Source organism: Marmota flaviventris, chromosome 17 (assembly GCF_047511675.1).
Source record: "Marmota flaviventris isolate mMarFla1 chromosome 17, mMarFla1.hap1, whole genome shotgun sequence".
Lineage (NCBI taxonomy): Eukaryota > Metazoa > Chordata > Mammalia > Rodentia > Sciuridae > Marmota > Marmota flaviventris.
This window is the reverse complement of record NC_092514.1, coordinates 64,148,999-64,401,928: the sequence shown is the minus strand read 5'-3', so window position 1 is coordinate 64,401,928 and position 252,930 is coordinate 64,148,999. Positions and strand designations below refer to the sequence as shown.

General features: G+C 43.1%; 2 protein-coding genes, 5 long non-coding RNA genes and 2 other non-coding genes across 12 annotated transcripts; 4 read left to right on the top strand and 5 right to left on the bottom strand.

The window, feature by feature from the left end:
* Positions 1–11,469: 11,469 nt before the first annotated feature.
* LOC139702315 (uncharacterized) lies at positions 11,470–13,507 on the top strand. Its single transcript, XR_011704910.1, has 2 exons — positions 11,470–11,608; positions 12,179–13,507. It is a non-coding gene; the product is annotated as an uncharacterized lncRNA (long non-coding RNA).
* A 14,332-nt stretch (positions 13,508–27,839) lies between these two features.
* On the bottom strand, positions 27,840–31,949 carry LOC139702295 (uncharacterized). Its single transcript, XR_011704883.1, has 3 exons — positions 31,869–31,949; positions 31,350–31,394; positions 27,840–29,621 (listed from the first exon to the last, which is right to left on the bottom strand). It is a non-coding gene; the product is annotated as an uncharacterized lncRNA (long non-coding RNA).
* Positions 31,950–38,507: 6,558 nt separating this feature from the next.
* On the top strand, positions 38,508–145,175 carry Tex2 (testis expressed 2). 2 transcript variants are annotated; one of them, XM_027946228.3, is made up of 12 exons: positions 38,508–38,640; positions 82,061–83,729; positions 101,103–101,303; positions 102,466–102,811; positions 106,879–107,126; positions 117,080–117,226; positions 122,624–122,723; positions 130,776–130,908; positions 136,984–137,109; positions 138,941–139,150; positions 141,156–141,276; positions 143,722–145,175. In XM_027946228.3, exons 2-12 carry the CDS (start codon positions 82,086–82,088, stop codon positions 143,842–143,844), a joined length of 3,399 nt encoding a protein of 1,132 aa, XP_027802029.1. In that variant the 5' UTR covers positions 38,508–38,640; positions 82,061–82,085; the 3' UTR covers positions 143,845–145,175. The 2 variants fall into 2 exon arrangements, with proteins under 2 accessions (XP_027802029.1, XP_071459656.1); XM_071603555.1 differs by lacking the exon at positions 38,508–38,640 and adding an exon at positions 39,738–39,921.
* LOC139702470 (uncharacterized) lies at positions 49,501–53,973 on the top strand. Its single transcript, XR_011705109.1, has 4 exons — positions 49,501–49,617; positions 50,174–50,247; positions 51,682–51,743; positions 53,805–53,973. It is a non-coding gene; the product is annotated as an uncharacterized lncRNA (long non-coding RNA).
* On the bottom strand, positions 139,391–146,454 carry LOC114101277 (uncharacterized). Its single transcript, XR_003584263.2, has 2 exons — positions 146,265–146,454; positions 139,391–139,698 (listed from the first exon to the last, which is right to left on the bottom strand). It is a non-coding gene; the product is annotated as an uncharacterized lncRNA (long non-coding RNA).
* On the bottom strand, positions 146,379–146,510 carry LOC114101364 (small nucleolar RNA SNORA76). Its single transcript, XR_003584283.1, has one exon. It is a non-coding gene; the product is annotated as a small nucleolar RNA SNORA76 (small nucleolar RNA).
* A 30-nt stretch (positions 146,511–146,540) lies between these two features.
* LOC139702437 (uncharacterized) lies at positions 146,541–146,847 on the bottom strand. The gene is made up of 2 exons (XR_011705049.1): positions 146,733–146,847; positions 146,541–146,636 (listed from the first exon to the last, which is right to left on the bottom strand). It is a non-coding gene; the product is annotated as an uncharacterized lncRNA (long non-coding RNA).
* Positions 146,710–146,779, bottom strand: LOC114101362 (small nucleolar RNA SNORD104). Its single transcript, XR_003584281.1, has one exon. It is a non-coding gene; the product is annotated as a small nucleolar RNA SNORD104 (small nucleolar RNA).
* An 18,305-nt stretch (positions 146,848–165,152) lies between the features above and the next one.
* Positions 165,153–251,359, top strand: Ern1 (endoplasmic reticulum to nucleus signaling 1). 3 transcript variants are annotated; one of them, XM_027946281.2, is made up of 22 exons: positions 165,153–165,357; positions 196,513–196,633; positions 212,453–212,486; positions 213,647–213,719; positions 217,474–217,546; positions 219,637–219,759; positions 223,264–223,365; positions 224,423–224,684; positions 226,116–226,194; positions 227,183–227,348; positions 230,559–230,677; positions 233,394–233,582; positions 235,143–235,410; positions 235,751–235,841; positions 236,147–236,336; positions 237,966–238,065; positions 238,324–238,523; positions 242,045–242,192; positions 243,108–243,235; positions 245,424–245,547; positions 245,910–245,977; positions 246,856–251,359. In XM_027946281.2, the coding sequence occupies exons 1-22, from the start codon at positions 165,298–165,300 to the stop codon at positions 247,066–247,068; spliced, it is 2,931 nt and encodes a 976-aa protein (XP_027802082.2). In that variant the 5' UTR covers positions 165,153–165,297; the 3' UTR covers positions 247,069–251,359. The 3 variants fall into 3 exon arrangements, with proteins under 3 accessions (XP_027802082.2, XP_071460152.1, XP_071460153.1); XM_071604051.1 differs by lacking the exon at positions 223,264–223,365; XM_071604052.1 differs by lacking the exons at positions 165,153–165,357; positions 212,453–212,486; positions 213,647–213,719 and having other exon boundaries at positions 196,608–196,633.
* Positions 251,360–252,930: the final 1,571 nt, after the last annotated feature.

The following is a 252,930-nucleotide window of genomic DNA, read 5'->3' as shown; positions in this document are numbered from 1 at the left end:
AGGGTTGTCAGATTCAGCACACAAAAAAATTTAAATGAATAAATAGATCTAAGGTATCCAGTTCAAAGTGAATTTCATATAAGCAACAAATAAGATTTTTGGTGTAAGTCTATTCCATGTAACATTTGGGATATACTTATATCCCCCAAATAATTCATTTATCTAAATTTCAAATGTAGTACATCATCATGTATTTTATTTGGCCACCCTCTTAGCAAGGCACACTCCTCCCTAGCTCCCCAGTCCTCAGGACCCATCCTCTCTAGTGATCTCATGCCTCACACCTTGCCAGGTCCAGTCCTCCATCAGAGAATCACCCCACTGGGCAGAGAGGTAGAGGGAGATCTGTGTGTGCATCTGGGCTCTACCAGATTCCAACTACTGAAACTTGAAAGAGCCTCTTAAACTCTGAGCTTCCATTTCCTCTACTCTCAAATGAAGAGATTAGACTAATGACTATTTATAGTTGAAGGTTTTTGTTAGAGGGGGGCGGAGTGCCAGGGATTGAATCTAGGAGAGTTTAACCACTAAGCCACATTCCAGTCCTTTTTATGTTTTATTTTGAGACAGGGTCTCTCTAAATTACTGAGGCTGGCTTTGAACTAGTGATCCTCCTGCCTTAGCCTCCCAAGCCGCTGGGGATTATAGGCGTGGGCCACCACACCCAGCCACATTTGAGGGTTTGAAATGCCTTTGAAAATATGATGAGGGCTGGGACTGTAACTGAGTGGCAGAGCGCTTACCTAGCATGTGTGAGGCACTGGGTTCAATCCTCAGCACCACATAAAAATAAATAAAATAAAGGCATTCTGTCCATCTACAACTACAAAATTTTTTAAAAAATACAGAGATAAAAAAAAGAAAGAAAGAAAATATGGTGAAAGCTAGAGATTCCTATTCTCAGCACATGCACAAACCATCACAAAAACATACATTCTCGAGGTTTGGGGGCATGGACTTGGTTGAAACCAAAGTATGAGATGATGATTGCATGACCTTGAATGACCTCCAAATCTGATGTGTCCATGACTTGGTGAGAGCCAAGAGTCACTGTATCTACTTTTCAGTCCCTTGTTGCCACCAGAGAAAGGTCACGGGTGGGGATGGCGGATACCCTGTTGATGGAGCATTTGGCCGAGTGCAGTGGCTCACACCTGTAATCCTAGTGGCTTGGGAGTCGGAGGCAGGAGGACCGCAAGTTCAAGGCCACCCTCAGCAATTTATTGAGGCGCTAAGCAACTCAGTGAGACCCTGTCTCTAATAAAATAGAAAATAGGGCTAGAGATGTCAGTGGTCGAATGCCCTGAGTTCAATCCCTGGTACCCCCCCCCCCAAAAAAAAAACATGCATGAGTTTAAATTATTTCCCTCCTCTACCTACTTCTGAGGACAGAACCACAGCAGCAGGGATCTTCCTGAGTTGATTTAATGGCTAAAAAAATTGATCTCACTCCAGGACCCTGACTTCAGCCTCCCTAACCAGCTGACAGAACCAAGCAGCCAAGTCTGAGCAGGGGTGCCAGGAGCCTCATTAGTTACAGCTCTGTGTAGTACAATTTTTCCCTCTTCTGAGGACCTACAAGAAGTCCTTCACCCATTTCCCCTATCATTTACTGGTTGCCCTGTCAACGTTCATCAATGGACTAACTGAACTCACACCCTGATCTAGACTCCAGATGGGCAGTGTGACCCTCAAGGTCAATGGTCATTCATTAGAGCAAAAGTTCTTAACCACGATGGTTTTATTCCCATTGGTCATCACTGAACAGTGTCCAGGGACATGTTTGGTTGTCATGACTGGGTGAATGTGCTACTGGCGCATGGTGGGTGGAAACCACGGATGGAGGCTACTGACATCCACCATGGGAGGACAGCCACCATAACAACCCGTCACCAAGTCCAAGATACCAATGGCGGCAAGGTTGGGCAACCCTGAACAGGGGCTTCCCATTATTCATCTGTGTGCCCGACGAATTTGTACCTGTCACACTCTGTGCTCTGCACACCAAGCTGAGTGTTGAGTAGGAGGATCGCAAGAATCATGTGGCCCCCGTCCTCCTGGAACATGCCGTCCAGAGACACAGATGAGCAGAGCCTGTGACAACACAATGTGACAAGCACAAATGGGGCCACCTGGAAGAGCAGAGGGCAGTCAGGAAAAGTTCAAGAGGAAGTTGGGTCCAATGAAAGACCTGAACAGAGGTAGAGGGCACCAGGTGGGAAAGGTAGGGTGAGGAGCACAGCAGACAAGGGAGAAGGTTCTAGAAGGACCAGAGGCAAGCGAGAACGTGGTGCTTTCGAGGAATAGCAGGAAAAACCGTCAGTCCCCGGGTCTTCTAGCTATGATTCAATGAGTCCTCTTCAGGCTACCAAAGTCCCCTGGGAATTTCTGCCTGCCTCCATCTCAGAGGACAGAAGGGAAAAGGGCCTGAAAATGCTCAGCAAGAGCTTGGCTCCCCATCCCCAGCGCAGTTGTTTCTAGACTCTCCCCCCTCGGTCATTAGCAGGTAGGAAAGAAAACCCCAGCTGCAGAGGCCAGAATCAGCCATGTTCACAGATGAAAGGGGAACTGGAGGGACATGTCTCAGGCCCCAGTGGGCTGCGTGAGGACAGTCTCCAAGCTGAGAGCCTCAACCTGGGGTCCAGTGGGTGGAGGACAAAGTGGGGCCTGGTCCCTGGAAATGCCCTGAGAGTAGGGTCAAAGAGTGGCGAGGGTGTGTGGTTTTCTGGAAGAAAATCCATGGCTTTTATCCGTTTCTCAGAGGGAGACATGATCCAAAAAAGGGTTAAGAACTTCTGAATAATTAAAACCTCATGTAGACACCGTGTGATCTGATGTCAGCTAAAAACTCCAAAATAATGGTTCACACATTTCCTATCAAAGGGTCTTCTTTGGGGCTTGGGGTGTCAGTTACTGGTAAAGGGCTTGCCTAGCGTGCGTTAGGCCCTGGGTTCCACCCCCAACACTGAAAAAAAAAAAAAAAAAAGGGTGGCAGATCTACTTCAAAGACAGTCTTTCATCCAATGACCCCAGCAGCACTTGGCTTGCCTTTACAAAGTTGCTCTGAGGAGGTGGGTGTGGTGGTGCACACCTTGTAATCCCAGTGAATCGGGAGGCTGAGGCAGGAGGATTGTAAATTCAAAGCCAGCCTCAGCAACTTGGCAAGACCCTGTCTCAGAATAAAAACAGTAAGAAGATCTGGGGATGTGGCTCAGTGGTAGAGAACCCCTGGGTTCGATCTCCAGTACCAAAACAAAACAACAACAACAAAAAAAAAAAACCTAAGGTGCTCAGCGTAGGAAAACAAGTGGTGACCTCAATGTCCTTCAAAGAGGCAGCCCTCCCCTCTCAAAGGTAATAAGCTCTTAGCCTGATCCAAAATACCAAAGGAACAGGCAGTAGATTTATTGAAAAGCTTCCTAGTCTAAAGGATTTCTAAAGCCTGAATTGTCCCTTCATATGGATTTCAAAACTCAGTTTTCAAAATAAACTCGGACAATAGAAGAGAAATATTATTGCCTTGTTTAGATAAGATGAAAGATGCTGCACGGCAAATAAAATTCTTGACGAAAACGGTAAGTTGGATCAGGAGGTTGGCCACCTGTCCACTTGGCGACCTTGGACACCTCAGGTATCCTAGATTCCTCTCCCACCAAAGGAGGTGTGTTTTCCCCCAAGGGCTGCCAGGACAAATTCCCTCAAGTTAGGTGGCGTAAAACAGCAGAACTCTACTGTCCCATTTTTCTGGACATTGGAAGTCTAAATCGAGGTGTGGTGATCTATGCGCCCCACATGGGCTCTTGGCCTCTCTTCTAATCCCCGCTCTGTCATCAAGAGACCTCCTCCCCTGTCTCCGGGTGTCTGTTTTCACATGGCCTTCTTACAAGAACACAGGTCGTGGAACCGAGGGCCACCCCAAGTATGACCCCATGGTAATAACTACATTCCAAAGACCCTATTTCCAAAGGAGCTCTCATCCCCAGCCGCCATGTAGACATGAATTTGCAGGGAGAGGCTCCATCCAACCCAGCCCAGGGAGGAGGAGTGGCCGGGACCAGCCCACATCCTGCAGCTCTGACTTTCTGTTTCTAAGGGGCTCATGTGAGCGGGAAAGTGTGAAGACAGTAGTTGACCCTCAGACAATAATCTCAGCTTCGTCTCCGGAGCCTTCCCCATCTGCTGTTCCCCAGTGCGCTTTGGTGTCGTGTGGCTTTGTCTCTGAAATATTATGGTGTTTCTTCCTTTCTCTCATCTTCTTCAAAGTCCTTCTCACTTTCAGCTCTTATTCTCTCTCTGCTCTCTCCTTTTCCTTCCACTCTCTCCTCCATTTCATCATTTCCCTTTTTCTCCTGCCGTGAACTGGCCGGAACAGAACTGAAGGTTAAGCATTGCTAATGTTTAATGATGAGTCTGATGTTCCTAGTTATTTCTTTGGTTTGTTCCTAGTTTACCCCAATGAATGCCATATTTTGGATTCTTCTCCCCTCTCTTTAGGAAAGGAATAAACAAAAACCCTCCCAAGGCCCTGCCACTTGTTTTCTACATAGAGTTGACCCTTGGTGGATCATTTTTCCGAGGACTCATTGGATTCATTAGGAAAAAGTCCCCAGTTGCTGCCTTACTTCCTTCTGATCTGGGATGTGCTAGTTTTCCTGGAACCTCTTGGCACGGGAGGATCTGGTTTAGTGCCAAAAACTGTTCCATTAGTTCCTGGTACATCAACCCTCCCTCCTCAGGGCTTGAGTTGTTGGGGCCAGAATTTGCAGAAAGTGTAGGGACTTCAGAATCAGGGGCTGGGTCCTGGGAAAAGGGGAAAGAGTGGATTTCAGTGTCTTCCAAAGTGAGCACAGACCCTAAGGCAGGACATTGATTAAAAATGTGTGTCCCTGCATTGAGACAAGTTCAGTTTGCAGGTGGCTTACAGAAGAATAAATTGGTGCTGGGTGCCATGGCACACACCCATAATCCCAGCTATTCAGAAGGCAGGAGTATCGAAAGTTCAAGGCTAGCCTTAGCAATGTACCAAGACCCTGTATCAAAATTAAAAAAAAAAATGAAAAGGGTTTAAGGTTTAGCCCAGTGGTAAAGCACCCCTGGGTTCAATCGTCAGTATCATAAAATAATAAACAAAAATTTTTAAAAAACACTGAGCCATATACACAGCCCTTTAATTTTTTTTATTTTGAGACAAGGCCTTGCCAAGTTGCTAAGGCTGACTTTGAACTTGTGATCCTCCTGTCTCAGCCTCCCAAGTTGCTGGGATTATAGGTATGCGCCACCTCTCCTGGGTGAGAATTTCAGATTCTTTTGCAATCCTGGAGAGGAAGGCATTTTCCAATGGAGGCCAAAGTCAATTTTCCCAATGTCCTGGAAGGATGAAGGCTCAGAGACAGATTATATTTCCTTTATGACAGTGAAATCACGTGATGTCTGTTGCACATTTGAGGTAGGTAGGGCATGGCTTCTAATTCAAACTTTGAATCGTGCTCTCGAGGGCTGGTAGGTATCAGTGGGCAGCGGAGCTGGTAAGCAAGTCTAACCAACACTCAGAGGCCTCATCTTATGGAATATTTTTGCAAGAAATTCTTCTTAAAGAGTTTATAGTCTCCATGAAAGCCCGGATCCTGTACTAGGTGTAGAGGATGCAGCAGAACACCTGGAATATATGGTCTCTGGAACTGACAATGCTTTGGTCAAAGAAGTCACATTTTGCAGTCACATTTGTCCAGGGGAAAGTTGCTAGAATGTCAAATGTTTATAGGGTCAACTCCAACCAGTGTTAAAGGTCTACTCACAAAGTGGATCCCCAGATCCAAGGGACTTTGTACTCATTGCCAAAAGTCCTGAAATGCACGAGAATGCATTCTTATCAACCTACAAGTGCTAAGTGGCCAATTAAGCTCCTGTGAGGGTCTTTGCAAAATCTTTATGTTAGAGTCCTCACACTTGAACAGGATGGGGTCCATAGTCAGGAGAGTAGAAAAGAACATCTGTAGTGGAAGCTCCATAAATATTTGTGGAATGAATGAAAACTCTGTTCATGAACTGCTGTGACTCCACGTCTCTCAAAGATTTGAGAATTCAGATATTTGTAAAAGATACTCCTAGACATGCTGTAAATATGTGGAAACTATCTTCTAGATTCTCTAGTTCTCAATTTTATGTTTCGATTTGATCATCACAATATAATTCACCTGAACTACAAAGCAAATATAAATTAACATTATACTTTTTTTTTTTTTACAGTATAGGGATTGAACCCAGAGGAACCCTACCACTGAACTACATCCCCAGTCTTTTTTTAATTTTAAGACAGGTGTCACTAAGTTTCTGAGGCTGGCCTCAAACTTTCCATCCTTCTGCCTCAGCCTCCTGAATCGCTGGAATTATACATGTGCACCACCATACCTGGTTCTCCTCTTAGTTTTTGCAGATAAAAGGATTATAGTCTTAAATCATGACTTTGGGTTCTTTTGGAAATTCTCATACAATCTGGGACCCAATAGATATTTACACAGGGTCCAATAGATATTTACACAGAAAATAGATTTTCTACCACCAAATTCCTCCAGTACATGGGTCCTTGCTGAGACCTCAGGTTTTCTTAGGTCAGACAACAAACACTATGTAGTCCCACGTGCTTCCTGTTTGACTTCAGCTGCCAGAGAATGCAGAGCCAAGTTCTACAGCCCATTAGCGTAATTAACAACTGCCAAGGGCCTGTTACATCAACTCCCTCTTCCTTAAGATAACATCGCTTCCATCCAGATTCCCCACTACTCCATCCCTATGCCAATCTTCTCTTGTCAGCACTTCCAATGCTTTGGGGGAAAGGCCTGACATCAATTGTAAAAATTAAAACTAGAGCTTAGAAATTCACTAGTAGGAAAAAGTCCAACTTTTCAGTTATATTCATTGGGATGACTAGGGATGATATCACTAGGGTCTGTGAGACCTTGGGCGAGTCTTCTTCTAATCCAAAGACCTGAAGCTCATTTCTTCATCCATGAAGTGAGGGGATTTGCTCCCTCATCTTGAAGGTCCTTTGAAGTTTCATTGATTCGGCAAATGTTTCCTGTACACCTACTACGCGCCAGCCACGTCTCTGGGTGCTTGGGATAGAGCAGGGAAGAAAACAAAGGCCCCTCCCCTGGGGGAACTTGGATTCCTGCAGGGGGAGACAGGAATACCCCATGTGAGAAGGTGGTGAGCGCAACAAGGCAAAGAACCAGCAGGCTGGGGGAGGACAGCAGGCAGGGTTAGGGACACGTGGCAGTGCTCCACAGGGCAGCCTGGGAACGCATCCTCAAGAAGGTGGCATCTAAGCAGACTGCGGGGAGCTGAGGGGTTTAGCCAAGCCACAGGATATCTGAGGGAAGACCTTTCAACAGCTAAAGGGCCCCGTGGAGCAGAAGCAAGGAGCCGAAGGGCAGAAAGGAGGGTAAGAACAATAGATGAGACCAGCTTTGTTACTGACTGTGACATAAAAATAAAAGCTGCCTAATTGTAAATCGATAGATTTCTTCAAATGCAATCATTTGGCAGGGTTAGAAATGCAGAAATTCGGGACCCACAACACAGCTACCAAAGCAGAATCTTGATGAACAAGATCCACAGGGGATTGTCATGAGAAGCCCTGCCGGAAAGGACACCACGTGGCTTTAGGAACACGTGGGCACTTCCAAGGTCATATGCTTCACCATCAGTCTCAAATTGCCCTTTCTCAAGGGCTTTTCAGGACCACGGCCTGCTGGGAGCGCCACCTGGTGGCGGCATAGATACACTTTTTATTTTCGGGACAAAGGTCTCACGTTGAATTTGAGTGTTGTGTTTAATTATACTTTTGCCACAATTGACTTGGACTTTTCAAAGATTTCCACGTTAGAAAATAACAAAATTGGCTGAGGAATTGCTCTGTGTTAAAAGAGACCCAAGAACTTAGACACAAATGCAACACACGATCCTGGATTGGATCCCAGATCTGAAGAGAGGGGGGGAAAAAGCTATTATAGGACATTATTGGTCCAAACGGAAAAAATGAATATGGAATGCATATTAGATCACACATAGTATTCATGTTAAATTTATCCGATGTGATAATATACTGTGGGTATGCAGAATATCCTTATTTTTTAAGCAATACATGAAGTATTAGAAATTCTGCATTGGCCGGGCACATTGGCGCTCGCCTGTAATCCCAGTGGCTAGGGAGGCTGAGGCAGGAGGATCATGAGTTCAAAGCCAGCCTCAGCAAGGGCAAGGTGCTAAGCAACTCAGTGAGACCCTGTTTCTAAATAAAATACAAAATAGAGCTGGGGATGTGACTCAGTGGTCAAGTGCCCCTGAGTTCAGTCCCTGGTACCAAAAACAAAACAAAAAAATTAAATTACTTTTTAAAAATACACTATATATACACAGAGAGAGAGAGAGAGAGAGAAAGCAAATGGGTAAATGTTAACAACTAATGTATCTAGATAAAAGTATATAAGTGGTCTTGTGCTATTTCTCAAAACTTTTTTAAAAGCTTGAAATTTCTCAACATAAAAAAAGGAAGAGGGTTAGTTGTGGCTCAGTGGCAGAGGGCTCGCCTAACATGTGTGAGGCACGGGGTTCAATTCTTAGCAGCACATAAAAATAAATAAAATGAAGGTCCATTGACAACTAAAAAATATTTTTTAAAAATGAAGAACTGCCATCTTTGGATATACTTTAAGTCACAAAGAATTGCTTCAGAAAGAGACTGGGGTTCTGTGAGTCAGGCTGTACAGCTCTGTTGACCTTGAACTCCCCCTCAATGGTTCTCTTGTTTCTCTGGCTTATTTCTTTGAGAGACTGAAGGTCAAGCCCATGGAGAGATAGAAAGTGAAGAGATGATGGTGTCCTTCCTCTCTGGGGTGCAAAGGAGTGGAGGTAGGAAACTGGACCCCTATTTTTTAAAGGAATAATTGTCATTATCAAGATTTAATATCTATAAGGGAATGAAGCGCATTGCAGTTACATTTCTTTTTTCTTTCAGTACTGGAGATTGGTCCCAGGAGTGTCTACCACTGAGCTACATCTCTACCCCTTATTTTGAGACAGGGCCTTGCTAAGTTGCTGAGGCTAGCCTCAAACTTGGGATCCTTTTGCCTCAGCCTCCTGTGTTGCTGGGATTACAGGTGTGAGCCACCATGCCTGGCTCTCTTTTTCTTATCTTCTTAGTAAGAACAGGTAGATCTGGGGGCTGGGCAGGGCGATGCTGGGTTCACGGGCATTACTGAGCACACTGCGGAAGGAGGGGCAGCTGGTAGGCCAAAGGGGAAGATTTGGGTAGAAGAGCGAAGGCTGCTCCGTTAGAGGTCAGTGCATCAGGCAGAATTGCCGCTGTACAATTGTGGATTGTCCTCCTCGCTCTGGGGGTCAGGGCAGCAGTGGGGATGGTCCTTGCGGGCTTGGGACCCTATGTGCTGGCAACTCCCAGAAGAGTCCCTCAGCACCTTCCCACCTTGTTGGCACCTCCAGCTCCTCGTGCTGGCCACGCCCAGAATGAGAAAATAAGGAGCTTCAGGAACAAGATGAAGATACACACTCAGCCCTGTTGTCACCTGGATTCCCCAGGGCTGGGCCCTGCCCTAGTCCATTCGGTTTAGGAGGCCCCTTTACTTTCTCTCTGTGCTTCTGATGCCAACCAATCCGTTTCCTCTCTTTTCTCCCTGTTAACCCAGCATTGCCCTGCCCAGCCTCCGACTCCACCTATCTCTGCTGAGCTAATAACCAAATCAGAAAATGACAACAACTTATGTGGGTATCCTGCTTATCTGGTGCCACTGCCCACCCCAGAGTAAGGAAGGACCCTTATTTATTTAACCAGTTGCCCATTAATAGACGTTTTTAAACATTGCAAACAGGGGAAGTCCTCGCACCTGGTTTCATGCGCAGGGGTGGGTCTTCTCCAGGACAGAGCTCTAGACTGGGAACTGCGGGCCAGAGGAGGGTCACACTGGACTGAATATTGTCCTCCTTTGGACTTGATCATGGCACCGCTCCCTCCTTCTGGAAACTTCTTGGCTCCTGGAGACCCTCCTCTCTGGGAGGACAGGGAAGAGAGGACAGCCTTTGCCATTCTGAGCAGGAATGAGCTGGCGGGAGGGGGCTCCTCCCTCTGGGGAAGGTGGGTCCCAGTGCAGGGCTGGGGATGGAACCCATGTGCCACCTACCACCTACCTACATCCCCAGCCCGTGGGGGTCCAAATGGAGAAGTTCTGCACATTTGCTCACCACCATGGGATGGAGGAGGACAGCTAAGGACATTCTGGGTGGGGGCAGCCAGCCCCTGCCCACACCTGGATGTTGTCCCTGGTGAGATGTCCTTGGCTGAGGGGAGCTACCCCTGAGCGTAGCATTTGGGAGGCAGAGAGCAGCCCAGCCCAAGCCTGGGAAGCGGTGCCGTGCCGGATGCTCCCGGCGTTGGCACGATCCCAGTCCCGCGTCCCAGTCCTCAGTCTCTGCGAAAAGAAAATAATGAGCCTGTGTGTTCCTCGGATTGATTAAACAGTAATCACGCATCAAAAGCTCGCTAAATGCCTCTCTTGAAAAACCACCCAGCTAGGCAATTTTCCTCTCACAGTTAATAGCCACTATTCTTGTTTTCTTTTTTTGTCCAAAGTGGCCATAATTGTGGGGGGCTGAGGAGACAGGCACCCTCTGGAGCTGCTGGCGGAGAGGGAGGCAGCACCACCCTTCTGAAGAGCAGCTGGCAACCTGTCCCAGGAGCCTCAGAAACCCTCCTGCCCTGGGGACTCCGGCCCTAGGACTCTACCCCGAGGCCACAAAGAGACAGATTCACGTACAGAGGTGCTACAGCCACGTTGTGCATGGTGCAAAAATATTAGAAATCACCTAAGCAGTGACCCTTAACGAGGGGTGGGTTTTAGAATCAACTGGCAGTTTGTGAAAGACAGGTGTGTCCCTGTGTACACACACACACACACACACTCTCACACACTCACACACTCACACACTTGGGCAGTGGCTGGGTGGTCCAGCTGCAGTTTGAGCATCTCTACTTTCAACCAGCTCATTCGGGTAATTTTTGTTTTCTTTCTTTCTTCTTTGGTACCAGGGATTGAACCCAGGGCCACTTAACCACTGAGCCACATCCTCAGCCCTATTTTGTATTTTATTTTGAGACAGGGTCTTGCTGAGTTGCTTAGCACCTCGCTTTTGCTGAGGCTGGCTTTGAACTCTAGATCCTCCTGCCTCAGCCTCCCAAGCCGACAGGATCACAGGCATGCACCACTGCGCCCGGCGTCAATTCTTATGTTATCCTCCAACGGAAAATCGTTTACCTGATCCCTCTAGGGTAATGGGTATTTCTTCTTACACACACACACACACACACACACACACACACACATATATATATATATATATATATATATATATATATATATATATATATTCTCATCTCAGAAAAATACACCAAGAAAACCGACAAGAAGACAAGAGAAAGTTCAGGGGTGAGGACGCCTGACACTGAAGATTCCAAAACAGAGCCTGCGCAGTCTGCCCTTCCAGGAGGAGCGTGCAAACAAATATCCCTCACACCAGCAAGGCAGTGTTCCAAAAGGCAAGTGCTGGGTGTGGAGTGGGTGCCTCCGAGGGAGCAGTGAGCTCTGGCTGGGAGGTTTGCTTCCTAGAGGTGCAGAGGGCCGAGGGAGGGAGCCCGCCAGGCAGAGGAAACAGCTCGTGGAGGTTTGAACGTGCTTTGGTGTCCCAGGAAACGGGAGCGTGAGGTGTGGCTGGAGCAGGAGGGGCACCAGAGGAGGTGAATCTGGAGTGGCAGGCAGGGCCTCCCATACCCACTGGGCTGAGGACCTGCACGCCAGGCCCATGGTTCCCAGACTGTGTGCCAAGGAACAACAGTGCTCAGTGCACAGAGGTTCCGTGGGGGGGGTGGGGGGAGGGGGGATACCTTTGGAAAACTCTGGGTGGAAGTTTTTTGTTTTGTTTTTTTAAATAGCAGGACATCCATACTGAGATGCCAGAGGTTCTCTGAGAGGGAGGAGCACAAGGAGCATGTCCCAAACTTATTTGCCCACAGACCATCCCCCAACACAAACACATTTTTGTGTAGTTTTAAAGAAAACATATTGGTTTCTTTTCGCTCTCACATTATATTTTTATTTGTTCTTTTTAGTTAAACATGACAGTGGAAAGTAATTTGACATATCGTCCACACGTGGAGTATAACTTCCTGCTCTTGTGGTTGTACAGGATGCGGAACCCCGTGCAGTCACATATGAACACAGGAAAGTTACACCCAATTCATTCTACTGTCTTTCCTGCTCCCATCCTGTCTCCCTTCCCTGTCTCCCCCTTGTCCAATCTGGTGAACCTCCACCCCTGCACCCCTCCTGCCCCCACCTATTGTGAGTCAGCATCTGCATATCAGAGAGAACATTAGCCTTTTGTTTTTGGAATTGGCTTATTTCACTTAGCACCATAGTCTCCAATTCCATCCATCTACCAGCAAAAATCATAAAGCCATTCTTCTTTGTGGCTGAAAAATAGTCCAGTGTGTGTGTGTGTGTGTGTGTGTGTGTGTCACATTTTCTTTATCTATACATCTGTTGAAGGGCACCTAAGTTGGTTCCATAGCTTAGCTATTGTGAATGGAGCTGCCATGAACATTGATGTGGCCATGTCACTGTAGTGTGCTGATTTCTAGTCCTCTGTGTATATGTCAAGGAGTGGGATACCTGGATCAAATAGTGGTTCTATCCAAGTTAAGAAAACTTATTGTTGGGCTGGGTTTGATCCTCAGCACCACATAAAAATAAATAAAGGTATTGTGTCCAAATACAACTAAAAAATAAATATTAAAAAAAAAAAGAAAACTTATTGTTAATGTCTTATCCTGTGATGTCTCAGGGCAGGGTTTGAGAAACTCAACTCTTGGGCCGTGGGGAGCCCGTGGAGGAGACCTACAAAAAGAGAAGAAGAACACAATCTTACAAGTCCCACAGCCCTGGGTTCAAATCCGTCCTGCGGTTTACTAGCTTGGTGACCTTGACCAACATTAAGCAAGTTGTTTCACCAGTAAAGTGGGACTAGTGAAAGTTGCCTGGTAGGCTTTTGGAGCCTCCATGGAAGAAGAGAAGCAATCCTGTGGCTACCCAGTAGTTTCCGAGTGATTGGCAGTCACCACTAGGATCTTCTCATCACCATGATCAGAAAACTCTCTTGGCAGCTGCCTTGAGGGTGCTCAGCCAAGGTCAGTGGGAGAAGCCGTTCTCGCACGTGATTCAGCTACCTCCCTGACTGGGTGTGAGGCGCTCAGACCAGCTGTGTCAGAGCTTTTCCCCACCCTTTCCAGGTGCGAGGGCTTGTCCGTGTGGGGGTGTGACTGACCATTGACCTGGAAACCAATCACTGACCCTGACCTTGGAATGCTGTCCCCCTCGACCTTCATTGGATGGAATTTTCCCCTGAATTTTTTGTTCCCCAATAAAAGCCCACTCTCTGGTGTGCTTCTCTCTGTCTCGCTGGTCTCTTGTGTAAACCTCACTACCACCAGGTGGCTAGAGGCAGGAGCCGGGAGAAGCCGTCTCTTAGCTGGGCAAGAAAAAAGGTAAATTGAGTTTTATGTGTCTTTAATTTGATCTCTAACTTCTATGTTTGGAACCTCTAGTATGAAGCTAGCGTGCTGGTCATGGGGCAGAGGTCAGCCCTGCAGGCAGGGAGACTGATGATCATGCCCTGGGAGGCTGAGGCCAAGTGCACCGGTACTGGGGGGAGGTGTCATGAGTCCAAGGGGAACATTCACAGCAGGAGAAGAGTGAAATCTGTGGTTCTGGGTGAGAGGCACCCATGGGCGGGGGGCAGTGGGCTGGGGCTGGGGTGTTGTTAACCAGGGTAGAAGGTACAGGCAGAGCAGTGTCTCAGGGAGCAAAATCAATCGATTGTTGGATAGAATCCCCATTTTTAACCCAGATCCTCTGGTATGACTTAAGACCGACTGTAACAGCAACCCCTTGATTTGTTTATTTTTTTAGGATTGTAGACACAATGATTACTTCCAGCTTCAAATAGCATTTCATGTTGTTTTTTGTCGTCAGACTCGGAGGGTTTTTATTATGTCTTTTCTCCAGCCTGTAATAACAACAGAAAGAAGGATAAATTTTAGGGGAGAAAATTAGTCACTCGGCTCTTGCCTGAACATTTCTGTGCATGCATGAGTCAAGTGCTGTCACAGAAGAAATATTCTGTAGCTGCACAGCCGTGAGGCGGGGCTGGGCCTGACAGTGTTGCCTTTTGAATGGATGCTGCTGGTATTTAGATGTTTTCCAACTGAAGGACATCGGCTCATCCCCTTAGCAAACATGTTCTCCAGGAAGAATCCTCCACTTGTTACAAAGAACAAACGGTAACAGAACTGTGCCAAGCATTTTGTTGAAGGTAAACCTGATCCTCATAACATCTGAGGGAAAATAGGTAAAGGCATCACCATTTTGTAGATGGGGATACTGATGCTCAGAGAGCTTAAGTCACTTGCCTGAGGTCATACAGCTAAGTGTGGCAAATCTGAGATGCCAGGTCAAGTCTTTCTGGTCCCACAGTACAAATCCCATTATTCTATATCCACCATCTCTGGAGAAGGAAGTATGTAAAATGCTTAGCACGGTGCCTGGCACACAGTAGGCAATGTGATCGAATTTGGCAGCTCCTACTATGATTCCTAATCCTGGCCAGTGGTAGAATCTGAGAGCTACTGTAAGGTCCCTCAACCACAAAGCTAATAATAGGACATTTTTCTGTCAACTGTTCTTATGGGCATTTCTTTTAAACTTAATTGAACTTAGAACAGGAAGGAAAACCTCCTTGTTACCCCAGTTCAGGAGATTTCCAGGTAAGGGAGCGAAGGCTGGCCTCCACCTGGAAGCACCCAGTGAGAAAGACAAAAGGGGACTCAGCCTCCATCCACTGAGTCCCAATCAAGGCCCCAACAGCCTCCCTGGCTGGGCTGCCCTCCCACTCCCACAGAGCCTGCCATGGGCTAAGGTGGAGGCTGGAAAACCTCCTTTATCCAAATCTACCCTTCATTGCCTGCCCTGGGATAATGGAGCTGGACCTTGTAAGCATTTCTTCTTTGCAGCCGGCACAAGGCTAAACTTTGCTGGTAGAGGGCGATGGAGGAACGCTGTCGGCAAAGTGGGCTTCTCTTCCTTGTAGTGGTGTGCTCTGTTGGTTTCTGGCTCTTACTGCATGGCTGCCAGAGGACTGTGGGAGACATCAGTGGTCCTCCTTATCCCCATTCGATCTTAACAGTATCCCCACTGACGTTCCCACGAGGTTTCAGCAGCTTCCTCCATGGGCAGTAGATCTCGAAGGCCCAGTGGGGGTTGTTTTTCTAACTTCAACTAGTCTGCACCCTGGTGGGGGATTCTTGCTTGCTAATCCTAACCACCAGCCTGTAAACTCTCCATGCAATTAGCTGGGGCAATTGTAGGGTTTGCATCTATTATTTCTACCTTCTCAAGGATCACTGTCCTGATGTCCAGTATCTTAAAAATAATTGTTTCCCATATTTTGCCCAATTTTTTCCCCATCGTTTCTGGCTAGATCCTGTTATTCTATCTTGGTTGGACATGGAAGTCAAATCTAATTTTTAAATATTTATTTATTCATCCAGGCGCAGTGGCACACGTCTGTAACCCTAGCTGTTCTGGAGGCTGAGGCAGAAAGATTGCAAGCGCAAGGCAAACCTGGGCGACTTCGCAAGACTGTCTGAAAATAAAAATAAAACAATCCCCAGTAATAAATATATAACTTGTGCCACAGGATGCAGCAATGAACAAAACAAAGACCTCTGCCCTCCCAGAGTTCCCATTCTTATGGTAACTGATTAAAAAAATTGCTAATGGTGCGTGAGTCCCCAATGCGGGTCCTGGTGGCTGTAGGTGGCCAGGCTGAGAAGCCACACTAGCCTATCCTGGCCCTAGTTGCTACTGATCTGTCTTCTTGCCTTCCTTCCTTTCACACCCACCACAATTCTTGAGGTGCCTCCTATTTCCCACCCACCCCACCAAGATAATTCACAGGATTCTTCAAACTGCCTTGTCTGTACAACGCCTGTGGAAAACTCTCCAATGGTCTCCAAAGCCTGTGAAGTGTAATTTATGTTTTTAATTATATGCTTCTGCCATTGCAGGAGGAGTTTTCTTCCTTCCCTTCTCCATAGCATCACACGGGGCTCTTTAGTAAATGGACTGAGATCCAACCTTGCTCCTTGCAAGGTCACAGATAAGCAACCCTAACCAGCACCTTGCATCCATCAGCTAAAAGCCAAGGTCTTATTTATAGGCCTGTGGTGTGTTGCCCAGCTCATCTCTTATTTCTCTGTTTTAAGTTGAGAAGACAGCCAGTCTCACATCTGTTTCCTTGCTCAGTGGCACAGACAAGGAAATGACCTTAAATATATATGTATGAATTTCTATGTATAAATAGCTTGATTAAGGCCAGAGTTGTGGCCCAGTAGTAGAGCGCTTGCCCAGTACGAGTGAGGCACTGAGTTTGATCCCCAGCACCACATAAAATAAATAAATAAATAAACAAACAAACAAATAAAATAAAGGTATTGTGTTCATCTACAATTAAGAAAAAAATTTTTAAAAAAAGATGTAACTCTCCCTTTTAAAGTGACAATTTAGAAGTTTTTATGAAATATTCGAGGGTCTTGCAATCACCACCAAAATCAATTTGGGAACATTCTCATCACCCCCAAGAGAAATCCCAGACCCAGTAACAGGCACCTCTCCACCTTTCACCTTTCCTAGCCCTAGGAAATGACTAATGGACCGTGGGCCTGAATAGATCTGCCTCTTCTGGACTGGTCATGAAGCTGCAGTCAGATGTGTGGTCCTTTGTGACTGACTTCTTTCATTTACGATCACAGTTTTGAGGTTCACCCTTTTGTTGCCAAACAATATTCCACTGGACTGACAAGTCACATTGTATTTATCCATTTGTCACCGAAGGAACATTGGGATTATTCTCTACTAAAAAAACCACTCATGTACATATTTTCATATAATAGACCTAAATATTTAGCCCCCAATTCTACCAGCTGGGAGACCCAACCCATTTCTGGGAGATTAAGAAAGGCTTTCCAATGGGGGTGAGCTTTGCTCTTGCCAAACAGATTCCTAAACATACAGATCAGGGCTTATGGTTAACATCTCGCCTGCTGTTTTTTCTAAGTTTTTTTCTGAAGGACTTTAAGCTTCAGACATGGGGTGGTACACCCCAAAAACACTTGAGTGTACATTTTAAAAGCAAGGATACTTCCCTAGAGGTGATACTACTGTCACACCTGATGTAAGTTATTATATGTCTTTAATGTCCTTCAGTTTACATTCAAATTTCCCCAGTGGTTTCAAAGATGTTATTTACAGTTGCTTTGTTTTAAAGAGGACCTAATTAGGGTAGGGGTGACTTTTAGCTTTCAACAAGAAGGGAGAGTGGGGAGGTTTTATGTGCCCAGAGGGATGTCTGAAGGGTGACAGTTAGGCCCTGTGGAAAATCCAGGAGCTCAGAGTTTGAGGATGTGAAAGCCCCGTGGGGTCAAAGAGACCCTGTGGTCTCTCTCGGTTCCTGGGTGCAGAGCTGACCTGCCCAGAGAACACAGCTCTGAGGAAATAGCCTATTGGGTCTTGCTGCGATCCCCAGAAGCTAACTGGACAGGAAGGCCTTAGAACCTTCTCCCCACCAAGGAGTGGTCAGTCCATCCATCTTCTGCTCCAGAAATTTCTCCCTTATGATTGATTCTGTCTTGCTCACCTTGAACTCACTATGGGGATGGGCTATGTCTTGGACTCTAAGGACACTACTCTTTCTACTACCTCTCAGGATGAGGATGGTGTCCTTCCTCAAGACTGCTAGGATGCAGAGTGGAACCTGACAGGGTAACAGCTGTGGACAGAGCTCTCACTTCCCCAGAGCCCCGGAGCTCAGCCCTCTCGGCTCCAAGATGGGCTGAATGCTGCACGTCTGTCTGCTCCAGGTGCTGGGTAGAACACCAGAGAAGGAAACAGCTGAGGTGTTCTTTCTGACTCCTGTCCTTTGAGAACACCTGGTGATCTGATGTGGGCTACAGATGACCTTTTCAAAGTCAAATCCTGCTTCCCAGTAAGTGGCCTTTCATCTGTGTTTCTGAGATTTTACTCTTCTCTCTTTGATGAAGCTTCAAACAGAAGCCACTCCTCCACCTGACCTTGACCTGACCTTGAGTCCACTTAACAAAGTAGGAACTTACTTGGATGTGCCAGAGGATTATATAAAATGAGAGAGCAGAGATGGAGTAGTTGGACCCAGGGAGCAGCGGGGCCTCTATGCTCTGACTCTCAGCAAATACTGGGAAGCCCAGGTGTCTTTGTCCCCCACAAGGCTCAGTGCTCCTTGATGCAGGGTGCAGGGTGAGGAGAGGGCTTCCATATAAACTTCTGTATTAGTCAGCTTTTCATTGCTATAACCAAAATACCCAATAAGAACAACTTATAAGAAGAAAGGTTGATTTTTGACTCATGGTTTCAGAAGTTTGAGTCCCTGGTCAGCCTATTCCATTTCTCTGGACCTGTGGTCAGGCAGAACATCATGGCAGAAGGTAGTGGTAGAAAAAAATCTGCTCAATTCGTGGCAGCAAGAAAGCCAAGAGAGAGAGAAGTTGAGAGAAGATGAACCCTTCTAGGGTGCACCCTCAGTGACCTATTTCCTCCAAGTATGTCCCAGTAGTTCATTCAAACACCAATGGATTGATCCACTGATGAGACTGAAGCTCTCACAATCAATCCCTTCCCCAAAGCCCCACCTGCGAACATGTGAGACTTCATTCCATATCCAACCACAACTTCTTTATCAGATTACTTCATTCCTCAAGACTTCAAGAGTTGGAAGAATAACCCAAGAGACTAGTTTTAGTCATTCATTCATTTACTTGTTTAATCATTCAATTCACATTTAGGAGCACATAACTGCGAGGTGTAATTCTTGGGGCTGAGGGTTCAGTAGTGAAAAAGACAAAGTTCCCACCCTCATAGAGCTGCAGTCTAATGAATTCATTTGCACTTAATTGGTTTCAACCAAAAAAACAAAATATTCAGACGATGATTTGTATCAACAGACCCATCATGGATAGAGCCGGCAATGCTAGGGCCAGTGACCAATTTGGTACCTGGGCCACCAGAATCATTTGAGTATCACAGCAGCCCTCACTGCAGGAACCCCCCTCTATGTCATCACATATGGGTCCCAAAGCCTTCAGACCTTGTCACTACCATTGGCCTTGCCTGTTCCTGAATCTCCCTTGAGTATTTGCTACTCATTCTTTCCCAGAGACTATCATTTCTGAATATGGTACAGCTTAGCCATGACATTGGTATTCCTCCTGGATTCACTCTGGAGGGACACTAGGGGGAAGGTTTGAACCATATTTTGTTGTTGTTGTTTGTTTGCTTTGGTACTGGGGAGTGAATCCAGGGGCGCTTAACCACTGAACCACATACCCAGCCCTTTTTTGTATTTTTTCTTTAAAGACAGGGTCTCACTGAGTTGCTTAGCACTTTTGCTGGAGCTGGCTTTGAACTTATGATCCTCCTGCCTCAGCCTCCAGAGCCACTGGAATTACAGGCATTTGCCACCAGGCCCAGCTAAAACCATGTATTTTAATTGTAACCCATAAGTTGTTTTTTAAGATTTAAGGGTTGTCTTAGTCTCTTCCTGCTGTTATAACAATATAACTTAGATTGGATGGGTTATAAATAGTTGAAATTTATTTCTGGGAAGTCTAGGAAGTCCAAAATCAAGATGCTAGCTGACTTGATGTCTGATGAGGGCTCATCCTCTGGAGAGGAAAAATGCTATGCCCTCACATGACTCAGCAGTAAAAGAGACACACGAGTTCCCTCAATCCCTTTTTATTATTATTATTATTAGTTTTATTCTCTTTTGTTATGTATGACAGCAGAATGCATTACAATTCATATTATGCACATAGAGAACAATTTTTCATGTCTCTGGTTGTACACAAAATAGAATCACACCATTAGTGTCTTCATACATGTACTTAGGGTAATGATGTCCATTCATTCCACCATCTTTCCTACCCCCGTGCCTCCTCCCTTCCCCTCCTTCCCCTTTGCTCTATCTAGAGTTCATCTAATCCTCCCGTGCTCCCTACCCCCAACCCCATTAAGAATCAGCATCCTTTTATCAGAGAAAACATTCAGTATTTGGTTTTTTGGGATTGGCTAACTTCACTTAGCATTATATTTTCCAACTCCATCTGTTCACCTGCAAATGCCATAATTTTATTCTCTTTTAATACTTAATAATATTCCGTTGTGTATATATACCACATTCTCTTTATCCATTCATCAACGGAAGGGCATCTAGGTTAGCTCCACAGTTTAGCTATTGTGAATTGTGCTGCTATGAACATTGATATGGCATGTCCCTGTAGTACGCTCTTTTTAAATCCAAGGAGTATAGACCAAGGAGTGGGATACTTGGGTCACATGCTGGTTCCATTCCCAGTTTTCCAAGGAATCTCCATGCTGCTTTCCATATTGGCTGCACCAATTTGCAGTACCACCAGCAATGTGTGAGTGTGCCTTTTCTCCCACATCCTCCCCAACACTTATTGTTGTTTGTATTCTTAATAGCTGCCATTCTGACTGGAGTGAGATGAAATCTTAGAGTAGTTTTGATTTGCATTTCTTTATGCTAGAGATGTTGAGCATTTTTTCATATATTTGTTGGTTGATTGTATATCATCTTCTGAGAAGTGTCTCTTTAGTTCCTTGGCCCATTTATTGATTGTGCTATTTGTTTTTGTTTTGTTTTGTTTTTTTGGTGTTGAGAGTTTTGAGTTCTTTATATATCCTAGAGATTAGTGCTCTATCTGATGTGTGTGTGGTAAAAATCAAGCACCTAGGAATTAAACCAGAGACACTGCACCTATTAGAAGAAAAAGTGGGCCCAAATCTCCATCATGTTGGATTAGGCCCCAACTTCCTTAATAAGACACTTATAGCACAAGAATAAAATCAAGAATAAATGGGATGAATTCAAACTAAAAAGCTTCTCAGCAAAAGAAACAATCATTGAAGTGAATAGAGAGCCTACATCTTGGGAACAAATTTTTACCTCAATCCCTTTTATAAGGACACACTTCCTACTTATGAGGTGGAGCCTCCTAAAGGTCGACCTCTTTATACTTCTGCATTGAGGATTAAGTTTCAAGATGAATTTTGGAGGGGCACAAACATCTCAAATCATAACCTGGTTGTACCCTTTAAAAATTATTTACCATGTCACTCGTGGTAGAGTGCTTGCTAGCGTACCCAAAGTCCTGGGTTCTATCCACACCCCCAGAAAAAAATAAAAAACAAAAAATAAATTATTTAAAGGCACCTATATGAATTTAATAATAGTTAAAATAATTGCTACGAATCATAGTCCCTCTACGTTGGACACAGCTTTAAGGGCTTTGAGTTTCACAAATATTAAATAATTATGATTAAATGTAATTATAAATGTAAATTGATAATTATACCAAATAGTCCTCACAGTAACCCTGTGAGGTCGATACTAATATTATCTTCATTCTACAGAGGAAGAAAGTGAGGCTTCTCGGGGTCAAGGGGCAGGGCCAGGAGGAAATCCACTGGCTGCCTCCAGAGCCCTGCTTCGATGACACATATGTCACTCTTAAATGTATTTGAAACAATGCCACACTCAGGAGGAAGTTTTCCAGACTCATCAGGAAGGGGACAGAGACTGGCAATTCTGGAAAGGATGTCACCTAGGGACTCCCAGGCCCCCAAATCCAGCAGGCTTTTGTCATTCTCAGATTCCTTGGTCAGGCCCGTGCCACCTGCGGCAGAATTTCTGGGTCCAAGCGAGGAAGCTCATCATGTCTGCGGTCCCTAAAGGGTTCTGTGCATGTCACTCAGGCCCAGCCCCTGGTAGCCTCGGGTTACGCCTGCCACTTCCTAGTAGAAGCCTCAGCCTGGCAAAGCTGAGTGACTTTAACAGGACCCTGTTTAGGCTCCTTACAGGACAAGTGTGACTTGGGAAGGATTCCCATGTGGGTGCAGTTACCCAGGGGGACCCAGGTGTGGGCTCCTCTCGGACTCCGCCCTGTCCCAGGTGACTTTCCAGTGGACAGGCATCGGGGTTTCTCTGCACTGGGGGTAAACACTGGAGCAGGTCCTGTCTGAGGGTTGAACGGAACGAGACAAGTTTCCAGAAGGACTCACACCAAAAAGAGAACAGCTCTGAGGAGGGTGGGCTCCAGGCATGGAGAATGTGTCATGGACTAGTCATTCATGTTGATACCAAACCCAGGTCTGGAAGCTCAACCCAGAGAGAAACCAATGGGGGGGAGAGGTGGGAGTCCATGCTCCCACATCAACCTCCCAACTCCAGGAAGTTGAAGGATCACAGATGGAGATAGGAATTACGAAGGAGAGAGACAGGTTAATAAAGGGGAGGAATGTTCACATCTTTTCTGGGAATGGGCAGAGATCTTCCAGGAACTGGGGTGCCACCTCTTTTCCTTCCTCTCATGGTCTGGCGTTTCCAGTCATGGCGGCTGGTAGGTATCTTTAGCCTAGAAGTGGGAGGGGAGAGGCAAGCCTAGGTCAGGTTAACCTGGGATTATAGTTCTATATAATACATTTTCAAACAATCCACATGCCCACACACAGAGCTGAGTAGCATGTGAGTCAAAGGTTAGGGCAGCAAAGGAGACAGACCGTCTGAAGGCAGAGATGTTGAGCTTTTTCCTCTTGTTCCAATCACCCATGGGGCATCTGCTGGCCCAAGTGAAGAGGGAGACTAATGATGTATTGCCCAGCTGTGTGACCTCTGAAATGAGTGATCTTTACATCAACTCAGAGCAAATGAAGCTGGAGAGTGTGTTTAGGCTTTTCCTCAGTATCAATATGACATATTGGAGCCATATTCCTCACCTGACCACAATTACATGAGGCCCTTGGGATACCCGCTGATGCCATAGACTGAGATGGATTTGGGGTTTGAAGCCCCAGGGCTGGTGGCCCTATGTGACATTAATACTACTCGCAGAGTTATTTCATCATCAGTTTAATTCTTCACTGGTTGGTTTGGTTTTGTTTTTGTTCAAGAACAGTTGCTCAGTTTGACCACACGGTAGCGCTAATGGGCTTGGTAGCAAATACCAAGGAGGGCGTGGTCGGCATTCTAGGCTTAAAAAAAGAAAAATCTCAAAATTGCCCCTTTCCTAAATGATCCAACCTCAGATTTTTTTTTTCCCCCCAGATTTTCTGCAATAAGCTCTCACACCTTTTATGATAGCAGAGTGAGGGGAAAGGGAGATGATAGGAAATCACCACTCAATGATAAACATTTTATTTTCTTTACTGGTTGTTGTATGGTATGTATAATTATCATTTGAAAACTTGACATTACAATAATTTTCAGCATTACTATGCATTCTTCATAAACAGGTCTACATTACAATGAGTACAGATTGAGGGCTTACTGGGAACCAGGCAAGCTGGTTGTTGGTTTGTGTATATTTTTCCTTATCCCCAAATGACAGTGCTCCTACCATGAGGTGGATATGATTATTACCACTGTTTCATTGGTCATTACCATGACTTAACTCTCTGACTAGTGTGTCCATTTAATTTGGTGCCAGGTTTCGTTATTATCTACATAGCAAGAGCCCAACAGGCCCAGAGAAAGGCCTTTGCCATTTCCAGGTGGACATCATTCCTTCAACAGTGTTTATTGAGGGCCTGTGATGGCCTGGTCTAGGGGAAGGAGGGAGCCTGGTCCTGCCCTCCAGGAGGCTGTAGTCCAGGGGGAGAGATCAATAGAGCCACCAAGCAGATACACAGTGGGCAAGAGAGGACCAGAGGGACCTAGGAGACTCACAATTTATAAGCCAGGGCCAAAGAAAGTGGTTGCTAGGGTAACGAGCTTGATTTTTGTCTTTGGAGAAAGGAGAACATAAATCCCAGATTCTGGCGGAGGTGAGAGGGTCTAAGAAGCAGGAGGTGGGTAAATGATGAAAAGGTGGGGATTCTGTGTGGCGGGATCTCCAGAAAGGGAGGAAAGGCCGAGGGGCTTCAAGTTGTTCCCTGGGGCCGTCTTTGTCAGCACAGAGATTAACAGAATTATAAGCAGATACATGAATTCTGTAGCCGAGTTCTTGAAATGAGATCCAAACCCAGCTAGGCCTTGGGCGGTCCCGTCCTTCAGGGCAATGGTGAGCAGGTCGTTTCCATGAGTCTCCTCCCTGCTCTTCACCCAAAGGCAAGCTCCCTGCCGGTGAGCACCAAATCCTCTTATCAGGAATCTTATTTCTTTGGCACCTAACTTTTCTCAGTTGCTCAAACACCATTAGAGCAGTAATCGTGGTCACTGAGAGGAGAAAAACACCAGAAATCCTCTAACTCCCTGTTTTCAATTTTTTTTCCTTTTCCATCTCTGTTCCTGTGTACAAGATGAAGAAAACAGGTTCGTGGGCACATTGGTGACTATGGTGGACATCCTATGGCCTGTCCTGCTCATGTTCCCACTCATACTTCCTGGGACCAGAGGATCAGGTTGGATCTGCAGCATATGAAACAGACCACCAGAAATATATGACCTGGGACTCTGTCCACCACCACCTAGAGAGAATCCCAGAGGCCAGGCCAAGATGACGAGGCTTGGATGAGTTGAGACTTGGCCAATAGATGAGTCGAAAGACAAAATTACAGCAAATTTAAAGATTTAACAGGCTTTTACTTGCACTTCATGGATAGATTGAGAGTTGCCTGGGCAATAGCTGAATAGTAGATTTTGTAAGGTGAGAACAAGGAAATAGAACAATGGGGAAAAAAAAAGATTGGTTAACATCAGGTTATTTCAGGTTACTTTTTCTGTAACTTCCTTATTAGGCTGGCTCTGATGGACCAGAATGTCCAGTTTGCAAGAAAAACTGGTCTCTCTTGGCATCTACCAGCTTCCCTAAATTCTCAGTTTCATCATGTGGCATTTAACTGAGTGACTCCATTTTGGTCGGGTCTGGTCTGCTGGGGCCCAGTGCAGGAGCTCAGACCAATACAGTCGCCTTCCACAAGGCTCTTATTGAACAAGTGTTTGTAAAAGGATTGAGAAAGGATCAAGGAAGACAGACTGAGAGGTGTGGCACTGTAGAGAGCACCGTGATCTGACAGAGCATCAGGTTCAGGGTGTTGATGTTGGCTGAAGCCACTTTGGAACAGGTTGGAGAGGACAGGAAGAAGGCTCTTTCGAGCTTTTGCTGTCGAGGACAGTAGAATGGGGCAGCAGGAGGAGGAGGTAATTTCTCAGGGGAAGAGAGTTGAGTATATGTTAATGGGAGTGAGCCAGTGAACAGGAACAAGCTGTGTGTGCAGGATAAAGAGGGCGGTGGCTACAGTAGGTGGCTCTCAGGGAGTCAGAGGGGCCAGGCCTTCCCTAGTATCAAGGACAGAAAAGAGAGAGGTTGTGTCCAGAGGCCACAGGTGTATGGACTTGTGCTGAGGACGTGTGTGCGTGCAAGCACAAGTGTATGTGGGAGGCGGGGGGTTCTGGGCCCCACTTCCAGGAAAAAGGGAGGCAAGAGCATCAGGTGGGAGGGAAGATGCTGGGTTCTGCATAAAGAGCACCCACCATTTTTCTCAGAGAGTGGGGACACGAACTTACTTAGCAAGTATAGGCTTGCTGGGCAGGTGCAGTGTCCATTTAAAGTTTGGAATTATCAATTTAAAGAGGAATCATTGAGTAAACACAGGCCATGTGAGAGATGATGGTGACCATGGAGACAGAAGGAAACAGGTTTGGAGGTGCCCAGTATGGGACTCACTTACCGGTTGGATGTGACCTAGAAGGGGCAACTCACCTTGATGTGAGCAAATGTGTAGAGGTGCCATTGACAAGATGGGGAGGCAGGGGCCGAGCTCTGCTTGAGACATGTTAGCTGGAGGTGACTATTGGCCTTCGAGAGATGAGACCAAGCAGGCCCTTGGATCAGTCTGGGGCATAGGGTGGAGGCTGGGATTTTTCTCCTTTGTTTTATAGTATGAAAACTACACCATGAGCTAGACTGGGGATCTATGACAGTTACCATCATAATTGGCACAAAAGCAGAGGAAGGACTTTGGCATTTCCTGCTAGACTCAAGCTCCTGGTGGCAGAGCCCGGGTTTGCAACCTGCTGTTTCTCCAGCACCTGGCAGGGCTTGTAGGGCCCATCATGTGCTTAATCAGAATTTCCTGCCTGGATTGACGAATGACATCTAGTTCCTCCCAACCTCCAGAAATTGAGTGATTTCTTAAGTCTGGGACAGGTACCTTCATAGCCTAGAGAGGGAGGCTTTACCAATTATAATAATGATGATGGTTTGGGGATGACTTGTAATCAGGAAGGACCAATTGCTCTCAATAATGATTTAAGTGGGTCACACGAGGATTGCTCAGTGTGACTTAGGAGGCAAAATAGGTGTAGGAGGGTGGGGTGAGGGGTTGGAAATAGAAGGGAGGCAATTCCAGTTCCACCAGTAAGCTGGGGTTTGCTTTGTGACCTTAGGCTAGCTACTTGACGTCTCCTTTCCTTTTTATTTATTTCTGTTTTGATGGGAATGATAGAGATCTCCCCTACCTCTAGTGACTAGAGGCCTGCTAATGAAAGTAACTGTGTAGCCTCTGTGGCAAATAAAGGGACCTAATAAACCAGAGGCTGAGCATTCCTTCACAAAGCAGAGACCTCCTCTCTGTGTCAGGAAACAGCCCAGGTCCTGGACTCTGGGAAAGAGGTCAGTCATTTTCCAACCAGTATTCAGCTACAGGATTGGCCAGAGGAAGGCCAAATGGCAAATGTAGCTTGCAATTGATCTGTCCTGGGGACCCAATTTCCTCTAATGAATGGAGCAGGGACCACCTGTAAGGTGGAGGTCCTCTGCTGCTCTCTTCCTGACGAGCTACACAGATCCATGATAGAAATCACCAGGACCGTTTCACGAGGAGGCAGGTGCCTGGGGTATTTGAGCATGGAAGGAAGAACCAGCTGGGGTGGGGGGCAGGGAGGGGTGGACAGAGATGCCACAGACCCTGTAGTCTTCCTGCAAGAATAAAGTGAGAGCCCTGGCAAGCCAGGTGGGCACACACAGCCCAGCAGGGAAAGGGAGACACACAGAACGGAAGGCATGAGTTGGCCCAACCTCTGCACTTTTATAGAAGAGGAAGCTGAGCCCCATCAAGCGCCATTCATTTACTCCCCAGATATTTCTCAAGAGGTAATTACATGCCAGGGGCTCGCCCAATGTTAGGGTTAAAACATTGCTGCATAAAACATCACCCCCAACTCACAGGCTCCACACAACAGCCATTAGAGTATCTCCCGCATTTCTGGATTGAAGGAGTTGGGCTGTGTGTTCCACACCCTGGCATGCTAGCTACCACTGCAAGTGTCTAGGGCATGGCTCAGCTGGGCCTCCACAGTGGCTCGCCCACCCGGGTGGGTATTTGAGCTGTTGGCTGGGAGGCGAGCTGGGGATTCCACCTGGGGTGCCTCGGGTCTTTTCCTTGTGACTTCTCTATGTGGCTTGAGATTTTTTTTTTTCCTGTTCCAGAACTACTTTATTATTTCAGTAACATTCAAAAACCACAAGAGAAAACAAGTTTAAATGAGTAGGGTGAGGATATACAGAATGAAAGTTTTCTTGAAAAGTTTTCATAAAAGAAGTCAGAAGTAGGTATTTAATAATTTTAATAATTTAGAATAATATAAGTGAAAAAGTCCCCAAAGAACACCTTTACTCTAGTTCACTATTCCTTGTTCAATTTAAACCAAAAGAGAAGTGTTAATATAATGTACTTTCCATAGACAAGAAAACATCTTAAATATTTGTTAACTCAATAAAGCTCTGCAATATATTAAGTATGGATTAATATTCATGGTATAATTGTGAATTAAGCCTAGCATTGAAGGAGATTAATTATGCAGAATAGTACATAGTTTTTTGTGGGGGGGTACAGGGGATTGAACTAAGAGGCACTTGGCCACTGAGTCACATCCCCAGCCCTATTTTGTATTATATTCTGAGACGGGGTCTCACTGAGTTACTTAGTGCCTCACAGTTGCTGAGGCTGGCTTCGAACTAGTGATCCTCCTGTCTCAGCCTCCAGAGTCACTAGGATTACAGGTATGTGCTGCCACACTTGGCAGGATGGCTTGAGCTTTTAACAGCATGGTGGCTAAGCTGTAAGAGCCAGGAAGCAAAAGCTTCAGTCCTCTTGAGGCTTGGGCTTGGAAGTCCCAGAATATCATTTCTACTTCATTTTATTGGTCAAAGCCAATCATAGGGTGTATTCATTAAGTATGTTGCATAACAAATAATCCCAAGAGTTAGTGGTTTAAGATGACAATAATCATTTACCTCTCCCATTTCTGTGCATGAGGGAGTACAGAACAGGTTTTCTGACCATTTCTGGTGTGGGGACTCTCAGAAGATGCAGTTAAAATGTCAGCCAGAGCTGCACCCATCTGAAGGCTTGACTTACAGGACCACAGAACCCATTTCCAAGATGGCTCACTCATACAGTTGGCTAATTGGTGCAGGCTATAGGCAGGAGGCCTCAGCTCTTCTGCACATAAACCTCTCCACAGTTTGCTGGAGTGTCTTCACAACATGGCGGCTGCTTTTCCCAGATGGAGTGATGTGAGACAAAGAAGCCTGAATGCCCTGTATGAGCTAGCCTGAAACATCATACACTGTCTCCTCTGCCATTCTCTGTTTGTCACACAAACCAACCTTGGTCCGTGGTGAGAGGAGACTATGAAACAGGGCAGGAATGACCAATAAGTGAGGATCAATGGGAGACCATTTTGGAGACTGGCTATCACACAAGCCCAGTCCAAGATTCCAGAGAATGGAGAAATAGGTTGTACCTGTGGATGGAGAGAATGGCCGTCTCTAATCCACTGAGCCAGACTGTATGGATTTAACAGAGGATCAGTCACGGAGCTTATTGTCTAGAGGACCACAGAGAAAACTAGTGGCCGAGAATGGATGTTTCTCTCCTCTTCGTTACAGGTAAACCTGAGACTCAGGAAAGGTGAGACATACAGCAAGTGGCAGAGATGGAATTAATGATCAGCTCTTCTGACTCCAAGTCAAACCCTTCTTTGCCTCATGCGATATGACTGTTCATATGCTATAATGTTAAGTTTTATAGAGAGAATACAAGATTGTATATGGTTAAAAAAAAACAGTTATGTAAAAGAACAAAGGGAAACATCATGTTTTGATAATTGTTAGAAGGCTGGAAGAAAATGGGTGTTTTCTTCCTTCTGTGTTTCTATATTTTTTATCGTTTAATATTCTAAAATGAGCTTCTATTGCATTCATAACAGAAAAACCCAAACCATTTCCTGCTGTGGTGGATCGCAGAGGCGCAGCAGGAGAGGCGGTTGCTGGGGGGTTGGAGGTGGGGGTGGAGTCCTCCACCTGCCCCCCCCCCCTTCCTCCTCTGCCTTGGCACAATGGGATATTTATGGTGTCTCCAGCGCATGCTTCTTGAGTTCACCTGTGAAAACCAAGCTGCCCTCTCAGGTGAGGTGTTGAGGAAGAGCCTCCTGGGAAGGAGGTGTGGGTCTCTGATCTGCCAGGGGTGAGTTGTTTTCCCAGTGCTGTTTGCCCTCCTTCTCCTCCTCCTCTTTGGACTAGGGATGGAATCCAGGGGTTCTTTACCAAGGAGCCATCTTCAGTCCTTTCTTTATTTTAAAACAGGGTCTCTGCTAAGTTGCTGAGGCTGTCTTTGAACTTGGGATCCTCTTGCCTCAGGCTCCCAAACCACTGGGATTGCAGGCATGCACCACCACACCCCACTCCTTCTTCTTTTTTAAACATAAAAATTATAATTAGTTGTGCATATTAACTGTACCCAATAGTGGGTTTCATTGTGACAATTTCACAGATGCATGTAACAGACTTTGGTTGTGTCCACCCTCCAGATCCGCTCCACCCTGTCCTGTTCCCCTTTCCTAGTAGTCTCCCTTCTGCTTTCACATCATACTTCTTTCTCTTTCTAGATTCTACAGATGAGAGAAAATATGTGATACTTGCCTTTTAAACTTTTGCTTATTTAACTTAACATGACAAACTCCAGGTCTATCCTTTTTCCTCCAAATGACATGACTTTGTTCTTCTTTATGGTTGAATAATACTCCACTGTGTCTATATACTGCACTTGCTTTTTCCTCCACTGTGTCTATATACTGCACTTGCTTTTTCCATTCATCCACTGATGGGCTTTTTGATGGATAGACCTATAATGCTGTTTTCTGGTCCAAGATCAGGGTGACTCTCTCAAATATAAGTTTGTATACCAGAACAATGAGAGAGATTATTTCCAGGGTGAAATCCTGGAAACCCCAAGATCTACAGTCACTGTAAGACAAGAGGCTTTTGGTTGTTTCAAATATTAGAAGTGTTTTTTGGTTTCTTCCATGGGACATCTTTCACTTCTATTTTTTTGAGACTTAAGCACATCACCCCATTGAGTTCTTACATGCATCACATTCTGTGCTTAGTAATTTTCTCTAGAGTAAAAAACAATAGCAACCATTAAATTGGGCACCAATTATGTAAAGATATTGTGTGTTTTACATACATTAAATTTTTTTTTTTTTGGCCATACTGGGGATTGAACTCAGGGTGCTTTACCACTGAGCTACATCCCCAACCATTTATTATTTTTTTTTTATTTTGAGTCACGGTCTTGCTAAATTGCTGAGGCTGGCCTTGAATTTACCATCCTCTTGCCTCAGCCTCCTGAGTCACTGGGATTATAGGAATGTGTCATCACTCCCTGCAAACAATTAATCTTTATAATAATATATAATGTGAACACCTTCAATTTGTAGATGAGGAAGTTGGGGGTCAGGGAGATTAAATAACTTCTCCAAGGTCACATGACTAGAAATGATAGAAGCAGGCCTACAACCCAGGTCAAGATGGGCCCACAGCTACTAGCTTAATGCTTCCTTAAAAAGAATATCATAACCAGACCAGGTGGTATACACCAGTAATACTAGCAATTTGGGAGGCTGAAGCAGGAGGACCACAAGTTTGAGGCCAGCCTCAGCAATTTAACAAGACCCTCGGAAGCTTAATGAGATCCTGTCTCAAAATAAAACATAAAAAAAGAAAAGAGATTATGGCTCAGTGGTAAAGAGCCCCTGTTTGTCTCAATCCCTTTATAGGTAACCCTGGCCAAAACAGACTTAAATATTTTCTGGGCTTAAGCTCTCACCTGAATGATCATCCTTGTCTTCTGAATGGAACAGATGCCGAGTATCTGCGTGGAAATGGCAAAGGTTAATTGAGTCCATCATTTCCATTCACGATTCTGTTTAACAACCTGGTAGGGAGCAAATATTTCCCACTTCTGGCTACTCTATATCATGAGGTATCAATCAACATTTCAAGGTTTAAAACAACCAAACAATGTCCCAGTCTGTGTTTAGGTGTGTGTGTATGTGACTTCAAGTGGCCAATGGAGCCTTCCACCTCTGTAACTTAAGCTGTGATGTGTGCAGATGGGGTTTAGCCACTGCAGGGTGGAAGCCAGTACCTGTGGGTTGTGATGCTGACCCCTCCATCCCTGGAGTTAGAACTGTGCTCCAGGGTGATTCAGGGCAAACTCAAGATCGGATTTCCCATGCTGGAGTAGAGGCAGGAGGATGGTGGTTATGAGCAGAAGGCCTTGTGGTTGGAGGGCAGCAAGGCTAGTGGGTATAAATGGTCAGCTTTCCGTTACTGTAACACATACCTGAGACGAATCAACCTTCAGAGAAAAGGTTCCTTTTGGTTCACCATTTTGGATGATCGACCCTGTTGCTTTGGGCCTGCGGTGAGGAAATACATCTTAGAACACATGGTGGAGCAAACTGCCCACCTGATCATATTGATAGTATGGCATTGAGGTTCCCCAGGGGTTAAAAGGGCCTATTCTTGCCCCACAGCTGCTGGGCTTACCTCTGAGGGAGACTAATGACCTATCAACTTGTCAGCCTTTCTCTGATAGAGGTGGTGTGACAAGTCCACCTGGCCCTGCTACAGATGGCTTCATCTCTATCCCTACTGTTCTCCACAACCACCCCGTACTTCTTGAAAGAGAGAGGGAGAAGGAGGAGCTGGGGTCCCATACACCAAGTGACCAGAAGACCACCCCCCAGGCCCCATCCCTTAAAATTTCTGCCTACACCCACAGCACCAATGTGGGGACTAAGCCTTTGTCACGTGGGCCTCTGGGGGACATTTAAGATCCATATAAGAGCCAGGTGCAATGGCACATGCCTGCCATCTCAGCAACTCAGTCTGAGGTAGGGGGATGGCAAATTTGAGGCCAGCCTGGGCAAACTGGCAAGATCCTCAGCAATTTAGTGAGACCCTATCTCCAAATTAAAACAAACAAACAAACAAACAAAACAAAACAAATAAAAAGGGCTGGGGTGTAGCTCAGTGGTAGAACACCCCTGAGTTCAGTCTTCAGTATAGCAAAAAGATAATAAAGGCAGACCAAAACCACCATGGGGTAGCCATGCTGAGGTGCTAGAGGAAGGGTGGGGCATTGAAGACTGACGGTGGATTCCTTCTCCCTACTGAGCGTTGGGAAGGACCCTGAGAGGCAGGCACACAGTCAGGAGGGAAAGGGAGGACAGGTCAGTTTTTCTCCCTAGAAATTCTACTCTGACCCTGCTCCACATCAGTTAGAAGCCATTGTTCCTCAATGGACCTTGGAACGACAGAACTTTGAGACAGTTATATTTAATAACCATGGATCTCAGGCTGGAACTGTGGCTCAGCAGTAGAGTGCTCGCGTAGCACGGGCGGGACCCGGGTTCGATCCTCAGCACCACATAAAAATAAAGGTATTGTGTTTTGTCCATCTACACCTAAAAAATAAATAAATAAATATTAAAAAAAAACAAACCTCGGATCTCACATGCTAACCAGCAAAGTGAATAATCCATTGCTCATGGCTCCTTTGTGGCAGGAATTACTCACATGAGCATCAATCTGAGGGTATATAAAGCTTCTGAAAACTTTCTTTTTGGGTAACTTTAGAAACTACTTCTGTGGCACACAGGACCTTGTCACCCTCAGAATTATTGCCCTGTGGCCACCTGGTCTTCTCTGAATGAGCACAAAGTCTGGTTTTGCCATCTTCCCTCCTGTCCACCCTCTCCTTGGGCTTCCCACAGCCCTGGTTCTGCCTCAAATGCACCAGCCCTTGGGGCTGCCCGGAATTCTCCCTCTCCATTGGCAGCTCCCTCTTTTATTCCTCTCAGTGGCCTTTCCAGTCCTCACTGCTTCCCACAAAGCTCCCTGGTTATCGCTTCCCCACCCACTCCCAAGAGATGGCTTTCCATCCTACTTATGAGCTAAAACCCAGACGCCACCAGGCAGGAGTTTCCCTCTGCTTCCTGTCTTCCCCCTATGAATGACTGTGCACCCCACCAACCCGGCATCCAGCTTGTCTCCAGGAAGAGAAGACCCTCTTCCTGCTCGGGTAACTCCTACCCCCTGGATGTCTTTCGATCCTGTCCCATTCATTCTTTTCTTTTCTTATTTTTTAAAAATATATTTTTTTAGTTATACATGGACACAATATCTTTATTTTGTTTATTTATTTTTATGTGGTGCTGAGGCTTGAACCCAGGGCCTCGCACGTGCGAGGCAAGCGCTCTACCACTGAGCCACAACCCCAGCCCCTGTCCCATTCATTCTTTGTCCCCCCCTTAGTACTTCTGCTCAGCCTGGCTCTAGAGAGCCTCTGTCTTTCCAGCCCCAACTGCATTGATATTGCCGATGACCCCAAGTAACCTTCTCTGTTGCAGTTTGGTTTTCCTGGCGCTGGGGATCAAACCCAGGGCCTCACCCATGCTCAACTGCACACTTATCCACTGAGCTACACCCCAAGCCCTAACTTTCTGATTTCCAAATCCCAAGAAATTCTAGACTTTTCAGACCCTTTCTGACTTGACACCTCTGAGCCACGTGTTAGTGTTGGCTCTGTCCTCCAATCGCTTCTCCCTTTGCTTTGGTGACAACATTCTTATTTGGGTTTTTATCACTTTTCTGGTTCCTCTTAAAAACTTCCATCTGGCTACCCTAGAAATGGTATTGAGGTTCCCCAGGGGTCATAAGGGCCAATTCTTGCCCCACAGCTCCTGGGCTTACCTCTAAGGGAGATGTAATGATCTACCATCGTGTCAGCCTTTCTCTGATAGAGGTGGTGTGACAAGTCCACCTGGCTCTGCTGCAGATGGCTTCGTCTCCATCCCTACTGTTCTCCACACACCACCCCGTACTTCCTGAGTGCTTGGTGATCACTGATTAATATAGTACAGCCTGTGGCACTGGATTCCTAACCTTTGTTAAATGTATAAGTGGATCGATTATTTTTTTTTATACTTCTTAACTGTTTCTCCCTCCAAAAGTACAATGCAGTGTCAAAAATGGAATTAAAGATTACAGAGTACCTTTTGTTTTGTTTTGAGATTCAGGAAACAATAAGGATTACCTTGAAATGTCATAACTGAAAATAATTCAAGTATGCCAAAACCCACGAAGGTTTAACGGATAGCTGAAGCCTGGATTGAGAGAGTCTGGGGTGAGGCTGGGAGAAGACAGAGTCATAATTTGGGCTTGGATTTCTGTGATTTAAGATCCTAGAGCTGGGGATGTAGCTTAGTGGTAGAGTGCTTGCCTACCATGTACACAGCCCTGAGTTTAATCCCAAGCACCAAAAATAAAAAAGATCCTATTGTAGAAAATATTAGTTCACTTTGTACATGCTATGCATATAGAGCAGCTGTTTGGGGGACAAAGTAAAGATCTTGCTTGATATTTAGCACCCTCACTCCTGACCTTTGTCAGAAGCCACTGCAATGAGTCACAGACACCAAGCCCTAAAATCATTCTTTTCATTTGTGTGTTCAAAGTATCTGCACATATGCTTCTTGACTTATGATGGAGTTATAATAACCCGACCATAAACTGAAAATGTGTAAGTCAAAAATGCACTTAATACACCTAGTCTACTGACCATTGTGGCTTAGCTCTCTACTGGCTCAGCTCTGTACTGTAGAGTATTGGTCAATTCCTGTCAAGGTCATATGGCTCATGGGAGCTGGGCTCACTGCCAATGCCCAGCATCAAGAGAGTATCCTACCACATATTTCTTCCCTAAGAAAAGATAAAAATTCAAAGTGTGGCCTCTACTTAATGTCGATTATGTTCATGCCATCGTAAAGTAAAAAAAAAAAATCATTGGGTGCAATGGCGCATGCCTGTAATCCCAGTGGCTTGGGAGGATGAGGCAGGAGGATTGAAAGTTCAAAGCCAGTCTCAGCAACTTAGAGAGGCCCTAAGCTACTTAGCCAAACCCTGCCTCAGAGAATAAAAAGGGCTAGAGATATGGCTCAGTGTTTAAGTGTCCCTAGGTTCAATCCCTGGAACCATATAAACAAATAAAAATGATACATAAAACCATCATAAGTTGAGGACCATCTGTAGAGTCACACATGTTCTTCATTTAATTTGATTTTCATGCCAGCCTAAGGAGACAGAATTTATCGTTCCCATTTGATAGATAAGCGATCTGAGACTCAACAAGATTTAATTATATAACTTGGTCAAATCAAGGTCAAGCTAATGGTAAGTTAAAAGCAATGGAACTTCAACTCTAAGGCTGTCCTATATTATATTTCCTTTGGATACAGATTAGTGATATTTGCTTCTTTTGCTTTTTGAAGTTATTCATCCTGTTTCTGGCAGCAAGAAGGCATTTTGGCAGGCACTGTTAGGAAGAACCTCGTCCTTAGGGCCATGAATACTGGTTCTTCCTTTAACTGGCCCTGCTATTTGGACATATCACCAATTCTCTGTGAGTTTCAGTTTCTGCATCTATAAAATGAAGAAAATAGCAATCATATCTACCCCATAGGGTTAATGTAAGGTTTCAGTGAATTAATATATATACAGGAATTGGCACAGTATCTAAAGCAGAGTAATCTCTTAATGAATAGGATGTTTTAATATTTTGTTATCATATGTTCATTTATTTTCTTAAAGCACCTGAATTCCTCACTTTTCAAAAGGAAGAGCTCCTTCTTAGTGTTCATGCTGAATATTTCTACCCTTTGTTTGAGGTCATGTTGATGACATGTTGATTAATCTAAAATCTATATAAAGCTGGATATGGGCAAGGGGGGAGGTGGGTACTCTAAGGGGCATACTGCTAGCTTCCAAGGGCCCTTGAAAGAGTGTAGATCTAGGCACCATCTTCTGAGTTGGGGGTTTGGAGATGTGGCCCAAAAGAGTTTCAAGCTGTAGCTCCATAAATAACTGCCATTGGTGCACATTTCTAGGTATCCATGATCAGAGTCCTCTCCTATCATGAAATTCCTTTCTTTTGGGAAGGCCTAGGCATGTAAGTGGTGATCCTAGTGGGTGATGCCTGCAACCTGGAGATTCAATTCTGACAAGGTCAGTCAACCTGATGCACAGGCATCCCTATCACATGCAGAGCAAAAAAGGGTTGTTGTATGGAGGCCACTCCAAGAACTAGTAATCTGTGTGGGAAGGGGTTGACCTCAAGTCCAGGACAGTGATTTCTGGGTACCCAGGTGTCTACTCTGGGACAGGGAAAGGAATGTGGCCTGGTGGGTGGGCAGGGCTTGATGACTTCGCAATGAGGCATTAAAGGGATAGGGCATCCTACCAAGGTTATGACAGGCCTAGAAATGAGAATGAGCAAGGGTGTGTTTGCCTTAACAATATTTACACATTGTCTCAAGAACAAGGCTGACTTCCTTGAGTTCTAGGCCTTGACCTTACCCTTCCCTCTCCCAGGATTTCAAGTTTTCAGCTTTTGCTTCCAGATAGAGTGCTTTTCTAAATTTGGTTCTTGGCAAGACCCATTCAGGGAACGGAACCATTCTGAGTTTCTCAGAAGGTGACCTCTAGCTGTATCAGCAAGTCCCCCCAACCATACTTCTAATTTTGAGGATAAAAAGGAGTTTGGCTTTATTTTGGGCAGTTGAATTTGGATTTCATATATTTTTGAAATATACATGTGAGCGTGGTCTTTGGAGCAACCAGAGACTCTGAGGGGAGGTGTTGAAAAATAAATGCATATTTCCCCCAGGCTGACCAGATACAGTGGATTAAAGACTCTTGGGTGGGACTTAGGGAATCTGCATGTTAAATTCCTCTCAGATGCTGATACTAATGTTTGGGATCTACTGACAATATGATGAAATGTGGATAAGAGAACTCTCCAAATATGTCAATGTGGTGTGCCAGTTCAGCTTGCTACCTCAGGATCACAAATGAGACAGGTAAAATGGGCTGGATCAGCACCCCAAGAAGCCCATTCTTGTTGTTTTTTTTTTTTTTTTTTTTTTTGGTGGGGGTGGGGGGATGTCCTGGGAACCCAAGGAGTGTTTTACCACTGAACTACATCCCCAGTCCTTTTTACTTTCTATTTTGAGACAGGGTTTCAGTAAGGATTTGCTAAATTGCTGAGGCAGATATTAAACTTGCAATCCTCCTGCTTCAGCCTCCCAAATCGCTGAGATTACTGAGTATGTGACATAGGGGAAGCTCATTCCAAGTGAGAATTCACCTCTAGAAGTTACTTTTCCTCTCCTGGCCTCAGACATTGCCTCTCTAAAAATGAATATATTAGATGAGTTCTAAGCTCTTATACCTAGTCACAAGTCATGCATGGTGGTGCACATCAGTAATCCCAGCAACTCTGGAGACGAGGAAGAAGGATCACAAGTTCAAGGCCGGCCTTTTATCTTAGTGAGACCCTGTCTCAAAATTTAAAAAAAAAAAAAAAGATGGGGATGTAGTTCAGTGGTAAAGCGCCCATGGGTTCAATCACAGTTCAAAAACAAACACCAAAGTAACAAAAAACTAACAACAGATTCCGTTTGGAACTGGATGTTGCAGAAGTGTGGGGGAGACTGGTAATTTGTCTTTTAAAGCCAATTTCTGAATTTGGACGGGGACAGATGTGTCTGACGAACTAGACGTCATTGATTCTCGGAGCCTCAGTTTCCCTCTGTCAGGGGCATTTGTTGCTAGGATGCAGGAAGAGGAAATTAAGAAGTGCAAAAAACTAGGGAAAGCGCCAGGAGAGGGAGGCTCACCTGGGATTCTTTCATGTAACATCCCACACCCTGCTGCCTCCAGCCGCCGCCCCTTCCTCCGGTCCACAGGGCAGCGGCCCCTTTAACAGCCCAGACGAATCGCCCGCCTATTTCCACGGCCGTTCCTCGGCGCGCGGTAGGGGTTGGATTGGTCGGGCCTAGAGCGCGGCTTGCTCCGCCCCGCCGCCCTCTGGTTGGCGGCAGTGGCGGCAGACGCGGGGCGGGTCCGCCGGCGGGGCGGGGCGGCCGGTGCCCGGGGGCGGGCGGGCTGCAGGACCGCGGCTGGAGAGCAGGAGCGGGAGCCGGAGCCCGAGCCGCGGTGGCCGCGGAGCACGGGCGCCGGCGCAGTACCATGAGGCAGCCAGCGGATCCGGGGTGAGCGCTCCCGGGCCCGGGTGGGGCGGCGGAGGGAGCGCCTCAGGAGAAGGCCTGGGCTGGGGTCGGCCTGACCCCACAGGTCCGCGGTACCGGCCGGGTCCGGCGGCCGTTGGCGCGGCGGGGCTCAGGGTCTGCGGTCCCGCCCCGCTGTCTTGGCCCGGGTATGGACCAAGACGCCGGCCCACTACGCCCCCCAAGCGAACCTTCCTCCTTCGGGGCCGTGCCAGGCAGTTTGGGCTGGACCCGGGCCGGAGGTGCCGACCGGCGGTCCCCAGGCTGTCGTCCCGGGGCGCGGGCTCGAACCCGGCAGGGAGGCAGCGTCCACACGCGCACTAAAGGAGAAGAGCTTGCACTTTTATGAATGGGGCCCCAGGTTCTTGCCGCCCCCCTCGCCCACGTCACGAAATGCTTAGAAGTCGAGGGGACGCAGTTACTTTTACACGAATCTGTCAGAGGTTGTCTGCGCCTCGTTTGTTTTTCCTCCTACTCCGGGAAAACGCCGGTGGTGGTTGCTGTGGGTGGCCGTGGGGTGGTTTGTTTGCCATAGAAGGGGGCTGCGGCGCGCCAAAACCCCGGGGATCGGAAGGTTAACAAGTGACATTGGGTTGAGGCCTAACGCCAGCTGCCCCGCCAGGAGCGCTGGGTTGACGGTGGCGGCCGTAGCTGCTGGCTGCTAGCTGCTGAGCCCAAAGTCGAAACGCTGGGACCGGGAGCAGAAAGGGAACAGCCCGCTGGATTGCAGCACACGCCGCCCAGGGCGCTCACCCGCGCTGGAGTTGGTGCAAGGGAGTTTTTCCCCCATTGAAAACGGTTTTTGGAAAACTTAGCCTCTCACCGAGTTGATGGTTACTTAACCATAGGTTGTTATGGTTACAGGCCATCAAATATAAGAGCAAAGTCTGTTTCCACGCTCTGTTTCTCCAAAGCTACGGAGTACTTTGTCACTACGTTGCATTGAACGCTGCACAGGGAGGACACACCTTTTTTAAAGTTGAAGGAAAAGCGTGGGCTCCACGAGGGCACCAGTTATATTCTGTTTGCGTTTGGAGTCCCAGCGTATTGACACTGTCAGTGCCCTGCACATGAGTTGGAAGGAATGCGCCCTTTACATGTTTTCGATGATTCTCACCTAAGGATTTAGAGCAGTCATTTTGGGATCCAGTATAAGCTGAAGAGAAACAGCGAATGACTTGTATGGATAACATCAAGGAAAAATGGAGGGGCAACTAATTTGTGAGTTTTGGAACTTGATGACACAAGGAAGCTTATCCCATATTGGTAAGGTGAAACTGCCATTTCATAAGCTCTCACCCAACCCTTGAAACGATTTCACTTCTCTTTCAGATTTTTCCAGAAATTGGTAGTTGGTCTAAATTTATGGAAAACAAGGAAGCCTCTCAAGATGATGAAGCTAGAGTCAGGTTTTTGCTGGTGACTTTTTTTGTTAGTGAGCCCCTCTGGGAGTGACAGTGAAGGCATGGAGAGGGAACCTGGAGGACTCTGGGGACTGCCTTGCTTGCACATTTATCCCCAGGAAAAAGGTGCAGTGCCTGAGAGGAAGGAGATTAACAAACTGATTCAGATCAGAATATGGTAGTGATCAAGTCCACTGACAAGTAATCCATTGACTGGACAGACATGGAGGAAGGAACAGTTGAGGAGCCAGGTGTGGAAGGTTTGAAGAACAAGTAGAATGTCACTGTTTATGTGATTAGCAATATAGCATATGCCAAGCATATTGTTTATTATTAGAGATTACGAGTGCTTCTGGAGAAGAAGCAGGAGAGATTAGTTTTTTAGATAGAATAAATGTGTAGGATGTTTCAGATTTAAAAAAAAGTTGCCTAGAGTTAAGAAAGAAATATCCAACTAATTTTTATTGGGAGTCTGTGGTGTACAAGAAACTGCTAGGCATTATGAATATGAAGGAAGAAAAAATGGGGAAGAGTTTGTTTTTACATGCCATATGATTGGTCTTCTTTCCAAAATCAGAAGCTGTTTTCTGAGGATTTTCTGAAGCCCTTAAGTATAGTAAAGAAGAAATGCACAGAATATTATTTAATGTAAAAACAAAACAAAGTAATGAAGCAATTCTTCTCACTGATTCTTCTTAAAGATTACTCTGGTATCAAACTGAGTCTCCAGAGACCAGTTTTGTGTGTCACATTGGTATAAAACAGTATTCATCCTCATGTCTGTTGACTGATGTTTTAATGGTAAGTGCCTGTTTGTTTTAGTTTTTGTTTTTAATCCCTTTTGCCTGTCATTTCATTTACTCAGAAATTGGAAAGTCCTTTAAAAAAAACACTGGCCCTTTTTTCCAGGTACTTCCAGTTAATTTCTTTGCCTGAATTTCTCTTGGGGTCTTCTGTCTTCTGTCCATCCTTATTATCTCCTGAGTATCCCCCTTGGCAGCTCTTGTGGTTACAGAGAATGTTTTGTCTTTGATTCTGTCCCAAAGCAGAGGTGACTAGCATTAAAAAGAAGGCATTGTTGTTTTAGCTCTGCCAGTTACAATGTCCTGACATTTGTGTGTGTCTTCTCCATCCTGCAGTAGCCTCTTGGGGTGGCCACGTTGGCCTCTCTTTACAGAAGAGGAAACTAAAGCTCAGAGTGATTCAATAACTTGCCAGGGTGACAAGCAGGAACTTCTATCTAGGACTTTCTGATTCTCAAGGTGCTTTTCCATTGACCATGTTTCTTTTCCTGAGAGAGGAATAGAGTTTATGAGGAGTAATCTAGCGTAGAGTCTGCTTGAGTAGACACATGAGAGGTCAGGTTCAGAGACGTTCAGAGAATTGCCAGTTAATGGGTTTCTTTTCTTTTTTTAAGATATGTATATATCACACATGCTAGGCAAGTACTCTACCACTGAGCCACAACCCTAGCCCCAGTTAATAGGTTTCTGTGCTGTGGTGGAGACAAGTTAGCAGCTCTGCCATGTGCAGTTTTGAGTATTACATGCCCTTGGGAAAATAGGGGTTTACTACTGTGAAAAGGTGACTAAACTTCTAGGTTCTGAATCCCAATGGTTCTACTTACCCTTTTGTGACTTTGAGTAAGTTATTTTCTCTGTATCTCAGTTTATTTATCATTAAAGTGGGACAATATTCACATTTTTACAATGATAATACAGTGCAATTTGTACCATTTTAACATTTAAAAAAAAAAAAACAAACCCAAAACATATCATCTGTGGGACCTTAGAGTTGTAATTGGCAGTGTCTTCATTTTTCGGAGCATAAAATAATGGTGTGTCTTACAGTCAGTGGTTTTTAGATTAGATGGAGTAGGTAGTACATTATTTATAGGTAGTTGTGAGGCTTGAATGAGGTCACTCATGTCCTTGGCATACATGATACCCAGTAACAGTTGATGTTGTCAAGATACAGAATGAATGGTTAACTGATAGGTGGATCTTGGATGAAGCTACAGAGAGTCCCATAAGCTTTGCCACTCAGAGCCCAGGCAGTACCCCATGATCTGGGGCTACAGGAACGGTTTCCAATTTGCTTGGAGCTCTGTCCTTTGGCTGACTTGTCCCTGTGAGAAGCATTAACTTCAGAAGCTAACGAGCCATGGACCACAACTCCCTTTGTTCTGCCTATTCATTAAGGTCTTTGTCAACTTTAAATCCCAAGTTAAAAATAAAATAAAAACTGGTATAAAAAGATGGGCAACCTAAGCTAATATGAGTATTCTTATGTGTGAGTTTTAAAGCTGCTCAAGGTTATATACAAGATTCTATGTTGCTCCTTCTCAAACTCCTTTATAGTGCTTAATTACAATGCAGGAAATGTCCATGAGACACTTAATGAGAAGGGTGCTAGGAGGTCTGACAATACAGAAGCCCCTGCCTGGCATGGCTGAGGTAAACAGTGCACTGGATGTGGGGCTGAGAGGCTTGGTGATAGTCTTGGTGACTTCATCTGTTATCCCAGGTTCCTGGCCACATCACTTTACCACTCGGGGCCTTAGAGGAGCTCTCTTCTCAAATGAGGACCCCTTCTTAGTTACCTGCCTCTAACACAATCTCATGGAATATATGAGTGTATGAATTGCAGGCTCTGAGATATGAAATTAATGAAAGGAAATTTAGAATTTTCGAAGTCTCATTTGGATGTGTTGATAGCGCTTTGCAAAGCAGGAAACACCAAGCAGGTAAGAGCAGTGTGTTAGCTGGCATTTAGGGAGAATTACTGTGTGCCCTGTGCTGTTCTTTTAAACTTCACAAAACCCTATAGATACTGTTATGAATTCTAAGATGAGAAACAGATTTAGAGAGGTTAAATAACATGGCTAAGATCACATTCAAGTTCAAGAGCTTATAGCTGGGATTAGAACCCAGGCTTCTATTGCTCCCATTTGACTTCTCTGGTTGCTTCAGGTGGGTCTTGCCTCATTTTGGAGTCCTCTCAAGCCATGTACCCGGGGAGCTTTCCCAGGTTAAAAATAAGATTCTCCTGCTTTGAAATCACAGATTCCTGTTATTATGTACTAACAACTGTTTAAATTCTAAGTTCTCCCTCAGGATTTCTGTGAATTGGGGGGACTTTGTTAAACCTAAAGAATAATTCATGTGGGAGTTGCAGGGGACTTAAGTCCTTGAAAAGAGAGGTTTTTCTTTGTTGAACAAAAGCCATTGCACTGTCACTGTGAGCATAAATGGGACTATTGAGGGAAGAATCTGACCTTTTTGTATGGAAGCTCACACAATGGGAAACCTGGGTGGGCTTTGAAATGGCTAGGTAACCTTTGCCTGTTGGATTTGCCTGGAATATTGGCTCAAGGTTTTCCCCTAAGAAGATTATGGGAACTGAGACATTGAGGACCTCCCCAGCTTATTCTAACAGCTGAGAATGGCACAGGGCAAGAGGCACTGTCTTCAGTCATAGCTTATTTAGGACTTGAGATCAAAACCCACCCTTTGGATTGTACCTGAAAACACCTTTCAGAGTCACAGTTTGCATTTTGTAAGTTTCCTTTCTCTTGTTATTTAAAGCTGACATAAGCTGGCTTGTTCTCGTATCCAATTTTCAGTCCCTTCCTAAACCTAATGCTGTCTTTTAAGCAGTATTCCTAAAGATGGAATTTATCTTTTGGGGCTAAGAGAGAATTTAAAATTTTTTTCTACTGAAAGAACTGACTGAACAATGGTTGTCAGTCACCAAGCATTTGAGTGTCTCCTGGGGCCAAGCACTTGTGCTTGGCTTTGGAAATCTGACAGGCAGCAAAACAGATGTGGCCCCTGACTGCACTTGGCACCTTATCTAGTCTAGACAATAAACAAGTCAACAGAGCCTTATATGCACTGTACATATGATATTGTAGTGAGTGTAAAATCTTCCTCTGAAGAAAAACAACAGGGCACTGAGAAAAGGTAAAGGGAAGGAGCCCACAGCTGGGAATGCTGGGAAGAGTATTGCAAGAGAGGAAGCAATGGGGCTGGGGCTATATGTAACTCAGTGGTAAGTGTTTGCCTAGCATAAAGTGAAGGCATTGTGTCCATATACAATGAGAGAGAGAGAGAGAGAGAGAAAAAACACGAATGAACAACGTGTGAGTGGTGTGACTGCACCAGAGAGGAGAAGATGGGAAAGGGCAGTGCACTGGGGGTCAGGCAGGGGCCCAGGAGCTGGTCACCATTGGAGGGTCCTTGGAAAGTTTCTTAACCTCTTGTGCTTCAATTTGCTACTTCCAAGTGGCTGTGAAAGAACCCTAAGAGCAGTACCTGGTGTGACAGACAGGGCTATGAGTAAGGATTTGCTGACTCTCAGGACTGTGGGGAACTTGACCTAGAATGGGTGGGCTTCTCATCATTCAAAGTTTGGAGTAACCACAGGGCTGAAGGGAGGAGAAGGAGGACTGCCCAATCTCCTGGAAGGCCTCCAGGCAGCCTGGTGTTGGGCTTTCTGCAGTGCACCTGCTCGTGGGAGAACTTGCCCCACCTGTAGGAGCCTCTACAGCGGGTGCAGTGTTCAGTATGGATTTGGGTGGACTGGAAGCCATTGTGCCTCTGCTTCTGCCTATAGTTGTCTGCTTTAGTATTGGGAGGTAGATTTTAGCCTCTTTTTTTTCCCCCCCCTGTTAAGAGGAATCAGAGGCTAATGGCCTTATTACCAGGTCATTAGATGTGACAGCTCTGAGTTGCTGTGTGTGATACCTGCTTGAGCTCCATCTCTGACAAGATTTGATGTGGTATTTTCACATTCAGAGGGACAGCTCCCCTGGGATTTTATAGGGAGATTATAAAGCAGGTCAGAGTCTTTGGTTCTTTGGTCTGGCTTGGATAGTCAGTAGAATAGTATTTAAATTTATAATCATCTTGCAAAGTATTTATTAAGCCTGGTAAAATTTGTATATAGTTACATTAGTTTTAAGACTTCTATTCTAGAAAATAATATACAAAAGTAGAAATAATATAATGGATTCCATGCATCTGTCACTTGGTTTTAATAATTATCAACATTCTCCTAGTACTGAAGACAGCTTCACACTGAAGCATTTTGGTGGATTTTCTGTCACAGTATAAAAGTGTCTTTGGATTGAAAAAATCATATGATAGAAATGATCATGGAGGAAAAAAAAGTCCTGCATCCTGTATAATTATAAGGCTGTGTTAGGTCATTGATATTTAGAATCTGAAATGAGCATTTCTTGGAAGCTTCTTATAGACTTGCTTGTGAAAAGTAGGCATAAAAAATTAAGAGCACTCTCAAGATGATCAGTTGGTGTATTTATTAAACATGGAGTATTAACCATTGTGGACAGTGTATAAGGTACATTTACAAAAATAATTCTGTATCTGTAGTGGCTCATAAAATTATGGCCCCCTTCTTGCCAAAGCGCAGGTTATTTCAAATAGATTTTACACAAAGCTCAAACTATGAAACAGATTGTTTTAGTTATATATATTGAAGCACAATTTATAATGTTCACTTATAAAAGCAAATAAGACACAAGTAAATGTTGAAAGTCTCTATATTTTAAAATTTTGTTTGTTTTCATTTTTTAAAGGGGAAATTCAAACTAAACATGCAAAGAATCCAGTAGCAGTGCTCCTGTGGGTCTTTGCCCGACAGACCTTTCTATGATGTTGATGTTCTAGATTGGTGCTCTCCAACGTGGTAGCCACTTTCCGAGTGTCACTGTTGAACATTTGAAAGATAGCAGTGCCACTAAGAAACCAAACCTTTAATTTTATCTAATTTTAATTTAAATAGCTCCATACTGGCAGTGCAGCCCCAGGGTTTAAAATCACCAGTCTCAATGATAGGATAGAATCCAGCACAAACTAATTTGGACAACAAATGAAAGAGTACAAATCATATGTAGTTCCCAAGCTCAGAACATCTTAGAGAAAAGAAGTTTGATTTTGTGAGAGAAGGAAAAACTGCCTATTAGGGAGCTGCAGGTCTCAGTGATTCAGGTTAAATTTGATGCTGTGGTGTCTTGGGCACAGGATCTCATGAGAAGAGGAGTAAGTCTCTGAGAGTAAGTTCTGTGCTGCTTGTTCATTGCTCAATGTCTTAAGAGGTAGAAAGGAGTGGGTTAAATGGCTCACCTGAAGGTTTCAGGAGGCAGGACAACCGCCAGCCTTGGAAGTTGTGTCCACTGCCACTGTAGGGCAGCACCCAGGGCCTTGGAGGTGACAGCTGCAGAGGGCACAGGCTTTTTGATCACTTATTTATCCCCATTGCATAGTACATGCTTGATAAATGGGTGTTTAGAATGGATGATAGTTATAGTAAGTAAGAAGAAGGGCTTTAGATTTATCTAGAAATTCTGGATAACAGGTGCCACGGGAAGTGTCCTAGTGAGCTGCAAACTTTGCACAGACGTTCTTTCTGCTAGGGGTCATTGACATTTCTCCTCACTGCAGACAGGCACAAGCTAGACTTCCTTCCTGCACCCACCTCGCTCTTACCCATTTCTTTGCCAAATGCTGCAGATCTTGATCTTGTAAACATCTCTGGAATGGTTCTCTTCTCTCCGGCTTCATTGCCGCCACTCTAGTTCAGACAACCATCTTTTTTGTTTGGCAGACTGCAGCAGCCCCTCACTAACCTGCCTACATCTCCTTCTGCTCCTTTGTAATGTACTCCCTGTGTTCAGGCAGAGTGGTCTGTGAAGTATTCCTATCCTCGCTCAAACCCTGTGAAGGCTTCTTGTTGCTCCTGGGAAAGATCCGCATTCTGAACATATTTCTGAACATGTGATCCAGCTCTCCTGCATTTTTTAGCCTGGACTGTCTCTCCCTTGGCTTATTACAGTCCAGGCTCACTGGCCACCTTTGTCCCCATCCCCAGCTGGGAGGGAGCTAGACCTTTCAGGAATTGAACCCTGTGCTTGAAATGGCTCCATCTCCTGACTTCCCTCCTTTTCTCTTCTTGCCATTTGCAGCAAACTGATAAACTGTCTACCTTTGGTAGATCTCTGCTCTTTCCCCTTCCTCCAGGAGGGCTGGCCCGTGTTCATTTTGTTCATCGTTACGTACCTACGACCTAGCAGTGTCTGCCCATTGCCTGTGCTTGCAGAATATTTGTTGCAGAATGAATGTGTGTGTGCAGGTGTGCTAGAAAACAAGGAAAAACTTGAGTATTTTTTTTTAAACTTGGGTTTACTGTAGAAGTTGAGTAATTTTTAGAGTAGAATAACCCAGGAGGGGAAGTGGGAGGTGGGAAGGGTCCACAGAGATCCATTGTAGAGCTATCCAGTGTTTGGGGAGGAAAGTACCTTACAAAAACAGGCCTGAGGAAACATTTTATACACCTTTATCCTAGACTTAGAAGGCATTTGCCTGCCATGGTGAAAGGATGGAATTTGAGGGTGGCCCTCTTACCTCGATGACCTTTCTACACCCAGCCTTAGGAGGCATCTCTCTCAAGCATGGGCTCTAATTTGAGATCTTAAGGTCAAGATCGTAGTCCTCTGTGTACAGCCCATGGTCAGGGTCCAGATGTAGTCACCTTCCTAGCAGTGGATTCTGTACTGCTCATATTTGTACTTCTCTCCTGCCTCTTACCCACCCCCCTTGTTCCTAGCAGCAAACCCGAGTGCTTCACCTGGGGGTGTTTGGCAAGCATTTGATTGTAGTCCCTGGTGTACTAAAATTTATACTAGGTAGACTCTAAAAAGGGGTTCCCCGGGGCTGGAGTTGTGACTCAGTGGTAGAGCACTTGCCTAGCACAGGTGAGGCACTGAGTTCAATCCTCAGCACCATATAAAAATAAATAAAATAAAGGAATTGTGTCCATCTACAACTAAAAAATAAAAGTAAAAGGGGCAGTAGTAGCAGGGAATTCTTGTTGTACCTGGGGGACAAGAGGCCTTCTGCTATTGGGACACATTCCCTGTTGGAGAGAAGGAGCAGCCATGTTTAGCCCTGGCACTACAGCTAGGGAGACTTGCTGTTTTGCTCAAGCCCCACGGCCATGTGGTAGGGAGATAGGAGAAACGATCTTCTCTTGAACTTTGAAGTTATGCATAGGAGATTGAAGGACTGTAGGCAAAGATAGTGGATAAATTTCTCCAACAGCTTTTGTGATTATGACTCTGAAAGAGAAAATTAGGTTGAGATGTCACTACCTGGTTTCCCAAATAGTGTCCTTTTCAAAGGAAGGGACTAGTTGTCGAGACCAGAACCTCTCTGACCATGGTGAGGTGTTTTCTGGGAGTCTTGCAAGTCTGGTTATGAGGACTTCAGGCTGTATATTAAGGAGACAGAAGTGAAAAGTGTACAGGAAAATGGCAGATCCCCAGATAACAAGGAGACATGTGTGACTTAGCAGCTATCTTGGTACCAAAGGGGTGATCAGGAGAGAAATCTCTAGTGGCAACTGGCACTGAAGCCAGTTAAGAACACTCCTGAGTGGGGGGTTCTGGTATCTACGAACTCATGCCTGAGGGTAAGCAGCTCAGTCCACCTTGTGCTGGGGACCCTGCAGGGTAGCCAGGGAAGTATGGTGAGGGTAGGCGATAGTTAGCAGTGCAGGTAGAGCCAAGAATTATGGATACCATGGCCCCAAGAGAAAACCTTCTGAGGAGTCACTCTCCGTACCCTCATCATGGAAACTGATGGAAAACATTGCAGTTATGATGGAAAGGGAGGTAAGGGGATGCCCTTGTAGGACTCAGCCTGACAGACCAAGGCAAGTGTTCTTTTCCATAGATGGATTTTAAACAGGCCCTCTGAGAGGCGAAGTCTCATGCAGATGTTTGTATTTTAGGTGAATTCTGTTACAAGGTGAATTCTATTACAGGTAACCATGTGATGACTTCTAACTCTATGTTGCTGCTAATTTGGCCTCTGAGAGGTAGAGGGTGTGTGTGTGTGTGTGTGTGTGTGTGTGTGTGTGTGTGTGTGTGTGTTTGTGTGTGTTTGTTTGTTTGGGACTTGATGCCAAATAGGGAAAAGCTGTTTGACAAAGTAGCAAGGTTAAAGCCATCCAGAGGGCCAGGGAGTCTGTGACTGTAGCCCAGAAGTAAGCACAAAGGAGCGCCTCACACAGACTGGCTCTGCTACTGAGGACATTGGGCTGAACATTTCCTACCCTGTGCTGTTGTTTCCTTTAATTAAAATGATGGAACTCCTCCTCCTTATCTAAACTGGAACAGGAGCCATCTTGATGTCCTCAGATACTTTTTAGAGATGACCTCTTGAATATTATTAGTTTACAATGACTGTAGATAGTTTTTCTTTGGTGCTGGGCATGGGAAGGGGGGAAAAAGTACATCTTGAGCTTCTGACTAGGTGATAGAGTTGTTGGCAGGGCCTCACACATGCTAACCGTGTGCTCTATCACTGAGCTACACCTGACCCCACTGATGACTAAAGGTTGTGGATCTCCTTGGCTTCCCATCTTCCTCTCGCCCCTACAGATTTCAGAGCAGAAACTCCAGTACTTGCTTTAGGAAGCCTGAAGCGAGCTGTCTTCAGGGAAAGTTGAGCTGCTGTTCTGGCTAAGTTCAGAGGTGAGATTGAAATGGAAAATAAATCAGAGAAGTAGAAACCCCGTGGGAAACAAGTTGCTTTTGTTTTAATTTCCCAGGGCAAGCTAAAGCCTGTGGGGATAGGATGAGTGGTATTCGATCCTGAAGGCTGGGGTTCATAGTAAAGCAGGAACATTAATTTTTTTTTTTTTAAGGCTAAAACTCTGAACAGAAATGACTATTGATCATGCTCTGAGCCAGAGACTAAACTCATTTAGTTGACTTAGCTTTTGTCTAAAGGCTTGACTATGATTGAGAGGCATGTTCACGGTAGGCTTAATAGCCCGAATGCATTTTATTTCAGATCTGATTTGTAGTTCCAAAATCTTAGGGAAGGAGGAAAAAAAGCACATCTTGAGCTTCTGAATTAGGTGATAGAGTTGTTTTGGTAGCAAGCATAAAAGTCCAGGGCCTAGAATGTTCTGGGGTAGGTGGTCAAGAGGCCCTTCTAAAGGGTTGTATGAATTTATAATGCCAGAGTATTAGTCTCAAAAAATAAAATTGAAAACATATTTAATGTGTATTTCTTTGACCACAGTTTTGGAGGAGCCTTCCAGAAACTGCAGCTTTGACTGTTTATAAAGTCTGACTCTGCTGTGGCCTGATAAAAAGGTTAGCTGCCTTGTGGTATCTCTAGAATTGACCCATTAGCTTCAGTTCCCTCTCCCAGGACTCCCATCCTGCTTCTCCTAGGCTCCCTCCCCAGGGCTGCAGTGGGGTGCTCTGCCTTGCACCCCGTATTGCTGAGTGAGCACACAGCTGGCCGCCCTGTTGATGGGTCAATGTTGAGTGAGACGGTGCTTTACAGAAAACCAAGGGAAAAGAGTGTATTTTTTGGCCATGTTTTTCTTTCTTAGGATACCTTTTATACAAATGCTTAAGTTGGTGTTTCAAAATGAGAAGTTTTAGTCTCATCATCTTAAACAATAAGCAGTAAGTCAGGAGCAGGTACTTGAGTTCAACACCTTAGTTTTTCCTCCTGCCTGTCAGTGTAGGGTACAAGTCAGCATCACAGGCATGTGTGACACAAGTGCTGAGGGAGGGAAGGGCCCTGCCAGACAGGTCGGAAGTCCAGAACTGGCTTCAGAGCCCTCATCTAGCCACTGGAGTGGTTTCAAGCCAAATTCTTTGAAGCTTGATAAAGAACTTGTGAGGTAGATTATTTCCTCATAGTTAATATGGGTGGTTATACAGAAATCCCTTGAATTCAGCAGGTGACACTGCTCAGAAGAGTGTCTGTGCTTGGGGACTGTGACTGGGCAAGTTCAGATGCTTGCCACAGGAGTCTGCCTTCTGTGAATCCTTAAAACAAGGTCCTTATACACCTTGCTGTCCTTTTTAGGGAAGGCTTTGAAGAATATTAGAGCAAGTATTTTAATTCCTTGAATAGAATTAAACACAAATTTTAAATTATAAAATGGTTAATTAAATTCTTTTGGGGGGGTACCAGGGATTGAACTCAGGGGCATTCTATTACTGAGCCACATCCCCAGCCCTATTTTGTATTTTTTTAATTTAGAGACAGGATCTTACTGAGTTGCTTAGCACTTTGCTTTTGCTGAGGCTAGCTTTGAACTCGTGATCCTCTGCCTCAGCCTCCTGAACTTCTGGGATTATAGACATGCACCACCACACCTGACAATTAAATTATTTTCTTCCAAATTAATAGTTTATAAATTGGTGTGCCAGTTTTCCCTCCCTCCCTCCCCCGCCTTTTTTTTGGGGGGGGTACTGGGGATTGAACTCAGGGGTACTCGACCACTGAGCCACATCCCCAGCTATATTTTATTTTTTATTTAGAGACGGGGTCTCACTGAGTTACTGAGCACCTCACCATTGCTGAGGCTGGCTTTTAACTCATAATCCTCCTGTCTCAGCTTCCCGAGCCACTGGGATTACAGTCATAAGCCACCACACCCAGTTTTTCCCTCTCTTTTTTAACTTAAGCACCTAAGTATGTTTTGGAATTTTAATTTGTTTTTCAATTTTTTTGGTTCTTTCTTGAATATCTACAGAGTAACCAACTATTTTCCCCCTGTGGTCTAGGTTCCAGGAGTGAAGTTACTGGTGAAGATTTGAGAGGCCCTAGAAGATATCATCTTCTTGGGGTAGAACTTTTGTTCTCCCTGTCTCTTGTCCTTTCCAAACTCCCCAGGACCAGGCACTGGCCATACAGAGGGATGCAATCAAAACACTACCTTACTCTATAAACATCTGGAGTTTTCATACTTGGGGAGGGAGAAAGGAAGTCTGTCTCTTGGAAAATTGAATCATGTGGATATTTTGTGCGCGCACACACACATAAGCATTTGTGTGTAAGTTCTTTGATGTTTGTCAGGTTTTCAAATAGCCCTTAACCAAGATGGGTTAAGGAAGCGCTCTCTTGCACACCTCTTGTTTGAGCAGCTCTGTAACCAGCTTTTGAGAATGGAGGGGTCACTTCCAGGAGGCCATGAATCTGGAGCACAGATAAGGCCAGTGAGCATACTGCACGTTCCTCATGGTGTGGTTTCCCCAGGGCTCTTGAGGCTGTCTTTGCACTCCGAGACTCTCTTCCCTCCCTGCAAGCCTGCTCCCTCTCAAATCCTTAAAACCTCTTTAGAGGGAGCACTGGATGAGCTTGTTCTCCTAGCCAGGCACTCTGGGGCCCAGGATATTTTCTCCCTCCTGGTTTCTTGCCTCTTACTTCTCACAGGGCCCTTCTTCATTTTTGTTGGATTTAATCCTTCTCTCTCTCCTTCCCCCTTCCTTCTTCATTCTAAATGCCTGTGGTTAGCTTTTCTGTTAAGTCTGATAATTCTTGATTATAGCCAGAAAGTTCCCTCCCATAACTACTTAAAGAACTTGGAGGCTGGCCCTGCAACTGGTGGGTAGATCCTGTCCCTTCCTAGAATGCCTTGGGGCCTCAGCTTTCCCCTCCAGCCCCAAGTCCAGCCATTTGCTGTGGCAGCCTATGGCCAGTCTTGAGCACACAGCTGCCATTGCTGGTCACTGACTCCTTCCTTTCCTCATTAACCTGGTGTATGTCCTATGATGAGGAGCTCTGCTCATGAGAGTATGGTTCGAGTTTATGTTCCTTTTTCCAATTTTGCCACAGACAGTAAAGATAGAAGTTGTTGGTTTCAGAAAGACACGCCCTCCCCCCTCCCCCCTGCCCCCTGCAGCTCAATAAATAAGACAAGGCTGGTAGTTAATGGCATTGCAAAACATTTTTTTTTTTTTTTTAATGCCCGGGATCCAACCCAGGGCCTTATGCTTGCTAGGCAAATGCTCTACCACTGAACTGTGCCCCTTGCCACAGAAATTTAAATTATAGTCAAAGGTGTTCACCTTCTGCCTTTGGCCATTTAAGCTTCTTTCCTTCCCTGCCTTCTCCTCCAGGGATCCAGGGAGTCAGGGATCTGGCTTCATAAGGGTTTTGGAGGAGGGGCTCTTTATCTTATTGCTTCTGAGGATTTCCTAGGCTGTTGCCAGCACTAACCTTTACACAAAGGTGGGCATGTGATCCTGGACACTGTGCTGAAGAAACTGGATCTCTTCACTCATGGAGCCATTCCATGAGCTGGTAATGCAAGCTGTTGGTAATCACAGAAAACCTACCGTAAAAATTCATTTAAAATTAATGAAGTGTCAGCACTGTGGACTTTAAATACAGAAGGAGTCAGGGCTTGGCCCTCAATTACTGGAGTGGAGATGATTTCTTTTTTTTTTTTTTGGAGATGATTTCTTGCTGTAGTTTTTAAGCCTTCGGCTGGCCTTCCTTTGCTTCCTATTGTGCCTGTGGCTGCCTTTCCTCTCTTGTCCAGTTGGTTCACATTCCTATGACAGAGACCCATTTTAATAAGCTACCAAAATGTGCAGCATATTACAAAGTCAGATGTTCAGGATTGTCTATTCTGTGAACACAGAAGAGTGAAAGCACCAGTGTTTTTGTGGTACTGAGGATTGAACCTAGGGCACTCTACCAAACTGAGCCAAATCCTAGCTCTTTTTATTTTATTTTGAAATGCGGCCTCACCATGATGCCCAGGTTGTGGTCTCCAATTTACAGTCCTCCTGCCTCAGCCTCCTGAATTGCTGGAGATTACAGTGTGCACCATTGTACCCAGCCAGTGGCTTTTAGTTTGTTTTGTCTTGTTTTATTTATTTATTTTATTTTTTGGAGACAGGTTTTCTCAGGCTGGCTTCAAATACCTGGGCTCCAGCAACCCTCCTGCCTCAGCCTCCAAAGTAGCTGGGACTCCAGATGTGTGCCACAAAATCTGGCTGGTTCAGTGTATTGAAAAGAAAACAATAAAACATGGGGAAAAAAATTGGTAATGAAAACCAACTAGATAATTAATAATATGTCTGCTTTTCTTGATTTTGATTTTTTTAAAAGGGGAATTGTTCAGTACTTCATTTGTATGTATATCTGCATTTGAAGATGTCTAGATCTCTGTTCACATATGCCATTATAAATGGTTGAGGTATTTTGAGGCTAAAATCTTTAGTGCTTTGGTGACATGTACTTTATAGGTGTACCATTCCTTGATTTAATAGGAAGGATCTCTGCTCTGTATGCGCTTTTATGTGACTTGAAAAGGAACTAACTATTCCATTTAGGTAGATTTCAATTAGGATAATGGGTTTGAGACAGCTTACAATGGTACATTTTCTAGACTCTTAAGATAGAATTGTCAAATTATAGCAAGTAGAGTTAGAAATTATTTTGCAATTTTCTCAGCAGATTGTAATTTCTCCTTCTGTACATCTAGTCATTCTGGAAATAATAGTGTAAAGGTACCTTTTTCTAAAACAGTATTTTCCAAATAGAAGGGTACCTTTTGGTTTAGAAGTAATGGAGGAAGAAGATTGTCACCCAGGAGAATAAGCAGAAAGTACTCATTTTTCAGCCTCTCATTTATTGTACTTTGGTCACATTTTTGAAGAGAGGCCCAGAATTTCCACAAGTGTGAAAAAAAAAATTGGTATCTGGGTAGACTTGGAATGAAAGTGAGATTTTCAGAGTAAGCAGGTCACTTTCTTACGTGACTTTTAGAAATGAAGGCGTGGTCATAGCAGGCCAGCAGCCAGGGTTAGTGACAGTGAAGAGTTCCTGTAGTATGTGTATTTCAATTTTCTTTTTTTATTGTTTCATTTTTTAGTACCAGGAATTAAACCTAGAGGTGCTTAACCATTTAGCCACATTGCCAACCCTTTTTTTATTTTTATTTTTTAATTTTGAGACAAGGTTTAACTAAGTTGCTTTGGGTCTTGTTAATTTGCTGAGGCTGGCTTTGAACTTGTGATCTTCTTGCCTCAGCTTCCCAAATCGCCGGTATTATAGGTATTTACCACTGTGCCTGGCTAGATATTTAAATGTTCATGTTTGAAAAATCATGGAGAACAAGGATTTGTTAAAACAAATAAAAAGTAAAAATTTTAAAATGGGAATGTTCATGTATATACTTACAGGATGTTAAATTTTTAAAAAATATCTAGGACCTAATTTGTTAATGTGCCCAGGGAATAGTGACTGAAGGGTTATATTTTATTTTATTTTATTTTTAAAGAGAGAGAGAGAATTTTTTAATATTTATTTTTTAGTTTTCGGCAGACACAACATCTTTGTTTGGTGCTGAGGATCGAACCTGGGCCGCACGCATGCCAGGCGAGCGCACTACCACTTGAGCCACATCCCCAGCCTGAAGGGTTAAATTTTAAAGCAGAAACACTTAGTTGAAGAAAAAAACTTGCCTAGGAGGAAAGATTCTGTGGTGATGTGTCCTGCATTTTGAGTGATATACTAAAACCTTGATATTGCACATTAATTTTGATCTTTCTTGGGAAGCTGGATAAAATAATGTATCTTTCAGAAGAAAAACTTGCTATGAAATGTCAAAGTCTGCAGTGGAAAATGTCACCATCCATGAATGCAAAACAAATTCAAAATTCAAAATCGTAAGTGAAGACTTATGGGCTTGTTATCTTGATTTCAGGGGCTAAGGCCATGAGATCCAGCAGACCATGTTGGGCACTCACAAAAGGATTGTGGGAACTGCTACTTTGTAAGAGTTTTTCCTGGTAAATGGACTTTGATTCCAAACCGTTCCCAACTTGATAGAACCCTTGTTCATCAGAGGCAGATCTGAAACACCTGAGTTTCTTGAAATAATCCAAAGGATAAAGTTCTGCCACCCTTTAAAAGAATGGTGTTTTAGCTTCTTTTGGGACACTGAACCTGTGAGAGTTGATGAGACTATTAGAAAGGGAGTTTGCTGCTCTTGCAGACACATTTTCATTGGAGGACTAGAGCATTTCCTTGGGAATGTAACTTGTGGCTTCTTGGACAGTCAAATTGAGCAGGGCTGGAATCTGTCATCCAGGCCTCATTTTAAGAGAGCTGTTGACAGGAGTGTTTCCCAAAGATGCAGCTCCCCACCCACCTGGGGATCCGGGGCTATTTCCTGTAAGGGTCTTTTTGAAGGTGTTTTTGTTTAAGGGCAGTTTTAGTATGTGTATTTGGAAAAGCAGTACTAACTCTGCTTTTATTTCTCTGGTTATTCATATGCTCTTCCCCCTGTAGAGTAGAAGGACTGATTACTGCTTTTAACCTTGCGGTGTTTAAAGTCTGAAATTAATTTGTTAGATAAGTTGCTTTTTATGTTATTTATGAAGGGGGCATTGCATGCTTGCTTGTTATGCATAACATGATTTCCAGAATCTCCTATTTGAAAATAAAATACATGGTTTTAAGAAAGTGACTTGTGAGAACTGCATGTATTAGATTTGCATCCTGTTTTCTGGTCCTTTGCCGCAAATTCCTTGGGCCTTGCAGGCTGGGAGGATTGATTCTGATGCATAGGCAGGTGCTAGAGCCACAGGTCTGGAGTCCAGACTCTTTGGGGTGGTAGCAGCTCTTTGAGCCCCTGGTAGGTGGTAGCCTGCGAAGGAGGCTTTATTTATGTGTGAGCAGTTAGGACGACAAGGTGATGTTCCCCTCTTTTCTAGAAGGATCCTTTTCTTTGATACAGCAGCTGGATTGGAATTTCAGTTTCCTAAAAGAAATGCATTTTCCCAGGACAAACAACATTAGACACTGGTTCTGTGCCTTGTCTGCAGTCCCCTGTTAGGTAGTCTTGTGCACCTGGATACTACTAAGTAGATCTGGGGTTTAAGTTACACCTCACTGGGGCTGGGGATGTGGCTCAAACGGTAACACGCTCGCCTGGCATGCGCGGCGCGCTGGGTTTGATCCTCAGCACCACATAAAAATAAAATGAAGATGTTGTGTCCACTGAAAACTGAAAAATAAATATTTAAAAAATCTTCTCTCTCTCTTTAAAAAAGGTAAATTCTTAAATGTTAAAAAAAAAGTTACACCTCACTTTCTCATGGCAACTGTGTCATGATATGTTACATTCCAGAACTTATTATACCTGATGTCTACTTTCTAAAATATATTCAGCTGTAAATGTTGTATTTATCTTCTGAACTATTTGAAATTTTCTAAGGACATAAACAGTTTACTTAGGTAGTATATGCAGTGTCTGCTCAATCATTGAGCCAGTTAATATTAAAATGCCTCCTATGTATCAGCACTGGGACATAGCAGTGAACAAACCCATTTCTGCCACATGAAGGACATATTCTTGTGAGTGACAGGTAAGTGAGTAGGTGTATGAGCTAATATCAGGTAGAACCATTGTTCTGAGGAATAAAGCAAGGAAGGAAATGGGGAGGCTGCTCTTTAGGGCAAGGTGTTCAGGAAGGTCTTTCTGAGGGGATGACACTTGAGCTGAAGCCTGCTGTGCTTTGCTTTGTGGTGCTGGGGATCAAACCCAGGGCCTCAAGCATGCTAGACAAGTGCTATACCACTGAGCCACATCCTTAGTCCTGCTGTTATTTTCTCAAAATTTACAACAAATTTTGGAAGTGACCATCTTTGGGGTCATAGCATTCCATGAGGTTTCTTTGCATAGATTTTGATGGATTTATTTAAAGAACCTTTTAGGAGTCAGGACTTTGGTGTCACTCTCCAGCCATATCTGTTTTTTTTTTTCTCTCTTATTGTCAGTATTCCTGGCAAGAACAGGAGAGACGAATTGCTGGCCTCTTGCAGTGCTTTGGAGTGGGGCAGAGCATCTTCCTGTTCTCTGGCTGGCTTCTGAGCTGGGCCGCTGGGGCTTTCTGCCCAGTGTTATGTGTCAAGCTTTTTGGCACCAGCCGATCCCTTAGCAGTCACTCCACGAAGACTAACCATCTAGATGCCTCCTCCAGAATGGTCACTACATTCAGGGGCCAGCTAACTTGAGCTTGGCCCTGAACCCCAGAAACACGGCCTGGGGTGCAAGGTGAGGAATTGCAGCCGTTGCCCTGAGACTACTCTCCTTCTGAATGTCATTTTAAAGCATTATATCCCCAAATTATTACCAGTCTCTTTGGAAGCAGTGAATTCTGCCAGTGGTGCTTACTGTTCAAAGCATTTTTTCACACATGTGACCCATTAATTAGCCCCACAGTTAATCCCATTATCCCATAGTCCCAGGGAACATTAATAACAAGTATTTGTGTAGGGCTGGAATTGGCAGATCTGTGGGCATCTTCCTGTAATCCTGTAATAACACCTATCGTATTTGTCACCTCTCTTGCTCCTTTGCAGACCAGGAAACTGACATTAAGCATGTTCAAGGAACGAAGGGAATTGAGGCCTCCAAGGAGGAGCCTGTGCTGAGGAGTTTCATAGAACCCCTTTTGTGCCCACACAGATGCTCTGTGGTACTTTATTTTTCCCATTTTGCAGATAAAAAACTGAAGCTCAGAAAGATTAGGTAGCTTGCCTGAGGTCACACAGCTGGTGATGGGATTGGCACAGGATATGTCTGAATTGGAAGTGCATACTTTTTCCATGGTACCAGGACCTGTCTGACTTGCCTGAGGCCACATTGCCCTTGCTCCCTTCTTCCCTTTGAGACTCCCACCTCTGCCTTCTTGCCACCTCAATCACCCTGCCCCATGTCTGAGCTAGGGCAGGTTGAGAAGCCCTATTATTACAGGTACCTGGAGGCATAGTAGGCTTTGAAACATCTACAAAGAGCTAAACATGGGTGTGCATGTGTAGGCTCACACACATACACCACATACATACTCTTCCATATGTATGTATAAAAGACCAAAGGTGTACTCTATATCACTCCAGCGTATCAGGCATTTGCTTATATTTTAACACCTTGTCATCAGTGTGCCACTAGTTGGTGCCCCTGCCATTTATCATGATTTCATTCACTCGGTCCCCCATTTCTGTGTAGTGCTTGCGCTTGCCATCTGTAAGGATGGTAGAATATTTTCTGTTTCCACACGCGTAAAACATGGTGGAGGTTACCATATGTCTAACTAGGTGAAACTCTTTAGAAGCTGAAGCAGAGAGAATTGAATTGGGAAAAACAGCTTTTCAACAATTAGGATTATTTTTAGGCTAAGGACAAATAATTGCAGGTAACAACAATAACAAAAAAAAAAAAAACTTTTCAAAATAAGCATCATAATATCTGCCCTCCAAGGTAGAGGACTGGCACCCAGCCAGCTGCTTTCCTTTCATGGTCATGGGCATTGGTGAAAGGTGTCCTCTGCCTTTTTGATTCCCATGTCTGTCCTTACTAGTAATGAGGCCTCAGGTAAGTTACTCAGTTTCTCTGCTTCACTTTCCTTATTTGAGAAATAGTGTAATTCCTATCACAGAGATCAAATGGGAGGGTGTCTTCAAGTGTCTGGGACACAAATCTTCAGTGAAAGTTCCCTTTCCAATCCTTACCTCAAAATTGAGTGAATTAGTGCATACTCCTGAGCTGTTTGGGTGATGCAGGGACTGTCCTCGCTCATTTTAGGGAACAGTTATGTTTTTTCCTCCACTTTGAAGTTTCTTGTTTGCTGCCTAGTTTGAATCAGGATTCCAGAATTGGAAGATTTTTTTTTTAACATCAAATTTAAATTTCTCTTGAAAGATGTATTTCAAAAGTTGAACTTGGGCAGAATTTCTGAAATGGTTTTATTATATATGTTGCTTGCACAGTATTATTTGGAGCTCATGACTTCAAGAAAAACTTTATCATTCAACAGGTTTGCCTTTCTACTGGTTTTGGATAATTTGTAAAGATCCATTAGTCTCCTGTCCAGGGGACATGTAGTTCCCAGAGCTTTGAACACCTTTCTGATGCATAGTAGGAGATCACCAAAAATCTCATACTCTGAGATGTCCCAAACAGAACCTACTACATCCCTTTAAACCTGATCCTTCTCTGATTCCCAATCTTGGTGATGGTACCTCTCTCTTCCAGTCTTGTAATCCTGATGCCTAGGGCTTGTCCTCAATGCTCTCATCTTTTTGTCCCATCCAGCCCATAAGTTCCATGCATATGTCTCCAGACTTTTTCTCAAATCCTTTCTTTTGTCACACCATTGGAGTCCAGGCTACCATGGTCTCACCAAATTTGTTTTAAGAGCCTAACTGACCTTCCCTGGCCCCTTCTTGCCTCTTTTCAGTGTTTTCCACACGCAGCCGGAGTGAGCTTTTCAAAGTATGCCCCTCCACACCTCTCACCAGATCACATGCAGTCACCCTTCAGTCATTCTGCATTGCTCTTGGGACAAAGTCTACATCCTCATTGTGGCCTTCCAGGACTGGCATGACTGGCCCTGTCCCTCTCCATTCACAGGTCCTTGCTGATGCTGTTCCCTCTTGTGGAATGCACACACTGCCACCATTGGTGAGCCAATCCAGACTCCTTGAGATTTCAGCCCATTTTCCACCAGAAGGGAGGTGGGGGGCAGGGGTGTCCTTCCGTGACAGATACACAAACTAATTGAAATTAATTGGTTTCTTGGAGCCCTTCTTGTTCCTTTCTGACTCTGACATTGATTATTTGATCCTCTCCCTCCACTGGCAAGTTCCCTGAGGGCAGGTAGGATACTGCTTTGTGAAGCAGGATACAAATGACAAGTACTGAATGTTAAAGCCTTGCTTCCCCTCTCAGAGTTTCAGTGTCATGTGTCCAACTGGAAAGGTTTGGCTGACATTAAAGTGTTTGTACAGACAGACCTGTAGCAGTGAATAAATTGTGAGACGAAGAGAGCCTTAGATCTATAATCAATTCCAAATGCTTGTTTTATGTACATAATAAATTGAGGGGAAAAGAAGAGTTTGTTTATAACTAGTTGTTATTTTTTGAAATTAATTTCTGTATGGTGGGAGGGCCTGGAGCCATTTAGATTAACATTTCATGGAGTACTTTACATAGGGAAAAAATCTTGGCAGAAGCTAACTTAGAGAACCAAAGCAAGAGGGAAGATGAGTCATGAATAGTCACTGATCATGGTGATCTGGAGGAATATTTGCTTCAAGTAGAACCTGGTGGGGAGGCTCATCTGATGTAGCCTCTCACAGTGTCCCAGTAAAGCTCCAGGCTAATTATTACCAACTCCCCCAAGGATGGAAATATGTTCCCATAACACCAAAAAAGGATGTGTGGGAGATTTATGATGTTATATATACAGTGAATTAGAGAGGCAGGATAGAGTAGGTAGTAGGGAGGGCAGTTTCTTTTTGCTAAAAACTCTGAATTACTGTTCTCTAAGAAGTCTTCATGCTATGGTACATACCCTCAGTAGGCTCCTAATTATCCCAGACAGGTTCTAGGGGTTGTGACAATATAGTCTATAGTGTTTCATAGCCTGTTTTGAGAATCACTGCATCTTTTGGTATTAGCATCTTTGAGTGCTTTCCTGAGTTTTCTTTAGACTCAAGTTCTCACAGAATTTTGATCCTCCCGCTGGATACATAGAGTAGTCTTTATCTAAAGTGATGTGCCCAGTAACTGTTGAGTGGATGGAACTCTTTCTTGGAGCACAGAACACATAGAAAGTTTCTGATGGCTCCAGATGGATTTGTCAGTGGAAGTAGCTGAATGAGGTAGTGTGGCACAGCGGTGAAGAGCACAGCCTTGGAGCCTGAGTCCTAGCCCTGCCCCGTTAAGCCACTTTGCATCTTTCCTCATCTATAAAATGTGGAGATGGTAATACCCATCTCACAGAGTGTGGGGTGTCAATGAGAGAGTGTTGGTAAAGCACTTGGGCTGGCCTCTTGATTCAGAATTGGATAATCTTCACAGATCAGAACTATGTTGTACTTGGACGTGGGAAGTGGCCTGTGGCCTCCTCTCCCACACTGATTCCAGCTGCCTGGGTTGACAAGGTCACATGATGATCAGGACATACTGGTGTCCTTCACAGAAATTAAAATGGTAAGCATGAAGTTTTTTGAAAAACAAATACAAAAACCCTGTACTTTCTCAAGAAAAAAGCCATCTTACATCTTTATTTAAATAGAATAACTGACAAATTGATAGGGTCTTTTGAGAACAAGAACTGTTTTTTTGGTGGTACACTTTACTCCATCAGAGAGATCCGAGAAGAGAGGGCAGTGTGGCTAGTTGTCTATCACCTTCCTGTTCTGTCATTGCCATTGCATCTGAAGCGGTGTAGGTTAGACGACTGTAGGAACCAGGAGTAGCTGGTGCTGTGCCTCCCACTGTACCTACATGCCACAGTTTGTAAAGTGCTGTCCCATTTATTCTTCCTCCCAAGGGCCTGAATGGGGAGGGGTTTTGCCATCGTGACTGTCACCTGACAGATCAGAAAATCCAGACCCTGTGAGGTGTTCCTGGGCCTGGCTTTTTCTAATTAGCCTCCGATGTTGGCTGTACCAGGGAGGATGATCTGGGTATGGAGTTGTCTGAGTGATATTTAATGGGCCCTAGTTGTGTGCGGTTGGCCAGGAAGCTCCCTGCCTATTTGGTGTTTTGCTTTGGCAGACAGCGCTCACTGAGGACCCACATAAACTGTAAGAAAATAGCCCAATGACACTCAGCACTAATCTGGAAAGGGCAGGACACTGCTGTTAGTCGGTTATTGGACCTGTGAACAGAAAACATCAAGATCACAATTATACAGGGTTCATTTCTTTGAAATGTTGTCTAGAGCCCCAATCCAGCCATCGGGTTTATAGCACCTCCAGAATTAGATCCGACAGTTTGGTTCCATGCTGGGTACTCATATTTCTGGTTATGAAATGCTTGTGCTTATTTTCTCTGATCTGCCAAGAAGCAGCTTTTTCTTGTTCTTTTATGCATCAAGGTTTCTTTTTCATTCCACTTGCATTCCTTCCTTACTCCTTATTTCTGCCTTCCTCCCTGCAGTTGGCCTTTGAGACAGCAGTGAAACAGACCTTCTGGACTGCCCCGGCTCCCCGTCATCTCTGGGGCATGGTTTAGGGGCTAGGAATTGGCCCCAGGAGATGAGGCCATAACTCAAAGGGCAAACTGTACAGACAGGTATAGCCAAGATGCGGAGCAGGACATGGTCTGTGCCCTGTGTTCTTGGTGGCAGCTGCCCACCTGTGATTCCTCATTTAAAATGATTGACCTTGAGGGAGATAGGCCTTCCAAGGCAATAGCCTGTTAAAAAGTAATTACCTCTGAAGTGGTGCCTTCGAGTGTGAGTGTAGACTAGATTGACCAAGAATTGTTGGTACTGAACCTCCTACTGAATTCCTGGATTCCATCACTTACTTCTTCCTGTGTATGCATGTGTGCGTTTTAAGTAAGTATAGTGCATCCTGATAATACATGTTGTTTTCGACTAGTAAGTCTCAATTCCAGAGTGGTCACTGGGACATGCATGATTTTGTGTAAGTGTGGTGGTATACACATGGTTTTGATTACTGGAGATTTTTTTTTCAAATCATGTGACTTCTAGACCCATTCCTCAATTATAATAAGCCCTGGGATAGGGAGAGATGGCTGGATCACCTTTGTACTAAAATGGTTCCTAGGATTTTCTGATACACTTTTTCTTTGCCCAATCCCCAAATGCATCTGACCTTTGGGAACCAGATACAGTGACACATTCCTGTGTAATCCCAGTGACTCAGGAGGCTGAGACAGGAGGATCCAAGTTCAAAGCCAGCCTCAGCAATTTAGCGAAGTCCCAAACAACTTAGAGAAACCCTGTCTCAAAATAAAAAGGATTGGGCATGTGGTTAAGCACCACTGGGTTCAATCCCCAATTAAAAAAAAAAAAGAGAAAGTAATGACTAAGAATGATCAATCAAGCTGGATGAATTGGCACATGCTTAGTGGGTTAGAAGGATTGCAAATTCAAAGCCAGCCGTAGCGACTTAGCATGGCCCTAGGTAATTTAGCAAGACCCTGTCTCAAAATAAAAATACTGGGTCTGGGGTTGTGGTTTAGAGGTTAAGTGCCCTGGTTCAGTCCCCAGTACCTGCAGACTGCTAAGTGGAGCTGTGGTTTCTTGTGGTTTCAACCTGGCATCTGCAAAGGAACCCGAGGGAGTCGGAGTAATTTTCAGTGGTTCAGAAGGCTTATTAGAAATTATACATTTACCCAAGATTAAGGACACAGAAGTTACCCAAACCATCAACTTTCCTTGCTTCTGTTTGGAATTGCAACTCTGGAATTGCAACTATGGTTTCATGCTGATTCCAAGTTATGATTGGTTGTGGATGACATGATCAGAATTTCTGAAACAGGATTGGTTTAACTCTAGACATTGTTACTGGAGCTGGCATGAGGTCTCACTCCACCCACTGAATGTGCTCACTACCTTTAGAATGAAGTTGACCTTGAATGTGAGTGCCCTTGACTATCAAAATTAAGTAACTGGTTGTTTCTTGCTTGCTTAGCTGTGCTTATCACACCTGTGGCACTGATTTGATTTCATAATGTTATGAACTCTTTATAAATATATGGATTGTTGATTAAAATTTGGACCATTATTGAAAAAATAATAGTGGATTAATTAATTTCCATTAAACATTTTTAGAGTCTTACAAAACATGTGGCCAACAAGGGGAGAGGACAGAAAAAGAATTTGGTCTAACTACAGATCTCACCCAGTGCCCTCATTTACAAAGTGATCCTTTTAACCAGCTTTGCACAAAAACAAAGATAACAGTTACATAGAGAAACACCAACTATCTCTGTTGGGTCTACAAAGGCTACAAAGCCTCCCTGGGGTCCTATTGATTGTGAGATTTGTGTTCTATATAAGCACATCTTCCCAAGTTCTGCTTTTTCATTATGTATTGTAACATACAGACCTTTCCATATTTCTACATTGTCCTTTTGTTTATCATTCTTAATGGTCACAGCTGCCTGAACTAAACCTAAAGTCAGACAGGACAGCCCGGTTCTGGTGATTAGGGAAGACTGTAGACAATCTGTCTGTTTGATCCTTGATTACATGCCGTGTGTCCACAGGCCAAGCCGGCATGATAAAAATGATGTGCTTGGGCCTGCTTTGGATGCCAATAATAATAATTGCTTACATTTGTTAAGTGTTGTTTCTTAATTCTCCTGGTAGCCCCTGTGAAGTCGGCATTGTTATCTCCATTTTTATATAGGAGGAAAAAGGCTTTGGGCAAGAAATTGTCTAGGGTCACATGCTAATAAATGAGCTGGGAGCTGAAGTGGGTCCATTTAATTTCAGAGTTAAAGTTTTTTTTGTTCCTCCCAGGACTGGTGATCAAACCAGGGCCTTGCATGTTCTGGGTAAGCATTCTACTACTGAACTACATCTCCAGCAGCCCCTCCTTTTTTAAATTTTTACTTTTTATTTTGAGCCAGGGTCCTGCTAGGTTGCTGAGGCTGGCCTCTAGCTTGTGATCCTCCTGTCTCAGCCTCCTGAGTAGCTTGGGTAGTTACAGGCATGTGTTACTACACCCAGCTATAATCTGGATTCTTTTTTTTTTTTTTAATTATGACATATTTATACAAGGGAATGTTTTACAGTAATGATAAAGGATGAACTAGTGATATATGCAACAATAATGATAATTTCACAGAAATGATGTTGAACTTAAAAGTTGCCACAAAAGAGTAATTTGGGCCAAGAGCCATGGTGCATGCTATGTGATTCAGGAGGCTGAGACATGTTTGAGGCCAGCCTGGGCAATTTAGCAAGACTCTGTCTCAAACAATAAAAAGGACTGGGGATGTGGCTCTCTGGTATAGCACCCCTGGGGTTAAACATCCAGTAATGGGTGGGGGGAGTACATTTTATATTCTTTCATTTTATAAAGAAAGGCAACACTAAGCTACGATGACAGAAATTTCTTTTGGTTCATTTTTTTTTTTATGGTTCTAGGGATTGAATCCAGGGCTCTTCGTACCTGCTAAGCAGATGCTGTACCACTGAGCTACACACCCAGCCCTAGGATTTTCTTTGTAAAAAACTCCCTGAGTTAGTCAGCTTTTTATCACTGTGGAAAAAATAACTGACAAGAATAATTTATAGGCATAAAAGCTCATTTTGGGCTCATGGTTTCAGAAGTTCAGTCCATGGTCAGCTGACTCTATTGCACTGGACCCAAGTTGAGGCAGAACATCATAATGGAAGGGGGCAGCAGAGGAAGGCTGCTTAGCTTATGGCAGATGAGAAGAACCTGAATTCTTACCTAGGTTTTCTGTGCAGTAGTGTTCTCATGCAACTCACTTCACTTCAGATATCTAAGCACCTTTTAACTTAATCTTCACAACCAACACGTCTGTTAGTATGTCTTACAGAAGCTTAATACTAAAATAAGGTAGAGTAAATGCTGCAGCGAGCAGAACCCCAGAGTACATCCCTTCACGTGGGGTTTGTTGATCTTATCAGGGGCAGAGAATGGCTGGCTTGTGTTTGCTCTTTCCTTCCCTTCCATCTTCCAGCCCGCCTCCAAGTTTCTCATACTTAACTACACAACAGTGACTCCACAGGGTCACCGGGAGCAGCGATATAGTACCTTGTGGAAGATGTAAGAGATTCTCAGGGATGTTTGGCTATAGGTAGCTTGCTTTTTCTTCTGACCTTGCCACCTAACCCCCACTGCAGAGTGACCACCTGGTTCCATACATGCTAACTGGAAGCAATATGTGTGCTCTGGTCTCTAGACAAATGTGATGTTCTCCCATGTTCTCTGATGCCTGATCATCACTCCTGATGATGGTGATGCTAGAAGTCATTGCCAGTTCCTTGTGGCCAGGTTTAGATCTTCAGCTCTTCCCAGGACAATTCTTGTGCTCAGGGGCTTTGTGACCACACTGTTGCATGGTGTGGGCTCCTGTGTCTGGGACAGCAGGGCCAGTTCTTCTGTACTTTTCCAGGATCTGTTGAGTGAGCAGATTTCACATATGACTAAAAGCAGACTCATGTCCTTGGGCTTGGTTGGAAATAGAAGTCAGACTCCAAGGAGAAGGGTCTGGCTTACCTGCGGGGTCTTTGGCTTCCTACCTAGCATTCTTTTTATGGCATCATCCTAACTAAAGACATATAGAGGATACAGAAGAGTGCACCAGAGAGGACCATTGGATCAGGGACCTTTGTGACTGGAAGAGCAGCAGTCCCCTGATAGATGAGAGTGAATTAGTGGGAGGTGAGGTTGGGATGGACAGATGGATGTATTGAGTTTATAATTAGGCCTGAATGGAGCTGGTTGGTCTGTGTGTGGTGGGGAGTGGAGAGGAATGGACGGAACAATTCCTAAGAGGATGGCAACAGTGATAGGTGTGTATAGTTGGTATGGGAGATAGATGGCAACTCCTACCATCTTTCCAGTGAGCTGGGGTCAAGGTCTTACATTTATATAGAGAAAGGAGGGAGGTAAAGTTGGAGGCCTGTATGACAGACACAGCCCAGAATCACACTAGGAAATCAATGAGATAATTGAGGAATTTCCTGGAAACAACAGGGTGGCTTGAACTACACGACCAGGGACCAGGACTGGACTGGCCTGCATACTGGCTGGGGTGAGACCTTGCCACACCTTCCCAGCTGAGTGGAGATCCCTGGCCCTGGGGGTGACTTAGGCCCAGAATGGGGGCTACTGATGTCTTTGTGGGCAGTAGACAGTACTGCTAATTAGTGATACGGAGAGCTGACTTGGTCTGAAAGTAGCTCTTGAAAAGGAGGCCAGCCTTATCTTACCTTGCTGTCCTCTTCATTTTTTAAAAAAGCCAGGCAGAAGAGGAGGAGGTTTGTTTTGTGAGAGGGCATTAGTAGGGCTTAGCAGGGTATTGCAGAAGAAGCCAGGGTGGTGGGACCAGGAGGAGGGGTAGTTCAAATCCATGAGAGGATGAAATTGGGTGTTTGTGCTTGAAGTGATACTAGTGCAGAGAAGGAATGACTGAGGTGTTGGGGTACAGAGCCTGATGGGAATTCTGCCCATCGTCACAGCCAGAGTAGGGGCAACCAAGGCAGAGTCACCTGGTGTGGGAGGGGTGCAAGATGCTTGAGGAGGCCAGGTTGATGCCTTCTCTTGTCGCCCCTGCAGGTACAGGTACCGATTATCTGCATCTCTTTCCTAGTAGGCTTAGCAACTCTCTACCTGTGACCAGAGGATGGAAGGGATGTTTCTGTAGCTGGACCAAACAAGACAAGCTGGGAAGGTCTAGAAGTATTTGTTAATGTGAGATGAGCTGTTTGAATATTATTTGAAAAATATTTTGACATGATATTAGTGAAGCGGGTATGCCCCTTGCCGTCATTTCAGGGGCTTTGTCCTCCTTGGAGCTCCTGCCTCTGCTGACCATGGCCTCACTGGTATGTGACTGACTCTACCATTAACTGAATCGTTGTCAATATGTCACACGGGTGGAGCTTTTGCCTTGTCATTTCATCACTAGGCTGCCCTCATCTCAAGCCCTTTCCTGGCACAATCCAGGACAGTGGTGGAGTTAGATGACAATGCCTCTGTTGGGGCCTGCAAGCACTTCTTCTCAGAGGAACTGCAGGGAGGCCACTGGCCAGGACAGGGCTGTGTCTCCGCCAGGAATGCAGTAGCTGCTGACCTTGCAGGCCTCCAGCGTGGCCTTGTGTTTCTTGCCACCTTCCTTTCTCGCGCTTCATCCTTCATTTGGGATGTGCTGTCCGCCTGCCTCTGCCGGCCAGCTTGTCAAGTCCCCCAGGTCGAAGCCTCTACCACATCTTCTCCCCCCTCCGCCCCATTGCTCTCTTTTTCTTGCCCACTACTTTCTCTACACACACACCCACTTCAAACCCAATTTTTAAAAAAATTATCTTCTTGGGCCTCAGATTCCTATCTATAAATAGAATTCTGATGTAAGATTATACTTAGCAGATATTACTGCCCTATATCAAAGTTAAATCTGCTGATTCTTGTATAAAAGCTGGTGTTTCTGACTCAAAAAGAAGCTGCTTCTTTGCCTTTAAGTTCTCAGAGTTTTCTCAATTTATGAAGAATTAATCTGAAATACTTACCTCATTTAGAGAAGTTGAATGAACAGTAGATAATAATGGAATTCAGATACATAAACTAGGCTTTCTAGTTTACTAATGTGTTTTAGGAGGAAAAAAAATCCAAACACTTAACTGTTAGTTGTAACTAGAAAATATAGAGAAATAATCATCCATACCAATTTTTCCAAAGTGAAAATTTTGACCCATGCACAGAAAACAGAGCAATATGTGTTTTACATTTATTTTGAATGTTTTTAAAAAACATCAGCTTTTATGCTAATGGGATGGCAGAGGTTTCCTCAGGAAGCTCTAAAACCCAGAAGCTATAGAGAAAGAAAGAGTTAGGGTTTCAGTACCTCAAAATATAAAACTGCATATTAAAACACAAACATAAAATTAAAAGACTGGTCAGAGATGGGGGAAAATGTTTGAAACAAAATAGAGTAGGTAGAATGTTCCTGATACAAAAGGTGGGTAATGAAAGCCCTTGGATGGGAAATATAAATAGGGGCCAGTAACAGAAGAAGCAGATGGGTGGAGTTGCCAGCTGAGCGACTATAAAGCATGGAGTGTGATACCTTTTCCCCAGCCTCTGGGTGGATAGACAAAAAATGATGTTCAGTCTTGAGCACTCAAAGTGGACATTCTGTATGGTGTTGTTAAGCTGAGTCAATTGGCAAGATCAGTTCAAAATTTTAAGTGTGTGTCCCCTTTGACCCAGCAGTTCTGCCTCTCTCCTGCTTCTAGGAAGTTCTGTTGCCCACGGACTCACTCATAAGCACAGGACCAGAAGTACTCATAAGCCTGTCTGGGAAACATTGTTTCTAATGGTGGAAATTAGGAAAGAACCCAAAGTTCTATGATAAAGCAATGTTAAGTAGTCTATGTAGTTAAGTCTGTTTCTGTAGTATGTAGAGAAAGTGTATACACATGTGTATCCATCATTCTGTCTGTCTAGCCATAAGAAGTCCAAGAAGCAGTAAGTGAAAATGAAGAACAAAGCGGTGTGTGTGTGTGTGTGTGTGTGTGTGTGCTCTCATTCAAAAGTAGAAGCAGGGACAATGTAATGTATGCCCATTTTTAAATGCAAACAAAATATCTCAAAGGATATTTTCTAAATAGTAGATTTTGTGGAGAGGAGGAGAATTTTACTTTTCTCCTACTTCTATTTTTGAATTTTTTCAAATGAGCAAATTACTATTAATAGAAGCATTTTCTGAGGAAATCATCAGGGGCAGGGTAAGGTTGTGTATAGCCTCATGCTCAGGGTTGTAGTAGCATTATTCATAATAAAAATATTCAAAATATCCTTGATGAAATGGCCATGTTATGGAATATTCCTGCTATATAACTATTAAAATAACATGAAAGAATTTTTATGGACTTGAGGAAATGCTTATACAAGAACAGCTAACATTTAGGGAATACTTGCTCTTAGTATCAGGTGCCAGCACTTTGAACAAGAATATTTAGCAGAAGACTTGAATGTAGGAGTTTCAAATTAAGAATTATATAGAGCACAGTTCTGCTCATATTGATGCTTTTGAACTCCTCTTTCCTCAGGGACGTGGTACTTTTTTTCTTGGCAATTAGAAGGCCCAGCAGTGGAGGAAGCGGGGGTGGGGGGTGGTCCTGTTAGTTTATAAGTAATATAAGCCATATGTGGTGATCAGGACCTTACTGGGTGGGAGGCCTTGACTGTGGATCTCCAAACCTAATAACTAATGGGAAAGGAGTTGTGTGTTTTTAACAAGTAAGATCTGAGTGCCTTGGAGGATTGCTTGTTCTAAAAGTAGCATCTTGTCTTTTCCTTTTCCTTTTCTTTAAATGAAATTTAGGTTAGAACTAGTTCATTATCTATAATGTCAATATTGATTTTGTTTGGAAAGTGGAACATTAACAGATTAGAATGGCTGCTGGCAATTCTTAGCTGCTTCATTGACTTTAAATGAATCAAGGGATAGCTATAGAGATGTACTTGAGATTTTTAGGTTAAAATCAGACTTTCCTACCACGGTTGGTTTTGACCAAATTCAGTTTCCTATGCAGCATTGAGGCAGAAAAATATTGTCTTTCAGCTTCCTTTCTCCCCTTTTTATAAAAGCAACTCCTATTAAAAAATATACAGGTAAGAGGTGTGAAGACATCCTCTGCAGTAGTTTCCTTTTTCTCTTTGCCAAGAGAAGTTTTCAGATTAAAACTACTGACTGGCATAGCCCAAGCTAGCAGATGGCACTTAGATATCAAATGTCCAAATGCAAACTTGCTCAGAGGTAGCACATGTCTAACAGGCTGAATTTTATAAAACAAACAATTTTAATAGTGACCTTGAAGGATTAAGGATGCTCATGAGACATGAGATGTATTCCAAACTATGCTTGCCTCTTAAGATACATTGGGGTCCTCTCTATATCTGGAAGCTAATTCCATTTCCAATCAATATTGCTTTCTTCCCTTCCTGCCTTGATCCTAGCATTTGAATTAGAAAGAAATAGTAATTATAATGGCCACACTATTGTTTGTCTAGCCTAGTATGAGGAGCCTGAGAATGTGTGTTGGTGATAATAGAGTGGCCTGGAAGGAACCATCTTTTCTTTTTTTTTTTAAGCTTTTCTTTAGTTATACATGGACACAATATATTTTGTTTACTTATTTTTATGTTGTGCTGAGGATTGAACCCAGTGCCTCACATGTGCGAGACAAGCACTCTGCCACGGAGCCACAACTCAACCATATTTTTATGGCCCTGGTTGTAGGACTCCAGGATTGTATTATTTAACATATAGCTGGAGGTAGGAAGAGCAGTTATTATTCAAAAATTAGACCAAAAATAAAAAGACAAAACAAAAGCCAGATTCAGAGAGCTTATTATCTCTGAGCTAATAAATGCCAACATGTATGTAGTCTTGAAATAAATTGTTGACTGATTTTCCTGGCTTAATTAATGATGATAACCCTTTTTAGCCAGACATAGTAACACATTGCCTGTATTTGGGAGACCGAAGCTGGAGGATTGTAAAGTTCAAGGCCAGTCTGGGCTACTAAGAGAGACCCTGTCTCAAAAACAAAAAAGGGCTGTGATTATAGCTTAGAGGTAGAGCATGTGTGAGGTGTAAGCCCTGTGTGGTGGTGGTCAGAACCCTACTGGGTAGGAGGCCTTGACTGTGGGACTCCAAACCTAATAACTAATGGGAAAAGAGTTGTGAGTTTCTAATAAGTAAGGTGTAAGTGCCTTGGAGGATTGCCTTGCAAAAAGTAGAGTCTTCTTTTTCTTTCAGTGAAACTAAGGTTAAAATTAGTTCATTATCCACAATGCACAATGTCAATATTTGTCTAGCCTGTATGAGGCCCTGGGTTCAATTTCTAGTAGTATCACCAAAAAAAAAAAAAAAAAAAAAAAAAGTTACTTTTTTTGGGTACTGTTACTAGGGTAGTTTTTTTGTTTTTGTTTTGTTGTTGTTGTTTTTTAAACAGTATTGGAAATTGAGCCCAGGATGCCTTTACCACTGAGCTGCACCCACAGTCCTTTTTATTTATTTTGAGACAGGGCCTCGATAAGTTGCTAAGGCCAGCCTAGAACTTGCCTTTCTCCTGCCTCAGCCTCTTGGGTCTCTGGGATTATATGCATGTGCCACCACATGCAGCTGATGCTAATCATTTGAGAACAGCAAAATCCCTTTTTGGGCGACTAGAAATTAAGTCAATTTCATGGGTTTTCCAAGTAGGCAAAAGCCATTGATTTGTTTCTTATTTGTTGACTGGAAAGAATAGAATCCTATATAAATTCTAAAGCAACAGATCATTATTTTGCTTTCTCAGTGTTAGAGAAAGGAACTTCTTTACAAATATAGTACCTTTTAGTGGAGAATGATGGTGAAGACTTTAGGAAAGGCCATCAACAGAATAGTTGGAGGCATTCTGCTTTCTAGAAACAAACTGGCTAAGGCTAAGGTTCAGAGTACATTTGTCTCTAAATATTTTTTTTCTTCTCATTGTTTTCACCTAAAGAATGGGAGCATAAATACATTTGTATCTGTTATCTTAGAGCTTAACCACACTAAAGTATAAACACTGAAGAACTGCCAGGGTTGGTATGTATATATGTATGTATGTATGTATGTATGTATGTATTTATTTGTACTGGGGTTTGAACTGAGGGGTACATTACTCCTGGAGCACATCCTTAGCCCTTTCTTTTTTGATGTATAAGATAAGGTCTCCCTTAGTTTCCAAGGCTGGCCTTGAGCTTGTGATTCCCCTGCCTAGCCTCTCAGAGTTGGTAGGATTACAGGTGTGCACCACTGCGCCTGGCTATTTTAAGTTTTTTTTTTTTTCTTTAATGGAATTGTTTTAGTTGGCATAATAAGTACTCAAAGTATTAAATTATTTCATTATAAAGTTTTAAAAGGTGAGGTTTAAAAAACATTTTAATTATACACATTACAATTTATATACATATATAGAGAGAGAGACACATACACACATACACATATATAAGTTGTACATGATACCTTTATTTTATTTATTTATTTGTTTTTTAATGTGGTGCGAGGATCAAACCCAGCACTTCGCATGTGCTAGGTGAGCACTCTACCAACTGAGCCACAACCCCAGCTCCCCCCCCACATTACAATTCAAAACACACATTTTACCATTGTGACCATTTGTAAGTATACAATTTAGTAGTGTTAAGTATATTCACATTGTTGTGCAATCAATCTTCAGAATTTCTTCATTTTATAAAACTGAAGCTCTGTATCCATTAAATAACAACTCCTCATTTCCTTTTCTCCCAGCCTCTGGTAATAATTACCATTTTGCTTTCTATTTCTGTGAGTTTGACTACTTTAGATGCCTCATCTAAGTGGAATCATACAGTATTTATCTTTTTGTTACTAGGTTATTTCACTTCACATAATGTCCCCAAAGTTCATCCATGTTGGAGCATGTGACAAGATTTCTTCCTTTTTAAGGTTGAATAATATTTCATTGTGTGCGTATAACCACCTTTTGTTCATGCATTCTTCTGTCCCTGGACACTGGGGCTGCTTCTACCTCTTGGCTATTGTGAATGATGCTGCTCTGAAAAGCATCTGGGTGTCCAGAAAAATCTCTTTAAGACTCTGCCTTCAATTCCTTGAGGTATATACCCAGAAATAGGACTGCAGGATCATAAGGCAGTTCTATTTTAACTTTTTGAATAACTTCATACCAGGTTTTCCATAGTAGTTATACCATTTTGTGGTCTCACCAGCAGTGCACAAGTTCTAATTTATTTTTACATCCTTGCCAGCACTACTATTCTTATTTATTTATTTTTAATTATTTTATTTTTTATTTTATTTTTAGTTATCAGCGGACACAACATCTTTATTTGTATGTGGTGGTGAGGATCGAACCCGAGCCGCTCGCATGCCAGGCGAGCACGCTACCACTTGAGCCACATCCCCAGCCCCTACTATTCTTTTTTAATTACAGTCATCCTCATGGGTGTGAGGTGGTAATTTCATTGTGGTTTTAATTTGCATTTCCCTAATTAGTGATGCTGAGCACCTTTCCATGTATTCATTGGCTATTTGCATATCTTCCTCAGAGAAATGTCTATTAAAATCCTTTGCCCATTTAAAAATCAGGTTATTTGTTGCTGTTGTTGAGTTGGAAGAGCTCTTTATATATTCTGGATATCAATCCCTTATTAGATATGTAATTTTTGAGTGTTCTCTTCCATCTTGTAGGATGCCTTTTTACACTGTTGTGTCCTTTGATATAAATGCTTTAAATTTTGATGTAGACCATTTTATAAAAATCTCTTTTTACTTTTGCTTTCTGTTTGGTGGTATAGCCAAACAATCATTGCCAAATCCAATATCATGAAGCTTTTTTTAAAAAAATCTTTATTTTTTGTAGTTGTAGTTGGACACAATAACTTTATTTTATTTATTTATTTTTATGTGGTGCTGAGGATCGAACCCAGGGTCTTGCACATGTGAGGCGAGCGCTCTACCACTGAGCCACAACCCCAGCCCCTCATGAAGCTTTTTTAAGTTTTGTAGTCTCAAGTCTTATGTTCAGGTCTTTGATCCGTTTTGAGTTATTTCTCTTACATAATCCAACTTCGTTCTTTTACTTGAGGAGTGAACTTTGATCCTGGAAAAATGTTTTCTCTGCTTATTTTCTGTCTCCTTTGGACCTTTTCCTTTAACCTCTAACTTACCCATATTTCCTTTAGAGTAGTGCAAGGCTTTCCTTCCTATTACAAAGGGAATGAGGCCCAAGATCCTTATTAAAGGAGAAAGCCAACAGTATTTTCAAATAGTTGGGACAGTGACTGTTAAAGTCCACAACACTAAATCTCTTCTTTAATAATGTATTGGGACCTGGGGTTGTGGCTCAGTGGTGGAACGCTTGCCTGCATATGTGAGGCACTAGATTCAATCCTCAGCACCACATATAAATAAATAAAATAAAGGTATAAAAAAAATCTTAAAAAGAATAATGTATTCTGATTACCTAATGGAGAAAGATCAACACCTAATTGAGACTACCTTGCATACCTCCCTGTTTACTGTTCCTATTGCGCCTGGAACAAATTACCACCAATTTAGTGGCTTAAAAACAGCACAGATCCATTATCTTACAACCCTAACCCTGGCAATTAGAAGTCCTGAAATGAAGATGTTGGCAGGCCTCCATTTATTCCACTGGGGTGGGGGATCTGCCTGTTTCTTGCCTTGTTCAACTTCTAGAGGCCACCTACATTTCTTGACTCCTTCCCCCTCCTTACATGACTCCAACCCCTGCTTCTATTTCATCTTCTTCTCTGAGTTTTCTGTCTCCCCTTCTCATTATTATTATTATTATTATTATTATTTGTGTGTGTGTGTGGTGCTGGGGATTGAACCCAGGGCCTTGTGCATGTGAGACAAGCACTTTATTAACTGAACTATGACCCGAGCCTCCTCTTCCCTTTTTAAAGGAACCTTGTGATTATATTGGATTCACCCTTTTGCAATGGAAAGTAATATATTCACAAGTTTGCGGGATTAAGATGCAAATGCCTCTACGTCCTTTGGGTATAGACCAAGGAGTGGGATAGTTGGGTCAAATGGTGGTTCCATCCAAGTTTTCTAAGGAATCTCCGTACTGCTTTCCAGATTGGCTGCACCAATTTGCAGTCCCAGAGGTAATGTATGAGTGAGCCTTTTCCCCTACATCCTCACCAACAGTTATTGTTGCTTGTATTCTTGATAACTGCCATTTTGACTGGAGTGAGATATAATCTTAGAGTAGTTTGATTTGCATTTCTCTAATTACTAGAGATGTTGTGTTAAGCTTTATAAGTTCTTTGTATATCCTGAAGATTAGTGCTCTATCTGATGTGAGCGTGGTAAAAATTTGCTCCCAATATGTAGGCTCTCTTTATTACTTATGCTTTACTAGTCTTGTTAAGAAAGTCGGGGCCTAATTCGACATGATGAAGATTTGGGCCTACTTTTTCTTCTATTAGGCATAATGTATCTGGTCTAATTCCTAGATCTTTGATCCACTTTGAGTTGAGTTTTGTGCATGGTGAGAGATAGGGGTTTAGTTTCATTTTGCTGCAAATTGCACCATTTGACTCAGCTATCCCACTCCTTGGTCTATATCCAAAGGACTCAAAAACAGCATACTACAGGGACACAGCCACAACAATGTTTATAGCAGCACAATTCACAGTAGCCAAACTGTGGAACCAGCCTAGATGCCCTTCAGTGGATGAATGGATAAATAAACTATGGTATATATATACAATAGAATATTACTCAGCAATAAAAGAAAATAAAATTTTGGCATTTGCAGGTAAATGGATGGAGTTGGAGAATATCATGCTAAGTGAAGTAAGCCAATCCCAAAATACCAGAGGCAGAATGTTTTTTCTGATAAGTGGATGCTAACCCACAATGAGGGTAGGGGGCATGGAATGAGTGGAGGAACTTTGGACGGGGCAAAGGGGAGGAGGGGAAGGGGCATGGGGACAGGAAAGATGGTAGAATGAGATGGACATCATTACCCTGGGTACATGTATGACTGCACAAATGGTGTGACTTTACTTCATGTACAACCACAGAAGTGAAAAATTTTGCCCCATTTGTGTACACTGAATCAAAGAGCTTTCTGCTGATATGAATAACTGATTAGAACTAATAACATTAAAATTTTTTAAAAAGATGCAGATGTCATTGAGAGGCATGGGGGAGGGGCGGGGATACTTACATAAATAAGTATCTACCTGCCTGTCTTGCAGAAGATACATATACCTCATTGCTTAGAGACTCAGACAGTCTAGATTCTTCTTCATGTTCTCCCCTCCCCTCCAGTCTTCATCTGGACTGTTGTTCCTCTTTTTGTCTTCCTTCTCATCTGTCCCTTTTTTTTTTAAAGTATTTATTTTTTTAGGTGGACACAATATCTTTATTTCATTTTTATGTGGTGCTGAGAATCAAACCCAGTGCCTCACGCATGCTAGGTGAGCGCGCTACCACTTGAGCCACATCCCCAGCCCTGTCCCTTTCTTTCTAATCCTATGTCCAGCCCTCTAGTTTAGGCATTTCTCACCTCATTCTGGTCTGCCAAAATAGCCTTCAAGTGGGTCTGCTTACCTGTAATTTTCCCAGTAGATATTTTGAGCTTACCTTGAAGCATACTTAATATTTGGTCTCTGTCAATAATTCTGTTATCTGAAGTCTTTTTTCCCCCCACCATCTTTATTTCTGCTGGTCCTCAGGTACCTTGTTTCCTTGTCATCCTGTTACATTCCTTGCATTTGAGCCAGTATTTGTAGGAATAACCTGAGGGCTTAGGCATGACTATGTTTCTAGGGAAATGACTTCTATTCCCTTCTGCCAGGCCCTGGGGATAGTCCTGGTCCAAGACCATCTCAAAGGAGGTTCATTCCCAGGGATGAATGTGGGCAGGGGAGACCCAGTCTACATGAGGATTGATTTGTGTGGGGTTCACCAATTATCAAGTGGATGTAGCCCTTTGGGGTCTCTGCTCTGTTCAGGAGTCTCCAGTTAGTGCTCCACCTTATCCAGCCCTGGACTTCCATCTCTGCTCACGTGGCCTTTAAAGTAAAAGTGCCGTTTTGCCAGCATTGACCAGCTAATGCTTTGAAGGCAAAATAACACTATTTTCCTTAGTTTCTACCTGGTCATTCCTTGCTCAGTTGCCAAAGCTTCAGAACTTTTTAGAGGATTTAAAAAACATGTGTTGTATTCAGGACAATGATGGGCCTGATAATGGAGCCTGTCTCGCAGCCATCAAATGCCTGGCCTGGTTTTCTATGTTGCCTCTGCCACCCCCATCCCTTCTGCGCCTAGACATGATTAATCTTTAGCAACTACTGTGATCACATCAGACTTATGCTTACACACATCTCTGGCAGGAAATCGTCTCTAGGGAAGCATAGTGACTACATGTGCTATAGATTGTTCCCTCCCCAGATGCAGAGGTCAGTGTTAAACTCCAAGGTGTCTTCTGGTAACTTTGGAAAAAGACATGTTGGGAAGGAAATTGCCTCCAGTTCCTGAGGGGTTGAAAAGGTTATCTCTTTTTTTCTTTTTTTGAGTCTGGACATAATTGAGTTTGGTAGCAAAGGACAAAAGGCTCATCATTTTTTATGGTGCTAGATTGTCAGATGGATAATGAGGCCCTTCATTTCTCTGCAGCTGGTCACATGCTGCTGGTTGAAAACCGAGCCCTTAGCTCATGGGGGGAGCCATCCATGACTGCTATCAGAGGGCACGTACCATGACCAGGAAGAGCAGGAAAAAGGAGCATGCACAACATGCTTGATGAAGCAGCTTGCTGTGTGGACAGGGCATCCAGGAAGCCCATGTGCCCTTGAATAAACCACATTATCTTCCAGGGCATTGGTCATAGGCTCTTTCCACTTGGTCTTGTTGTCCTGTGGACTGACTGTCGGGAGGGCTGGGAACCAGCTGTTGGGAGGATTGAGAGGAGGAGACCATCTGAGGGTTGTCTGGAGACCATGCCATGGACTCAAGTTCCAGTACCCTCAGTGATCCAGCAATTTTGATCCTAGAAGCAGCCTCATTTTGCAGATAAGTAAACAGAGGCTCGGAGGTTTTCATGTATTTGAAGAGTGATACTCTGGCCTCATGTGGCTGGTTTTAGTAAAAAAGAAGGAAGTGTAGTCAGCTTTGGTCAGTGTGAACCTCTGAAGCTGCTGCTGAAGGCCTGGAGAAAGATAGTAGGAACCATGGTGAACCAGACTGCCTGTCCCCATCAGGCCCTGTTGGTGGACACAGACCTTGAGACTGGTTAGAGATCTGGCAGGCCAGGGCATCCCTGATTATGTGGGACGGGTTTAGGCAAATAGGCCCCTGGTGGCCTTTGCACACAAAATAACAGCCTTTGTGCCGCCTTTCCCCTGGGGCCTTGCCTGCCTGCTGAGACCACAGCCTCCTGGACACACAGCTGTTTTCACCCTGTAACCTTGGGCTGGACTGACTTGGGCCTTGATTCCCAGGTCACCCACCCTCAAATTGCAAATGGGCCTCTTCGTTCTTGCAGTGCTTCCCAGTGGACCAGCTCACACTCTTCAGCCTCACAGTGCTTTGCACTTGACAGAGTTGGCTTCGCTTGGCAGCCATTGCCCACATTGAAGCAGCCTCTGAACAACAGAGCCTTCCACATTGTCCTTTATGTTATTAAAGCAATTTACTGGGAATTATCAAGTGCCAAACTTTCTTTTTGAATTACCTCCATAATTTTCTTTTAAAATTACCCTTGTAAAACTAGGTGACAGTTAAAGGAAAACTGTGTTGCTCCTGGTATTGTTGTCCTTCGCAAGCCTTCAAACCTGTTGGCATACATTTAAGGGAAGGATTGTCCTGGACCCGAGGCTGTTTTCCTAGCTGCTGCCAGTTCCCTCATTTAAATTGCTTCATCTTGTTGATGGTGATTGTTCTGTTTTCCTGAGTTCAACAAGCAGAGGGGAGCCAGAGGGTCTGGAATGAACATGTGCAAAACTTGGCTGGAAAGTTTTTAGAAAAAAGATTTCTGTCAAGTATTTGATACTAAAAGTGTATAATTTCAGACGTGTCCACATTGTGACTGTGCCCTGGCACTGTGTTCTTGTCCTTGCCAGAGAATTTCCACACTCTAATGATCCAGGGTCATTGTTTCCACCTCTGCACCCACCAAGGCTTCTGTTTTCTCTTGATAGTGGTATCAAGTGCCAGAACTTTGAACAGGAATATGTGGCAGAAGACTTAAATGTGGAAGCTCTTCAAATTAAAGGAACAAACAAGCAATAAAATGTTGATAATCTGTGGCAGATAACTTATCCGTGTACTGTGCTGGGTTTTATACAGTGAGATCTTGGTTTGTTCAAGCCCCCATAGATTCAGCTGGGAAAGGAACAAGTACCAGAAGCCCTGTTGCCTGGTCCCAAGACAGATGCTCTTTCTGCTCACCCATGATGCCTCTCTCATACCCATGATCTCCTCCTGACCCCCAACATCCACTCCCTGTCCTGGAGACAGACAACACATGCTGGTGGCTGACCACACGGTGCCTATGTTCATCTTCATGCCCTTATCCCTTCTTTTCTCCTAATTCTGCCACCACCCATCTATCAGTTTAGAAGACTGAGGGAGTGTCTTACCTCCCCTGCACACTGCCTTGCTTTCCTCAGAACTCCTGAAGTCTGCCTTAGGTTGTAGCTCTTTTGATGGTGTCTCTGTCCATAATGTGGCATTAATTTCCATCTTGAGAGGCCTGATAAAATGTGTAGTGCTTAGTAAATGGGCCATGTGTTAAGTTAGCTTTCTGTTGCTATGACAAAATACCGGAGAAAATCAAATTAGAGGAGAAAAGATTTATTTTTGGCCCCTGGTTTCAGAGGCTTCAGTCCATGGCCCCTAGGCTCTTCTGTCTCTGAGCCTGTGGCGAGGCAGAACATTATGATGGGGAGCATGTGGTAGAGTAAAGCTGTCATCTCATGGCAGCCAAGAAGTTGCTTTTATAGCAAAGCCCCTCCCACCAAATCCATTAAGCTATGAATCCATAAGTGGATTAATTTATTTATGAAGTCAGATCCCTCGTGATCCAGTCATTTCCTCAAAGCCCCACAACTGAATACTGCTGTGCTGGGGACTAAGCCTTCAACACAGGAGCCTTTGTGAGATATTTAAGATCCAAACTGTAGCAGGTTGAAAGTGAATAAGGAGAGGTAAAATGTACCAGATGTCGGGAGGTGGTTTAGTGTCTTGTATTTTGATGCCCAACTCTCCAGGTGTCTGTTTCTTTCCAGTTAACTGCTTAGCACCAAAAGGGCAGAGAGCCTGGTGAAGGTGTGTCTCACTGCACTCCTTGGTAAAGTTCTTGTTTGGTGATAGGCTATAGAATCAATACTTAATTTTTCTGCCATTTGAATAATAGATTCAGTTTAAAATAGATGTTTGCTTTATTCTGAAGCCTCATGTCTTCATGGCCTCCTAAATACCTTGGTCTTATGGTGCCTATCATTTGGAAGATAAAGAAGCCAATCATGGTGTGATTAGTTTACAGATTTCCACACTTGGAAACTTTGCCACTTACTTGTAATGGCAAGATGGCACAGTGTTGGCAGCCACAAGCCAAATAATTGTTAGAATCACAGTGAAAATTGAAGGGGAAGCAATACCCACCCTGGGCTAGCTCTTTACAGCCAGACAACCACTGGTGAAATTTTTCTTCCAAGGTCATTAAAATCCCCAGGATGCTGCATTTGCTTCTGGATACTGGTAACATCTATTGTTCCAGTATCTCAAGCCTCATAGTAGAGAATTGCTGATAGAAAGGAGCCAGTAAAAAGGAGGAAGCAGTTATTCAGATGTTGTGAAGTAAGGCAGATTGTGTGGCATTTATAATACTAGCGTGGTTTGCTTATAAAAGAGAATGCCTAACTAAAATTAATCTAGTGAAAATTAAGCCATTAACCTGCTGAAATGAAAAGCAGTGGATGTCTGCCAAATAAAAGAATGATCACCATTTAAACTGAGCTTCATCTGGGCTCGCCATCCACAAATGGCAGTGTCTCCTTAGAGAGAACGCTCCCTGATTTCTGTTTTTCTCACTGTTTTCACAGAGCCTGAGCCCTAGTGAAGCTGGCAATGACAAGTCTGAATGGTCGCCATGCCGAGAAAACCATTGACATGCCAAAACCATCAGCCCCCAAAGTGCACGTGCAGAGGTCCGTGTCCCGAGACACCATCGCCATTCACTTCTCGGCATCCGGGGAGGAGGAGGAGGAAGAGGAGGAGGAGTTCCGGGAGTATCTCAAAGAGGGACTGGATGACCAAAGCATTGTAACGGGGCTTGAAGCCAAGGAGGACCTCTACCTTGAACCCCAAGGTTGTCATGACCCCGTGGGCCCTGCCACCTCACCTATCCTGGCAGATGGACCGTCTGGGTTCCAGGCCCCTGCCATTTTGCCCATCTCTGAGAACACTGTAAAGCTGTTGGAGTGCCCTGCTCCGGCAGTGCAAGTATTAAGTACAGTGCCATTGGCTCTGTCCCCAGGGTCATCTTCGTCAGGGCCCTTAGCTAGCTCTCCCAGTGTGTCGTCCCTTTCTGAGCAGAAAACCAGTTCTTCCTCCCCGTTGTCCTCTCCTTCCAAGTCTCCTGTCCTCTCATCCAGTGCCTCATCCTCCACCCTTTCCAGCGCAAAACCCTTCATGAGCCTCGTAAAGTCCCTGTCGACTGAGGTGGAGCCAAAAGAATCCTCACACCCCCCAAGGCACAGGCACTTGATGAAGACATTAGTCAAGTCTCTGTCCACGGACACTTCCAGGCAGGAGTCGGAATCTGTGTCCTATAAGCCCCCCGACTCCAAATTGAACTTACACCTGTTCAAGCAGTTCACGCAGCCGCGAAACACAGGTGGAGACTCCAAAACTGCACCTTCTTCCCCGCTGACTTCTCCTTCTGATACTCGCTCCTTTTTTAAAGTGCCCGAAATGGAGGCGAAAATCGAAGACACTAAACGACGCCTTTCAGAAGTCATATATGAGCCTTTTCAGCTCCTTAGTAAAATTATAGGGGAAGAAAGTGGCAGCCATAGGCCCAAAGCCTTATCTTCAAGTGCTTCAGAACTCTCCAATCTGTCCAGCTTGAACGGGCACTTGGAAAGCAATAACAACTACAGCATCAAGGAGGAGGAATGTGACTCTGAGGGGGACGGTTACAGCAGTGACTCCAATGTCCCCAGGAGCGACCTTCCAAAGACCACTGAAGAGCCTGCAAAAGAGGCAGAACTGCGAGTTTCCCAGACGAGCAGTCTGAAGGATTTGGGCCTGAAGACCAGCTCACTGGTTCTTGAGAAGTGTTCTTTGTCTGCCTTAGTGAGCAAAGAAGACGAGGAGTTCTGTGAACTGTACACCGAGGACTTTGACCTGGAAACAGAGGGGGAGGGGAGAGCCGATAAGCCCCCAGATGTCGCTCTGCAGCCAGTGGTGCTTGCAGACGGTGGGGTGGCTCCAGACAGTGAGGACGAGGTGGACTTGGCCACGCAGCACCCAGAATTGCCCATGAAGACACTGGGCTTCTTTATAATGTGTGTCTATGCGTACCTCATCCTCCCCCTCCCCTACTACATGAGCGGCCTCTTTCTGGGAATTGGCCTTGGATTCATGACTGCAATTTGCATGATCTGGTTTTTTACACCACCAAGTGCTCATAAATGTCACAAGTCACATAAACATCTGCAACACTGGCACACAAGATCACTGGACATCAAAGAACCTGAAATACTGAAGGTAAGCCTCTCCCGGGCCGCCAGCAGGTACACACGTGCTTTCATAGTCTTACGCTATAGCCAACCGCGCTGTTTTGGCTAATTGTTAAAGATTTTCACCCAAACAGTGTTTCGGGACACTCTTCAGACAGCCAGGACACTCATCTGGTAAATCTCACTCTGGCTCAGTTTTGCTGATGTACCAGGTAGTTTTTCAAAGATCTCCATGGCTCTAGAAAGTAGTCTCTAAACTTGCCAGGGATTTGCTACTTGTGGAGGATTTTGTTATAGCTGGGTCTTTTAGGGTTAAATATTCTTGAGACTCTGGACTCCTAGAACTGCAAGAAAAGGCAGAGAGGGAGAAAAGACAAATTAATATCCACAGGTGGTCTTTGCTGGCTGTCCTCTCTCCTGTACACAGCAGGGCATGGGCTAGAGAAAGAGATGTCACTTCTCCCCATGCATGTCAGGTGTCAGGCTCTGGGCCTTCTGTAGGTGCCTGAGACGATCCATCAGGGTACAAGATGAGTCTATCAGAACTTATATTTATATATTTGATTATTGAATTTTTTCTGCTTATTTTATGTGTTTCATTAACATACACAGTACAAAAGCAGTTGTAGCTTATATAGTTTATAAGACATATGTGATGATGGGCTGGGGTTGTGGCTCAGTGGTAGAGTGCTTGCCTAGCACATGTGAGGCACTGGATTCGATCCTCAGCACTGCATAAAAACAAATAAATTAATTAAATAAAGGTATTATGTCTATCTGCAACTGAAAAAAAATATTTAAAAAAAGACATACATGTCTCTCCATATATACATTTATATGTATATTTTTACAAATAGGATATAGAATAAAAAATGTTTAGAGTCCACTGATGTATAAAGTTGTCTAATTGTTTTGTTTGCAGTTTTACACATGAGGAGACAGTCTCTGAGAGGTGGTTATTTGTCCAAGGTTTCTTGCTATTTAATTAAGTAACAGGGGTAGGATTTGGAGCCTGGTGTGCCCTCTTGCTTTCCCCATGACACCTCTGCAGAAAGTTTGTGCCTGGACCTGCCCCAAGAAGCCCTGGCATTATAGAAGAACAAAAAGAACTCAGTTTTGGACCTTATTGATTATAGCCTTTAGTTTTTCAAGTTCCAAGCTTGTTTGATTTCCCTATTAAACTAATAGGATTTTTCCTCCACTGTATGTAAATAAGAATGCTCTAAAAGTGGCAGCACAATCTCTCTCCATTGCAAAAAAAAAAAAAAAAAACCCACAAGGGGAAGAACTCTTTCAGGTCCAAAATGCTATTATTTTATTTTTAAACTTCATAATCTTTTTTCCTTGCTCAAAGGAAATACATGGACATTGTTTTAAAAATACACAGAGAATTTCTTTAAAAAACATTTTTTTATCACACCCGTGAGAGAATTATTATTAATTATTTGATATGTAGTCTTAGTCGCCATCTTTTTAAAGTTCCTCATGTGTGCGGGTCTTTGATTTAATGGGATGGTGTATTAGGCAGCTGACCTTTTTTCTTTCTTCCTCATGGCAATATGTTATGAGACTGTTTCTTTTTTAAGAGAACTGGTGTTGAGGCGAGGATGTGACACCCTTAAGCTTAGTATTAATATATGAAGTGAAAGCAGAGCAAAGTGACTCATTATGTACCATGGCTCAGCTTTTTGGATAGGATGGTGCTGTGACTACCTGATTTACATGCCCACTAAGTAAGTTGGTGCCAACTTTTGCCAAGAAAAATGGTGCTTCTACTAATTCCACTGCCTAGACTGGCGTTTAGTTTAAACTGGGTTGAGCACTTACCTGTCTTGGGAAGATTTTAATCTTAATCCAGTCTTTAGATTTGATCCAATCACTGTTATATGTCAGGGGTTTACCAACAACCACAGGATGCCATTGGAGTGGGATTTTCATGCTGTAATAATAGTTCAGGTGCTTTAATCTGATCATTGGAACAGTAAAGGCAACAACACTATGAGCTGAACATCTTCAGTGGGCTAGGCTTAGGTCATTCATTACCTTACTCAATCCTCATCACAATGCTATTCAGTTAGGGTATGTGCTCATGAAGAAATGGAGGCCCATTTAAGTTATTTATTCATGGTCACACAGTTAGTGGTTGGTGGAAACATGCAGGACTAACCTTTTCTTTTAAGGAAGGTATCTTAGTCCATATTCTGTTGTTAATCACATACTACCACAGACTGGGTAAGTTGAAAAGAGGTCTATTTTGGGTCACGGATCTGCCCTAGGGTTGAGGGGTCACATCTGATGATGATGTTCTTACTGGCAGAGTCCCAAGGCAGCACAGGGCATCACCTGGCAGGAGAGAGAGAGAGAGAGAGTGTGTGTGTGTGTGTGTGTGTGTGTGTGTGTGTGTGTATTCTCTGGTCTCTCTCCCTTTTCTTTTAAAACCATGAGTGTTCATTTGTAGGACCTCCACTACATAACCTTATCTAATCCTAATTATCTCTTAAAGGCCCCATCTTAAAATACAATGATCAGATTAAGTTTCCACCCTCTTAATATCTAATGTCTCACAATGAGGATTAAACTCCAACATGAGTTTTAGAAGGGTCAAACTATAGCAGAAGGTATTTTGCTGTGTCCAGGATAAACCCATTTGAATCTTCCTTTTACAGAACTAGTACTTTAATGTTTTCATAGAATGACACCTGTAATCCAAGCAAATTGTCTTAGGCTGTCTTATGATTGATTTTGGATGGCTCTGATTGTTGGGAATTCTTTTTCATTCTTAGCCTTAACTTATTTAGAATGGGTTCATTGCTAATAAGGCAAAGTACAGTTTAGCCTGAATTTTTTTATTTGATGTGCAGGGCAGTTTTTAGAAACCTAGATAAACCCATTCTCTTCTTAGAAGAGGGTACTACTTTAGGTTAGAAGGGCATGTTGTATGTTGCAAGCTGAGTATTTCAAATGCAGATGATCTTTGGGCTAATTAATTTTATTGAGTGGAAGATCATACTATTGGGAATCATTTTAAAAATATGTCACTTTAGCCAGGTTTGGTGGTGCAGGCCTATAATCCCAGTAGCTTGGGAGTCTGAGGCAGAAGGATCACAAGTTCAAAGCTAGCCTCAGCAAAAGCAAAGCACTAAGCAACTCAGGGAGACCCTGACTCTAAATTTAAAAAAAAAAAAAAAAATAGAGCTAGGGATGTGGCTGAATGGTAGAGTGCCCCTGAGTTCAATCCCGGGTGCCCAAAAAACAACAACAAAAAAAAAACATTTAGTAGCATTAATATTAAATTTAGGACCCAAATGTTCTGATTAGAAAAGGAAAGTATATTGGAATCTAACTTTAACCATCTATTTTCTTCTCTTGTATTTTCTCCCTGGGCCTGTATGAATTAGGATAATACTAGTTATTGTAAAACACTACAAGTTTATTTCATGCCTTCATTATAGATGTTTCAGGTAGGTTGGTAGCCTCCTGAGTGTGTTGAGTCAGGGGCCCAGGCCATGTGCATCTGCTCATCACCAAGTCCTCAGCACCTGCTGTGTGTTGGGCATGTGATAAGTCATTGTTGGGTGAGTGGGTGGGTCCACAGATGATGAAAATCTAGTCGGTGACTTGGTATTGACCATATCATCTCCTGATGAAATTGCTTTTTAAAAGGAATCCCTTATGTCTGCTAAAATAACAACAACATACTAGTTTTGGTTGACAGGAATGATTATTTTTTGCTGGGAGGGCATGGTTACTGGAGATTGAAACCAGGGGTTCTTTATCTCTGAGCTATGTTGTTGTTTAGAAACCATTAGCAATTAAATCAGCTGTCTCCTGCAGTCTGTGCTCTCTCCTGCAATGCTGCCCGCCTGGATTTTGAGAGTTCTGGGAATTGAACCCAGGCTGCCACATGCCAGGCAAGCAGTCCACCACTGAGCCCCACCCCCAGCCCTGCCCTCCTGCATTTTAAAGAGAGTAGAATGGTGGTGCTGGGGGAGGATTAGAGAAATGGGCATGGTGGTGAACTCTGGGTTTTCACTCTGCCCCTAGGTTTGTGGCTGTGAAGTGATGAGGAAATAGGCCTCAGTTTCTTTATAATACAGGTCTGTTGCTGTGATTGGTTGTGGTTTATCCCTGCCAAAACTCATGTTGACATTTAATTCCCTGTGTAATAGTGTTGAGAAGTGGTGGTCCTTTAAGAGAAGGTGCCACCCTTGTGGAAGGAGTAATATTGTTCTGTAAAAGATTAGTTATCCTGAGAGTGGATCATTACAAAGCCAGCTAGGCACCTGCCCTTTTTCTCTCTCACACACATTTTGCTCTTCCTCATGCCCCGGCCTCCCCCTTTCCTTACCCCCTACATGGAACAGCACGTGGCCCTACCAGAAGCCGAGCAGAGGCTGCAGCATGCTCTTGGACCTCTAGAGTGCTGATCTGTCAATTTCTTTCCTTTAAAAATTACCCAGACTTGAATATTTTGTTATAGCAACAGAAAGCAGACTGAAGACATCTTTGAACCTGTTTTTGGAATGAGTCAAAAGAGCTACTTTTCGATTTTTTTTTTTTTTTGTAATGCTGGGGACTGAACCCATGGCCTCATACACACTAAGCAAGCATTGGTTTGAAATATTTTTGTGCATTGGATCCTATTGAGTTTTGTAGAGAAAATGATAATGCAGTTCTGGAGGGCAGGAATGAAAACCTTCAAATAAACAAAACAAACCCTCCCTGATACTAGAGGCTCTAAAACTTGCTGTTGACTAAACTCCCTAATACAGAGGCGCAGACCCTTACAGTGATCCTGCATGCTTCATGCCCTCAGTAGACTCCATCTGTGAGCCATGAGCCTGTGGAGCAGGGACCAGGTTGCTCAAAGTCTATTTTGGGAGACCACATGTTTTTAAACCTCTGTTCTCATTGAGAGGTCCAGGAGGGGCTTGCAGCCTGAACAGAACTAAGAGGCTAGATCCTTTATTGGTCCCCAAAACAATGCAAGGAGCAGTTTTTCTTCTCTGTGACTTAACATGAGGACAAGGAGGGGAAAAGTAAAGTTTTTCTTTACCTTATCAGGACAGTTTTCATATCCGGTTTACACTGCTGATTTGTATTTAAACATGGTGCTGTAGCAGTGATGGATATGTGCGACAACACGCCAAAAAAAGATTAATTTGCAGCTAAGAAGTGGCTATTCTCAAAGGCTGGTGACTTCTGAGCCCACACTGTACTCTACCATCTCCCAAGCCAAGCACAGCTGATCAGAAAATACTGCTCTGGAACGTATGCAAGAAGGGCCTCCATGTGGCTAAAGAGCTGTCAGTATCCAAGAAGAACCTCAGGACCATCTCCAACGCCTAAGTGGCTGAGGCGCCTGGAATTTGCCATCCTTCTGCCTCAGCCTCCTGAGCTGTTGGTATTACAGGTGTGCCCACTGTGCCCAGTGCCCACTCGTTCTCCCCCCCTCCTTCCACTGTTAGGATTTATTTATTTATTTATTTACATTTTTTTATTTGTCCTTTTAGATATGCATGACAGTAGAGTATATTTTAACATACATACATGGAGTATAACTTATTCTGATTAGGATTCCATTCTTGTGATGGTTATACATGATGTGGAGTTACACTGGTCATGTATTCATATATGAACATATGAAGGTTAAGTCTGATTCATTCTACTGTCTTTCCTATTCTCATCCTTCCTACCTTCCCTTCATTCCCCATGTCTAATCTTGAACTTCTTTTCTTCCCTTACCCCCTTTATTGTTTGTTGATATTTGTATATCAGAACATTCAACCTTTGGTTTCTTGGGATTGGCTTATTTCACTTTGCATGATATTCTCCAGATCCATCTATTTACCAGCAGATGCCATAAAGTCATTCTTTTTTATGGTGGAGTAATATTCCATTGTGTGTATATACCACATTTTCTTTATCATTCATCTGTTGAAGAGTACCTAGGTTGGTTCCATAGCATAGCCATTGTGAATTGAGCTGCTGTAAACATTGATGTGGCTGCATCACTGTTGTAGCCTCATTTTAAGTCCATTGGGTGTATGCCAAGAGTGGGATAACTGGGTCAAATGGTGGTTCCATTCCAGGTTTTCTGAGGAATCTCCACACTGCTTTCCAGAGTGGTTGCACCAATTTGCAGGCCCAACCAGCACCGTATGAGTGAACTTTTTTTCCCACATCCTCATTAACATTTATCATTACTTGCTTCACAGTAAAGGAAACAATCAAAAGTGTGAAGAGAGAGCCTATAGAATGGGAGAAAATCTTTGCCACCTCCACCTCAGATAGAGTATTAATCTCCAGAATATATAAAAAAAACTCACAAAACATAACACCAAAAAAAAAAAAAAAAAAACACCCATTCAATAAATGGGCAGAGGAACTGAACAGCCAATTCACAGAAGAAATATAATCAGTCAACAGATATATGAAAAAGGTTCAATATCTTTATTAAAGAAATGCACATTAAAACTATACTGAGATTCCATCTCACTATAGTCAGAATGACAATTATCAAGAATACACGTAATGATAAATGTCCACCTGTTTGTTCTTAATGTGTGGGGAGGTCATGGTCAGTGTGAAGAAGCACAGGAGAGCTGAGTGTGGTGGTACATACCTGGAATCCCAGCAGTTCAAGAGGCTGAGGCAGGAGGATCACAGGTTCTAGGCCAGCCTCACCAACTTAATGAGGCCCTAAGCAAGTTAGTGAGACCCTGTCTCAAAAAAAAATAAAAAGGGTTGGGGATGTGACTCAGTAGTAAGCAACCCCAGGTTCAATCCCCAGTCTCCCGCCCCCACTTAATGTATGGTTTTTATAAATATAGCTATTTCCCCCTCTCCTCCCCCCCAACAGAAACAGCCTGGGAGAAAGGTTGCCTTGGGCATCCAGCTCAAGTGAGGAGTGATTGCCTGGAAGCAAGGCAGCCACTGGAGCCTTAGGAGAAGCTAATGGGACTTAGAACCTGGCATACTGGGTCAGGTAGCAAAATGCAGGGCCACCATAGTGACAGCCCTGGCATGATAAATCTCTGGAGTTCTTTTTTGGGTGACTGACTATATGTCCTGAGCTGGAGACCCTTGGAAAGAATGGGTTGGGCCTGGGAGAATGAGGCATTTAGAGTCAGCATATTGTACTCGGGATGTTTGCCACACATTCTTAATTGGATTGGATGGTTCGTCTTCAAAAATGTACTTGTCACTTGGCCAGGAGTATATTTCATTCAGTGCCTCTGTACACCAACCTTTCTATGTTTGTAACAAAAAACTTCCTGAAGATTTCGTAAGGTTCTTGGATTTATGTTTGAGGTGTGACTCAGATGCAGTTTTGAATTGTATTCATGAGCAGGTTCTTTATCTTAGACTTATAAATCAACAGCAGAATATAGCAATAGGCTATCAGTTTCCAGAATGATAATCTGTTTCTGTTTTTAAAATATGGCCTAGAACATTCACTAGAATTATTTTCACACCATTGCAGAGACTAGTAGAAGTGAATTTTAGAGAGCCATTTTATTTTCTTTAGATCAGTTAGATATTTATTACAAGAAGCACAGATTTTTCACAGTAATTAGGTTCAATGGATATAGGCTTTGGTTTTGATATATAGAAGAGTAATTTTGTAGGGAGGACATTTGAGAAGAAATTCTAGCTTGTAAATTTAATCTCAATTTTATGAAGTTTTTCTTCTTCTTCTTTTTTTAATAAACTAGAGTGAACAAATTGTTAGGAGAAAATAGCCTCATTATGTACAGCCAAGATAGACTTGGTTGCTTTCTGTTGGTATCTTATAACCCTCAGTGTAAGTAAAAGAAATATAAAATTACTTCTTTCTTTTGTATACTTAAGTGAAAACGTTCTGCCTTCATAATGAGTCACATGAGTTTTTTTTTAATACCTTTATTTTATTTATTTATTTGTATGTGGTGCTGAGGATCAAACCCAGTGCCTCACACATACTAGGCAAGCGCTCTTCACTGAGCTATAACCCCAGCCCTCACTTGAGTTTTTAATGTATGGCTTTTATAAACATAGCTATTTCCTAGTGTACCTTTTTGCTAGAAAATTTATCAGGGAAGATGGCTTCAGTGCAGGTGGCCCTCACTTACAAGCAAGTAGGTATCTCATGATGGTCCCCTCTTCCCCCATTTTTCCAATTTCCATCCAACTCATAAACTTATGATGTGGCTGAATTGTTATTCTGGTTCATCTATGCATGAGAACAGTTTATAGCATCTCAAAAACGTATCCTGAATTCTGAGTTGGTATTCCAGGACCATCTCTGGTTTTGTTCCATGTGTCATCAATGGAGTGAGGAAAGAGATTGTGGGTCGAAGATTTTTCAAATCATAGTTTTTTGGAAGAAAAAGATATTAACTATGGAAAAAATGCTAGATGTCTTTTCACCCCCAAGTTTATGTTTAATATATAAAGAAGGAACAAAATACCTTAAAGACTATTCTTATTGAATAGTAATTAATCTTTAGAAAGAGGCTTGCCATTGACCTGGCACTGTGGTACATGACTGTAATCCCAGTTATTTGGAGGCTGAAGCAGGGGGATTGTAAGTTCAAGGCCAGTCTGGGCACCTTGGTTTGAGACCTTGTCTCTAAAAAAGGGCTGAGGATGTAAACTCAGTGGCAGAGTTCCTCTGGGTTTAATTCCCAGTACTGCCAATAAAAGAAAAAGGTTTTTCTAAAACGAGTATGTAAACAAGATGGCCCCAGGTGTGTGTTTTTGTGTTGGTGCCCACACCACTATTATTACTCATTGTTTTATTCTGATGCTTCTTTCTTTCAGTGGTGTCCAAATGAGTTCCAACAAGACTCTATCAGTAAGAAAATATTAAAAGTTTATTTTATTTTTGTTTTTTCTGGCTAAGAAATGAAATAAGCCTTGTGATATTTAACATACAGATGATTATATATTGACCTTTGTCCAAAAGCCTTGGAAATTATTAATAAGACTATTTGAAATAATGAATTTACATCTGTTATCATTAACAGTGAGCCTCACCCTTAGCATATATATTGTACCTTAAGATGTCAGTTAAAAGCTGGGTGTGGTAGCACACACCTGTAATCCCAGCAGCTTAGAAGACTGAGGCAGGAAGATTGTAAGTTAAAGTGAGCCTCAGCAACTTAGTGAGACCCTAAGTAACTCAGTGAGACCTTGTCTCAAAATAAAATACAAAAAAAAAAAAAAAAAAAAAAGCACTGGGGATGTGGCTCAGTGATTAAGCACCCTATGTTCAATCCCCAGTTTAAAAAAAAAAAAAAAAAAAAGTCAGTTAAAGATAGTTTGAAAGTATCATAATGGAAAAACTAAAAATTAGCAAAATGTCTAATTACTTCATCTTTTACTCTATTTTCATTTTATAAAAGTTGTACTAAGGGCTGCAGTTGTGGCTCAGTGGTATAGTGCTTGCGTAACGTGTGAGGCAGTAGGTTAGATCCTCAGCACCACATAAAAATGAATGAATAAATAAAATAAAGGTATAAAAATGTAATAACATTAAATTTTTTAAAGCTGTATTAAAACATGATTTTAAGTAAAGGTACATATTGTTGGTACATATTAACAAATTTATTTGATGAGATGTGTGATCTGGAAAGATTGGAGACTACTATTTTATTTTCTTACTGATCTATTCTAATTTCAAAACTTACTACTATGATTATCATGTATTAACATAAATAAGACTTTGGTTATTGCAGTGGTTCATCTGAGATTACTTTCTTTGGCCACATAATTAACTGCTTTTTATTTCCTACTTTGTTGCAGTCTGTTAATGCATTAGAATTAAAAACTCACCTGACTTTGAGAGGTGCTCCCTGGAGGATAGGGAGAGCTGGGATAAAGGCCCTTTTCCCAGAGCCTGTGGCTTTAGCCCTGACACTTATGATTTTAGTGACATATTTGTGAAGGTGACCTTGAAATAGGCAGTTGGAAGATGTGAATGGCATCGAAGCTGGCACTTTCTTCCCTTAATTATTTTTTGCTTTTAATATTGTCTGTTATATTTTTGAGTAGCAGATAGCCATCATTCCTTGTATGAATTCTATATATCTGCAGGTTGCTTGTCTTTCATAGATAAAGTTAAATTTGTATCTAAGATTCTATAATGATTATTAGGTTGTTTCTTACCTAATCTCAAACTCCATAGTCTGTGATGTTATGTTTTATTGCTGTTGTTGTTTGTTTGTCGGAACAAGGTAAAGCCCAGAGGCACTTTACCACTGAACCACATCCCTAGCCCTCTTTATTTTTTATTTTGAGACAAAGTCTCCCTAAGTTGCTTGAGACCTCATTAAGTTTCTGAGGCTGGCCTTGAACTGAATCTGCCTCAGCCTCTCGAATCACTGGGATCACAGACATGCACCACCACACTTGGCTCTGATGTTGTTTTTAACTGATAATTCTAGTGTTCAAGCATTAATAGGAAGTAAGCCTGGTAAAGAGGAACTCCTGCTTTTGTTTTAGTTTGGGGAACAAAAGAATAATCACCTTTTCGTGTGCTTCAGAGGTGGTTCTTAGTAGCAGTGGTCTCAGTTTAGGATTTGCTTCTTCCCTGGTAGACTCAAAGAAGGAATGAACCAAGATCTGGGTGATGGGCAAGTGCATAGGCCAGTGCAGCCATAGTGAAAACACACTGTGTAGTGGTGTCAGCTCAGGCTCCCTGTGCACTGGAGGCAGAGGAATTCCCTTCGCTTCCTTAGGCCAGAGGGCTGGCACTTTTCTCAGCTCAGCATTAATCTGCATAAGAGAGCATTGGCCTTGAACTCCTCTTTGGCACCATAAACTCAAAGTGAGCACAATAGTAGTTCTTCCAGACTTTATTATTTTGCAAAAGGTTAATTGTAGCTTTTAATCTCTCCAAGTATTAAAAGGGCCCGTTATAGATTGTGGTTTGTACTTGGCCAAACTTGGCATCTAAATCCAGTAGGGAATTGAAGAGAAACCCCTGACCTTTTACAAACACCATCACAGGACCAGTCTGTGGGCCAGACTGCTGCAGCCTGCTGACTGGGTCATTGTCCCCAGTGGCAGGCACTGTCTCCATTTTAATAATCTCAGCTTCAGAAAGAAATGAGTCTCATCTGGGAAGTTTTAGTGTGGGTTGAGGGCATTTCATTTTTGTTTTTGTTTTTTCCAGTTGAGCTCTTGAAACAGAATGGGGTCCTAGTTGTCTACCACATCTGTCCATTCCAGTGCTTCATACCAAAATAAAGTCGCAGAAACACCTCACTTGGTGAGAATTTTAGAACAGGTGAGCAGTGGACAGTGGGCACTGTGTGGGGAGCAGAGTAAAGGCCATGGGGTTGCCGTCTGCCCTCAAGACTGGATTTGACTGCTGAAGTCTAGAAATTCCACGTGCAGCTTAATCCAGGGAGTTATTCAAGTCCCAGGAAAAAACTTGGCTGGTTAATGGTATGAAAAGATGATTAGGTTTGCACTAGGAAATCGCTTTCTGCAAGGGCAGCCTGGGTCAGATGACTAGGGGGGCACCTTAGGGACAGAATCCAGGAGGGCTGGAGGAGAGTCATACTGGCCAGCCTCTTGTCCTGAGACTCCAAAGACTAATCTGCACTCTGACTACCTGTCTGGTGTGCGTCAGGTTAAGTAGCCCCTGTGATTCTCTCAGGGTTTCCTGTCAACATTTGTAATGTTCTGAGAAAAGCCTTGGGTAGGAGGCTGCAACCCCTCTCTTCTCCAGATAAGAAAGAACTGATTTAAATTCTTTTCTGAAAAGCTTCAACCCTTACTCAAGATTCTTTCTTGCTCTGTACAACTTTGTGCAGTTTTACCTTGGTTTTTCTCTTTGAGAACAGTGATAAGTCTTCTCCTTCCAAGTTACTGCCTGGCGTGTTCCTTTGTGTGTCTCCAGTTACGCAGCCTGCTCTCCAAATACAGGCTGCAGGGGCACGCCAGCCTGCCCTGCTTACCTGTGATTGCCAGGGATTTCATGTACTCCTCACACCCACCGTCTGAATTTCGCTTCATTCATGTGGTCAATCAGTAAACGTTTGTTACTACACGGGTTGATAAACTGATCCCTGTTCTGTGGAGTTTGTAACTCAGTTCACTAAACCAGGCAGTTAACAGGTACAGTGACAGGAGCAGAGTAACAGAGAAGGTAGCTTTCTGGGAGTAGTACTGCCTTTTCCTTGACCTGAGGGGTGCCTGGGCACTAGCATACTGTGAGCTGGGGTAGGGGTCGGTGTTATACATGGATCCCAGGTAGGAGCCCACGACTCAGAGTTAGGGAGACTTGGTTCAAGTCCCAGATGTGCCACTCTCTAGACCTTGGGAGTCACATCCCTTCCCCTCTTACCCTTTTCTCACTTGTGAAGTTGTAGGGAATTAGCAGAAGAAATAATGCACCTGAGATACCTGGAGATACAGTGTGTGCTTCAATGCTAGCTACTATAAAGTGCTAAATATTAGCACTTTAGAAAGCATAGACTTAAAATTTGTTCATATTTGGTATTTAAATTATTCCTCAAAAAGTACTGTCAATATGCAGAAAAATGATTGTGGCTTAGGCATAGAATAAGGTAGGGATGAGGGAGGCATACAGTAAGCCATGCTGGACCCTTTTACAGGGGAAGAAACTGGGGGTCCAAGGGCTAAGCATCACCCAACCTATTGGCAAGTGGTGAAAGCAGGACTGGGACCCAAGATGCTTTGCAGTTCTGCTAAGGTGTATGGTTGGTGTCAGTACCTGTGTTTTGACCAACAGTCTTTTATGTCATCAAATAGGAGCAGGATAGGGTCTCACTTAAACTAACACATGATTATTCACAACTGAATGTGCAACTGAAATCTTGATTCATGGGTGGCTGTGTGTGTATGTGTGTGTGTGTGAATGATTGAGTTTAGCCTTGAGTAGATCTTTAGCAAAAAGAAAGAAACATGGTAGTTCAGGTTCTGGAAGGAGAAAATCTCAAGTTGAAAGGGAAGGAGAAACCACAGCAGCTGGGGAATCTGAGAAGATAGGCAGGAAGAGAAGGGCCAGCCAAGCTCCTCCTAGAAGAAGGAAGCACCTGGGGACTCTCCCAAGGGCAGGATTCTCCTAGGCCTGCCTCTGGCTTCTCATCTCTGTCACCCTGGTGCTCCAGGTAGGGTTTTGTGATTCAGACTATGTAGGTAGGGGGCCCAAACACTGTTCTCTCCTTCATATTCCTCTGAGTCAGGTTATTCTAGAATTTCTGGAATTGGGTGAGGGGTAGAAGGTGACCTGTATCTGTCAGAGTTGTCAGCAAAGAAAGGTAACTGCTTACTTATCTCAGAGTGCCCTGGAGAGGACACACGCTGGCAGGGCCAGCTCTCCAGGCTTGGGGGTGGAGCACCCAACCTTCTGGCCAAAAACCAGATCCCCAAAGCACTGTGGGAAAAGGTTGCCCTTGTTAAACCAGATACTTGGATTTTTTTTTTTTTTTTTTAACTAGGATTTTCTTAAGGACAGTAATTGACCCAAAACTTGTTATGGCAGAATAATGGCTCATCGCCTGAGTGTGTCTGTCCTGTAAAAAGATGAGCTGGTGCTGCTTATGTCCCAATGCATGTGTCTGTGTGTCTTGCTTTCTAAATCTGAAAATCTAAGGAATAAACTGAAAACTTGACCTCAGTTTGTCCGTAAATTGAGTATTTTTTTAATATTTATTTTTTAGTTGTAGTTGGACACAATACCTTTATTTTTATTTATTTATTTATTTATGTGGTGTTGAGGATCAAACCCAGGGCCTCACATGTGCTAGGCGAATGCTCTACTGCTGAGCCACAACCCCAGCCCCAAATTGAGTATTTTTTAATGTTACTATAGAATTTTAATGTTAGAACTCTAAGAGTTTAAAAGCTTAAGTTTTTTTTTAAACCTAGATTTTAAAAAAATTCTTATTCCTATGTTTTTAATATGGCAGGTAGTTTTGTTTGTTTGTTTTTAAAGGGTTTTGAATCTCTACAACAGACATTTCATCTGGAAATGAGATGACATTCTGTAATTTAATTATTCAAAACACCTGGTAAAACAGCATGAAACTGCCATTACTGAGTTTGAGGCCTCTTGTGATAAAGACTATGTGTATTGGAAGCATTAGAAAGAAGTTGGAGGAGGGGACTGGGGCTTTAGCTCAGTTGGTGGGGTTCTTGCCTCGCATGCCCAAAGCCCTGGGTTCAATCCCCAGTACCGCCAAAAAAAAAAAAAAAGTTGGAGGATTTTGCCGGTTCTGCTGTGCCAGTTGTCTAAGGGCCCTCTACTATCTCATACAGAAACCTCCCACCACATGTGGCCATAGTGCCCTTTAAGAGTAGTTAGCTGGAACCAGATGTGCTGGAAGTGTAAAGTGCACACTGGGTTTTGAAGGCTTAGAGTAAAACAAAGAATGTAAAATATCATCCATTTTTTTATATTGATTACATGGTGAAATAATATTTTGGATGTATTGGGTTGAATCGAACACATGGCTAAAATGAATTTGACCTGCTTATTTTTTCATTTTAAAAGACTATCAGGCAATTTAAAATAACACATTTTCATGCCTCACATTAATGGCTCACATTATATTCTCATTGGCCAGTACCTTCCTGGGTAATTCTGCATTTTCTGACTTAGCCAGGAAAGACAAAATGAAAACAATTGAAGAGAAACCACCTTTTATTCCTAATTTGCTCTTATTCATAAATCAGATAATTAACCAGTCCAATCTCAGGAATTTCAAAAGGCAGAATCTTCCACAGCTTACATTACTCTGAATCGGTCTTTATCTGAGAATCACATCACAATATAATGACTGTTTTTTTTTCCCCCCTCCTTCTTCTTCTTCAACCCCTCCAGTCTGATGGATGGTAACTATAATTTTAGGGATTTTGTCCAAAATGCCAGTACTTTGTTCATTCCATTGCCTCTTTTCCTTATCTTTGTTCATTCCATTGGCTCTTTTCCTTATCTTTGTAATATTATGTTACTGAAAATTAATGAAAAATATTTTATCTGGCAATATTGTTGCAGTAATGCTTGTCCTATATCAAATTATGATGATTTTAATTCAAAATAGACATTAAATAAATGCTGAGCACCTCAGCAAAGGTGTTCTGGTGGAACATAAAGCTATTGCACGCACTTCGTACCTCAGGTTGCCTCTACTATAACCAGGCCATGCACACCCAACACACAGTGACTCAAGAATAATCCAGAAGGGACTCTGGTCAAATGGCTAGCAAGCTGCTGTTTAGTCCAGTCGTCATTCCCTGACCCTGAGAGGTTCTCAGGCATCCGCTCCTCCTTCCCTTGCTGCATGGATTCTTTTAGGATTCAGTTGCTCTGCAAATGGATAGTCTGGCCTTGGGTATAGGGACCTGAGGCAGCCCAGAAAAATCAGATCTGCTTCAAAGCTCTTTATTAAGTTGGCTTTATAACTTTACCCTAGGAAACCTTTATGTAAGACAGTATTTTCTGTGTAAAGAGGTGTTTAGTCAAAATAGTTGTGTTTAAGAGGATGAATACATTTGGAGAAAACTCCACCCAAGAGCAGAATGATATTTTTTTCAAGTGCGCACAGACCTGTCACCAAAATAGACCATCTCTGGGACATAAAGTAAACCTTAACAAAATTTAAACATTGATATTATATAGAGGATGTTCTCTGACCCTATGGTAATTAGGCTAGAAATCAATAACAGAAAGATAACTGGATATTTCTCATTGGAAATTAAACAACTTAAATGAAATTTCAGCTTAAGCATTGCTTAGAAGGAGATTAATAACATTAAAAGTTTATATTAGAAAAGAAGAAGCATTTAACAAAAGCACGAATTCATGATTTAAAACCTTTCTACAGCTGGGCACGGTGGCACACAGCCTCAGCAATGGTGAGGTGCTAAGCAACTCAGTGAGACCCTGTCTCTAAATACAATAAAAAATAGGGTTGGGGATGTGGCTCAGTGGTTGAGTGCCTCTGAGTTCAATCCCTGGTACAAAAACAAACAAACAAAACAAAAAAACACCTTTCTACAAAGAAAACCTGAGGCCAAGATGGCTTCATTGGCATAATCTAACAAACCCTTAAGGAAGAAGTAATATTAATTCTATACAAACTCTTCTGGAAAATAGAGAAGAGGGAACACTTCCTAGTTCATTTAATGAGGCTTACTACTGTGGATCCCAAAAGAGGGTCTTCCCCACAGACTCTACAGACATTGAAAGGGTCAGAGGGAAGTACTACAAACAACACAAACTGTCTTAGAGTTTACTCCAGAAGGAATATGTAGCCTGAATAGCCCATTAGGAATTCAAGAAATTGGTTTAAAATCCTTCTACAAAGAAAACTCTAGGCCAGATGACTTCATTGGCAAATTCTACCAAATCTTTAAGGAAGAAATAATAATTCTTCACACGATCTTCCAGAAAATACCAAAAGATATTACATGAAAATAATAGATCACTTACCTTCATGATCTTAAAGGACAAATGAACAAAATATCAACAAGTCAAATCCAGCAGTGTATCCAGCAACACCAGGGCTGGGTGTTGCTCGGTAGTAGAGCACTTGCACAGCATGGGCAAGGCCCCGCTTAAAGCCTCAGCACTGTTTACAAAAGAAGAAGAAGAAGAATCATAATGTTATACTGGTAACCTGACTTCTCAGAATAAAAAGCCTTAATTTTGTACTGTTCCTGGTTTCTATCATGTCAAAATTCCTACCCCAGTCAGGTAAAAGCTACCTGAAGTCACTGAGCATGAAGTCGGGAAGTGTCTAGGGTCAGCTCTCATGAACTTCTTCACATCATGACCAATGCATGACTAGTCCTGAAAATGTAAGACTGAGACAGCATTTAAAAGTCAGTGGAGGGCTGGGGTTGTGACTCGGTGGCAGAGCACTTGCCTAGCACATGTTGAGGCACTGGGTTCCATCCTCAGCACCACAAAAATAAACAAACAAACAAAAAAGAGCTGGGGATGTACCTTGGAGGTAACACACCCTGTGGTTCAGTCCCCAGGACCAAAAAAAGGTCCAGCTGGGTGAGAGGGTCGGATTACTAATCCCAAAGGAGGTCTGGCAGAGAAACTTGTTCAATTACATGAACAAAACTTTTTAGTTTCCAGATTTGCTTGTCAACTTCAAAAAAATAAAAAGAAAACCTTTTATTTAGATAATGGGCATTGCTATTCTTCCCCCAGATCAATTTTTTGGATTATCAAAACCATACCCAATTACTCCTCAGCACCAATTAGCCTTCCAGCTAGCAGTATCTTAGCAATGTCTAGTCTAAATTGACACCTGCATCATAAGTCAAGCTTGGTTTCAGTGAGCTGAGTACCACAGTGTTCATAATGTTCACACAGAACCCAATGAGTGTTTGCTCTGCTTTACTAATGCAAGTTTTTCTCCACCAGGGATGGATGAATGAGATTTGCAACTATGATCCAGAAACTTACCATGCAACTCTGACACATTCTGTCTTTGTTCGACTTGAGGGTGGAACCTTAAGACTTTCAAAGCCCAATAAAAACATATCTAGGAGGGCGAGCTACAATGAAACAAAGCCAGAGGTCACCTACATCAGCCAGAAAATCTTCGACCTCTCGGACAGCAAGGTAAGCCCAAGTGATTTGGGAAGTAGAGTGAATGAAAAGCATCTGGAATCATGATTGCTTTACTGTATTTTTCCCCTAAAAAGGTTTTATTTTTGTTTTTTGTTGTATAAGGACTAGTCTACTTTATGACAGTACCTCTCAGATTTTAATGCATATATAAATCACCTGGGCATCTTTGAAAATATAGATTCTGATTCAGCAACTTTGGGCAGGGCCTGAGAGTCTGCAGTTTTATGAGCTCCCAGGTGATACTCATGCTGCAGGTCCATGGACCACACCTTGAGAAGCAAGGACATCCTGCACTCAGAATTCTGACTTGAAAAGCTAATTTTTAGCTGAGCATCATGGTGCATATCTGTAATCCCAGCTGTTCAAGAGGCTGAGGCAGGAGGTTTGGGAGTTCAAGGCCAGCCTAGGCAATTTAGGAAGACCCTGTATCAAAATAAATGCCAAAGGCTCAGGATGTAGCTTAGTAGTAGAGTACTTGCTGGCTGGCATGCGAGAACCTGGGTTTGATCCCCAGAGCTTTAAAAAATAATAATAATAATTCAGTCAAGTAAAAACCTCTGTGTGGTAGTACAAGGGTACTAGCAGTGAATGAAAGTTCTGTAGAATGTGCACATTGTGCATTGTGGATGGGCAAAATAACTATATTTTGATAAAGTATATTCTGCTGTGAGAAATGTAAATTGTTACTCCAGAAGCCATATTTTCTATTCTTATAACTCATCTGAATGATCTTTAAGTTTCCCCAAAGTGACAAAAGTACTGAATGTGGTTTTTATATGTTTATTCTTGAATTGATACACAACATTGACTTGAGCTTTTCATATAGATTGATTTATTCTTTTTTCCCAACTTAGATTTCACACATGGTTATTAAAGTTGATTGATATCCAAACTTGGTTGATGATAACCAGCTTAACATTATTTACTTCTGCTGCCTGAAAATTGTAGATATTTGTGCCTCTTGGGGAGTAACAAGTTATTTCTAAAAATTTATTCCAGTTTCTATAGTCATGTTGTAGACAGGTAGTTAAAAGTATTTCACATTAATTTTAGTCAAAAATTCTACAAGTCTTGCATTTTTTGCTGTGTATGATATTAATGCATAGTGTAGCCACTCTTTAGTATATAAATCATCATTTCCCTTTCTCTCTAGATTTATCTTGTACCTAAAAGTTTGGCTCGCAAACGAATCTGGAATAAAAAGTACCCCATTTGTATTGAGCTTGGTCGGCAAGATGACTTTATGTCTAAGACTCACACAGATAAGGAAACTTCCGAAGAGAAACCACCAGCTGAGAGAGAAGACCCTAAGGGAAGTGATGACATTAAGAAGCCACCCCACCCTCAAGAGGGAACAAAATCTGGCCAGCGAGATCAGATACTATATCTGTTTGGAAGAACTGGCCGAGAAAAAGAGGAGTGGTTTAGGAGATTTATTCTGGCATCTAAGCTGAAGTCCGACCTCAAGAAGCCATCCAGTGTCTCTGGAAATAAACAAGGTAATGCATCTGTGCTAAGTGCACTTGCAATTTTAAAGGGCCTATAGGGAGGTTGGGAAAGATTACCCAGGCAGGAAGGAACAACCTAGCCTGAATTGATTACTCTTTGCCACCTAAAATGTGTCCTCAAGACTCATGTGCCTTTTAAACTGATCACTACAACCCTTTGTGCCTAGTTGTTTCACCAGCAATAGGTGTCTTTGCAGATGTATGTGGTTAGCCTTTGGTAGGTATCGGGGATTTTATTTCTTATGTACATATTGTTATGTTCTGAGAGAATCAGCAATAGGAAACACTAGTTATAAGAAAGCAGATGAGGGGCTGGGGTTGTGGCTCAGTGGTAGAGCGCTAACCTAGCATGTGTGAGGCCCTGGGTTCCATCCTCAGCACCACATAAAAATAATAAAGGTATTGTGTCCAACTACAACTAAAAAATAAATATTAGAAAAAGAAAGCAAGCAGGTGACGAGTGGGGGTGTAGCTTAGTAGAAGAGCATGCACTTTGCATGCATAAAGCCCTGGTTTTCATTCCCCAGCACACAACACACAAAACAAAACAAAAAACCAGGTAAGCCTAGCTGGTTCTCTTAAACTCCTAATCCTCAACCTGTGCTCCAATCCTATGATCACCATAGAAACGCAGAATCTGTGGCACCTGCTGGTCATTCAAACAGGTAACTACAAACTACCTCTCTGTTAAGCTCTGGCTGGGCCAGGTACTGCAGGAGACAAAACCAGCCAACAGCAGCGTGTTCGTCTGTCCTTGCTCATTAGATAGACTAAACTGGTTTGTATGAGTCTGATGTTTTCAAAGTACTCTGCTAACATGAACATGGTACAATCAGTAATTGTGGAATATTAGAAAGAATAAAACCAGAGCTTTCTTAGTTGGAGTAGGGCTAGGTTGGAGCCACTCGAGACTTTCCCTGACAAGGATTTGTGTTGATCGGGGAATATGCGGCTCATGTGGGTCTCAAACATGGCTTCACGTTGCTTTGCTTTCTGGGAGCCTACCTTGGCCCTTACCCAGCACATTTGCTTTAACACTAGCTTCTACCTAGACCCAGAGGAGCTAAGATCCCAAAAGTCCCTTGGAAATACCTTTAGCAAGGTGAATAGGGAGATAACTGGATATACTCGTTTTCTAGGTTTGCTGGGACAAAATACCACAAACTGGGTGGCTTAGAACTATAAAATTTATTTTTTCACAGTACTAGAAGCTAAAAGTTCGAAATCGAGGTGTTACCAGTGCTGTGCCATCTCTGAGACTACACAGAATCCTTCCTTGCTTCTTTCTTGCATTTGGTGGTAGCTGTTCATCCCTGGCTTGCAGCTGCATCCTTATAAACCCCTCTTCTGTCATCACATAGTGTTTCTTTCCTCCTCAATAAGGACACCAGTCATATTGGATAAAAAGTCCATCTCCCTCTAGTATAACTTCATTATAACAAATTCTGTCTGCAATGACCCTATTTCCAAATAAGGTCATGTTCTGAGGCAGAGGTTAGGACACACCAACATATCTTTTGGGGGACGCAGTTGAACCCATAACACTGAATAAAAGAAGACCGAAGTGGGTGAGAGTCCTCAGCACCAGCCCTGCTCAGTTCTCCTGATGGGTCTGACTAAGTAGCCACCAGCCCATGTTGCTTTTAAGCCCTTGAAATGTGGCCAGTCCAAACTGAGATGTGAGTGTAAGATGTACATTGGATCTCAAAGTTTTAGTCCAAAGCATAATGTGAAATGCTTCATTAAAATATTTTTATACTAGTGACTTGTTGAAACGAAAGAATTTTAGATGTATTTACTCAAATAAAATATATTAAAATTGATTTTCTTTGCTTATTTTTACCTTTTTAATGTGGTACCAGAAAGTTTAAAATTGTATATGTGGTTCACATTTGTGGCTCACATCGTGTTTCTGATGGGAATGTCAGGGTCCACTGGCCTAAGCACTGAATCTGAGAATCAGGTAGCTCCCAGGGATGTGTGAGACCCCCCCAGAAATACTGCCCTAGGTGCTCAGGGGTCACCCAGAGCAGCCTCCAAAGCAACATGTTATTTATAGTTTTAGCTAAAGAGTTTGATTGTTTCCAATAAATTTGTATTTTTGGAAATTCTGCTGTTCCCAGACTTCCACTCAGCACAACAAACCTAATGGCAAGAGTCAGAGATGTGGGAAAGCCCTTGGTGCTCTCATTTACACTAAAATCAAGCAAGGCCACATTCTCACACCACTAAAAATACATATACTAGTCTGGGTGGCCTTTAAAAGCTATGAATTAGGATATTTATGATAAATTTAAGTCACCAAGGTGTGATGAGGCTGGGGCAAAGGTAAATTGGTAAGGCCTGTGCTGTTCTTCAAAGCTGCCTCTGAATCAGTGACTACACATAGATGACTTGTCAGCTGTGATGGTGTGGCTGGTGATGATCGTCCAAGGCCAGGAGCCTCTGTCTATTCCAAGATGACAGAAGTAGTTCTGCTGCCTGACCCAACCCTGTCTTCTTCCTCAGGGCTGCTGTACTAAAGTCATAGGTTTCTCTAGCAACGTGGTCTTGGATCTTGATACAGATACAGACACAGGAGGCCCAGGGCAGGGCTGAGATCCACATGCCTCAGGGCAGGAAATGGCTCCTGGAGTAGCAAGAGTTAGGGTCACCTGGCACAATCCCATGTTATCAGGGACCATCATCCATCAGATCCTCCAAGCAGTGAGGACTCCTATGGCTCAGTGGTTAAGTTCCCCTGGGTACAATCCATAGTACCAAAAAATAATAATAATAATAATAATGTTGCTGAGCACGGTGGTGCACGACTATAATACCAGATACTGGAAAGGCTGAGGCAGGAGGATCGCAAATTTGAGACCAGCCTGAGAACTTAGCAAGACCATGCCTCAAAATAAAAGAAGTGTTGAGGATGTAGCTCAGTGGTAGAGACCCCTGAGTTCAAAACCCAGTACTGCAAACACAAAAGTTAATTGTTAAGATGATGAGAGGATAATAAAGGATTATTAAAAATTTAACTCAAGGTAAAAATCTCAGTACTGAAAATTATCTAGCTAAACTGTAAATTAAGAAATGCCTGGCGTAACTCTGTGTGTGGCTCTGGGGAGCTGCAGTTCACATGGCTGGAACCTCTCAAAAAATAAAATGATTTGATTTGATTTTTAACCATTCTTCGTTTCCTCTCATAGTAAATCTGAATAAAATTGTTCCCATCAGGCATTTCCATGCTTAAAGCCCCTCTACTAGCAGGATATGTTTGAATCCAGGTTGCTCTCGAGGCCATTGGTGGTCATTCTCAGCTTCTCCACCCTCAGCTCCTGTCCCTTTGTCCATGTCCACCTTGTGGGATTCTCCTGAACCTCTCACCAGTCTCCAGACTGTGCCTGTCCTTACTTCTTTAATATACTCTTCCTTGTCTCTAAAATGCCTTTCCCCCAGCCCAAGCCAGGAAAAGTGGCAACTGCTCCCTGAAGAGACAGCCCAGATGTCACTGCTGTGATATCAGTGTTGGGATTGCACCTCTACAGAACATGTGTTAGAAAAGGCTATGATTTATCTCACACATGAGTTCAAGGGCAGGGATTATGCCTTGGTCTTCTCTTTAGCATTGAATCTTCTCAGAAAGTACTTTATAAATAATTCCTTGAAAGAAAGATGGCATCTTTGGAAATGCCCTGAGCTGTGGATGAACAATTAATTAAATTTCTGCCCACTCTCCTTTGCCCCTGATAGCAACTTCAGGTCCACCCGGACTAGGGCTGTGTCAGTGTTATATTTGACCTTTTCCTGAAAGATCACCAGGCACAAGGGAAAGGAACCCACTAGATATACTTCATCGCTTGGGATTATCTTGAGAATAATATAAACAATTTTCTATCATTAGAGCAGAAGACATTTTTCAGGATGGGAAGTCACCTAGTAAACATATTTTAAGCAGTGACTTGATAGCATTTGGCTGCTTTCTACTGAACCCAGGGGAATTTGTGCTCGTAGGTTTGGTTTACTTGGTCGTTCCTTCTTCATTTATGTTAACAGCTGTCACTTCTTCACTCTAGGGCTTTTGCCCTCCCACAGCAGACATAGCAGTCCCTCGGGACACCTGACCCACAGCCGCAGTAGCAGCAAAGGCAGCGTGGAGGAGATCATGTCACAGCCAAAGCAGAAGGAGCTGGTGGGCAGTGTGCGGCAGAAGATGCTTCTAGACTACAGTGTGTATATGGGCAGATGTGTGCCGCAGGAGAGCCGAAGCCCCCACAGGAGCCCTGTGCAGAGTGCAGAAAGCAGCCCCACAGCTGGGAAAAAGGTAAAGCTCACAGGCCGGGGCCCCCTGCTCTTTTCCCTAAACTCATTTCTTCATGCATGAGGGATTGAGCACCTGTTTTGTGCTAGGCCCCAAGTACCTGGTGATGAGCGGGACAGAGAAGGGCCTGCCCTCAGGGAGCTTGTGCTCTACTCCAGGAGACAGCTAGAAATGAGCCTCAGGCAGTGGTAAGAATTGAAGTCAGTTAAAGGGGACGGAAAATAGACTGAAATCAGTGAGGGCCCCTGAGGAAGTAACCTTTGGGCAGAGACCTGAGGGACATGAGGCAATAAGGTAACAGCAAAACATGTGGGAGACACATTCCAGAGGGGCACCAGCAAGTGCAAAGGCCCCGCATCAGGAATATGTTGGGAATACTCAAGGAACAGACAGCAGTGAGGCCAAGGTAGCTGAATAGTAAGCAAGGGTAAGAAAGGGAGGCTGGAGGGCCAGCCAGGCCTTTTCAGATCTGTTATGAGGGAAGTGGGAAGCCATAGAGTGTTTGGGCAAGGAGTGACATTGATCTGATTAATTCTAAAAAGAAAAGTGGCTTTCACGGAGGATTGTCTGTAGGAGAGGAGTGGGTGGAACTGGTGCAGTGGAGGGTGGGCTGAGATGCAGGTGGTAAAAACAGGTGGTGAGGAGTGGCAGGCTGGGGATAAGTGTTGAGGGAGGAGCTGGCTAGATTTGCTGATGAGTGAAAGAGGAAGGGAGGAGGCAGAGATGACTCCTAGCTTTTGGGCCTGAGCAACTGGGTGATCAGTAGGGAAGGTCACAGAGGTGATAATAGAGGTCTAATTCCTCAGTAACCATGGTAGTCTCAAATTCTCAGCTGGGCATGGTGATGCACACCTGTCACCCCAGCAACTCTGGAGCCTGAGGCAGGAGGATCACAAATTCTAGGCCAACTCTGGAAGACCCTGTCTCAAAAATAAAAACAAAAACTGGAAACCAAATTCTTAGACTCCGATGTTCAGTGCTTTTAAAGATTTACTATGAGTGTGATTTCCAAATTATAACGAGCTGGACATTGACTTACTATCATTTAAGGTAAGATTAATACCTTAGGCCACCGCGTGCCAGACTCCGGTAGGTACTTGAGTAAGATTACCCTGCTCCCATGAGCACACTAGATGGTGTTCTCTTCATTGTATAGATGGAGAAATTAAGCTCAGAGAAGTTAGGGGCTTAGACTTGCAGCTGCTAAATGATGGAGCATGCATAACCTGTCCTGGGACCCAAGGCCCTCAACTTGCTGTGACTGTTGCATTGGTGGGTCGCTCTAAAGCCCAGCTGGACTTGAGGCCTTTTGCCTCCACTGTGTCCCCATGCTCTGGGGCACAGTCCCCACCGGTGGAATATGCAGCCTCTTTCTTCTGTTCAGTCACTCAAATTTCTGTCCTTAACCAAAGAGCAGGTAGTGATCACTCTTGTGCCGTTAGCAGGCCTTATGTTTGGAGGAGGTCACCATCTGACCCATGTGAACTTGTCAAGGCAAAAAGACCATGGGCCTTTGCTGCCCTCCATCCCCTGCCTCTCCCTAAATTTTCAGCTATAGTGAAAGCAAACCTCCCTCTAGGCTACAGCGAGGTGATCTAACTCTTCTAGAAGTGTCCTGTTTGCCACTGACAGGTTCTCCCTGGGTTCTCCAGATTCCCTTTCTCCCTGGGCCACCAGCTATGTGCACTCACTTCAGACCCAGGAAAATCAGGAGAAGAACTGTACACTGACATGAGAAGATTATTGAATAAAATGCTTGCTTTCCTCAAATTAAAAAGCAAAACAAACCCTGTTTTAGAGCATTGTTTCCTCAGGGTACGCTGTATGTACATGTTGTACCACATGGTCCCCGCCCAGCCCTCTGCCTAGTGTTGCTGGGAGTAGGGTGTGGTCTCTAGTCCAAACCTCCTTCTAGCCTCCTGGCACTCAGCCCTTGAAATATACAGTATTTTTCACCCTCTTCTAAGTCAGATGGAAATCATTTAAATCCATATTGTACTTCCTGAACCCCCTTAAGCCAAGCAGGCAGGGGTGGTTTCATCTTTTCTTGATAATTTTAAGAGTTAGTACAACAAACGGAAACTTTAAACTGTCATCATGCAGGGGCTACTGAGGTCAGAAAGCTCTTGACCCCTCAACCTGAGCCACCCAGACTGCAAGCTCTGTAGTATTTTCTTCCATTTCAGTTGGCTGGTATTGCCGTATGGTCTCTCCTAGTTGTTTTTTCCTTGAGCCCTTGTCCCCATCTTCCACCTTCAACCTAGTTAATTTTAGGGGGGGGTGAGAGGGTACTGGGGATTGAACCCAGCAGTGCTCTACCACTGAAAAGCAACATCCCCAGCACCCCCCACCCCTGCTTTTTTAAACAGTGTCTCAACTGAGTTGCCCAGGCTGGCCTTGAACTTGGGATCCTCCTGAGTCTCTGGAATTATAAGCATGTACCACCACTGTGCCCAGCTCACCCTAGTTAATTTAATGATTGATGGCTGCTATGGGCTAAGAAACCAGAGTCAGAATGGTTCAGGCAAGGATCACTGTCTCTGGGGAAGGTTGTGTGAGATTTAGTGCAAGGCCCTCACATCTACTTGGCTTGCCAGAAGCATGTGGGGACTGTGTCCTTGCTCTCAGGGGTCTGGTAGTGAAGATGCTCTTGATTGAGGTAAAGGTGTTAGTTTAGCTATTTATTGCTATGTAACAAAAAGCCCCAAAAGTGGTGGCTCCAAGCTGTAACATTTATTTTCCTCAAAAATTTGTGATTGGGACATGGCTTAGCATGAGAGAGCTCTGTCTGCTTCATGCAGGGTCACCTAGAGAAGCTGGACTAGGGGCTGGATCACTTCTGGATGGCTCACTCCCATGGAGGGCACATAGATGCTAATAGCTGATTAAACCCAGCTGGGGCTGAAAGTTGGGGACCTCATTTCCTATCCATGTGGCCTGGCTTCCTTTAGCACAGTGACTGGGTTCCCAAGGCAAACATGCTTCGAGAAAGAATTAGAATTTAAAGTGCCTTTTATGACCTGTCTTGGAAAGCAAGGGCCATGTCCATCATGCTCTATTAGTGAAGGAGAGGGGCATGGGTTCCTCCTGTTCCCAATGGAGAAACAAAACCTGGAAGAGCATTGAGAATAGGAAATATTAGTGCATCATTTTTGGCAAATAAGACCACAGTACTAATTTTTTTTTTAGTTGTAGGTGGACACAATACCTTTATTTTATTTTATTTATTTATATGTGGTGCTGAGGATCAAACCCAGGGCCTCACAGATGCTAGGTGAATACTCTACTGCTGAGCCACAACCCTAACCCCACAATACTACTTTTTAAAATATATATATATTTCTAGTTGTAGCTCTTCACAATACCTTTATTAATTTATTTATTTTTATGTGGTGCTGAGGATCAAACCTAGTGCCTTCACATGCTAGGCACACTCTCGGAACCACTGAGTCACAACCTCAGCCCCCCACAGTTCTATTTGTATAATCTTTCATGCTTTTATTTACAAGTCAGTTGGACATGATGATTTTTTTTTTTTTCCTTACAGTGCTAGGGATCAAATCCAAGCCCTGTACACATGGGCAGATGCTCTACCACTGAGCCACATCCCCAGCCCTGAGGATGTATTAATGTTGTGATTTGAGCAGATGATGGCCTTTCCCCCATCCTTATTGATTTTTATATTTTTTTTTTTTTGTTCATGATTCAAAAAAAAAAGCACAGATCTGTACAAAGACATATTCAGAAAAGATTCTTTCCCTGTCCTGTGTTTTCTGTCCCTCCATGTTACTCCCACTCACCCCCTAGAGTGAACTGGTCTCCTTAGTCTCTGGTTGTCCTTTCTGAAGTTCTTGTTTCTTCTTCTGTCTTACTCAAAGGGTAGCACATGACATGGAATTTTTTTCATAAGTTTTCACTTTTGAAAACATTCTGGAAATCATTCTGCCAGTTCATAAATTTTCCCCTCCCTCTTTAGAAACAGCTACAAAGGACTTCTTATCTTGTGTGGGTGTATTCATCCTCTCTCCAATATGGGCTCAGAGGTTATTTCTAATATTTTGCAATTACAAACAGTGCTTCACTGAATAACATGGTGAACTCATGTTTTTGCTGCTGTGGGTGAATTCTCAGAAGTGGAACTGCTAGGTCAGAGGGCGAATGCATACCATAGTTTGGCTAGATGTTGCCGAGTTCCCCTTCATAGGATTGCTCTGATGTTCGTTCCCACCAGTGCCCAGCTTCTCCAGTCTGGTCAAATGTGAGCCTTCTGGATGCCATTAGTGCTCATTCCTCCTGCCAAAGACAGGTTATTTCTTAGGGTTTGTTTTTGCTTCTGATATCATGAGTCCAAGCCAAGGGACTCAAAGAGTCACAGTCACAAAGGAAACTTTGAAACTTCCCCAAGTTGCACCATCACATCTTCAGTGTTGGCCACCACCAATGTTTGCTCAAGGTAACACAAGGCTTGGGACACAACTCTGGCCTTTGCCCCCACTCTCCTCGCCCTACTCTCCTGTTGCCTCTTATGAGTCACAGTCAAAGAATGTCTTTCCCTGAGGGCTCAAGGGTTACATGGCCATGTTCACATATTTGACCCCCTTTCTGTCATATTGCACAGTGCTAAACAAGTCAGACCACTGGCCAGGAGATGAATGGGGTATTATTAGTTCACTGATACTCAGGATCCAAACCAATGTTAAAAACACCCAGAGATAATTAGGGACTATAGAACTAGATTTATGTTAATCAGTACTATCACTTTATTGGCAGTTATTCTTACCCATAACAATTAAAAAAAATAAATTCAGGGGATTTTTCAGATTGAAGCAACATTATAGTTATTAAGCTCAAAATTTGAATTATATAGTATCACTATTTGGTGAGGGAGAGGATTTTAATAATAAATCAGGAAACAAAGAAACTGTTTAAAAATGTGTAAAGGTCGGATAGTGGGGTAGGTTTTTCCACTAGTGTACATGACAGGAAGTGACACTCCATTGGCCAGCTGCACTTGCTCAGGGGCGCAAGGCCAGGGAACTGTTGGTTCCCTGTGCCGTGGAGTGGCTGCCTGGGAGAGAGGACTGTGGAGGGGCAAGAAATGCCCTCCTCCAGGTGGGGAAACACAAGTGTAGATCACCAAAGTCACTTCCGTTCTCTTTCAGTGGAAGGTTTTAGGAAATGTTAGAGGTAGTATAGGCTGTCCCAGCATAGAGTCCTGTTCTCATCGTTCTGCTTTGCACTCATTAGCCAGTGTCAATGAGCTGGATCACAAGCTATTACCACCTACTTGGCATTATCAGTTTAAAATCCTATGAGCAAATAGGACTCAAATTGAAGCTAGGAAACCTATCATGGACAAAGCAATTTTTCAAGGCTTCTCTTTTTCCTCTGTCAGAGTAGCCTTTTCAGATCTTCAAAAGTGAAAATGGGAAATGGTTAGTTGATAATAAGTAAAAAATATGAAGTCAACCAGGAGTGATGGTGCATGCTTGTAATCCCAACAGCTTAGGAGGCTGAGGCAGGAGGATCACAAATTCAAGTCAGCCTCAGCAACTTAGTGAGGCCCTGTCTCAAAAAATAAAAAAAGGACTGGGGATATTGCTTAGTGGTTAAGCATCCCTAGGTTCAATTTTCTGTACTAAAAGAAAGAAATAAAATTTATAAAGGAGATAGGAATGCCAAGACAAATCAACAGGGGAAAGAATGGTCTTTCTTTGTCTCTCTCTCTCTCTCTCTCTCTCTCTCTCTCTCTCTCTCTCTCTCTCTCTCTCTCTCTCTCTTTTTGGTGCTGGGGATTGAACCTGGTGTATTTTACTACTGAGTCACATTTCCAGCCCTTTGATTTTTTTTTTTTTTGAGACAGGGTTTTCCTAAGTTGCTTAGGGCCTTACTAAGTTGCTGAAGCTGGCCTCAAACTTGTACTTGTGATCCTTCTGCATCAGCTTCCCAAGTTGTTCACCTCACACTCCCTCAAAAATTGACTCACAATGGACCATAGACCTCAACGTAAGAGATAAAACTACACAACTCTAGTAAAGAAGTAAATCTGCTGGGCACAGTGGAGCATGCACACTTCAGTCCCAGCAACTCAGGAGACTGAGGCAGGAGAATCACAAGTTCAAAGTCAGCCTGGCAATTTAGTAAAACCCTGTCTCAGAATAAAATTAAAATGGTTGAGCATGTAGCTCAGGGACGGAATATCCCTGGCTCAATCCCTAGTAGTTTGGGGGCCAGGAGGGAGAATAAGTCTTTGTGACTCTAATTTAGGTACCTTCTTAGCTAAGACACCAAAAACAGGAACAACCAAAGAAAAAAATAGGTATATTGGACTTCATCAAAATATTTGAGAATTGCTTTCCTGATGAAATATACACCAAATATACACAGGGGCTTTACAACTAATAATAAAGAGGTAAATAACGCAACTAAGATACAGGCAAAGGATCTGAATAGACATTTCTTCAAAAGATCTAGGAATAACTGATAAGCACACAAGACAGTACTCAACACGGTCAGTCATCATAACCATGGTAGATGCCACTGGACACCCACTAGGATGGGCATAATCAGAAAGACAGATAATAAGTGTCAGAGAGGATGTGGAGAAATTTTGGAGCCACTTATGCTGCTGGAGGGACTGTAAAATGGATGACAACTGTGCACAATAGTTTGGTAGTTTCCAAAAAAGTTAAATATGGAGTTATCAATTCCAGAATGGAATTGCTGCATCATATGGTAATTGTGTGTGCAAATTTTTAAGGAATTCCCATACTATTTTCTACAGAAGCTGTTGAATTATTTGCTTTAAATGGATGAATTGTATAGTCTGTGAATTATATCTCAATATAACTGTGAAAAAAAAAAACATTACCATATAGCCAGACCCAATTTTGTTTTGAAAAAGAGTTTTGTATTCTTAAAAGTATTTATACACATTAAAAAAGACTGAAAGAAAATATAGTAAAGATGTTTTAAATAATTATATCTGGGCAGTAAGATTGCAAGTATATTCCCTAATGAATGTGCATTCTTTTTATATCAAGAAAGAAAGCAAATGAATCAGGAGAAGGGTCCTCTCCTGGACCAAGCTGCCACTCGTGACACCCCATGACAGCTTTGAGGCTGCGGCTATGCATGGCCAAACTAGGAGCAGAGGCACTAAGTAAAAAAGCCAGGCTGACCTCAGCCATTTGTAATAGGAAGCATTACAGCAGAGCTGCTCAGTCTTGATAGCTTTGCTTTAGCTCTGGACCAGTGAACTCCACCCCCTGCCACTTTTTTTTTCCCCCCAGCCATCTTTGGGAATCTACCACTTCTAAATGTATGTATACTGTTGAAATGGAAATAGTGAAATGAATATTCTCCTCACATCTCTCCCTGCAGCCAAACGGCAATATTAGGAAATGTATGCGCATTTGTTCTCTAAGCTCTTAAATTTTTATGACAGCATTGGGAATGAGTTCTCCTAGCAGCCTGTTGAGTCCAGATTTTGTTCATAAAGCTTCTTTGATGCATTGTCGGTGTTGTGTTGCTCTCAGGTTTTCCTTTGTTCCTGGTGTGACTATGGAGAGAAGCCTGCATTAGAAATAGGAGCTGTTGAAAAGGAAAATCAACCCACTTGTCAGTTATTTCAGAAATTTTACCACGTCATGTGCCATTGGTTTGGACATACATTGTGAAATAGCCTTTGTTTTTTTACTACTTTATGTAAAATCTGTTTCCTGTGAAAATGAGGATTGTAAAAAAAAGCTGATGAAGGGTAGACTGTGTCTCTTTTAAGGGAAAAGGCAATCTATTCTCTTAGGTAACCTATAAATCTAGATAAGAGGTACAGGGCCTGATGCAGGGAGTAGCTTGGTTCAACCTGAATGGCTTGAATGGGCATTGTCCTCAGATGAGTGCTCTTCTCAGAAGTCTGTGTAGATGATCTGATGGGACTTGAAGATGGCAACCTCAGAAAAGCTGCACCTAATACCCACGGACTGAAGTGGTGATGTTTAGACAGAAAGAAAATATTCAAACAACACGTACAGTTTGTGGCATGACTAAGTGGTCACTGGTGCAAACTTCTGCCCTTCTGTCCAGGACCTGGTGGTAGCAAACATCTTGGTTAATGTCCAAAGACATGACAGTACTAGAAAATTACTGATAGAATTTTTCAGACATTAAAGAGTGAGGTAGATTCATTTCTTAAATTGAAGGACCAACATATTCATTATAAATCAGGGTTTAAAGTGAGATTTAATAATATTCATGAAGGACCTTGAAAAACACCTGAATTTGAAGGACTCTTAGAACATATCACATTCAGTAACAAGTGATTGAATATGTGAGCAACTCCCCCCACCCAAAGAGAGAGATGACACAGGAGTGACAAGAGTCATGGACAGATGAGTGCCGAGCTGTCTCTGTGGCCTACGCTCAGGCTCTGTGTCTGGCCCACCTGGGTCAGCCCCTCAGAACTCTGGGCTTCAGAAGTACATGCCACAGACCCTGATGGTTCTCACAGGCGTTCAGACCTGCTGGTATTGGATCCATGGGCATCATAGCCTGAGCACACAGCTGTGACAGGGTCACAACTACCACTTCCTGCAAAGGTCGGGACAGTGCAGATGCATGAGTCGGAGGTGGGAAGGGAGTGGGTGTGCAGGGTGTGTGGCAGGACGGGTGCACTTATGTGAGCCACAGAAGGAGGGGAAGAGCAAACGATTCACAGATTTCTACTTTTCTAGATCTTTTGATCTTTACTTTTCAAAGCTCATGTCTCTAAGACTGTAGTCTAATTAGTGACCTCAGCCCAAGGAAAAGGGGGCCACTAACTTCTGCTACTCCACACCCGACTCCAGCACCCCCACAACATAATACTCCTCTCCTCCCTTGAATAGATGCAAGGTTCCCATCTTCTGGGGTGAATGTGAACGAGGCAGCCTGAGGAGTCTGTCATAGGGCTGGTGTGTGGTCAGTGGACAGCAGCAATAACGGCAGTGTGGAAGCCGCCAGCTACTGAATTCTGAACTCATCACCTGCTGGCAACCACTTAAACCTCACTGTACCCTCCATGGGTGCTTATGCTTCCTCCTCCTCCCGGCTTCTCCCTCTTCCTCATCCTCCTCTCTTCTTTTTTTGCTTTGTTTTAGTTTGGGTTTTGGTGCTGGGGACTGAATCCAAGGCCTCACCCATGTTGGCCAAATACTCTACCACTGAGCTCTAACCCCAGTCCTTCTCCTCCTTTTTCCCCATCCCTGATCCTTACCAGGCCAGAGTCCATAGTGACTAGCCTAGGAAACTAGAGACACAGTTCTGCTCACACTAGCCACAGCAAATATTTCAGACAGATTTTAGAGTGGGGAGAGGATGAGGGGGTTTCACTGGGCTGAGGTTGGAGAAAACAGCTGCCCTGAGAGCAGCTCTCTCTCATCCAGCCCATGGTCCTTCACCCCACCTCTTCATCACATGGAAAGAGGCTTCTAAAACTCTTGATGCCCACTCGGCTTAGTGTCTCGGAAGGACCTCCCCCAGATATTTTGACCTTGCAAGAATTAGGCCAAACCTAAGAGTCAGGCCACAGGGGAACTGAGGACTGCCTGGATGAGGACCAGCTAGGGACAATTACACATCCAAGCCTGGGCTGGAAAAAAATGACATTTGATCAGATATGTCCTTGATACTGTGGGAGGCAGGGCAATGCAGCTAAGCTATTTATGTGGAATATTAGCTGGTTCACAGGAAGACTGGTGGAGAAAGGAAACGGTTTCCACTGTGATGGCAGCTTTCATTTCTCCCTTTTCTATTCACCAATTAATGTGAGGCTTGTCATTTATAGGCAAGAAATATGTCTCATGCAGTCCTCTGATTCTGAGGGAGGGAACTTCAGAATTTATTTATTTATGAAAATAAGCACCTGTCTTACTCTCCAGTTGCCTTCCAGCTAATTTTGGTCCCTTTACTTTTGCCAGTTGCCAGAGGCTCCACCCTCTGAGGAGGAAGAACAGGAAGCCTGGGTGAATGCTTTGCTTGGAAGAATATTTTGGGACTTCTTGGGAGAGAAATACTGGTCGGATCTGGTGTCTAAGAAAATTCAGATGAAACTCAGCAAAATAAAGGTATTGCTTTTTACACAAGAGACTTCTCTTTTCCCACTTCTTAATTTCTGGACATTTTGTACTCTGTATCCTGAATGAAAAATAATTTAGTTTTAAGCATTTAACACATCAGCTAATAGTTGTTCTCAAACAACACATCTGACCCAGATCACAGACTGACCTTGATCTTAGTGTATCTGGGGACTGAGTGAACTATCCTGTTTACTTTATTTCTTGTGTTGTCACATAATTATCCACTCTAGGTGGTAGTCCAGAATTTATTGGGGAAAATGTGAGCTCCTGAAACTGATTTGTCTTGAGTAATTCTGTTATGTTTGAGTAAGAAACAAATTTAAATTGTTTGTCCAGAGCCCAGTCTGAACCTCGCAGTGGTCCAGTACTCTCAGAGGAAATCCCAAACTATTGAAGACCCCTTTCTGAGCCACACTGCTTCCCACAGCTGGGAAAGTTAGGAGCTTCACTCAGAATCTGTCTGCAATGGACCTTACTTTTTGGCCAGATGGTGCTTTATTTTGGGCTTTCTCTGCTGAAGAAGCATTCCTGGTGCTCAGCCAGCTCTCTTGTGAGTGAGTTTAAACTGCAAAAGTATTCCTCATGACAGTCATTAAAGGATACATCTGCCAACCGAGGCCTTCTGGAGGTTCTTTAAAAGTGTATCTTTGACCTGATGAAGACCCAACCAGGAAGAGAGTAACATTGGTCTCCAAGTCTTCACAGCCTGTAGCTTGTATTAGTGGCTCTATTTTTTTTTCTTTTAGATCATAGATATCTTTGAGAAGCAGAAACCTATGGAGAAATGTACACTGGCACAGAATTTTGCCCACAGTTTCAGAGAGTTTAAGAACTTCAGGTTAAGAAGCTGTGGGCTAAGGTAGATTCAAAGGAAAATGTGGGCATGGGGAGCTTCTGTTTGGTATCAGGCATTCCCCCAGGTGAAGAGCAGAGCCTTGTCTGTCTTGGTTGAGTTCTGCTAAGTTCTGTTGCCATCTACAAGCCAGCATATTCCTTTTTCTGACCCCAATAAAGAAAAGGAGCAAATTTCCAGACAGAATTTGGGGCAGGGCTTTGGGAGTGTTCTTCAACAAGTATCTGCCAGTGTGTTCTTGAGGCAGGTTGAGGGTTGACTCTACTTTTGCTAGCCAGTCCCACCCAAGCAGCTATGACCCTCTGCGTTGGATTATGAGACACCAACAGCCAACTTAGAGCCCACTCAGCCTCTTTAACACCTTAGAAATGACAGAGGCTAGAATCCCATGTCAAGGCACACAGTCAGAGCTGCCCCTGTGATTTTTCTGTCTGGGGTTCTTCTCTGAGGGCTCTGATTCCTAGCAATGTGAAAAAGCAAGCAGGGTTTGTTTGAGCTCCAGTCAGAAGCTGCTCTCCTTATGCATAGTCCAGACCGATTGAGAGGCTTGTTCCACTGTTCTCCCCAGAGCCTGAAGTTTATGGTGCCACTGTCCCCATGGTAGACTCACACCAGAGTAAGTTAGGGAAAGTTTTCTATTTTCATTTTCTCTTTTTGCTGGTCAGATAGGCTTTTGCAGTTCACAACCAACTTCCTTTTTACTTTTAGAGGTCAGACGTACTAAAAGGTTAGAATAGAGAAGGGTGATCTAGATCTAGCAGTGTGAGAATTCAGAGTGGGGGTCTGTATCCCCTCCATTGATAGCCACACCCTCATCCCCTACCTGAGCTGCTGCATAGTGAAGTGCCCTGATCACCAGAGGAGACCCAGGCATAGGAATGATCAGAAAGGCAGAAGAAAGGTACCAAATTCTGCACCTGACATCACCATTTGCCAGAAGAACTCATTACTGCCAACTAGCCCGTACCTCTGGAGGGTGCTAACTCTTAAACCTAGTAGTGAGTGGGTTCTGCTTAAACATCTAGTCAAGAACCAGAAGGGGAACAGAAGAGTGCCTAGAGGAGCCTGAGTTCTCTGTGACATAGACCTCCCACCTCCTGGTTTCCCTTGACGACTTGACATTTGGAGAACTCTGCTGGCCTTATCCTGGAATCTTAGATTGTCACCCTTACACATGACAATAAGTCATGCGGTAACAGAGCAGCCTTGTATGTGTATCTGGTGCCCCAGGATGGGTTTCAAATAAGCTGGGTTTCTGCCCCAGTAGCAAATGCACTCTGGGCCTTGGTTGCTGCTTGAATACAGCCTTGGGGCCCTCAGGGGCTCTGCCTGTGTGAGTGAATGCTCTGTCATTGCACACAGTTTCTGACTTATCACCTACCGACCTGAGCATTGCCCATACATTTGACTGCTCTATCCCAGTGAGTTTATTCCAGAGGGTCAGGAGCATGCCTGTGGGTTCCTGTCTCACCACGAGGCCCATTGGGTGAGAAGAAAGGTTTCTGGGTGAACAGCACAGACCGACTGATCTTCTCTTGCCTTGTCCTGCAACATAGGAAGGAGGCTGTTCTAGGGTAGAAAGCTGGATAGAGGAGGGGTGTGAGGAAGGGTGGTTAGAGATATTCTAGATTCTTGAGGTTGGGTAAACAAGTGAATAAGTAGGAAGAAAGGCTCTGCTGATGGCAGTCCCCATTGTGCTTACTGATAGGTAAAGCTTCATCCACCCCTTGCCACCTCCTCAGCCCTCAGTGCCTTGAGGCCCCTCCTTTGTCTCAGGGCTTGTCCCAGGTCCTTCCTTTGTCTTTTCAGGGACTGTAGGGTACAGGATGGTATAGTGGAGGGAGGTGTGGCACAGAAAAAGGAAGATAGTTACATTCCTAGTGTGGCTCATTGTCAGACTTACGTTCCCATAGAAACACTGATGGAGGTGGCCTGTTCCTCAGCTAGCCCCAGGAAGTCTGTCTAACCTGGCAGGCTTCTAAAGTGCTGGGACTTGGAATGACAATAACAAAAATCACTGTGTAAGTGTGTGAGATTTTGATTATTTCCTTGGCCACGTACATTTTTGCGGGTTGATAGGGGTCAGCCCCACTTGCAGCACCTATTCTTTGGAGAAAGGTTTCCAAATGCAGTAACCACAAATGCAAAAATGCACGCATGAATGCTGCCTCTACTCACATTTTGCTCATTGAAGACATCAGAATCTCTGTAACCTAACCCCTCCACCCCCGGGAAAGATCAGAGGTGCAGTTCTCCTCATGAATCCTGCAAGTTTATGCTTTTCTGCATAGAATCAGCTGAAGAGGCCCAGCCAAGTTAGGTATTAAGTCTCTGCCTGACTAGATGCTACCTCATTTCGTGGGAAACATTGTTTATTTTTAAATTTTTAAAATCTTGATTTTTATTTTAAATTTTACAAAATTATTCCAGTGTTCAACTGGTAAAATGCTCATAACTCAAAAAATTCTGGGAGGAAATGAAAAGGAATCAGACTTTCCAGATTTAAAATTGTGTTACAGTTGGGTGCAGTAGTGCACACCTGCAGTCCTAGAGACTCAGGGGGCTAAGGCAGGAAGATCACAAGTTTGAGGCCAGGCTTGGCAATTCAATGAGATCCTATCCCAGAATTAAATAAAAGGGCTGGGATGTGACTCAGTGGTAAAGTGCCCCTGGATTTAATCCCCAGTACCAAAATAAAAAGAAAAAAAATTAATGTATTATAAAGCTAAAATAATAAGTTTGATAGTGGCAGAAAAAAGAAAGTCCAATACAGAATTCCAGGGTGTTGGGAATCTAGTATTTAAAGGTGGTAGTACAGGTTAGTAAGGAAGGTATTGATTGTTCAGTAAATAGGTTGAGATTGCTGACCAGTCATTTAGGGAAAAAATTAAATTGGATCCCTAATTTATACCTTACACAAAAAGAATGGATAACATGAAATTCTAAAAAATACATACATAGCCAGGCATGGTGGCACACGCCTACATCCCAGCTACTCAGGAGGCTGAGACAGGAGGATCATAAGTTCGAAGCCAGCCTGGGCAACTAAGTGAGATCCTGTTCAAAATTTAAAAAATAGGGCTGGGCATATAGCTCAGTTGGTAGAGTGCTTGCCTTGCATGCACTAGGCCCTGGGTTTGATCCCCAGCAACACACACACACACACACACACACACACACACACACAATAATAGTAATAATAAAAGCAATAAGAAGGACTGGGATGTAGCACAGTAGTAGTGGTGCTGGTAGTAGTACTAATAGTAGTAGCAGTAGTAGTAGTTCAATTCCCTGTACCACAAAACAAAAACCATATACAAAAATCCAGATGGAGGAAATACAAATGAATTAGCTGTATAATCTTGAGATCATGTTGGAATTTCTGAGTATGATACCAGTGCTATTATGATATTTCTTCTAGAATAAATTCCTGCTGATAGATTAGGAGGTGTGTTTTAGTCGGGGCCCAGCAGGAACCAGATGGCATGCTCAGATGAGTGACTGGAGGGGTCATGGAGTCACTGCTCCTTCTGGTCTCTTGGATGTTATAGGGCCTCCTCCAGCCCAAAGATGCCCTCATGCAGTTGTTGAGGCCTGAGCTTCTGTGTGGATTTAGCCCCTGCCAGGGTGTTAGACAGTGGGCTTGGTTTCAGACCCACTCATCTTTCTTGGTCTTCCTGGGCCAGCACAAGTGGGGAGCTGCGACCCTTCCTGAAGGGCAAGGCAGGGAACAGAAATCAATTATCAGAAATTGGGCAGGGTAGCTTGTGGAAAGGGCTTCCTCTGTCACAGGAGCTGTGACCTTCAATGGAGGGAGAGGACAAGTGCTTGACTACGCTCTTCCCTATCCAGTGGTGTATCCCATGACCAGGTACAGTCAGAAGCCAAGGGGCAAGATGACCAGGGATGCAGTTTGCACAGACCAGCCTCTCAGCCTAGGGGGTGGGTATGGCTGTAAGGGACAAACAGAAAATATCCAGCACAAGGCCAAGGAGATGTGATTTCTTACAAGGGTTTTAATGGTGAGTTTTCCTATCAGAAATGTAGTGATTTCCTACCGGACACTAAGCACTAGTCAGCTAAGAGAGCTCCACATCCCATGCTTCACCAACTCTGGGCCTTCTAATCTCGCCAGTGTGGCTGGCTCTGACTCCACAGGCAGGTCTCTGGTCAAATGTTACTTCTCAGAGAAGCCTTCCCTGACTCTGTAGCCAAGAGAGCCACCCTTGACCGAGAGCACCACACTTCCTGTGTCCTATTACCTGCTTTACAAGATTATATTATTTGTCTACCAATTTATCTGTCTCTACCTCCCCAGGTTTGTACCTCCCCAGTGTAAACCTCCCTAGAGCAAGGAACTGGCCTCCTTGTTCATGGTTCTGTCTGTGGTATATTGTGTGTGCACAATTATATTTGGTTAAGTAAGTGATGTGTCTCCCAAACCTGGACGACCATACCCTCCAAGAGTGTGTTGAACTCTGACTTACTTTAAGCATTTCCTAACTCATTTATTGTTTATTTCTTTTCTCTAGCTCCCCTACTTTATGAACGAGCTAACTCTGACAGAACTTGACATGGGGATGGCTGTGCCAAAAATCCTTCAGGCCTTCAAGCCTTATGTTGATCATCAAGGTAACTCTTGACTATTTAGATGGGAATTGATCATTTATATTAGCATCCAGATGTTTCCATTGCTGCAGATTCAATCCCAAGACTTTGTATTTGGAGGGAGCTGGAATCTTTTGAACCATCCTATTTCATATTGAATGTCTTTTGTTCTTAACAGTCACTGTCTTATACAAATGGGGAATATATCCAGGCTCCCTAAACAAGTCCTGCCAGTTTCTTGGATTGTTACAACCTTCAGCTCAAAGATACCCTCCTGTCAGTTGATGGGGCCTGGGCTCCTGTGCGGGCTGCAGCCCTTGCTGTGTGAGGCAGTGGGCTGACTCAGACCCACTCTTCTCTTAGAGGCTTGTGGGCATCTGCCCCAGCCCTGGCTCCCTGCCAGAAGCTGCCTTTGTTCACATCACTTCCTTCCCACCCCAGCTCCTAGGTTGTAAATTTTTTGACCTTTGTGTTTTATCTCTTTATGTTCCTTATACTCCTAGTAGGTACTGAGTAAGTGCAAGACAGCAACATAAATTCAAATATAATAATGTGAGAGGAAGGCTCACTGCTGGGCAAAAAGCCCATGGAATTGATCTTTAAGTGATATTGGGGATTAAAGCCATGTGTACTCTACCACTGAGCTATACCCCAACCCTTTTTATTTTTATTTTGGGATAAGGTCTTACTAAGTTACCCAGGCTGGCCTCGAACTTATAATCCTGATGCCTCAAACTCTCACATCAGATTGATTTTTTTTTTAATTTTTTTCATTGTAGTTGGACACAATGCCTTTATTTTATTTATTTATTTTTATGTAGTGCTGAGGATCGAACCCAGGGCCTTGCACGTGCTAGGCAAGCACTGTACTGCTGAGCCACAGCCCCATCCCCAGAACTGATTTTTTAAACGTGCTACTGATACGGCATTTATGCTACTTTTGTAGATGGAGGGAAAAGTTTGATTTGAATACAGAGAATTTAAATAGATTTATGAGGATAATGGTTTATATGTCGAGCCTGGCATGGTAGTACACATCTGTAATCCCAGCTACTCAAGACTCTGAGGCAGGAGTATTCCAAGTTTAAGCCCAATTTGGACAACTTCATGAGACCTTGTCTCAAGGGGGAAAAAGAATGGGTAGGGATGTAGTTTAGTGGTAGAGCATCCCTGTATTCAATCCCCAGTACTATAACAACAACAACAACAACAAAGATATTTGTGTCATGTGGTTTTAAAAGGATCTGGAAACTTGAAGTGGAACCGTCATTTGACCCAGTTATCCCTCTCCTCAGTATATACCCAAAGGACTTAAAATCATCCTACAGCAGTAAAGCAGTGACACCAATGTTTATAGCAGCTCAGTTCACAATAGCTAAGCTATGGAACCAACCTAGATGCATTTAAACAGATGAATGGATAAAGAAAATGTGTTATATATACATAATGAAATAATACTCAGTCATCAAAAAAGAATGACTCTGACTTTTGCCAGTAAATGGATGGATTTGGAGACTATCATGCTAAGTGAAATAAGGCAATCCCAAAAACCCAAAGGCCAGATGTTTTCTCTGATATTCAGAAGGTAACACACAATAGGGGGGTAGGGGATAGAAGTTAAGTGGATTAGATAAAGAAGAATGAAGGGAATGGAGGGGGGGATGGAAATAGGAAGGGCAGTAGAATGATTGGACATAACTTTCCTATGTTCTATATGAATATACCACAATGAAATTCCACATCATATTCAGCCATGAGTATGGGATCCTAATTAGATATACTCCATGTATGAATAATATGTTAAAATACATTCCACTGTCATATATATATATATATTCATATATATATATATATATATATATATAAATATATAAAAAGATCAAATTTTTTTTGAAAGATAAAAAGTAAGAGGATTTAGACAGGGAAATTTTAGTATGCAGGAGTTAAGTAAGAAAGAGGAGTTAGCCAGATAGGCATCAGCATGCAGGGGAAAGTCTTATGGGTTTCTTTACTGTAGCATCCCTTGCCAGTGAGCCTCTTTCCACTTAAAGCATCGTTACATTATTCTTAAAATGGCTCAGAAACAAGTTTAGGAAAAAAAATAATTACAGCTTTTCAAGAGAGAGATGTTTATTTTGAAGTAAATGTTTTGTAGAATTTTTAAACTATAGAAGCTGTTTTTGTCTCTGTGTGGCTGTGTCAGATGGTTATTGTATTGTATATAAGGAAATCATTTTTCTGCTGTTGTGTACATTTGATGTAAATATGAAGAGATCTTTCTGTCACTATAGGTAGCAGCCCTGCATATCTCTCTAGCAATATTTCAACTGAAAGGGAGCCCATATTTCCATGTTTTTAGCATCACATTGATTGCAGAGAAAGATCAAAGCGTTTGCAAACCCAGAAGTCCATCTGTATGTTGAGATTGCCTGTAACCCCTCAGTATGTCTATACCTTGATGAATCTTTGTGCTCCTGGGTTTGGTCATTTCTGGTCAGCTAAAAGTGAAATTTGAGGAGATTTGGATTCTTTGCAGATGATTTGGCTATAGTTTTTTTAATCCCATGCACAATTTTAAAATTGCTTTTGATGTGTTGGTTACATAGCTGGAATCTTCACCTCTTCAGTGTGTAGGAGCTACCTTCCTTTCCTCTGACTCAGGTGCCCTTTGCTCTTTGCCTCTTTAGGAACTGACTGGTAACAAACTGGGAAATGATTAGCTTACACAAACCTCCTGAGAGTCATGCTTTAAAAAAGTAAATAATACATGTGCTCTATTTTCTGATGCCTTAGCAATGTCTTATCTCAGCACTGTCCTTTGCTGAATTAATAGAAATTTCCAAGGAGAGGGGTGCAGGACCACAGGGGGCTTTGCAGCATCTAAGAAGTATCCCTGTGGCTTTGAACTCTGCATCCTCATGGGGCAGCTGTGGTCAGCCTTTGAGGATAATTCCAGTGAGTCTTGAGCTTCTTTCCTGTTCCTCAGGAGCAAAAGCCAGGGTAAGACATTTTACTGTGCAGATCAAGGCATTGCTGGTTTTTAATCCATGAGAGGTTTATTTAACTCCTTTCAGGGCAAGTTTTAGAGATCTGCCTCCTTGTATAACAAGAGAGAAAATGTGACCAGAGAAAGGAACAAAAAAGTCATAAAGCTCATAGGGTTAAGTTTGATCAAATTAGGTTTTTCCACATCTGCAAAGGATGCATGTATGATGGTAAAAGATTAATGAGCATGAAAGAAATACAGCCACACCCAACTTAACGATGGGGATACATTCAAGAACATTAGTTGATTTCCAGGTTGTGCGGACACCATAGAGTGCTTACACAAGCTAAGAAACTGTGACATCACTAGGTGACAATCTTATGGGATTCATCAGTGACCAGAGGTCATTAAGTGGCTCGTCACTGTGTCGTGTGTTGGATTCCATTGCTCTAGGTGGGAACCTTTCCTTTTAGGGATTAAAATCTGGGATGATTTGCTAGAACTGACCCTGAAAAACAGAGCTCAACCTTCCAGGGAAATGTAATCCAGGCAAAGGAGGCTTCAGTAGCTCCAAGGAGAGGCATCTCCAGTAGAATCTGCTCCTGCCCTTTTGAAAAATATTTTCCTAACTTGTGCTTGCTTGTTGGCAGCACGTGGCTTGGAAGGGATATTTAGGCCAGAGCCAGGAGGAGGCACTTCTTAGGCAACACACAGTGTGGCTCCCAGTGCCAACTCTGGGGTGAGACTGCTTGGTTCACAGCTCCATTTCTTAGGCAGGTTTCTGAACCTCTTCACTTCCTCAGTGCTCAAATGGGAACCCTCATAGCACCCAGCTCACAGTTTATCTTGAGAGTTATGTGAGTTAACTCGTGAAAGGCACTTCCATGAAAGGTCCATTGACAACTAAAAAATATTTTTTTAACCAAGTTTAAGGGATTGCTAAGTTTTCTGAGGTCTGTTAGAACAGAATATCATGTACATTCTAAGAGCTTAGAAACTCCAGCATCTGGTAGTGATAATATATGATTTGATATTCCATTTTAAGGAGTTTTGTTCTTTAAATGTTAAATATTGACTTTCAGCGAGGGAACCGGAGGAACGGTGGAACAGTGAACATGAGGCCCAGCTAAGGGGAGCGAGGCTGCAGGTTCGTTTACCATCTTCCCAGTAGCAGGTGTCCCGTTAAGCCTGTCCCTGAGAGAACAGTCAAGGCCTTCAGTAGCAGTAAGACAGGGAGCTGTCATTCACTGTCAGTTGTGTAAGACTACCACATTTACATGGCCATGGTAGGAGAGTTACTGAGGCCATGGGATTTGTTCACTAGAAACCCCCAGAGAGAGCAGAAGAATGTCTGTTCGGGTTGTGGCTCTTCTTGTCTCTGGGGATATGCAACCAGGCATGCTTATTGTCTCTTGGGAACCGTGATCTGAGCTGCACCAGGTGGCCAACCCCATCTTTATTCTTTTTTTTTTTTTAATATTTATTTTTTAGTTGTAGTTGGACACAATATCTTTATTTTATTTTTATGTGGTGCTGAGGATCGAACCCAGGTCCTTGCACGTGCTAGGTGAGCACTCTACCGCTGAGCCACAATCCCAGCCCCCCCCATCTTTATTCTTGATCAAGTATGTATTTCCTAAGGGCAGGGTCCACCCCTGTACTTTTAGCTTTAAAGTCCTGCAGTAAGAACTTTGTAAGCACTTTGGGTGGAATGAGCTATTGTTTCTGCTGCAGTCCCTCTGAGCAGTGGTCCTGGTGGTGGTGACTGCTCCTACCCCCATGAAGCTAGAGAGTGGAACAACTTGGCAGATCCTCACAGGAAGACTGACTAAAGCTTGTCATTCACTGTCAGTTGTGTGTCATATGTTGCCAAACAAAGTGCCAACTTTATAGGGGCTCACTGATAATCGGGACTCACCATCTCCTGAGGGCCTCTCATGAGCACCCTTTAGCCCCCTTTCCTGAGTATCTTTTAGGGCCAACTCTAACTTCTGCTTAAAGCATCAAAATTTGTCCTGCTCTTCAACTTTGGCTTTTGTCCTGAGCACTCCCCAGAGCAGGTGATTAGAGAAAGCAGCATTTTAAATGGAACACCTCACTGCAGAGTCTTAACATCTGTCAAGAGCACAAATGAGAAAGACCTGTAACTGCATTCATCCAGAGTAGCTGCATCAAGTTAAGATTGTCTCTTGGAGCAGTGTATGTCCCCGTCTTCACACTGTGGCTACATTTATACGACCCCAGGGGAGACAGCCTTCCTGGTAACCTCATTTCTTCTTTCAGTCTTGCAAGGCTCGGGCTTCCTGGCTAGTTTGTCTGGACTCAGAGTTGCGAAAGTCTTAAGTGCTTCCCGGTCCTCCAGGCACTTGTAGCCTGCTCAGTCATTGTCATTTGCCCTCTAATGCTAAAATAGTTTCCTTATCCTCATTTCATTGCAGGCACATCATATTAATTTGTTGAAATATTTATTTGCTGTTCACATCTACTTTTAAATATTCTCAATTCATTCTTGACTATTTTCGCTGGGTGCCAGGATTGAAGGCCTCCTGAGACATATCCAGCACTATAAAACCCAAATCCTTCTCTTTCACAGGATTGGTCAGATGTCCAGGCCATGTCCTGCAATGTCAGATCTCTGGTTGCCCAGTGCAGCCTCTTTCCTGGGAGCAGCAGTAGGCGAGGCCAGAGCAAGCAGTAAGAGTGGGCTGGCCATAGTAGAGAAAGGGAAGCCAGGAGGTGCCAGGAGCTGCTGTCCACAGCCCTCCCCTGAAGAGGCAATGTGGTCTCCCTCTGTGGTTGAGGAAACTGATGCATAGAGGTCATGAAACCCAAGCCCTAGTCCATGTGGCTGGGCTCCATGGTGTTCCCTGGGCCTTATCTGCTTCAGCTCTTGGCAGTGGGGCTGGATCATACCCCAGGGGACCCAGCTCATATTCCAGTGCCTGGGGCCTGAGCCAGCAATTTATTGAGCCTGTGTCCATATCCCTCATGTTAAGCACAGACAAACAAAAGCCTTCCATTTTGGAAAATTTTTTTTTAAATTAAAATTTTTTTAAAACTCTGGTCACTTTAATGTGACAACTTTCAAAGGCAATTCATGCTGTTAGTATTTATCAGAAGCCTGAATAGGATTTCTAAAAGTGGTTATGTTTGAATATAACAGGTAGTTTGAATCTGTTAATTCTCAAGTTTAAAAGAGACAGAGATATTATACAATAATGAATATCTTCATTTTTGATATTCTTTTTCTATTGAGTTTAAATTAACACTAGCCTTTTTGCCCTACTCCCCTTTCTATTGGAAGTGACTAATGAGTGAGTATCTTTATTGAAGCAGATGTGCCCTTTATTTCCAGTAACAGTATTTTGAAGAGCAATCTAGTTAATGTTCTTTAGCTGCTTAATGTAAGCAAGAGGGCAGTTTTGTGAGTGTTGCTATAGTCACAGTTGATCTGCATGTCACTTAATTAAACCAGGTCATTCATGGAAAATAATCACCTTCAATTATGACAAAGAGAATTTGTTGAACACAAAATGGAAATTATTCTGCCTTTAGTGAGGAATTACACCATTAGTGCTTCTTGGGTTAAGTAGTGCTTTTGTCTGAGGGGTGGCCATGTAGGGGAGGGGTCATTTACTGTAATTGCTTGAAAATGCTGCTGTGTGTGAACAGTGGTTTTAGATTAATTTCCTGCTTCCTTTTAGATGTTGTCATTTGTCTGGGAATCTGTAAATGTTTATTAACATTTAAACACCCACTTGAAAGATTATATTTTGATTGGAAGTTCATGAGGTATCACAGAGCAACTGATTCTGAAAAATCAGAGTGTGCCCTACCTTACCTGCCTTACCTGCCTACATTTCAGACACTAGTCAATGGCCATTCCAGGGGAATCCACAAGCTAAAAGCCTCTTAGATTTGGGTTTATGGTGATAGCATCTTTAAATAGATCTTTAAACTCAGAAACAAAGTGGTTACCCAACTTTACCTGGATAATTGTGAGAATTGAAAGGTAATCCTTATGTTTCCATTATGAGGCAATTTCCAGAAAGAAAGAGGTTCAAAAGTTTTTGTCACAAACTATAGTTAATTGTGCTCCGTTTTTGTGTACAATGAGTCAAAATGTATAACTAATTAGAACAAATTAAAAAGAAAGATGGGGAGGGCTGGAGTTGTGGCTCAGTGGTAGGTTGCTTGTCCAGCACGTGCGAGGCCCTGGGTTTGATCTTCAGCACCACATAAAAAAAACAAAATAGGGGCTGGGGATATAGCTCAGTTGGTAGAGTGCTTGCCTCACATGCACAAGGCCCTGGGTTCAATCCCCGTACCACCAAATAAATAAATAAATAAAGGGGGGCTGGGGATGTGGCTCAAGCAGTAGCGCGCTCGCCTGGCATGCATGTGGCCCGGGTTTGATCCTTAGCACCACATACAAACAAAGATGTTGTGTCCGCCGAAAACTAAAAAATAAAATATTAAAAGTTCTCTCTCTCTCTCTCTCTCTAAAAAAAAAATAAATAAATAAAAAATAAAATAAAAAAGGTATTGTATCCAACTACTTCTAAAAGAAAATAAATAAATATTAAAAAAAGAAAGATGGGGGGAAAAGTTTTTGTTCCCATACTTTGTACCCAATTAAATCTGACCCGTTTTTCTGCACTCTAACCCTAGGAACTTTAGGAAAGACAGTGTTCTCTTCTGGGTCTCTTGGAGACAGCCTGGCTCATGGGGAAGTCTCTGCCCCTCCCTTCTGCCTTATAACCAGCAGCCCATCAGCAACCCATCTGACTCTGCCTGCATCAAGCCATTTCCTCCTGTGAGGAGAAGCCAGAGGATGGGGTCCTTCCAGTGCTGATGTGTGCGCTGAGTTCACTTGACCATCGTGATGGGGGCAGTGCTGGCTGCTTGCCAAGCGCGGAGACCATTTCCTTCTTTTCTCCCACGCATTGATCGTAGAGTGGTCTCATAGCCCTCTTCTTGCTAGTGTGATGCTGACTTGGATACTTGAAAATATGTTTTTATACTGTCATTTAAAGTCATGTTTTTGAGGGGACGGAATAAAACCTCCTGTTTTTTCACTATTTCTCCAGGACTCTGGATCGACTTGGAAATGTCCTACAATGGGTCCTTTCTGATGACTCTTGAGACCAAAATGAATTTGACCAAACTAGGTAAAGAGCCTCTTGTTGAAGCCCTGAAGGTTGGAGAAATTGGCAAAGAAGGGTAAGGGGCTATATATGAACTTACTAACCCAACCCTGGGGGACCAGCCTCTCCCTGCAGCCTCTGTGAAGCAGGTCTGAGGTGTGGGAGCCTCTGGATGGCAAGCACACTTCAGTGTAAGTGGGCCACAGAACAATTTGGGGACAATTTACAAGCTTTTCCCAGGGACTATGAGTTCTCATCCCCTGCTCAGCCATGACAGTGTCTTCTGCCTCAACACTGTGAGGGTCACAGTCACGGGGCTGGGTAATAAGTCTTGATTACCCCAGAAAGCACCACTGACAAGCAGGGTAGACTCGTTAGAGTGACAAAGCACTCTGCAAATCAAATCATCGCTTCCAAAGCTCTTTCAGTTCTCGGCCATAGACAGCGCTGTGTGGAGTAGGCTAAGGCCCCTTGGGGAGATATTGCTTTAATCACCAAGTCAGAATTATTTATAGAGATGGTTGATTTTTTTTTTTTTTTTTTTTTTTTTAGTCGAGAGGGTACTCTGCAAATGTTCTGAGAAACATTTTCCTAAAATAATACAATATGAATTTGCTTAGTAAATTCTTCTCTTTGTAAATAGTGTATCTGTGTCCAGAGGTGTCTGATTTAGAAATATTCCAAAATTGTGAGATACTTAAGGGAACCTAATATTTTTAAATTTTTGCTTTAATGCGTACAGGAAATAAGCTAGAACTTTTATCATTCCCACACACCTTGAAAGTGGCTGCTCTGATTACATGTTTAAGTGATATCATTGTTTTTATCAAATTAAAAATGTATTTCTTGTTCTGTAGTTCCTTTACATGGACTAAACAGTACAATGACAGGGAAATAACGTAAGGGGCCACCTTCACAGGAGCTAAATGCAAGACCCAGGCTCTAGGATTTCTGCTTAGCTACAGTACTGACCTACTGCTCTCATTCATGCTTCATGTGATAATGGCAGACTGGGGGAGCTGGGTTATACCTGCAAGATTATTCTTTTGCTTTGATTATCCTGATTTATGCAAGTTACTTATTAAAATATTCCTATTTTAATAATTGGAGAATTTCACCTGCTGTGTGCAATCTAACTTATATCTACTATTTTCCTTTCATTTTCTGCTATTTGTTAAAATGTATTTGGATTCGGCAATCTGTGGATTTGTATTTTCTGGTGAGTGGTACTTATCAACTCTCCCTGTGGCATTCATACCCTGTAAGTGCTGAGTCTTGTTTGGTCCCATGTGAAGGCATGAAGAGGCCTGTCTTTTCATTGTGTTCCTAGACATGAAGGCATAGTCCAGGTCCTATAAGGACTGGGGTTGGGAATAGAGGCAAAGCTTTGCTAACAGGTAAAATCTCACAGACTTCCCCAGTTAGAATTACTGGGGTCCTGAGCTAGCCCTCACCACTTCTTGTCCATTGCCCCAAGCCTGTCCCCATGTACAGCTGAGCACCATCCGTCCAGCCTCGTGACAGCAGAGTTGCAGAAGCAGTCTTGAAAATGAGGTCTCCAGGGCTGGGGTGTAGCTCATTGGTAGAGCATTTGCCTATCAAGCATGAGGCCCTGGGTTCCATCCCCAGCACCACCCCCCAAAAATGGAGGAGGGGAAGAAAAGAGGTCTACTAAATGGTAGCAGTGACACAAGTTTCAGTCAGAAGGATTTATGCAGGGAGCCCTTTCTGAAAACAGCTCTGTGCCGGCACAGAGGTTCAAATTCTCCACTGGAAAGGGATTCTTGGGCATCAGGTTGCCAATAAGGCCAGGTCCCTGGTCCTGGTCACTTAGGCATTCCACATTCACTGCCATTTATGTAGCTCACAAACTGTGACTGATCAGAGGGTGCACATATTCCTAAGCAAGCCATGGTCTCCAGACTGAGTGAGAAAACCCTCGGCTTTAGGAATGTGGTGGTATCAAATTTAATTTTTAATATACTTCTAAAGTATATTTTTTCCTAGAAGAGTTTGGTATAAAATGTTTTGCTTCTTCCTGTGAGGATGTTAAATTATATATTGATGTGTAATTGCCTGCCATTTATTCTTAAAAGCAAAACTGGGTGTGGTGGCACACATATTGCAAGTTTGAGGCGAGCTTCAGCAACTTAGTGAGACTGTCTCAAAGCAAAAAATAAAAAGAACTGGGAATGTACCTCAGAGGTAAAGTGCCCTAGGCTTAAGCCCCAATATTCTCTTCCCCTCAAAAAAAGCAAAGTATACAATCTAAAAGCACTTCATCTGGGAAGGAAAAGACCTAGGAAAATGGACCCTTAATTATTTTTTTGCAAAAAGAACCCCTTGGTGATCCTGAGCACTCTGGAGTCTTCTTTCAGAAGATGCCTCCACAGGCATCATTTGACTCAAAGTTTCTGGGAGCCTCTAAAAACCCATCTGTGGTTAAGAACCTAATCCCAGAAGTGATTCTAGAATCCACTTCTTCACTTCTTCAGTCGTGAGCAGTTGGGATCACGTTGAGGCAAAGTGGCAGAGGAGAGACAGAAGGCAGCACACGTAGTAGCTTTTATGAGGCATGTGATCTTTGCTACTGACACTCTCCTTAATATTAAATCTCCAAAGAGCAGACTGTGGGATGGGCCAGTAGTGGCCCTCTTCCCCAGGCCTCCCTTCAGCCTGTGATCACCTGTCCAGGGCCCCACTCAACACAGGGGTTTGTTTCCAGTGTCTGGCTCTGGCAGGGCCTAAGCTTTATCTTGCTTTTTTCAGTGCCCATTCAAGTGTGCAAATGATTATACTTTGGGGAGTCTCTGAGGAGATGCTACTCCACCTGGAAGAAGTCTCTTCCTGGCAGAAAGTCTGTTGTTACCTGTGACATCTGAGGGCAAGATGGAGAAATTGAAATCTGTGTTGTTTTGTTCCAGTGAAGTCCCTTCCCTTTGAAATGTGTGCCCACTGTGTATTCATAGACATTTTTCTTCTAGGTTTTGCCTTTCCTAGATAGCTTTTTTGTCATACATTATAGTTAACATCAGTAAGTATTGGAAATGGAATTCAAGAGCTGGGAGTATATAGTTCACTGATAGAGCATTTGCCTACACACCAAGGCCCTGGGTTTGCTCCCCAATCCTGCAAAAAACAAATGAACAAATAAAAAAAGGAATTCAGGTAGTGAGCTGAGCAGACTAAACCTTAGGAAAGGACCTGAAGAGGACCCATATGGATCAAAGGAAAGCATTCTGCATGTAAGGTATTGGCCTGTTCCTTCCTCACTACTGCAGCTTGGGCCTGTGTGCAGGTTCTCACAGGGCGACCCCCTCTGACCTCCATATTGGGTCACTGGTCTGTTTCACCATCCCTCGACCCCCAGACCCCTGACCTTCTGGGAGCCAAGAACTCGCAGTTTCCACTGTGACTTGGTCTTGTTGATGAGTGTGTACTCATGTGTGTCTGCAGCAGAGGCATGGGACTGAATTCCTTTAAGTTAAAGAACATTTTTTTATAAATGTGGTCTCTTATAGGGCTGCAGAATCTAATTACGGTCTCTTCACTTAGAGCATTTTTAAGCTGCATTTTAGAATTGCCTCAGGAATCTGACATTCTTTTAACCATCCTGAGGGATAGCAAGTCATCTTGCTTTGTAGATGGTATAGACATAACTAGTCTTTGTCAGAGGTCATGGTGATTATGAAACCAAGAAAAAAAAATTTTTTTCATTCAAGGCAAAGCATTGGTGATAAAAAAGATCACTTTTTTTTGTGCCTGACCCCAAACACATTCCAAAAAGATGTGCAGCAGAGGCCACATGACTGGAACAAGCCTGTTCAGGTGGCTCTCTGAGAGGGCAGCATACTCATATGGAATTCTCATGTGTGTTTAAAGCCGTTAGGCCCATCACCTTCAAACACATCTTCTATGAGGATGTGCAGTGTGTCTTTCTCTGAAGTTCTTGCTGGCATCATGAGGTCAAGATCATAAAATGCATGTTCAGTTATAAACAAATATCAACCAAACATTGAGCCACACATGTGGCTCAGTACTTATTGGAAGTATTGGTGTTGCATAATACAGCTCCTAGTGCAGACCTTAAAGGTACCACTTGGTCAAAATCAGAATTTCACATCTTCTGATCTGCTTTAACTGATATAGCATTATCTAAATTCCTCACTTCAGACCAACAAAATTTGTCCTGTTCTCTGTACTACAGAGGATTAGTTAGGGAACCTGAGAGCTCACTGCAGGCTTAGCCTTTGGCATCTTCTGCCCAGGGTCTGGAGCTGCCAAATGACACACACAGATGGGAACACAAGGGAGTGGCTCAGCAGATCTCCCTCTGATCTTAGGTCCTGCAGGCAGCCCTTTGTGCTGTGTGGATGGGGAGCAGACCCTGTCCTGTCGAAACAGAGCAAGGCCTGAGAGCCAAAGAGCACAGCCACTTGTCTTCTGATGGAGAGGTAGGGTGGCTGTGTGTGGATTGGCAGTTTACATCTCTGACTGTCCTCATCTCAAGACACAGGGGTTAGGCTCTCTTGTGAATCATGTTTTGTGCTGTACATTGGATTTGAAAGATCTCCGTGAGGGCTGCTAACCACAGAATTCTCTGAAATGGCTCTGTGAACAACCAGTGCCCAGAAACCCTTCCTGAACTAGCCAGGCTTGTGATGGAAGGAGGGAGAGAGAGGCAATCAGGTGCTGCTGGGGGATGGGATGAGGGGCCTTTGTTCTGCAGACAGAGCTCCCCTTTACTGTGGAAGTCCAGCTTGCTGGCTCTAGGGCTGGCTCTAACATTTCAGAGCTGGGGTTGAGCAAGATCCTCATGTCCTTCCAGAGAGGACATTCTTGGGATCCTCTTACAGCTGGGCTCCTGTTTCAGATGTGGCGACTTCAGTCCTGCCCTCCTGTACATGATGCGGGGGTACTGCTGGCCCTTCATGGCCACAACACATGTGCACTCTGCCCATGTCCTCAATGGTCAGGAGATGACTGCCCTGGTGGGCTTCTGGTGGCCCAAGAACGGTGTCAAAGGAAAACCAAAGAGCTGCAGCTGCAGGAAGACAGGGCCTATCTCTACTGTAAAATTACCCTATCTCGATAATTTTGTCCTTATCAACAATTTAAGGCCCAACCTCTGCTTAGTGAACATTTGGTTGCCTAATTCTGTTCAGAAGAACTCTCTCCCTCATCCATTTTATCCTGATTTAGTCCCTGAGCCTCAGAGACAAGTCCCTGTCAGTACTGTTTGTGGCAAAGCCACAATCCAGGAAGGGAGAGCTGCCTTGGTGGAGCTGAAGGTCAGCTAGGAAGCCCCCAGTGTCCCTCAGCAGGGAGCCTTGGTCTCTCACCTCTGCTGCTGATCCAGTAGGCCGATGCCTCTGGAAACTGGAGTTTCCAACCCAGAGAAATTAATGAGGGTTGTTGTTCTCTGGTGAGGCTTTCTGTTATTTTAGTAAAAGGAATGATCTTTAAACTTGTACTTCTCCATGAAAGTCCCTGGGTTCTCATGTCACTTGCTTCCTCAAGTCCTTTGAGACTTACACCTTGTGGTTGTTGACTTTTTCTGTGACCCTCAAGAGATGGGGCAGGTGGTGTGGGGGGGTAAGATAGATATGTAGTTTCACTAGGAAGGAGTCTTGGGTCAAAACTAATTTGGGAGGTAATGAAAACAGGAAGCACTACAGTTATTGACTCAGCCAGAGGCAAGGGACTTGCCCGCATGTCCTCATCATCAGTGAGAGGTGGTCCTGTTACCAGCATTAGCTGTCACCTCACTCCTGCAACCATCCATACTTTCCATTTACCCTCCCACTTGGCTCCTGCTGCATTACTGACAAAATCACCACCTGTCCTGACGCATGCTCAAAAGCAAATTCTTCTGGGCCCAAGTCCTCTTCAATCCTGTTAGGGGACTTGGTGCTGGAGTCTCCTGGGGAAGCAGGTCAATCCTTGCACTCTTGGATTGGGCCTCTTTCTTGGTTGGTTGGAGACAATGACAGTGTGTAATAGAGGTGCCATCTTGATCCCCTGTGGTTGAGCCTCTGTGTGTGTGTGTGTGTGTGTGTGTGTGTGTGTGTGTGTCTGGGCATGCGCGGACATGCATACAAGTGCTCTGAGAGCAGTGGGCCAGCTGCACTGCTGACTGTCCCCTGTTCAGTTGCAGGCCCAGGGCTTACTGTCTAGCCGACAGTGATGAGGAATCCTCTAGTGCTGGCTCCTCTGATGAAGATGATGCACCAGATCCCAGTGGGGGAGACAAACAGCTCCTCCCAGGGGCTGAGGGGTAAGTGGATAAGGGCTTCTGGAGACTCCAGGGGTCAGGGTGGCAAGTTGAGAGTAAACCTTTTTTTCCCCTCTTTCCTCCATAATCTTTTCCTCCTTAACAGTGAGTTGAGTGATTTTTTTGCATTAATAGCCAGTGTCAGTGGCTTGTTTAAATTCCAAGTCACAGAGAGAAAAGACTTGTATAGCTTTTCTTTCTTAAGAGGGTACTGACACCATGGCTCTCTCTTGCTGTGGGTACTCCCACAGCAAGAGAAGGTGAACTGCATGCTCACTGTGCAGAGCCCTCCCTGGATCTTCAGAGGGGCCTACCCTGCACACCACCTCCCCCTGGTGCCCAGTGGAGAGAAGAGAACCTCCCTCTCCTGAAGCTGGACCCACTTGCTGCCCTGGAGCTACTAGTCCCTACAAAGCTGAAACCATTCAGATGATATCTTGGGTGTATTTTTTAAATATGAATGACTTAGCTGATCTTCTAGATTATGAACTTCATTTAGGGGCTCTCTTTGCTCTCTTTGTTACTTGGATAGCAGAATTATCAGAGTGCTTAAACAGCCTGTCTATAAGGATCTTTGAATTATTAAAAGGGAGCTGAAGAAACTTAAGATTACTGAGAAGTCAGATGATTCAGAAACTTTTGTATAAAAATATTGATTTAGCTGAGTGGGTGGCACACACTTGTAATCCCAAGCTACTTGGAATGCTGAAGCAGCAGGATGGCAAGTTCAAGATCTGCCTGAACAACTTAAAGAGACCCTGTCTCAAAATAAAGTTTGAAAAAGGGCTGATATAGCTCAGTGGTACAGTGCTTTGCTTGTATGAATGAGGCCTTGGGTTCAATTCAATACCCAATACTGAAGGAAAAAGAAAATATCTACCTATTTACTTTTAAAATCCTAGAGAAAATGGGTAGAGAACCTTTGAGAAGCTGTTGCTAAAAAGTTTGTGTGCATTATTTTAAATGTACTAATTGATCTTCTTAAGAATGATTGTTTGGGGCTGGGGGTGCAGTTCAGTGACAGAGGGCTTGGCCAGCTGCACAGGCCCTAGATTTGATGCCCAGCACTGCAAAAAAGAAAAAAAAAAAAAAAAAAAGGAAAGAAAGAAAAAGACTTTTCCCTTTACACATAGTATTCCTGATGCTCTGGAGCTGTGGAGGATTTTTAAAACAAATATCCCCTCTTTTCAGGGCGTTTTAGGTAGATATGGCCTGACACAGAAGCTTATTTTCTTGATCTTCTAGCTTGTCAGTTTGATGTAGCATTTTCCTTTAAGAAGTTCCAAGCCCCTTGAAAAGTACTTGCACCTTAGAGTTTATATGACACCTCCCAAAGACAGGCAGTGAGTCACTGTTTTGTATCCCTATTGGTGCAGCCTGGTTTGCCGTTTACTGTTTGGAGATGGTGGGATTTCACTTAAGAAGACATGAACTTGTATTCAGCAACTTGAACAGCAATAAGGGTTGGGGGGTGTGGCTTTTCCAAATTGAGGACTTTGTCCAACTCTCTCCATTGTCAAGTCAGGTGCTCTTAATTCTCATCTGAGGGAGATTTGACTCCCATCATGGGGTCATTTGCCAATATTATAGAGATTTTTGATTGTCATGAGTGGGGAGTCTGCTGTTGCCATTGAAATAGGTGAGGCCAGGGACAACTAAAAATTCAACAGTACACAGGACGGACCCCCCCTCAACCCAGAATTACCTAGTCCAGAAAATCAGGAGTGCCATGGTTGAGAAACTGCTGTCAAGTAAGGTGAACACAGAGCCATGAGGTTTTGTTTGTGAAAGAGCAAAGCCTATACTAACATCCTGTTTTGTTCCTTGTCTGAAGATACGTTGGAGGTCATCGAACGAGTAAGATTATGAGGTTTGTTGATAAAATCACCAAGTCAAAATATTTCCAAAAAGCAACAGAGACAGAGTTCATTAAAAAGAAGATTGAAGAAGTCTCCAATACCCCCTTGCTGCTAACTGTTGAAGTACAAGAATGTCGAGGAACCCTGGCGGTCAACATTCCACCACCCCCAACAGACCGAATATGGTACGGGGAGGGTCCTCAAAGACAGCAAGTGATTCCTTTTGTTGCATGACCATAAACATCCCACCCAGCCTGCTTAACTTTGGGATTAGGGCAAGTACCATGGACAGGAGCTTTTTCCCACTATTTTCATGGAACCCCAGTATTCGTTGTAAATTTGATTGCGCTTTCTTCTGTGAATAGTTAATTCACATTTAAGGATCCATCTTCACATGTCAGAAAAAGTTAAGGTGAATGCTTGAATTTTATGGGATGAGCTGTTTTTATTCTCAATCCTCCTCCACCCTAAAGATTACTCCTCTACCAGTGATAACAGCTGCCCTTTGTAGCAAACTGGTATTCTCTGACCGTACCACTTGATTAATTCTCACAGCTTCTTGGTGGGGTAGGAGCCCATTTTCCCCACTCAGCAGGTGGGAATTACACATCCAAGTAAAGTCCAGGTGGTTAGAGAGAATCCTGAGTTAGATCTTGACATCCAGGAGGCTGGAGCACACGTACTTGGTGCTTGTGGTAGGAGGTCTATCCAAGAAGTTGGTTCTCATCTCCACCTGCAGGTTAGAATTACATGGGGACTTGTTAAAAATACAGATATGCCTGGCCCATAGGTCAGGCTTTGGGGGAGTTGCAGTGATTAACCCAAGGTTGAGAATCATTGAAATAAATTTTTCATAAGTCCAGCATCTCTTTGTGAATCTCAGTTTTAAAATTGGCAATCTGTGCTGGGGTTGTGACTCAGAGGTAGAGCGCTCACCTAGCACATGCGAGGTACTGGGTTCGAGCCTCAGCACCACATAAAAATAAATAAAATAAAAGTTTTTTAAAAATTTGGCAATCTAAATCCTATACAGTAGGTATAGTATATACAGTAATTGCAGAAGGAACTGCATTGTATCATAAACTACACTCTTACTATACTATAACTGTGATCCATCCCAGAGGGAAACCAGCATGCTGTGCATATCCATTGTATCCAGGAGGCTCTGTAGAAATAATCAGAGGAGGAATGATAACACTGGTGTTTCCCAGGATAACTTAACACCTTTTTAGATTTTATTTTCTAAAACTCATATGGTTAGGTAGAGAGAGATTGAAAAATGAGTATGATGAAAAGACAAAAAATAAAAGACCATAATCTTATCATTTAGAAATATTTCTTTTTAAACAATGAGTTGGTAAAATATTTCTTCTCCTTACTGCCAGCCTTTTAGATTTAGCAATTATAAATGGCACTGCTCAGTAAGGGACAAAATAAAGGCCTCTCGGCTAGTGCTGCCCATCACTGCTCCAGTGCTGAACTCTCTGCTGTGGAACCGCAGAGATAACTAAAGATAGGGAGAGCACTTAGAAATGTTTGTAGCAATTTGACATTGTATTTCTAAGACACTGGTTCATGACAGATTAACATCCTTAGGTAGTATGATAGCACACAGTGTCTTGTCTACTTTGCTAACAGTTCCGAGTGCCAGTCTGCTTCCCAGGAGGCCATAAAATATACAATGTGGAGTGTGGGGAGAAGAAGCAGGTTATAGAATGTCCTCTGTCTACGCATGCTTAGGAAGATGTGGGGAAAATTGACCCCACTCCTCTCAATGGTCCTTTCTTGGAGTTGACATTCAAAGAAAGGCTATGTCTTTCAAGTTCCAGTTTATACCCTTATGTTTTGGCTTTTGTAATATACATTATCTTATTTTAAGAAAATTTAACAAATTACTATTTGGGGGGAAAACAAAAACCACAAAAGAATTTCCAGATCATGGACTTATGCTTCCTGGCTTTCCCATTGCATCAAAACTGATCTAAATCCATCATAGCCCTGTCCAGAGGACACAGGCAACTCACAATTCACTCTTGCTGTGCTGAATTGGCTTTAGAAGGGATTCTCAGAATAAGAGAGCACTTCAAGTAGTAATAAAGTCCCATGTGAATGAGGAGTGCTTGCCATCAGTGCTTGTCTACTTCTTTTCTCTGCTTCTAAATGTGGTTATTACTTGTTTTCTTCAAAAAGGTATGGTTTCCGGAAGCCGCCCTATGTGGAGCTGAAAGCTCGGCCAAAACTTGGAGAGAGAGAAGTGACTTTAGTTCATGTGACAGACTGGATAGAGAAGAAACTAGAGCAAGAGTTTCAGGTAAACCCACAGTGTTATCTGTGTTTCACTCCAAGTATGAAAGCTCTGGGTAGAACAGAGGTCCTGAACTCACTTCTGGGTCAGGTATCCTCTTTTGAGAATCCAGTGAAAACCATGGACCTATTGGACATGTCAACACGTGTCTATAATCCCAACAGCTCCAAAGGCTGAGGCAGGAGGATCACAATTCAAGGCCAGAGTCAGCAATTTAGCAAGGCCCTAAGCAACTTTGCTCAAAAAAAAAAAAAAAGGACTGGAGATAGGCTCAGTGGTTAAGTGCCCCTGAGTTCAATCCCTGGGACCAAAAAAGAGAAAATAAAATAAAACAAACTACTTAGTTTGGACCTTCATCCCAGAGACAACACATATGATTAAACATGGGCATAAAACAGTGCTTCATTTATAAGATAATTTTATGTGTGAATTTTTGCAGTAATACTCAATCCTCAATAATACTTTAAAGCACAGTTGTCCTTCAGGACTTTGTGGATTAGCAAAGGAGTTGTTTACTTTATGATGAATTTCACCTTTTGAAAAAGACTACTTTCTTTTCATGATAGTATATTTTGTTGCCATTTTTCCAAAAATTATTTTATTACTTAAAAGCAATTAATAACCATTTTCAAAAGTACAGTCTCAAGAGCTGGGGCTATAGCTCAGTGGTAGAGCTCTTGCCTAGCACATGTGAGGCATTGGGTTCCACTTTAGCACCACATAAAAATAAACAAACAAAATAAAGGTATTGTGTCCATCTACTAAAAAAAAAAGTACAGTTTCAAAAGCCCTGAGGCATATTCACAGAACATTACTAAGTAGTCTTCAGAGGAGACCTAGATTGGGTCAGAGAGCCAAATGATGACATCTTGTACCAGTAAACCAGTTGGGACTCTCTGGACTTTGTCCCTCCCATGTAAAGTTTGGAATTGACCAGATGGCAACACCTGGCTGCCTTCAGGGAAGTCGCTCCCTGCCCTGGTGTGGTATTCATACCTTGCTCAGTTTGTTCAGTTCAACAAACATTTGTGGAAACCCTTCCATGTCCTAGGGACCAAGTACCCTGGGAGTCCAAGAGGAATCAGGCCCCCCTCCAGATATCTTCTACATCCTTGGAGTTTGCTCAGCCAGAGTGCATTCTCCACGCCTGTTTTCTGTATTCTGCCATCAGACATAATGCAGTGTAGCTGAGGCCTTGGAATGAGCCATTCTCACCACATTTTGATCAGATGTTTTGTTTTGTGGTGTAGTGAGTGGATCAACCCAGGGCTTCGTGCCTGCTAAGCAAGTGCTCTACCACTGAGCTGTACCTCTAGCTCCTTAATAAGTTATTTGAAGCATAGTTGTCTTTCAATTTTTTGTGAATTAGCAAACAACTTGTTTACTTTGTAATGAATTTTACATTCTGAAGAAGACCTACATCCTTTTCATGATGGGATATTTTAAAATTTTTTCAAAATCATATTGTTATTTAAAGTTAGAGGGCTGGGGCTCAGTGGCAGAGCGCTTGCCTAGTATGTGTGAGGCACCACATAAAAATAAATAAATAAAGGCATGGTGTTCATCTATAACTAAAAAAAAATTTTTTAAGCTAGAGATTAAATATAACTGATAACCCATTTCTAAAAAAGCTTACTGTTATCACCAAGTGGGAAAGTTCTTTGAACCTAGTTTGGAAAAAGACTCTCATGCTGTTAATTTTTTCCTTTCTCTTGTATCCCTAGATCCTACATGGGAATTTGGGTGGGTGGGTCATCCCTTTTAGTAGGGGTTATTGGACTCCAAGGAGCAAGAGGAGGGAAAAGAGGGCAGAGATTGGATGCTGGTGCACTCAACACAAGTTGGGAAATGGAAGGATAGCTGTTTTTCTCTACCATAGCACCTCACTTGGTTTTTTGTGTATGCTTTTGTAAGAGTAATTATGGAAGATTGAGTGCATTGACAAAATTCATATATAAAATTATTTTATAAACAAGCAAAGCACCATTATATAATCAACCAGATTATCCTTTGGGCATTAACTGTAGTAGGATTTCTTTTATAGATATCTTTGTGTGGTTTGGGTTTGGAAAAAAAAAAAAGTTAGCTTACATTTTGTTGATAACATTTAAAATAAATAAAAATACATTCACTTGGAGTATGTGTTCTGGACATAATTTGGAAATATTGTCAGCAGTTAATCTAGTTCTCCTAAATTAATGTTGTTGAATGCTTGTTATTTTATCCAGTGTTTCTGCTTCAGAATACTGGTTCTTCATGCACTGGTGTAATTCCTTGGCTTTTTCTAAACTAAAGCATGGTGGAGGAATTGGTTTGGAATGTGTGGGTAAAGTTTTCTCACATATACATATATTTTTAACTTGTCTAAAGCCTAAAATTATCAGAACAAAAGAGGGGGACAGCCTAACAAAGCATTATTCCACATGGCTGTTCTTTAATATCTCCCTACAGAAAGTTTTTGTCATGCCAAACATGGATGATGTTTATATTCCTATAATGCATTCAGCCATGGACCCTCGCTCTACTTCCTGCCTCCTGAAAGACCCGCCTGTGGAGGCTGCTGACCAGCTGTGATGGGTGAAGATGAGATGTTCCCAGTATTATGAGACCTAGCTCCAGGTGTGGGGTTCGTGGCTGCCATCTGTGCTGTGGTCCTGGCCTTTACTTGGTGCCACAGCTGTTGTCTCTTCAAGGACTGCTTATGCCCTCTGCCTGCTGGTGCCCATTCCACTGTGAGGTGTCATTCCCCGCATCCGGTGACAGGTGTCTGGATTGCCTGCTGCAAAGCTTTGATTTGGCAAAGGAGAGCGGAAGAAACATCATGATGGGTCCAGAAGTTAAGTGACTCACATCGTGGCTTTTTTAAAAAGTCTACCAGTTTTTGTGGCAGCAAACAAGCACATTCAGAGCAAAGCTGTTCAACTGGAAGGCTTCCCTTTGCCTCCTCAACTCCTCCAAAGCTTTTCCTCAGGCAGCTGATGCACAATGGAACTTTTTCACTCGACACTGTACACAATTGCAGCCCTCCACATTCCCAGAATGTCAACATGGTATTGTGTGGAGTGGAATTTTGTGAGCCATTTCATTGTTGGTAAAGAGACAGGCATAGTAACTTTTTTTTCATGATTATTGTGCATTTTGGAAGCAAGTAGCCATAGAATACATACACTAACACTTTCAGCTGGGGTGGAGACAGTGAGATTTATGTGAACGTTATTAACGGCAAAGCCATGAGATCAAACCATCCCAAGCCTTTACCAGTGAGGTACAATCACCTTGCTTCTAATCCTGATTGTTTTCCTGAGACATGAGCTTATGTGACAAAGTCAAACAGTGCACATAATGACTGTATCTCCCTAGTATAGATGGGGTGGGGCCAGAAAGCCAGAGCCATGGTCTTTCCATCTGGCATTTCCTGTGTGCTCCAGAAAGCTTCATTTAGGAATCTGAATGCTTTGTTAATTTAATTGGTCTGGGAGTTTTGTGGGCAGTTCCTTTCTCATGGCCAAACAGAGAACTGCTGTATAATTATTTTTAAGAGTCAAGACCAAACATTTGCTCAACATCAAACACTACATCTCAAAACAGACATGTGACTTTTCTTTAATGTTGCCAACTTAATTTTGTGCATCTGTGTCATAATGTTTAGTTTACAAGTTTGGGGGCTAATTGTATAATTTGCTTTGAGAAGTAAACTTAATTCAATTTATTGTTTAAAGCTGCATCCAATGTCAATTACCTTGGATAACTTTTAAAACTCACATCTGTGGACAAAGCTAATAGTGGTTTTGTAAACAGCACCTTGCCTGAACATGACTTTAAAGAAATTAATATATTGAAAAAATGTATTTGAACCCTTGATTATTGCACCATTAAAACATTTGACTTAAATTATTTGACCATTCCACCCAGTGTACTGTTCTAATTTCTCATTGTGTAGGCTGATTTACCTGTTAAGAGTCCGCATATCTTTTTCACTGGTCTGTAACTTTTGTGCAATAACTAAAGGCAAAGGACTAGATGCACTATTGTGTAGAGATTACAGGACTGTACCCTATTGCACTTAAAAATAGTATGTGGGGATTTACAATAGCTTGCATTGTTTCACAAAATAAACATCTCATGTCAATACTAGATAAGCATCTAAGTTATTTCTACTAAATCCTGTTTAGATAAGGACAGAATACAGAATGCTGGGTACTTGGGCTGCTGCCTGGCAATAGTAGCCTTCATTTACTGGATGGTCACTGTACTAGTCCTTTTAAGTATCAGAAGATTATATAAAGATCTAATTGGCTTTTCTTTATAATTGAGGAAGCCTTCGTTGTACAAAATGATTTTGAGCTTCCTCCTGAAGAAACATAACAGTGGGTTTTTTAAAGATGGAACTATCTGACTACTTTTTGAAAGGCTAGGAGACTTCTTTTGGTTAATAACTCAGGTAAACTGGAACGTTTTTAGGAAAAACTGGTCCAGACCTGCTTCCCTAAAGCATCAGTACAATTATGTGGCATCTTTGCGACCTTGTGTGGCTCAATCAATACAATGACCCCCAAAACTTAATCGGAGTCCTCACTTCACATTTTGAGAACCCAATCTCTTTTGCCCTTCAACACTAGGCCAAGTGCAAGATCTCAACTGGAGAACTATGAGGTTGCGTGGTCTTTTAGGTACAATGCATTTCAGTCACCCCGAGTTGCTCAGGTTTCTTGGGATAATTAGCTTCCCCAAAATTTTAGGCCCACTGTCGTCAAGCCGCTTGCCAGCTTTTTTATATCACAGCTACACCTTAGCCAGAAATTAAAACTCAGATCCAGGCCGAAGCCAGTTCCCATCAAATCCTATTGCTCAAGATCTACATCAGTCTCCCCTCTTGCCATTCCACAGCATGCAACTAAACCCGCACATCTCACTAATCCCATACTTAGGGCTTGGGACTTAGTGGAGCGACAAATGTATGCAATTTGGGAGAGGAAAATAACGGGTACACTCACACAAAATACGCAGTGGGGCCTATGGCTATCTCCGTCATCCCCCAGGACACTGCAGCTGAATCCTCCCTGTAAACTGCCCACCTTCAGCAGCATCGATGCTGATCCTGGGCATGGCCATGTAGCTCGCGGTTAAAAGGGCCGCCAGCGAGAGGCAGGCGGCCCCAGTTATGCGCGAGCACGTCCTCTGGCGCTGCAGCCTGACCCCCGGCGCCACGCGCAGGCGCAGCAGGGGCTCAAAGGCAACGCGTCGCCAATGAGGCAGACACACACACCAGCTCTGGGTCAAATCATTTTATTGAGAAGGTTGGAGATTAAGGAGTGCGGAAGCGCTGAAATTAACGATTAAATCCGACGTCCTCCGCAAGGCCAGACCTGCAAAAGCAACAGCAGTGGGTCAGAGGGAGTGAACCCGCCCGCCCTTCCTCACCCACCACCGCGACAGCCGGCTCAGACTACAGTTCGCATCACCAGCGTCAGCAGTCTAACACGTGCTTTATTTGGAATGTCATCACGGCTGGCTGAAAGCCTCCCATCCACGTCCCGGGCCTGCTCCGCCACACAAGAGAACAGAGCGCACCTCACCTTGCCGCCGCCGAAAGGCTGAGAAATGCCTGTGGCTTTTACTTAAAGGAGCACAACGGAAGTAGTGGGGTGGGCTTTACCGCTATTAACCAATAGAAAAACCACACCTCTGACCATGTGCATGTAAAGTTGTCTGATGATTGGCTGTGTTCGCTAGGTCCTCCAGAGTATAGAGTGGTCACACACCAACCATAGAGCTGAGCGTCTAAGCGAGAAGTGTGAGGGTTGTACAGTCCTGGAATTCTTCGAATTTTTTTCCATATCACGATCGCCGGTTGCAATTAGCGATTCCTTTACAGCATGCAAAAGAAACCTTTACAGACAGGAGACTAAATTGTATGAGACCTTCTTTTCGAGGTCAGCCTAGACAATTTGGCAAGACCCTGTCTCAAAATTAAAAGGAAAAATCTTAGAAATGATTTTTCCTTTTAATTAGGAAAATTTACCGGGGTTTTTTAAATACATATTTTAATACATATTTTTAGTTGTTGATGGACCTTTTTTTTATTATTCATTTATTTATATGCAGTGCTGACAACCGAACCCAGTGCCTCACACATGCCTGCCAAGCGTTCTGCCACTGACCACAACCCCAGCATAATTTACTTTTTTTTTGTACTAATAAAAGCAGTCCAACCTATGAGTCTGTTGAATGGGGGTTCTTATTTTCAATGTAATCTTTAAATTTAAAAAATTCCTCATTGATCCAGAGCAGTAGTTGTTTTTACAAGTGTTAATCACCCTCGAGACGATTATTTATTTTCCTTATGGTCTAAACTTTTGTCATTGCAATAGTTATTACCTTGTAGTACAGTTTCTACTTGGGGATATATAGATCTTCCACAGATTCTCGAAATAAAGATGTTTTCACTGTCTTGTGCAAAAATGAGATGAAGTATTGATTCAGTGATAGCTGTGTAGTAATTACATTGTCAAAATCTTTGTGTACTATGTACTTGATTGGAAGTGTGTGTGCTGTCATTTACTTACACTGATGTGTTAAGATTAAGCTTTAAATACCAAAAGCTGTTGAGGATGCCAAGTATCCAATACTTAGGTTTGGAAGCGCAAAATGGCCATTTTTGAAAAGAAGTTGAACAGTTTTTAGAGAGAGAGAGAATTTTTTTTTTTTAATGTTTATGTTTTAGTTTTCGGCGGACACAACATCTTTGTTTGTATATGGTGCTTAGGATCAAACCTGGGCCACACGCATGCCAGGTGAGCGCGGTACCGCTTGAGCCACATCCCCAGCCCTGAACAGTTTTTTGTAAAGTCAGACATACACTTACCATGTGACCCAGTGGTCCCTGGGTGTTTACCCAAGAGAAATGACAGCACGTTCACACAAAATCTCTGAACATAAATGTTCACAGTAACATTATTCATAATCCCCCCAAACAGGGAGGATTAAAATGCCCTTGAAGGGGTACATAGATAGGCAGATTATGGTACACCCATACAACTGAAAGTTACTTGGCAATAAAAAGCAATGAACTATACATAGATGCCCAAGCTTGGAGTGTTCTCAGAGTGATTATGCCAAGTAAAGGGAGCCAAACTCAAAAGACCATAGGATTCCATTTATGTGACATTTTGGAAAAGACTACAGGGATTGGGGATAGATCAAGGTTTTCTGGGATTGGTAATGTGTGGAGCATTTGACCAAAGGGATAGCAGGAGGCATTTCTTTTTGGTACTGAGAATTGAACCCAGAGGCATTTTACCACTGAGGCACATCTTCAGTCCATTTTATTACTTTGTTTTGAGAGAATGTCTCACTAAGTTGCTGAGACTGGCCTTGAAACTTGTGATCCTCCTGTCTCAGCCTTCTGAGTCACTAGGATTCCAGGCAGGTGTGAATGCACCTGGTTTGGAGACCGTTTCATTGTGTGTGTGTGTGTGTGTGTGTGTGTGTGTGTTTAGTTAGTAGGAGGCATTTCTGAGGATGAGAGAACTGACTGTCCAGCATCTTCATTGTGGTGGTGTTTACATGACTTTATGCCTTTGTCAAAATTCACAGAACTTCATTGTACTGTCATGTGTAACTAATTAAAACAAAAAAATTTCACGGAACTATTTACTAAAATTTTACGGTATGGAATTTTAAAACAAAATTTAAAAATTATGTTCCCGTCATTTTTTTTTCCATTATTTTAATGAAACAAAATTGGCTGTGTTCGCTAGGTCCTCCAGAGTATAAAGTGGTCACACACCACCCATAGAGCTGGGCAGCTAAGCAAGAAGTATGAGGGTGGTACAGTCCACGAATTCTTCCAATTTTTTTCCATATCATGATCACTGGTTGCAATTAGCGATGCCTTTACAGCATGCAAAAGAGACCGTTACAAACAGGAGACTAAACTGTATGAGACCTTCTCTTCCAGACCTTCTGGAATTATAATAATTAAAATAATATTATTTACTTTATATATATACTTTATACTTTTTACATAGTTTGTGGCTAAGCTATTTAGCTCATAAAGGTCATGGCTGATAATATTTCTGTCAAGGATTACATATATCTGATATAAAATGACTATCTACTTGTATCTTTTGTTTATCTGATATAACTTCATCCATCCCCTTTTTTTTTTTTTTTTTAGTTGTCGCTGGACCTTTATTTTATTTATTTACTTATTTATATGTAGTGCTGAGAATCGAACCCAGTGCCTCACATGTGGTAGGGCAAGCGCTATACCATTGAGCTACAACCACAGTCCCATCCTTTATTTTTAACCTTTCTATACTTTGTTTTCAATGTGTCCTTTTATATGAAACACATGGTCAAATCACAGGGTTCAGTCCAATATATGTTTAAAATTACATTTAAATTTTTATTGTGAAATATATCTACATAGAAAAAAGTGCATATAAAGTGTATATAGGGTTTAAAGAATATTTATAAACATTCTCTACCTACCATATAGTTAAGAAAAATGACATCATTGATAACTTTGAAATACACTTCTTTGGAGGGACCTTTCTGAATCTATCTCCCTCTATCACTCAAAGAAAATCACTATTCTGAACTTTGCATTTGTCTTGTTTTTGCTTTTCTTTTATAAACCAGTCTTGGGAGGGACCCACCATCACTTCCCACATTCTATTTGTCCAAAGAACCAACCCTGATATGAATACCAGGGGGAGTGGGGGAGCCCCTCTTGGAAGTTGGCTACTATTTTAGTCAACTTTTGCATCACTGTGACCAAAATACCTGACTAAGCTTAGGAAAGGAAAAGTGGCTCTCCGTTTCAGAGGTCTAAATCTATAGATGGCTGACTCCACTGCTCTGGGCCCAAGGTGAGGCAGGACAACATGGAGGAAGTCCCCAGAGGAGGAAAGCTGCTCAGCTCTTGAGAGTCAAGAATCAGAAAGAGAAAGGGAGAGGGTTAAAGGGGCCCCAAGGAAGATTCACCCTTCCAGGGCACACCCCCAGTGACTCACTTTGTCCAGCCACACCCCACTGGCCTACAGTTACCACCCAATCAGTCCATTCAAACTAGATTAGATTACAGTTGTCACAGTGCACTTATTTTACCTCTGAATATAACAGGACCTTTGGGGAGGACACCTCATATCCAAACCAAAATAGCTACCATATTGAGGCTAATTGCCTAGGACATGGTCTATTTTGCACTTGAAGAGAGTGTATATTCTTTTGTTGTGGGTATGAAGTTCTATGAGTGTCAAGCAGATGAAGGTAGTTGGTGGTGTTATTCACATCTCCAGTAGCTGTGCTTCTCAGTGGAGCAGTTTTGCCACCTAGGGACATTTGGAGACACTTCAGTTTTTCACAACTGGGAAGGGTGCCACTGACACCTATTGGGGAGTGTTGTGGGTTGAATTGTGTCCTCTAAAAAGAAATGTTGAAGCCCTAACCCTCATCACCTGTGAACGTGATCTTATTTAAAATCAGTCTTTACAGATGGGTTCATTAGAATGGTCCCTAGTCCAATATGACTGATGTCCTTATAAGAATAGGAAAATTTAGCTGGGTACAGTGGTGCTACACTTGCAATCCCAGCGGCTGGAGAGGCTGAGGCAGGAGGATCCTGAGTTCAAAGCCAGCTTAGTGTTGGCATCATTGCAGCATACTCCTTACTCCCACCCCCACTGTATGCATATGGTTCTTATTCCCAAGAAATAGAAAGTAGCCTGAGATAAAACCTGCCGGCCTGGAGCCGGTGTCTCCCTGTTCTCTTATTGAGAGACAGGAGACCACTCACCTGCCCCTGAGATGGGGACATACTGGTTTCCTTGTTCTTTCCTTGAGAAGATAACCCCTTATCTTAGAGATAGGAAACTGCCTGTCTCTGCTCCCAAGAAACAAACTTGCCTTCCACAAGATCAGGGGATGCTGGCTGTGTCAGTCAAGACTAAGCCCGCCCTGGTACGCAGTCGTGATTCTAGCCTATAAAGGTGACGTTCGAGGGTTCAAGAGTTGCTGCTGCTGTCCCTCCTCACTGCTTCTGTCCCTCTCTCTGCCCAGAGCAGCCTTCTCAGGCTCCTGACAATGAACCTGCTTCGTATCCCAGGTGTGTGCGATCAGTCCTTACCCAAGATATGTGTGTGTGATAAGTCCTTATCCCAGGTGTATGTGTGTGTTATTACTCCTTATCCCAAGTACGTGTGAGGTCAGTCTTTATCCCAGGTGTATGCGATCAGTTCTTATCTCAGGCATGTGTGATCAGTCCTGTGCCACTTTTCTTTCACTTAGCAACTTAGTGAGGCCCTAAGCGACTCAGCAAGGCCCTGTCTCTAAATAGAATATATTTTTTAAAAGGAGTCTGGGGATGTGGCTCATTGGTTAAGTGTCCCTGGGTTCAATCCCTGGTACCAAAAAAAAAAAAAAAGGAAAATTTGGTCATGGAGATGCACAAGAGGACAGCCATTTCAGAACAGAGGTGGAGACTGGAGTGACCCTGCCACAAGCTGTGGAACACCTAGGACTAGCTACCAGAAAATGGGAGAGGCAAAGGATTCTCCCTTAAAGGTCTTGGGGGGAGCACGGCCCTGCCACAGATTTTATTTCAGACTTTTGGCCTCCAGAGCCGTGAATTGATAAGTTTTTGTTGTTTCAAGCATTCAATTTGCAGCACTTTGTTAGGGCAGTCCTAGGAAATGAACAGAGACCAGGGCTGCTGCTGAACGCCACACAGTGCACAGGATAGCCCCCCAGCCCCAGCACAGAATTATCTGGTCAGTTAAAAATAAAAAGATCCGGTCAAAAAGGTCAGTGGTGTGGAGGTTGAAAAATCATGTCTTGGGCTGGGGATGTGGCTCAAGCGGTAGCGCGCTCGCTTGGCATGCGTGCGGCCCGGGTTCGATCCTCAGCACCACATACAAAGATGTTGTGTCCGCCGAGAACTAAAAAATAAATATTAAAAAAAAAAAAAAAAAAAAAAAGAAAAATCATGTCTTATAAGTTTAGTTTCTCCCTACAAATTGATAAGAGTATTGAAATCTAATATAAATTGTGGGTTTGTTTTTTTCTCATCAGTTGCGTTAGTTTTTGCTTCATGTATTTTCAAGCTCTGTTTTTAGCATCTACACATTTAGGATGATGAGGTTTTGTTCATAAATAGATACATAAATAGATACTCTTAGCATTGTGAAATGTCTTTTATCTTTGGTAATATTCCTTGTATTAATGTCAGTTTGTCTGATATAAATATAACCATTCCAGCTTTCTCATAAGTTTTGTAAGGTGATTTGCAATCAAGGTAACCTTTCAAATGCTCAGAGACTATCCCCATGGTTGTTAAATGCTATATTTAATTTTTTTACTAAAAGTGACAGAAAACCCATCTCAAGTTGGTTTAAGCCAGAAAAGTAACTTAGTTCACACAACTTAAAAACTCAAAGGAGGGCTGGGGCTGGGGCTGAGCGGTAGAGCGCTCACCTAGTATGTGCGAGGCACTGAGTTCGATCGTCAGCACCACATAAAAATAAATAAAGGCATGTGTCCAACTACAACAACAAAAATAAATAAATAAACAAACAAACAAACAAATAAATAAAACCCCCCAAACTCAGAAGAGCCAGTCTCTCGGCAAGACATGGCCCAGTGGCCCCACTCTGCCCTCTGTGCCATGGGCTTCATGGGCTTTGTTCTCAAGGCAGGCCCAGCAGAGTGGGGCACCAGGCTGGGCTTCCTGCTCCCTCACACCCACACCTACTGGAGATTTGCTCACCCCTGAGCCAATCACTGTGGGTCAGAATAGAGAATGCTAATCGGTTGACCTATTCTGGACCCTTCCAGGAGCTGGAAGTGGTGTTAGTCATATGCAAACAATGGAGGTGTCCAAACCAACTGCCATCAGGGAATCTTAGGGAGGGGAATAAAGGAAATGGGTGCTAAGAAAATACCCTGGGTATCCACCACATTGCTTCTTTTTAAAGGTACAGTCAAAGCGGAACAAAGCAGCAGTCTTTGACTCAAAGGCAGAAAGATACTTTGCTTTCTCCCCACGACCCCCCATCCTACCTCACTCCATGAACAGTTCCTGCACACACATTCCTGATGAACAGAAATTTAAAAAAAAAGGGGGGGGGGCGTATTGGGATTGAACCCAGCAGCTCTCTACCACTGAGCTACATCCCAGCACTTTTTTTTTTTTTTTTTAATTTTGAGACAGGGTCTCACTAAATTGCTGAGGCTGGCCTTGAATTTGCAATCCTCCTGCCTCAGCCTCCCAAGTCACTGGGATTACAGATTGTGCCACCACATTTAGTTTATGAGCAATACTTTAAATGAGTTGAAGGTTATAGAGTTTGCTTATTCTTAGACATGGTAAGTCCAAGGTGGGGAGTTACATGAAGCTAATATGATGGGGGCCGTTCCCACAGGGTCACAGTAAAGGCCCTGGGTTTTCTAAGTGCAAAGAAAGGGACTGATGAAGTTTTAAGCAGGAAAGTGACATAGTCTGATCAAGTTCAAGCTCCTTCATGTGACCTGCCACATTCCAAAGTCACCTCACCATGGAGAACTTCGTTACAGAACACCTACCTTGGATCAGGCATTTTACATATTTCACTTCAGATTTTCAGAACAATTAGGGAACCAAGTCTCAGAGAGATTAAGCAATGTGTTTACATTTGCACAATTAATAAATGGTCAAGCAGAACTTGGGTTTGAACTCACAGCAGTTTGATTTTAAAGCTAGGCTCTTGATCCCTATACCATGCAGCCTCCTGAAGCCTGCCTTTGATTTAAGTCAAAACTATTCCACATTATTTGAGAAGTTTGATGACCTCTAACATTCACACACACTTCACCCTTGAGGGAGGGTAACTTAATTCCTCTGAACCACTCAAGGAACCAAACGAGGGACCAGGAGGAGAGGCAGTAGGGTCTCCTAACCTGAAATAGTAAATTACACCAAAAATCATATGGAAAGATCCAAAGTCTGACTCTTTAAGAGGAGAATCAAGAAGAACATTGAGCTTAAGAGGGACCCAAAGCAAGTGTGGAGTGCGGGTCCTGGGCTGTCAGAGCAGCACAAGCAAAAGAGGGTGAAAGATGGGAGAAGACAGAGAATGTGTCTGGAGCAGCTGTCCCACCAGCATGGGGGCCTGCATGTGCAGCTTGGGCTGGGTGGGTATGGGTGGGGGAAGTGTCGTGTGGAAGTTTGAAGGCCCAAGAGTGGAAGAGATGAGACCATCCGGTGCGACTGCCCTCTACCTCCCTCTTCTCTGTCTCAACATAACTGTCTATCCATCCTTCCCTCCTGCCTCAGACAAACACACAGCATCTCATCACTTGGTCTTTCAATGCACATTTTAAAAGTCCCTCTTCTGAGCTTGATCCTGTTCTGAGCCCTGAAGTCAGGAATATGAATAAAACAGTCCCATCTTCAAGTAGCCCACAATATAGCTGAGGGGAGGGAAACCCTAGAAGTTATGGACTTGGTATCTCTCTTTCATTCCCCCTTTAACCACAGAGCCTTCTGAGGTATGGGTGTGCATCCAAAAAAGGAAAGGAGAAAAATAGGACCCTTTGTGGAGGGTTGATCATGGATAAGGTATAGTTATATAAACGATTTAGTCCTCTTGAGAATCCTGAACCAGGATTTTAGTTGGAGCCTACGGGTTGTTAAGTGATGAACACCCAGCTCAAACTAACTAGTGGGGGTAAGGGAGGATTTAGTTGACCAGGAAAGGCAGCCAGGCAGGCTGTTCTCAATTCAGCCTAGAACCAGAAGCCCAGAATTATCCAGGGCTCTCTGATGGCATCTGTGCTTTTATTTCCTTGTCAACTTCTTTCTTTCTTCTGAATTTCTTTCTTCCACAAGACAGAAAAAGCTCCTGGGCCTCATACTTCCATGCTTTGTCACCAGAAAAGAAATGAGTCTTTTCATGGCTCTGGTTGGAGTCAGATTGGGTATAAGTCTACCCATACACCAAATGAAGGTGGCCCTAGGGTCGCTGTTTTGGTTATCAGTAGGTCACCAAACGTAACAAATCATAACATGCACGAACCACCCATAACTCAATGGTTCAAGACAAGCCATTTTACTATGTCTCACAATTCTATGTTCCACCAAGAGCTTCTTTTCTGCTGCATGTGGTGGTGGCTAAGGAAATCTGGAGGCTTAATTGGGCTGGAGCATTCAAGATGGCTTGCCCAATAGCTGGCAGCTAGGAGCTCAGCTAGAGCTGTTCGCAGCAGCTCCATTCTCTTCCTGGGGGGCTGGGCTTCTCCCATCAAGGAAGCTAGGCTCTAAGAGGGAGCACCTCAATAGTGAGTAGGCTAAGAGGAAGGAAATGGAAATGCTAGGCCTCTTAAGACCTGAGCTGGGAAGTCCCAGAATGTCACTTATGGTCAAAGTCAGTCATAAGGCAGTCCAGATTCAAGAGAAGGAGAAATAAGTGCTTCCTTATGATGAGAACAGCATGTGCGTATAGGAGGGGAAGAATAGTTTTCAGAGCTGATATGATTGCCCAGCCTGGGGAGGTGTTCATGCCATCCAACATATCTTCCTCTCTTGCAAGGCTGGCCTCCATTCCTGTTCACTTGCTCTCCTCTGTGTCCCCTGTAGTGAGAACACCTTGAACATGATAGGAGCCCAGTAAACATTTGATGAACTGTTGAATTCTTCCTTCCTCATCTTCTTGTTTGAATCACTGCACTAGTTGAATGCTTTCCATTCTGCCTTGCAAGGTCTTTTCCTTTATTAAAAAAAAAATATATATATATATATAATTTTTTAGTTATAGATGGACACAATATCTTTATTTTGTTTATTTATTTTTATGTGGTACTGAGGATCGAACCCAGGGCCTCACATGGGCCAGGCAAGTGCTCTGCCACTGAGCCATGACCCCAGCCCGCCAAGGCTTTTTTCTAGCATTCAACGTGTCTCCTTCCTTTTTTTGCTCTAGATTAAGATGAAAATAACTCGCATCAACAGTTTCATTTGGTCTCTCAAGTGCTCGTTCCCCTGACCCATCTCACTCTGATGCCTACTAATCAAAACCCAGCCTGACTTGGGGTCACCTTCGCCTCCCCTGCCCCTCTGTGGAGAAGCCCAGCATGAGCTCGCTGATGAGTCTGAGCCCTGTGCTTTCCTTCCCCCAGGCCTTTGTGCAGATCCTCCTTGTCCCTTCAGAAGGTCTTTTCCCCTGTCTGGCAAAAGGTGCGTCCCGTCCTCCATGAAGAAGACATCCCTTCTTCCACGGAGCCTCCTTGCTCTATCCATCGCCCCTTCCTCCTCCTACCAGGCCGAGCTCTGGACCACAGAGTTCTGTTTCTCTGAGTTTATTCCCATCTTTCTGCATTTCACAGTCACCCTTGTACCTTGGTCATTTCTGTGCATTGTGTCCCATCACCTTTACCAACTTGCAGATTCCCTGATATTCTCTTATGACACCAACTCTTTGTACTGAGAAGTCCTAAAAGATATTAGTTGAAAGAATGAATGAATAAACAAAAGAATGAGCGAATGAATGGTAATCATCCATGTAGGGGGCAAAGATGACTTCGTCTGCAAAAAGAAGTTGACTAATAAATTAGGGCAAAAGTCCCACTCTGCTTTAATTTTTTTTTTTTTTTTTTTTGTACTGGGGATTGAACCCAGCAGAGCTTAAAAGACTGAGCCAAAAGGTCGGGGGGAACTGACCCACATCCCCAACCCCATTTACTTATTCATTTTGAGGTGCTGAGGATTGAACCCAGGGCTTTGTGCATGCAAGGCAGGCACTCTACCGACTGAGCTATATCCCCAGCACCCTGAGTCCCGTTTTAAAAAAAGTTTTATCTAGAGACAGGGTCTTGCTAAGTTGCTCAGGCCCTCGCTAAGTTGCTGAGGCTGGCTTTGAACTTGCAATCCTCCTGCCTCAGCCTCCTGAGCTGCTGGGATGACAGATGTGTGCCATCACCCCGGCACTGCTTTAAAATCTATCTATAAAATATGGTGGATGAATTCTCTTAGAAAGAAAGAAGGAGATCATGGAAGGCCTACTTATTACAACTCGAAAACCACTCAGTCTGGAAGGAAGAAAAAGAGCAGGGAGACAGAAGGAAAGACAGGAAATAATATCCAAGAGGCAAAAGTTCAAGAAGAAAGAACTGTTAACATACCTGAATTGAAGAGAGGCCCAGGGATAAAAGGATGAAGCATGGCCCCTGGGATTTATAAGAGGAAGAATGTTTATGAGCTATTTGAGGGAAGTTTCCAGAGAGTTCTGTGGAAATAGGTCAGACCCCAGGGGATTAGGAGGGACCTGCAGTGAGGAAGTGGAGGTATTTTGAGAGGATGGCCATTTTCATAGTGGTGCTATGTTGTCCCTCTGACATTATTAATATAAACTCGTGACACTTTGAACACTTTGTCACATAGCATTTAGACCTGGCATAAATGGGGGTGAAATACAACTGCTCAGAAGCTAGTGAACAAATAACTTGTCAGGTTAAACCTGAATTAGTCCCTAGAGGAAGCAGGGGGAAAGTTCACTATTCCCAGGCAGATGGCTGCTATATATTTTTACATTCTTTTGCACAACTCCAAGATGAGATCATGAGATTTTACCTGTTATTTAAGGCAATGTCCCTCACCACCACATATTCAAGCTTTTGGTTGTTATTAGTACGCCAGCTCTTCCTATCCATGTGTTCCATACCTGTGGATGCAACCAAGTTTGGATAGAAATATTTGGAAAAGAACTGCAGCTATACCAAACATGGACAGATTTTTTTCTTGTCATTAATCCCCAGACAATGCATTGATATAGCATTATATTATGTTACTAGTATTAGCAATCTAGAGATTATTGAAAATATATAGGAGGATGGGGGTAAGATATATGCAAATGCTATGCCATTTCATATGAAGAACTTAAGCATCTTGGAATTTTTGTATTTGCAGGGGTAGGGATGTCCTGAAACCAATCTTTCACAAATATGGGGGGATGACTGTATTCCACAAAAATGCCAGCCTGGACTACTAAGTACACTTAATGGTCCCATAATCATACCTTGTTATAATGCTGTTGACGGGGGCAAAAATAACAGCCAGTTAATGGTGGAACATGTTATAGCATCTAGGGTTAACTCAGGAACTCCAAAGTTAAATAGATCTCTGGTTTCTAATCCATGTTGTGCCTCTTGCTAGCTGTATGTTATCCTCCAACCTGTCAACCTTTCTCAATTTTAGTGTTATCATCTGTAAGAGGAGGCTAATGACATGTACCTCATAGAAGAGTTGCACAAGATGATCCCGTAAAGCAGATATTTGCACATTTCCAGTCAACCGCAATGGTCAATAGTCACCTTGATAATAAGAAATAATCACTTTTGCAATATAAGAAAGTGTGTATCATAGTGGGTATGGATCTATGGTAGAGAGGAATTCTGACAAAGAGTATCACAATATTTTCAAAGCCAGTCATCCTTGAACAGGAAAAGCCAAAATTCTATTTACCTAAGACGAAACTGCTCCCAGAGGCAATAGATTTTAGCTTTTCCCTTAAACATTAGAACAGAGCTGGGTGTGGTTATGCATGCCTATAATGCCAGTGGCTCAGGAGGCTGAGGCAGGAGGATGACAAGTTCAAAGCCAGCCTCAGCAACTCTTCGAGGCCCTAAGCAATTCAGCAAGACCCTGTTTCTGGATAAAATATTAGTGGCTCAGTAGTTAAGTTCCCCTGGGTTTAATCCCTGGTACAAAAACAAAAAACTAGAACAGAAAGGAGATAAAAATTTATCTTGCTACTAGAGACTGACTCCTGCTTCATTGTTTTATTTATCCCATTATTCCTGTGAATCCAAGTCTGTTTGGAAACAGCAGCAATAGGGAGTTCGCTAAAAAACAAACTCTCTGCTTATGAAGATGCTATTCCCTGGAGACTAACTCAAGCTTTGAAATATAATCTCCATTTCCAGCTTTAGGAACTTTTTCTTCTAAGTCCCCTTCTTCAAACGTAGCTATTGTTAAAAAAAAAGTAGCTATTGTCTCACTAAAGAGCTATTGCAAGTCAACCTGATAAATCAGTAGTAAAAAGAAAATTTTAAACACAAATGAAATAGGCACAAACTTTCAAGTAGAGGTCATAATTTCTTCCACTAGAGGGCAACATTTGCTAAAATAAACATTAGCTATAGTCTCAGTCCCCTGAGGAGACTGGAAAACAAACAAGTTTCTGGGCTATGTTCCCTGGAAATTCCGAATCAGTAAAGAAAATGCATTGAAAATCCGCTTTTTTTTTTTATAAAGAACATATATTTATTTGTCTTTTAGTTCTAGAGACTTGGATATTTAATAGCGTAGTGCTGACATCTGGGGACAACTTTTTGCTGCATCATAGTGTGGCAGAGGGCATCATGTGGCAAGATAGAAGAAACATGTCAGCCCAGGTCTCTTTTCTGGGGTCCCCACTCTGATGAATTTCTGTAATCCACCTCCAAATACCATCAACAAAAGAAATTGGGGATTAAGTTACCAACACATAAAATTTATAAGACCCATTTGAATTTTAGGTGTCCCCCATGAGCTCCTGTGTTAATGCAGGAATGTTACATTGAACAATTTTCATATATTGATCCATCCTGTATTCTATGCATAAATCCCACTAAGTGGGATTAGACATAAAGTGACTGAATTGTGAGAGCTGTAACCTAATCATCCATCCTAGTTTGAATGGACTGACTGGGTGGTAACCATTTTTTAAAAATTAATTAATTTATTTTTTTTTTATTGGTTGTTCAAAACATTACAAAGCTCATGATATATCATCTTTCATACATTTGACTCAATTGGGTTATGAACTCCCATTTTTACCCCAAATACAAATTGCAGAATCACATCGGTTACACACTCACATTTTTACATAATGGCATATTAGTGACTGTTGTATTCTGCTACTTTTCCTATCCCCTACTATCCACCCTCCCCTCCCCTCCCATCTTCGCTCTCTACCTCATCTGCTGTTGTTCAATTCTCTCCCTTGTTCCCCCCCCTTTCCCCTCACAACCTCTTATATGTAATTTTGTGTAACATTGAAGGTCTCCTACCATTTCCATATGCTTTCCCTTCTCTCTCCCTTTCTCTCCCCCCACTCGTCTTTGTTTAATGTTAATCTTTTCCTCATGCTCTTCCTCCCTGTTCTGTTCTTAGTTGCTCTCTTTATATCAAAGAAGACATTTGGCATTTGTTTTTTAAGGATTGGCTAGCTTCGCTTAGCATAATCTGCTCTAATGCCATCCATTTCCCTGCAAATTCTATGATTTTGTCATTTTTTTAGTGCTGCGTAATACTCCATTGTGTATAGATGCCACATTTTTTTATCCATTCATCTATTGAAGGGCATCTAGGTTGGTTCCACAGTCTAGCTATTGTGAATTGTGCCGCTGTGATCATGGATGTGGCAGTATCCCTATAGTGAGCTCTTTTAAGATCCTCAGGGAATAGTCCGAGAAGGGCGATAGCTGGGTCAAATGGTGGATCCATTCCCAGCTTTCCCAGGAATCTCCATACTGCTTTCCAAATTGGCCTCACCAATTTGCAGTCCCACCAGCAGTGTACAAGTGTACCCTTTCCCCCACATCCTCGCCAACACTTATTGTTGTTTGACTTCATAATGGCTGCCAATCTTACTGGAGTGAGATGGTATCTTAGGGTGGTTTTGATTTGCATTTCTCTGACTGCTAGAGATGGTGAGCATTTTTTCATGTACTTGTTGATTGATTGTATGTCCTCCTCTGTGAAGTGTCTGTTCAGGTCCTTGGCCCATTTGTTGATTGGGTTACTTGTTATCTTATTGTTTAATTTTTTGAGTTCTTTGTATACTCTGGATATTAGGGCTCTATCTGAAGTGTGAGGGGTAAAAATTTGTTCCCAGGATGTAGGCTCTCTATTTACCTCTCTTATTGTTTCTCTTGCTGAGAAAAAACTTTTTAGTTTAAGTAAGTCCCATTTGTTTATTCTTGTTATTAACTCTTGGGCTATGGGTGTCCTATTAAGGAATTTGGATCCCGACCCCACAGTATGTAGATCGTAGCCAACTTTTTCTTCTATCAGACGCAGTGTCTCTGATTTGATATCTAGCTCCTTGATCCATTTTGAGTTAACTTTTGTGCATGGCGAGAGAAAGGGATTCAGTTTCATTTTGTTGCATATGGATTTCCAATTTTCCCAGCACCATTTGTTGAAGATGCTATCCTTCCTCCATTGCATGTTTTTGGCCCCTTTATCAAATATAAGAAAGTTGTAATTTTGTGGATTGGTTTCTGTGTCCTCTATTCTGTACCATTGGTCCACCTGCCTGTTTTGGTACCAGTACCACGCTGTTTTTATTACTATTGTTTGTAGTACAGTTTGAACTCTGGTATGGCTATACCTCCAGATTCACACTTCCTGCTTAGAATTGCTTTTGCTATTCTGGGTCTTTTGTTTTTCCATATGAATTTCATGATTGCTTTATCTATTTCTACGAGAAATGCCGTTGGGATTTTGATTGGCATCGCATTAAACCTGTAGAGAACTTTGGGTAATATCACCATTTTGATGATGTTAGTTCTGCCTATCCATGAACAGGGCACATTTTTCCATCTTCTAAGATCTTCTTTTATCTCTCTCTTTAGGGTTCTGTAGTTTTCATTATATAAATCTTTCACCTCTTTTGTTAGGTTGATTCCCAAGTATCTTATTTTCTTTGAGGATATTGTGAATGGAGTGGTTTTCCTCATTTCCATTTCAGAAGTTTTGTTGCTGATATACAGGAATGCCTTTGATTTATGCGTGTTGATTTTATATCCTGCCACTTTGCTGAATTCATTTATTAACTCTAGCAGTTTCTTTGTAGACCCTTTTGGGTCTGTTAAATATATTATCATGTCATCCGCAAATAGCGATAATTTAAGTTCTTCTTTTCCTATTTTTATGCCTTTAATTTCTTTTGTCTGTCTAATTGCTCTGGCTAGTATTTCAAGAACTAAATTGAATAGAAGTGGTGATAGAGGGCATCCCTGTCTTGTTCCAGATTTTAGAGGGAATGCCTTCAGTTTTTCTCCATTTAGGATGATGCTAGCCTGAGGTTTAGCATATATAGCTTTATAGGTCCTTGGCCCATTTTTTTTTTAAAGCTCTTCAACTTTGGGAACCACTGCTTTAAAGAGAAGTGAAAATAAGATCTTGCTATCTCCCTTTCTCCTGCCTCCCAGCATTGAGATCCTGCTATAATCCTTGCTGAAGCTAATGCATATATACATATATATTTCTTACCTTGGTGACAAAACAGGGTTTATTTTATACTAAGACCATGACCTTGGCCTTAATTAGTTTATATTATTTAAATCCTGAAAGCTATTTAGTGTCCATATTCAGTGTTTTTGGAGTGAGGTCTGAACTCACTCCAAAGGTGAGGCATTCTGCCACTGAGCTACATACCCAGCTCTTTTAATTTTTTTTGTACTGGGGATTGCACTCAGGGGCACTTGACCACTGGGCCACATCTCCGCCCTATTTTGTATTTTATTTAGAGAAAGGGGTCCCACTCAGTTGCTTAGTGCCTTTGCTAAGGTTGGCTTTGAATTTGCAATCTTCCTGTCTTAGCCTCTGGAGTTGCTGGGATTATAGGTGTGTGCCACCACGCCCAGTCCCTTTTTAAAATTTTGAGACAGGGTCTTGCTAAGTTGCTGAGACTAGCCTCAAACTTGGAATTCTCCTCCCTCAACTTCCCAAGTAGCTGGGATTACTGATGTTTGCCACCACGTCCAGCTCCATTTTTGGGTCTTTTATAGGGGAAGGTACACTTCACAGGCATCTACAAAATATTTTTATTTCTGTTTTTATCAGTCATGCCTGCTTTTGTCTTGTCATAAGTAAAAAGCTGTCAAAAACAGTATTTGACTAAAAAGCAAGATTATGGGCAACACCACCATAAATAAAACCAGTGCTTATCAGTCTAAACTGTCAATCAACGGAAGAAGTTCATGAAGCATGTGGCCTGGGTAAGCCTAAAAACCATCTTGTGGTGCATAAGCAATTCTGAGAACATGTAACAGTGCAATTAAGGCCTGGGAATTTGATCCAACTAAATACAGGACAAATACTCCTACCTGGCCCAGGTTTCTTGGATGATTTTTGTTTCCAGGATCTTTAAAACTGATTTATGAGTCAGATTGAGGTCAGCATACCCCTTTGTGTTTCATCTGCAGCATTTACAGGGTCACAGTGACATTTTGAATTGTCAAAGGTTTGTCAGGGTTTCAGCACAGCAAGTTCTCCTCCCAGACTTACTCTACTGTTTGAGAAAATACACCAAAGAAGGGATATGAAAGCCAAGCTTTTCAGTTAAGCTTCTTCTTCTTCTTCTTTTTTTTTTTAAACTCAAGCACATGTCTAATAGATCTTGTTGTCACTTTGTGATCTGTCTAGGTAGTCATGAAAGAATTCCTCCATTTAAAGACTGTAGGCTCCTCCCTGGCTACCTGGCTACGGGAATGCTGAGGCTGTTTTGCCAACTTCTCTCTGCCCATCTCAAACCTCTCTGTTTGCATATAGACATGTCAGTGACACTTCTCAAAATGTCTCTCCTGCTTTCACAGTTGCCAAATTTGTCTCTTAAACTGATGTGTCGCTTTCTCCAGCCGGGATAGGATTAGTCTATTAGCTATGATTCAAGTTAGGGGTTGGGAATGGGGAAACTTTACAGGATTTGGGCTTCCTGTGAGCATTTCTGTCTGTTATAGTTGGGTAGGTTGACCCACGATGCACACAGATCAGCCACTTGGCCATGCCTCTGCGACTCCTTTGCAATTTTTTTCTAACATTGCTTACTTCCCCGCTCCCTCTAAATCTGAAATATCTTAAGTCTGTCATCTGAGCAAGTTAGGAAAAATAAAAAAATTAGTACCTCTTCCTGCTTTCCTAAGATTTGTACTTCAAATCTTATTACAAGTAATATGTCCTTCTCAGTGGAAGGCAGCTTGGGACCTAGTGACCAAGCAGCTGCTGGGCGCTTTAATTCTGATTAATAGCCCACAACCCTCAACTAGACTGGCAGGAGTCCTCAACCCACACACTCCCTGCAATGAGCTGTGACACAAATCATCTCAAGTTTCATGAGGTCAAGCTTCACAAGGTTACGTATACAAACGTCCCATTAACCAACACACAAGACTCAAGTATCCCAAATAGTTTTCTTCCTATAATTTTTAGTGAATGACTTGGCCATGGTTCATTCCAAAGGGAACTGATGGCTGCTGGACTCAATTTGAGGGGAATTCCTGAGGGTAAAGAAAGGGAAGAAAGAAAGAAAGCCCCAATAAATGGGCCTTTTTCGGCTGGATGGGGCACAGCAGGGGGGCCTCTGCAGTGAACTGTGCGACTGTAGGTAGGGCAGAAGCGGTGCTTGCTGGAATCCCCCGCCAGCAATTCTTCCACAACAGCGGGAAGACCAAGAGTAGGCTTCTGGGTACACTGGACGGCCGGTGTCCCGGGCTTTCCCCTGATTAGATCTGACGCCGCGGGTCCCGAGGCAGGGTTAGCGGGGTCGCCTGGAGGACTGGGCACTGTCCTTCAGACAAGCTTCTCGCCTCAATAGCCGGCCCTCCTAACGCCGGACGCCAAGAGTCGGTCCTTCTCATCAGCAGCGGTGGCCCAAAGGACCAGAGCCCTCCAGAATCTCGCTCCGCCCTCAGCCCCGCCTTTCGGTTTAGCCACGCCCAGACCCCGCCCCAGCCTACATTCGACCCGCCCCTCCGGGCAGCGGGCCCGCCCCTGGTTAGGCCCCGCCCAGGCCCCGCCCCTCGAGCCCGCCCCGACCGGAAGAAGTGGCGGCACCCGGCGCTTATAGGGCCCGGAATGGGGGTGCCGCCGCCGCCTAGTCAGCTCTGCGTCCGCTGTGGCTCGGCCGCTGCCGCGCTGTCGTCGCGGCGCCCCCGCCCAGTCCTCCGTCCGCACCGCCCCTGGAGCCGGCCGGCCGGGCCCGGAGCCAGGGCCCAGTCCCCGCCATGCCGGCCTGGCGGCTGTTGCTGCTGCTGCTGCTGGCGCTGCTGTTGCCCGGCTCCAGGGTAAGTGACCAGGGATCGCGGGATGGGGACAGCCCGCGGCGAACCGGGCTGTGACCGGGGGAGGGTCGCGCGGTCTCTGGGGCTGGAATCCGAGCCGGGGTACGGCGGTGGCCTGAGGCCGTGCGCCCAGCAGAGTCGTGGACCGGGCGTGGGAGGCGGCGCCGGGCCGCGAGCGCCTTCCCGGCCGGAGTCGTGGCCGGCAGTGGCCACGCTGAGGAGTCCGCCACCCGAGGGGCCTCAGGGGCCAGCGCGGCTGTCAGTGGCAGCGGCTCGCGGGGCCGGGTGGGCTGGCGTGAACTTCGTGCAGTCTCCCGCAGGCCCGGGGCCCCAGCAGGCTGCCCACCTGCCGGACCCTCCCCACAGGTGGGCGACGGCTCTGCCTGGCGATAGCCGCGGAAGGACGGAAAGGGCCCTGTAATCGAGGGGAAGGGGATGACTTGAGTTTCGAATCCTTGTTTGAACTTTTTAAAAATGCGACTTTGGGAAGCGAATGCAGCAAGCGAATGGGGAAGCATTTTTACCCAAGGGCTGGATTCTGCTTACCTGCCCTTCAGGTTTCTTAGTGTTCGGAGGTAGGAGGCTTCCTTTTGTGCGCCAAGGCTTCATTAAGCAAGTTAAGCTGTGGGAATTGGACTCTTTTACGATCCCCCCATGGGCCAGAGGTGAAGCCACTTCAAAAGTTTGTATACCAAAAACTGTCTCCTCACGTGAGAGCACTGTGGGTTTATCAGAAAGGTCCTCTCATTTTTTTTTTTTTTTTTTCTGGAGAAGAATGACAGGGCCCAAGTTTATGTTTATTTAATTATTTACGACCTTCACTTAGGCTGTGGACATGGGCACCGTGACCGAGGAGGACATTTTGTGGGTAGAGTTGGTTTTATATCTTCTGGTTGGAAGAAGTGAGTGCCTTTTAAAAAACGTATTGTTCAGGATGTGGGTATGGCACATTTGTACAGGTTCTGTTTAATGACCTCTTTGAAGGTACCGTGTTCCTTTTAATATGGCATATCATGTACCAGGTGTCCAGATGGAGAATTGACTTGTGTCGCCCTGAGGGCCAGCCAGGGTGATCTCTTTGAACTCTCATGCATTTTAGGTAAATAATTGTCTGTGCTCTTGGAGTAACAAGAATTTGGAAACTGCCCAAGTAATAAATAAGGTCACCTTTTTCAAATTCAGGTTTCTTTAAAAGGAAAATTGGTAAACACTTTCTTCTTGATAAAACTTTGATAAGTTAAGGTTTTTTTTTTTTTTAATAATTAGAAAAACCCACTTTCACAACTCAGAGCTAGGGTCAGGGTTTGAACTTGAACACTGCACCTTCAGTTGGCAGATTATTGTTCACAAATAGAGTACAAACAGTGATCAAACATGTAACGTGGAAATCGATCATCTCATATTGCCAGGACCCAGGTGTATGTAGTTTCTTTTCCCACATCTTTGCATTTGCTATTTTTTTCTAGATTGTAGTGTTTTAGTTATGGAGTGATTTAAGATTAAGGTGCCACTAATAACTATTTAGCTTTAGTCAGGGCTACAGTTTCAGTTCATGTAAATATTTCCAAATTGTATTTAGAAATCCAAACTTCTCAGGGTTCATGGTAAAATATTTCAGGCCCTTATCAAAAGGTTATGTTTCACTGTTACTGCTTGGTGAAAGGTCAGGATGTCACTCCCAGAATTTTATTGCAGTAAAAGTTTTGACCCCTCAAATGTAGTATTAAAATTCTAAGTGAAATTTCTAGGAGGTTGTACTTAAACTAGGTAGTAGTCATGTTGTACAGAACACAGTGGCTGTAAAAACAAACCTGAGTTTTAACTGGTCACTTGCTTGCTGTGCCCTCAGGTAAGTTATTTTACTTTTTAGGAATTCAGTTTCTTGATTTATTAAATAATCATAGCTAATGTGTGAAAGAAGGCGCCTTGTACCTAGTAGATAATAAATGTCCATTCTCTTTCTTTCCCTATCACTATATATATATGTATATATATATATATATATATATATATATATATATATATATACATATATATATATATATATACATACACACACACATACATATACATACTGGGGATTGAAAGCAGGAGTGGTTTACCACTGAGCTATATCCCCAGCCCTTTTTATCTTTTATTTCGAGATAGGGCCTCACTTAATTGCTGAGGCTGCCCTCGAACTTCCAATTCTCTTGCCTCAGCCTCCCAAGTCATTGGGATTACAAGTGTGCACCATCATGCCCTATTGAAGTCATCACTTTTTGATGTTATGCTATGGCTCTGCAGGAAAGATTTTTAAAATAATATTTCTTTTTGATTGATGAAGTAACTAATATATTGGAAGCAATACTGCCTGTGATTTTTCTTTCAGTGTATGTCTAATTGAGCCAGCATTAATTAATTATTGGTTGAGACTCAAGGTTATCAGATCCCAAATTGCAACAATGTTGGTATTATTAAGCACTTGAGACTGTCTTTTTTAACCCCCTTTCTTCCTAGATCCTTATCTCGTACCTGGTGTTGGTAGTGTCACATCATCACTGTCATAGTTCTCATTTTATGGTGTTTAGGTGCCATTTTTCTTAATTACTAAAAAGATTGGTAACATGTGAAGCCAAATATTTTCTAGTTAAAATATATCAAATTTATTTAGCTTTTAGGTTTTGAGATGGGGTAAAAGAAGTCAGAGAACTAAGGACCTGTACACAGAAGCACAGGATGAGTCTTAACTAGAAATGTCCTTGCTTATCATTTATTCTGATAGCTATCGTCTGCATGAATTATCCTAATAGGCAGGACTGAGCTATTTATACTGTGGCCATGAGTAGAATGTTCCATTAGTTTAATTAGTTTATGTTATTAGGACTGTGGATCATGAAATTAAACTGTAGTTGTGTACACTCATTTGCTCAGCGTCTCATCTTTCTGCCAGAGTATAGCTTTTCAGAGCACAAGAGAAATTGTGTCTGAGAGTTACTCTTAAGAAAGTTTGATGATAAACCATATTCCTGAATATAAATCCAGTGAGCTACATAAAGATTTCTTCATGTTGCCTGGATAGAATAGTAGCGCCTATGTGGGCTAGGGAGTGTGGTTATTTGCTTGCCTTGGGTTTTTTATTCCATTTTTTCAGGATGAAGAATCATTGGATAATTTATGTTATTTTATTGGAATCCTCTTTGGTTTTAAGATCCAAAGTAATCTGTATATCCAATATTTTGATTGTTTTATAATGATCAAACATTCTCCTTAAAGAAATGATATAGAGGAGAAAAGCCTAATGTACCTTTTTAATGGATTCATTTTTGTTGTTATTGTTGTTGTTATTCTAATTAGTTATACATGACAGCAGAATGCACTTTGATTCATTGTACACAAATGGAGTACAACTTTTCATTTCTCTGGTTGTACACAACGTAAAGTCATACCATTCGTGCAATCATACATGTACCTAGGGTAATGATGACCTTCTCATATGGATTCAGTTTTTATTATTTTCAAATAACTTAGGGGCCTGTAACCTAGCAATATGATTAGAGTATGATGCTGGCTTAAAAAAAATAGGGATGATGAATCATAGTCTGTGAATAATAAACATGCTGGTTGGATATATTTCCCGGAAGCTGAGAATTGTTTCCTATCTTTATCTTTTCCATATTCTATGTTTGGCATTAGACTTCCCTACCTCAGAGTAACCCAGCACTGAGATATTCAAATGAGTACACAGACCAGATATAGACTGGGAAAAGTAGAACTTCAATAATAATCAGGGCTGGGGATGTGGCGAAGTGATAGAGTGCTTGCCCAGCATGAGCAAGGCCCTGAGTTCTAGCACCACACACACAATTATAATAATAATCATGAGGTCATTGGTTACATTTCCTTTTTAAAACTTTAAGTTAGTTTTAGGCTCTGTATCATTATTATCTGTGATCTTTGTTCACACACAAATAAAAGTATGTGTTTTCTCTCCCTCTCTCTCTCTCTCTCTTTTTGTTGTTTCAGAATGTTTCCTATAACATTCTGGAATTAGGTCATACATTTGTAGCTTTGGTAGCACCTTTGTAAATCATCATCAGTGTAAAAGCATTTGAGCTTCTGTGCCCAGCCACAGGTTGGCGAATGGGATCCTAACTGATTGGGATTGTTGTGGTAATAAACCATGATGCTTTGCCTTGCATTTGCCCTGCTGGGGTCATAAGGATTGTTAACAGTTTTCCACTATTATAAAGAAAGTTGTACTTCCTTTTTATTTTCAAAAAATTTTGTATGTTTGGTGTTTTCTTTATGATAACATGGGAAGATTTTTAAAAAATCTTTCAAAGTAATCATATTCATTGTAGAAAAGTCAGAAAGGATGGATAAGCCTACATTAAACAAAACAAAAACCCTCCTAGAGTTCTGTTACCCAAACATGGCCTCTGTTAATATTTTCAACAACTTTATGGAGACATTGTTCAACTGTCATCACAATTCACTCATTTAAAATGTTTCAATCAGTGGCTTTTTGAATACATTCACAGAATTGTACAGCCATCACCACAATCTGTTTTAGAACATTGTCATCATCCCAGAAATTCTGCCCAGTAGCTCCCAATCCTCTTTCCCCCTCAAATCTCCTATTCTCTGGTAAGCACTAAACTACTTCTTTCTGTCTCTATATATTAACCTGTTGTGGACATTTCATATGAATGGAATCATACAATATGTGGTCTTTTATAATGACTTTCATCTAGCATCAGGTTCTTAAGGCTCATCCATGTTGTAGCATGTGCCAGTACTTAATTCCTTTTTTTTTTTTTTTTAAGTTTACTGTTTTTATCATTTTTTTAACCTCTGTTTTATTTATTTATTTTTAAGTGGTCCTGAGGATCAAACCCAGTGTCTCACACATGCTCTACCACTGAGCTACAACCCTAGCCCCACTTACTTCCTTTTTATTGCTGAATAATATTTCATTATAGGAATATGCCACATTTTGTTAAGTCCATTATCAGTTGGTGGACATTTGGGTTATTTCTACTTTTTAGCTGTTATAGATAATGCTTCTATACACTTTTATGTACAAGTTTGTTGTTGTTTTGTTTATCCTGGGGATTAAACTCAGTGGTGCTTTACCACTGAGCTAAGGCTTAGGGCCTCATTAAATTGCTAAGGCTGGCCTTGAATTTGGGATCCTCCTGCCTCAGCCTCCCAAGTCACTGGGATTACAAGTGTGTGTCATTGCACCTAGTTATGTACAAGTTTTTGAATTCACATACATTTTTACTTTCCTTGGAGTGAAATTACTGGGTCAATACCTAGGATGGGATTGCTGGGTCATATGGTAAATTCATGTTTAATCTTTTAAGGAACTTTCAGACTCTTTTCAAAAAGCAGCTGTGGTGGGGTTGGGGCTGTGGCTCAGTGGTAGAACACTTGCCTGGCATGTGTAAGGCACTGGGTTCAATCCTCAGCACCACATAAAAATAAATAAATAAAGTAAAGGTATAGTGTCCATCTACAACTAAAAATATTTAGGAAAAAAAAAGCAGCTGTGCTGTTTTACAGAGTTTCAATGTTTGGTATCCTCGCTTATTATTGTCTTTTTTTAATTGTAACTATCCTAGTGAGTATAAAATGGTACTCCTTATGTTTTTTTTCCTTTAATATCAGTACTGTGAATTGAACCCAAGAGCATTGTACCACTGAGCTACATTCCCAGCCCTTTTTATTTTTTATCATATGATACTATCTTGCTAAGTTACCCAATGGCCTCAAACTTGAAATCCTTCTACCCCAGCCTCTGGAGTAGCTAGTATAAAAGGCCTGTGCCACTGTGCCCAGCTCATTATGGTTTTGCTTTGCATTTACCTGATGGCTAATTTACTAACATCTTAATATATTTGCTTCTAGACAGTTTTTTTTCCTGTGCACATGTCTACATAGATAATTTTGTCTTCCCCAAACTGAAACAGATCTTTCTTTGTCAGTAATTTTAACTCTGCAACATCATTCTTACTGCATAGAACTTCTCTGAATGGATGTATCATAATGTGACTTCAACCATTTAGATATTGAGACTTTTTAATTTTCAGAATTATAAACAATGTGATGGACCTCTTCCTTGTTGCTAAACTCTTGAATGCATATTAACTACTTCATTATTTGCTTGAAATAAATCCCTTGAGCTGAAATTTGTTGTTTGTGTGTACTGTTTTACAGCCTTCTGGAAACTCTTAAGGAATGTTGGATGTTTTAAAAAGCAAAAAAAAAAAAAAAAAACCAAAAAAAAAACAAAACCTAACCTTAAATTGATTTTATGTAGCTACTTCATTATTATTTTTTGTGGTACTAAGGATTAAATCTACTTGCACTTTACCTCTAAGCCATATCTCTAGCCCTTTTTATTTATTAATTAATTTTAATTTTGAGACAGTAATCTCTGGGACTACAGGCACGTGCCACTATATCCAGTATGATAGCCATTTTAAAAGTATGCTCTTAGCTGAGCATGGTGGTGCACACCTGTAATCCCAGCAGTTCTTGAGGCTGAGGCAGAAGGATCAAAGCCAGCCTCAGCAATTTAGCAAGGTCCTAAGCAATCAGTGAGACCCTGTCTCTAAATAAAATACAAAAAAGGGCTGGGAATGTGGCTCAATAATTAATCCCCCCGGGGTTTCAATCTCCAGTACTAATAAGCTTTTTTTTTTTTTCCTTTTAGCACTGTGGATGTTAAGTTGGATGAAAATGGAATTTTTTATATTTTGTTTATAGATTTTATATATGTGTATGAATGGTACTGAATATGGAACACAGGGCCTCTTGCATGCTGTACAAGCTCTCTACCACTGAGCTACATCAGCTGCCCTTTCTTGTTCTCTTTCCACATTGCACTTTTTAAAATTTAATTTTTTAAAGATGTATCATGCTTTTTTTTTTAATTGTAGATGGACACAATATCTTTATTTTTTTTTATTTATTTTTATGTGGTGCTGAGGTTCCAACCCAGTGCCTCACATGTGCTAGGCAAGTGCTCTACCACTGAGCTACAACCCTAGCCCTTTAATTTTATTTTGAGACAGGGTTTCACTAAGTTACCCAGATTGGCCTTGAACTTGTGATCTTTCTGCCTTAACTTCCCAAGTAGCTGGGATTACATTCATGAGCCACTGTGCCTGCCTAGATTTTGTTTATATTTTAAAGGTATCGATAACCATAGCAATCTCTGGATGACATCCTATATAACTAAGAGATTTTGAGAATTTCTTTTTTTTCATCCTGGTGTGTTAAATAGCTTGTTTACAGCATCCTTTGGTATGCAGTGGTTTCATAATCTGAAACCAATCACTTTCTAGCAGATGTGGCCCCCATAAGCACCCTGAAATACTTTGGGGGTAATTCTGTTACTTTGGTTTTGAGGGCAGCCTATCTCCTACAGATAAGATTGTTTGTATGCAGGGTTATGAAGCCATTGAAAGTTTTGCCTCAAGACTGTTTACAAATCAAGAGTTGATGCATTGATTGTTCCTTTGGAGGCTGCTGTTCTTAAAACTGTGGCTTGTCCATACAACCGTTTTTTTTCCCTAGAAAGATAAAAAGTACCACTTGATGAAAGTCATCCCTTTTGTTGTTTCTTGTTTGTTTGTTTTGCTTTTCCCGCAAACATACCTGAATTATTCATCCAAAACAATGTGTCACTTTCAAAATAATCACCCCTTTGGGGTCAGCTTACATGTTATACAAATTATCTTTTTAAGACTTTGCGTTATATCATTTGATAACTTATCTAACCCACTTATTAATCCAACTTTAAAGGAACCTTTAAAAATCATATTTACTCTTAAGCCCATTATCCTTACACAACTTAAAATATTTCCCAATTCCTTCCAGTTTTTGTTTAATACAATTTTTACATGAGACATACTGGAACTTTTTTTTATTATTATTTAGTTTGACCACACAGTGCATTGAGGAGACTTGAATTTGATTTTTATTTGTTTGTTAAAATGAAATCCATCCTCAACTGAGCAGGAGTTTATACCACTTAGGGGATTCAAATATAAATATAATATATATAAATATCTTTTAATTGTAAATGGACACAATACTTTTATTTTATTTTTATGTGGTGCTAAGGATCAAACCCAGTGCCCCACATTTGTGAGGTGAGTACCCTACCACTGAGCTACAACCCCAGCCACTCAAAAGTATATTCTTTGAAGGGAGATTCTAAAAAATTCCAGAAATAGTAGCTTATGTGAATAAACCTACAGTCTCCTGGGTACACTGGAATCAGAATATATTAGACTGCTAGATGGGATCTTAGATATCTGGTTTATTGAGTCTCAAGGTGCACACAAGGCCTATGGCATATATCCCTCGGTGACAGGGATATGCTGTTTTCTTTAGCACGTGGATTTTAAGTTGAGTGTAAATGAAATTTTTAGATTTTTAAAATATCTTTTGTATGGGGCTGGGGTTGTAGCTCAGTGGTAGAGTGCTTGCCTAGCACACGTGAGGCCCTGAGTTCAATCCTCAGCACCACATAAAACTGAAATAAAGATATTGTGTCCACCTACAACTAAAAAATAAATACTTTAAAAAATATCTTCTGTATATGTGCATGTGTGCATGCATAGTAGAGCCTTGGAGAGTGGAGTTTAGGGAACATACTACCTCCTCTTAGCCATGACCCTTCCCTCCCAAGTTGAAACCCTAGCTATCTAGAGCAAACATAGGAGGAAGCCAAGGCCACAGAGGGCTGTGACCTGTCCAAGGTCATATACATGAGTGGCAGAACAAACTTTGAAACTAATTCTCCTGCCCCTCACCAGAGAGCAGCCCCTGCAGAACTTAGGTTCTGGTGCATTCGTTGGGACAGATCAGTCTAGCAGCCTGAGGAGCAGGCACAGGGGGTTGCCCTGAGGCTTGGGGGCTAGAGAAGTACATCCAGTAGGCTGACTTGTACTACTTGTAGATTTGTGGAAAGGGCTTAGATAGAGCTATTCCTTCTACTGCTTATTACAGTGGTGCAAAGATGCAGCTTTGAAACAGAAATGCTGCCTTTACCTGAGAAGCTCCGTGAGGGAGGTGGACCATTTTTAGTGTTCTGGAGCCAGCTCTGGAGATGGAGAGTAAGAGGCCACTAAGCCCAATTCACAGCTTAAGCTTTTTTTTTTTCCATTTGGGGGCGTCTAATAATATCCAAGCAGGTGTGCTTTTCAGTAACATCTCACCCGGTATTATGATTGAAATAGCAAAACTGAAAGTTCATGTCTTAGAAGCCTTTAACCAAAGTTGCTCACAGTCTTCACCCTGAAATCCTGAAAAGATCAAATTTCTAATCATCAGGCTGGTTCTGGACATTTTCCTTTGCAGAAGCCCCCACCTTCTAAGCAGTTCTGATACCAGAAGTAGACCTTTGATGATGAGAGAATCACAATGACCACAGCCACGTGATCACTGGGCCACAGTGGATGGACTCAACTTAGCTTCCACAGGTCTCCCAAGGAGAGAGTATTGAGGCAGGGAGGAGGGGACCAGAAATGTGCCCTGGAGGGGTGTGTATGTGTGTGTCTGACTTAACTTGCTGGTCTGAGCTAGAGAGAGGAGGGACCTGCCTTGCTTATCTTTTTATCCCCTGTGGTATTTAGGCTGGTTGTTGGCTAGCCCTCTGTAGTGGGAACTCAGCAAATATTGAATTGCTCTTTGGGACTCATTATGACCAACAAAATAAGGAACTGTTTTATCATCAAATGAGTGAGTTTTGGATTTTTCAGGGCAGAATAGGGGTAGATGCTGCTTTAGTTGTTTATAGTCATATTTGTTTTTTCACAGAATTAGGGATTGTACTCAGGGGCACTGTAACCACTTGAGCTATACCCTTCTCTGCCCCCCAGCCCCCGCGCCCTTTTTTTGAGACTTGTTAAGTTGCCCAGGCCTCAAACTCGCAGTTCTCCTGCCTTAGCCTCCCTGGGTTGCTGGGATTATAGGTGTGTGTCACCCCTCCTGGCTGTATTCTGTATTTTTAATGGGGTCTCATAAGTAGTATATGTTTCTACAGAATTTGGGAGGCTTCCAGGATTCTTGCTTGGGTGGACACAACCCGTGATATCTTCTTGATGAGTTCTTCATATCAGTAATGAGATTAATTTTTTCATTTCCAGACCCCATGAGATAAATGGTTTGTTATTATTCCATGTCTGTTTCATTTTTCACTTGGCAAGATGTTTCACTGTTAAAAAATGAACCTTGATCCAGGGTCATCCTCTTATGTATTAAACATGGTTTCCTTAGTTAATAGACTAATTTATAATTCTAATTCAAAACCATCTCATTCTCCAGTGGATTATTGTTCCCCCCTTCTATTTCAAATGAGGGAATAATTGTTGGTGTAGGCCTTGGTAATGTTTGTCATGGAAACCAATTTTTTTCATTCATTTTTGAACAGCTGTCAGCTCCCCAGAACCTGACATTGTTATTGATCTCTGGTTGAGTCAGAGGAGTAAATCAGATATCTTTTCTCTTAAAGCCAATGACCCGTGACTCCTGGGGCCTGTAGGTGTGACAGAGACATCTACACAGAAGGCCATAGCTGCACTTAGGCGTGTTAGTCAAGGCAATGCTTCCCAGCCCTGACTCAAATTAGTCACCTGGGAAGCTTTTAAAAATCCTATGCCCAGACCATCCTAGGTGAAGGAAATCTGAATCAAAGGGAGTGGAGCCTGGCATAGTTTTACACCCTAGGTGACTCAAAGGTGCAACCACGTTGAAGCCTTCAGGTAATTCCTGTACTTTACCTGGACAGAGCAATGTTTCTATGTGTGCTTAGTAATATCAGAGTGCTGAACAGAGCAGAGGCAGTGTTGGCTCATTTTATATAAAGGGTAGGATTGTAAGATTTTGCTAGTTGGTGGTGAACAAGAAATAGAGAATCTAGTATTATGTTTTTGCTTCCATACTGTATTGCTCAACTTCTAAAGAGCAGGTAGTGCTTTTTAGAAGCATTTTTTCCTTGGATATTTTTGAGTATAAACTGTTAAAATCGCTTTTGACAGCTTTAGTTGATAGCTGGCCTTATATTAAAATATACTTAGTTATTGAATACAAGAAGTTTAAAGGTTTATTAAAAGTTACCCAGCACTGAAGCTGATTTATTGTTTCTGCCTTTTCCATATATGAAGAGACCTGAGAATCAAAACAATACTGCTCTCCAGGTTCTGTCACAGTACCCTGTCAGGTAAAATCACCCTTGTGGTTTTAAAAGAGCTTCTGTAGCAAGAATGAAATAGCTAAGCGAGTAGACAAAAGAAATTTATGGAAGGAGTGAGTGAGACAGTTAAAGCACAAGAAGGAAGCATGTGAACAAAAAGGAACTTTCCTAGAAATCAATATACCAAAGACATAGGTGCATTCCCATGTTTACTACAGCACGGTTCACAATAGCAAAGATGTGGAATCAAACCTAGTGTCCAACAACACACATATTGATCAAGAAAATGTGGTATATATACACAATGGAATTTATTTAACTATGAAGAAGAATGAAATTCTGTCACTTGCAATAACATGGATGGTATTGGAGGGCATTTATGCTAAATGAAATAAGCCAGGCACAGAAAGACAGATATCCCATGTTCTCATTCACGTGTGAAAGCTAAAAAAAATTGATCTGTTAGAGAGTAAAATTGTTGTTACCAGAGCCTGGGCAAGGAAGAGATGAGGGGAATATATAGAGAGGTACATGATTAGGTACAAAAATATAATTAGATCAGAGAAAAGAGCTTTTGTAGCATATGGTAGGGTGACTACAGTTAACAGCAATATGTCCTAGATTTCAAAATAGCTAAAAAAAAGATTTTGAATGTTCTTAACACAAAGAAATGATACTTGAGATGATGGATGTGCTAATTACCTTTATCTGATTGTTATACTATATATATAATCAAAATAACACATTGTATGTACATAAATGCATACAATTATTATGCTTCTAAAAAAATTTTAAAAAGGAACTTTGCTTCCACAGCTTAGCTATTGTGAATTGAGCTGCTATAAACATTGATGTGGCTGTTACTATATATGCTGATTTTAAGTCCTTTGGGTATAGACTGAGGAGTGGGATAGCTAGGTCAAATGGTGGTTCCATTTCAAGTTTTCTAAGAAATTTCCATACTGCTTTCCAGATTGGTTGCACCAATTTGCAGTCCCACTAGCAATGTATGAGTGTGCCTTTTCCCCTCATCCTCACCAACGTTTATTGTTGTCTGTATTCCTGATAACTGCCATTCTGACTGAAGTGAGATGAAATCTTAGTTTTGATTTGCATTGTTCTAATTACTAGAGATGATGAATATTTAAAAAAAAATTTTAAAAAAATATTTATTTTTTTTTTTTTTTTGTTTTCATCAGACACAACATCTTTGTTTGTATGTGGTGCTGAGGATTGAACCCGGGCCGCACACATGCCAGGCGAGCGCGCTACCGCTTGAGCCACATCCCCAGCCCCGAATATTTTTTATATATTTGTTGATTGAATGTATATCTTCTTCTGAGAAGTGTCTGTTAAGCTCCTTATTATTGATTGGGTTGTTTGTTTTTTCAGTGTTAAGTTTTTTTGAGTTCTTTGAATATCCTGGAGATTAGTGCTCTATCTGATGTGTGTGTAGCAAAAATTTACTACCAAAATGTAGGCTCTCTGTTCACCTCATTGATTGTTTCTTTTGCTGAGAAGAAGCTTTTTAGTTGGAATCTATCCCATTTATTAATTCTTGATTTTATTTCTTGCACTTTAGGAGTCTTGTTAAGGAAGTTGGACCCTAATCCAACACAATAAATATTTGGGCCTACTTTTTCCTCTGTTAGACGCAGGGTCCCTGGATTAATTCCTAGGTTCTTGATCCACTTTGAGTTGAGTTTTGTCCATGGTGAGAGATAGGGGTTTATTTTCATCTTGCCGCACATGGATTTCCAATTCTACCAGCACCATTTGTTGAAGAGGCTGTCTTTCTCCAATGTATGTTTTTGGTGCCTTTGTCTAATATGAGACAACTGTATTTATGGGGGTTTGTCTTTGTGTTTTCTATTTTGTACCATTGGTCTAAAAGTCTATTTTGGTGTCAATACCATGCTGTTTTTGTTACTATAGCTTTGAAGTATCGTTTAGGGTCTGGTATTGTGATGCCTCCTGTTTTACTCTTCTTGTCAAGGATTGCTTTGGCTATTTTGGGTCTCTTATTTTTCCAAATGAATTTCTTGATTGGTTTTTCTATTTCTATAAAGAATGATGTTGGGATTTTAATTGGAATTGCATTTAATCTGTATAGTGCTTTGGGTAGTATGGCCATTTTGATAATATTAATTTTGCCTATCTGAGAGCATAGGAGATCTTCAATAGATGAATGGATAAAGAAACTGTGGTATATATACACAATGGAATATTACTCAGCATTAAAAGAGAATAAAATCATGGCATTTGCAGGTAAATGGATAGAGTTGGAGAATACCATGCTAAGTGAAATAAGCCAATCCCAAAAAACCAAAGGCTGAATGTTCTCTCTGATAAGTAAATGCTGATCTAAAACGGGGAGTGGGGAGGATATGGGAAAAATGGAGGAACTTTGATTGGGCAAAGGAGGGAGTGTGGGGAGGGTGCATGGGGAAAGATGGTAGAATGAGATGAACATCATTACCCTAGGTACATGTAAGACTTCACATAGGGTGTGACTCTACATCATGTACAACCAGAGAAATGGAAAGTTGTGCTGCATTTGTGTACAATGAATCAAAATGAATTTTGCTGACATATATACCTAATTTAAGTAAGTAAATAAACAAACAAATTGAAAAAAAAAAAAAGGAACTTTGCTACCAGGATGTGCATGGATGGTAAGTGGTAGGAAGCTAAGTTGGTGCCAGGCCTTCTCCTTTTCAGGGGAGAGCTAGAAGGTGGATGCACCACCTGGATGACAGCTGCTCCAAACAGTTTCTGTCCTGGGACAGAGCTGACAGGGCTGACTGCGAAAGTGGAAAATGACCAATTGGTTGTTTTAAGTAATTGGACTAATCTTGATTGCTACCCAAAGAATCCTATTTGTTGGATTAACAATAAGAGGAAACTCATTCCTAAGTATCACGTTGACTTGGTAAATCAAATCTAAAGCAGTGTTAGTAGAATTGAAGGTCACTCTTAAAACATGCTTGGAACCGGCTAGGTGTCTATATAGACTCCCACGTGGGATGATTTCTGGTTGAACTTTATGGAAAAGAAGTCCCAGCTGGCAGATCCAGTTCTTCACCCCTTCAGTAGGCAGGTTGGCATGGTTGACTGTTTTAGCTGTTTTAAAATGTAATTTATGGCAGTCACTGGTTTCCATACACATTTTGACCCACACAGTGACAATGTATTCTCCCAGTGATGGGGAGTGGGAGGTGAGGGTTCTCTATTAGCTAGCTATGAGACTTTGGGCAATGAACCACCCCTGCCCCATGTGTAAAGCAAGGCAATGGAACCAGAAAAATCTCTTTGGTGGGCCCATTTCCAAATGTCTTCTTAAATTAGAGACACCAGTTACATTAAAATGAACAGTCGCAAGCCACCTTCTTTTTGGCCCAATGTCACATTCTCACCTAGGGAAATGGAAGATGGGAGGGCTGCTTTGTTTTGACCTCTTTGTTTTGACCCAAGCTCCTGAATGTGGTGAACTTCATCTCTTTATTCCATCTGTTTGTCCATTTGTTTATTCACTGATTTTTTTTTTGTTGTTGTTGTCCCTGGTTGGGCACAAACTCACCAATATTTGAAAGTATGTTGTTTAGTCAGCTTTGCATTACTCTGTGTGTGTGTGTGTGTGTGTGTGTGTGTATGTGTGTGTGTGTGGTGCTGAGGATTGAACCCAATGCCTTGTGCATGTGAGGCAAGCACTCTAACAACGAGTTATATCCCTAGCCCTGGCTTTGCATTACTTTGATCAAAAGACCCAACAAAAACAAATAGACAGCTGGTGTGGCACATGCCTGTAGTCCCAGCTAAGGCTGAGGCAGGAGGATGGTAAGTTCAAAGCCAGCCTAGCAAAACTTAGCAAGGCTCTAAGCAATTTAGTGAGACCTTGTCTCAAAATAAAAAATAAAAAGGTGGGGGGCTGAGGCTGTGGCTCAGTGGTAGAGCGCTCGCCTAGCATGTGTGAGGCACTGGGTTCGATCCTCAGCACCACATATAAATAAAATAAAGGTTTCATACATATAAAAAATAATTAAAAAAATAAAAAGGGCTAGGGATGTGTCTCAGTAATTAAGCACCTCTAGGGTCAATTCCTGGTACCAAAAGGGGGGGGGGGGAGGAAGGAAGGGAGGGAGGGAGGGAGGGAGGGAGGAAGGAAAGAATAAAAGAGGAAAAACTTTTTTGGCTCGCAGTTTCAGAGGTTCAGTTGATGGCTCTGGGCCCAAGATGAGACAGAATCATGGAGGAAAGGCGTGGTGGAGGAAAGCAGCTCAGGACATGACAGCCAGGAAGTAGAGAGAGTACTCCACTTACCAAGGACAAAAAATAAACCCCAAAGGCACACCCCCAGTGATCTAACCTCTTCCAGTCACACCCTACTTGCCTACAGTTACCACCAGTTAATCTGTGTCAGTGGTTTAATCCATCCACACATAAGTTAGACCTCTGAAAATTCTTGCATTTTCTCACACATGAGCTTTTGGGAGACACCTCATATCTAAACCATAACACACATATTATGTGTCAAGCACTGATACACATTAATGAACTAAAACACTGTCACCCCAGCCCTCACGACACTTATATCTACGTGGTAGAGACAGGCAAGGAATAATAACATGTAAATATATAAATTATAAAGAATGTGAGAAATTTTTGTGGCAGGGTTGGGGGGGGCACAAAAAACATAGAACAAGAGAGATGGGGCGTGGCAAGTCGCCACAATTGTGTAGTTTCATCAGATACAGCCCACCTGTCCTGTAAGGCTTCCAGAAGTGTGGGCCTTTCCTGACCACTGTGCAGTTACAGATAGACTCCTGCACTCCAGGGAGCATCGTGCCACTTAGTGTTGGGGTTAACGTACAGGTCTGCACTCTGGTTTGTTCTCCTCTAATCTTCTAGAGGACTGGTGTCAACAACTCACAAGTTGAAAATCCTTGAACAAATTTGAGACATTGAGTGTGACTGTTGTCGAATTTTATAACTTGACAAGAAAACATTTAAAATTATGTCAGGGAAACCTCGGAACATCCCTCAACTCAGGGAACAGAGCCAACGACTCTTTGATTTTTATGATGGCTCTTCTCCCAAATACGTGTGTGTGTGTGTGTGTGTGTGTGTATGTATTTTACATCAAACGAAATTAAATTTTTCCATTACAGAAGTATTTGTATCATTTCCAGATCAATTGAAATACTGTAAGAAAATTGTAGGTCAGATTTGAGGTGTCTCTGATATAAAACATACTACTTGCTCTGAACAAGCCAGTGATTTTTATCATGTCATTCTGGTAGGGTTCATTTTCTACTTGCCCTGGTCTGGTTTTGCAAAGAAGAAAATGGTTTCCTTTACACATAGATATTGAGAAGAAGTCTATCTATAGTTTTGGTACTCAACTGACTGGGAACCAGACCACAGTTGCTTCTGAAACAAACCCTAAGTCATCTTGATCTGATGGTTTATACTTAGAAATCTCTGGGGTTTTCTGTGCCTAGTAAAGTTCAGTCACTTATCTGATCTGTGGCTTGGAGAGGAATAGGGGTCTCCCTTTCAGTGTAGGTGATGGTGATATTAGCGTCTATAGCATGTATGTGTAGCTGAAAGTCAATCTTCTGGTCCCATATAATATTAGCCGATTTCTGTGGTATTTATTTAACCCACCCTGAACCTTAAAGTGAATCAGATTATTACTAGTATCTTGTGTTGCAACATTATGAGATAAGTGGAGACATCATGATGTTGCAAGATCAGGATTGGGAATAACTTGTGTTCAGAGGCATCAACAACAAGACTTTTAAACTGTCTCAGTGGATTTGGGGTACGTTTTGATTGGTTTGGGCTGGAAGAATCTACAGCAAATCCTGAAGAGAGATGAAGCCAAGGTAAGTCAGGATGATTGTGCTTCAGAACTAAAAAGTTTCATCCAGCTCTGTCTTCTTCACTCATAGAACCTGAAACTGATCCCTGGATAAGTCTAATGACTAGCCCAGAGCCCAAACCAGAACACACACATGTGTGCCCCACGTCACCTTCTTTCAGCTTCATCCCCCCCAACCCCCCATAAAAATCTATTAAGTATGTGCCAAATTCATGGGGATAATTCAAGGAACTTTGGTTTTTTGAACCTGGAATTTCAAGGAGATAATCAACAGGTTTAGAGTCGTGTAGACACAGGGTAGGCTGAAGAGTGAGATGGCTTGGCCAAGCAGGGTAGTGTGGCTCAGAAGCTTAGGGATTGCCCCAGGCAGGGCTTGGGGATGCTGCCAACTCAGCTGTCAGGAAACATGAAGGACCTAAAGTCTTTTTCCTTGCCTTCCACAGTTCCTCTGCTGGGTGGTCCAGCTCCTTGAAGGCAGGGGTTGTGTTGGCGTTGGTGCTCCAGTGCCTCCTACATACCAGGACCCTTTATATATATGTAGGATAATAGAGAGAGTCTGAGGGTGGGGTGGAAATAAGTGAACTAGCAAGAGTTAGAAACTAAAGGAGTCAGCCAGCAGGAAGACAGGCGAAGCAGGGAGTGCCTGGGCAATACTGTTAAGTTCTTCAAGTCCTTACTACCTGCTTGAGTAATGTGAGACCATGATTCAGGGACTTAACCTCATCCTATGAGGTTAGCATCCCCATGATTTCTACCTACTCAAATAACCCTGACATGACAGGAAAGAGCTGGGCATGATGGTGCACGCCTGTAATTCCATCAACTTGGGAGGCTGAGACAGGAGGATCACAAGTTCAAAGCCGGCCTCAGCAATTCAGCAAGGCCCTAAGCAACTTGGTGAGACCCTGTCTCAAAAAAATTAAAAGGGCTGGGGAATGTGGCTCAGTGATTAAGCACCCCTAGGTTCAATCCCCAGTACAAAACCAAAAAGAAGAGAGGAGAGGTTTAACACGTTGGCCTTCAGGGGGTACTTTCTGATCTTATATCAGATGATTGGCCAGACTTTCAGATAAGAAAACTACAAAAAATATAAATAAATAAATAAATAAATAAATAAATTGTATCAGGGTTGTCATGAAGGCTGCATTTAAACATTTCCATGAAGTTTTGGTGTGTTACCCTCATATTCAGCTATAAGCCGGTTAAGCAATATTAGTCTAAAGTAAATATTAAATTACAAGTAGGGAAGACAGCTGGGGTGTGCACACAAATTGTGTGCGGTTGATGTCTCCAGGCTTCACCTTAGTGGAGCTGGGGTTTTCCCTCCAGAGCCACACACCTTCCTGCCCTTTCTGTGGGCCACATAGGCAACAAATCAGACACATAAAGGAAATTCAGGTTTTGGTGGCCCACCCTGTGTTAGTGCACCCCTGGGCTTTTGCCTACTCCCCAGCCCCACCTTACCTGTTACCCCTTCTGTTTTTTTTCTCCAGCCACTCTGGTTCTTTATATCCTGAAAAACAAGAAATTATCTTTAATCTCAGGGCCTTTGCACAAGTCATGCCCTCTGCTTAGGGAATTCTTCCTTTCCTTTCCCCTTTCCTGTAGATCGTTTAAGAAAAAAAAAATTTTTTTTAGTTGTAGTTGGATACAATACTTTTATTTTATTTATTTATTTTTATGTGGTGCTGAGGATCTAACCCAGGGCCTTGCACTTGCTAGGCAAGTGCTCTACCGCTGAGCCCCAGCCCCAGCCCTGCTGTAGGTCTTAATTCACATGTTACTCCTTCAAGGAAACCTTTGACACTGTAATCCCACCAGCACCACCACACACATCACAAAACCAGATCATCCTCTGTTATGTTCTCATGGTTCCCTGTGGGTCGCTTTCCAAGCACTTAGAGCAGTTGGTTATTTGCATGATTATTTGACTTCTGTGGCCCCTTGTTAGATAGACAATACTCTCTATGAGGGCAGGGATCAGATCTTCTTTGCTGTGATTAGATTGTAGTGTCTCACACAGTAATAATTATAATTAATAACGATAATAACTCACTAATGTGGCACTCACTGTATTTCCAGGCACTGTTCTAAGAACATATTATTTCACTTAAATATCCCAACAACCCTTATAAGTAGATTTTATTACAATTCCCATTTTATGAATGAGAAAACTAAGGCACAAATGAGTCAGTGACTGCCCAAGGTAATCTGGCTCCAGAATCTGTCTTCTAAAAACCATGTCATATTGCCCAGGCACTATATTGAACTGAACAAATACTTGTCCAGTTGTTTAGTGTCATCGGAAAATGATGTGCCACATAAGGTTTCAAATGATTAACATACAATTCCAGAAATTAAAATGCAGTGATATTTCGTGAAAATCTTTTCAGCAGTTACATTCTTCCTTCTTAAACACCACAAGGCAAACTCTTCCAACCTTTCCTTGATCGTTCTCTCTTGTCTCTGTCAGCACTGTCTGTATACTGTTGCCCGTGAGGGTAAGGGATGAGGAGCAACTGAGATTTGAGACAGAGTGGATGATCAGGTTTTTGAGTTTTGTTTATTTTCTAATGATATCTTTGGCTACTACCAATTCTTTTATTAAGTGATCTTCCTTACTATTTATATAACTTTTACCTTTGAAATTCTTAATGTTTATTTTGCTTCCCTAGCATTTAGAGAATGTTGCTATTCTTTAGTTTCAAAAGAAAAAATGAATTTGGAAGCTTAGCCACCTTATCCCATGGTCCACATACCCATGTAATCTACTTTCTGGACTCAGAGAAGTTGGCAGTAAGTTTGGATGACCTCCAGAGTAGGCAGAACCTGACCAGGATGGTGACATTAAGGATAGAGATTCCTGGGAAATTTGAGCCTATTGATAAGAGATTATGTCCTATAAAACATGTCCCCTCCCTATCCCTGATCTGGGAGCCATTTTCCCTTTTTCAGAAAGAAATTTTGTACTTTGATGTATATAGAAAATCCTCTTCCTTAAGCCCAAAGGTTTGCTATCTCCTTGTTGGTAATTCTCTCCTGCTTCTGTTTCCTGCCAACCACTTGATAAGCTGGAGAGAGAAGCAGTGTTCCCTCCTGGCCAGTTCCTATTGCTTTGTGTCTGTTTCTCCATTTGCAAGCCACAGCTCTGTGGGTTTGGTTGTACCAACACAAGTCTTCCAAGCAGTTTCTTATGCTTTCCTATCTCTGTCCAAATATATGAGACTTGTACAAAGACTACCTCTTCAATGAGCCTAGAAAAAGAAATATATGTGCTGAAATTATAGAAATGTGATGACTTAAGATTTTTTTTTCACATGGAAAAGTCACTAAGTATCCTTTTTTTTAATGAGTGTCCTATTCCTTCTAGTAGTCATAGCTTACATTGTGAGGCCCATCAGTTTATGGTCATTAAGATGGTCCTTGCTATTCAAAGGGGTTCCCCTGTGCTAATCAGTGGTGTGCATTTCCTTGGCACTGATGTTAACAGAATCATGTTAACTCGTGACAGTGACTGCATCATCATCTTTATGACAGAGCATCTTTTAAGATCATTAGAACTGGGCCATTTAAGAGATCTATTTACAACATGGTGATTGTAGTTAAAAAAATTTGTTACGTACTTGAAAATTGCTGAAAGTAGATTTAAATGTTCTCACCACATACACACACAAAGATAAATATGTGAGGTAATTTGTTCATTTGTTTGATTTAGCCACTTCATGGTATATACATACAACATCGTGTTGGGTTGAGGAGGTAGCTTAATGGTAGAGCATTTGCCTAGCATGTATGAGCCCCTGAGTTTAATCCGCGTACTGCCAAAAAGAAATAGGGGGGCGGGGGGAAAAGCCTGCATCACTGGGTGTGGTGGCATACATCTGTAATCCTGGTTACTTGGAGTCTGAGACAGGAGGATCACAAGTTTTAGACAGCCTCAGCAATTTAGGAAGATCCTGTCTCAAAATAAGACTTAAAAAGAAAGGGTTGGGGATGTACTCAGAGGTAGAAGGCTCCTGGTTTAATCCCCAATATTGTAAAACAAGAAAACATCATGTTGTATACGATAAGCATATATAATTTTTTTTTTTTAATATTTATTTTTTAGTTCTCGGCGGACATAACATCTTTGTTTGTATGTGGTGCAGAGGATTGAACCCGGGCCGCACGCATGCCAGGCGAGCACGCTACCGCTTGAGCCACATCCCCAGCCCCAATATAATTTTTATATCAAAAAATAAAATTCTAAAAATTTAAAGAAGTGGGCTTAGATGGATATGTATTGTAGGAATTTTTAGTTAAAAAATTTTTGTAGTTGTAGATGGAGAGCAGCTTTTATTTTATTTATTTTTATGTGATGCTGAGGATTGAACCCAGTGCCTCACTGCTAGATGAGTGCTCTACCACTGAGCTACAGCCCCAGCCCAGGAATTTTTTTTATGGTGGTTAAGGCTGTGACTTTTTGTGGTGTTATTCCCACCCACTTAGTGGGATCTCAATTTTCATCTGGATAATTTTTTAAAGACCACACCCTGTATAATTTGCAGTGTTGTTCGGTATATTGGATGTCTTTAGAGAATCTATAAATTACGTTTTGGTCTCATCTAAAAGATCCAACCCTCATATCAGAGCAGAGTGCTGATCTTCATCTACTCTAGCAGGATTCAAAGGGGAGCTTCAGGCTTGAAATAATTTACACTTATAACTCTCAGAGAACCATGATTTAAAGTAGTGAAATTACAGTGTGGTGCACTGGGCAAAAGATCAGATGGGGATGCAGAGACCTTGAGCCAGCTCTGTGCCTATGTTAACTGTGTTGCCTTGGGCAAGTCACTTCGCCTCTCTGGGCCTTGATTTCCCCTCTTGTGAAATGAGAGGTTTGGTAAGGCCATCTCTTCAGCCCTTTTCATCTTGGAAATTACATACTCCAGAAGTGGTAAACAGCCCTGCTGTTTGATCTGCGTTGTGTGGAGCCATATGGACTTATATATGTCCATCCAGATAATTGGAAAAAGGGAGTATGGTGGACTTGGTAGAGAAGTGGGTAATCCTCTGTATATTTCAAACCATGGGGGTTTTGGCTGGGGAAGTCAGTCTGGCCAAGTATCTCTACTAGAGATGTATTTGCTGATATTTAACTTGTAAAGTTTGGCAACATCTGGCAAGTGTAGGTGGCAATTATAACATAAATACAGTTGTTTGTATGTAATTTTTATTTAACTAGAGTACTTACCCACTTTCTACTTGACCCCTTCCCTTTCTACTCCCTTCAAAGAAATCTCTAGCCAAAATATAAAAAGTAAAATTGACAGTTTCAGATCAATTGCTATTATCAGGACTAAGAATTCGGGTATTTTTTTTTTTTTTTTTTTGAGAGGCGGGTACCAGGGATTGAACTCAGGGGCACTCAACCACTGAGCCACATCCCCAACCCTATTTTGTATTTTATTTAGAGACAGAGTCTCACTGAGTTGCTTAGTGCCCTGATTTTGCTGAGGCTGGCTTTGAAATCACAATCCTCCTGCCTCAGCCTCTCAAGCCGCTGGGATTACAGGTGTGTGCCACCGCCCGTGCCTTGAGAATTTTAGTATCTAATTGAGACTTTCCCTTGGGTTTCCATATGAGGACAATGATTTCTTCTTCTGCTTTGTAGGTATGATATTATCTACTTCATGTACATTTTAAAGATATATTAATTGTACTAATTAATGAGGATCACTATAACATTAAAAAAATTTTTTTTAGTTGTAGATGGATACAATACTCTTACTTTATTTGTTTATTTTTTGGGGGGATCGAACCCAGTGCCTCACACATGCTAGGCAAGCGCTCTACCGCTGAGCTACAACCCTTGCCCCTCACTGTAACATTTCCACACCTGCATATATTATGCATTGATCACATCACATAAGGATTTCTCAAAAACAGTTTAACTACACATGAGGAGTCATACTAAAATGGATCAAGTTTGGCTTTTTGGAAGTCAGTGACGGCCTTATGAATTTACAGCCTGAGTCAGCCCTTTATTAATTAAGTTTGTTAGGATGCTTCTCCAACAAGGTAAGTGAGCCTAGTAGGTTTCTCAGTTGTTACTAGATCTAAGTTGTAGTTATTTCTCTTTAGTGAAGATAACAAAAAATAGTGGCAGTACCTGCATTCTAAGCTCAGCTGATAAATGATTATGTCACTTTGGGTTTTAGTTTTCTTATCTATAAATGCAGGATTTGGTCCAGCTCCCCAAGGATCCTTGGGGACCTTAAAGATTTGATACTACAGGAAGAACAGGGCTTTCCTTGACCATGGTATAATAAAGGATTTCCTGGAGCACCTTTCTTGCCCAGGTGTCTGTCTTCCTCCCATGGTGGCAGAGGGACCATGAAGACAAATAAAACTTCAATCCACTGAACTTAGACATTTAGCCTAGGGCCCCAAAACCGGTTTTTGGGGGAAATACATTAACCTGTTGTGAAATTATCATACCTTTATGCTCAGGAATAAAGTGGACTTGTGAAGTACCTTTTATCAGTTCCATTAAAGAGGAGGAGTAGCTTGAGCCAAAGAATTCTAACTGTCTTGGGTAGTGGTTAATTACACCACACCCCAGAATTACCACAAATACTAATTTAACTCTCCCTGCTGCTTAGTTTAGAAACCACACAGTACTGTTCGTTTAGGCCTTGCCCTTTACTGCATCCCAGATAGACACTTGACTCCCATCCAAAACAAATGTCATGGTTACCTTTATTGACATAGTATCAGGAAATATAACAGCCGACAGACTGGTTAGAAGGAACTGTATGGTTGATGGATTATTACTGACCTGAACATAGGTAAACAAAGTATAACAGAATTTGGAATGATTTAGGAGTGGTCTGGAATCCTTAAAACGATAATTAAAGTAAAAGAGTCTCTTACCATCACCTATGTTTTATTTTTGTTCTGAGTCTTTATTCCATTTCAGTAGATAGGAGACTGAAAGCTGTGAGATTTCCATATCACTGTGCACAGGTGGCTTTATAGAAGTCTCCATATGTAGAGATGAGTGTTTTGTTTTTCAATCAGATGTATAAATGAGATGGGGTTTGGGGACCAGGGCTTGATTAGAATAAAGAAAATTTTTTATCTGTCTAATCAGGCCTTTACTTAAAATACTTTAAAAACCAGGGTCTGTAGCACATGCCTATAGTTCCAGCACTTGGGAGGCTGAGGCAGGAGAGTCACTTGCACCCTAGAATTAAAGACCAGTCTAGGTTGGGGATGTGGCTCAAGCGGTAGCACGCTCGCCTGGCATGCGTGCAGCCTGGGTTCGATCCTCAGCACCACATACAAACAAAGATGTTGTGTCCACCAAAAACTAAAAAAAAAATAAATAAATATTAAAAAAAAAAAATAAGGGCTGGGGATGGCTCAAGTGGTAGCGCGCTCGCCTGGCATGCATGCGGCCTGGGTTCGATCCTCAGCACCACATACAAACAAAGATGTTGTGTCCGCTGAAAACTAAAAAATAAATATTAAAAATTCTCTCTCTCTCTCTCTCTCTCTCTCTCTCCCCCTCCCTCCCTCTCTCACTCTAAAAAAATAAATAAATAAATAAAGTCCAGTCTAGGGCAACATAGTGAGCCACCTCACCAAGTGGAAAAAAAAAAAAAAAAGATACCTTCAAAGGTAGGCCTTTGTTGAATTCTTAATAGTTTTTTGGCCCTCATCAGACCCAGTCTCCTGCCATGGGATCAAATGGCATTAGAATGACAGTACTCTGCTGGGTACTTTTGTAGAGCAACCAGAATCAGCAATAGTCTGGCTTTGCGATTATAGTCTGAAGTAGACAATGTTGTTACAAATAGAATGGTAGACACAGATATTCCTTTTTTAAAATATCACATAATGCCTGCCAAGAGTCTTTGTTATAAAACACTATTTTGAAGTACTTCCTACTGGATTGACATTACTGCCCAAGTTTTTGTGTGTGTTTGTTTGTGTGTGTGTGTGTGTGTGTGTATAATTTTTTTTTTGAAGAGGATTGCAAGACTGCAATCCTGTTATTGCACACTAGAAAGCATCTTTCTGATATTTCTTAAAATCAGCTGATCCATCCTGTGGCCTTAACCAGTTAGAGCTAGCTGAATAATTTAGTCTACTTGCCGCTACCTGTTACCAGCCTCTGCTTTGTTCTCCATCAGAACCATCCACCCTTGCTGTGTCTACAGATGGGCACTTGCAGTCTTGTCTTGTCTCCGTTTTTAGGTCCTTTGGCCATAAGCATGACTCCCTTTGGAGAATACCTTTCCCAACTTCAAGCATTATTGATAGTTAATAATTATAAGCTCTGATTCTTTAGCACATTCTAATTTTACTTGAAATTTATTATTTTGCATTTGGCAACACACAGCTTTAATTGTTCTCAAGATTTCATGTGCCTTAACTGGTAGCAAAACAAAAATACCTTGGAAGTCTTTCTTTTGTAATGCTTCCCTTACTTGCCTATTTCAAGTCTAATCTGTAATGCTGTGATGTATATCGACTGGCCACCCCAAGTGAATCAATCCTTAAGTCAGTTTGCCTTGGCTTTACCTCAGAGACCAGCCATCCAGTAGATGTGAGTCCTGGCAAGGAGCCTCTTCACTGCAGAAGGCAGCCTGGTTGTTGATGGCAGGTGTGGGTTCTGGGAATCTAGGTACACATGATATTGTATAATATCCCATTGGAGACACATGCCACATTATACAACTATTGGTATTTTTAATTTGAAGGAATGTTTTCTTAACTTTAAATAAAATGGAAGTTAGGATTATGCAATATAACAGGAATATTAGTTAACAACAACAGCACAAACAACACACCAGGGAAAATCAGACTCTGAACAAATCCTAGCAGTTGATATGATACTCCTAAAAGAAAAAAAATAATTGTTATTAACCAGGTTATTATATTCTAACTTTATAAATACTATAGTCTATAGTGATGGAAGTGAGAAGGGGAGAAGATTCATAGAAAAAAAAATTTGTTTTAACTCTACTCACCCCACTAAACCAGCACCATGATAGAGCCATATGAATTTAGCTCTTAGAGATGGACATTTAGACTTCATCAATTGGCATTGCTGCCTGAGAACAGTCGCAGGGCTTCTGCGTATATGTGTGTATATCTTTTTTTGAAGGTGTTTTGGAAGTGGAACAGAGATTACAGTCCTGTTATTAAGCTCCAGTTTTGTAAATGGGACAGAGATTACAATCCTCATGGAGTATAAATCGCTTTGTAAAACTACAGGTATGAGGCATGTGTGTGCATGAAACTGCCTCTTCCCACTGATTTAGAGATGGTTGCATTAACCTTATTTCTGACCTTTGTTATTAGGTAGTCACCTAACCTAGAAACTAGTTTTTAAAATGTGTCTGCACTTTGTGAATTTTATTTCTTTAGAAAGTGCAGCATTTCTGAAACCCGGATGAGAAACCTTCAGCAGTCCTGTGTTCTGAATCTCAGAGGAGCTTCCTCAATGCCTCCTGCTGTGCTCATTGGGGGGGGGGGCGCTGAGGGAAAGTGGCAACTTTAGTAATAGGCATGACCTTCAAAGCCAAGCCAATGGGTCTTTGCTGGCTGTTCTTCAGCCACTGGTGAACTACTTTCTTGCCTGAATGGTCCCAGATATTGGCTTAGAAATTGGTAGGTTTTTGTTAGAGGCTATTCCATTTGTTTTCGTGCTGTTTAAACAGTTACCTGTCCCTTGGGTCCATAATTCTCTTCACTGAAAATTTTTTCTAAACAAAATTATTCCAGAGGGTATTTTATTTTTTAGATTTTGTTTGTTTGTTTTGGACCTGGGGGATTGAATTCAGGGGCACTGTACCACTAAGTCACATTCTCAGCTCTTTTTATTTTTTATTTTGAGACAGGGTCTCATTAAGTTGCTGAGGCTAGCTTTGAATTTACAATCCTCCTTCACCAGCTTTCTGGGATTACAGGCATGCACCACTCACGGTACCTGGCTCAGGGATCATTTTAGAAAATAGTTTTTCCTTATTGAATCATAAAATAATTAATGCAGAAGGAACTAAAAGTGAGCTGAGTTCAGAATATGGAGAAAAATTAAATTGTTGGTGACTTACCTTTCACTTATCTCTGCATTGGAAGTAGAGAGTTACTTTTGTATCTCTGTGGTACCAAGGAGGTGGTGCCTCATTGAAGCTGCTGGACTTTTGGGGAAAATTGTTTTATAATCAGAACATTGGGCTTTGCTTTTGTTTATGTGGAGGCGAGGGGCCTTGTTGAAATCCTTGCTAAGCAGAGCTGCAGAAAGTACCCTTCTGTCACTCAATCCCTTTAAGTGAAATCTGCTAGTTTTACCAGGAGCTCTTTCCCAAGAATCATCTGCCTCCAGTAGCAGAGCTTCTCAGTCCTCAGGCTCAGCCTTTCCAGAATGATCTCCAGTCACCTTGTATGAGAAGGACTATGTAAACAGAGCCTGATATCTATACCAATTAGCTAATGGATGTTTAGTTTTAAGGTAGACTAGACTACATACTATTGAGTACTTCCTAAAAGTCACTGTCAAAGCTAGGTGTATATATTCTACTACTTTTAAACACGAGTCATATTCCAGATAGTCAGTGTGAAACAGATCTGTAGAATTGGCCTTTTCTTTCTATTTTCAGGCTCTCTGGAAACTAGCATGTATAGCCGTAGGGCCTGTTGCTATTTCATCTGTTCTAGAGAAAAGAGCACTGAAGACTGAACCGGCTGGGCAAAGGTAATGGACAAGTTTATTATCGTGAAGCAGTGTTTTTCAATGTTCAGGTATAAGTAGTTCTAAGTTGTGTTCAGAATCACAAAAGGCATCTAGAAGCATATTTAATTCTTTAGTTATAGCAATTATATTTGAAAGCAGGCATTTTCATGCTTCAAAAAATGCTATGGGGGAAAGAGCCAGAAAATGTGTAATTTTTACTTGCCTTTGGAGCGTGGCTCCCAGGCATCCTGCTTTGAAATGTTGAAAACTTTAGACGAGAAGAACCTTCCAGTTATGAGATTACTGTGGATATTGTCAGTAACTATCAGAGCTCTCAGTTGCTAAATTCAACTTTTCTCTAACCCTTGTGTTTTCGAGACTTTTAGAAGACTACATTAGTTGTGTGATTAGTATTATATTTCGATTCACCAGCCAACCATAAACAGTTTTTCTTCCTGTAGTTTCTAATATGCTCAGACAAGGCAGATGGCTTTTGTCTCCACTCATAGCGAAGTAACATTGATATGTTTTAGTGAATATTGACCCTTTTAAATATTAATTATGTGAAAAGATGTATTTGGGAACATTTAGTTTATTATTGTTACACTGTAAGTTTTAATAGTAACATCAAACTCTTGCTCTTAGATGTATATGATCTGATTAGGAGACCTCAGTGTTTCCAAGTTTTGGTCCCTTCCTGGTTGGTATTGATGATCGAGGGTGGTCAAGTTGCCTAATGTCCTGAGATAGAAAGCACTTTGTCTAGAACTCAGGTGCTTGCTGAAGCTTCTTCAAATTGTAGCTTTTCTGACACCTCCTAATTTGTACATCTCCATTTTGCTTCATAAAAGATTCAATGTAAAAGGTATCATATTATTGAAAAGTCAGAGAAGAAAAAGTACTATTGCTGTAATTTTGCAATATTTTCTTCATCTTTTTTTATGTTTATATTTTTAAAAATAGGATTGTCCGAGGCATGGACTATTTCAGTTGCAGGTGACAGAAGCCTGATTCCAACAAGCTTAAGCAAAGAGGGAAATTTACTCTTAGGACTGGGGTGTCTCTGAATCCCAGGGAAGAGTCAGGCATTCTGTCTCAATCTGTGAGCCATGTTTCTCCTTAGCCTTCCTTTTGTTTCTCTTCCTATCATCCAGCTTTTACCACATGGCAGAGAACGTGTTCATAGAACTCTCCCAAGTTTTCTTTCTACTTCAGCCACCCAGAGATTCCAACTCAGTTCTTAGATTCCAAGACTTGTTATACAAATGGTTATTCCTGTGGTCACTATTTGACCAGTAGGTGGAAGGGTCCACATCTTGGCCCTCAGGTGTGCATACATCTACCTTGTCATTTATTCAGCCTTGGAACTGCTCCTGCTAAACTGATCTGTACATCCAACAGCAAGCTGCAAACACACTCTCTTCTCTGGGAGATAGCGCTATCTCATTTAGCAACAGCCTGGTGCTCTGGACCATGCAGCTTCCTCATGTCAGGTCCAGATGTGGCTTATTACCTTCTGGGCTAAAGTGATTTTAACCATTCCTAACACAGTGTCCTTTGGATCCTCAGATAGGGCAGACATTACCTTTGAGATTCCTGTTTTCCCATCCATTTCAGATCTGAGACTAGTTTCCTGGTTCCACAGGTAGAATTAAAAGCAGACTCCTCTTCCTGAGGCTCTAGACCTTGCACAGAGAATGGACCCAGCAGGCAGCAGTAAAGTTTGCTGTTGTTCCTCCTACTCCAGGGAGTGGGCGTGGCCTGGGATTAAGCAAAGGGCTGAACTTTTCCCCCCTCCAGGCACTCCCAAGAGATAGATGGAAAGAGCAAGGTTCTGGCAGCAGTTTTAACACCCCATCCCCCCCTTCACTAGTGGGTCTCCCCCATGGAAAAGGAATTCAAAGACTGGAGTGTTTGACCCCCCAATTCAGCCTACTCTGGAGAGTGCCATCCGGGCCTAAATTTTTAAAGGATTAACTAGGCTTCATCCTGGTTCTTAATGAGAGAGACAAGGCATTCTGGAATCAGGCTCTCATGCACAAGCAACCCACCAGAACTTTTGTGTTTAATGCTAAAAGTCAGCCATAGTCCAATATTTTAAAAATAGCATTTATGACAAAATTCAAATGGTTTCAGTATAAACAAATTGGTTTGTCCTGTTTTTGATTCAAGACCCCCTCACAGGAACCAGCTAATTTGTAGAATAGCATAGTCACAAAGGAAGGGAAAATCTTATTACAAGGGTTGCATTGCTAAGTGGGTCCCTAGGAAATCTTGCTAGCATGCACGCATGACTGCACCTGTGGATACCATGGGTGAGGGTCCAGTTCCTAGCAAAGGCAGGCAGACAAAAATCTGTCCAGTATAATTATGACCACTGTGTACATCACACTTTGGATTCTAAAATTTTTACTGGATAACATGTATAAGAATTTTTCTGTATTGTAGATTTTTCAAAGTTTTGTGTTAATGCTTATGTAACATTTTATTCAGTTTATGTATCCTTATTTATTTTAGCCTTTTAGATACTAGAAATTTTGTTCTTTCTGGGGTTGTTGTTGTTGTTGTTATATGTAAATAGGATGTAATGAATATCATTGTGCCCAGAGCTTTTGCATATCTGAAATTATTTCTTTATTTCTAGAAATATTACAAGATCCAGAAGTATGAGTACTTTTGTATTTCCTAGAAAGATTATTTACTAATTTGTAATTTTTATTATGACCAGCAGTGGATCAGAAAGATAATTTCATAGACTTTAGATATTTTCTTTAAAAGTATTTTGAATTTTTAAAATAACATTTAGCAGAAAAAGGTACATTCTAATTTAATTGTATTTTGCTTGTGAGGAACAGTTTGAAGTTTGAGGTCACGCTTTTATTCATAAGTGTATGCGTATGTGTTGTGTGTGTGTGTGTGTTGTGTGTGTGTGTTTATTTTTATTCTTTTTTTTTATTCATGGAGTATTATGAAATACCCAGGTTTTAGAGAGTAAAATAGGCAACTGGTCCCGGGAGGGAAGTCAGAAAGCTGAGCATACTGTCCCTCTCCCTGTCAGTGGGCGCTGCCGGCAGATTGTTTCAGAATTTTTGTCCTTGTCATGTTAGGTCATAAACCGTTTTCTCTGCAGGTAGGATTGACAGTGAGATAGGATAGGTGACCTGGTCCCAGTCCTGATTCAGCTCTTGTCTAGACATGTGCTCTTGATGGGAACGCAGGCCCTTCCAACCTTAGTTTTTCCATCTGTGAGATGGAGGATTTCATGAGGGATAACTCGGGGCAGGGGTCTGTGATTGTACATGCCCAAGGCAAAGAATCATATTGACATGGAGAATCTTCTACATCCCATTGCAGATTTTAGGAAGTACCAGCACAGTGACACTGCCTGAAACCTTATTGTTTGTGTCAACGCTGGATGGAAGCTTGCATGCTGTCAGCAAGAGGACAGGCTCCATCAAGTGGACTTTAAAAGAAGGTAATTTCGATTTGGTCCTTGGGCACCTTGGACATTTGCTTAGCTGCTTCCAAGTAAACATATTCCAAAGAAAGAGAGAAAACAGTTATATGTTATTTAACAAAATAAGAAAGGAGAATGGAATAAAGGGAGGGAAATGAATTCTGCTCAAACCATGTGTCTGTAGCCTGAATTGATTATCCACTAAGTGAATCAGTTGAAGAAGCGGGTCTTATCTTTTTTGCTTCTTTGCTTCTGTCCAGACTTTAAATAGCTCTAGGTTTTTCTATTAATAGCTCTAGTAGTTAGTCTTTATGCTGCATTAGATATGTTAGGTCCTGATGATTAGAATCTTGTTATCATAATTACACAAAGATGTCTTCTCAGCTCCTCAAATTACTTATTTGTTTTTATAGTCTGAAATAATTGAGGGCTATAAGATTTGACATTCATCCAAGCTAACCACTTTATTGGGTTGTTGTGGTGAGGGGAGCAAAAGACTGGGCTTGTTTTTGTTTAACCTCTCATGTGTCTATCTTATGATCTTATCTTCCTGATGCTAGTTAGCAGAGTGGAGCCCTACTGCTGGGAAATTAATTGTATTTGATTTCAAAGGTAATCTTCCCAGATAAAGCCATGCAAATCTCAGGCTTTGGGACTTTCAGTGTTATTTCTGCTAGTCTGGTAGTAATTCTCATTTGGCTATAGTTTGTCTCACCAGCATGTTTTTTTGTGGCACTACTTTATGGCTCGTTATTTTCATGAGCACAGCCAGTAGTGTTCCTTTGTTGAGGAAAGCTTTTGAAATAGTAGTCTAGATGAAAAATTATTTGGCATGTGTCAAAAGGTCACATCATTTTGTCAATTCTGTAGCAAACCTTGTGCCTATCCTGGGTACCACAGGCATCCTGCCTCACCTGATTGGGCCCTGATTGTATCAGCAAGAACTTTAAGCCCCCAAAAGAACTAGCTGTCTCAGGAATGAGTGACCACAAGAAGACTGTAATGCTGACTTTTCATTTCAGGTTCCAAGAATTTCATCTGTACTATCTGTTCTTCATGGTTAAGACTTGTAATGCATTAAAAGGAAAGCAGAAATCTTTAAATTTCAGAATTTCCTATTTTGTACAAAGGTGAAAATCAGTTAGTCACAAAGGACTAGGAGAAACATGTTGGCTGTTGAATGTTAGGACCCTACCTTGGTTTCCAGTGTTTCCAGGCAGGGCACCTTTCCCCAAGCCGCTGCCTTCTGCTCTGCTTTTCTCTGCATATGCAGTTTTAAGTTGATCCTCTCCAAGTCTTTAAGTAGCTTCAGCTGTATCCAGCAAAATTGTCTGTTACTTAGTCATACATACAAGTCAATTTGTTCTCTCCTGTAACTTAGAGCTGAAAGAATTCACCTCTTTTTTACTCCATTTAACATGTATTTAAAGAACCTAAACTGGGAAAGATGCTGTATGGACATGAAGATGAAAAACAGAAACCTTGTCCTCAAGGTACCCAGTGGTCTGATGGGGAGAAAAGTCAAATACAGAGAGCTTCCACACAGAGCCAAGTTCTCTATGTGTGCAGGAGAGGTACTGGTAATGTGCTGGGAGCCTGCACCATCTGCTGCAGGAGAGGCAGTGTGAATCTGTGGTGTTGGAGGTGAGCCATGGGGCTAAGTTGAGTTTCAGTTGGGAGAGAGGCCTGGGAAAGAGCACAGGAGGCTGCAGGTTTGGATGCAAGGGCGGGCCCCATGCAGCAGGACTTTAGGGACACATTAGAGTGGAGGAGAGGGGAGTTATGTGGTATATAAAGCCTTACTGACTCAACAGGAAGCTGGGAACCATTAATGTGCTTAAGCAGGTGACTCAGCTGATGCTCTGCTTTCAAATGAATCCAGCAACAGTGTGTGGAGGGTGACTAGAGATAGGAAGGTGACCTGAAAAGGGGTAGAGGGAAGAGAAGGGATGGGAAAGGTGAGAGGTAGAATTCAGCAACTGATGGTGGGGGAGCAGGAGAGGAGTTAAAAGACACTTAGGAAATCCTGTTGGTCTAACAGTTTCAAGTAGTATTCATTATGTTCTCGGTCTCATTGCTTTGATAAGAATAGGCTGGCCTTTTAAAGTTAAGTTCAACCCTTTTTTTACCAGGAGCCTCAATTTTTATTTCTCTACAAAGATTAAAGGTGCTAATGCATTGATAATTTGAGTTGGCAATTTAATTTTAATTTGGGGGTTATAACTAAAGTTTTAAGACTAGCATTTCTAAATCATTAATATATACATGGATTATGAAGGGATCCAGATGCTGCTGTAGTTCCTAAGGATGATTCTGTAAGGAAACAAAACAAGCAAAAAAAGAAGAAAAAAACCATAATAATAACAAAAGTTTTCATTCTAGTGGAGAAACAAGAAAGAAATTCATGGTGAAAAGAACTGTGGAGAAAAAAAAACAGAGCAGAGAAGCAGAATGGGTAGTGCCACATTGGGACCAGGTGAGAGGACAGCAATTTTAAACAGGGAAGACCCCACTGAGGAGGTATCTTTTAAGCAAGACCTCAAGGAGACAAGGGCATGTTTTTGGGGAAAGGCATAGCAGGTAGGAGCAGGAGTGTCCTTGGCTGAGAAGCACTGAAGTCGGAATGGCTGGAGTGGAGTAGGAGGTGAGCCATGCTGAGAGGTTATGGGGGCCGATCAGGGAAAGAGTGGCCCCATTCTCCCTTGAAACAAAATTTATAGACAGTGACCTACATACACACATTTCACAAAGAAATGTGTTACTCACTGGTAATCTAAAACTAAGATATTAGAAAAGTAATTTTTAATCACATATGCAGAATTCAGCACATAATGCTGAGCCTACACTGCTGTCCGCCTGTTAGAGAATGCTGTGTCTGTCGGTGCAGATGGATCTAATGCAGCAAGGCTGTCACCACACCTGTGGAGACTGGCTTTCCCAGGTGGTAAACTTCTTGGAAATGTTCCATACAAGGAAGTGTAGTCTTACCTGACATATAGTAGTTACCATTTGAGAAAATTTAGTGTATGGAATCATGCCAAAATTACTTTTGTGCTTATGTGTAAAGCAGATTGCAGGCTTGAATAATTAGTAAAGGTTTTTGGCCCCGTGTGAGTGTCTGGGAAAACATGAGAGCAGTGTGCAGATGCAGCTTAATCTTGGATCATACAGGACTATGTAGCCTCCGTGGTCCCCACACTTAGGACCTATGTCATCCCCAGTCCCTGTGGCCATCAAGAAATGCCCTTACAGATTTCCTAAGCATTCCCTATTGGACTATGCCCTTTCCATGGAAACCACCACCATAGGGCCTGTTGGCCAGTGTAAGGACATCTTTTTCTCAGCCATTGGAGGAATATGAGCAGAGGAGTGATATTCCTGGGTGTTACAGACTGAGTGTTTATATGTTTGTGTCCCCACACAATTCACATATTGAATCTTTTTTTTTTTTTGGTACCAGGGATTGAACCCAAGGGTGCTTAACTACTGAGCCACATCCCCAGCCCTTTTAAAAAATATTTTATTTAGAGACAGGATCTCGCTGAGTTGTTGAAGCTGGCTTCAATCCTCCTACCTCAGCCTCCTGAGCCGCTGTCGCCTATTGAATCTTTGTTCCCCAGTTTAATCGTATTTGGAGGTAGACTTTGGGAGATAATTATAAGACCCCATGATAGAATTAGTGTCCTTATGAGAAGAGGAGGAGAGATCAGAGCTTGCTTGTGCTGCCACATGAGAAGACAGCTGTCTGCAAGCCAAGAAGAGAGCCCTCACCAGAGCCCAATCATGCTGGCACCCTATCTCAGTCTTCCCAACCTCCAGAACTGGGAAGAATAAATTTTGTTTAAGTTCCTCAGTCTCTGGTATTGTGTTAGGCAGCCTAGGCAGGCTGAAACTAAAGGCCTCACTTTATAAAGGATCAGCAGGAGCCATGTTAAGACTGAAGAGAGGGCCAGGAGAAGACCAAGCAGGAGTCTATTGCACCGACTGGGCAAGGGAGGCTGCTGCCGGAGGCCTGAGTCTTGGCAATGGGAGCTCTTGATGCAGGTATCTTTAACTCATCAACTCGGGGTTCTTCAGAATACGAATCTGTGACTCCATTTCGTGGTTTCCTAACTGTTTACTTTTTTTAGGAGCCCACAAACTTTGAGTTTGTTGAACCCACCTTCTGCCCCTTACCACAGTGGTTTTGGCAGGTGCTTTTGTTCCTCAACCAGACATGCGTTGCTGTTCCCAGAAGTAGAGGTTTCTTGTTCTGTAGTGGCAAATTATACCTAGTAGGAAAATGAATCTTATTTGATCTCTGGAACTAACGTGAACTATTTCTCCAGTGAACAGGGTTGAGTATGTTTCATTTCTGCAGTTTTAGATCAAATGCAAACTGAGAATGGTTCTGTCACGTTTTGTTTTAGATTAGATTTTACAGAGCTTGCTTTGACCTGGTGGAGTTGAAAGGCTCTAGTATTTCCAGGATTAGTTTAGGGTGTCTTATAGTCACCATAAAATACTAGTCGCTACTGGTTTTTGATACTCAAATCTCCATTAAACTGGTTATTTTTTAGTAACCCTACTTTTTTTTCTTCTAATGATAGGCACAAAGGACTGGGTCTGATTTAGAACCATTCTTTGCTAATCATAAAAATATGCTAAATGTGCATTGTGGCTCCTTTCCCAACCAGACTCCTGAGGTGTCCCTAGGGAGGTTAATACTGGAGATTTCTCAGGAGAGAAGGGTGAGAACAAAATTAATTATTTGAAATTTGAAGACAGTCTTATTCCCATGTGTCTCCCTTTCTAAACATGTACCTCTTGTTTTGGATTTTCCCTGTGCTGACAGTCACAGCCTACCAGTCTAAAAAATACTGGTGCTCTACTACTTTCCTCTCCGTGTCCAGGTGGTCACCACATCCTGTGACTTAGCAGGCAGCTTCAGAATCTGACTCCTCTCAGTTCTAGATGAAGTTGGCAGCTTCTTGACTGCCATCACCGTGCCCCGCATCCCTCCGCCTATCTTAGTCCTGCTGCCCTCTGCACACCCTGCACAAAGACCATTTGGACCATGCCACACCTGCCTCTGAAATACTCTAGGTGATGTCTATAGGGGGCTGCTGCCAGTGTGGTCTGCCCACCTGTGCATGAGAAGAGACAAGGCCTTCACAGTCCTCTTACCCACTTCTCCATGGCTCCGTGGCTGCCTACCCTCCTGGCACATAGCTCCTTTACCAGGACTCAGAGACCTCAGGTCTTTACTTATTAGCATTAGAAAGACTCCCTTCCCTGGCTGCTCACCTGGCTTCCCAAGGCATGCTGTTGCAGCCTGTCATGGCACTTCTGACTTGTGCTATCCGCCTGTCTTCCCACTGGATTTCTACATCCTTGATGGGGCCTCCAGGCAGCCGGGGTACTGAGTAAAAAGCCAAATTCATTTGTCTTTCAGGACCCTTCTGACTGATATCTCTGGGAGTCCTGAGAAGCAGACAGGATTTGCCTTGCCTCTTGGAACGCGTCATCTGTCATTTGTACCATCATGGTGGCGATTTCCAGCTCCAGTGTCTTATTGAGTTTCCTACCACATTTCATGGCTTTGTGCCATTGTTTTCCTCGCCTACCCGCTAGCCAGTGTGCACAGTACTCTGGAAGAGTAGGAGATTTGTCTTCAGCAGGGTGGTGGAAACATGAGAAGAGGAAATTGTGAAAAGTGATGACGTTTCATTAGTACTTCTAACCTGTTTTCTTTTAAGGAATTTTCTAGGCTTAGGATATGCATTATCTACCTTTCCACCTCACTGCTCAAGCACAAGAAAGGTGTTTATCTCTTTGCCATTGTTGTGGAGGATTGAAATTAAGTCTTATAAGTGGGAATGTGACAGAGGCCTATTTTTGCTTTTGAAAAAAAAAAATATATATTTTTTATACTAAGGATTGAACTCAGGGACACTCAATCACTGAGCCACATTCCCAGCCCTATTTTGTGTTTTATTTAGAGACAGGGGCTCACTGAGTTGCTTAGTGCCTCACTGTTGCTGAAGCTGGCTTTGAACTTGCGATCCTCCTGCCTCAGCCTCCCGAGCCAAGCTTTTGAGTATTTTGAAAAGGTGTTGGGTTCTCTCTTTTTTCTCTGAGTTTTACTATTTAACATGGAAGATTTTTTTTTTAATGGTTGAATAATTTCAATTTTTAAAAAATTTGTTCTAATTAGTTATACCTGACAGAATGCATTTTGACATATTGTACACAAATGGAGCCCAACTTCTCATTCCTCTGGGGGCTGTACGTGGTATAGAGTCACTCCAATAGTGTAATCACACATGTATATAGGGTAAGGGTAATAATGTCTGTCTCATTCTACCATCCTTCCCATCCCCATAGCCCCATTCCTCCCCTCACTTTCCTCTACACAAAGCAAACTTCATTCATTCTTCCCTGACCCCTACCCCCCGTACCTCACTATGGATCAGCATCCACTTATCAGAGAAAACATTTGGCTTCTGGTTTTTTGGGATTGGCTTATTTCATTTAGCATGAGATTCTCAAGTTCCATCCATTTACCTGCAAATGAACATGGAAGATTTTTAACTTCTGAGCATAGAGGTATTATATAATGCACTCCACGTACCCATCCCTCAACTCCAGCAAGTGCCAACTCGTGTTCAGCTTTGATCATCTGCACTCCCACTGGCTTCCCTTCCTTGTGCTTGGGATGTGCCTCTAAGTGCCACTTTTCATATTTCAGAGGGGTTTTCTTAGTAGCAATCCCATATGTAGTAGCTAAGATTTCGGCTCTAATAGGTATCCTTGGCAGTGTTGGTTGGCATATGTTGGAATACAGTTGTGATTATGGAAGTATACGGATAAAGTTCCTGTTGACTGACTTAGTTACCTTTCCCTTTATGTACCTTTGAATGTCTGTGTGGTTTGATGGTACCCCATTGCTTGAGAATGAATTCTATGAGTTTATGTGCGACACCCTGAGAGGCACCACTTGGGTGCGTGGGCTTTAGATCTTCAATTCCTTCCAGACTGATTATAACCTTTCATGTGTGTTTTTCCACCTGAATGACTTCTATCAAGTTGAAGATGAGTAAGAACCTGGTAGAATTTGGTTGCTGTTGGTATGGCTAGTTTTCCTGATTACTTGGTATTTCTGTGTGGTCACCTTTGTCAAACACAACATTGTGTGATCTGCAGGGATGTTTCCTGAAGGAAACTTGTTATGTGCTTTCCCAGTTCTGATGAGATTTACAATTTGAGGAGCTTTTGATTAGACATCTATTTTAAAGTGCTTTCCTCATAAAAGCTGGACTTAGAAGAATGTTTGAGACTTTCTCACTTAAACTTGGGATCTAACAATCTTAATGGAAGTTTAGGGCTTAGATTAGCCAAGCACCTTTCCTCCAGAGGGAAGGAATAAACTGCCACTAGGGAGAAATGTTCCCTAATTGGGTCACTTGATACATGGAACATATTTGGGAGTGTTAAGTTTTGAGTTAAGAGAAGGTGATTGACTTTGTTTCTGCCAATATTGTTTAATAAGAAAACAGTATTAGAGCGTTAAGCACATTCTTGAGGAAATGGCAGTTTATCACATTCAGACTGTACCTCTCTAGTTTCCCTGTTTCCTTCCACTAGGATTAAAATCTGTCACCTTTTCTCATTCCTTTCTTGTACTCATTCCTGCCTGGTCAGGACTGTTTGGCTGGTGGCTTAGGCCCGCCATACCTGGGCTGCCCTGCTGCCTTCCTTCCAGCTGTGTGACTCCCTCTTTCCCCTTTCCTTCATCTCTTCCCTGATGGCCACCACCTGTCGAATCTGCATTTGGAAGATGGTATCACATTGTCTTTTTCTCCAAAGCCTCCAGTTGGGTCCTGCTGCCCACATACGCCATTGCAAAGTCTTTAAGACATATTGGTATTGTGCCTCAGCAAGAACACGTCACACTGACCAGGCCTCATTCCCACACAGGGTAACAGTTCCTCACTCGTGTTGTCTTGGCATCCCCATGCTGAGGACCTGCCACTTTTATGAAGCTTTTCTACCTGCACCTAGGAGGGCCTGTGGCACATACCACAAGTTTTACGGTTCTTTGTACACCACTTCATGTATAATCACTTTATAAGTCAACTACACACTTCTTTTCATTACCCTAAGCAGTACATAACAGAGAACCAAGCTGATAATAGATACCTGACATTTGTTTTTGAGATGTGTCTGGTAAATCTCAATAGATAATTACTAGTATTGGGGTTGTTGACCTTCTTCTGAGAGAGAAAGAGAGGGGAAGGCAAATTTGTTATAACTTTGTCTGTGGGTCCTTTTGAAATCTCTCTTGAAAGCTCCAACTCAGTAGTACATTTCAAACTATTCCTAGAGGTACACTTCTTAGAAGGAGCCAGTTTGGAGAATTTCTGACTGTGCTGTGACATCTTGGTTACAGTGGAGAAGTCTTCAGAGGAAGCTGCTTTTAAATGCCTGCATGTGGGCCCAGATCGGGGGTCAGAAGGAAGGCCAGGGGCATTTGGGCAGTACAACCAGTGCTTGTCTAGATGCTGCTCGAGAAGCGGTGTGTTCCAGAAATATTGGTGCTCATCTGGGGAAAAGAAGAGAACGATCTTGCAAAGTTCCTTGAGCTGTACTCAGTGAGCAGCCTGTTCTCATGGCTTCTGTAATCAAAGAGCTCTTATTTCTTCCTACATGGAAGAAATCTGCCTGAATCATTCAGAAGGCCATTCATCCTGAACTCTGGTTAGAAATAGTTCCTTAGATCTTGATTGACTTCGTCAAAGACATTTTCTATTTAGCTGACTTGTCACTGCACATTCCCCCTATGCCTGCACCAATTCTGGCGAGGCTATGTCAGAGACACCCACTGTAGTGCTGACAGGGTCTTTGTGTGGAGTGTAACTCCCTTCTCACTGTGCACCCCCGGAAACTGGGGGACAGGCTTCCCCAGACCCCTGCAGGTAGGAGCTGAAAGGATATGCCTTTCTTTCCGGGAATCTGTTTGTTGAAATACCATCCTTTGTTAGCTTCTATCATTTTTTATAAACTTTTCATTAGAAAAGAGAATAGCATCATGAAAACCTTTGGCACCGAGTGCCCCGCTGTAGTACTGTTCATCACATGGCAGTCTCCTTTACTCTCCTCCATTATTTTGAAGCAAATGCCAAAAACAGCTGCCCAGACTGTTCGTAGATTTTATAATGTAGGCTTGTATGTGGAAATGTGTTTCCCTTAGGAAAAATTTGAATGACTGTATGCCACATGTGATGTCGACGATCTTAACTTACTGATTTCCTTCCATTCTGCAGACTGCATTTGCAATAGCCACTTTGTGAGAGCAGGGCAAAGACTGGGGCAGCTCCTACCCAAGAGCTCCTTCTCTGATTATTCACTAAACTGTACAGTGAGCTTTCTGTACTTTTCTGTGTATATTTCACGTTAAACAAAACAGATGGGCCCTGCCCCCAGATTGATTAAAATTCAATCCAGCCCTCAGATATTTAGGAACCAGGGAAGCCACAGGCAATGAAGTACCTGGCCCTTGAGAAAAGTGCATTATGAATACACTGCAAGTGCAGTGGAGGGTGCATTTCTGATTTCCTGAAGAAAGGGGCGTTCGAATAGATTTAAATAGGTGGAGATGGAGCAGGTAAGAGTGAGTGTAGCCACCAACGTGAAAGCACAGAGTGAGTTTGGGGAAGAGGCGTCACTGGGAGATAATTGTGCAGAAGAATTGGGCCCACGTTTTGGGGGACCTTGAATGCTAAGGATTCCAGTTACTAAACCATGTGCTGAGAGGCCCTAGGGTGCCACTGTACTTATTTTAATGTTTTGAGAGAAACACCATGATACTTGACAAGTGTCAAATTTCATGCTCGAGGGAATTTGTAGTTTTAACATTAGATTGTGCTGTATTCCTTTCAGTGATGTTTTGTATCTTTGCAAAAGTGAGTTTTTGGTACTTGCTAAATTTTGGCATGTGCCAAAATTCAAATACCACATGGAAATGCATGTGGAATGTTAACAAGGGTGCAGTGTGCAGTCCCTTACAAAATTTGGAAGTTGTGCCGTCCAGGTACCAATAGGTATGCACATCCCATTGGTAAGTAATTGTGGTTAAGAATGAAATAAAGCTTTTTCTTTCCATTTTTGTGGTCCCCCCACCCCCCGACAGACTTTTCAGTTGCTAGACCCCAAGTACTTACTAAGTTGTTTGGACCTAACTATTGAGTAAATGAAACTGTTGGGTGTTTCTTTTGGCCTATGGCACTGGGAAAAAATTACAGAGACACGAAAGGTACTGTGAACGAGAAAGTTTGGGGAACCTCTGACTTGAGCCACCGAGAGAGAAGGCATTCAGTAGGCAGAGAGGAGTCATTATAGGCTTCTGTGGAAGGGAGAGGCATGCACAGATTTGCCTTGTCAAACCCTCTTAGCAGCAGATGGAGTGTGGATCTGAAAGGCAGACTCGCAGACACGGACAGATGTGAATGGTACGACCACTTTGGACGACTGTTTGGCAATTGCTTATCAAGTCAAATGCAAACAATATGACTCAGCCATTCTACTTCTTAGATATTTTCCCAGGAGAAATGAAAACAGGCTCAAATAAAGATTTGCACACAAATGTTAATAGTGGTTTGATTCACAATAGCAAAACCAACAACAACAAAGCAACTAAGACAACCCAAATAGATATACAAATTGTGGCATATTCTTAGGGTGAAATACTATTCAGCAATAAAAAAGAGTGATATATACAACAGGGATGAATTCCAGTAATGTTATACAGAGAGAAAGAAGCCAGCTACAATATCAACTGTATGGTCTCCATGTGGATAGAACAAACAAAAAGAATCTATCAGTGGTTGTCTGGGGTAAGGATTGAAGTATTGAAATCAAAAGGGTATGAGAAAATGTTTGGGGTGTTGGAAACCTTCTGTATCTTGACAGTGATGACAGTTACAGGAGTGGATATGCTTTCAAGAATATTCAACCCGTGTACTTAAAATGGATGCATTTAGGAAAGAAAGGGAATCATGTACAGAGGAGAGGGGGAATTAGAGGTTTTATAGGCAGAAGGGGCAGTGAGGTAGCCAGCAGAAAGGAGGAGCTGGAGATTACAGACAGAGGACTGCCTGGGGCCCCAGATGGGAGTGTGAGTATCTGGGCTTGAGGGTTAAAGCCTTGTCCCTTTACCAAAGACTGGAAGGGAAGGGTGGAGCGGGCAAACTGAGAAGGTAAAGGGTTGGCAGTAAGCTCATGCAGTCCCCCTGTGGCACCGAAGGCAGATTCATCTGTGGTAAGAAAGGGCCTTGAGGTGAATGGTTGATTCCTTAACTCAATAAGGTAATCAAGAGCAGAAGCCATTCTGTGGGGAGGCAGGGTTTGAAATAGAAGCTAGGAGGGATGGGAACCAAGGTCAACCAGAAATTAGATAGATAGAGCTAATGGCCTGAGACCCAACTGGCCATATGTGTATGAGGTATCCCCCCATATGATTGCAGTATTTTCTTCAACAGTGCTCAGAACCTGGATGGAGGAAAGAGGCTTGCTAAGTAGGGCCTGGGTCGAGGGTTGATTGTATGTCTGCTGGATGATTAGAAGTGATCAAAGATGGATATGCAAGCTAAACAGGAAGGAGAAAGGAAACTAACAGTTGCTCCATTCAGCAGTGCATTAAACATCTTCTGTGTGCCAGGCACTGTTTTAGATGCTAAGAACAGCAGACAACAGAAGATAAACCAGTGATAGAGTTGGACATTAAACAAGTTGGCAACAAAATGTAAAGATCTTCAGAGGTGCTGAGTGTCATGGAGAAATATTAAGCAGAGAAGAGGGATGGGATATCCCAGGGGAATAAGCAGTGGTCGTGGAAGACCTCTGTGAGATAATGACATTTGGTCAAAGGCCTAGGCAGACAGGAACAGCCAATGCAAAGGCCCTGAAACAGGGGCATGCTGGGCAGAATTCAAGGAATGCAAGGAGGCCCACATGGCTGGAGGCAATAGGAGGATGGTAAAAGGTGAGAGGAGGATTGCATGGGATTTATGGGTGACTTTGTGACTTGACTGAGTGAGATCAGGAGCTAACAAAGGATTTTTAATAACCAGAAGCATAATCTGATTTGTTTTTAAAAGGGTCACTCTTTTCTGTGTCAAGGCACTGACTGAAAATCTTAACAAATATTTAATCTTCATCTAATCCACAGAGATGCCACATGAAGTTGGTGTCATCTGTTTTTTCCCCCTTTACGATGAGGAAATTGAGGTTAAGAGAGATTAAGCTTTGCCAAAGTCACTCAGATGGTCAGTAGCAGAGCTATGATTTAAGCCTACATTTGTCTGATTCCTGAGACCTCATAGATGAGGAGAAAAGGGAGGACTTGGAACACAAGGTGTTCTGTGATGTTAAAGGGACACTGGAAGTAGGAAGCAGGATGACAGTCCTTGTAGAAATAGACTACAGGGTTTGGCAATCAGTGGCATGTGTTGGGGAGAAATAGGTGTCAGCAGTGTATTTGAGTCTTGGCTATCCTCTAAGTGAATGGTTGATCCCTTAACTCAATAAGGTAATCAAGAGCAGTAGCCATTCTGTGGGGAGTGACCTGGATGGTGGAGGTTGAGGTGCTGGTAGGAAATAGTGAAATGTCTAGTTAATTGATCTAGAGGGAAGAACTCATGGTGGGGACCTAGAATCCACCTCTTAAGGTTAAGATTAGAGAAGTAGATATGCTTCCTGAGAGAGAAAAGAGAGCAGGGGTGAGAACATGGAACTGCCCTTCCAGAATTAAAGCAGGAAATAGGAACAAAACTTCTTATGGAGATAGAAGTGTTTAGGAATTTGGACAAAGGAATGATATAAACATCTATTTTGTCATTTCAGCCTCAAATTAGCAAGGATGGTTAGTTTAGCACAACCCAGTAGCAGCCAGAACGCTGGTTTCTGTGTGTGGAAAGGCTGGGGCATTTCAGGCCCCAGCGGACACTAGGGAAGCAACGTCGGGTCCAGCGGCTGCTCCTCCCAGGGCAGCAGTGAGCGGGCTGCTTTCCTGAGTTGATCCAGAGACCAAACGTTGATTGCAACAGTTTTCCCTGTAACCTCATTTTTAACTTGAATAACACTCATTTTTACACTTGTGAAGGAAACCCCTCCCCCCTTCTTTTTCCTGAAAGTAAAACAGCTTGTTGAGGTTGGCGTTTACCCTTATCAGGCTCCATACAGATAGAGTGGCTTATTTTGCAGTGGTGTTTGTGTACAGCCTTACAGTTTGCTCAGTGTGTCTTTTCCCATGGTTGAAATCTTAAAGCAAGAATCTTGCCTGATACCAGTTCTCATTAACAGGTCAAAACCAGCATATTTTCCTGTCGATGTTTCATTGTACACTTTCAGATAATGCATTTTGTTTTTATTTTGCTGGCTTCCCAAAGTGTCTTTAACCATTTTTAGATGGAAAAATTCTGAGCATATGTACAGAGAATAGTAAAATGCCTCCCCAAAGTTCTCATGTTCCATCTTTAACAGTTATCACCAGTCTGCCACTTTTTATCTGTCCCCACATACATTTATTTTTTATAATATTTTCAAGCAAATCTTGGATCCAAATGATTCTTTAAGAAGAAAATTATCTATAGAAGATTCTTTCTTGTACCTCTGAAGCCACACCTCAGCTTGCTGGCCCCTGTCAGAGCGGCCTTAGTTGTTGGGTTTTTACTGGGTCCACACATTTACAGAGCTTATTATCTAGGTACCCATTTTCACTGAGCAGATGGGGAATGCTAAGGTGACCCTAAGCTCCTCCTTCTGGACTTTATCTCCTCCTGGACTAGAAACAAGCATGGTTCTGACATCCCAATGTGGGAATCCTTCCTTGTTTCCACTGGTGTCCTGTATCTTACAGTATGGGGCACATCTTAGGGCCTGAGGCCTCAGGATCAAGTGACCCATGGGGAAGCTAGAGAAAACCAGGAAAATCTGCATCTAAAGAAAAGTTGATAAGACTAAGCAAACATTGTACACAAAGATCAACTTATAAGCAAGTATTCCAGTCATGTCACTCTCCGTGTTTTGTTTCTGGTGAATTGCTAGATGTTGACAGTGTCCTTTTTATCTTTGTTTATCTGTGATAGCATTAAATGACTGAAATGAACATAAAAGATGCCTTTTTTAACTGCCAGCTTTCTTTGGAATATGACAGACAGTCTTGCTTTTCCTGGCTTGCAAAACTTCAGGGCTACATTGAAGTACCTGGGTCCTAATTGCACCTTGACTAGTTTGTTTCAGTCGGTGAGTGTCGTGCACCTTTATTTCCTGTCTCTTGCATCAGTCTGTTTGTGAGAGTGTACCGAGAGGTGATTAATGGGAAAGATAAACATATGCTTACTGACTGAAAGTTCATCCTGTTTCCTAAAGTGTTTTTGGTTTAGTGAATTGTTTGTTTGCTGCCCACAGACCACATCTGGTGAGTGTACTTCTGTTGTAGTGAGCACCGTATGTCTTTGTGTAGGAGCTGGGCTTTTAAAGCAAAGTCAACATGTGATGAAGCTTGATAAAGCTTCCGTCATCGAGAATCCCAATTGGCAAGGGGGATTAGACAGCTGTCTGAGACCATAAAGCAGAGCCTCCTGGGTCTGGGAGTCTACATACAAAATCCTATTAGAATGTTCTCTGAAGTTGTGTAGAGCACAGCTGTAGCCATAGGGTTTTGAATGTTGGCAATAACTCCTCCAGCCTCTTGCCTGAGGATTTCAAATGTGTTCAAGCTCATGCCCTCTCACCTCTACCACCATCCATTCCAGACAGTCAGGAGCCACCTCTTGATGTGTGCCAGGAGAATCTAGGGAGACATTTCCATTTTTAACTGTTGTAAATATGAAATTGATTTAGAGGAAAAACAAAACCCTTTTCCCAACTTAAAAAGTAATGCTTGCTTTTGTAGAAAATTTGAGAAATATAGAAAAGGTTGGTTATACTCCTACAGAGATAACTTTCGATTAGCATTTTGGTCTTTCCATCTAGTTTTTCTTTGTGCCTTGAAAATTTTCCCCATACTTGCATTAATACTCTACATGCAGTGTCATAACTGAATAAAGATTCGTACATGTTTAAAACTTTTATTAGCCCCTTTAAAACCTTAATTTCCCCCTAAGTGGACATTCCATAATTTAAACATATTATTGAATAGTTAGACATTTGTAATACTATTGTGAGCACCTTTGTAAAAAAAAGCATTTTCTATATTTTATATTTTTAAAATTGAATTTTAAGGAAATGAAGCTAAAGGACCAAAAGGAATCAATGCTTGAAAGATCCAGGATTGTCTCAGGCTGCTTCAAAGTGTGTGTACGTCTACCATCAGTCAGCATCAGTTCTTTACCCACAGTTTGGCATTTCATAATTGGAATTTCTAGTGCTATTCCAGGTTTCTTTTCTTTTTAACATATATTTTTTAAATTTGTTCTAATTAGTTATATAATTCCAGGTTTCTGACAAGGTAATGATTTGGATTTTAGAAGTTCTCAATGTGCCAGATAGTGATGTTGTCACTCCTGTCTACTGAGGATAATGACTAGTTCTTTCTTCTAAATCTACCCCACCAGTGACACTCAGGTTTCTTATCAGCAGTTCCATTCTGGGCTCAGTTCTCAATCCAGTCTCAGGGACCATCCTAAGAGCTTATGTTGGTGTCTTTGTGTGTAGGATTTCTAAAGTGCCCTCGCAGATGTTATCTCATGTATATCAACCTCTATTATCAGTACAACTTGTCACTTGGTCCTGGGAAATCTCTGGAATTCTTGACATTTTCCAGTCTGATGATGCCTTTGTTGTTCTTTTGCACAGACCCAGTCCTGCAGGTCCCAACGCACGTTGAAGAGTAAGTTTTCTGATTTGCTCTATATTTCCCTTTAATTCATTATCTTATTCATTCAATCAACATTTACCAGGCTAATTGCTGGGAGCACATACAGGCACAAGTTTAAGGTATAAGAAGAATTAATGAGGTATATAGAATGCTACAGATGATATGATGGGGAGAGGGTGCTGTGATCCTTGGGGAGAAGAGGACAATGTGTTAAAAGAGTTTATCTGAGATGAACCTTAAGTTGAGTTTTGAGTTTAAACTTCCAAAGTCTGTATCTCTTGCTGGGTGTGGTGATACACTCCTATAATCCCAGCTACTCAGGAGGCTAAGGCAAGAGGACTAAGTTTGAGGCCAGCCTGGATAACTTTGCCAGACCCCATCTCAAAACAAAAAATAAAAAGGGCTGGGGAGTGTAGCTCAGTGATAGAGTACCACTGGGGTCAACCTCAATACTGCAAGAAAAAAGAAATGTTTGGATCTCTCCCTCTTCAAAGTCAGAGGAGAGAACTGACCTTCTAGAGTATATGTATTACAGGGAAATCCAGATATCCCCTGTACAGATGATGGCGTGTCCTAAGTTGCACAGGGACTCAGCCAGGGGTTTCTGGGTGACTCTCATAGTTCAGTCTTTAGCAGATTAACTGTACGGAGGACCACCTCCCATTGGTTTAGTGGGAAGCTGCTGACAGAGACCCCAGTCCTCTCCCGGGCGAGTTCTCTGACGTCAGGTTTTCTGAGTCTGCTTTTATTGCCTCCATTTGAAAAATAAACATTTGTTCAAAACTAAAGTTAGATTTGTTCTACTTGTTTATATACCATGACATACTATTAAATATTAATTGTTGATGTTCTGTGCTCAGTTGAGGAGGCGATTGGAAAGTAGGCATGCTGGGTCCTTTTCACTTACCCTACCCTCATCCAGAGTGCTTTGACCAAATGACAACTTATCTTCTATAGTTTCTAATGATCCTTCCTTTGTAGGTTGTTTTCTCCACTTATACCATAGGGTGTTTTATTTATTTGTGGCTGACATGAGAGAAAATAGGTGGAGTTGTCTTCTACTCACTCACATCACACCCACTCCTGCTGCATGGTGACTTTGCATGGCTTTGGTATTCAATTGTGTCCCCTGGGCTATACTTCATCACTAATACTTTTTATTTCATCTCTAGGCCTGCTTTCCTCCCAGATCCCAATGATGGCAGCCTGTATACACTTGGGGGCAAGAATAATGAAGGCCTAACGGTGAGGATATTTAGCTTCTTTGTGTACCCTGGAGGGTTCTTAACTGTGTCTGCATGCCAAGGCCTGGGAGTTTGAAACAGACTTCTGAGGATTTGATTCAGGCAGTCTGGAGTGGGGCTTCGGCACCAGTATCTTTTCACAGCTTCCTAAGTGAGTTTTTAATGAGCGTCCAGAGTTCAGAAACAGACCCAGACCAGCAGATGCTGGTGGCCCAGCCAACACACTGGAAGGATAGAGGGGTCTCTGCAGTGACAAGATTGGCTCCAATCAGAGACTTTCAACTTGGGAGGAGGGGGTGTAGTTTGAAACACTGTCTCCACCGCCGTCCCAGCCTTCAGGGGGGCCTGTAGTATTCACCCTGTCTCCATTTGAGAATCTAGATCTGTGTTTGTCACCCTTTGCTTCATATCATAATAACCTGGGGAAACTCTGAAAAATGTCTGAGCCTAGGTCTCAGTCCGGGAAAGTCCCAATTGCATTGATCTGAGACATAAGGATTAAAACAAAACAAAACAGAACTTCCCAGTAATAGAAACAGACCCACATACATGGTTACCTGATTTATACAAAGGTGGTACCACATTATGGTGGGGAAAGATGCTCTTTTCAGTGAATGGTATAAGTCAACTGGGATAGCCATAAAGAAAAAAAAAATAGCTTGACTCCTACCCCACACTGTCCACATGAAAATCAGTTCCAGACAGATTTAAGACCTAAATGCAAAATAAATAAATAATAAAGCTTTAAGGAAAGAGTAGTGAAACGTCATCATGACCTTAGAGTAGACAGAATAGAATATAAAAAAAATTAACCATAAATCTAGGCAAAATTGATTAAATTAAGAACTTTTTACCCTGAAGAAAGGAAACAACAAAGTATTTATGTTCTATTTAACTGTTGAAGGATTCAAATTCAGAATATTTAAGGAGCTCCTGTGGACTGTTAGAAAAAGACAGATGACCCAACAGAAATGGAAAAGAGGACATTTAAATGATGAATAAATATATGAAAAGGTGTTCAATTTTATTAGTCATTAGGGAAATTCAAATTAAAATCACAGGGCTGTGCTGTTACTCAGTATGCATACAGCTGCTCACCAGCATGATTAAATGGGAACATTTTAAAAAAAAAAGGGAAACGCGTGGTGGGATGTAGAGCAACCAGAACTGCATCCTGTGCTGGTGGAGATAAAAGGTGGCACAACTGGTTTGGGAAACTGTTTGGCAGCATAGAGTCCATACAACCTGGTAACCATCACCCAATATAAACTCAACAGAAGTGCATGAATGTATACCACATCAGACACCACTCAAATGTAGAGCAACAGTATTAATAATAAACAAAAAGTGGAAACTAGCCAAATAACATCAACGGTAGAAAGGGGTAAATAACGGGAAGCTGGGGGTGGTAGCACATATCTTTAATCCCAGGGATTTAGGAGACTGAGGCGGAAAGATTGTAAGTTTGAGGCCAGCCTCAACAACTTAGCAAGACCCTGTCTCAAAACAAAAAAAGAAAATGGGGTGTGCCACTGGATTTGATCCCCACTACCACAGGGAGAGGATAAAAAAGAGTTGAAGGCAATGTTTGCAGAATTGTTACAACAAGGATCCGAGTTAGTCAAAAGTACAAAATAAATGTTTAATAAATAAGTACAGAGACAGTCATGCAATGAACTCTGTGACAGTGAGAATTAACAGTGTGTGACCTTACACAACATGGATCTATCTCACAAATGCAATGTGGAGCCAAAACATCACCAAAAAAGCTACATTCCAAATGATTCATTTATATAAAGTTCAAAAGCAGGAAAACCTACTCTGTGCTGTTTTGAAGTGAGGATAATAGTTGCCCCAAGAGTTAATGGCTAAAAAAGGGGCACAAGAGGGATCTTCAGGAGTGCTAGAAATGTTTTCTTCATCGGGTACTAATGCCATGAGAATATTCACTGAGGTGTGATTAATAATTACTGAGGTGTGTGATTGTGTTTTTCTGTTTGTGTATCATGTGATTCATAGAAAGTTTGAGAGATTCTAAGTTTATGAGATTCTAATACGTAGCCAATGATGAGAACCATTGGTCTAAACTGTAAGTGGATTATGGGTACTAATTTGGGTATTTTAAAATTAGTTTTTGAGCCAGGCATTGTGGTGCATACCTGTAATTCCAGTGACTAAGAGGTTGAGGGAAGGATATTGCAAATTTGAAGGCACCCTCGCAACTTAGTGAGACCTATCTCAAAATGTAAAAAATAAAATAAAATAAAAATATCTTGGCACATCCTCAGCCCTATTTTGTATTTTATTTAGAGACAGGGTCTCACTGAGTTGCTTAGTGCCTCACTGTTGCTGAGGTTGATCCTCCTGTCTCAGCCTCCTGAGCCACTGGGATTACAGGTGTGCGCCGCCAAGCCCCACCACCTGGCAGCATTTCTTAAGCACCTTGTTTGTCAGAAAATGTTGAGCCTCTCAGCAGCCCGTAGATGTTTTCCCCATTTTGGAAACTGAGCCCAGAGAAGTTAGGGAATAAGTCTGAAGCTTTTAGGACTGGAGTTGGGATGTAAAGAAGTCTAATTGAAGAGGATGCTCTTAACACCACCGTGCCTTCCTGTGTATTGTGGCTTAGTAATTCCAGAGATCATAGGTTTCCCAACCTGGGCCTCAAAGCAGGAGGGCTGTGGCAGTGCTCAGTTCAGGGCCCAGGACTCCAAACCAGAGGACTGGCAACCACTTTCTGATTATCAGAAACATCTGGCAAAAACCCAGGCATTACTGCCTCCGATTGGCATTTTGCCTTTTCTAAGGCTTAGTTTGAATGTTGAAATGGCAGGAAAATCCAAATTATTGATTCAGTTTACAGTTCTGTTTATCAATGCTACAGAGAAATCTTCTCTTGGAGAAAAAGTGGCAGCATTGTAGCCTGGAGTTTCTGTAACAGCAGTATCTGTAGAATAGTTTCAGAAACACAAGAGTATTCCAAAAATAAAGTGTACTGAAACGAGCATAGACCAAAAGGACTTGTCAGATGTCAGCTGTAGACGCAGAAGAGTCAGTTTTATGATGAAACATGTTGAAACATTTGGATTTCTTTTGGTTTCTTTTCCTGGCACCTACCATAACTTCCTTTTTCAACCAGAAAGCTCAATTTTTTTGTTTTTCAGTAGAGAATGATTTACCGAAGGAAATACCAAACTTCTTTTTCTGCCTCCAACTCTTGTGTTGCCCATGTAATGGTGCCTTTATTCCCTCCAAGCTTGAAGCTTGGTTGCAAGGTTGTTTCTCTTTAGCATTAAAATCATGACCTCCTCCCACCTCTAAAAGGCATCATCATCCTTCTACCTAGTCTAGCCAACTCTGGGTCACTTTTCCAAGATGGGAGAATCCTTTCCACTACCCTTAGAGCTACCAAGATAGTGTAATTCTCCATATTTGTGTTCTTTTCTCAGAAAAGGCTTATGTCACTCCTGGTAAGTGCCCTGGACAGAAAGCCTGGCCTCCTGTGTCAAGTAAAGGAATTAGTATTTACAGAGTTCAGAGGTCAAGGCCTTTCAGTAGTGGATGGAAACACGGGGTACCCCCCTCTTCTTGGGTTCCTATTAGGAAAACTCCCATCTGCTAAGTGTTCTTTTCTTTAGCAGAACTGGGTAACAGAAACAGACTGCCCAGTAAATTTGTAATAATTGCATAAGACTTGGTTAACTTATTTTTTCCTTTTTAAGTTTTCTTTACTTTTTTTTTTTTTTTTTTTTTTAAAGAAACTTCCCTTTACCATCCCTGAGTTGGTACAGGCATCCCCATGCCGAAGTTCAGATGGAATCCTCTACATGGGTAAGAGTTCCTGTTCTCAACACTGAAACTTGGATCACTTTTGACAGAGAGTCCTGGAATCTGGGCAAATGGCAGTTGAGAGAGAGGGCTGCTGTCGTCACCCCCTTGCCAATCCTTCTGGGAAAGGTCTTTCTTGCCTTGGTCATACTGCAAGTGCTGTTCATGCCAGGATCGGCTGACCAGTTAAGAAAGGGTTCTTTTCACCCAGGAGAAAAATTGACACCGTAAATATAGTTACTCATTTAACAAGCTTTTAGTTGCTGGTCTGGCCTACTCCTGTGATTTCAAAATTACAACATCCCAGCTGCAACTGTGTGAAATTTAAAGTGAATACAATTGTCTGAGTCAACGAAGGAAAGCTAGGCCCTGCCTATTAATTATAGGGCTTTCTTCGTATTTCCTGCTATCAGAATATTTGGTAGAAACAGCACTTAACAGCTTGCCTAGATAAGCTGCCTTTATACCTCTGGGGTCACAGCTTTTAAAGCATCAGCTCACCTGCTTTTCTGTACCATTTTGCTGCCAAAATGTCAATAAAAATGCATTTGTAACACAAAGGAGAGCTGTATTTATCTTGAAATCATAGTAGTAATAATAGCCTGTGTTTATATAGCAGCTTTCTTTTTGAGGAACTGAAAGTGCTTATTGCCTGTTCCTGCCTCGGGAGCTTTATATGTTTTTCTGGGTCTCAAATGCAGGCCAGCTTTTAAGTTTTTGCTGGGCACACTGGGGCTCTTGCTTCCTTCCTTCAAAATAAGGAATCCCCAGTGTATGGATTCAGAAGAAATGACCAACAGGCTTTTTTCTCTGGGCCATGCCAGGCCCATCCAACTATCTTCTGACCATCTGTGTCACCGTTTCCCATCTCGTCTTCCAGCCTTTCCCAGCAATGTGTCATTTGTGGTCTACTTAGGACATTGTGTTTCCATTATCTTTGTGTGATGCCATATTAAATGAGTTTATTAAGTATATTTAAGAACATGGTAGTTCCCCAGTCTGTCCATTAAGGTAGTAGCTGGGTTATACAGACTGCAGTTGTCCTTGATATATGCCATGCCAGATAGAAAGGATTCATGGTCACAGCTGATTGGTGACATTCTCATTCTACCTTCAGTCTTTTTCATATTAACATCTTACTGAGAATAGAGAGTTCACAATGTGTGGACAAGTTGCATACATGTGGGATCAGCATGTATGCCACATGTTAGAACTGAGTGTAGCTCTAGCAAATTCAATGCCCTGTAACCTTCCTAGGATCTCATTGTTCTGCTTCCAAAAGCACTTGGACGTAGAATACTTTTAAGGTCATAGCTTCTGGGAATATGTTGACCTTCAAACTAGAGACCCATGCACTTCCTCACCATTCCTAGGATGCCCTGGTTGAATAGCACAGATACGAATGCCTTGGGTTTCCCTCATACTGGTGTTTGGCTGTGCTGTTCACCTGTTCATATCGTTTAATCAGCTGACCAAGGCGAGGGGTATGACCTGTGGCCTGGGAATAACTTACTGACCCCGGGGGAGGCTGAGGTAACTTTGCCCTTTAGCATCAGGTTACAGCTAGCACTACTGACCAGTCACAGGTACTAGCTAATTATAGTTAGAAACAGTAACTATAGATCCTCTTCACATGTGGCTTAATTAGTAGGGATGTTAAGAAATATGAATTATGGTTATCAAGGAGATGAACACCTGAGTACATTTCTTTAGTATTTGGCTCCTTGTCTGCGGGAAAAGGATTGCTCTTTACAGTTCAGAGTTTTCATTAAAGGCTATTAATCAAGCAATAAAATCTAACTTGAAAGTTAGGAGAACTTTTTTTACTATAACTTAGTTATGGGGGTTTGGAGAAATTTTTATGCCGATGATCAGACTGTTAAGTGATTGTAAGACCCAGTGGCCTAAGAAGTTATCTCCACATTACCATTTACTCTATCACCTTCAAAATAGCGTAGAAATGTCTTCAACATTATAAGAATTTCAGTCCTGTTTCTCAGCATAAAGTAGAATATCTAGAACAACTACTTAAGCAGTGATTTTCTTTTCTGTATAGAATAAGTGTAAATGACAGAGTATCCTGTGACCTTTAGGTAAAAAGCAGGACATTTGGTATGTCATCGACCTCTTGACTGGTGAGAAGCAGCAGACTTTGTCATCAGCCTTTGCAGATAGTCTCTGCCCATCAACCTCTCTTCTGTATCTTGGACGGACAGGTAAGAAATGAACCACCATTTTGTACAATCGACCTGTTTCTAGAAAGAATCTGATAAAGCTCCCCTACCTGCCTCTGCTCTGACCTGGTTCTCCAGAAGGTGGCCAGGGCTGCCTTCTTCGAACAACCTTAGCCCTGCAGTGGCCTCCATTGCCTAAAGGATGCAGTCTAAGCTGCACCATGACCCACATAGCCCCTCTGTTCAGCTGTCACTTCTCAGCCCTCACTGCTGCATTTCCCTCATTAGAACATTTTCCAATTGGGGTGAACTACCTGCAGTTCTCAGAATAGCAGTGCTATTCTTTACGACTCAGAATGGGGTATCCCTTCTGCCAGGCATGCCTGGTGTTGCCTATATGGTAGATGTCCTTTCTTCCTCCACAGCTGCTCAAGAGTCCCCTTCTCTGTGAAGTCTTTTCCCCTGCCTCAAAGCTCCCACCCTGCCCAGGGACACTCCACTCAGCTCTCTCATTCTGGGGACACATGTAGCAATTGACAGGCCTGTCATAGCAGCCATCACACCCCTGTCATTGTCCCTTTACATTCATGAATAGCACCCACTTCACCACACCATTTTCTGTTTTCTCTTTTTTCAGTCACCTTCTTAATGCTTGTTATTATACCTTCTTAATGCTTGTTATTATATATTTATAAGTTTTATGTGCTTGTCTTCTGCCCCTCTCACTAGAATATCAGTTCTCCTAGGGTAAGACTTTATTTTGGCTCTATCTCCACACTAGACATACTCCCTGATGCACAGTAGGTGCTCAGATATTTAAACAAGTGAATGGGTGAGCAACGTCTTACTCATTTTCATATGTACAATACCTCACATGCATCAGGATCACCATGAAAATTATTGAACAAAAGTTAAAACTAAAAGAAGACTCAAGAAAACATCTAGAAGCAAAAAATATTATACCAAAAACCTACAATCTTATAAGATGTACAATTATTATATGTCAATAATATTTTTTTAAAAAATAGGTAAAGCAGGTCATTAAATGAAAATATTTAAAAACCTGGAATGAATTCATGTTCAGTTGAGCTCTAAACTTAGGACTAAACATTCAGGCAACCTAAGCTTTGAAGAAAGAGACAGAACCTTCCTCAGATGCTTCAGAAAACAGTGTATTTCTACAAATCAATGAAATCGATCTTGGTCCCTGTAGCAGCTGGCTGGCCTTACCTGTCTTAGGAGGGAGGTCATAGGCTGCTGCCTTGTAACCCTCCCCCTATAAAAATCAGGTGTTCTAATTTTCTACTGTTGTGACTGCTTGGGATTTGTTGGCTTACCTTTTCCATCAGGTAAAACCTTACAGTGGTCTCAGCTTTACCCAGGTATAAAAATCATGGAGTTCCAGGTAGAACTGGGACATTTAAGGGAGTTGGGCTATGCTCTGGCATTAGGTATACATGCATTACTGTGTAAAGCTATTGTTTCCATTTTATTCCTGACTTTCTGGGTAGAGGATTCAGGAAGGGATGGGTGAAGACAGTCATCTCTATTCTACATCTGGCTCACTTGTGTCTGGGACCTTGGTCCACCTCCATGTGACTTTTCTCCACAAAATAGCCTGGACTTCTTAACATGGCAGCTTGATTCCCACTTGATAAACATGGATGTTGGAATGCCTTATAAGGTCTGAGCTCAGAAGTCCTAGAACCTTACTTCCACTGCATTCTGTTGGTGAAAGGAAGTCACAAAGCCAGTCCAGAGCCAAAGGTGGAGAAATAGAAAGAGTGACTTGCATACTCCTGGGAAGAATTGTTGGTGGTGATCTTCAGATATTGCCCTGTAGTCCTCCCTCAGGCTACAGTAGTTTACAGCCCTTCTGCTTACAGAATCTACTCACCCTTCCCAAGATCCCCAAAGTCTAGTCACAGCATTATTCTGAAGATTCAACATCATGGGGTCTGTGTCAAAGTAGGAGCCTCCTCTCATTAGGTGAAGGAAAGAGAAAAGTTCTCTTACTCTCCCACCTGCCCCTTCCCCCAACCCAACATACAATGGTGAGATAGGATAGCTGTTGTAATAATTCCCCTTCAAAAATGGAAGGAAACCTAGGCACATAGCAGATACTGGTCCTTAGTAATTCTGAAATCCAGCCAGGTATGTTTTCAAGTTCCCCTACTCTGGGGGACAGGGAATTTTCCTTGATTAGGGCCTAGTTCTGCCCTCCAGGATTGGTTTTATTAATATATTGTTCTCAGTTGCTCTTGGTTCTGTCTTTCAAGAAATCCTTCTTTTCCATAAAAATGGCTATATTTTAACTTTCTCAATCTGTTCTTTGTTCATTGAAAGTAGGGAGTCCAGAGGCTTTCTTTCATTTTAACTATCTCTGATCATTATAGTCCATGGTGATATTACTCCTTTAAAAACTTTGTGGGTTTCTCATGTGTCAAGTTATAGTCTATACCATTGGATAACAATTGTGCCTTTGAATCCCTACTTTGGAATGTGAGAGTGCTACGGCACCACAACACTCTTAGGGTTCTTATACCCCTTCTTACCTTACAGAGGGTCTGAGAGATACTACTTTAAATCTTCCTGAAGTTTCAAGGAAGGGTCTCAGTAGACTCACTCTGAGTTAGATTTTGACCCTGACCTGAGGCCCTATTTTTTATAGCTAGTGAGTGCTTTGGATTTAATCTTTGCCTTGAGGTCATTTTTTTTCTTTTCTTTTGTTTTTATTTTTTATGAGAACCCAGTTCCTCACACATGCTGGGCAAGCGCTCTAACACTGAACCACAACCCTGGGCCATTGAGGTTATTTTTTTACACTGGGCATCTTTTCTAGCTGGAGAGCCAGTCCTAGACCCTCTCTTTTCTCTATGTTCTCGCTTAAAAGCTGAATGATTTCTTTAGCTCATTGTCTTGCAGTATAGCATACATGGCTAAGAAAAATATTTCAGCATTTTCTGCCTTTTACCTAGAAATCTCAGCCAGATCCCTGAGTGCATTCCAAGTTACTATAAACAGTAGTCTCACTAATTGTATCACATTGATGGAAACTCATAAGCTGGGGTCTTCCCTTTTCAGGTTCCAGAAATGGTTTCTTCACTTTTTCAAGTCTCCACTAACAGTCCTCTTATTAGCCTCCAGCCTTCACCTTTCCCAAGTCAAAGTTACATGTTTTAGGGTTTTATGGTGGCATCATTCCCCTTCTAGGTAATGATTTCTAATGTCATATAAATATTGCTACATAATAAATCACCCCAAAAACTGGGTGGATAAACACAACTGTTACCTTTCTTATGATTCTGTGAGCTGGTAGTTACAGGGCACAGCAAGGGTGACTTGTCTCTGCTACACATGCTGCTGGTTCACTCGTGTGTCTGGGACTATAGTTCTCCTGCACATTGCTTTTCTTGTTCCACATGGATAACCTGGTCTTTTTAACATGTAATTTAGGGAGGATTTGTTTGTTGTAACTAGATAAGGTCAACACTTTAAGTAGGTGCTAGATCCCTTTGTGATGGTGGACTGGTCTGTGTTCTTTAGAATATACCATCACCATGTATGATACCAAAACCCGCGAGCTCCGCTGGAATGCCACCTACTTTGACTATGCAGCCTCACTGCCCGAGGACGACATGGACTACAGTAAGTGCTCCTCGTGGGCTGCATGAGGTTGGCAGGCACATTCCATCTATGGGAAATGACCTCTCCAGAAAGAGGATTTCCTTTAAGATACCCTTTATCACTGGGTTTTGGGCTTGCTGTTGGCGTGTAGTAAAAATGTCCCAGTCAATATGGCAGGGCCTGGGTGAGAAGTCTGAGGGGAACCAAAGTAGAATGGTAGTGAGTTTAGATGAAGAGGAAGGAGGGCATACCTTGTTGAGTCCCTGTGTGTCACAGAAGAAATTTACAAGCCCATGGACACTATAATTAAAAATCAGCACATAAGCCAGGCACAGTGACACATGCCTGTAATCCCAGCTATTCTTAACGTTGAGGCAGGAGGATGGCAAGTTTGAGGCCAGCCTCAGCAATTTAGTGAGACCCTGTCTCAAAATAAAAAATAAAAGGGCTGGATTGTAGCTCAGTGGTAAAGCACCCCCCAGGTTCAGTATCCAGTACAGGGGACTGGGGGCTCAGCATGTGTCATTAACAGCCTCATCAAGAAGGCTACTCTAACTGTGGCTCATCCCCTAGTTATTTCTCTAAATGTACACTCCTCCAACTCAAACGATAACTGAAAACCAATTTGATCATCTTAACCTTAGTATCCGAAAATATGACTCTGCCTAGAATATTTTCATCTCTCTCTCTGAATGCTCCTTTGTGAGTGAGATGCTCATAAGTCTGATTTGCAGCTTGATCTATGGATTTCAAACAATGCTATAAAATTTCAGATTAATAGGCAGCTCTATTGTCTCCTCTCTCCTTAGTATTTACTCACTTATTAAATAGAATGGCAGAGAACATGACTGAAGAAATTGTCTTTGGGGGAATGGTCCTATCTTAGGTTTATACTGCAGGCATCCCTCAGTGTCTTGATATCAGGGAACCTGAACAAGTTCATGGAAACCATAAATTGTTCTGAGAATATTTCAGAGGTCTTGTTTTCTGTGAGTGACCGCAGTTTGCCAAGAGAGTAGAGGATGTGGTTGTGGGATAGAGTGAGACTGAGTGTACTTTTGTTGTTTGATCTTTACAGAGATGTCCCACTTTGTATCCAATGGTGATGGACTGGTGGTGACTGTGGACAGCGAATCTGGGGACGTCCTGTGGATTCAAAACTATGCCTCTCCAGTGGTGGCCTTCTACGTCTGGCAGCGGGAGGGTCTGAGGAAGGTGATGCACATCAATGTCGCTGTGGAGACCCTACGCTACCTGACCTTCATGTCTGGGGAGGTGGGTCGCATCACCAAGTGGAAGTACCCGTTCCCCAAAGAGACGGAGGCCAAGAGCAAACTGACGTGAGTCAGGGAACTCAGGGCGGAGGGTGGCAGCTGTGACACTGGCATTTAGTGTACCCTACATTGGAGGAGGCTAGGGGGCAAGACAGATGTCTCCAAGGCCCTGAGGAACATCATGAGCCAAGACTGTCTCAATCAGAAACTCCAGAATATAAATACCAGGGGTTACCCCTGGATGCATCAGAGCTCTTGAATGTTAAGTCAAAATTTGGGGTGAGAAATGGAAGGAAACTGCTGAAATAACTACAGTGCAATTTGGCAATGTCTCTTGTGGAAATAGAAGAAATCTAAATTATTTATTTATTTGTTTTTGGTACCAGGGTTTGAATCCCAGAGATGCTTGACCACTGAGCCACATCCCCAGCCCTTTTTATTTTTTATTTTGAGTAAAAATAAAAGTTGCTAAGGCTGGCTTAAATCCTCCTACCTAAGCCTCCTGAGTCACTAGTATTATAGACATGCACCACTGTGCATGGCTAGAAATTTATTTTTTTTATCTTCATGTATTTTCTAAATTTTTATTGTAAGCTATGTTCATTTTAAAAAGCAGAAGAAAAAAATGTGGTATGATATATCAAAGACTCAATAGGTTGTGTTTTCCATCCCAGCCTGCTAATAACCTGTCACTAAGTCACTTAATTATGGCTAGCCTCAGTTTCCCACTTCACAGAGTTGTGGGAAATATCAAAGAAGATAATGTACATGAAAGTGTTGTCAAAATTGTAAGACACTGCTCCTATGGAAGGTGTTTGTTGAAAGAGGCTTGGTGATTTAGTAGATAACTGGCCCCACAAAGGCTGTAGACAGTAGTAGCCAGAGCATCTAGAGGTGCAGCTCCCACTTTTGTACATTGATACCACCATCAGCCATGGCCCCATCCCCTCCACACTGCCCCAGACAAGGACAGACTGCCTAGCTAGGGGACTGGAAGTTCTTACAAATCCCTTTGCTCTGGGCATCTGGAGGAGAGCATTTGACTGTTCCTCCAGGCCTCTGCTGAGCCTCTAGAATCCTTAAAAAGCCCCGAGACAGCATGGTGGTAACACTGGGGGTAGTGGTATGGAAATGCGCTGATCAGGATCATTCAAGAGTCTTATGCAGTGGGTGCTAAGCTGACTGGTCATCAGATACGGTCCTTTGCACTGAGCAATGTGTAGCCCAGCCCTGGCATTTTGCAGATGAGGAAACTGAGGCTCACCCTTTGGCAGCTTGTCTGTATTTTGGAAGGCAGCACGTGAAGCTGGAACCTGAAGTCCTGCTGTCCGATTCCTTGACGGCACCCCTGCCTCACACCCAACTCTCTCCTCCATGCCCAGGACTAATGAGGCTGTTCCTGTGGGCAGTATTCAGGGTTGACTCTGCTTTCCCAAAAACCCTCTTTTGTGGGATCTGTACATGAAATGACTGGAACACATGTGTCTTTTCTCCCAGGCCCACCCTGTATGTTGGGAAGTACTCCACCAGCCTCTATGCCTCTCCCTCCATGGTGCATGAGGGGGTCGCTGTTGTGGTGAGTCTGCTGCGGGGCTCGCAGATGCAGCCTTTTGTTCCTTTTCCACAAAGAACAACTTTGAATTATATAGGACATCCTGCTAGTTATGAACATGAGACACAGAGCTGAAAGTTTCAAGAGCAGCTTCTGCACATCCCATATTCTATTTTGAAAGCAAGATATGCAACAGAAGCAGCCTCCTAAAGCCGGAAGCATGGTTATTCCATGTTGCTCTTGTGTTCAAATCTAAGCTCCCGGTCCAGGCCCTCTTCAAGCCAGGACCACCAAGTACTTGCAGCACCCTGTTAGTGTAGCCAAGTGCAGCTTCTCTCCGGTGCCCAGAGTTCCCTGTTCATCTTTCATCTGAGCATTTATTGGGACTGACATCACACTTCAAATGCCCTTCCTTCTTCCTTTTCCCTAATTCAAATCCCTTACATTCTTTGTGACCTCCCCAAGCCTCTGTGGACCTCACTAGCCTGCTGTGAGCAGTCTTATCTTTGAATGTCTGAGGATTATGATCCCAGTGGCTCACCCTGACCCTTCCAGTATCTGGGCTCTTTGGTTGTATACCTTGTCTTCCCAGCGATGTGGTCACTGCTTGTGTGAGCAGGACAGTGCTGGAGCCACCTGGGCACCTAGATGGAATTGATTCCATGAGTTGCATCTGTTGTGACTAGTAGACAGCCACTCATTCTCCTTCACTTAGAGCTTCTCATCATTGCTTCTTGAGCCCTGTAACACACTGGCTGGTCCTCAGAACCCAGGTTAAGAACTGAAAGGGTGTCAGTCCTGTCCTGAGAAAGCAGCTTCCCTTGCCTGGTCCTAAGGCCCCTGTGTCTTGCTCTGAGTGTCCTACACTAGAGCCCCATACTAGACACGGCTCATCTGGAGGCATGGCAGATCTATCAAGGCTCAGGATAATGGTCGGGGAGGTATGCTGCGGGACCTGGGGAACCTGCTCTCCTTCAAGGGCTCCTGGGCTCACCATGCCGTGTCTCCACAGCCCCGTGGCAGCACTCTTCCTTTGCTGGAAGGCCCCCAGACTGATGGTGTCACCATTGGGGACAAAGGGGAATGTGTGATCACACCCAGCACAGACCTCAAGTTTGACCCTGGACTCAAAGGGAAGAACAAGCTCAACTACTTGAGGAATTACTGGCTCCTGATAGGTAAGAGCTGGTCTCCAGAGGCTGCCTTAGCTGATGGCACACTGCCTCCTGGTGGGCAAAAGCTGGCCTTGCTGGTTTCTAATGCTCCTGGCTGAAGGCACTGTGCTCTGTCACTTCAAGGTGGTCTTTAGACCTTGGAACATATTTTACTCTCAGGGAGATTAAACAGGATAGCCAGGTTATCAAAGAGGTGAGAGCTCTCAGAAATTGTTTATATAGTGTTCCAAAATTCAGGTTCATAGTAACAAACTTTGTGTAATTACCTGACATAAAAATGTCTATTTCTGGGGCTGGGGATATAGCTCAGTTGGTAGAGGGCTTGCCTTGCATGTATAAAGCCCTGGGTTCAGTCCCCAACACCAAAAAAAAAAAAAAAAAAAAAAAGTCTATTTCTTATTTCTCACAGTGACCTTGTATAAGGAATCCTCTTATTTCTGTTTTATAACTAAGAAAACTGAGACTATTTCTATGGGAAGTTGGCTTGGAGTTCATGTGAGTGTGGGAGCCAGGAGAGAAGAGGTTAGGACCAGGAGAATTGAAAGCCATGCAAGGTCAAAGGCTGCCCCAAGCCCCACTCTTTTCCTTTATTTTTCCGTTGTTGCCGTCATCACTAATGGTCCTGAGGTTGAACTGGAGGCCCTGCCAGAGGTTATAGGGTTAGAGGTGGAGTTGACAGGTGAGAGGCTTTGTGTTCCCAGAAAATATCCTAAGTAATTAGAGCAAGATGGAGTTTTCTTGAATCCCGGCTGCTCTTCTTATTTTTCCTTCTCTCTCTCTCCCTCTCCCCGTTCTCACACACACATACACACACACAAAGACACACTCCAAATGGCGCTGTCTCCCAGGCGAAGGTAGGGATGAATCCCAGTGGGGCAGGCCAGAAGGCTGGTAGGGATGCCAGAATGCCATGGAAGTTGACAAGGCTTCTTCTCCCCATCCTCTTCCTCTTGGCACCTGCAGAAAGAGGTGAGAGCTAGAGCTCTGGCACAGGGATGAGGACAGCTGGGAGACCCGATACCTAGGAAGCATCATGACCTACCAGGCAGTGGGTCTAGACGGAGCTGTGTGCCTAGGAGCTGTGGTGGGGAACCTGGTGTGCCTGGGCCCTGAGGTGCCCTTTACAGGTTGCCCAGCTCTGTTTTGTCTTCCTCCTGATTCCTTGTATCTGTTGTTTTTTTTTCCTTATTGTTTTTAACAAATAATAGGCAAAGGAGACAACTAAAGATTTCTACTCTTTTCTTACAGAGGTAATTTGGGATGTATGCCTAAGTGGACCCATGGTGGGAAAAAAAATAGCTAATTGAGCAGAGTCCATTAAACTTAAAAGGCTTTTCAGTTTTCTGTACCAGTTAAGGGGTACGTGAACTGCCTGCCAGTGATGAAGAAGTGACACTGAGGAGAATACAAAAAAAACATGGGGGAAGGTCTTTATGGCTAAGTTGTAAAATTAGATCCCTTTAAAATGGTTTGTCCAAGAATGAAAAGTAGGACTTAACAAATTATAAAGAAGTAGTTAAATAAGGATCTCACAATTCTGAGGTACCCTCTGAGGAACTCCACAGGTAGTCATTTTTAAATAAGGCAGAGGGAGTACAGACAATCTTCTTTCAGAGTAGGGCCATGTGGTGTACCCCTTTACATCTCCTTCAGTTTGGTTTTTGTGAAAGAAATTAAAGACACCCTAAGTTCACGCTCATTTTAAAAACAGAATAGCCTCATGAGCTTGAGAGGCATAGTCTGTGGTTGCCCTAAACAGTGGTCCTGACCTGTGGTGCTCCCAGCATCACCCAAAGCTTTGTCAATGAGGCATGGACCAGCCCTAGAGGGCCTGATGCCGGAGGTCCAGGGCAGGGACTGGCCATGTGCTTGTTGGAGTCTGGACCTAATTGATGCTGATAGATAAATAAATCACAAAGGCCAGGTACTATTAAGAACTGTAGGAGAGGTGGGGAGTTTGGGCTTAGGACTTCCATAGCACCCTCTTGGTAGGCGTCCTGTAGACAGGTGGGAGCAGTAAGTGTGAGCATTGGGGAAAGGGGCAGATAGGATGCTGCAGCAGAGTGGCGTGTGGCACCTCATTTCTCTTAGCTGTAGTTCTCTTGTCAGTGGCCTCAGTTACCTGCAGTTATTCACATTCAGATTCCTGAGCATACCAGGGGTCTGAAGTGGGTAGTCACAAGGTGGGAGACCCTGCCCCTGAGCACCGGCGTGTCTCAGGGATCCTTGGTAATTGTTCAAAAGTGGGTTTCCTTTCAAGATGATGTTAGGCTGTAGGTGGAGAACTGACCTAAAGAGATGGAGGCTGGATGAAGGACTGCAGGGGGATTTTCCAGGTCAAGAAACACCCAGCCTAGACTAGATCCTGCTAGTTTTCTTCTCCCATTTGTGTCACAGCTTCTGATGGGTTTGGGAGAATAATGGAGAGGTCGTAAGGTGAGAGAAACCTGAATCGGTGAGGTGTGATCCAAGTGAGAAAACAGAATAGAGCCTGACAGCCGGCAGCCGTGATGAGGAGGCAGCCTGGCCATTTTAGGCCACACTGGAGACATTTAATTTGAGATAAGTAGATTATCAAACCACTTGATATCCCAGGTCCCTATTTTAGTCACCTCTCTTTTCTTATGGTAATTTGAATCCAGCAAATGCTCAATAAATGTGTATTGAATGATAGATAGTCATGAACTAGTTGTGAGGAGAATGGTACGTGGGCATTCAGAGAGCTGCGACACCCCACATCCATCTGGCAGATGTGCTCTCTTGCTGTCTTATGAGTGACTCACCACGTCCTCAGACAGAAGCTGGGGCTGGGGCTGGCAGTGCACTGAGAAGCTGTGCTGCTCAGAAGAGAGCTGGGTAGTGATGGTGCTGGGTAGAGCGTGGAAGAAGAGCTCCTTGGACTACACTAACACTTCACCTGTGACCTGGGCACGGAACCCACACAGGCCTCACTTTGGGACACTTCACAAACATCTCAAACCCTCTCATCTTTATTCTCACTGTGAGACCCACAGTACTATATTCTACCAAGTAATGACATTTCTGTTTTGATGAAATTTTTTTGGTTGCTGCCTCTCATTTTCCTCACTTTGTAGATGTGAGGGTTTGCCTTGTGGAACACCTCAGCAGGTGGTGACTGTTGCCTGAGTTTAGTGTTGAATGCCACCACTGCTTGGGAAACTGTTCTCAATCAAGGTTTGTTTCCTCTCGCAGGACACCATGAAACCCCGCTGTCTGCATCTACCAAGATGCTGGAGAGATTTCCCAACAATCTACCCAAACATCGGGAAAATGTGATTCCTGCTGATTCTGAGAAAAAGAGTTTTGAGGACGTAAGTGAGGAGTGGCCAGCTGCTGGCTCTCCTGCCAGGCGTTGGGGGATAAGGCAGTAGACTTTGCCCTGCCTCAGAGCTCACAGTCTATCTGGAGGGGAGAGGACCGCACCAGAATCCATAGCAAAGGAGATAAACTGTTCAAGGCTGTAGGGGAGGAGTAGGAAGTAATTCATGAAGGAAAGTACAAGAAAGGCCCAGGAGGGAGCAGGCCTGGAAGAATGGGGTGGGCTTGGCGTGATAGGTGGGAGCAGGAAGGTCCTGGAAGGAAGGGAAGAGCAGAGGTGAGAGCCTGGGTAGGAATGAGGCTGGGATGCCCAGAGTTGGGCCGTGGGGAGACAGGCCCCACTGGATCCAAGGCTGCCAGGGAAAGAGCTGAAGGAAATGAGCCAGGGGCAAAAGGGAACCACTTCCCAAGTCTCAGACAAGCCTGTTGGAGGGGTTAGGGCTTGGAGAAGAGGGGAGACCTGAAGTTTTATGAAGCCAAGGTCAGACTACTGACAGTTGCCTGGTTTGGTTGCTTGAAGTGGCAGAGGCTTGGTCTGGCAGGGCCCCAGAGCACCTGGAGAGTGGTACCTCGGGCACAGGGAGGTTATTCAGGTAGCAGCTGCCCTGAAGTGCTGATGTGGGCTGTGGAGACAGGGTGTGCTAGTCAGGGTCTCAGCTGAGAGAGATGGCCCACACAAACTAGGGTAATTTGAGAATTACCCTAGTTTATTAGTGGCAGGGCTGTTCAGACAGGTGTGGACAGTACCGGGGGTCTCATGAAGGGGAGAGAGTGGAAGGGAACCCAGACCAGGAGCTGAGAGCTGTGATGGAGGGATGCTCAACCCAGCAGAACTCCTCGTTCTCCCCCCTCTGTCTTATCTGCTGGTGCTCCCTGTTGGCTTCACCCAGTCAGAAACCAGAGGTGTGGGAGACCATGGCTCTGGCCCCTGCAGGTCAGCCTTCTGAGGACACAGCAGGTGCTCTGTGGAGGAGATCCCACACCGCCAGCTGAAGTCCTTATTGAGTCATTTGGACCTCACAGCTGCTGCCCTACGATGGGGGCCCAGTGATGGAGAAGGTGCCTGGGCTAGGGGAGGGTCAGGAATGAGAGCAGCTGCTGATGTGGAGCCCAAGGCCACAACAGATTCACTTGAGAGACTTAGGTTTTATCAAGAGGCAAAGGGTGATCATGGTCTCTTAAGAGTTCAGGGCACAGTGTCTTTATCCATCACCTCTGGAGGCAGCCAGGTTGGAGAAATACACTGATTCTTAAAGCAGTGATTTGAATAACATTGCCCTAAGAGCTTATTAAAGTCGTGCATATTCATTATTGAACACTTAGAAATAAAACTGTAAAGAAGAAAATAAGACAATACCCTTAACGTAACACCCAGAGGTAACCACAGTCCAGACTTATATATTTAGCCATCTGATCTTTAGCCACAGTTCTTTTAAAATCCATCAAAATACTCTCGCTCAGGCAGTAATGAGGCTGACTCCTTAAACAAACATTCTCAAGCAGATATAGCCAAATGAGTATGGTTGCTGGTCACATGCTCTGCAAACATTCCTCAGCCGCCTGCTACATACCATGCTGCCACACTTCCCATGCACAGTGGGAGATACTGGGTGGAGGTGTGAGCAGAGCGGAAGTGCCTGGGAGGGCCCAGGGAGCAGCAGGGGAGAGAATGGTGTGGGAGACTCACAGCCATTGGGTAGGGAATCCCACTGGGATGGGAGGCTGTGTGCTCATCTAGTTGGGCAAACAGAAGAGGAAGTACCTGGAGTACTAGGTGTTATGAGAGGCGACCAGCACATTTCTCAGGGATTCTGAGGAGCTTCGAGCTTTATCTGATTTGAACTTTCTAAATAAAATTTTCTTTAACAAAGACTTCTGGTGCTTCTTAAAAGCTTTGGGAAAATAGTAGAATTCTTGAATAAATTATTTTAGTTCTGGAGTTACAACAAAAGTTTATAAGCAGTGTAAGAAAGCAACTTCATCTCAGCACTGAAGGGAGGAAGGGAGGGAGGGAAGGAGGGTCAAAGAAACAGGCAGCTTCATTACTTTATAGGCACATGGAGGGGGAGGCTTTCCTTTTCAGTGTGAAATTGTATCATCATATTGACTGCCAGCTTTTCACCAGACGTTGTTACAGATGATTTCAGTTTTTCCAGATATCAAATCTAGGGTCAGAGGAGGAAGTTTTTGCCTTCATTGAACATTTTCAAAAGAATATCAGGTCAGATGTGATGGGACACACCTGTAATCCCAGCAACTTGAAGGCTGAGGCAGGAGGATCACAAGTTTGAGTTCAGTCTGAGCAATGTAGTAGACCCTGTGTTAAAATAAAAATTTAAAAAGAGGCTGGGGCTGTAGTTCAGTAGTAGAGTGCTTGTCTAGAATGCATAGGGCTCTGGGTTCCATCCCCAGTACCACACACACAGATAAAGAAATAATGTCAGAGTCTAAAGGCACTTGCAAAAGTATTTTGCTTTGAAATATGTTTTTGAGCAATGGTAACATCACTGTAGAAACATGTGGTCTTTCAGAGCCATTGCCTTGGAAGAAGCAACAGTTATCTGATGATGTGACTTTGATGAGCTCAGAAAAAAAAATCCAGCACATTAGAGAAGGGTCCTATTATAACTAGGGATTCTCTTGATCTTTTACCTCACCTATATCTGGCCAGAAATTCTGCAATGACATAGTGATTCTCTCCTACACAAGGTTATCAACCTGGTGGATCAGACAGAAAATGCACCAACCACTGTGTCTCAGGATGTGGAAGAGAAGTTGGCTCATGCCCCTGCCAAGCCTGAGGCTCCTGTGGACTCCATGCTCAAGGACATGGCTACCATCATCCTAAGCACCTTCCTGCTGGTTGGCTGGGTAGCCTTCATCATCACTTACCCCCTGGTAAAGCTCAGCCTTCCCCCCAACCCCCACCCCACTGCCCAGTCCATTCCTGCAGTTCTCCACCTATCTATCTTTATCAGACAAAAATGGCCAATGCATTTCTTTTCACATTTCAAAGTCAATATTTTAACCAGATGTGGTGGTATACATCTGTAATCCCAGCTATTCATCATCAGTTCAAGACCCAACCTAGGCAACTTAGTGAGACCCTGACTCAAAATAAAAAGGGGACTGGGGGTGTAGCTCAGTGGCAGAGCACTGCTGGGTTCAACCCCCAGTATCACAAAAGAAAGAAAGTCAATATTTGCTTATCTTAAAAAATTTTTTGTAGTTAGAGATGCTAGTGTTCTAGATAAGGACAATTTTGTACCTAAATCTTAATGTTTTTAAAAAACAGATTGTAAGAGCTGATTTATAAACCTGCCCTCAGATCATTTTGAGTAGTTAATTATGCCTTCTTTTTTAAGAACAGGGATAATAAACAAAACCCTTTCTTTCCTTGAAAATTGCCTGTTAGGTCAGTGAGAGCAAAAAAGGTGGCATGGTGATTCCTTTGACTTCTCAGTTGGAAATAATTGAGCAAAAATTCTGCCACTGAGTGGGCAGCGGGTGGGATGAGACCTTGATCCCTCCAGCAAGTCCATGGAGCATCAAGTGTTGCCTCCCCAGAGCAGCAGTGCTCAGGCAGCTCTCGGGGGCCCGGGACAGCAAACCCTGCACACACTTTGCTTTCTGTGGACAGTCTATTCACCTGATAGTTTTTGAGGTCAATAGGCTCTGGGAACCTAAGCCTTCTTCCAGGGAGCTTAGCTAGTAAATGGTGTTTCCAGGACTTCAACCCCAGGTTAAGAGAAAGGGAGCTAGAAAACTCACCTGTGGGTTGTGGCTGCACCCCGGCTCCTGTAGTCATCCTCCTGTGCCGAGTAAGAGTGATCACAGATTACTGCCTCTTCTAATGATGCTAGAGTGAACCTCTCAGGGTGCTGGAGAGGAGTGAGGGTTCAGGGAGGCAGCATGATAGATGAAGCCCCATGCTGCCTTGCCACAGCCATGTGGCTGGGGCGGGTGGCAGTGAGGTTCCAAGCCCCAGCTTCCTAGCTGCCTTCTGTGGGCCACCCAGGCGCTGACCTCCATCAAGCTCACAGCTGTGGGGAACTGGCCTCGCCCCACGCACCATATTGCCTCCCACCTCAGAACATCCTCCCCATTCAGTGTCACCTTTGCAACAACTCCCAGACTTCCATAAAACTCCTGAATTCTAGGATTAAGTAGAAGCCCCTTCCTCTGGGCCAATCCTTCACCCAGGGTAGAACTTCCTCTCTCGCTTCTGCCTGGCAGCCATTCAACCTCCACTGGCCCCTCCAAGGTTGGGGCATGGCCATACTGGGAAGGGTCGCACTGGCAGAACGACCTCCAGTCATTGGACAGATTGTGCCTCTCTGTGGCTTCTCTCTGGTCTCATGCCTAGGGTCACATAAAGTACACCTGGTCCCCTGCCTTGAGGAGCCACTTCTTCCCTGTGGAATACCACAACACCTACCTGGATGTGTTTGTTTGCAGAGCATGCATCAGCAGCAGCAGCTCCAGAACCAGCAGTTCCAAAAGGAACTGGAGAAAATCCAGCTCTTGCAGCAACAGCAGCTGCCCTTCCATCCTCCCGGAGAATTGACCCAGGACGTCGAGCTCCTGGACACATCAGGCCCCTACTCAGAGAGCTCAGGCACCAGCAGCCCCAGCCCTTCCCCCAGGGCTTCCAACCACTCTCTGCACTCTGGCAGCTCTGTCTCCAAGGCTGGTGCCGGCCCCTTCCTGGAGCAGGACGAAGAAGGTAAAGCCAGTTGCCATTTTGGTGCTGCTTTATCTTTCTGTTGAATTCTACCTGAGACCGTAGAGCACACCTCATCCTTCTGCAGAGTCTGCTTACCTTATCTCCATGACATGATATAGGGCCATTTCTAGAAGGTTCACAATAATGCAAAGAAACAATACAGGGGAGGAGACAGTAGCCCTGGGCATAAATGGGCAGTGAGCCCTGCTGGCCCTTGTGTGGAGCCTCTTAAATCCCAACTCTTTAATTAGAGGTCAGGAAGCTGGCAGTCATTTTAGCTTTGAAATTCTTTAGGTGGAACTGTTTAAAACAATCTCTTCTTTTTCTCCTTTTGTGCCAGATGAGGAAACCAGCATGGTGATAGTTGGGAAAATTTCTTTCTGTCCCAAGGATGTCCTGGGCCATGGAGCTGAGGGCACAATTGTGTACCGGTGAGTAGAGTGGCCGGTCCTGTGCCCTTCCTACCAAGTGTGTGAGTGCCTGTCAATTGCAGGCTGAGAGTCAGGCTCCAAGGGCACCACAGGATCAAAGTGGTGACCATGGCAGGTGAGACCCACATCCATGAAGCTTGTGTACTAAAAGAGAAGTGATGTCCATGGGGCTGCTAGTGGTCAGACTGTGAGTCTGATAAGGTGACCTCTATGTCACAGGAGGACACTGTGGGTCCATAAGTCTCATCTGGTGTCCATAGCCTGCTTGCACCAGTCAAACACAACTGCTGCTCCTTGTCCTACAGGGGCATGTTTGACAACCGTGATGTGGCCGTGAAGAGGATCCTCCCCGAGTGTTTTAGCTTTGCAGACCGTGAGGTCCAGTTGCTGCGAGAATCAGATGAGCACCCGAATGTCATCCGTTATTTCTGCACGGAGAGGGACCGGCAGTTCCAATATATTGCCATTGAGTTGTGTGCAGCCACCCTGCAGGAGGTGGGTATGACTGGCCTTTAGGTGCAAAGGGCCACTGACAGCTTTGCCATGGCCCCTGTGGACAGCCTCCCTTCCCCTGTCAACTGGGATGTTGTTTTAGGGATTGCCAATTTGTTATTGTGTTTTATGAACCTGATTGAAATTGCAGTATAGGAGACTATCATGCTAAGTGAAATAAGTTAGTCCCAAAAAACCAAAGACTAGATGTTCTCTCTAATACGCAGATGCTAACTCACATTAAGGGGGAAGGTTGGGGGAAGAATAGAGGTTCTTTGGATTAGACACAGGGAAATGAAAGGAAGGAAGAGGGAGGGAATAGGAAATACAGTAGAATGAATCAGACATAACTTTCAAGTGTTCTTATATGAATACACAACCATATACTCCCCATTGTGTACAACAAAACTGAGAAGTTCCACTCCACACATGTACGGTATGTTAAAATGCATTCTACGGTCATGTATAACTAAAGAGAACAAATAAAAAATTTTTAAAAATTACAGTACAATGAAATGTACTCCTTTTAAATGTATAGTTTAATGCATTTTGACAAATATATATATCCGTTTAACCACAAACACCAAATGTAGAATATTTTTGTCACTCCAGTTGTATGTGTTTATTTGTTTGTTCGTTTATTGGTACTGGGGATTGAACTCAGGGATGCTTTACCTCTAAGCTACATCCCTCACTCTTTTTTTTTAATATTTATTTTTTTAATTGTACACAATACCTTTATTTTATTTATTCATTTTTATGTGGTGCTGAGGATCGAACCCAGGACCTCGCACGTGCTAGGCGACTGCTCTACTGCTGAGCCACAGTCCCAGCCCCGTCCCTCACACTCTTTATTTTTTATTTTGAGATAGGATCTTGCTAAGTTGCTTAGAGCCTCACTGAATTGGGGAGGCTTCCCTCAAACTTGGATCCTCTTGCCAGTTTTAACTTGAGAGGCTAAGGCAAGAGGATCCATGTTTAAGGTGCACCACACCCAGCTCACCCCAGTTTTAATGGGGTGGTCTTCTGAACATGCCTGGACAGTCTTGGTTTGCAGTTGGCATGTGTCTCCCCTTTTGCCTTCAAGGAACCTGTTCAGTTATTATTCCTATCTCTGGACATGGCTGGTGTGTGCTTGGAGGTTGCTTGTTGATGAGTGAAGACTGTATAGTTATCCAGCAGACTTATTTCACTCTGTTCCCAGGCTTACCTTAAAACATTTCAGTATCATTTGGATTGCTCTGCAGGCTTACCTATATGAGGCAGTGAACTTGAATGTCTTGCCTTCTTCTTCTTTTATTTTTTTTAATAACTTTTTTCTTTAAGACATAAATCTTTATTTTTATTTATTTATTTTTATGCGGTGCTGAGGATCTAACCCAGGGCCTCATGCATGCGAGGCAAGCACTCCACCCCTGAGCCACAACCCCAGCCCCCGCCTTCTTATCTTTCTTATTGTAAATTAGTACATTGGAGCTTTATTTATTTGTTTAAGTCAGTCTGTAACTAGGAGATCTGTTGGGAAATATGGATTTCAATAGGGAATGTTGGTAATAATGGAATCAGGAATGAGCTCAGGATCTAAGAAGTCCTGAGGGCTGCACTATGACCTTGCCATTGTGTCTTTTGCAGTACGTAGAGCAGAAGGACTTTGCCCACCTTGGCCTAGAGCCCATCACCTTGCTGCAGCAGACCACCTCAGGCCTGGCACACCTCCACTCCCTCAACATTGGTAAGAGGCTCCCCAGGGGCCAGGTGGGGGTGTCTGCCTGGTTAGCTGTTTACTACATCACAGTTGTACAAGGGTGAAGAGGGAGCCTAGGTGGTTCCTTGACAAGTTGGATTAGAATATAAGAGGGAACCTTACGTAGTTTAAAACCTTTGGAGAGGATAGTGGGTATATTGGGGTTTGACAGGAACCCATTTCCCCCTTATGGGAGGCTGGGGTTGCTCATGGTAAGCACTGGATGAATCTGGAATTCTCTCTTAGTTCACAGAGATCTGAAGCCCCACAACATTCTCCTCTCCATGCCCAATGCACACGGCAGGATCAAGGCCATGATCTCTGACTTTGGCCTCTGTAAGAAGCTGGCGGTGGGCAGGCACAGCTTCAGTCGCCGTTCCGGGGTGCCTGGCACCGAAGGCTGGATTGCCCCAGAGATGCTGAGTGAAGACTGCAAGGAGAACCCTGTGAGTGATGGACATGGCCTCTGAAGACCACAGACCCAGTCATTGTGCCTCCATAGTCAGAACCGTCAAATTCAAGTTTTGGGGGCTGAGGCACATGTTCCTGGACAAGGTCATTGCTTTAACAGAAAGCTCCTATGCAAACATTTCCATATTATCTCATACTCAGATACATGAGGAGGCAAATATGGGCAGTTGTCTATTTTTTTATCCTATTTTTTTTTAATATTTATTTTTTAGTTGTAGTTGAACACAGTATCTTTATTTTATTTATTTATTTATATGTGGTGCTGAGGATCAAACCCATAGCCTTGCACGCACTAGGCAAGTGCTCTACCGCTGAGCCCCAGCCCCAGCCCCCTGGCCTATTCTTCTAATCACTTTTAAATCACATTTTTTATTTGGGGGAACTGGGGAATCAGGGCATATGTGGGATAAGCAAACCTCCAGTTTTCATTATTTTTTATATTTGTTTTTGTTTTCCCCACTTTTTAATTTGAAGAGTTTTAGACATGCAGAAAATTTGAATGTTATTGTGACCTATGTTTTTCTACCTGTCGATGATTTGCTATATTTGCTTTGTCTTTCTCTTGCTGAATTATTGGCATATAAGTAGCAGCATTCCAAGCCTGTATACCTCTATATACAGCAACAGTGTCTCTTAGGAACAAGTACCTTCTACTTGGTCACCACCATGTCATTATCACACCTGAACATTCAATAGTTCACATTTCCAGTTAGTCCCCAAAGTCTTCTCTAGGGCTGGATTCTGTTTACCAGGACCCCATTGATTCTTCTGCATCGCATTTGATTTTATCTTCCTAAATTCCAGCGGTCTCCCACCTATTTTATTTCTTGTTGATGACATTTAGAGAGGATAGGAATACCTTGTTTGGGGTTTGTTTGCCTATTTCTTTATGACAGTGTTTAATATTTCTCTCTATTCTTTATATTTCCTGTGAACTAGATGTTAGGTCTGGAGGCCTGATTAGATTCCAGTGAAATGTTTTAGGCAAAAACAAATCACAAATCACTACATCAGGAAGTATATGATAGCAAATTGTACCCTTGTTATTGTACCCCTATTAGTAATGCCCACTTGAGTCACCTGTGTCTGCTGATCTCTCTTCTGTAAAGGTTCATTTCTCCTTTTGTTGTTAGCAAGTCATGTGCAGGGTGACCCTCTGGCACAGTGGGTGTTGAAGTCCTTCACCTGATGGCTTTCATCTATTGACCATGCTTCCTGAAGCACTCATTGCAAAGAAATTCTTCATTTATTATCTGGTATTTAGCTCCAATTTTAACTCCTTTTCTATTTCTTTCTTAATTACTGTGGACTCAAGATTCAAGTAATAGTCAATCTTTTTTTTTTTTTTTTTTTTGTCCTTACTCCTTTTGATACTTAAAATGTCCCAAATTTGGCCAACAAGATCCCGTTAAGCTGGCTTTGGCATCCATTTGCTAAGAGTGGGCTCATATTTGGACATCTTTCTTTGTAGCACAAGTCATCAAAGGCTCGTCTTGTCCCTTCCCTGATCCAGAACTGGGTGGGATGAGCCATCTCAAACAGAACAAACAAGGTAGAATCCCTCTTATCCAGTTCCCTGGGGACAGCAGCCTGTCAGTTATCACAAGTCAGAAACAATGATGAATTATTAAGAAAATACACACATATCTTAAATACATTTTTTTTTTCCCAGTACTGGTGATTGAACCCAGGGGCACTGTACCACTGAGCTATGTCCCTGGCCCTTTTTTCTTTCATTTTGAGACATTTTCTTTTTAAGTAGTGGAATCTGGTCTCTAAGTTGTAATCCTCTGGCCTCAGCCACCCAAGTTGCTGGTTATAGGTGTGTACCACCACACCCAGCTTTTAAACACATTTTCACTTAAAGCAAGTTATGTAGTTCTTTAAATAATAGGAAATTTCTGCCATAGGTCAAGGTTTTGTTTTATTTTTTTCAAATTTGGGTCTGACTGATTGAAGTTGTTCATTTCTCTCGAAGAATACTCATATGCCACTTATGATGAGGCTCAGACATTTTAAACATGTCCTAAGGGGCTTGAGAGCCGAATCCTTTGTGTCCCAGTCCAGTACTGTTGGTTCACAGCAGTTTGGTAGCCACTCCCTTTTATTGAGTCTTCCCAAAGATTCAGCGGACCTCTCACTTTGTGGAACTCATATTTTATCAGCTTAGGGAATATTTAAATGACAAGTACAAATGGCAGTAGTACATTTGGGGATGAACTGAACTGGGACCCAGGAAGGCTGGAAAGGCACATGGCTGGAGTCCCTACTGCTGGACTCCACCTCTTATATTTTCCACAGAACAATTTGGGAGAAAAGCCAGGCACTCTTCATGACCTTCCATGCTGGAGAAAACAGGCCCTTAACAATGTAGCAGTTCGTTCAGCCTCTCCACAGGCCAAAACAGAACGAAACCTCCCTGCCCTCAGTGTGGCCTTTGCTGGGGATGAGAGGCATCATGAGCTGCAGAAGGCATGGGGGGTGGCACGGCACCGTGGGAAGGTGCAGGGGCAGGAAAAAGATCCAACAATGGTGGCTGTGTTCCAGGTGTAAAATTAGAAGACCTGTCCTGGCGGGTCACTGTCTAGGAGGGACCCTGAGCTTGTCCTCAAACCTTTCTGTCTATGTCCTCATCTGGGAATGCTCACCCTACAAGGCTGTGGTGAGGCTGAACGAATGTGCTACGTTGTTAAGGGCCTGTTTTCTCCAGCATGGAAGGCAGTGAAGAGTCCCTGGATTTTCTCGCAAGTTGTTCTGTGGAAAACATAAGAGGTGGAGCCCAGCAGTGTGGACTCCAGCCATGTTCAGGGACCCCCTTATGGTCGACCTTAAGGAGCATGAGCTACAAATCACACACTGTGTCTCTTTAAAGAGAGGCTCACCTGGACACTGAGCGGTTTCATAGGATAAGTGAGAGGTGATATTAGAAAATGTCAAAAACGACTTCACTGGAAACCTGTCAGGTGGTTTCTTTCTGGTGCCAATTTTGAACCCCAAACAGATTCCTTTACTAACGAAGGCTAGATACCTATTATGTGCTGGCACCTTCTAGGCACCAGGGCATAGCAGGAAGTGAACACAGAGGTCCCCACCGATGAGGACTCTGCTGTTGGGTAAAGAACATCTAATTGCTGGGGGAGCCACCTTCGGGCAAACACTATTGTTTTTTAAGTCACCGTTTTCCATATTAATGCATTTAGTCTTCACAACACCCCTTGAGAAGAAACCATCACTGTCCTCATCTTACACATGAGGAAGCTGAGGCACAGTGATCAAGGCTGAGAGGCAGAGCCAGCATTCCAGGCAGTTGGCTCCCAAGTCCACTTCTTCCACTGTGACCATGACACCAAGACTGCTCTGGGCAATTAAGATCTATCGGCTGATTCTCCCAAGATACCTTCCAGGGGGCTAAAGTGGCAGCAGTACTCTTCCTCCCTAGCTGTGAGTGAGGCAAGAACTCTGCCTGAGACCTCTCATGCCCTGTGTTTCTTTTCAGACCTATACAGTGGACATCTTCTCTGCAGGCTGCGTCTTTTATTACGTCATCTCTGAGGGCAGCCACCCCTTTGGCAAATCCCTGCAGCGGCAGGCCAACATCCTCCTGGGTGCCTACAGCCTTGAGTGCTTCCACCCAGAGAAGCATGGTGAGTGGGTGGGGACTGGTCTGGCGTTGCCTCTACACTCCTGCTGCTCCCCCTGGGCTTCAGGGTGTACCAGGGCTGGGGGAGGGATGGCTAGAGTTATCCTTGGAGCACCAGGGAGTTCTAAGGTTCCTGCAGAACCTGTGCCCTGGGCAAGGCCCCTCTGGAGACCTGTTTTTTCCAGCTTGTGATATAAGGCTTGAATAATCTAAGGTTTCTTCCTGTACTGGCATTTGAGAGGACAAATTGTCTGTGGTTCATAAATGACTGTGCTGGGATGGGTAGGCTCTGTCCTCACTCTCCTGGCTCTGGCACAACAAGTCTTTCTTCCTGACTTTGGAGTATTCTGGGTTCTAATGGCCCATGATAGCCTAATGCTGTCTCTTGAAAAAAACTAAAACTAAATTATTGTTTTGCTTAGGGGTTAATTTTTCTTATTCATTTTAAGAAAAGATTATCGTAAAGGCCAATATTTCCATTATATAGTATTTGATGACTGCTCTTAACTTTTTGGTATATAGTACCAATCACTTATCTAGAAATATGTGCACACTTTTATAAAATGGGCTTAAGTTACTACTTCCCAACAGGCTCATTTTTCAACTTCACCTTGAATGTCTCTCCATGTCAATCCACATCTAGCCACACCATCATTTTGATAGCTCATCATCCAGTACCTGGAGACACAGAGTGTCTCCCAAGTCCCCAGTATTAGGTATTTTCAATCACTCCTTTCACAAAACATACAGAGGACTCCCCTTTATTAGCTGAAGTTTGGTGTGAGTTTTTAATTATCTTATTGGAGTTAATTCCTTTAAGTGGAATCCTGCATTCAAAGGTATGCAGATTTTAAAGGTTTTTGGTATTTCGTTGTGACTTTGGGTGTAATAATGGGTCGCCTATTTTCCTCCTTTGCAGAAGACGTCATTGCACGTGAGCTGATAGAGAAAATGATCGCCATGGATCCCCAGCAGCGGCCCTCAGCGAAGCATGTTCTGAAACACCCTTTCTTCTGGAGCCTGGAAAAGCAGCTGCAGTTCTTTCAGGTACATGTGTCTGTTTCTCCACCCCAAGCTTTCATTCCTGTCTTCCTGATTTTGAAAATGGAGAAAAGGACAAAGACTAAAACAAAAGACCCAGAATCCTATAACCAAAATAGAACCATGGCAGCAGGTTAATGTATTTATTTCATACTGGTAAAAGTTTAATTGGGGTTATACCATACATATAGTTAGGAATTATTATTATTATTATTATTATTATTATTATTATTATTATTATTATTCTACTGTACTTAGTGTTTTAAGTATTTTTCATGTTGGAGTTCTAAAATTTTAATGACTATTTTATCATATGGATGTGCCATAATTTTTAAACTCTATATTATGGAATTTGCTAATACACAAAAAAAAGTAGATCAAATACTACAAAGAACTTTCCTTTACCAATTCCCCAGCTTCAACAAGTATTAACTTTCACCCTCTTCCCACTCCTGATTATTTTGGAGCAAATCTCAGGCATTATATAAATTCATTCAAGTGTCATAAATTTGAACATTTCCCTATATTGGATTTTTATTCTGTCATCTTTTACCCAATCTCTGCTTAGCTCTCATTTTGCTTAGGACAGATTCTGTGACATTAAATTATAGAATCAATGACTGTGAATGCTTTTGGTGGTTGGATAGTCTTTGTGACTGTGTGACATCTCCAGATGGCTTTGTGGAGGTTGTGCTTCCATTCTCATGTGGTGTGCCCTGAGCATAACTCACCCAGATGCCTCCCACCGGCACAGCATGGCTCTGAAGAGCAGCCTCATTGGATAGAGCGGCTCCTCCTGGGTCTTGGCAGAGCTGAGCTTTGCAAGCACCATAATTCAGAAGTGACCATCACACTATCTTAGAGTCCCACTGGGGCCTTGGCTATAGTGAAGCCCCCAGAACATAAGCTTCTTGTGGTCAGGAGTGATTGCTTCATTCTCTGCTCTGTCCCCAACTCCTAGGGAGGACACTGCCTGGCCCACAGCAGGTGCTAGTAACCATTTGTTTGGATTGGGAGGGGCAGGCCCAGTGCCATCTTCCAGGGCAGCAGTGTGTAGCATTAGGGTTGATCACTGTTCCAAATTCTCAAGTCTAGGCCACTTCGATGGCAAAATATAGAATAAGGCTAAAACTTGGGGGCTGGGGTTGTAGCTCAGGGGTAGAGCATTTGCTTAGCATATGGGACACTGGGTTTGATCTTCAGTACCACATAAAAATGAATTAATTAAATAAAGGTATTGTGTCCATTTACTAGTAAAAAACATTTTTTTTTTTTTTATTTTGCACAAAGGGACCTCCGCGTCACCGTGGCTTAGGATTAGCATCTCTAAGTCATGTCTTGCAAACACAGTTGGCTTCTATCCATGTCAGCTCAGAAACACATCCCAACTGTGCCCCGTATGGCAATCTAACATCTCCAAGGCTTTTCTCTAGGATTACAGATCAGGTGTTCAGCCATTCTGGCTTCATCTTTGTCAAAAAAAAACTACAGCTTATCTAAGGCTGCTCGGTGTTAACATATCTGGCTCATAGCTCCTCGTTCCCTCCAGTAGTGACCTGCTTACAGGTGGGGATGCAAGAGGCTGGTACTCAGGGTGCCTCCTGACCCTCTTTCTCCTTACCAGAACCAAACACAGCACAGGGCTTGAATCTAAAGAGGCCTCCTGATCCCATGTTCTCACCACCAAGTTTTTCCCTTAAAAAGAAGGCTTGGTTTCTTGTCTTTTCCAATGTTCAAATAAGGAGTGACAACACTCCTAGTTAGGATTTGAGCATGTTTCAATGGATAGATAAAGCATGGTTTGCAAATGGATTACAGAGGTTTTTTTTTGTTTGTTTGTTTTTCGTTTTTTGTTTTGGCAAATATAGATTACACATGGCTCTGTGTAAACATGGTTGTGTGTGTTTGAGAGAGAGAGAGAGAGATTCCAGAGGTGTGTTCATGGTCAGTTGTGGAGATGATCTCTGTGGGCCTGTCCTAGTGAGAAACACACATAGTTGCTCAGCAGGGAGGAGTCAGCGAGCCAGTGAGGCAGGGTGCAGGGTACTTTCTGGGAGCAGCCTGGGCCCAAAGAGGAATGACAGGCTCTTTAAGACCTACACAGCAGTGGCCATTCTGTGGGCCAGCGTGTGTGTCCTGTAGCGCTCACCATCTCTAACACTGACCAGCATCTGTTGCCTTGTTTCCTTGGCAGGACGTGAGTGACCGAATAGAAAAGGAGTCCCTGGATGGCCCGATAGTGCGACAGTTAGAAAGAGGCGGGAGAGCCGTGGTGAAGATGGACTGGCGGGAGAACATCACTGTCCCCCTCCAGACAGGTGATCATTTCTAAGAAGTTAGCAGGGACATGGCAGCTGCAGGTTGTCCAAGCTCCAGATCCCACCCTTGGGTTTGAGACTCTGTGGGGTTTGGGTGTGGTCATACTGATGTGTTTGATGTTTGATCTTAGAATGACAGGTTAATGATAGTGACTGGGGGTCATTTCTGATCTGGTTGCAACCTTGAGGTGACTTCATGCTAATGCAACCCTCAGATATGAGGTGGGGCATCTGCTCCTGTGACTATAAATAAAGTGATGTCACATTTCAGTCCAGTTGCTTAATCCCCAGGACTCTAAGAATTGTTTTCTTTTAAAAATTTGTTAATTTCTTAGCCATTTCATTCCTTAATGTTTTTCTAGATCTGCGTAAATTCAGAACCTACAAAGGTGGCTCCGTCAGAGATCTCCTTCGAGCCATGAGAAATAAGGTGAAGGGCTTGTGGGTGCTGGGAGGGGAGGTGGCCACACAAGGCACCCACCTCTTTTGATCTGTCCCTACAAGTCCTTTCCTCATGCTGGTTTCTGGCTCTCAGAGGCTGGACTTGACAAGTTAGAGGCTATTTCTTCCCTCATACGGGTCTTTTTTCTCCAGGGACGTTGAGGTACAGGGTTAAGCTCTGGGGAGCAGCCTCTCTGAGCTGTGTCCTTCATGGTCTCTCTGCTGACTCCCATACCCTCTGACTGACAGCCACCATACAAACACTATAACGGAGACACTCTGGGCACCTTCTCACACAGGGTCTGGTCTCCAGGGATTCAGGGAGGGGGCCTTTCTTGTCTTAGGGGGCCTAGGGGTGCTTTTGGCCTGTGCTGTCACCAGGTAGCCTTCAAACAGGGCCCAACCCCAGGCACAGAAGTCTCCATGCCTTGTGGGATAGACACTTCAATTCTAGGTGACTTTATTCCACTTCTCTTGGTCCTGACCCTCATGGGAAGCCTGTGTACCTACTGCCCCTGCCGCTCCAGTGTGAGGCTCTACCTGTTGTCCCCAGGCTGGACCTCACTTGCTTTTTTTTTTTTACTAATACTTTTTAGTTATAGATGGACACAATACCTCTATTTTATTTGTTTATTTTATTTTTATGTGGTGCTAAGGCTTGAACCCAGTGCCTCACACGTGCTAGGCAAATACTCTGCCACAGAGCCGCCACCCCAGCCCCCTCGCTTGCTTCGAGGCCTCTTTCTAAAGGAGGGGAGGGAGGCAGGACGATTGGGATGGACTGTGGGATGTGCCTTTCCTGTATAGAGAAGCAGCCAGCACTGTGTCTTCTAGCTGCTAACCCTCTGTGTCTGCCTCCCTCTGCAGAAACACCACTACCGGGAGCTCCCAGTGGAGGTGCGGGAGACGCTGGGCTCCCTTCCCGACGACTTTGTGCGCTACTTCACCTCCCGCTTCCCCCACCTCCTCTCACACACCTACCGGGCCATGGAGCTGTGCAGCCACGAGAGACTCTTCCAGCCCTACTACTTCCACGAGCCCCTGGAGCCCCAGCCCCCAGTGACTCCAGATGCCCTCTGACCAGGGCAGTCCCTCCATTCTGGTGACCCAGCTGTGACTGCAGACCTGGTCTCTGCAGTCCAGAGCTTGATGCCTCCCAGCTTAGCAGGGAGACCAGGCTTCCCAAACCAAGTGCCTTGAGCTGCCCACTCTGCAGCCAGCAGACGATAATGCTGACCCCAAGAAGTGGGAGAGGTGGTCCTCATGACCTATAGGAAACTAGGAGGATGCTGGCCCTGAAAGCTTTGTAGCCCAAGGATGTCTGCAAAGGAGGCCGTGAAAGGAGCACCGCTGACCCTCTGCTGGTTGAACTCGCTTCAGCTTGTCTCTTTTTATAATTCCTATTTGATGTCAGCTGAGGGGCTTTCAGGAGGGGAGCAGAGGAATTCTGTGTGGCCTGCAGGCTGAGACCAGCTAGGCTGGGATGCAGGAAGTGCAGCCTCTGCTAGAGTGGGCTAGAGAGGTGAGGAGTGCTGAGGAGGAGGACGTTTGGAGATGTTCTCCTGGGGAAAAGGAACCTCATCACAGATGCAGCCAGAGGCTCCTTGGCTACTGGTAGCAGTGTTTCCCCAGGCAGCAAAGCCATGAGCATGGGGCGTAAAGTTAGGGCCATGCACGTGGGCAGCTGAGGTGTATCTAGTCTCTGGAAATGAAGAGGACACTCTGTTCTGGAGGCTGCAGTTGGCAGCGTACCAGGGCCTGAATGGAGGCCCTGAGGTGGATTGTGTCCTGGGCCATTTGGGGCCAGAGGGGAAGAGTTCCCTAGCCATCAAGGAGGGCAGCTAACACCAGACAGGGACAGGCCCTCAGGAGCAGAGGGGAGCCACTGAATGGGAGCCTCCTGGCTATGCATAGAAGACCCTGAGCCAGGTAGCCTTCTGTTCCCGGGGTCAGCAGATCAGGATGCACGTGGTGAGTGAGAGCCTGTAGCTGGGAGCCAAGGCCAGGGTCATGTGGGCTTTGTGGGCCAGCTTTCGTATTTCTCTTGGCAAATCTTAATCTATTTTGATCATACTGTAGAATGCTATATTAGCATAAGTAAGCGAAACTTAACTTGAGACTTGCTCATGAGGAAGAAATGCAAGATATCTTCTATTTTGTGTGGTACCAAAAATCATCATCCTCTTGAGAGTGTTCCCATGTAGACCATTTTCTCCAATGCTGAAGAGCAAAACATTCTAGTAACACTATAAATGTACTAATGTCAAAGTAATGTTCCCTAAATTATGTCAGTACCTTTTTTCCCCTAAAATCAATCAATATTCATTTCTAACTTTAGTTTCAGTTAAAACTTCTGTCTTTTCCCTCCCGAGAGCTTAGAGGTTACAGTGCAGTCAGGGTCCGCGGTGGGGAGAATGTTCTCTGGGAACTTCCTGCAGCTCCTGGTCTGCTGAGTGTCTAGCCAGTCCTCGTCAGAGCAGCACTGTCAGCTTTACGCAGCCACAGGGTGCTGCTTCCCATGAGAGGTTTTCTGCTTCTGTTCACATTAGGTCGCTTACCCAAAGTTTATTCTGCCTTTCTATTCAGTTCCCTTGCTTTCTTAATGACTAAAGTGGCCTTTTTCTTAATGTAACCCTACATCTTTAACCTCATGGAGAACCCGCACATGACCTTAGAGCCTGGGCACTCTGGTTGGCTTCCTGGTGTCTCCTGTCACATAGTCAGGAACACAGCCGGCTCTGTCCCCTGTACCTGATCCGCCTTCACAGTGCTCTCTGTAGACTTGTACAGGTCACTTTGCTAGTGAGTCCAAGAGGTGACAGCCCGAAAAAGCATCAGGAGTGGAGCAGGTGCCACACATGATCTAACAGGACTCCCTGCTGCTGGGGCTGCCGCTCGCCTCCTTCTCCTGGCTGGTTTTCCCTTCGGGAAGTACCCAGACAGCTTCTTGTGGCCTGCTGTGGCATCATCTCCCTGTTTTAGCCCAACTTACTGAGAGACAGCTTTTTCAGATGCCTTTTCCACTCAACAGATAGATGATCTGCTAACCACCCAAATTCCTCAAACCCTTTACCCAGCACATTTTATTGTAGCACTTACTGTGTTGCACTGGGCAGGACACAGGTGCCAGAGAAAGAGATGAGCCAGATAGGCACAGCCCGCCTTCCCAGAGCTGCTTGTGAGAGTCACCCACAAAGACATCAGTGCTACGAAGAAACCCCAGCAGTGGGGAAGGATGTGCGTTTGGGGTTTGCACCTCTGCCTTAAATTTCCCCCATCTCAGAGTCCATGGGCTCTGGCCAGGTCACCATCCCTCTGTTCTCTCTTCTCATCTCTAGGGACTCAGGCACTTGTTTTGAAAACACCTGGGCATCATCTGGTGAATCCAATTTGAGTCTAGAATTCCAGTTTCCCATTTTGCTCAGCAAGGAGGAGGTTGTCTGAGGCAGAACGGCTCCGCAGCACTGCACACCTTTAGTCCAAGTCATGAGGCCTCTGTGATTCCCAGAAGGCTGCTCAGCTTTTTAGAAGTCTGCTGTCTTCACCTTTAAGACAGAATTGAGTTGCATCTGTTAGGAATCAGAGGTCCCTGTATTTCGTTTAAATCTGTCTTGGACTGTGTGTGAAGCCTCTGTTGCCCATGAGCCACGTTTCTCTTGCTGCTTCTTAAGTCTTTTGTCTCCGTTTTTGAAGAACACCACGTATCATTAGGCACCAAAGCATTGGCACTTAGAGGAACGCTGTTATCACTCAGCAGGGCATCTGGTGGCTGAAGGTGAAATCCACGTGCAAGTGCCCTGCTCTCACTGCAGCGGCTGTCACAGGCTCTTCATGGAGACAGCACTGGACAGTTACAGACCCATATTGGGTTGGAGGTCTGCAGGGCAGGGGGTCCAGGGAAGTGCTTTCTTTCCACCAACCCTGGAGGATTGGTTCTTGTCAGGGTTGACCTGAGCCTGTGGAGGGGCGTTGTGTGAATGTGATTCATTATGGATGGCAGGTCTTTCTTGCCCCAGTAAAAGAGTAACTGGCTGTTGAGGTGAACTCCACGCAGAAGCAGCCCCTCGGGTTGCTGGGCCCTCCCCTCCTGGCTGCTTCTTTTCAGCAGCTGGGCTTTGGCCAGGTGTGGTTTTGCCCACTGTTCATCCTCCACCCGTTCATTAGATCCTTGTCTGTCTGCTCCTTGTTCATTTCCTTCAGTCAATCATTGGTTAGAAGGTGCTAGAAGAGCCAGCACAGTAGCCCTTCTCTTTGATTTCTGAAACCACGCTTCTCTTGCTCATCCCTCCACATCCGGGAGCAGTGGTGTCAGTTGGGTGTTCCTGGCAGAAGGTCCTGGGCCTCTGTGCAGGAAGCCCACATCACCCCAGTTCCCCCAGTCGGGCCATTATCTTGTCAGCCAAAGTATCTGTCTCTTCTTATTCTTTGTTTTCTTTATAAAATAGTGATTTCCTGTGAGTAACTCTGGTTCCAGTTTTATGTGTAGACATCTAAGTCCTTTCTGTATTCATTGGAAAGCCACAAAAGACACCTCTGTGGCTGGGAAGACGGCTCAGTGGTAGCACGCTTGCCTCGCATGCAAAATGGCCCTGAGTGTCATCCCCAGCCCACAAAAATAAACAAAGGACGCATCTGCCATGAGCCTCCCCCTGGAGCAGCCTTAACCAACACTGCCAGCCAAAGTTCCCACCTGGGCCTCTCCTGCTCTCCATGTTGGTGGGTACAGTATTCCTTCCCAGTGTCCCTAAAGCTGTGACGGGGGAGTCCCCACTCACCTAAGCATTACTGGTCAACTATGCGGCATTCTCACATGCAAACGTTGTGTAGTGTTCTTTTTGCAATGACCTATTTATTGAACCTATTTATATTTATTTAATTTTTACTCTGAAGTATATCCAGTCACAGTTGCACTTGCTTAGAGCACATCATCTGTTTGGACAGTGCCCCTGACCAATTCAAAACTGGAAAAGGAAGAGTCCTACTTATCCTTCCATGGACGGATGCCTTACAGTAGTCTTGTCTTTTAAGGGTGAATAATTTGGTCGGGGTAAGTTGTTAATTTTTAGATGATTTTTTTTTTTAAATCTGTGCCACCATGTCTTCTCTGTGGATGGTTTAATGTTTGGTTGGTATGTGTTAATTGTGTGGTACAATCCTTTTTGTGGAATCTTAAAAATTTTTTTAGCTTTATATTTTATAAAATGCCAGATTGTACAACTTTTAAGTGTATTTTTAAAGCTTGATGATCTGAGGGTCATTATCTGAGTTAACGGCCTATTTTCGTACCTCTTGTACAGTTTTATAATCTGCTGATTGATGATGGCGTCTTACGTCAAGCCAACCACAAATAAAGGTAGTTTTAGATTTGGGAGTTGGTGTATTTTCTTAGGGACTTGAGCCCAGCTCACAGGCAGGGGCTCCTCCTGCTGTCTTCTGAGGGGCAGGCTCCACGAGGCCTGAGCAGCTGGCCCAACAGCAGGACCCAGGGCCTGGAGCACCCTTTGGGGGCAGTTTGTGGGAAAAGTTTACCTGAAATGTTGCTGAAGTCCCCAAAAGTAGTATTTGGGCTGCATTTTTAGGAATGTGGCCAGTGAGAAGTCGGCTCCAAAGCGGAGTCTGTAGTTTGTACTGCCAGCAGGATTCTGGATCGGGAAACCTAGGCGGGAGAAGACCCATCCAGGTTACTTGGCCAGCCAAGCCCTTGGGGCTCACGGCACCAACACCCGAGATGTCCCCGCACTCACACCCAGAACCCTCCAGCGTGCTCTCCTCCCACAGCCCCATCCTGTCTGGAGAAGTCAGGTGAGGCTCCCTGTGTTCCCCTACCAGGACAGGGGCCACTCACAAAGGGACAGTGAGACAGGGCCTGCATGGACGCCGGCCCCCTCCTCATATCATGCTGGAGGGACTCTGGGTGTCACATCTCATGACTAAAACACTCAGGGTCACTCCAGGTGAACTGGGCTACACGAAATAACCACACAGAGACCTCTGACCCTAGGGGTCCATGGAAAGAGAGGAGCACGTGCTGAACCCTTTATTGGGAAAAAGCCATTCAAATGAGGTACGGGGTCAGGTTTCAGGGGGTTGAGTCTGGCTTCTTGGTGTCTGCTGTCAGCAGATTGACTGACATCTGGGGAGGCCATGCCCATCTCATGAGCTGTGTGGGAATCATGGCAGAGCAAGGCCCGCCCAGACAGAGGGGCAACGTCGGTTCAGTCCACTTTGTGCACTCAGTGCTCATCGTTGACAGACACAGCCCATGGCTGGCTGGCCACATCTCCACATTGTCACCACTCAAGGCTAAGGGGTGCTCGGTTCTATGTGGCAGCTCCCGACATCTGGGAACAGCACTGAGACCGCAGACACACCTTCTGTCTGAAGCACTGGGTCTTAGACAGCCACATCCCAGGAGAAAGAGAGCTGCCCTTGGTTTCCCCTCGGGGCTGCTAAGCAGAGCTGAGACCCAGCCTGGAAATAGCCCGGCCCAGGAGGCAGGCAACTGGTAGCTCCCTTTGGCTGCCTCTGAGAACAGAGAGATGCAGGGGAGGCTAGAGTCTAAAAGACTCTTCTTTTCTGCCCCATGCTGTCACAGACAGGGTTGACTGGCCAAAGACAGCCTTGAGGTGAGGTCAAATGCTTTGTACAAGTCAGTTCCAGGCTTATAAGAAGTTGCTCATTTTCTGTACGTTGGCTAGATTTCATTTAATACATATAGCCAGACATACAAGGATCATACATGTCTATCTCCTGTCAGCCCATGTAGCCACTTGTACTGTCTTTTTATATGTGGCCCATCTGGGTCATTCTTGCCCATATGCACTATAGCTTCAAGAGATTGTCGCCAACCTGCCTGCCTTTCACTGTGGACCAGGCCCTGCTGGGGCATCCTGTGCCAACAAGGCCTCACTTGTTGGCCTTATTCTCTGTCCCTGAGCCCAG

Excerpts from the sequence above, each read along its gene's own strand:
- Tex2 (XM_027946228.3), top strand. The coding sequence starts at position 82,086 with ATGACAAGTCTGAATGGTCGCCATGCCGAGAAAACCATTGACATGCCA. Across the intron at positions 83,730-101,102 it reads AAGAACCTGAAATACTGAAG|GGATGGATGAATGAGATTTG; the intron begins GTAAGCCTCTCC and ends TTTCTCCACCAG. Across the intron at positions 137,110-138,940 it reads CTCCTCCCAGGGGCTGAGGG|ATACGTTGGAGGTCATCGAA; the intron begins GTAAGTGGATAA and ends CCTTGTCTGAAG.
- Ern1 (XM_027946281.2), top strand. The coding sequence starts at position 165,298 with ATGCCGGCCTGGCGGCTGTTGCTGCTGCTGCTGCTGGCGCTGCTGTTG. Across the intron at positions 223,366-224,422 it reads CGAGGACGACATGGACTACA|AGATGTCCCACTTTGTATCC; the intron begins GTAAGTGCTCCT and ends TGATCTTTACAG. Across the intron at positions 245,978-246,855 it reads TTCGAGCCATGAGAAATAAG|AAACACCACTACCGGGAGCT; the intron begins GTGAAGGGCTTG and ends CTCCCTCTGCAG.